This window comes from Idiotropiscis lumnitzeri, chromosome 14, assembly GCF_059441095.1.
Source record: "Idiotropiscis lumnitzeri isolate Australia: NSW breed Sydney's pygmy pipehorse chromosome 14, RoL_Ilum_1.0, whole genome shotgun sequence".
Taxonomy (NCBI): domain Eukaryota; kingdom Metazoa; phylum Chordata; class Actinopteri; order Syngnathiformes; family Syngnathidae; genus Idiotropiscis; species Idiotropiscis lumnitzeri.
In genome coordinates, this window is record NC_142404.1 from 8739366 (window position 1) to 8983938 (window position 244573).

The following is a 244573-nucleotide window of genomic DNA, read 5'->3' on the forward strand; positions in this document are numbered from 1 at the left end:
TTATTGCGTTTAGAGTTTTGCTTTTTATATTTAGTTAGTTTTAATTAGTTTTCAGGGCAGCTTTGTTAGTTTTTATTGGTTTTATTTTTTTTCCAAAAAACACTAGGTATTAGTTAGTTTTAGAATTAGTTTTTGTTTTTTAAAGAAATTGGTGTTTTACTTGTGTGCGAGATTAGAAAAAAGACCATGGTGTGTATTCCATTGTAAAGATACAACATAAATATTACTTGATATTAATATAAATATTTTGATAATACAGGGTACTTCTTAACAGTCCACAGACTTTAAATTACAATTTTTGTGTAAAAAAGTGTTGTGCTTGACATGCATGCATGTATGCACCCAAATTAAATAAAGCTACGATGCCTTGTTGCCAACTTCTAAAGTGGATTTGTGGATTGAATTCTTGTTGAGAAGTATCAAATCCAATTGTACAGTGTACTCATTTTTTTGTATATAGATTTTTTTCCCCCCATGAAAACGAAAAGGAAAGCATTTTTTACATATCATCGCATCTCGGGCAGAGAGCAGGTGAGCTATTCGAGCCCAAAGACGCATGCAAACCTCATTTGCTGACTTGGCTGCTGCCTAATGACGTCGCTCTTGTGTGACACACATAAAGACAACTACAACTCCCGGACGACTGTTTGACCTTCCCGTTTAACGGCCGTGGAGTAATATCGAATTAAATACTTTTAAAATCAACGGCAAATGCTCGTATTCGATTACTTGTCAAAGAAGAAAACGAAGTACATGTAAGTTTATTGACGTTAAATGTGATTTCACTCAGTTTTCTTTTTTTTTTTTTTTTTTTAACATTTTTGTTTTATTTTGTTAACATTTTTTTTTCAATCTTAATTTGTTATTGCTTTAGATTTCGCCAACCAAAATACCTTGCTGCTATAGACATCCTACTTTTCAGGATTTCCTCGTTCGCTGCCGTGATGACAACTTCAAATCTTGTCTTTCTCTCTCCCTTTCTGAGTGACACTATCACGCCGTCACATAAAAACATTTTTGCCGAGTTACAAGACCTGACGCCTGCACGTGCTCATGACTGCTACCTTTCGTTACAGTTGGCTTAAAACAAATTTTGCAGTGTGGAGTCACATGTTTCATGTCTGTCACGGCAAACCACTTCCAAACAACAGATGATACTACTTAAGGGAACAAATGCTTCCCCCTTTTCAGCCGTCGCCATGCGCTCTTGTTGCCCTATCCTGGCAAGCATAACTTTGGCACGGAAACAAGCGGAAGGGCAGAAGCTCATGGAGGCAAATGTGCAACGCAACAACAAAAAAGGGTGATGTAGGGCTCTCAATTTTATTATTTGAAATCAAAGGAATTCAAAAAATGTATATCGCCCAGTCCTACCTTGAATGCAAATTGTACAGTATAAAGACACTAAGTATGAAGTAATCACTTTCGCTGAACATGTTTCAGTATATACAAGAGTGCACAATGTTAGACGGTGTTGGACCTTGATCATTTCAGTCAAATCAAGCCAAACTTATTAAAACACAATGAGTTGCCACGTTGACTGAGATCGGACATAATCTAACGAGACGCAACAGATGGCGCGCCTGTTTGACAATCAATTTAAAAAGTATGCGGTTGTGTGTGTGAAATTCTTATATTCACAATACAGTAGTTGCAGAAGTGTTGGATTGGCCTTGTATGATCTTGTTAATCCATTTGCGCCGGCCCTGCACTCGTGTGTGTTGAAAAGGATGATGTTATCAAGCCCATTGAAAATGACTCTCTTCATTTCAGGTCCATTGAGACCTCTGCTGGTAAAATCACAGCCTCACTCAATAGACGAGCATTTTGTGCATGTTGTGGCCTGAGGCTGTTTACTGTTTACTCAATATCAGTTATCTTTTTGGAGGTGGGGCTTATTTGTAGAACTGAACGGTTTTGTCTCATTGTGACACGTAATGAATCCAACGCTTGTCACATGACTCGGCCAGAACTCTCATCCATCATTAACACCAATGTGCTGGATCTTTGCAAGCATGCACCTTCTTGTGGGATGTTTGGGTCAGGGCAGCAAGTGATTGGTGACAAATAAATTCGATATTGCTGGTTAATATTTACAGAGAAACTTTTACGACATATTTCAGGATGCTGAACGAGCTCTCCCACAGAAAATGGTTTGGGTCAAAAAGTCAGTCGCCGTTTAACATTCTGTAAAAACTTCAGTTAATATTAAAACAACTAAACTACTTTACAAAGGTAAAATACAAATGTTTGCAAGCATCTAATTTGTTTGAAATATTCATTTGGAACAGGTGTAAAGAGGGCAACCTTGATAAAATGTCAAAATTAAACAACATATTTTTTTTAGCTAACCGTGATGTAAAAAAAAACCTCAACCTACGACACAGTGTGGTGACAGTTGAATGTTACTGCCCTGAATGTAAATGAATTCAAAATAAATTTGAACATTCTTAACTGTCATGAAAGGGTAGCAAGTTAGCCACTGCTAATGAGAAAACAGAAACAAAACACGCAGAATTCTAAATTTTATAAGCATTGACTATTTTTAGTTTTCTCGGTGCAATAAAGTAAAAGTAAACCCACCTCCATACTGCTTTGAATGGGCTCTCATGAAGTTCAAACTGAACTTTTGAGTTAGTTTGGCGAAATATTTTGTCACTGATGTCATTTATTTTTCATTGTGTGTTTCAGACTGTCACATGTGACTCGAGCACCCAAGCACATCAACCTGAAAATGACTGTTGTGGCAGTGCCGTAGCAGCACGGAATGGTTTGTGGGTTACACTGAGATGCAGGCCATACCGTGCTGCCACAGTGAAGCCCGACCCGCTCGTCCTGACGGCACCCCCGGTCGCTTCGCAGCATCACTTGTAGCGTATCGGCGCAGGTCACTTGACTGTAGCAGCACGTAAATATTGGAGTGGACTCTCTCAGCCGAAGCCTCCAGTATTGATCGTGCTGCTGAAGCAAAGATGACCACTCGCTCACAAACGCATCCACCAGAGTAAACCCTGTTGTACAATGTATTAATTTTAACATGAATAAACATGCTGGATTTACGATTTTGTCTGTTTTGTCATGTCCTCCGATGCCCGCTCCACCTCACAGAAGCCATAAAAAAAATCACTTCATATATGCTATTGTTGACATACAAACATTAACAACTGTTTGCTAAACAAAAAAGCAGCACCTAAACAGTACCTGTGCATTATCTTACTGGAGAGTATTACATGTTTTCATAATAGTCACATTATCTTGATAGAAACTTACCATCAATTTTAAATATACCTATAAAATTTATTTTTAAAAAAAAAAAGGTTCTCTCCCAATTAGTCCTGTAGTTGAGTGAATAAATGTCCAGATTGGCCGTAGGTAGAGGAGATACAGTGTAAACGAATTACTACAGAAAAAGCGAATAAAGAAGGCATTACGTGCATGCTTTTTTTTTAAGGGGGGGGGGGACTCCCAGCGCATGCTTTTTTTTTAGGGTGGGCTCCCAGCCCAAAGTTTGGTAAACATACTTTTTGGATTCATTCACGTCATATCTTTACCATGAAAACGTGACTGTTTTGCAAATAAAAAAAATCAGAAGGAACTGCTTACAGAACCTTTTACTCACGCCTCTTCATAATACGTCATACTAAACATCTGAGCGCTGAAGATTTTTTTCGTTATTAGTTTAGTCATAAAAGGACGTGATTAAAAACAAAAATGGCCCCTGAAGAATTTACCAAGCCCTATTGTCACATTTGTTTGTATTAAAATCTTACGGAGCTCGCTTTTAAATATGTATTGCTTCAAAATCATTTTTGTGCTATTGTTACATTTGTTTTGTGATTTTATTTCATGCACAATAAATATTTATTCATATTGCAAATGCTCTCCTTTTAAATGAGTAAACTCTTGTCGAAATATTTCCCCCTCTACAAGGCGCGACCACTTATTAACCAGACATGCAGAATTTTGTCTTTCTAGTGCGTTTTTCGAATGTAACAGAAATCAAATCAACCACATTTTTAGTGGTGATTAATAAAGCTAGAAGTTGCAAGTAATGACGCGCATTTTTTTTTAGCTCCACAGGCCTCACTTTTTGGCCTTTAAAAACGACCATGTATATAGTTGCTCTTTATATACGAACAGGACTCCCCCCTCTATTTTTTCTAAATTTAATGTGTAGGCCTAATTGCTGTTTTTTTGTCGGTCGTTGAGATGTCATTTTAAAGGTTAAGCCCTCATAAGACAACTTCAAATATTTAATGTCAGCAAAAAAACCCGCCTATGACTTCGGATGTGTAATTTATATAGTGCACTGTAATTTTTTAAATAGGCCTGCCTAAGAAAAAATAATGTGACGTGTGTTGTAACGTTATTTTATAGGAGGCACAATGTGATGAATCATAATGGGGAAACAATAAAATAGACAAAACATTTGTATGGTTTATTATGCATTTATATTTTGAGAGCCACTAAAATATGAAATATTAATAACGTGGTGCTTATATTTTCACGCTATACTTGCCTGGTAACAGACGTCTATATATATCTAAAAGTGTGTGTGTGTGTGTGTGTGTCAGTGCTGACATCACTGAGCTTCGGTTGTTTTTAGAAATATATTTTAGACAAAACCGCATCTACATAAGTGGAAAACATTATTGCATTACATAGCAAAAATTGCATACATCAAGTCATCCAAATAAGTGATGTATGACCAACAAGGCCAAATATTTTTTCAGAATTTGCAATGTTTTTTTTTACATATAATACTCTTATATGCATGCTCTCGCCTGACTTTTGTGATCAGTTCCCACTCAGTGAGGGTGTCTGTGTGTGCCCTACGACTAGCTGGGTGTAGTGTGCCTTTCGCGCCCGTAGTCAGCTGCATGGGATAGGCTCCGGCACCCCCCGACCCTATAAAGGATCAGCGGTGTGGCTGATGACACATGGCACTCTTTTATGCAAATGAATCATAAATAAATATTTTTAAAGTAGGTTTGCTTTTTGATGTGGATAGATGCCCTTTCCCCCCTCATTTAATGATTTTTTTGCCAATTTATTTTCGGACTATTTAACGCAGGTCGTGTTAAGAGTCGAGTGACACACTGAAGAGACATGCGTGGATATATGTTTAAGTCAAATTGCAAAATTTAATTTAATTCAAACAAGAATAATAATGTGGTCGTCAGTTTTTATTTGTCAAGACCTTAAGGAATATGAAACATTTATATAGGCTGTGTAAAAATAGTCTTTTTTAAGTCATTGCTCATTTTGCTTCCAGGGTGCAGAAGGGCGGTCCCAAAAGAAGTAATGTGTAAAAATCAAATTTCCTTCACTTAAATGAAAGTACAGCTGCCAATATAAGTGACAGCGGAGTCGATTAAGTCGCCCAGGACCAGCGTGGACGTGCCAGTCACCTCCCACAGGTGCTCCCAGGCTGCTGCTGCCACCGGCTCGGGCAACACAAGCAGCAGCGTGGATGGCGCCAAAAAGAGACCCCACACCAGAAGGAACAGAGCGACCCAGCGCATGGACCGACGTGACCTCGGATCCGCCGCCTCCCACGTCTCGTGTGGGACCTTCATTTTATCCACGTCACCGAGCCTCACCGCGTCCCACTTTTTGACGTCGAGCGGGGCGACAACCGGGGGTGACCGAGCGGGGGGTGTCTCCTCTAACTTCTTCTCATTCTCCTTCTTCAGGGCCGCCAGCGTTTGTCGGAAGTCGTGCATGTGCTCGAGGAAACTGAGCGGCTCCGTGACACCGCGGAACGTCTCCGCCGCGGTCAGCGCGCTCCGCTGACGGTCCACCGTATCGCGCAGCCGCGTCATCTCCGGGTCGTACGCCTGCATGACGGCCAGCCGTTGGGTCTCGAAATCGCACAGGATCTCGCTCTTCTTGCTCTCTATCGTGGCCGCCAACTTGTCGAAGTAGTCACTCGCTCGCTCTGCGTCCTCGTTGACCGCCTGAAGCGCCCTCTTCTTGGCGGCTCGCAGCGTCTCCAGGCGGTCAAAGGCACCCGCGGTCGGCCAGCTCTCAGCGCCGCGCAGCAGTTCCTCAAAGGCGCGCCGCTCACCCTCGTACGCCTCCCCCAGTGAACAGAAGCGGTGGCCCCGGTGCTCTTCGGCGGTCGCACAGCAACCGCAAATGAGCTTCAGGTCCGTGGCGCAGAACATGTTAAGCGGCTGCGTCGTGTGGTGGGCGCACACGCCCATCTTGGGCGCCACTTTGAGCCGGGCATACTTCTCCACGATGCCGCGGAGGGAGTAGTTAACTTGTAGGTTCTTGGCGCCGTTGTGCGGGCTCTCTTTGCGGCACGTCGGGCACCTGACCGGCAGCCAGGATAAAAACGGGCCCCGTGCGGACTCCAGAAGAGGCTCCAGGCACTTCCGACAGAAACTGTGCGAGCAGAGCAGGACACGGGGGTCCTCGAAGAGACCACAGCAGATCGAGCATGTCAGCTCCTCCTCCAGCTGCTCCATGTGAGGATCCTGTCAACACACACACGCACGGGGAAAAATAGTAAATGTCACGTCGGAGCTTCCCCGCCATGTAACTCATTTGCATGGCGTGACATGTCGCCTTCGCGGGCTCAACGTCGAACGTCACGTAACATTCGGTCAAATGAAATTTGAAAAATCAAAATGGACGCGTTTATACACCACCCGGACCGACGTCGAGCCCCGAACAGCACCGCTGTCGACGGACGCTCGCTGTCGCGGTCTCTGTGACACATTTAACGGGCGCATAGTAACAAGCAGGGGTGTTCCAAAAAAATCTCACTCACCAGCTGCTGTGAAGACGCTCGCGCGACGACGCAATCGTGGCGCTTGTTGTCGAGCAGACTTCATCAACGTACTTCCGGGTTCAAGTTCAACATTTTACGCGCTAACTCGCGGGAAAAATAACCACAGGTACAACAAAGCATCCGTGTTCAAATGATGACCGAATATGCAAACGTCACAATTTTAGCAATGATGTAAATATATGTATTTTAATGAAAATTTATATTAAATTAGAACCATTTTGCGTTTTATAACGATTGTGTTTTTTGTCGATGGTCCCTGCGTGACGTAAAGAAGCAGGCGGGGGGGGGGGTCTGTTGCCATGCAAAACTCCATAGCGTGGAAAAACTGTCAACTTGGTTTTCGCCCCACTTTAGCGTCGTGCACATTTTCATGCTGCCCTACTTCTGTCGCTCCGTGCGTATGAATGTGCGACATCGAGATGAAATATGCAAATTAAACCAAATAACAGTTAACACTCACCTGTCACAATATTAGTACGCTTCCTGAACCACAAAAACACAACAGCTGTATCCATAAAGAGAAGAATGCAATGTTTATTTCTAGTGACTGTCACTTGATTGTTTTCTGTACCGCCGCAAAATGGTGGCAAAGTGCTCAACTGGCAGAAGAAACGCTGAAGTGTGGAAGAGTGACGTAGAAGAGCCGAGTAAAGTAAGCTACGAAAGTGCCCGGAAGTAGCCTTTGCTCAGACCCCATTTCCACGCACACAAAGGCCATATTTGAAGGCTAGCATCAAAGGCCGCATGAAGAAGTAGAAGTTGTGTTATTGATCTATTATGTGGCCTTCAACTTCAGCTTTTGTACGACACAGCCTACAAATTAGAACACAGGCAATGAGTCGAATGAATGAGCTGATCGAGAGTATGCAAATTGAGGTTGGCCATGGGTGATAATTGATCACTCTGATGGGCTGTTCGCTAGTGAATCAGTGCAGGACGTAGGAGTGACCAAAGCAAAGAAAAGGGCATTGGCCGTTTCTTAATATGAAGAACTCAGAGTACCGCCTTGTGAGCTCGCAAAGTACGGTGTTCCTATGAACCTATGTGGGAATGTTCTTCCTTAGAACTTCAGTCTCTTTATAAATTGGTACGTGTGTGTAGTTATTCATTTCTGACCCTGGTGTATGATTGTGACAGTGGCACAAAAAAGAAAACATTTTGGGATATTAATCCTTCACGAGTGGCCAACCGATTCATCCTTGGCTTAAGGTATCTGACAAAAATTACTTCCAGATATTCGATGCGTTCTTGGTTTATTTGTACTTTCAGTTGGAATGGTACTTAGGCGATCTTATGTCGATTATCTAACTTGCTTCTATCTGCGTTTGCTATCTATATATTTATCTGTATATCTATATATTTATCTGTATATCTATCTGTATATCTATCTATCTGTCAAATAATTGTAACATTAACTCATTAACTGACAGCCAAGGTAAAATGGATGTACTTTTTGGCTTCTCAGTCCGTCAATGGCAGCGAATTAGTTAAAGATATTACTAAATCAATATCTGTGACAGTTTGTTAATCAAAACTGCATTGTTGTCTTTGTAACTTTCAACTTTGGGACGTAATCCTCTTGTTATAGCTGTAATTTGGCCAGTAGTGAAACAGAAAACAGAATTCCCATTTAAGCAAGATTAGCGTTACTAGTATTTGCCCATCACTTCCAAACTCGCTTTATAACCCACGCATGGTTATGTAAAAGCTATATCCAATAGTCACCAAGTCACGTGTGGGAAATTTTGACCCTGATTTTTTTCTTCCCTTGTTTCCATGCCATTAGGAGCAACTGCCTGATGTTGCGGCTGTGATTGGATGGGCGGTAGGTTACTGCAATTCTGACTTTCGCCTCGGGGTGTCACTGTGTTTTGGAATGGCCTAATATATAGGACGGCTTCCGGAAGAAGTAGTGTACGTTCTTTTCTCGGAAGATGGCGGCGATGTTTACGTGTTGCCTAAATTGCTGCGGAGATGGAGGCTCGGGACATATCCAACTTAAAGAAATGCCCACCGTTCAGTTAGATACACATCGCATGGGTAAATTACATTTTCCCTTTATTATGAGGTTTATATGCAGACTATTAAATCACAAAATTCGTTCAGTGTGCGTGTTTTGCTCCTCAGCAATGAGCTCACTTGTTACGAGCTTCAAGCTGTCAATATGTCATGCTTTATGTCATGCGTTTCCACGTTGTAAGCAATTTAACACTTTTGACTGCCGTTTTCTGTCATGGCTGTATTTGGGATATTTGCCATGTTTTCACTTTGCTTATCGTGAGGTTTTTCTCCCTCTTTGACTGCTACACCATCCACCCACCTATCCTTTTTATATGCCGCTCATCACCACGACAAAATCATTCACAGTCACACCTATGGTCATTGTAGAGTCCTAAATGAACCTAACCTGCATGCTTTTGGAAATGTGGGAGCAATCTGGACAATCCCCTAACCCTCTAAGAAGTCATAATAATTATAAGTTGCCGTATTGGTCTTGGAGAATACCAGGTGCGTAAGCAGTTTGCCATTGATCATTATGTATCTACTTAACGGCGAATGTGAACCAAATCACAGTTTTCTTGAGTAGTGAAGGATTTTTACATGTAAAAATTTTCTTCGTGGTTGGTCGTTCACCACCACCATTGGGTTCATTGAGGCAAACGGGCTGTCAGTAAGCAAAACCATCCCTCTCCGCACACACTTTTTGAGTATTATGTGATATGAATGACTGCAAATATCAAAGAAGGCCCTATGAGAAATCCCCAACCGTATCATTATTTTCCCCAATAGCAATCTGGTGGCAACTTGTTTATATTGTATGTTTCAAGGTTATGAATGGCACACGGTAATTTTGTATCGAGCCACACGTACATATCAATGGACAGAAGTTATATCTTTACTTAAAGGGAAAGTGAAGTCTTAATTTTTCTTTACGTTAAATGTGCCAGCACTTGTCTCAACACAACATTCAATATTGCATTGTTGAATATGAAATAAGCGGCAAAATATAACTGTTTTTATCCATGTCATGGGCAGGCATTTTGGCACTTACTGTTGACTGAAAATGACATCACAGTTGCTCAGGCCTCAGATAATGACCAACCAAGGCTCACCTGTTTTGTAATTTTGATCGGATGTTCACGAGGTGAAAATATCCGCCCCCCTGAGATGGATAAAAACAGGTCGATGCTGCTCAATTCATATTCCACTTTCACAATATTAATTAGAATACAGTGTTTTGACGAGCGTGGATGCTTAGAACAGTGGTTCACAAATGGGGCTATGCTTTTACCCCTTGGGGTATGTGAGGTTTTAAACTATATATAAAAAGAAGTAACATCAATGCAAAAGAAAATGCTACATTACAGCTGCCACCAAGAATGACACATCCCAAGTGTCTCACTAAAATGTCTCACTAAATGCACACTTTATTGTGGCAATGCAATATTCAGCATTGACAACTGGTAATATTGTCAGTAATTTTAATTATTAAAATTATTATCTATATATATTATATATATATTTTGTAGTTTCTGCTTTTATTTGATCTACACTAAGAATGATCCCAATTTTTTATGTTCCCTCTTTATCAAGTTCATTATTTCTTTCTTTTAATTATATCTCTTCTTAATTTCAAGTTCTAGCGATCACACTACATATGGTGTTTCAATTTTTAATAAATCAGAGGCTGATGTCACAGCACTGTTTTGAGTCTTTTTTTCTCACCCAAAAATGCTATGTGCTGGTTAGGGGGAACTAAGATGAAAAAAAATATTTCAAAGGGGGTAAATAATTGAAAAATAGGTTAAACTGGTAAAGAATTTTTTTGACTTTACTTTTCCCTTCTTGCTTTTACTTTGATCTGTTTATATTTATGTCCCAGAAGTGTTTTCCATACAAGTATTTACCGTAATTATGACTTAACTCCTGCATTACTGTAGATTAGTTTGAACTCGTGTACAAATTTAGATTATGTCGCCCCCCCCGGGGACAGAACTGCGTAAACAGTGAATCCTCCCTGTCCGGTTTTACAACTTCAGCCATGGCAAACTATCTCTGAAACTGCTTAATTTGTCATTTGTTTTAAAGACTTTACAAAAGACTGACTTTTTCTTTTGTCTCGCAGGCACAGATGTTGTCATAGTGAAGAGTGGCCGCAGGATATGTGGCACAGGAGCGTGCCTGGCCAACGCTCCTCTCCACCAGAACAAAAGTTTTTTTGAGTTCAAGATCCAGTCCACTGGTGAGTACTCGCCTACTGATGTCGATCTGTCACTTGTACCTTTTTTTTTCTTTCTTTTTAACCTTGGAGGGCAACCGCAAACCCTTCAAGGTTGCTGCTTTATTTACTGTACAATAGATTGTTTTTCTTTGAAATACTCTAAACACTTATACAACTGTAAAATAGAAAACAGGCTAACCTATATAATAGCACCCAAATTTAAAAATGATCCCCCTTTGAACTGTAACTTAGATTTAGTGTTAAACCGGAGAGGAAAGCTAACTTAAAATGAGTCAACATGTCAGCAATTTGTGTCATACAAGTGTAAATAAAAAGTAAACCACTGTTGCCATAAAAAAAAGCCCAGAAGTCTTACACGGAAATGTGCACAGGGTACCTTAACGCATGTAAGCGTAAAAATAGGTTAACTTCAGTATTGCAAAACACAAAAATGTTGTGGTCAAATGTGCAGTGGGTGCGTATTCCCAGAACGCAACTCTCTTCATATCAACTAGTTGGTTCTTCTATGTACGTTTTGTTTTTATCTATTGCATATGAACTACTACAGAGGAGAGAAAGTGGAGGAGGACAAAAGCCGGAGTGCTGAGTCTTTGCACTCCACTCCTTCCGCTGTTACCAGTGCAACTTCATACACAGTCATCACCCACATCAGTCAGGGAATTAGGCGGTTCATCATTCCTTCAATTTTCCAGGGAGTCCAGATTTCTCAATGTTCTTCAGCTATCCCGCCAATTGCCTCTCAGTAAAAAAAAGAAAAAAATACCCTTGTCGAAAGAGGTCTTTACATTCTTGCGCAAGTCTCACGAGATAGCACATAATATGACGGGTTAACATCCTACGGTTTTGTGCAACTTCTGGGACCTGTAATGTTGCCAATTAAAACACAAAGTTTTATTAAAATTTCTAGAATGACATATTCCTCATTTACAACCCGCTAAAACATGATTTTACCAATACTTTTGTTAATTTGGAATGTTGAGGTTCTGATTGAACCAAACACAATGATTGATTTTCTCTCCACTGTTGTGCTCGGGAATCCCTCACCGCATGTGTGGGTGTGGGTGTGTGTGTGTTAAAAGGTGTGTGGGGAGTGGGCGTGGCCACGCAAAAAGCCAATCTCAATCAAGTGCCTTTAGGCCGAGACTCCAACAGCCTCGTCTTGAGACATGACGGTTGCGTGGTCTACAATGGCGAAGAGAAGAACCGCCTCCCTGCCAACAATCTCCCTCAGGAGGGCGACATTGTGGTGAGTGCCTTTTGGAATCTTGGAATTTTTTTTTTTTTGTGTGTGTACAAATCTCACCATAATTTAAGATGGCATCATTTTCATCTATTAGATTGCATTCGTGGGATTTCGACAGTTTAAAGATCGATAAGACTACGAACAATTTCCCCCACTTGGTCGCAATACCGTACTCTTGTTGACTTCATCAAGTGCAAAATGTGTGTTTTGGTCGCTGTTAAATTGTTCAACCGAAACTGATTCATAGCCTGGTCATTTATTATTTTTTTTTATATATAATACATGACAACAAAGAAATATTCCCGGCATGATTATTTCTGGCAAACTGACAGGTGGAACAGAGCTGGGGTGCAAGGTGAATTTGAAATGTAAATCAAAGTGTCGCGAAATAATCCAACACTAAATTTTCTATTCCCACAATGACAGATAATTATGAACAAACACGTTTCTGACATGCATGATGATTGGCAGTGTGTCACACCAAGGCAGTGTGCTGCAGAGAACTGGCAAGGTGCACTTACATAGTCAGATATTTTTAGTTTTTGCCGTTCGTATTGGTGGCTTTTATTTTCATGAGTACCTGATACTTTGAAATCTGGTCAATATCAGCCCTATCCAAATACCGAACATTAGTACTTGCTGATTCCTAGTTAATAGTTTATATTTTTCTCCCATATCACACAGCACTATGTTGAATCGGTGTTTGGCTGGAAATGTCACAAGTAGTTGTGCTTGAGTTCCATCCAATTATTTGCAGGACCAAGATCAGAGACAATCCTACTTAGGGCGTAGACAAAACCATACAAACTTGCATTTACACCGATGTGCAATTCAGACATTTCAATTAACCTAATGCGTTTTAATGAACTGTGAGAGGGAGCTGGAGTACACTAACTATTATTGGATAATTTTGGGCGATTGACAATTCTTAATCACTGTAAAATTATAACACTCGCTATGAATGTATTGACAAAGTTATATTAATTTGCGACATTGTACCTTTTGTCAAAATGTAAAATAAAAAAGCGAATTAATAGAGGAAGTGCAGAATTAGTGTTTGCATTGGCATGTGGGGCTGTGACCCCACAAGATCCAGCAGAGGGAGCTGCAGTGTAAATATCAAGAACTAGTGTGGTACCTTGTGGGCTTTTTTTGTTGTTTAAATTACGAAACTATGCTTAACATCATTTAGATCGACCACATGGAGAGATTTTAGGGTTTCTGGTAATGTCTGGCATCATCTAGAGCAATGATTCCCAAGCAGGGTGCCGCGGCACACTGATGTGCTTTGACAGATCATGTCATGAGAACCTACGCAAAAATCCCTTCAGTCCGAAGACAATTACAAATTAATTACCAGCATATATTTGTTTTTCTATTCATGCTTGCGGCATATAGCGACAGACAGAAGAATTAATGCTATGCCATTAAATGGCAGACTGTACAATAAACATGGATAATGCCTCAACATGTTGCCATTCATACAACAGAACAAGTGATGGTTTCCTGCAAGTATATCAACTTAGTGTTCAGTTAAACAGGCCCAGATTTTTTGTTGAGCAATTGTGAGATCATTTCCCTACGTTCCTGGGGTCAACAAAGTTTGGAAAAATACACTGATCCAGAGCAGGCTTGTCAAATTTCTTTTAGTAGACGGGCCACATTTACCCTAATGTGATCTCACATGGGCCATACCAGTATATTTCTGGGCTGACAAACAATAAATAATGACTGTTGCAAATTTTTCCCCATTGTTTTGGCGCAAATAATTACATGTACATTTGGAAGATATTCACATTTATTTCCTTGTTTCAAATCATTTGAGCAATCGGAAATGCCTTTAATCAGAATCAACAAATTTAATTAAAGATATTAATTAAAGATTGAATAATTAAATAAAAAATAAATATGAAATTAAATAAATAAAGCATTATGTAACAAGGGCAATTTGAACGTTATGTTGTCATTTACACACTGACAGATCACAAAAGATCACAATAAAAATTGGCCATTTTTTTTTCAGATCTAGAAATCATTTGAAATATACATATATTTGGACATTCATCTTGAAATGTTGACATCAACTGACTCATCACGCCATACAAGATAAAGTGGGAAGTTTTCAGGAGGGTGCAGTTGCCCCCCCCTACCTTTGTGCATAAAATATTTAAAAGGGTTCCACCAAACCAGCATCTATTTGACTGAAGATGTCAACAGATCTTTTGCTATAGTCATTGTCTTAAAATATTTCTACAGGAGGTATTTGTTTTCACAGAACCGTACTCTTTGCAGTATAAAGGTGACACAGCATTTAATAAAGGTGCCCCTGAAACTGGTCATCATTTAACCTTCACAAGTACATAAATGTCTAATGTGAAATCCTGACTGACAGCTAATTTCAGAATATTTTAAGTGGTCGTCAGTGCTATCTCCAATCGATAAAACAACAGTGCATCCATTTTGTTGGAAAATTGCCTTTTTGTGTTCCCTTTCACGATGGGCCAGATCAGACACCCTGATGGGCCAGGTCTGTCCCACGGACCGTACGTTTGACACCACTGATCTAGCGAATTCTCATCAACAATACATCGAAAAAGTTGGCTATGCATGCATTGAGAAAAATCTGAATAATTTAGAGCATTTTAATGACTGCCGAAAATCATACTGTACGTCATCCACAGGGCATCACATATGATCACGTGGAGATGAACTTGTATCTGAATGGAAAGAACATGCATTGTCCTGCATCGGGGATACGAGGCACTGTATACCCCGTTGTTTACGGTAAGTGCAATGTTATTGATAAATCATCACTTGTGGAGATTATCTGACATTTTTTAAGATTCATTATTACTAACATTAGGGACTATTTGATTTATAACCACTGTAATGACCGTTTTAAAGTTGTCCTGAGTTATCATTGTCATGCTATATTGGGGCAATTTATGATTAACTGGTTGTTGTAGCACATCAGTACACTGGACTATTTTTGCAGATTTTACATACTTGGATATGCATTCGTCACTATTGTATAATATTAATGTTGTCATTAGGAGTATTTTTGAAAATTTATCCCATTTGAAAAGAATGCAAAATTCAATCCAAATCAAGCACAACCAATCTGACCTCATTTGAGTGTGTGATCATTTAAAATGGATTCCCAATGATAAATTACAAAGTTAGCAAATGTGCAATCTCAATTAAATCTGGTTACAATTTTTGGGGACAGATTTTTATAATTTACATGTTCTTCACTTTGTTTAATGTAAATTCTGTGGATTTTCTTAATGTTATTTAATTTAATATAATTTATGGGATAAAAGTTAACATGCGTGCTCTCACCAAAATTAATTGGTGCCCATCCTTGGAAGAATATTTACCATTTTTGTGACTACATTCAAGATTAAACTACTATTGAAAAATATTTGCAAAATTTGTCAATTATTGAATTTTTTTTTTTTTTTTTATTAGATTAACTCTTTTTTTTTTTTACCAAAATACTTTTTATTCGGTGTGTTTACTTTGAATGTAACGTCGTGGAAAGAAAATGTTTACATTCTGTCACAGCTACCACTCTGCACCACCACTTATACACTTTTATAAAAACTATACATGTATTCACTATGCACACCTTTTACAAAATAAAGTGATCAATTTTGATGCTCTTAAGTTATTCCTCACTGTTTTTTTGTTTGCTGTTTTAGTGGATGACAGTGCCATCTTAGACTGCCAGTTCAGTGACTTTTACCACACGCCACCGCAAGGATTCGAGAAGATACTCTTTGAACAACAGATCTTCTAAACCAGCGCCTTTTGCCGTCGTCGTCGTCGCTCTTGCATACCCGTGTCACATATGATGTTTTGATTGTGATTGGCTGATTAGCTCAGGCCAATCACTCACGAATGATCCTATGAGTGTCCACGAAGGATGTGGAATTGTTATGATTGTCCGCATCTATCAGGTCTTTAAATTGTGGTGACAATGACCCAATCAGGAGTCATGATCAATTGTAACACTTCCAGTAGCCTCCTAGATTTCCATTCAGGATTCCCAAAAGTGGAAGCTTCCAGGATCAGAAGCCATTTCTGGGGATACAGTATTTTTCCATGTGTGTGTTGTAGAATGTGGAATGGTTTAAAAACGCCCGCACTGACATGTAATTCTATTTATTTTATTCACAGATCACACTTTAAATGATCTAGTTCTTTTCTTTTATGGATGCATCAGTTTTGTGTTGCCCGAATTCATGAGGTTCATCATCCAAACTGGGATTATGGCAATTTGTTTTTGTCGCTGTGTGTTTTGAACTGACGGAAAACTTGGTAAATATTGAGATAGGAATGACAAGTTGTTTCTACAAAAACCTCTTTAGCCCCTCCTCCTGATATGTATATCTTGAAATCTTCTATGGCATATTTATTCTTCAATATGAATATTATCAGAAGCGGTGCCGCTCAGCTCTGAAAATGAGATGCTTTCGGGTTCATATTGATGCAGGTTTGCTGCTGAATTTTCCAGCTACAGTATGTACTTGTCTTTGTTTGCACTAACCACGTGATTGTACAAGCAAATCCAAATACTGTTGATTGATTAAACATTTGTGTCTGCAGGAATCTTTAGTGTTTGTATTTTACTTATTCGTTGCCCAGAGGGGATATTTATATACATTTATTTATGCTTTATTCATTAATTTCCAATCATCTATATTTTTTTATGCTAACTTGTTATTAACATTTTTTCCAACTGTTGGGATACAAGTGTTTTTGTTTTTAATTTCCAAAAACAAAAATTACTTACGCCAATTGTAAATTAAAATCTTTTGCCCAAATGAAACCCCGAAAAAAGGATTTTGATTGAAAGTATTTTGGGAAAATTACCAAAAAGAAACAAGAATGACAACTTGTTTCTTTTGATTAAAAGGATAAAAACAACAAAAAAAACTGCTTCTACTACTGTTACTCTCTAAAAAAAGGGCATGTTTAATAATTTTTAAGTGAATATAAATATACCAAAAAATGTAAAGTAATGATATAAAAAGACAAAATATTTTTATCACCTCTCTAAAAATGCATTTTTCTTTTGGAAACAAAAAATTCAACAATGCTATGACTGTGCAAAATTCTTTAAAACAAAAAGTAGTTCTCAGTCAACTGGAAAAAAAATCTATTCTTTTTTTGTATTGACAAGAAAATATATTTCTTATTGAACTACACAAAGCAACAATAATCACTTAAAAGATAAATGATCACTCAAACACTACTACTACCATGGTTTTCTCCCCAATATAGAGAACACACACACACATTTTATATATATAACTATATATATATATATAACTATATATATATATAAAGTTACGTTTCATTGAAAAGAAAAAAATACATCACAATACAGTCATATAAAATCTATTTGAATGACCTAAAAGTAAATTTAATTTTAGTAACTAAAGTGTGTATAAAATATAAAAAATAAAAATTACACCAAAACTTTATCGTGAATCTGTCAATTGAAGTTTTCTTTATAGCTGGAATGTCGTCATGGCGTCAAACCCCGCCCACTTCCTCCATGTGATATGTGACGTGAGCCGCCCGCCCCGCACTCTGAAGCCCAGCAGCAGGAGCATCTGCATCCGCAGGACACGAGCTGCGGTGCCTGAGCCTCATCTCGCAAGGAGGAGATCCCGAAACACAAGAGAACTCCCTCCCCCTCCCGGCTCTACACTCACGCACACAGCCATGGCAGACAACGCCGGCTTGGAAAACCACCGCATCAAGAGCTTTAAGAACAAGGGACGCGATGTCGAGGTGAGCCGTCGAGTCTGTGCGACGACTTCGTGGGTCTTTTTCGAGCGGCTGTCTTTGGGCCTCGCTCTGCGGAGGAGGAGCGGCAGCAGCCCGACCCCGGCTACAGTTCCAATGCGAGCTAACCTTGGCTAGCATGTGGAGTTCGCTGTCAAAAGTGCTTGTTGTCGGCCTACCATTTGGACCGATTTGCACAAATTTCCACCGAGTAGGATTATCGTTTCCTAGCCGGTTGTGTTGCTGCTTAACGGGAATGTCGACATATTTGGGTGGAATTGAACAAATTACGGCTTGGCGATGGAGCTAGCTGTCAGAGGCGGCTAACGATGTTGGCTAGTCGGCTGGACACCGGCGGCTCGCTCGAAGGGCGGGCCAGGGCCGGTGGAATGATCCTCACTTTCGCACCGTTTGCTGCCGAATGGCTCGAATTCCGGACTTTTTCTCGGCATTGTTACATACATTTGTCGTGGGCGCTATTCGAAATGCAAACACCCTGATGGTAAATATCCAAACGCGCCCCTCCTCATGAGCTAGCCAGGTGAGCTAGCTAAAGCGAGCCTCGGGATTAAGCATTAATCACACGTTGTGACGCTACGGTTACATTCACGCTTATGATTCTGTATATTAAACACCCAGAATGTATATACTTAGTAGGTACTAAGTATAACTCCTAATGCGTGGTCACGTGTATATAATTTCAAATATTAAGTGGTTCACACGCGAATCGTTTAATTTCAGGAATGAAAGTATTATCTTGTGAGATAAATATTTAAAAAAAAAAAAAGGCAAAGTCAATGAGGGTAGAGATTTTAGTTCGGACCTTTTGTTCTTGAAACAAAGTTTAAACCTTCACAACTTCCTTTGTCTGTGTCCTATCTATTTTTAAATGGCAAAGAAAAGAACCGGACAATATAACCAATTGAACTAAAAAATGATAACAGAAAAAATACCGTAGTTTACAAAATAATGTGCAAGAGCCAAAATGAGTTTGCAAATGGCAGTAGGGTGATGTGGTTTAATTTAGCACTTAAATGTGCATAATAAAACACAAATCAAAGAGTCAAGGATAAAGAAACACTCCGTGAGTTTGTTTAGATATACAGGAAGGTAGGAATACTTTAAATATAGGAAAGTTAAGAAGCATTTGTAGTTGCTAAAATTAATCAAACCAGCGTTGGAAGTAGGGCTGCCAAGATTAGTCGACTAATTACGTCGACGATCCAAATTGTCGAGAATTTATTCAAGTAGTTGACACGTCATTTACTTATATATTTACTTGGCGCATTGCTTTTCTCTTAAGATACAAACTTTAAGATGCAAACCTCACTTTCATGTCAGCACAACAGGGATTCTTGACCACCTAGTAAGGAAGCTAGTTGTCGCTGATGCCTTTTTTCCATTTCTGACACATTCAGTCGTGTCTGGAAGCTGTTGTTAGCACACACAGGTCACACCGTGTGCTTGATGTAACTTTGTAACACTCACACAATATCCTTTATGGTAAGCTAACATATTGAAGTGTCTCCTATGGATTAGGGAGACATTAGTCAGTGAACTCACGTTTCTTAACAACCAAAACGGTGTGTGATTGTCTGTGTTTGACATTGAAGGAGAAACAGAGAAAGTGTGTGTGAGACACATTCTGTGGGAAATGCCACTACTCAAAGTAACAGAACATATTTGCCACAAGCCCTAATTAGCATCACATAAAAATAAAACTCATAATTAAGTTTGTTGCTAAATACAACGTTATGCTGCAAAAATTCGCAAGGATTTTTTTGAACTCTTAGATTTGGAAAAAAAAGACTTGGTGCCCAAGAAGAGTGAAATTTGTTTTCAAATATTTCTTTTTGTAGTCAGAAATAGTTTTGTAGCATTCATGCATTTCTGCATGGTGTATAGTTTCGTTTCCATTTAAAAATGCATGAAACAATTACTTTTCAAAAATATTTTAAGGTTGCCTTCAATTTAAACTGCTCAGAAATGCTGGTACAAGCTGGGAGGTTTAATCTAAGTTGATTATTCATTTCTACATAAGTAAAATAATGCAAGTTGTAAACTAATTATGGTTATATTAGAGCAGCTGTGTGACATGCCACAATTTGCATATGAGCCGATTAGTCGACTAATCGCGACTACTGTTGGTAATTAGTTGACTACCAAAATTATCATTTGTGGCAGCCCTACTTGGAAACAAAGGAAAATTATTAATTGTGGCAAGTTAGAGTAACCTCACAGGGGCAATTAAAACAAACAAACAAAAAAATTAGTTTGGAGATCGACTAATGCCACCAATTTACATCACATCTGGCAGAAGCATAAAGAAATATATAATAAAAGTGATTTCTTATGGATTTGAAAAATTATCTTACCTCAATGTTTTTGAGTGGGTGTTGTAAGCTGTAAATTCGGGAGGTGTTATAATGCATGTAGAAACTTTGAAGCAGCGATCAGTGAACTCCAACATTGTGTGATGTGTTCTATGTCATTGGCAGCAATATATTGTGCAAAAGTGAATAACACAAAATCATTGAAACACGGAAAACAGCGGTTCCATCGCCACGAAATATATGCGATTAAAGAGCATGGCTCATTGACCTACCACGTCCCATAGCCAGTCAGCGACGGATCCATCCGTGCATGTATGCCTCCCTACTGTGTTCAAAACAGCCAAGATTTGAAAAGTGAACTTTTCTAGATGTTGTTAGAACTTTTCCAAGATAAACCCGCATTATACAATAATGAACCTGATTAATCAAAAGTACAATATTTGTGACGAAATGGCACCACTCCCGCTGCTTCCTGATCTATTAGTAATCCTGAGATAATCCTCGCACAGTACCGCGCTCATAAAAGCAGCCTTGACCCAATCCACTCAGCCTGAAACTTGCAGTTCAATGTCCAGTCAGAGCTTGTTTTGAATGTGTTTGGGAGTCGGTGGCACGAGCACATGGCTGCTTTGACAGATGGACTTTGCCAATGCATTCTTGATGCTATTTCAGGCATCCTGGATGTCGGGCGTCTCTGCAGCAGCATATTATCTTAAACCTTTTTTTCTTTCTTATGTTTTCGGGGGCTTTTTACAACAATTCCTCTGGCTTTTTTGAATTGTGATGATGGGCCGTATCAACACACCGCCTGATTTAGACGGATGACTCAGATTCTGGCTGGATGAATTACTAATTTTGGTTTTTATTTATTTATTTTAGCTTTAACCAACATTTACATGCCCACTCTATGAGGTCCAATACATCTTTATTTTTGTAGCGCTTTCAGCTACGGCTGTAACAACGCGCCTTGCAGAACATGTATCAGAATCACAATGCCCTTTATTGTCATTAGACTCAGTATCACCAACATGGTAAATGACAGTCTTGACTGAAAGTCAATATGTTTTATTTTGGTTTTACTGCTACACTGATTCTGTTTTATCGACACTCTGATATAGCTAAAGTAGCTAAACGAAATATTTCAAACACATCTCAGTACAGTGTGAACGTAATTCAATCTGGCATTTACGCACCGCGCGGAAATAAGAAATCCTCTGTTCCGGTGTCACACTGTCACCATCATAAAACAAAACCTACACACACAGTTTATATTTCACAGCTTCACAAATCTAAACTTCAGTAATATCATTACCTGCATACATTCCAGAGCAACACGCCATTAACAATTTTAACAAGCTGGCCAACCATGAATGCAATTTTGTAATCCAGTTATATCTATTACAGTATCGGTCACCAAATAATGTAATTTAATTTAAGTCACAGCGAGACCACCTTCGGCTTCCACATAATAAAAATTGGTCCAATCTTGACTTCTTGCAGTTAGGAAATGGCCTGATAGCTCACAAGCCGACAAAAAAAAAATCTCTGAATATTTTCACTTCTTGCAAAATGCTTTTTTTTTTTTTTTTATTTCATTCTTTTTGAGTTGAGGTGGAACTGTTTTCTGTACCCCTGAGTACAAAATAGTACCAGGTACTGTTTTTAACACCTGGTCAACCTTAGTTCCAAGCCCAGCTAGATAGCATATGAATGATATGAACCACTTGCTGAGTTCTGATTGGTTTGCCATGGTTGGAGGTGCCACGCACATGCTAACGTTAGCTTACCTGTTGCCTTTGCAGTGGATGCTGCAGTACCATCATTCTCCGTAGTCACCATGTTGCTGTAGCAGTTGCTTTTCTTGCTACCCAAACTCGCCTATCTGGTAAAAAATGTGGCTGGATGCAGGGAAGCAAATTAAGCACTCCCTCTTTCTCCTACGTTGTTGTTTTTGTCAGCGTGTTTGGTTGTGACTGATCCATTCAGCGCGGCGTGATTTTCTCAATTTCTCAAGATTATTGTTTTTGAATGGAAAAATCATTTGGTTCTTCATCATAAATCCATTATCTCTTTGTCCCAATGATATGAATAGTTGATCAAGTTGCATCTGCTTATGATAACGATGGTATTATTACGGTAGGTAAATGGCCAGTTGTATTTTAGTTTTATATTAAATAAACACATTTTAGCCACGTTTGATTTTAAGTTGCCTGACTAATATTTTGGTTAGGACTCCTCGCAATATCGGACAAAAATTGTGTCTTTGCACAATTTTATTTCTGTTACACTTTTAATAAAAATGTCAACAGTTTAATTTGTGCTAACCTCATACTTGCAACCTAACTGAATTACTTCTGTGGTCCAAAAACACAGATGGTATCATGAATGTACAGAGGATGCCTGATGGGGTACAATGTGGCTAAAACTTGTATGTACCCCATATATTTCTAAAAATGAGATTTGATACTGACACATTGTTTGTTTTCATTGTTCATCTCCCCTCCCCAATCATTTTAATTTAGTCTCATTGTGTATTGCCGAGCGTTGGTTTGTGGGGAGACACCTCCATAGCCTCCAGAGTTTCATCTGTGAGGACATTACGCAAGAGGCTATTTGGGAAGGCAACATGAACCCTTTGAAAGAGTCACAAGATCGCAAACGGCAACAGATGCACAAATACAGCAATTACTCCAACTTGTCTCTCCTCACTTCTGTGCTATAACGGGTGCTTGCTCTCAGGTGTTTGTTAGGGATCACTCGCTGATAATTAGAGATTTAGAATCCCAAAATATGCTGTTCATAGCCACGTTCACTATAAAAAGATTTGAACCATTTCTCAGCTGCAATAATGCACTAAACCAAGTTGTATTGTTGAAAGTACCGTATTTTCATGACCATGGTATTATTGGGCGCAGGCATGGTAAAACATACGGTAGCATACGTGCGCGATAAAACGTGCACTAGCATGCATGCTAGCGTATGTTTTTAAAAAAGCGACGGGAGTAAAAGTGAGTTTGGTTGCACACATTTAAAGTGTTTGACACTTCATGCTTTTATGTAATGGTGGTGCTCTGTGAGATTTTTGGGACATAAAATGGGTCCCTTGGCTTAATAAAGGCAGGGCAACCCTGGTATAGGTCAATGTTGGGGGGGTTTGGTGTTCACCTGGAGGTTAAACAGGTTGCGTCAGAGGTTTACATGCAAATGTGGAAATGCAGAGCACTTCTTATGCACGTTGCCTTCGCTTCTTCAGGTGATTTATCCTTCTTTGTTTTTTCCACCCCCTACAGACTATGCGACGACATCGGAATGAGGTGACGGTGGAGTTGCGAAAGGTGAGAAAACACGCGCACACACTCAGATGAAGAAAGAAGTTAAAGAGGCTCCTCTAAGGTTGAACTGTGTCATCTCCAAGATGTTCTTTACTAGTGATGGGTCCATCCAGGGCTGCTTGATTATGAAAAAAATATATGAATCACAATTATTTTAGTAATAATTGAAATCACGGTTATTCAAACTTTTTTTTGTTGTTGTAAAAAAACAAAACCTCAACAAAAGCACATTATATTTGCACATCAACACGTTCTGGTGCAGAAGTGCGTGTGAGTGGTGCTTAATTGTAATAAAAACAAGTCATAGATTGCACATTGGCAGCATGAGTGTGTCAGTAAGCACTTAGACTTGATTAATAGCTGGCGTGTGGAGCGCACGGGCAAAAGGCAGCAACGTTAAAGCGTCATGGCTGAGCTGTGCTGCTGAGGTGGTCTGGTGTCTAGCACATTCCACAGTGCCGGATCGGGTCAGGACCAAAACAGTGCAGTAGGCTGATTAGTCATCACTGACGCACAGCGGCATGATGCACAAGAATGTAGGCCAAGGGAATCTCCTCCTACCAGTAGAGTGTGTGTGTGTGTGCGTGATGTATACACATTCAGTGTATGTGTTTACGTGTGTGTGTGTGGGGGGGGGGATGTTAACTCTCTGTTGATTAGGATGCATACTCATATTTTTGGAACTTAAACTGTGATGTCTCATGTACCCCAGAAAAGAAAGGGAACAGTTTCTTTGCGGATGGCCTGCATTCACTGTGGCTTTTAAGAATTCATGAACGCATTAACGCCTGGCACCCCCACTCATCCTTTCATGACTTCTGTCCACTTGCTAGAACAAACGAGACGAACACCTACTGAAGAAGAGAAATGTCCCACAGGAGGAGAGTCTGGAGGACTCTGACATGGACTCAGACTTCAAAGGGGTAAACTATGATCCATATTCAATTATGTGGAATTGATTGTTGATTCGTTGCCTCGTGAAGTCATTGAGGCAAATGGACTGCACTAATTGATTGTAGCAACCAGCAGAGGCACTGTTGATTCGGTGTCCAGAGCATGCTCCCCTCTCATTACTTTCTAAACACAGCCCATGTTCTATACCAATCAGCAGCTTGCACTTGAATCATTTCCACCTGTCCTGCGTGTTGCACTGGTGCATAGTCTCCCCAGTTGGAGCATTGAGAGTGTTCACCGCCACTGTTTTTAGTGCAGTCTGAGTAACCGAGCGGCACATTAAAACAAGGCTCATAGTTTCCGAACGATTGGAGTGAAGCAGGGCGCGCTCTAAGTGAATTTCCCAACGCACCTTAGAGCTTGTTGTCCCCCCCCCCCCCAAAAAAAAGTTTTTTTTCTGCTGGACCAGAGTAATGATAACACACTTAACACTGTAATCGGACAACAATGATATAAACTATCAAAATAACTGTCCCTCCCCTCCCCCTCCTTCTTTTTGCAGCAAAATGTTACGCTTGATGCCATTCTACAGGTAAGAGCCGCACTACTCAAGTCACAAATGTACACGTGAGATGCATCAACTTTTTACTCTTCCTTCTTTTGGCTCTCAGAATGCCACCAGTGACAACGCAGTCATCCAGCTCAGCGCTGTGCAGGCGGCCAGGTGACAAATTCTCACGCACGCAGATGTGCAAATACACTGTGTGATCCCAGTTAATCTTTAACACCAGCATTTTTTCTTGTCTGTTAGAAAATTGCTTTCCAGCGACAGAAACCCCCCCATTGACGACTTGATAAAGTCTGGCATCCTGCCTATTTTAGTCAATTGCCTGGAAAGAGATGACAAGTGAGTTTGAAACATTGAATTCATTGTGAGCTATTAGCTTGTGTGCGTGCATGTTTGTGAGCGTTGAGGAAATGCTGCAGCCAGTTGGCAGGACCAGGCCAAATATAACATCATTCCAGCTTTTCGGAGGTCCAGAATTCCCAGGACCTCGTGTTCGCCGTGGGTGAGCGGATGAATAGCTGGAAGAATTTGAAGGAGGAGTGGCAGCCGGACGAGTGTCATGTTAACATGTAGCACCCGTTGCTGTTAGCTTAGACAATGCAAAATTGCTTGTTTGCATATCACGCCGCTCTACCTTTTGTCACTCTCTCCTCCTGTTTACCAAACGACAAATCCCTCCCCTAACTGTTTGTGATGACGTCCTACAGCCCCTCTCTTCAGTTCGAGGCAGCTTGGGCCCTGACCAACATTGCCTCTGGGACGTCAGCGCAGACTCAAGCTGTGGTTAAATCCAGTAAGTTGACCTGATGCCCGCCCCCCCACCTCAGAGTGTTCCCTGGCTATTTGTGGATGCCTGCAGACTGCCCCGCAAACATGCATTTTTTTGTTTTTATTTTTTGACCAATATTTCATCTCGACTCCAGAATATGTGAAACAAAATGTCTTCAAATTAAACTAACAATCCTCGTATAACAAAATTAAGCACAGGCAGCTTTCAGGTTCGAAGTGATGATCACAATACAATCGGTCAACTACAAATTCATTTCAGTTGAAGCAATGCAGGGCTGCTGACATGCGAACTTTATTGACCCGGGTAAATTCTGCTTTTCCACTTTTCACCAGTAAGTAGGGTTGCAATAGACTAGGTTGGGAGGATATCATTGTGAATGTTCTTAACTCCTGCTTCTATGGTCGTGTTGCATTGAGAGGCATAATGAAGGAGTTAAGTCATGGTGGTCTTTTCATAGGCCAGGGGTCACCAACCTTTCTGAAACTAAGAGGAAGATGTGAACCTTCTAGAAATGTTCTGGCTGTCTGTGTCAATTGGTGATACAATGAAGTCTGACCCTCATTTAAATCACACGAATAAACACACGGTCTGCTAAGAGTGATAACACACAAACAATTGGGCATTTTCATAGAGCATAACCAACCTGTAAACATTCTAAGGATTGCGAATTCTGGTATAGATAATTCTTCAGGTCATGCCATAGCATTTCAATCAGGTTTTAGGTCAAGGCTTTGACTAGGCTATTCCAGAACAAACATTTTCTTCTTCTGGAGTGTTTGACTTGGATCATTGTCTTTTTCAGCTTCAACTGTTGAACCGATAGCTTTGAGTTTTTCTGCAAAATATCTTGATAAACTTGTGAATAATAATAATAAAAAAAAGGAGCCACCATATCAGCAGCATTATTGCGGAAGATGATTTGACTCTCTGGCTTCTTACGTAGCCACGGGCACTCAGACAAGGCGCATGATTGGTTCCCGGCACCGCTATTGACCAATGAGAGCACGAGTGGATTTATCCAGTGAGCTGATTGGCTGCGCGTCATCGCAGCCTCACCCAGCGAGCAACGGTTCACAAGGACAACGAAACATTGGCAAATAAAATGTTAGTGTTTGTTGAAGTTTGTCCTAAAACAACTTAACTTACTTACTTACCTTGCATTTTCTCCAAATGTCCTTGTTGATGTTATTGTGCAAAGCCAAAGTTAAGTAAAGATTACTTCCGTCGACAGTGCTTCTTCTTTGTGGCTTTAAAAGAAGAGCAAAGAGAGAAGACGCGGCAGCAACAAGAGCAGAAGTGACAGTAACTGTCGCTTTGCACAACAACAACAATGGGGTCAAACTTAAAAACAAAAGAAAATATCTCAAAGACATCATTTGTGAAAGAAAATGTTTTTTTCAAAATCAGCATAAAAAATACATTGAGGGAAACATATAGCTCTGATTAAAATATGCTGTTAAGATGTTAATCATTTTCTTGTTCCGGGTGTCCATGGACACCATGTTGGTGAGCCCTGTGAAAACCAATATATGAGGTCACAAAATTCTTAATAAAAACACAAAAGGCCTGAGTGATTGCGTCTCGCTAGCATTTGTTTTTGCTTGTTTTTGTCCGTTTGATTTTGGCTGTTGTAGTTTGTGGTGAATATTTAGTTTTGTCTTTCTGAGTGCTCAAGGCTGATGTGTGTGTCTTCAGATGCAGTGCCGTTGTTCATGCGACTGCTCCGCTCTCCTCATCAGAACGTGTGTGAACAAGCTGTTTGGGCTCTGGGAAACATTATAGGTCAGTATGATGTGCGTGTGTGGGCACATTTTTGCAAATTTTGTTATCTCGATATTTTCAATGATTGTATTTTTTTTAACTCAACAAGTACTTTAATAGTTTTTTATACCAAATGGAAAAAACTAACCAAATATTTTATACTTATTTTTTTTTAATTAAAAAAAAAAGAAATACCGTTGCAAAATTTCTCAAAAATAATTATATAATATCCCGCCGATATATAACACATTTGTAGTGTTCAAACTTCTTCAATGAAAGGTTTCAAAAGTTCTTGCTTATACTTTCAGATAAGCTATTGAGTTTTGTTATTCTAATTAGAAAATATTATTAGTATTTATTTCTACCTACCTTCTTGTCTGTGAATGACATTAAATTTTGATTTAATTCCATGGATGATGAACAAAATCATTGTAGTTAGGGAACATAAAAATATCCTCATTTACACATAGAGCATAAACACTTCAAATTGACATTGAGTGAGTCGTATCTATGCACCTTCACTCTCCAGGTGATGGGCCACAGTGCCGGGACTATGTCATCTCCCTGGGTGTGGTCAAACCACTGCTCTCCTTCATTGACCCTTCCATCCCCATCACCTTCCTGCGCAACGTCACATGGGTCATTGTCAACCTCTGCCGCAATAAGGACTTTCCCCCGTCCATGGAAACGGTGCAAGAGGTAAACTGCTTGAATGAGTCTCGGCCCCGGGGGGAGGTTTGTTGCGGCATTGAAGCCCCGACTCTTGACAGCAAGTTCCTCTTTGATGTTTTCTTCTCCTCAGTCTGCCTGGTTTTGTTTTCACATTTTGATGAAACGCCTCCTCCCCCTTCATTGAGCCCACACCTAACCTGCTCTTTTCTCTCTCCCTCCCTCCCCTCCCACACAGATTTTGTCTGCCCTCTGTGTGCTAATACATCACACAGACATAAATGTAAGTATCAAGCAAAGGGTGGTTGCATTCCAAACACCAGACCACATCACCTGACCAGACTTCCAATTCTTTTGACAGTTATCATTTAATTTTTTTTTTTGCTTCTCTCAATATATCTGTCTATTCTATTCTCTATCTTGCGAGTTCAAACATGAGATAACGCTGTATGGTGGCAGTAAACGCAACACGACTTCACAGTAGCAGCACTGTGGCAAGTGAATAATTCTTCAAACTGTTTAATGCCACTACAAATTGACGTTTTTCAAAATAATCATGGGGAAAAAAAAAGAAAATGACACTTTGTGAATTTGAAGCGACTGTAGCTTTGGTCTTTCAGTCTGCTGGCTAAATTCTAACACAAATAAGCATATACGTTGTATAAAGCAGGGGTGCCCAACCCCTTTCCAGCTTGTTTTAGATGTGAATGATGAGGCACTTTCAAGAACTGGACTTGGGCACCCCTGCCGTAAAGTAATGTATCGTAAACAAAGCGTGCCGCAACATTTAAGGTGACAGCATAACATTACTCAGATTTAAATATTGTGTCCTTCATCCTTCATGTATAACGACTAATATTAGTGCCGCACTAATGATCATGAGAGGCGTTGAGGCGTTTTTATGAATGCTACTTGAGTCCTAGGTAGTATACACCCAGCTAAAATATGATTGACTGCTGCATCCAGGCAGAACTGATGGCCTGCCTGGTACTCTAGTGGGATTCAGTGAGCCATATATCCATCTGTCTGTCTTCTAATTTATATATTTGTCTGTATTATTGTTGTATTGCACTGGAGAGGGGAGCCCTCTAATCTCGTTGCACACTTGAGTACAATGACAATAAAGGGATTTCTAATTCTAATTCTAATTATACAGCCCCCTTGTGGCCAAGGTGGGCACACTAGAAGGAGCGGCATTAAATTGATGCAATTTTTTTGTGTGTTTTGAGTTACAAGTATGATCACTGAGCAAATTAAATTTGTATATCAAGGCACCGCTGTGTGTTTAGATTTGCAATGATTAATCGATGACTCAAAAACTGATTGATCATCAACTTAATAATTATTTCTAATAATAGATGAATCCCTTAGATACCTTCTTGATTTAAAATTGTCCAAATGCTCAGAATATCAGCTTCTCACCAGTAAATGCACAATTTCTGTAGCCCTCTATGAAAGTGGAATGATTCATCTTTGTGTTGATTGAATGAAAATGAAACATTAACTTTCAAAAACAATGATCATTCAACAATGATTCTGACATGTTACAGACCAAACTAGGAACTTATTCATATTTAATTTCATGTTTGTTGTTTTTCAGCAAAAGCCTGAGTGTGCACCTGGCGTAATTTGTTGTTGACATTTTGTACATTTAGATCCTCGTTGACACAGTGTGGGCGTTGTCCTACCTAACGGACGGTGGCAATGAGCAGATCCAGATGGTCATTGACTCTGGTGTCGTTCCACTTCTCGTGCCTCTCCTCAGTCACCAGGAGGTGAAAGTGCAGGTGAGACTCCAGACTCAGATGAAAAGATAAATGAGTCTGCTTGACGACATGATTAATTAAATATTGCCCTTGCTGTGTCCCAACATGTAGACGGCAGCTTTGCGGGCAGTGGGAAACATTGTAACCGGCACCGATGAGCAGACGCAAGTTGTTCTCAACTGCGAGGTCCTCAGATACTTCCCCAACTTGCTCACACACCCTAAAGAAAAGATCAATAAGGTACCGCAAGCACGGACAAAACACAATATGCACTTTTCTTTCACACGACTGATTGTTACCATGTCATTGAACCTGTATGCGATATGCTCTGGAATGATCGTTTTACCTGAAAGTTTATTTTCAAAACTATTTTGCCCATAGGAAAATAAAATGGGCTTAATGTGTTCCTGGATCCAACTGTGCCTATTATATTTCCATTTTTTTTCTTTCTGCTTGGTCAAAACAAGTAACTGTTGGTGACTGCCACATTTTGTTTCTTGATTTCTTTTAGTGTCTCTTAATGCCAGAAAGTTGTCATTTGAAAGTTGTGAGTGAGTGAGTTTTGTGTACGGCTGTCGCAAACGAGTCTTTTCGGTCTGTTTTCAACTGTTGTTTTCAGTCGACAGCATGTGGCAAAATGTCCGCCCCCTTAGATGGTTAAAGCGGGTGGATTTTGCTGCTGAATTCATGTTCCACAACTACAATATTAATCAGAATAACATGTTTAGATTCGGTGGGGCCACATTATTGACAAGAAAAGTTATAATCCTCACGACATCCAATACAATACATGTGCGATACAATGCAATTAGCTGCTATTTTTTTGCTTAACAGACATTAATCAGCACTGAATCCAGGCTCGAGTCAATAATAGACTTGGGATACCAGTGCTTACACTGATTTTACAAAAACTCAGTTACATGCTCTGACATTAGGTAGTGTTGGTGTGTGTATGTATGAGGTTAATAATTTCAGGTTTTTTTCCCTCTCCTTTTTTGTGATTTGTAGGAAGCAGTATGGTTCCTGTCCAACATTACAGCCGGGAACCAGCAGCAGGTCCAAGCTGTGATTGATGCCGGACTCATCCCCATGATCATTCACCAACTGGCCAAGGTCTCTTTTGTCATATTCCAAATCCTTTCATGGATATATAAACGTAAAATTGGCATTGACTTCGGGAGTAATATACCTTCGAATAACACACAAATGCCGTGGAAACACATACACACAAAAAGGCACAAATTATTCCCAAGTGTGTACTCATTCCATGCACGGCACCACGCTGCCCCTACGAGCACAAAACGCACAGGAACAGATGTATTTTTTTTCCTCACTTACCATTATTCTCTTCTGATTTAGCTTTTTACTCATTTATTTCCTCATTGTTCTTTTAAGTCGTATTTAAAATGGACTTTTCAAGAATTTTTTCTTCCCTTAAAATTCAAGGAGACAAACACTTTTTTTTTGGTCGTAGCAACACCCATTTCCACAATATATGGCATGAAATACAGTCCTCGAGATCCCAGGTTAGACCAGTAAGTCCCCCAGACCTGAGAAAATGACAAGATAAAATAAATCTGATAAAGAGATAAGGGTAATGCTTATTCAAGGCACCAAAGGGGTAGATGTAGCGAAATGAACATATAAAAGGCTTGAATTTCACACAATATTCACAAGGTCATTTTGTACTTGAGAAAAAGAAGAGTGTTCAATGTGCAGGGATGAATAGGCATGAGACTGCGATGATAGTTTTGAAATCAATGAATAATCGTTTTAATAATCGTGATTTCAATCCCAACCAAAATCATTCTGATTTTTATTTTTTCCATAATCGTGCAGCGTTATTTTGTAGCAACTGCATTCTATGCCGACTAGGCCTGGTCCTGGGACTATGTGATACTAATAACCTTGTCAAACACATCATAGTGACAGCCTGATTCTCCACAGGGGGACTTTGGCACTCAGAAGGAGGCAGCGTGGGCCATCAGCAACCTCACCATCAGTGGAAGGAAAGACCAGGTGAGCCGTTTTTACACATCCACTTGAAGTGTCTTTTTGATGGAGCATCAACATGTCATCATGTAAATTGCTGTAAAGTCCAAGCTTGTCGGCTTCACTCAATATTTGTAGCAAGTCACTGTTCAAGGAGCACTTAATCGGCGATGTTGACTGACCTTCCACTCTTGTAAGTTGTACTTATTAGTATGATTGTGGTGTGTTTGTGTAGGTGGAGTACCTGGTGGAGAAGAACGTCATCCCTCCCTTCTGTAACCTGATGCTGGTGAAGGATCCCCAGGTGGTGCAGGTTGTCCTGGACGGCCTCAAGAACATCCTCATCATGGCAGGCGACGATGCCAGCACCATCGCCGAAATCATCGAAGAGTGCGGGGGTGTGTGGCGTGCTGTGGCATTTTTGTGGGCTTTGCTTTTACACTTTTCCCACCTCACATTACTTTTTTTTTTTCTCCCAATTTTTCAGGTTTGGAGAAGATTGAAAACTTGCAGCAACATGAAAACGAGGACATCTACAAACTAGCCTTCGAGATTATTGATCAGTACTTTTCAGGAGATGACGTAAGTCCACACAAAGCCTGCAGAAGCCACAGATTGAAAACATTTCCAAAATGAAGATGTTATTCCTGTCTGGAGATGTGTGCTTCACAGTTACATGATCCTCTCGTTGTTTTAACAGTTGTTAAGGTTTTTTTTGTATAGGTTGCTGTTTGATGAGCATACATGCAAATAGATAGATGCATTTGATACAGTAGCCCCTCTTTTCTTTTGTCTATCGAGTCAGAGAGTAACACTTGGTGAAGTGTCGTCTCCTTTTTGGGGGGATTCATTAATGTAAATATAGGTGCTGTACAACCAGGCCTAAAAGGTTGTAATGTGAAAAAACATCAATCATTTTTGTGGAATCTTAGCACTCGTGTGGACGTGGTTTTCTTCTTCGCTTTTCTATGCCACCACACAGACCTGAACCTGTCACATTGTCTCCTATAAAATAGCGCTGGACGATATTGGAGAAATATGCGATATGGGTGTTGAATATCGTGATATTGATATTGCTGTTGTATTTAGCATGCCCCTCAAGAAATTACATTTTCATTATCTCATGAAATAAGTTTTAAATTAGGAAAATGAGCAGGCGCGTTCGTCTATTCTAACCAATTGGAAATGTTTCTAAATGTATGAGGTACACACATTTACAAGTATTATCATAAACATGCAAAATAAAATAAACTTACTTCTAATCAATTATTTTATTCATGCTTAACTATAGGTAAGTGACACCCATGCAATTCCCAAGCGCTTAAACGTTCTCTGCTGTTCTGTGCATTCCAAAAAACTTTTTTTTTTTTAAATGACTCGCGCTGTGCTCAACCTGAACTCTGTTTTACATATTTTCTTTTCAGTTGTAGTTCAACATTAAGGGAAACAGTATCTTGAGAAAAGCGCTTTAACGCCTGCTTTTCTGTGTATTAAAAAGAAATAAAACAAGGAAAATATAATAGTTTCTCTGGGGGGTGGGTGAAGGTTGCGTTTGATTGGTCAAAATGCGCTTAATGCAAACGCACGCAATCAAGCAGACAATAATATAACTATACGTCTTTGCATTGAACATATTTTATGTGCCATAATCTCTATGACAATATTTTTTTCCAAGATATCATCCAGCCCTTATATAAAACTAAGCTATTGCTTTTCAATTTGACATTTGGGTATCTGAGCATTTAATTGTGACTTTTAAAAAATTTAGAAATGTTTTTTTCACCATTTTTTTTTTTTTATACCCAATACCGATCATCTAAAAATTGCTGCAGTACAAAATTTTGGGACATTTTACAGTGGAAGCTGAGTGAATATTCTGGTATTGCTGGTTGTAAACTGGCATTTTAGACGATAGCCTCCACAGTCGTTTGAGAGTTCACTGTGACTTTCCTCTCCTCATTTTAGATTGATGAAGATTCCAACTTGATCCCAGAGAGCACTCAAGGAGGAACCTTCAACTTCGACCCTGCTTCCAACATGCAAACAAAGGAGTTTAATTTCTAAAAACCAAGAAGACAAAGGCAAAAGCCAGGATGTTTGCTTCAACCAGCTGCACGGATACTCTATAATCTCCACTCCCTTCCTCCCCACAGTGACATTCATCCATTTCTCCTCAAATCTGGCAACCTGATATTGATAGATTGACTTCAAAATGGATAGTCACTCACCACTGAGGGATTTCTCGACCTCCACCACCACATCTGCACTGTGGAGATTGTTTTTTTTTTTTAATGGTCACCCCTCACAACCATCTGGCATCCTGTATCACAGCAAGGATTTTTGCTTTGACATATCACACACCGCAGACAAGGCGTAGGTTGAAACAGCATCAGCGCCAACGTTTGATTGCCACAATGTACACAAGCACACTTTAGTTGGTACTTTCCCTCACCGACACGCATAAACACACACGCGCGCACACACACACACACGACCGACCACGTTTGGACAATTAGTGTGCATACTTCTGTTGGAGGCCATCATATCACAAATGGGGGAGAAATACTGCTGTTTTTGTTTTCCACTTGTTTTTGTGCCCTCCCGTCGTTGCGTGCAAACACCCACACTTAGGGTCACACACACGTTCCTGCAAGTTCCTCCAAACCCTCCCCCCCTGCAAGTAACCCTCTCTCACTCATTGTAGAGCTAAGCCATGATTAACCACGGACAAATCCCCTCCCCTTCGCTCCCCACTCCACTGAGGGTGAAAGGGCTTCTAACGGTGGCAGATAGACTTGACTGGACTTCATGATGTCATTTTTTTTTTCTTTTTTTACACATGACTTCAATGGAATTATTCAACAATGTATCCCCCAGACCTTCCTCACAAAAGTGATGTAACTGCCATCATTTTTTTATTTTTTCTGTTTAAAACTGAACTACCTGCTGAGAAGGACTTGGCAGAGTAACAAATTAGGTCATTGGCAAGTGCAGAGGCTTTCTGTGACCACTGTAATGTCTCCCCCCGCACTGGACTGATCTGAACGTCCCATTTGCTCATGATTCCCCTTTAATGTGAAACTTACAGGTTGGTTTTGGTGGGGGTCGCGGGGAGAGGTGGGGTTTAACCAAAATTTGCGAAACTCGACCTGAATCTGATATTTTTTTTTTTTTTTATGTTTTTTTTTTTTTTTTTTTAGTTTATGTGGTTACTTCAGGTTGAAACTTCCAATTGAGTTTTGTTTGGACTTTCACCATGTTTTATTCATCAGTTGAGGAGAAAACTCATTAAGTCACAAGAAAAAAATAGCTACAAGGAAAAGATATTGAAATGTCACGAGACGAGAGAAAACGGTGTAGGGTTTCGCAATTTAAGTCGCAATGTTATGCGGAAAAAGTTGTACACATTTTTTTTTAAACATTTTTACTTGTTTATTGTCGTAGCTTTTTAGTATTACCACCTTTTTCTTGTATGATTACAACTGTTTTCACAAAAAACATTTTTTTTAAGTTTCAATTTATGAGAGAAAAAGTCAAAACAACAAATAAGAATTGTAAAATGTGGACTTTTGATTATTACAACTATTCTAATAGTCACAACTTGGAGTAAAATAATGAGGGGGGAAAGTCTTAAATCTATGAGGCAATGCTTTTAAGTCAAGAAAAACTATTAAAACAGAATTGTAGTATTGTAAGAATTAAGTCAATGTTATGCAGGAAACAGTTTTTTTTTTAAACTTTTTCCTGTCAAAATTTCCATCGTATTCTCTTATGAAAATTAGGGCTTTTTTATTAGTACTAGACTAATGAGATTTTAACTTGTACTGTAAAGAAAAGTTGTAATGCTGCGGGTATAAAGTTAAGAATTTTATGGGGGCGTGGCAAGTAAACTTCTTCCTAGTAAAATTCTAACAATTCTCATAATGCTTGTTTCTGATAGCATTCCGACTTTTTCCGTATAACATTGCATTACGAGAATAAAGTTACAATATTAAAAAAGACTAAAAAGAGTTGGTATAAAAAGTCTGAATGTAATATTGGAGGAAAAGCCAGAATCCGATGTGGTGCAAAGAGTGGCGAAGTGTTGTTGCAGCAAAAAACAAAGAATATTTTCCAATATTATGGGGGCGGGGAGTCAATGTTATGTTACAAGAAAAGAAAATCCTGAAGAAGTCGTAATATTACAACCGCATATCCAATGTTCCTTCCCCATGCAACAGTACAGCTTTTTTTTTTTTAAGAAAGTAAATGCCACTTGTTTACTCAAAATATTTTGAAATTATTCTTATTTCAGAAACTGCTCACAACTAAGACTTTATTTTAGTAGTATTATTATTTTCGCTTCTTTACAGTGTGCCCTCGTTCGTTGACGGGCTTCACAGCTCACTGACAAAAATTTAAAACTAAACTTTGGGGAGGGGAAGGCGCACCTTCACAGGACTACTTCACCACTCTTGGCTGAAGAGCTTGCTCACTCAATTTGAACTCTTGTACAAAAAAAATGTGATGTGTGTCTCTCTCCTTGCCGTCTATTGAATATAAATATATATATATATATATATATATATATATATAAGTATATTGACATGAAGCCTGTAAAAAGCTGCTGCAGCTGACACTCGTTGAATAGAAGACAACAATGAGGACCTCGCTGTCAAAACTGGCAGCCGAGGTGATTTTTTTTTTGTGTTTTTTTTGTCTTATTGAAGCAATGTTTCTTTTGTTTTTATTTCAGACTTGCATATGTATTGTGATGACATGCTGGTTATTAATAATTGGAACAGACTTTTTTTTTTTTTGTTCTCGTCGTAGTGGTGTCGGGTTGATGACGACGTGCTCTCTCTCCCGAGACTTTAAATGCTCCTCTGGTCAGCTGCTAACTACTGAGGGGCATGCTCACAATTGCTGGGGGTTTTAAATAGGGGAGGGGGGGCGTGCTAGTTGTTTATAAAGGAACAAAAATTCTAGAGCAAGGGTGTACAGTCATGCGCTAGCAGACTAGACCGAGCCACTTTAAAGATTTACAATTATATTTGTCTTGTACCCGCATTGGATACAAGCTTGTTTGTTGCAAGATTTTTACTTGCTCTTGAAAAAAAAAAGTTGTTTTAAATGAATACTAGAAGAAAAGCAACAGACAGCGTTTTGGCCTCTGATTGTTTATATCTTTTTATAAATTTTAGATTGAACTCTTCTCTCTTTAAGGTGGCTCATTGATGCTTTCAACTCCTGTGCATATTAAAGACAAATATGAGTTGGAAAAAAAAAAATGTCACGGTGCCTTTTGTTTTTGTCATTTTGTTGATTTAAAATGAATAGATTCAGAGAAGGAGGTTTTTAAAGTGTGGGAACATTCAAGCATAAAGTGGCTGCTCTCCATTCACCACTCACTGTAAATCCTAATACTGAAAGTTAATATTGCAAGTTTATAACGTTCTCTTTATTTTTCTCAAGTTGCTGCGCCCCATACTTTGAAAACCTTTGCAATGGAGTAGTAACACATCAGACGTTATACCTGTACATATGACCTCACACACGCTGGTTGCCATGGTGATGCAAACACAATTTGGACTTGTTTGCCCCCTCCCATCACCACAAGCCATCATTGCCACGTAACTTCATTCAGGGGGATTTTTCATAGCATTTCTTCTCATGGCATCCTCAGGACATGACCTGTGTTTCTGATCCGAAGCAAAATAAAAACCTGCTATTCAAGCCGATGAGTCCTTCCACGCTTGCCGGTGTTGTGATTTGCACGTCAAGGAAAGAAAATCCAAATGGAAGGAACTAGGGTGGTACAGTAGTCATGATCGGGGCAAAAAAATAGCACTATATAGAGATCAACTCAAAATGCATGGAAAATATTACAATAAAAATTGAGTCAAACAAAAGTGGAATATTTAGAGTAACTGAAGTCGGAATCTTCTATGGGGGGCGTGGGGGTGGCAATTGTAACATTCTGTAAGAGTTGTAAATTGCAAGAAAATGATGGAGCAAAAATAGTTGGGACGATGAAGAAGTTTGAACGTATGAGATAAGTTGAAAATTTGAGAGAAAAAAGGTTGCGGTGCCAAAATAAAGTTTTAAAATGGTTCGCAACAAATATAGAAAGTATTTATCGATGACAAATGAAGGAAAAAAAATTCTCGCGTTAAGTTTAATGCCAAAGCCAGTATTGGTAAGTTCTCGGTTCATCATTTAAATGTTTTTTTACATACCTACGTATACAAGGCGACCGGAGGACAATAAAGCGGGCATAATACATCACGAAAGCTGTCTTAGCTTTTGCCAATTTAAAAGCACTGACATTATGGTGACCTAAAATAGATAAAGTCCAACGTTGAAGTGCCATTTTCTTGCGATTAAAAAATAGGGCAATAGGAATTTCAAATCTATGTAGACCATATCATATAATGTGATATAAAACTGTTTTTTTTCCAGGGGAAGGTACAAATAAACCGAGATAATGTGGTTGCATACGTGGTGCATACCATTTTATAACTGGGGATGTGGTGGCCTTCAGAGTTCAATTAACTAATCCCATTCTAGCTCATGTTTAACCCCAAATAAGGTTCAGCAGTTCGAGTTAGCTTTTCCTGACATTTTTGCAGTCAGAACATCTTAGATCACAAGCCATGATCTGCAGAGAGATTCTTTCGATCCAAACAGGCCAGCTCTGTGATCGATTAGTTAGCCTGCGTCATAATGTGACTTCCGCAAACATCCGTCCGGTCTACTCGAGCTCAGCTTCGTTGGAGCAGCAGCGGCTGTGGACTGACTGGTGGACTCCCGGCTGGCCGGCCGCTGGAAACACTTGCGACCGACGACCACAGTGGACCCCCGGGTGCCATGGTGAAGGCTACAATTAGATACCCTTCCCTGCCCATTTGCAACAGGTGAGTTTTTGTCGAAAACGAGATCATTGTCTTCGTTGACTGCGAAGTAGCTAGCTAGCTTTGCAGCCACTTTGCAAACGGATGAGTCCAGCAACTACTCGATCGGCTGTTTTTTTTTTTGGGGGGGGGCGTCCTGCCGCGTCAGCCAGTTTGCTGAATAGTGTGCCCGTAACAATGACCACCATTTGTTATAGTATGGATGGTGCTGTTACTTAATGCTGTGACTTCGTGTATAACAAAGAAGACTCTTTGTTTACTTCCGGTTTTTTTTTGCGCTGCTGTATGTTGCTGATTGTTGCGCACTTCAATAAAAAAAAACGGCTCACGCCACAAATTCAATAGGTTATGGGCCCAGAACGGCGCTAAAAAGGCTGCTTACACGGATTTTTTTTTTTTGTAAGAGATGAACAGTACCGTGGGATTTCACGATGGATGCGAAGCTGCTTCTTGACAAACTGAGCGGACCGGAGAATTGGGCAACGTGAAAATTTCAGATGGAGCACTTGCTAAAGGCTGAAGGACTGTGGGGCATGCTAACAGAGACAGACACGCTAGCCGCCGATGCTAACGCCTACGAACAGGCTGAATTCACTAAACGGAGTGAGAAGGCGTTCTCCATGATAATGCTGAATGTGAGTTCAACCCAGTTGGATTTGATAACAAGTTGTCAGACTCCCAAAGAGGTGTGGACTACGCTGAAAGGCCATTTTGAGAGAGATACCTTGGCAAATAAACTGTTTTTGAAGAAAACATATTTCCGATGTGAAATGAAGGGAGGAGAACGTTTGACTTAGCATTTAAAACAAATGAAGGAGCTTACTGATCAGCTATCAGCAATAGAAGCTGTAATTGAAGAGGAAGACCAAATTGTAACACTTTTGGGAAGTTTGCCACCAAGTTATGACAACAATTGTCACTGCGCTAGAAACAAAGATTGACAATTTGACACTGCAGTTTGTTCAGCAAGCATTGATAAATGATGAGCAAAAGCGAGTTAATGCTAGTGCTGTAACAGGTGGTGCATCAGCACTGTCCACACAATTTCAGGCAAACTCTAATGCAGTGGGAGCAGAAGGACGGAGCAAGTGGAGGTGTTACAAATGTGGGAAAGAAGGTCCTATCAAGCGTGATTGTCCAAGCTGGAAACGCAAAGCTAAACAGAAAACTGACAAGGTTGAAAGCATGATGTGTGAAGATGAAGAAGATGCGACAGAAGGTTCTTTTGTCACGAAAGAAGTACATTCAACTGACAAATCGCAACAAGGTGAATGGTTGATTGATTCAGGAGCATCAAAGCACATGACATGTGATAAAGATACTTCAAGAATACCACCAGTTCTTAAGGCACAGACTGTAAAAGTAGGTGACGGCAGGGTGGTTGATGCCCTTGGAATAGGAAATGTCGGTTTGGAAATGACTTTCAAACAAAGGGCTTCAAAACAGATTACAATGTATGATGTTCTGTATGTTCCTAAGCTATCTGGAAATCTTTTCTCAGTGGGAGCTGCTACCAAAAAGGAAAATACAGTACAGTTCAGGAAATTTCACTGCTACATTCGTGGGAAAAATGGAACCCAACTCAAAGAGCTGATGGACTTTATCAGCTGGATGTTAAAGGAAATTCACCCACCTGTCATGGTGCATCACTCTCAGCTAGTCTGTGGCACCAGCGCCTGGGGACACACCACCAAGCTGAAGGAACTGAAGGATCTAGTAAAAGGGGTGGACTTTTCTGCAGAAACAGAGATTCCATTCTGTGAATTATGTGTGGAAGTCAAACTGTCCAAACGACCATACAAGTCGATTGGAGGAATACGGTCCAAACGCAGACTGCAGCTCATTCATAGTGATGTCTGTGGTCCCATGCAGACTGAATCTATTGGTGGAGCAAAATATTTCGTGACATTCATAGACGACTACTCGAGATGCTGCAAGGTATACTTCATCAAACAGAAGAATGAAGTTTTTTACAAATTTAAGGAATTTGAGAAAACATTCTCGAATGAATGTGGGCAAAATATCACAAGACTGAGAACTGACAATGGTGGTGAGTACACATCAAGGGAGTTTCAAGAATATTTGAAGGCATCCATCATGAAATGACTGTTCCTAACTCACCACAGCAAAACGATGTTGCAGAAAGAAAAAATAAAAGATAAGAACTGTGTCTTTCTTAGTCAGAAGCATTATATTGATGCTATACTGAAGTGATATGGAATGGACAATGCAAACCCTGTGGCAACTCTGCTGATGCCAATGTCAAATTAAGGAAAAGCGACGGTGTCAGTAAGGCAGTAAATCAACAAATCTATCAGTCAATGGTAGGAAGTTTACTGTATGCTGCAATGGCCACACGACTAGACATAGCTCATGCAGTGAGTGCTGTGTCTTAGTTCAACGCCAATCCAGACGCTGCACATCTGACTGCAGTGAAGAGGATATTCCGATACTTGAAAGGGACAGCAAACCTTTCTCTCAAGTATGAGCAGTCAAATACAGATGCTTTGATCGGATTCTCCGATGCTGATTGGGCCGCTCAACAACAGGCAACATATTCCTAGTAAGTGAAGGAGCCGTGAGCTGGCTTAGCAAGAAACAGGCGACCGTTGCACTTTCAACAGCTGAAGCTGAATATGTCGCACTGAGTCAAGCTGCACAAGAAGGTGTTTGGTTGAGACGATTACTGAGTGATCTTGCGATGAAGGATATGTCCATAAGAATTTTGGAAGACAACTAAGGAGCAATCGCAATTGCAAAGAATCCTGTGGACCACTCCAGAACTAAACGCATTGACATTCGGTACCACTACATCCGTGAATGTGTACAGAATGGACAAATTGAGATAGAATATTGTCCAACAAATGACATGAAAGCGGATAAATTGACCAAGCCACTTACGAAACAAAGATTTGAAAATCTTTGGACTATTTCCAGTTTAAATCTATTAGTTGGTGTCTGACAGTTGAATTGGTTAAAACGTGTGAAATGTGGAAAAAAAGTTTCTGAAGAAATGTGAAAAAAGAGTTCCTGAAGTTCACTGTAAAAGAGAAATGTGCTTTTGATTTGCCTTTCTTGACATTTTGAAAAAGGGAGCACAGCTCTGTAATATTGTTTAAAACTTCGAGATACCTTTGTAAAATTAAGTGGGAGTGTTGTAGTATGGTCATTTGTCAATAGGTGGTGCTGTTACTTAATGCTGTGACTTCATGTATAACGAAGAAGACTCTTTGTTTACTTCCGGTTTTTTTTTGCGCTGATGTATGTTGCTGATTGTTGCGCACCTCAATAAAAAACCGTCTCACGCCACAAATTCAATACCATTTGTCCGCCACCCCTGTCATCATTGATAAACAGTGAGTGTCCCAGAGATGTTAATTTATTTTTTAATTCCGAACTCTAACGTCTTCTGTTTATCTACGTCCCCTAAGCGTGCTCTACGAAGCCCGCGTGGAAATGCTGTTATTCTGCATTCTAATAATAGTAATAATTTTTATTATCCCACCCATTTTTCCCCTGCCCAATTCCTTTGCACATTTCGCATTCGATTTTAACCCATTCAAACTTTCATTCAACATTCAGACTTATATACCTATTTTTAACTTTCCAAAAATCCCCTTTTTCTACAAGGAATTCAATTGAATGACACATTCTACAAGAAAGCTCTTCATCTTTCACGTCATTTTACAGTCATACTTTGACACCATTCAAAGTTCCAAATACTCACAAAATTTAAGAGATTTATGTGAGCGGGCTACAAGATTCGGCATTCTTCGGTGGCCTGCGCGCCTGCTGATGACGTCACGCTTTATAGTATATATTTTTTTGCCTCTGTGTTTGTCACCCCTGGTTGTTGTTGATTCGTTATGGGTTGTTAAATGTTTTTTTCTTCAGGAGGGATGGGGAAGCTTGTCATGTTGCTCTTTTCTGTGCCTGATTTTTCTCTAACTTAAATGGGAGGTCAACCCCCAATCCTTTTGTTCTATGGAGCCCCATTAATCTAAAGGCGGTACTGTATTCTGATTAATATTGCACTTTTAGAATATGATTTAAGCAGCAAAATCCATCTGTTTCCTGAGTTTGGTCATGTGACATTAACAAGATTAGCCGTGATTGGTCGTTATATACCTGAGCAACTGTGCAAGTGGCAAAATGGCTTCCCCCTGGAATGGATAAAAACTGGTCAAATTTGCTGCAAAATTTGAATTACAATACCATATTTAGACAAGTAGGGGCACATTGAACGTATCGAGAAGAGAATTTTTGAGTTGACTTTCCCTTTAAGTTGGCATATTTTTTCATTTTTATAAAAATAACATTTTATATATTTGAAGCCTGAGATGTGACAAAAAGTTGAACGGGTGCCAATAGTTTTGCCGGCCACTCACTATACAGTATATAAAAATACATTTTTCCCATTGAATAAAATTTCCTTAATCAGTTCTGTTACACATTTTTAATAAAGAAAAATGATAACATCTAAAAAATAATGAAAGATAATGTAAAGAAATCATCATAATGACTTAGTTCTTTTATTCTGACACGCATTTAATCTGCAGTTCTGTGCTCCCCTCCGTCTGGTCGATGTGTTCTTTTTCATGCTCATCTGCGCATGGTTGTTTATTGTAAAAATATTGAGACATCTTGTTTTCAGCACAGGCAGCCTTCACTGCCTCCACCTGCTGGGCCCCCCGCCCTTGGCTTCTGTTTGAGGGCTGCACCCCGCCCCACAAGCAGCTGACCTCAGAGTGAGCGACACACAAGGACAAAATGGTGGATGTCACAAAATGGCCTCTCTTCAGTCTAATGGCACCCCAGGAGCTGGCCTGCATATGGAAAGCGTGCGTTTTTGGAGCATCTGCCAACGAGGCAATCTTCATCACCAGTAATGATGAGGTGAGTGTATACGGCGCTGCCAGCCCAGTTTGAAGATTACTGTCAAATTAAAAAAAAAAAAAATTGTTTGTGTGTTCAAACAACCATATAATCCCTTAAATGGGAAACCTGATCCATCTGAACATTGGCACTTATATAATAGGTATGCATGGAAAAATAATCAAGTTTAAAGAAGACCATACACAGAAAATAAGTATAAAAAGTATAATCACGATGTAAATAAGTATAAAATGAAATCTGATAAAAACACTCAAGCTTGGTCGAGGCAATGCATTTGGTTGTCTGTTTGCGTAACGCAAATCACTTACTGTTTGACTTGTTCTGCTCCTTCCAGGTGTACGTGTTTGGACTCAACTGCAGCAACTGCCTGGGCACAGGAGACAACCAGAGCACCATCGTACCCAAGAAGCTGGACTTCCTGAGCGGCAGGAAGGTGATCAGCATGAGTTACGGCAGCGGCCCGCATGTGCTGCTGGCCACCGAGGGTATCGCCACCACACCAACACGCCGGCCTCCTGTGACCTGTCGCAATATTACATCGCATATATATATCATTTGCTCTTTTTTTTTTTTTGTGGTTTCAGACGGAGAGCTGTTCGCCTGGGGGCACAATGGCTACAGCCAGCTGGGGAACGGGACCACCAACCAAGGGCTATCGCCGGTGCTCATTTCGGCCAGCTTGCTCAACAGGAAGGTGACGGAGGTGGCCTGCGGCTCGCACCACTCCATGGCGCTCACCGAATTCGGAGAGGTGGGCGTGTACTCCCTTTTAGCAGCGTGGAGGCTCCTCTTTATTCATGTAGACTGCTACTAGCGGATTATTTGCTCAATCATCTTATCCAGACTTTTGATGACATAAAAAAAAAAAAATGAAGATTGATTGTGCTCAGAGAGTTTTAAAACCGACCTATGGGCCTTGTGATGTCATTTGTTGCTGAAGTTGTAAATGCTGTATTTAATTTAAATAAAACAATTCTCATGTTTTAATTTATTTCAAATTTAAAGAACAAACAGAGCAAAAGAGTAGTCAACCCAATCATTGGTATTAAATTACCTGCTTGCACATAAAGGTTTGTAAATGAGTAGCAAGAAATATTAACTTGCCCGTTCCTTTCTCTGTAATCTCCATTCCAATGTACAACATATTATGTATTTTTACATTCTAGTTAATTCTAGTCAAAATATTGTAAATGTGAAAAAATGTTTCTGTAGCACATCAGAAATACTTTAGCTGACAGTTTTGAAAACTTTGTAAAGGTTTCTATTATTTTTTTCCTAAGAATATGCAGGTATACCTAATAACGTGACTCCTTTTGCCCTTCCCTCCTTTCAGGTGTACGCGTGGGGTTACAACAACTGCGGCCAGGTAGGTTCTGGTTCCACGGCCACCCAGCCTCACCCGCGTCGCGTTTCCAGCGGCCTTCAGAACAAGACTGTGGTCAGCATCGTCTGTGGGCAGACCTCGTCCATGGCGGTGGTCGACAATGGCGAGGTGATGACGACACCTTCGTCACTCTCCAGCAGAAGGTGGTTCTGGTCTGACTTTGTTGCATGACTCAATTGCTCAGGTGTACGGTTGGGGCTACAACGGCAACGGACAGCTGGGAGTGGGGAATAACGGCAACCAGCTGGCTCCTTGCCGACTGGCGGGTTTGCAGGGTTTCTGTGTGCAACAGGTGAGTGATTACACTGCAAGCTACAGCCGCAATAATCAACATTCGTAGATGAATATGTCAATGTTATTGTTGCACATACATGTATTTAATGTGCATGAAAAATGATGCAGTTATCAAATTCATTCTAGACAAAATATTGCTGCTGAAAATTGCTACATTAGTAAAGTATCCCATTCAACTAAACTATTAGATGTTCCCTGTTCAGTCATATGTAGTCAGTATTTCCCTAAACTTGCAAAGATGTCAAATTTTGTCGATATTAAAAGAAAAAAAAGTTTTCTAGGTATTTATTTAAGACACCTGGTATCCCAGGCTCCTGCACCCCCTGTGAAGCGGTTCAGATAATGGATGGTTGGATTTTTCTTTTTCTTAGTATTTTGAGCATTACGGTGTTGCTTTGGCTCTCAATAAATTGTTGTATTAGCTTTGAACTTGTGCCATTCCAATTAGCAGATCATTTTTTTTCTTTTAGCCGTGTTGGTATAATTGAGGTCACTATAATTGTCAAATGAAATCCTTCAACACAACATTCTTTCATGCAAAGAGGTGTGTTTATTACAAATGTTGTTTCCACGCCAGATTGTGTGCGGATATGCACATTCATTGGCGCTAACTGACGAAGGCATCCTCTACGCTTGGGGCGCCAACACGTACGGGCAACTGGGCACGGGCAACAAGAGCAACCAGCTGAGCCCCGTGCAGATTTTGAGCGAGAAAGGAAGGTGCGACAAAGCTCTCCTCTGTCTGTGTTCTCACTGCTGATGTGGTTCAAAATCTCGCAGGTGAAACTGAAATGTGAATATCTCAACTGGGAAACAAATATTTGAGAGATGAAAGTTGTTGGCGAGGTCAAGGAATTAATTCAGCTTGTATGTCAAAGCACAACTATACTTTTGAGTGCTTGTGGCAATTAATACCGCCAGTATTGATGTTTTGTTTGCTCTGCAGGATCGTGGAAGCGGCTGCCTGTCACTCCACGCACACGTCAGCCGCCAAGACGCAGAGTGGCCAGGTGTACATGTGGGGCCAGTGCAGGGGCCAGTCCATACTGCAGCCCCACCTCACACACTTTGCCTGCACCGACGACGTCTTTGCCTGCTTTGCAACACCCTCGGTGATGTGGAGGCTTCTGTCCAGTGGTAAGAGATGGATGCACGGAAATGCCCTGCTTGCAATTTCCACCACTCCATTCTTGGAAGTTAAAATGCAATTCCTTTTTCAAAGTCAACCTCTCATGTCTACAGTGCTCATGCAATACATAAATCTGCATTACATTAAACAATATCACATTTATTATACACAAATGTTTTGCTTTTCTAGGTTAGGCTTTTGCTAAAATAAAAGTGAACCATGAATTAATATGAAAGGCAGTTTATTGACTAAGCACTCACTTGCAGTGTTTTGACACTTCAGTCTAACTGGGGTAGGATGAACCACAGGTTCTATTCTCATGTGTCTCCTTTTAGAGTTTGAGGACTTTCTGACGGTGGCTCAGTGTCTCAAGAAGGAGTTTGACAACCCCGAGACGGCTGACCTCAAGTTCTGCGTGGATGGCAAATACATCTACGTCCACAAAGCAGTTCTCAAGATCAGGTTAGACGCTCATCAAGGCACATTATATTAAAAGAAAAACATTTCAGTAGAGCTTTCCATAAGAGAGATGACGACGGAGGCCAGTAAGATTAGAGAGCATAGCGCTATGAATAGCTTAGCTCGTTTCAGATTGGTAACCAGGCTGAGCATGCTAGCAATTTTGTTCATTGCGCTAAGGTGTGCCGTTTGATTTTTCAGAGTTCAAATTACCTGCATTTGTCTGGAGTAGTTTAGGAAGCGGAAATAAAACATCTCAATGTCATGCAGCACAGATTAGTTAGCATATTTTCTTAGCAAAGAGCTGCGCATAGATTTGTCATTGAAATATCCAGTTGGTGAATTTGATAATAGCAAACTGCTATTAGGTTGTTTACTGTAACATCATTTTACAAATACATTGCTAACTTTGGTGCAGACTTAAGTGTTCTTGTTGATTTTTCCTGTTAATACAGACCAATCGATGAGCACATGGCCTGGGCTCCCTCCGGCCCACATTTTGTGTGGCCTGCTAAAGCAAATCATGCACATCTCGTAAAATCTACTTGTAATGACCTTGTACAATAGATTTCATATTAGGCAGTTATCCACCGCTTTGTTGTGTAGGTGTGATAATTCTGCTCTTTTTAATCATTTAAGAAACCATGATGTGGCCGTTCCCGGATCTGGAGGCTGCATTTACTGGGCCCCCAACACATTGCTTAACCAGTGCAGAAAGAAATGGCAAACTTTTCTGTCTGTTAAATTTTTATTGCAACACCAACCACAGATGACAACACGGCATTTGAATGAAAAATCAGTCATCATGTGATCGCATTTGTGTTCTGGTTCAAGGTGTGAATACTTCCGCTCCATGTTCCAGTCGCACTGGAACGAAGACATAAAGGAAGTGATCGAAATCGACCAGTTCTCCTTCCCGGTGTATCGCTCCTTCCTGGAGTTCCTCTATACCGATAACGTGGAGCTGGCGCCAGAGGACGCCATCGGTCAGACGCTGAAATGTGGACAGAAACTCTCCATCCGGTGCTTGTTGTCCTTTCTGAATTCAAGTGTTTTATGTGCAGGACTACTGGACCTGGCCACGGCCTACTGCGAGAACCGCCTGAAGCGTCTGTGCCAGCACATCATCAAGAGTGGCATCACAGTGGAGAACGCCTTCACGCTGCTGTCGGCCGCCGTGCGCTACGATGCTGAGGTACGCCTTTGCCCACTCTAAAAAAAAAAATAAAAAAAAAAAGTATTACAGCATTGAGTCATTGTTCAATTGTTGTTCATCAGGATCTGGAGGAGTTCTGCTTCAAGTTTTGCGTCAACCATCTGACTCGAGTGACGCAGACAGAGGCCTTCTGCCAGATCGATGGCAACTTGCTTAAGGATTTCATATGTCGAGCCAGCCGCTGCGGCGCCTTCAAGAACTGATGCGTTCAGGGACATGTAATCATTCAAGACTTGCATTATAAAACTGACCAAGGAACTGAAAGCACTTTTTCTACTTCTTAAGACCAATTGGACTTGTGGACACAACCCAATGTAGTCACCATCATTATCCCTTATTTGGAAAGCTTTCATACATAATACAGCATGTTAGTAGGATATCAAATAAATACCCAGTTTTGCTTCCTTTTTGGGCATTCATTAGATATCCTGCTAGTGTGCTGAATAGTATTTCTAGTGAGCACAAACAACAGGAGTTCCACAAAGAGACTAAATAAGGACAGGATGGACCAGTACAATGACCTAAAGATGGGTTGAATTGGACGGAATAAGTATTGAAATGGCTCTCTATGCTTATACGTGCACAGAACTGACTTGATAGAACCTCAGGTTACGGCAAATTGTTATTTCATTAACAGCAGATGGGGAAGGCATTTGACTGGACTTTTTTTTTCTTTCATAGTATTGCTTCTGTTGTGTTGAACTGAATATTATTATTTGAGGCATACAAGACACCGATCGTCCCGAGTTGGTCAAGCAAGTGATGGCATCTTCCTCCATGTATTGCTGATATTCCTACAACCCCTCCTGAGGGTCCAACAGCGCCCCAGTTTCACCCCACCCATGCCATCAACTCTTGCGTAAGCCGGGTAAAGTCTGTTCTATTGACCCGCAGCCACTCCCCTCTTTCAGCAGCTCTTTGACTGCTTGCCAGTAGACCTTTCATTCCCTGCGTAGCCTGGAAGCTAAGGTGTCTTTAAACGCCTTCTTTCACCGAACATGTACAGGGAATCCCTTGCTTAAAGGCCTTCTTTGGTGTAATGTCCTCATGTGGGAAGATCAACAATAGGTCCAAATCTGCCAACAGATTTCAGTCCCGTGCCCTGCGCAGGTGTCCCAAGTGTGTTTTTAAGGAGAGGCTGAATTGACACTCACCATCCTGGTGTACAAAAGGTGTTAGCCGTTGGCTTTCAGTGTTGCGAGACTCAGACATGGTGAGCATGTGGGGTGCATCCAGGTTGTCTTAAGGATGTCTTTCTTTTCCATTGCAGTTTCTTGTCAAATCCTTTCCCGGCTTTTGTATTTTGACTTACTCTATGATATGCCTGCTCACCTGCAAGGGCGATTTTACCAGGTTGCATAGGTCTGCTTAAACATGTTTTTGTTTGCAGAATCAGCTTCAAGAATCAGGGCATAGATACTGAACAGGGCGACATACTTTCTACTTATTCGAAAGTTAGCAGGCATATAGAAATGATGTTGAGTGACCTGTTGGAATGTTTGAGTTTAAAGGCCATGCCTGAGAGGCTTGGTTGGAGTTGGTCTTGCCTGACCAGGTAAGATGTAACCAGAATTGGCTTTTATCGGCCCATCTCCATGCACTGCAAAGGGCGCCCTCCCCAGAGAAGGCAATTTGATGATCTGTGCACCTGCTTGAAGGATCCAAAGTGCAGCTTTCAGTGTCATTTTCCAACTAGTTTTTGTCCCTTTTTCCGGGGTTTGAAGTGTTTGTAGAGAAGGAATGAGACCTTCAAGTTCATCAATGGACCTAAGCAAAGGATTGTTAATGTGAAAATGTTATTCCCACCAACCAGGTCAAAATGTAATTAAAATGTCATTCATTTACTCAACTGCAGACATTTGGAGGGATTTTCCTTTATAACTTTTGTACTTGTAATATTACTATAAAAATGAAACATTTGTAGGACTTATTTTACACCATTAAACAATTTGAATTTTTCAATTGAATTCTTTATTTTGAACATGAGTGAAAAAAGTAAAAATTACTCTCTTACTCATATGTTCTTGTATAACTTTATATTATCAATAAGTACGAGAGTTATATAATACAATACAACTATTATGCACATTTGTACTCATGCAACAAAAATAATTATCAGGAATTCAGCTTTCCCATAGCTATCAGCTACTAATGAAAAGACAGTGATGTTTAAAACGCTTGGTCAGCGTCGGAGAAACTGCGCATATTGGTCCCTTTTTTCTACTTGTTTTTTGTGTCTGTTTACAGGAATGCTACACAAAACATCAGGAAGCGGCCACAGAAATGTGCATCTGAACATGACAAATCCCAATCTATCAGATTGCTATGCTGAAGATATTTCAATTTCTGAATAAGCATACCAGCACATCATTGAGCATATACTCTACATTAGCACACACACAAAAAAAAAATCTGATTTTAAAGGCAGATTTGGCGAGGCCATATAATGTTCCAGTGCATTATTCTTGAGAAATGACAATAACAATATACAGTGCCATGAAACATTATTTGCCCCCTTCCAAAATATGTTTGATCTTAAACATTGAAAGGTCAGACAAAGTTAATCCAAGTAAACATAAAATGCAGTATTTAAACAGTGATTTGATTTATATATGAAAATAAAAATCAAAGCTACCGCACTGTCTTCAAAATGACTCGCACCCATATAAAATCATTAACTAACTGTGGCTGATCATAATTTTTCCGTTAATTTTTACTAAACACACCCAAGCCTTCAGACCCGACCAATTAATAAATCTAAATATTAACCTGACAAAATGGTGTTGGTCAAAAAGCTACAATAAAATGCCATCATCCAAAGAAACAGATGACATTGAAGTATCATCATCAATTATCAGTTGGGCTGGGTATCAATTCAAATACACGAAATGGATTCAACAGACAAGGGACTGATTTGATCCAATTTTCTATTCACAATTCATTTGGATTGATTTTCGATTCAATCAAGGATTTCACGCAGTACCAATTTTACTTTTGTATAGCAGGCATTCTCAGAAGAACCACTGCTGCAATTAGTACAAACTGATAGCTTTAATTAGGTGCATTAGTAAAATTAAAAAGCTACATTAATCATGTACGTTTTATTTAACATGACCTGATCTAAACAAATGCATCTGCATTCATTCTTGGCGCTGATTTCACTGCTTTTGTCGGTTTGTTTCTTTACGCAAATTTCTTCACAGTGACAAGATCTCGTGACGCGTGGTCACGTACATTCATGGGGGAAAAAATATTTAAAGTATTGATATGGTTTTATGGATCGTATGGGGCTATGACAAGGAAAATTGATTCAAATCTATGTATCTCAATTTTTTTTTAAACCCAGCCCTATCTATCAGTCTGGGAAGGGTTGCAAAATATTCAAAAGCTTTGAGACTTGGAAGCATTATAGGAGTGGCCAGCCGACAGAAATGACCATAAGAGCACAGCAACGACCATTTAAGTCTGACAAACAATATAAAAAGCCCAACAAAGTATAAATTGCTTCAAACGAGAGGTGCCGGATACCGTGTGGAGGTAAAGTGGCGATCAACTCCTCAGCAAAGACATGACTTCTTGCATCACTGCCAGTGAGTTTTGCGTCACCACTTGTTTCTCCTCCAACTCTATCAAAAACACAAAAGTGACACTCAGACGTGAACTGTAAATACACAAAGAGATAGAGATAGAAAAAGGCATACTCCCCCAAAATAAAGTAATTCGTTAAAAGCCATATTTTGAAAAAAATAAATAATTGCAATCTAACCCAAATCAATTTGCAAAGTTACAATATTTAAGTCATGTGTAGAAATAGTCATTCAATTCATAAGGGAAATAAAGTGAATAAACTCCAAAAAGTAATTTTAAGAAATAGCCATACTTACAAAAATATTTAACAAAAACAGGTAGAATGAAATCAAGTTATTTTATACATATAAAAAGTAAAGAAATTACAAAAGTTGTTCAACTAAAGTTATATGAGCATAGTAAAGAGTAAAAAAAAAAAATCTCTTTCCAAAAAACTAGAACGAGAATGAAGAAATTGTAATCTTTTTCGAACCGTGATTTTAACCAACATTTTATAATCCAGTGTCCTTGCGTTGTTCGAAAATGGGAAAATAGCAAAGCCTTGCTCGAATCAAGTTGAAACACGGCAACAGTGATATGGGCGAGAGCAGTGGTTATTAATGAGGAAGAAAAGTGGAATGTTGCACTTAAACATATCATGGAACTTGTCGCTAACGTTCCAATCATACCTTTTTGCCGTTTCGTCAGCAGCTGTGTCATTTTCCCAGAAGCCATCAAAACTTTGTACGCCAAGTCGAAATCTGCAGAGACAGCGACACGCGTCTTTGCACGTCTGGTCTACCCTCAAGCAGCCCAATCCTCCCTTGGACACGTGCCAATCACCTTGCTGGCTGGCCTGGTTGTTCTGTATCCTCAAGGAGACATCCTTCATTTCTGTCAGGAAATCGCTGAAGATGCCGTCCGTGCATCCTGCCATGTTGCAATGTCCCCAGAAGGTAGCGGCGTCCAAGCCGAGCTCTGTTACACGTTAGATGCCATTCATTTGTGCAACGGACAATATATTTCTACGCATGTATCACTTAGCCTTGACCTGTTTACAAATGGAGTAAAGAAAGCAAGTCTATTCAATCCAAATAATCAGACCTCAAAAGTAAAAATGTATACTGAGCACAAATTTGCAATCAAACAGTTAGACTACGTTTCTAATTAGAGTAAATGAAAACACAAATGTGTGTGCATCTTCCCATTACCTGCCAACAATATTGACAACGAAACAACGCCAAAGTCAACCTTGTCAAACGTAAATGTAAGCAAAGCAGCCTAAATATTTTCACATCAATGTTGATATTAATCTAAATAAGAATAAAAATAAATAAAACGATGAGGTTTACTGTAATGTAATATTTTGTAATATTATATGCATTCGATTTACTTTTCTGAATCTCATCAATATTAACATACATTTAATGGGCCACCCGTCCAAGTTGAGTACGGGACACCAAAATATTTTCTGTTAAGTTGTTTGGGCAGCATTATTTATTCATTTAATTTTTTTAAAATAAATTTTCACTCTACACAGTTAATGAATTGCCTGCTACTTTGTCGATCAAAGTTGGACACGCTCGGCATTCTAGCGCGGAACCAGCGAGGCCTCTGAAGTGCACTCAAACATTTTCCATTCCTGTCTTTCACGAGTACATTACGTTCACTTAGCAATTTGCGTGATTTCGCCATCTTGCGCTTTTAATGACTACTTGTAATCGCTCCAAAAAAGGGATCCTTCTTATTCGCCGCCTTGATGATGGAGACTGAGTACGGAGTTATGAGCAAAACAGCAACGTGTTTAGCAGGCAGCAGCAGCCAGTCGAAGCTCATTGCTAAACTTGCCATCGCGAGCCGGGTCTGCATCTCGCCTCAAGCAGATAATTGAAGATTTTTAGGACTTCTCTGCCAATCAAATCTGAAAAATCTATGATCTCAGTTTGGCTATTCGTTGTGTTTTTTTGAGGCTCTAAATAAAAACGGTTTTGCTAAGTTTGATGTGAAAAACCTTGAGGCCGTTTACTTTTTAAATTAATTATTTTAATTTTTTTTTATTTTTAAGAATTACGGGGTTGTTGTTGTTAGTCAGTTTAAATTCCTCAACACAGTAATCCGTTTCATTTGCATTCACCCACCTCATTATTAATTTTCATTGACTCTTAGATTTAATTTTGCAGTCGGTTTGTTATGTTTGGTGACTATGGATTATGATACACTAGCCTGCACTATTGTTGCTAATGCTGCCACCTGCTGGCAACGGTGCGGCAGAAGTTATACAAATGAAGCTTATTGTGCATGAAATCAACCTCTATTTGGTGCACAAAAATACATGCAGTTTGCTGCAGATGACAAATTTAAATAGCAGGATAGTAGAAAGAGGGACACAATAAAATGTTATCTATGGTCGTTGTAATATACAGCAAACACTCGCCACTTGTTGCATCTTCAGCGTTCTGCTGATTTTTCCAAAATTTTTGATCAACCAAAGAGAGCACGAGTTTATCCCGTGAGGTGATTGGCTGCGCATCATGGCAGCCCTCGCCCAGCAAGCTCGGTACAAGGTAAAGTGTTTGTTAAAGTTTCTCTTAAAACAGCTTACCGTAACTAGAATCTCATGTTGCATTTTATCCAGAGCGCCTTGTTGATGTTACCGTAGAAAGAGAACAGTGTTTCTTCATCATGGGTTGAAAATTAGACAAGATAACAAAAAGGAAACAGCAGCAGCCATAGAAGAACTAATTACAGTAATTTTCAATTTCCACAACAACGAGGGTTGAAAAGTTCATTAATCGACCAGGATTGTACCTTTTGGCTAAAATGCACCGTGGGATTCAAGTTAAGGTAAGCCAATTTTAGGATACAAATTCAAACTTCAACGTAATTATTAGTTATTATTACACGTTTCCACTCACAGCTTGCTTGGTATTTCTTCTTCAGTTTGCATTTTCAAAGTTAAATTTGTTGTGTAACAAGTATTTAGAAGTTTGGGAATCATGCCTGTGAGGTTGCAACGGGGTAATAGAGACGAAAATCCAATAAGAAATTAAAAATAATAAAAAGACAACCTCTACTTTACGATTTTCCTCTTTTTGCTTGTAGTTCCCGTCCCAATTAACTGCAACAAACGAGGGATTACTATACATTGTCATATCACCCAGCTCTAGTAGAGTTATTGGCTTTAGGATGTGGGGGTGTCCATGGGGGAAAAAAATGTTCCCTAACTAAAAGGTTTCAACAACCAAGATCTACACATAGCATCGGATGCCTACCTTGATCTTTATCAAGTTTCACCTCTGCTCCATTGGCGGATGACATCCGGGTGGGGGACTTCTCAGATTGGAGGAGACTTTGGGACTCAGCATCCTGAGGGAAAAGGCAGCATCAGAACATGTCACATTACTGTAATACAGCTGGACGAGTCAGATGATGGAAAAGAGGGAAGCACGGGGAGCCTGTTACAAATTATTTCATGAATTCTATTGTTTCTCGCCCTCTTTATTGAAGGGCTGGCACTCAGAAGCTTCTGATTGAGATTTTGTCTTACTTTATTTGTAGCTCAGCAAACAGAATTAAGTAATTTTGCATCAGTATCACCTACTTCAACAGTATATCCTTCAGAGGCTAACACATTCCTCTCATTACTTCTTTGTCTCTTAGCTGTCCTTTTATATAGCAGCCCGGTGATCAGACATAAACCACATTATGATGGTCAATGAGCAGTTGCTCTCAAACAAGCGTAAACAAACGAAAAAAACAAAAAAAAAAACAATTATGAAACGCTTTGAATGCACACCTGAGGTGATGCTCAATCAAAGAGAAACAAAGGCAGATGAGTGTCATGAATGCAGAGGATTCTTTGTGAAGATTTCCGGAAATGAGTGGCCGAGTCACGCAGCTTTGGAACAAAAACAGAGTAGATGTACAAAAACCGAATCAAAATTTTGAAAAAAAAAAAAAAAGATGAATCGTAAGGACATTTGAAAACCAAGGTTCGACAGGACTAAAATAACCAAATCTTAAAGTGATTAAAAAATGTAATTAAGATTTCAATGAATGGCGCGCGATCATACCTGACACACTGACAATTGCAAAAGAAGAGGAAAAAGAAATGGACGTTACATTGAAAACTGTCACCTTGAAATGATGTTGCCACGAAAATGACGCCACTTACTTGCCATGGCTTTAAGTTCAAACCCTCATCTAAATCGGAATCCTCAATAGGGGCTAAACTTTGAGAGGGCTCATCCTCACCTGTGGAAGAAAAAGGCCAATTATCATCAAACAACGGGGAGAAATAACGCAGTCAACTAATTCAAAAGAAGTGGAAGGGGACTATTTGCAACCCAGAGGGACATCAGACGTTCACAGTGGCAGAGGACACAACATCAAACAAGTAGAATAGGGAGTATTTCTAAATATCTTATTATAAGAAATTGAAAAATCCACTACCTGAACTTGAGCCATCTGACACAATCTTCCTTTTTTTTGCAGACATTTTGGCCCGCCTGCAACACACAAAAGTTACAATGATGCATAAAACAATTCTTCCTTTACAAATAATAAAATGCCCACTTTTATTTAATAAAACCTGCAGGCCATTTGGTGAAGATCTGCACACACCTTTAATCCTTCCGCATATGATTCACTGATGTGATGGCAGTTCAAGTTGACATAAGTAGAGATACTCAGATTAAATTTGAAGACTGACTGCAGTTTTAGGAGATGGGGCGACATGAAGCTTGTTTGCATGAAGCGCCCCGGTGATGTGGTTACCAAGCTGTGTGAAGTACTAAGTTTGATTGGATCCAATGGCTGCGTGTAGCTAAATAAGTTGATTTAAACTTTTACCACAAGCAACTTTCTTACTATGAAGGTACTTATCCGCCTCCACGCTCATTGCTTCATGCCTGAAGTGACAGTTTGGAAAGTAATTCATTGTGACTGTACCTTGTCACTGACTTCTTTTTATGTTATCCTCCTACCTCACTATGTTAGCAACAATCGGGATTGAAATGTTTTCTCCTGTAAGTTGCCACAACTGGCGTCCCCACCTTCTGAGTCTGTAACTGTCGTAGAAAGTGGACTTGCAAAAAACAGATGTGATCGGGGTCCTTCGGTGGCTGCGCGCCGGCTGATGACGTCACGCTTTATTATTCCCTGGCTGTTTTATTTGCATATTTTGATGCGGCAAATAAAAAAATAACGTTAAAAAAACTGCATAAGTGTCACATTGGCGCAGCAGCTCCGACGTGACTTCCGCCTATGCCCCAAGACGAAGCTAATGGGGTCCTCGGGAAGATTTGTGTAGTTAGTTAGCGGCATCTATTGTTTTTCCAACTCGAAAAGAGTTGACACTTTGTTCCTTTAAAAAGAAATCCAAATCATAAAACAATCGAAAAATATTAAAACGGGCATATCTGTATTGTTTTAAGTAAAGATGATAAAGACCCGCAAAAGAAAGCCTAACCTTTCATATGGTGCACGTTGTAAGTTTGTCGCGGTCCTTTCGTCTTCATACAACTGGTGTAGTCTTCTTGTCACGGTGTGTCTTGAGGGAATCTCATACTTGCGGTCATTTGTTACGATTCTAAAAACGTTTCTCAGACCGACATCGTCCACAACACTAATCGGTCTGCAGTCTGTCGCTAACCACTTCGCGATTGCATTTGTTAGCTCCCCTCGCCTTTGCTTCTTTGTAGTTCTCCCAGACGTTTCATCGAACGGAGTCAGCCCAAGTCTCACTTCACTGTTTGGTTCGTTAAACTGATTGCTGACATCAACTGCGTGTTTTGCAATTAAATGATATTTTAGACTGGACGTACTCCGGTGATAACAAAATCCATAACTGCAGTGCCTACAAAACGCTTTACTTCTGTCAACTGTGCCGTCTGAAAGAAGTTTAAAATAAAAATGCCCATTTAAAAGTTGGCTCCTCTTCGGCATGTTTTTTCCCCCGTGCGCAACTACTACTTTTCCGGTTTCAGGATCGATAAACACGTGGTTTATTTAAATCTTAGACAGTAAGCGCCTCAGCCAGTGTCAGTTCCAGCTTTACTGGGAGGCTCGCGCCGGTCGATCGACGTCTGGTTATATGATTGGCTGGAAGACTAAAGGATGACGTGGCCGATTGTGGTTGGTCCGTTTTGCAGAAATAGGATTGTAGTTCTTCGGGGATAACACAGATTCAATTTGCAAATAAATAAATAATTTCGAGGGATTTCAGACAGCCATGTCTACGCCTTTTAAAAACAATGCGCACAAAATCAGTGATCAACCGTTTTATATTTTTTTCTACATGTTGAATGAGAAATGTAAAATTTGCAGCCATAGTTGGTTGAGTTAACTTGTATTGAGGTTCTTTAGACTGCCGTTTGTTGAATATAGTGATTCTATGGTGGGAGATCCACTGCCTTTAGGATAGTACATTCAACTTGTAATAAACTATGTAGCTTGTACGAGCATAACTGAGATGTTTATAAATGGAGGAATAACTCAAATTGAAGGTGGCCTTACAATTTCGAGATCGGGAGGTGCCAACAGTGCCCCTTGTATTACAGGAATGCAAATATATTAACGCAGAGGTGGGAAACCCCCTTCCTAAAGTCCTGTAGACTACATTTCTTCTCGACAAATTCTTATAAAGTACTATGAACATTTGGGTTAAAGATTTTCATAACAGCTCCTGCCATGATGTATTAGTTTTTAGAATTGAATTATGAGCCGCATGGTTTGGATATGAAATAAAGGTTGCCCACCCCTGTGTTAAACTGATGGCAAGCAAGCAAGACACACAAAAAGCTCAAATGCAAGTACTACTTTTAGAAACACTTACATGTCAGTTAGAGTGGACTGTTTCTGTTTCAAAAGGGGGAGTAAAAACACAAAAATAAAAAAATACAAATGAGTGTTCAACAAATATATGGGCACTGCCCAGAAAAGTAAGGCAAATGTGCCTTTAGTGACAGCAAGAGACTGAGAAATGTTCTGTGATGCTATGTGTAACTTGCTGTCTTCTTTACAAATATTGCATGCTGTAATGTGGACCCATAGTTATTAATAAAAAGTATGTACAAATGTTTTTATGGCTAAATTTAAATGTGACTTTTAATTGGGTTTTATAGTCCGGCAATTTTGGTACCCTTTCACGCAGGGCCAGATACCTTTGAATGTTTTCCCCCCCTTGTCTAAAATTATTTAAAAAATGCATTTTATGGATGTTTACTTTTGTTATCTCTGTCTGATATTTACATTAATGATCTGAAAAATTAAAGAGTGCAAATAGTTTTTCTTGCTGCCCTACAAAAATGAGTAAAAACTAATTTCCATGATTCCCAATGCTCACTATGTGAAGAACTTCTAACAGAAATTATATTATTAATGGTAAATGTGCTATTATTGTTATTCTACATGAATTTTCAGACAACATACGATTAAAAAAAAGAAAGAAAATAACAAACCATTATTACTTCTTAAAATGGAAAACCATATATATTTACTGAAAAAAAATCTGTTTGATATTCATCATTCCTGTTCTCAATGGTAAAATATCAAGAGTTCAATCAAAAAAAAAGACTCAGCAGTTTGGGAGGAAGGTGGCGCTTGATTGTTTCATTACTAACTATAATTTGACGGAAGAATTTACCTCTGGTTACATACTGGTGTTCCATGTTTATGGGTTTCCAATTTCTTTGCATTTGAGATCGGTTGCTCTCATGGGATTCTGTGCTGTTTTCTGTCTTCTTCAAACGGACTGGATGCGTCATGCTCACTACATTTCCAAGGACTTCTTCACATAAAGGTTTAAATTGATTTTTACTCTCAAAAGGATCAAGATGCCCTTCTCTATTGCAAATAATAATTCTATTTTTTTCATCCGCTGTCATACTTTGAATTAAATTTTTGTAAAGAATTATTTTACATTTCCTTGTTTAACTTTTGCAACGGTAGTTATATTTATATAGATCCTAATCTCGAGGGAGTATTTTTTTTCTTGCACAACTAAGCTTGCTTCTTCACTATGCAATACTAATTTTCCAGCATCTTGATGGGTGATATACTCTAGTTTGTGTCTTGTATCTGAAACAAATAACTAGTGTTTATCTTTTGACCTGCATTTTCAGTCACCATTAGCAAAATGATAATACGTAATTGTTTGGCATTTTCAATGAATGAATGATTACTTCAACATGAAGAAAAAAACACTGATAAAAAAAAAAACAAGCAAACATAAACAATGCTCAACGGAAAGAGGTCTACACTTAATCCTAAATTAACACTAAATCCCACCCTTTCTCCATATTTTCATAACATCTATTTTTTATATATATAAATGGTACACATAATACTAACGATAATGAACCAGACAATAATGAACCATTACATAGTGATAACACTCCACAGTGTGAGAACACTGAATCGATTTTTTGTTCGCACATTGTTTTAAGCCATGTCATATAATGCGCCATAATTTCCCAACAGAATGAAATACAGAACATGTGAGTGGAGTTAGCCACATCACGTGTTTATGTGGCTAAACCTTTGGCCACATTAAACAAGTACTCGTTCCCGGTAGGTCTCGTTAAATAATGTGGAAATTGGGAGGTCTAGTTTATTGCATAGAAACCGCATACCTGTGGTCTTCAGTAGTTTCGTGTTTTGCAAGATCGTCCTTTTTTGGAATCCTTGAAGATTTCCCTCTGGTGAAAATATTTGATTTCCCTTCTTGTTCACACATTTTACAGAAAAATAAACTGTTCTTCTCGTCGTGTCGAAGCCAGGGGAATTTGCCAAACCACTCCGATTGGATGTGACGATTTGGGTGCCGATTACATGTTTTTTTCGAAACGGCCAGGTTAGACTTCGAAGACGCTTGCTGTGTTGTATGTCTCAGGCGCTGTGTGGTTGGTTTTGGTGTATAGACAGACGTACTATTCGCGCATTCCTCCATTTTTGACTCTCGGCAGTGGCACTAGATTGCTAACCAACTCTAGCGTGCCGCCACCGGTGTATTTAAACTTACTTCTTTTTTCATTTATTGGACGACTGCAAACAACGGTTAGCTGCATACCGCCACCTACTGGATAAGCGTGGATAACACGCATCTTTCTCATTAACTTCGTTTCCCCTAAAACTGTAAAGTATTATCCTCACACACCTGGGCTCTCTTCATAAAGTCAAATCTCATAACCTTCATGTCATCTTTCTTTAACCTGTGTTGGAATACGTCATTAGGTTTGGAGAAGTGTAAAGGTGCTTGTTTTAGAACATAGGAAAGAACACCGTTTCCAAACTGACATGGTCACGGCGAGGAGTGAGCTTCAGTCCTTAATTTTGGAAAACCCAATGAGATTATTGTTATTTTTTTATTATTATTTTTTTAGGGAAAGCAGATACCTTGTAGTAAACATCCGGTACTCTCTGTGGTTGAGATGCACTTTTTTTTTTTTTTTTTTTACATTTTGCGCCCTTGTTTACATATTAATTGATAATACAATCTTGCAAACATTGTCCCAGTTCTCGCGTTGGAGTTTATTAAATTGTACAGTAATTGTGTTGGGTGAAACTGTGAATAAAAGTGCACATGTGCATCTAACCAACTAACCTTAGATGGAGAACTTGATTTCGTGGCTGATTCAGACTTGACAAGGTCAGATTCATCTGATGAATCACAATTTCCTGTTGATTAAAAACACATTGTAATATAGTTATTATATCAAATTCTGATAATAATGTACAGGAGGATAGCCACAACTTACTCTGTTGTTGATTCGGGCTGTGTTCGGAGCAGTACAATCTGAAAAGTCCACACAAACACAGTTTTCCCCCTAACTTCACAGGTCAACGCCATCACTCCCTGAACTCACAGATATCTGCCTTTGACGCTGTCCACAACAGTTTTGGCCAAGTCTTCCATGGCGCAAGGGTAGTGGTAGGATTTCAGGCAATTGCTCACCTCACAGCCAACCGTGGCACCTTTTTTCCTACATTTGGTGCACAGCTGACAGAAGCAATTGATCATACGCTAGTGTTTTTGAGTGTGTCACGGTTGCTTTTGAGAAAGTATTATTTTAGCTACCAGTTTTCGTCCGCGTGTCACCTCGTCCCTCACATCCTCCACATCAAAACCAAAGAGGTCGTCGAACACAGGTGTATCCTTGCAGTAAATACCTGAAGAGAACAACTGCGACGCAGAAACAACATGTTTAGAAATAACGTGGAAAGTAGACGTCGCAAAAAATGGTGTTTTAATAGCTTGTATACAAATAATTGGGTTTTTGGAGTGTACTCCTAGCCATCAAGTTTGAAATTGAAAATCACTGGTAGCTGCCTATTTCTGACAATGTGTCTGTGAGCGAACATCCACCTCAATATTCCGTAAAATCCACTTCCTGTTATAATGGCAATAAAAGTCACACTCAGCATTTGCTTGGGATAAAAACCACCAAAAGTGTCATGATTTCAACCAAGGCGTAACATGTGGATGTTGAGAATGTTGCAATATCTTCACAAAAGGGACAGAGAACTTTTTAAGACACCAGGCAACTGTTAAAATAGTGAAAAAATGCACGTCTCCTATATATACACTGTGTAATAAAAATAGTTCAGCTCTGAAGATTTAACACCACTTTTTGTGATATAATGTGAATAATGCCAATGATGGCAAAATGTGTAAAAAGGAAAGATAATCACAGGAAACTGGACAATGTTGACAAAATGGATACAGTATTTTGTGACTTTGCTTCTCAGTACAATGAATTGACATAATCAATAAAAGAACAAAATGTACATTGAAGTTTAGTTTGGAATCATTCACTACTCTGGAAACATTAAAAATTGATTTGTTTTTCTGTGGCGGACTATGCAGTTCACTCATCAATCAGACGAAATAAGTGTTTCGACACTAGTCAGGCACTTTAAATATGTCACTACTTCAACGTCAATGATTAGTATTAAATATTTCACAACTCAAGATCGAAGACATTTCTTTTCCGCATCAGCAGAATGCATCATGAAATAAATATATTGCCTACTTTTTTTCACCAATGGATTTTAAGGACATTGAGGAAAGCGAGTCTTACTATCTGATATGTGATCCAAATTTTTACATAGTTTTACAAAATCGCAGATTTGTTGAGTATTTACCAAACAGTTCTGGTGGGCCGTGACATCGTCTTTGGTCAACAGGTCACCGGTTATTTCCGTCTCTCTGGCTCTTCGACAAAATATGCAGACTAATTTATGACTGGGACCCATTTTAATCGCTACTTTCTTTTCGAGAAGATTGCTTTCGTGCCTCAATTCGGCCAAGTCCGAAAAACATGAATAGATGTTTATAGATGAGAAGCGTCTCTTTAAACTGCCTGCCTGCTTGCCTGCAGCCACGCTAAATCTAGGGGCGGAGACGTTAGCAGGTCGCGTGCGTGCAAATTATGCGCGCATGCGTGCGCGTGTGTGCGTTTTTTAGTACAAATGGTTGCACAAAACGATGAAGGAAACATTTCGGTTTTTTATTTATTTATTTTTATTCCAGCTTTCTTTTGAAATGATCTGTATTTATAGTACAGATGGGGCATTAAATGAAAAAAGTAAACCTAATCAAAATAAAAAAAGAAATAAGCATGTTACGACGTAGTTCTACCGATGCTTTGCCAGTGATGGGAATGTCGCCCCTGTCAACATGGCCGCCGCAAAGGCACGTTTGTTAGCTGTCCTGCTACAGCAATTTGGTGTATCGTATTCATGGACAACTGGACATGACCGTACAAGGTGTAAAATCGAGGACATTTTTGTTCTAAAGTCTCGTGTGCTTTGGATTTTCCAAGAATAAAACACCACGTCGATCTTTGTAAATTATTTGAGTATTTTATAAGCCGGGGGGGACTATACAAAGTAAAATGATGACGATCTCGCGAGTCGTCCCGTTAGTATTATTTATACTAATTTGGCATCGATACTAACATAGCAGAAGATACAGTTACTTGTGTTATGCACTTGATGTCATTCAGATAACTGAATATTAGCCATTTTCAAACAGAGGCTCAAATTTTGAGAAAATTTGTTCGAAATGAGAGTTTTCGGACATAGAATATGAGAATTGGCTCAAGAAATGTTGGCAAATACTGCTTTATATGATAAAGGAGTTGAAACCAATGAACTCAACATAACACAAATGTTTTTGGAGCGTGGAAAGAAACCGAGTACCCATAGAAAGGAGTGGCGATCATGTTAGGCCTCAGTCAAGATTCGAATCGCGCAACTCTGAGCCAGAAATGCACAGTAGTGCGGCAACCAATTTATCTTTACACAAATATACTGTCCAATGTATTATAATTTTATTTTGAAATATTTATCCTCACACAAAAGCAACAAAACATGAGATTATAATCATCAAGTTTTCTTTTTATACATATATTTTTAAAAAGTCACAGGGCAGTGACATCACCATAAATAATGTACAATATAGCAGCTCCAATAATAAACATCTCATGACAGGCATTAATAAACAATATCTACATTCAGAGCATGAAGGGAATAAGTTAACGCAATACAAGTGACCTCTGATTATAAACATGTTCTTTTGTGTAAATGGTTGTGTACATGTAACACACCAACAGACGATGGAAAAATATTCTAATGACAGAGAAGGACAAACAATTAGTAGAAAAATAAGATATTACAAGGAAAACTGACTAAAGTAACATCTGTGTTTTTGTTGCATTTCTTACAAATAAACAGGTAATACAGCAGCAAAATTAGCTGTTTGTAATTGTCAGGCTTTTAAATGTGCTCTCGCAGTTGAATTGGTTTATGCGCGATGTGATGGGGTGGTCCACATCCACTGATAGATGCATTAACAGAGATCAGTCCTGCTGGCCCGTTAACATCTATAACATCATCGTGACATACTGTAATACTGTACGTCATTAAAATAAACCGTGCCCCTTCCATTTAGGGCGGAGGATGCTTTTGTGTGATGGTTGAAAATATGCTGGTTGTCATGGTAGGTATCAACATGAACAGACAGTACCGACAGCCACAAGACGTCCAGGAGGGAGGGAGTGGCGTGGGCACACACAAGGGAGGCGTTGGCCAGCTCAGGATTTGACGTCTGTGAAAGGCGTGCAGGTTTCACTGCAACTGGATGATGTGCTGAGGTGTCCTGATCCACTGCCTTCTGTTTCAACAGACACACACAAAGAAGAGTGAGTGATTTTAAGCTTACAGCTTTGACTGCAATGTAGCTGTGATAGCCAAGAAAGCCTTTCAGTTTTAATTTTGACAAGACGACAGCAGTTACCATATATAAATTTAAATCATTTTATAGAGTGCACCTCCATTTCCAGGGCTAATACTGTATTTTCTCAAATAGTGGCTGTCTTGTGCGTGTGTCTACCACCGAGACAAATAACTCCTTTTGCGACCAACTGCAGTTTAGTAAATGCACACTCCGTCTCAACATCTGTGTCGAGTACCTGAGCTTGAGAGTGACTGGCACGACTTGGACTTTGCAACGAGGGTAACCAAATTCGCAGTGGCCATCCAGCCCTCTGTGGAGGTGTTCAGGTTACGCACTAACCTGCAACAAGCACACATGGATACACACTGTGCATTATTTGTGATTTATAATTGGATGGTCAGTGATGGATAACAAGAGTAACTTACCACTGTCCATTCTCCCCCTCCTTCACCAGCTCCACAACATCTCCGCTTTTCACGGCTACCTCTTGAGTGGAACCCTTCTCATAGTCGCCCGTTGCCGTGTATTTACCAGAGCACTGTTCACAAAGAAGTATTAAGGGGTCAAACATTTCTGTTGAATTGTTTCTCTATTGAGAAAGTTGCTAACATATGAGTAATCATGTGAAAACTGCACATACTTGATGAATGGAATGTATAATGAGAGGTGTGAATCCAGAAATGGAAATCCCACAAATTTTACCCTCAGCTGTAACATTAGCCTAAGCAATAGTCCGATCCAAAATTTGTGCTTCACAAACTGTGCTGATTCCATCTATTCATTATCTGAGCTGCTTCTCCTCACAAGGGTCGTGGGGGTGCTGGAGCCTATCCCAGCCGCCCTTGGGCAGTAGGCGGGTTACACCCTGGACTGGTTGGCAGCCAATCGCAGGGCACACGGAGACGAACAACCACTCACGCTCAAAATCACACTTAGGGCGAGGTGGGAAGAAACCAGAGTACCTGGAGAAAACCCACGTATGTACAGAGAGAACTGCCAACTCCACACAGGACGGCCAGAGCCCGGAATTTAACCCCGCACCTCAGCACTGTGAGACCGAAGTGCTAACGAGTTGCCCACCGTGTCGTCCACTGTGCTGATTTATCACTTAAATTTGTTTGGATTGTTGATACTATGCGAAAACAAGAATAAGCATTCACATGAATTTTATAGCATACAACAAGTCTAATATTCACTAGGTAGACCGGGGGTCTCCAATCCTGTTCCCTCAAGGGCTGGTGTGCTGCCATCTCTCTTAGCTGCAACACATCTGATTCAAATGATTATGCTCGTGGTCTAGCTTCTACAGGGCATGCTGATTATTGGATCATTTGAATCAGGTATATTACAGTGGGAGAGATGGAAAACAGACAAGACATCGGCCCTCGAGGAACAGGATTGAGGACCCGGATGAAGACCTTTCTTGGGACACCTTTTCTGTTTGTTAGAGCAACAGAGAAGACTGGGTGTGATAGTGATAGGCTCCAGCACACCTGCGACCCTCGTAAGGAGAAGCGGAACAGATAATGGATGGATGGATTTTGAAGGTGTTTGTTGAAGGGATCATTCCACATGTAATAGAAAATGTTCTGGAAGTAAATGTATCTGAAATTTTATTTCAAAAGTAATAACCATAAACAGTAAGAAAAATGAGATGTGCATTGATCCAAGACACAGGTCATGGTTGACATAAATGATATGAACATAAAACTGTGCAAGACTCACCAGCTTTTTGGCGCTATCGTCCTCCGGGTCAGAGTTGAGAGGATCCTCACCGCTGGAGTAGCCTTCGAGTTCCTCCGACGCGTCCATCGAGAGAGAGGCCTTGTTCCAGCCTGAGAGATGAGGAAGCAGAACACAGGAGGTGTGGTTACAGAAAGGTATTTGACATGAGTTTGACGTAGAATTAGATGATGCGTTTCGGCACATTTGTAGTGTGTCACGCACACAGCTGCATTACCTTCTATCAAATTCTACACCCATAAAGATGAAAGGTATTGAAAAGCAGGCTCTGCGCATGCGTGTAGTGTTTCTTTAAAAGTGCCAAAGTGCCATCGTTAACTATTGGCCTGACATTCATATGACAGCAGGTCCATATGAAGGATCACTGTTGCTTCCAAAAACTTAAAGGAAAAATGTTCCAGTTATTCCTAAATTGTTGCCTTGTAAAAGATCATTAGAGCAGATGCATTATGCAATTTCTTGCCGAATTAAAAGTTTCCACGTGTGTTAATAACCCCTCGTACATGCATGCCTGTGTGAAAAATTAGAGAATGAGAGTACACTTTCACCCGCACCGCAACACCAAGAACAGCTTTCATTACCAAAAAACAGTGAGTGTGAACAGCAAAGTGCACGTCCCTATTAAGGTATTTAAAAAGCATGAATTTAATCTTCACTTGTAGAGGTATAACCTCATCAGCAGGCTGCAGAATTACATTTGCCAATTAAGTGTGCAGATCCAGGTATGTAGTACATGCATCGGACACATTGCCAAATACAAATGCCACCAAATTGATGATGACAGTTCGTCAGCATTCATACCATCACTGAATGGGAACTGAACCCATGCTGCCTGCATAGATGTCAGTGAATTTTCCGTAATATATCCACATTTCACATTTTACAATTTGCTAAAGCGCTTCATCCAAAAAGGACAGTGGTCAAATTAGAGAAAACTGATCTGAACTGAATTGACATATACAAGGAGCAGATATTCCAGCGTATGCCAGTATCGCTCAATCAATTTGTAAAAGACTACAGGTGTTTGACAACCTGGTCCAGCTAAAGTGGAGGGATGAAGGGAGTGAGGTTCCGCATCGGAGGAAACACAACCGATGGATGGATGCATGGATGGATGCATGGATCTTGGAAGTTACCTTTAAAGCCGAACGGCGTCGGGTCGCTCTGACGCTTGGTCTTGCGATCTGGGCTGGTCGGGGAGCCTAAAAATATTTGCCCGAAAGCAGTTTGTGGGTTAGAGCAAGCAAGACTGACCATATCATTCAAAGTGTACATGCTTGGGAGGGAAACACTAAAGCAACCACAAGTGAAGCAAATAATTGACTTCCTCATTTTCCCTGTTTGCCTTCTATTTGGTTACAGGGTGAAGCATAAGTAGGGAATATGCGGAAACATCACAAGTTTCACTAAGCACAGTAGGGACATATTTTACAGGGACATCTGCGTTAAACATCTTACACCTAAAACAATATTCAGCAACACACTGGGTGAGAAGAGCTCACATGGAAATACATATAGGATAGCGGAAAGCCGATGATTGGCTTTCAGGGGCGATAGAAATTGTGATTTTGCCATCCAAGCATCACATTTGCTGTGGGGAAAGCACCAAGGCTGCACTGAATGGCGTTGCTACTGCTGCTGTGTAATACCTGGACACAGCAGAATGGTGATGGGCAAGGTGAAACTTTTATCATCTGTGCTCGGTGGCTCTGTGGAGGCAAGCATGCAGTGTTGGACCGCGCAATGAACCACTATGATGAAGTACCTTCTTGAATTATTTTGCCTCAAAAAATTTTATTTGATTCATAGTTAAAATATCTGGAGAAATATAGATCCTCTCATAAAACCAATGGCAATTTAGCATAATGGACATAAGGAAGTGCATCAACATAAAAAGCAGACGGCCCTGTGCTGTAAAAAGATTACTAAGTAATACTTGCTAAGTGAAAGTAAATTGCTAAATTGTGTATAGATATAACTGCCTCATTGGTCAAAGGTACTGCTTTTTTTTTTCCTGTGTCCCTAAAATAGGGGCAATGGAGAAGATGTATTTTATTTTTTTATTTTATTCCAAAACGTTTTTGTTTTTGGATTCATCAATGAGTAATTGCGCTTGAGGTGCAAATGATTGTCCTCCACAAGTATGCCTAGCAACAAGTGACTCTGGTAATAGAAACAAGCAATTCAGTTGCTTTACAGTGTCTTGCCTACATCTAATTTCAGATGTTGTTTAATGAATCACATAGAATAAAGTACATATTATCTGTGTGGTCCAGTACAATTCTATTAGAATTGAATAAACTACTGCAGTTAATTTTGCCAAGCCAGGAGTTTCAGCATTTCTTGGCATATTGTAATTGTTTTATTCATTTTTGTGGGGTGGCGCCAATCAATAATTTTTTTAAAATTATTTTTCCCTTTTGTTATTATAATTCCCATTAAGATGTCACACAATGTTTCATCTAAAAACACCACTGGGTCATAAGGCATTAAGGGAATTTCCATTCAAAATGAGTGTGCTCTACTAAGTGAATGTCGAACCTCTCTACAATGGACATGATGATCTGGCATGATGGGACAAAATGACCTGCAGTTACCTTTCTGAGCTTTGAGGTTACTGAAGCCCTGTAAAGTAAAGCGCTTTTTAGCTGCAGCGGTTCTGTCTGAGGTAGGGCTTGTGGCTCTCTCTTCCGACCCGGAGGAAATGCAAGTGGAACAGGAAGGGAATACAAAGATAAAGGGAAGACGCGAGGTAAGTTAAAAGACACTCAAAGGAAGGAAACGTGAGGAAAGACATGAATCAGACAAGAGGTGGGAATAAAGGTGTAATTATCGTGCATTAATATGGCTTAAATAGTCCCAGAAGGTCACCTTTTCCTGTTGACTTTGGCGAAGGAGAAGAATTGGAATCAAAGCTGCAGTGCTCGGCTTTCCTCTCGTCTCCTTTCTTCAAACTCCTCTGGCCCATCTTGAATGGACTGCTGCTGCTGAGAAGTCAAGAATGTTGGCCTGGAGAAGATCACTTTTCATCAAGCGCAAACGCACACATACGTGAGACTGTCTGGTCCTCCTGCCCCCGGGGGACAATGGATAACCTGATCTGGCGCCCTCTGCTGACTTGCTTCTGAACAAGACAGAAAAATAAACAGTTACTGAGACAGTGAGCGGTGCTTCTCACCCACTCGTGTGCCCTAGGAGATCATCAGGGGTGCTGCGGAAAATTATAAAATTTCAGTCAATTGCATCCATCTATGACGGGAAGAACAAAAGTGCTCTTACATTAAGATGGAAGGGGGTACAATAAACCTGTGAAGCCACCTGTTGTTTTTCATACATCAGAATAAGTCATTGCTTCCTGTGAGTATATAAATTTGTGTTCTATTACACAGGGCCATTTTTATCATGTAAAATGGGTGCCTTATAATATGTTGTTGCGGTGCATGTATATGTTGACATGCAGTAGGCTCGCTGAACCACTGAACTTACTGAGTTTTAATTTCTTTTGGTTTTGTATTAATGGCCTGCAAATGCTTTTCGTTCAATGTTTAGTGTGATCATGAGTTTAATTTTGCATTATCATAGGTGAGTAAGAGCCTACGTTGCACGTTTTGTTACAGAATGCCGTCATATCCCGAGGGCAACCCACATTGACATTTCACGTCAATAATCATTGCAGATAACACACCGTGGGATAAAAATACCCAACAACCGGCATCATTTAGGTTGAAATTAGAGCTCATTCTCTTTACCTCTGCATGCTTCCAGCTGAGTTGTCAAAACCTTCCTGATCTCCTTCACCCAGGTTGTTTTCACTTCGGCGGTTGGTGCCTGAAATTTCAAGAGTAACATCCAACGAGAGTTATTACCATTGGAAGCTATTAGTATGTCAACAACTGATTCATACCTGCACGATGTAGACCTCTTCTCTGGAGTTACACCAGATTTCAAACTTCTTTTGGTCTCCCTTGGCATTTTCGGTAATACCCACAGCATTCATCTGTCAAGGCAGGCAATCCAGTGAAATTTTAAATAATGCATTAAGCCAAAAGAAGGACTAAATCCAAAATGGAGGGCCACTCACGCTGAGTGACTGCTTGAAGCTGTAGGACGGAGCCTTCTCATAACCCTCCCCGCTCTCCTCCCTCCGCTTACAGAAGAGCAGGGCCTTCTCGTGCAGGAAGATGTGTCTCTGCATGGGCTTGAAGCGGGCCAGGTCCTTGACCTTGGCATGGCCTTTCTTGTGTTCCGTCCACACGCTGAACGAGCCCTGCATCAGCAGCTTGCCCAACTCACTCAGGTTGCCCTGGTGAAGCAAATTAGTCATGTTGAGTCTTCTATAGCTACGTTTCCATCAAGCCATTCAGTTCAATTCAGCTTGGCATGGTTGGTGCAACACCTCACATAAATGTCTCATCATTTCCTCCATTATGTGGCTGTAATTGCCTTCACTCCGCCATCCGATAGAATTATGTGTCATCAACATTACCAAAATAACACAGTGCTGGTTCTTTAAATATTAATTCATTCTGACTCATTGGGACGAATGCAATAGTCATGATACTAGTAATATAATATACTTAAGTGCAAATTCAATAATATGAATCATTATTGTACAAATAGTTTTTCTATTTCTAAAAAAAACCCCAAAAAACGAACAAGTGAGGGATGGATTTTTATAAAATACATTTTGACAAATAGCGACTGTTTGAACAGCTTCATTCTTCAAAGTAAATAAAGGCCTAGTACGCATGCAGTTGAAGTTAAAGTAGGAAACCAACAAAGTAGAGTTAATCACACAGATCCATTTTGTGTTCTTCCAAGTAGAGGATTTCTTTTGCGTTCTTTCAATTATATTCTAGGTGTGACATGAAAGTGACAATTCTGTCAAGTAGTTAATGTTAACCTAATGCAGCATGTCTGGATGTAGATGCAACAACAGCAGGGTGCCAAACAATGGTTTGGATGACTTACCAACATTTTTTTTCATCTTTGTCCTAATCGATGATTCTTTGTCCTGTGTATTGTCTCACCTCATATCCTGTAATGGCGATGAGGTGCATGGAGTCATTGACAGCCTTAAGTATGCCCAAGATGGATGTCAGAGCCTCTTGCAGGTCATCTGTGCCCTCACAGCCTTTACTATACTTAAGCATTTCCTACAGAAAGCAAAAAAAATAAGAAAGATACAATAATACAAATCACTTCCCTTTTTCAATTCTAGTTTGAGGCTAATAGTCGACATGCTACCTTCAGCAGCAGTTGGTATTTAGTAATTCTCTGCACAGGCTTCAGCAAATAGGAATCCAAGCCAAGTTTGTGCTCCAGCTTTTTCTGACACTCCTAGTGATGATTGTAAAATAAAGACATCAAACACTCAAGCAAAGACTAAACACGGGCATGTGTTGACATTACCTGGAAGAAGACTGAGTCGGAGCACTGTCTCCAGAGGCTTTCGGAGCGAGGCTTGTTGTGACAGTACTTCTCATAGATCTGCAGGTCAGTCATCTAAGCGAGGGGAAATAAGTTGTGTGGAGGAAATGTTAAATAAAGACTCAGGTTTTCCACCTTCTCACATTTGCTCACCCTTTCCAGGAAACATCTCCCAACGAGCTCTGGACAGTCTGCATACAGCTCTAACTCCCTGAGAAACGTCCTGGAAAACAAAGATGGATGACAAATGATGAAGGTGCTGGCATATATGTGCGCAAAACAAGTTTAGCTCATGAACAGAGGTTTAACAATCAACTTGCAAGACTTACTATACGTTGCCCCTAATTTTTGTGTTTTTTGTTCCGCCATTACCCCATAGGCTGAGATGGCTTTTTTATTTTTTAATGATAAGCACAGACCCAGAAATGGCACTAAAGTGACAACTGCTGGTCAAGGTCAACTTTCAACATTATTTATTTTAATGGTCTTATACCACAAGATCAAAGAATGCAGGCGAAATACAATTGAACAAAAAAAGTCTCTGCACTCTTTTTTTTTTAAGGTTTCATAATGGCAGTCGTTTTCTTAACACTTTGCCAGCTCTAAAAGAAGCAGGTTTGATACAAACATTGTGGTATTTTTTTTCAAGCAGTGCAATCAACTGAAACACAGCCGCAATATTTGCCCCAATGTGAGGGCTTGCAAAATTACAGACTACTGTGTCAGGTGATTTTGTGTTGCCACAGTAACCGCAGAATCCAAGTTTGTGGACCAACAAATGTGTTTGGAATCAATTATTTTTAGGGCCGTTTAATTCTAACTTCAAATGAAAGGGTGGCTCATCATGAACAGATCCCTCACCTTTTGTGGAAGTGGTAGATTTCTGGCATGTTGCCAAACAAAACCTCCTTTTTGTTCTGCAAATGGGAAGGTATGAGGTGCGCCATGGCTGTGTTATCCATTTCGGAAGCGTAACCCTGAAACCAACAAAAACTTGGTTAATACTGATTGTGACACAAAAACATCCTCTATCAAGCGTCGTGGGATAGTTAAAACAGAACCTGCAAGACACACAGCAGCTCTTCCACATAAGCCCTCTCCGTTTCCAGCAGCTCGTTCATAACGTGCCTGCAAACGAAGAGAGAGTTACAACTGGAGTGTGGCGGGCGTGGCTGTGTAAATTGTAAACACCTGAAGCAGCAGAGTGTAAGTGAGGGGACAGATCAATGCGTTTGCAAGATCATAGTAATTGAACAGCAGCCCACCCATCTCACATAAACAATAAACATGAGAGGTAACATGGAATTACTGTGTTGACAAAATGGGGGTGGAGGACCCCCACCGCACCCAGCCAAGAGGGGAAGGCGGCCCAATCAGCAGGACACTAATACGTGCAGGGACACAGCCCCGCTGAAGCGCCCCACAATAGGAATGCGCAGGCATCCACCACCTCCCGGACCAGGGCACTCCAATGGATGTCAGCTGGCACCGCCCCACCACCCGTTGTACATGAGCAAGACCACCTCAAGGATGAACAGGGAGGCCAGCCCGGGCATTTGGCAAACCCCATCTCAAGAAAGGAGGAAGAACGCCATCCCTACGTGGCCCACACCGCAAACAGAGTCAAGAAGGCCAAAGATCCTTCCATAGTGTAGTCTAATACCTCACCTCCTGAGCACTGCCAGGTTCTCCTCCTCCTCTGACAGAGAGCCATGTCTGCGTTTACCCTCTCCATTCTGGAGGTGCCTATCTCCCTTGGGAGGACGAATACAAGGATTAGAGTGACATTAAAAGCGTCCATACGGATAAAATCTTTACTGCACTCACGTTGTCACAGCTTTCATTGTTTCCCTCAGAGTGGCTTCTATCCAGTTTACCTCTGTGGGCTGAGCAAATGAGGACAGTCACAACACAAATATGTAGGGATTTAGAAAAAGAACACACAATCAGGTGTTTAATACTGCGTTGAGACTGACCAGGTGAGCTGAGAGGAGATTTGATGAAGGCTTCAGGTCTGGGAGCGACCGGCTGCACTGGCCTTGTCTGCTTGGCTGCGAGCTTGTTCAGGCTGACCCTTCTCTTGTCGAACATCTCCTGCATTGACACCTGCTTTTGGAACACCTTTTCCACTTGGTCCTGTTCAGCAACGATAGGCGCGTCAATGTCATGTTCGAACAGTAATTGCCCAAATCAGTTCCTAACAGCAATAGGTACCCTGAGCTGCTGGTCGAGCACTGCCTCATAATCCGCCCAGATGCTATTCAGGTCCGATAGTCGGTCCTGACCTGCGCCTGCCAGAAACCCCTCGACCTCCTGCAGAGCCGACTCAGCCCCCTCATGTGACTGACACTTGTCCACGGGCTGAGAAGCCAGCAGGTAAATACCATCATCGCACCACTTTGAAGCCTGTAAATGACAGTGAGACAAGAATGAACACATGAAAACATGCGCGTGTGGGTGCGTGTGTTTAGGTACATGCGTGTAGCTCACCCTCTCCAAGCAGTGATGCAGCTCTCGGGCTTTGAGGAGAAGCTCCTTCTTCACCTTTAAATTGTTGCTCAATTCCTGGCAGAACATTCGTAGCTCGTTGCTTTTCGGCACAATGGAATCCTGAGCATAGTGAGCTTTCTGGATGAGGTCATCACCTTCACCGGCCAAAGCCAAAGCTCTGTCCAATGCCTCCTGTGGAACACAAACACAAGCTTTTGTCAACGTTTAAAAGAGTGCAGGAACCATTGATCAGGCAAGTATATCTTTAAAATGGAAGGAGAACCATGCAGTTTCACCACCTCATTTTTTTTTTTACAAACTGCTGTGCCTAATCTGAAGTCCATCACCACATATTATTGAGAGAACATAAACATCCCACCATTCAAATAAAACAATTTACATTTTTTTTTTCCTTTATTTTTTTACCATCTGCCTTGACTCCATTGAAGGCACCTCCAGGGGGAGATGTGCCTCACACTTTGAAAACAGGTTGTACTACATACTAGTGACTAGTTTAAATGGTGAATGGAGTGCATTAATATAGCGCTTTACCAACCATCACGGTGCCAATAGTGCTTTAGAGAAGCTCATCCATTCACCCGTTAACCCTTTGATCACTGGATGATCCCGCTCTACCAACTGAGCTCCATCTCAGTTAATAGTTCAGTTGATTTTACAAGAAGTAATAATATTTAAATTTAGTGTTATCATCACTTACGCAGACTCTCTCCTCGTAGGCGGTGAGATCACTGAGGATTTGGTCAGCGTGGATGCGGCTGATCCCCACCTCAGAGAAGGTGGCCAGTTTCTCAGATAGCTGATCTAGCAAAAGCCTCACCTGTCGCACCGAAACATATTCACATTCACAAATGAGCAAAGAGAAACCTCAGCACTGCCAGTTGATTTGACAAACCTCTTTGTAGTCATCTTCAAAGTGGCGCAACTGGAGACACTGCTCCAGTTTGGCCCGGTGCTTCCCCCAGAACTCGTCAAAAGCCCTTTCAGTCTCGTCGAGCTGAGACAGCAGTCTAGTAGAGGGCAGAGAAGGAGGAGATGGAGGAAAAGTTAGGCCGGGAATGCTGACTGAGTGTTCAGAGAGCGTATTGGTCTTCAGTGCGCTCATGAGCCCCCCCCAAAAAAATCACCAGAATCAGCTGAGCTTCAACAATGACAAGACAGCTAACAACAAGGTAACTCTTTCATCATTAATCTACTTACAAAACTGTGACAAAATTAGACACCGAAAGGACACTAATTGGGAACACCTGCAAAGTCGTGTGTGGTCCAAAAAAGGAGATGAATGAAAAAAATTGTACAATTACAAAGCAATCTTCCCACCTCTGCACTGTTGCCAGGTTCTCCAGTTCATCCTGGTTCATGTTGTGGTCGGGGTTGTGCATCAAAGGTTCATTGATGCTCTCTAACAGCCGGCTGCCTTGGCTCAGCGCTACCAGCAGATCATCCTGGACAAACACACACAAGACAATCACGATACAACACGCATAAACAAGTCGAGCAAAATGACAAATAAAGACCAACCTTCATTTGATCTTTTTGGCATCCGTGTGCACTGAGGAGGAGGGTGGTGGCCTGGGTCTCATTGGGGAGTTCTGTTTCAGCCAGCTCAGTGCCAAACGACTGCAAAGCCTGGGCCATTTTCTTCACCATCAATGCAAAGCCCTCGATAGCCTGCCATCACAATAAACAAGAAGATGTGTTCCAGAAAGCACATCAAGAGACATTCGTGGCCTTTCATGATCATTTGCTGCCTTGGCTGTTGAGTGTCCTGTCTATACCACTGATGGGAAGCAATGAAGTAGAAATGTTTTGTTACTGTACTTGAGCAGTTTTTTTTCCGGTACTTTGGACTTTACAATGTATTTAACAGACTGCTTTTTACTTTTACGCATTACATTTTAACACAATATACTGTAGGTACTTTTTACTTAGTAGATTTTCAAAACAGTACATTTCAGAGGTTGTACTTTAGTAATTTTAGTCGAGTAATCATTCGAATTTGTATTTTTGAGTATTATCAGTGTTTTAAACAAGTAATTACATTTCTACTCAAGTGCAGCATGTGAGTATTTTTTCCAACTCTGGCTTATATCTATGTCTGTTCTATGCAGCCTACTGCTGGTTGTCCAGAGCAGGATGCTCTTGGAAAAGAGGCTTTTAATCTCAGTTGGATTTTATTCTCCAGTTTGTAAAATTGTAAAATAAATGTCAGATATTTGACGTATGTAGGTAATTTTCCACATGATGAAAATCGACACATTAAATACATTATGATAAACCTTTGATAGTTTGTTATTGGCTGTAGGACATATACACCATATTAGCGAAAAGATTCTATGAGAATAAGAGTAAGAAACTTGTAACGTCATTTACATTTGGCAGCCATTTAAATTGAACATTACCATAGGACCATAATTATAATTTTATCTTCCAGAGGAGTTCATAGCGCATATGCTCATGCGATATTAGTGTTATAATAGTCAAAAGTCCATATCCAGAATTGCTTTAATAGTCAAGGGAGCAAAACGTAACATCGCAGGGGATGGAGAGATTTCACAGTCGACAAACGCAAAAGCAATATCGGAAATTTGCATGCTTCAAATGTTTATTGTGACATAAAAAGTGTGTTGATGCATGCGCATACGGTGCGGTGTGTGATCCACTTCTCGTGACAGTACGCCTGCGTTCCCCCGAGGTCCTGGCTCAGCTGTGTGTGGTCAATGTAGGAGTGAAGCTCACTCACCGAGCTGAGCATGATTACCTGGATCAGAAGCACAAAATGTGACCTTGACACAGCTTACACATGCAGTACATTCGCCAATAGGAAATAGGTAACAAAAGGCAAAAGACTTGACGCATACCGGCACTTTCATTTTAAAGTCATCCTTGTTGAACTTGAAGAGGATGTCGGAGAGTGTGCGTTGAAGGAGAGTGGTGGGCCTCAGGACCAGAACCAGCTGGAGGTTTGCAGGGAATGAGCCCTGGGTGATGGAGAGGACAAGATTCAATGAAATGAGTTGCATCAAAAATCTCCCATGACAAAAACAATAATGCTTAATTTCCAGATGTGATGAGAGGGCCACCTAACGAGTTTGGCACTTAGTGGGGAGCAGACCTGACTGAATTACAACAACTTTCATATATTAACACCAGCATACATCACTTGAGACAGGCCATTATTGTAAACAAGACGGGAAGCCCGTCATCACCAGCCGCGTGGAACAAATAAAGCTGATTTAATTTAAAAAAAAGCAAACATCCTCGATCAGTGTCTTCAGAGCAGCTTTGGTGGTAAATGATCACTTCCGGTTTCATCTTTTATTAAACCCTCCCTTCCCTCCTTAGTTCCAAAATGGATTGATTCAACCTGAAATAAAAACACTGCTATCTGAACATTTTGAACCAGTGAGAGGTGCAATCGCTGTAGCTGCGATAGCCAGCGGGCCAAGACTGAAGCTCAGATAAAGCTCTTATTATTAGGATGATGTCACTTTCTGATATCATTGCTCTTCAAAGACATAATTCAATTCATCATCCAGTGGCAATAAGTCAGAGGAAGTGAAAACGGAAGGAAACAATTTGACTACCTTTAGCTAAATCATACATTGTTGGTTTGAACACAATCCATTCCAAAGCGCTGGTCAAGGGCTGATTGGTTTAGACGGAATACATTTTTTGTCAACTTCTGATTGGTTAAGACATGATCCATTTTCCACCCCAGAGGAAACAATAGAAATGATCTATCGCAGGTTTGGATGTAATCAGTAATTCTGATGATCTGTGCCAGCCCACTATGACAATGCTATCACTTCACATAAAGCCAAAACGCGCTGGTTTTTTTCGTGTACATGCCTTCAGTGTTATTGTTACTTTAGTCATATTGTACTGAGTAGATGGGATGTGTCATAACTGGTTCCATTACCAGTTCTATGGCTATCATCACATTTCACCCTAGTGGAGTTAATCCTTTAGCTGTTCACTGAGTTTAAGGCTCATGAAATAGCACATGCAGAGGTTTGTTTGAGTTGTTTAAGTGTGACAATTCAAATTCCAATTTGAGGCACCACAGGTGCTACTTTTGTTTCTTTTATAATTTCACGGCTTGAAAACACATCTTCCTTTTTTTGTACTAGAAAAGGTAAAAAAAAGTGTCCAATATTTAACCCTCCGGTTTACATGAGTAAATGGCACCCTGAGGGACACAAATGGACTCCTGCTGAATTGGTAAGCAGAACGTCTGTCTCACAGAGGCAGGTGCAGACATTCACAAAACAAAGAAGCCACCAGCTGAGTGAACTCACCGCAATCCGAAGCAAGGTCCCTTTGACGGCCGCCCATCGGTCCTGCCGACGATCGATGACGAGGATGAAGCCCACGTCCGTTGATGGCAAGCTGGTGCACACACAGTGAGGAAAAATCCATTAAGAGTAGAAACTCAACTGCAAAAATAGTTCCGATAAAAAAAGCAGCAAGCGCACAGTTTTCCTTTATGAGACAAGTGATGAAGCCACGTTGTGTTATTGTGTGGCTCTTATCTTCTCAGGCAGGGGCGCCTAAACCCCTGCGCCCACCCTCCACCATGGGTGGCCTCTCTGCTGGGCACTTCATAAAGTCACTCACATCCTACCAGCATGCATTGAGAGTAACACAAACAGAAATCTATGTACATCTGCTCATTGCACTAAGCAGTCGAATAAATGAGCAGCTTCAAAGCTAAAAAGATGCAGTAGAGCTGGATTGGTTGCAAAGGTACTGTAGCATCATGTGCTCAGCCTAAGCCCCGCCCCCATCCAACAGCCATCCAGTAAGTGATGGAGGCTGCCAGAACATGAGCCTATCACAAAGGGTGCTACAAAGTAAAGAGTAGCTCCCGTAGCCAGAGAGGGGCTCTACATAGACATGAGGGGGAAGGGTGGTCCAAGAGGCCCTTGTAAACAAGGTTTTATGTTTATCTAGTCATAGAATTCTCTTTCAAGCGACAGTATATACACACACTGGCTTCAACCTTGGGTACTTATCTAAAAATGAATAATAATTCTCACTTCTGATTGACACTCAATTTGTGAAAATAATTGTGGTGTATACTACATCAGAGTTGTTGGAAATATTTTGCCACTCTACAGTATGTATATAAGGTAAGAAAAAAAACAATGAAACATCTCTTGCCTCTTGGTATGATGCAGTACTGAATACTGACACTTTAGATTTTTTTTATTCAGTTTCTGTATTGGTATGCAAATAACAGACTAAAACCAGGGTAAATACATTAAAAATAAAGAGAAACAAATGGGACTACAAAATAAAAACATGAGTTACATTTTAATTTAAAAGTTGTAACTATTTTTTTTTTCAATCCAGCACGTCTCTTTCTTGAGTCATTGTGTACATTTGGATATTAATTACATGGCACAAACATAATTCTTCATTAGCTGATGCACTGATCATTCTTTGAACGAGCAAGAAATGCTTCAAGTCACAATACACGTCAGACAGAGGTCGCCCGAGAGGAAGACAACATGTGACTCTGTTCATCTTTAGAAAGCCCTGAGGCTCATCACACCCCAGAACCTTTCAAACGAAACAATCAACTGTTTAACTCAATGTAGAATAATACAACAAACTCAAATGCAATTAACGACTTAAATGATTGAATAATAGGGTGTAAATGGAGGAATGTTTGATTCTGGTGGTCTTACACAATTACCCCTCCCCCCTCACCTCATCCAGTCCCCCAGTGTATGACACCCTGCAGAAGACTGATAAGAACCCTGGATTATGACTGATGAATGCAGGCCTCATGACCATTTTTTTCCTTGCTATGCAACACAGCAGGACTTGCAGATGATCCTTTTTTGTGGGTGTTTACAGTAGACAGTGAGTTTGAATTGAAAGTCGGAGACCGTCGGTGTAATGACACATTATGTTGTTACATGCCGGGCAGCATTGAGGTCTACTGGAAGAGTTGCAGCCCAGTTAAGAGCAAGAATAAGAGAATGCCTATTCAGTAATGGGTTTTTTTCCGCTTTTTTGTTTCCGGGTAACAGCATACTTGATACTAGTTGCATTTTTTTTTTTTTTAAACCTTACCCCCTAATTAGTCACAGTATTTTTTTTAAATAGTTTTTTTTGTCACAGCTATGATAATTCTTGCTTTCAGTTGTTGCAAAGGTTGGTGTCAAAGCAGCAGTGCTATGCGAATAACGTGCTATCCCTAGGGTCGTCATAATAATTAAGCCCCCTCCATGCATTTCATGTGCCCCCCCTTATGGCTGGGCTCTGCTGACGGGTCTGACATCGGTCAAGTGATGCAATGCGGTCGTTGTCACCCGTGTGTATGCAAGAGTTTAAACAGCGTGGTAATACAATGACAGCACCCAACTCTGTAGTAGGACTTACCTGTTTGTACAATAATTTTAATTCCAATAATGTGACAGCGAGATGGCAAGCGACCTCACCTGGGTACACTTGTCAGGTAGGTGAGCACATTGTGAAACTCCCTGTCCGTGATCTCGCCGAAGGATGGGAATTCTGGGAACACGATGATTGGGCTGCCGTTATCTCCTCTACCTCCTGTGCAAGAGCAAAGACATGTTCCGTAAGGTAAGTATAGTACACACAAAAGTACGTTAGTTGTTGATTTATTATGTGAGATAAGTTTGTTTGAGTTGCTTTTATAGCTTGTCAGCTACTTGTGACAATGACTTCAAATATTGCATTCATATTTTTTTTTATATTAATATAAACATTTCTGGTGGGTGTCACATAATCGTGGTCACGTGACACGAATTCCGGTTTTAACATCAGACACCACAATGTATCATGTATTTGCAGTAGGCTGCAGCCCAGTTCAGTGACACATCTCAAAATTGATTGTACATTTTAATTGTTTGCTTTGTTCCTTTTCTATACCAGATTAATAATGAATATTGCTGTGTGATGACAATGACAATCATACTTCTTTTTGGCACGCTGTCTCACTGCCTGTGTTTAAGAGTTGCTCTGTCAGCGCCAGTGCCCGGAATATCAAGCCGTCGTCTTGCTCATTCTTTTTTCCCGTCGCTACGGCAACAGCAAGCGTGTGGTCATGGTTCTAATCAAGTCTGTAAAATGGTTCCCAACACTGCTGCTGCCTCAAGGTCACCACGGGGGCTTTGAAAAGCCTTGTAGGTATAGAAATCATTTGCCTCAAAATACAAATGTTGCATATGAGTGTGCATGCATTATATCTGAATAAATGACAAAAAAGTACTGCACTGTCTGAAAGAGATGAGGAAGGAGACGAAGCGTTGACATTTGTATGGCAAATAACTGCCAAGCAAAAAATAGGTCACAGGAAATATGCAAATGCAAAAAAAAAAAAAAAAAAGCTGACGCATGCGTTACACTGGAAAACTGCAGCCATCACTGATGTGCAAAGAGAAGAGAGAAAATGTGTTGAAATATGTAACCCGGAGAACAGTCACAAATAAAACCTCCATGACCTCAAGTATTTACATAAAAAAATGGATTCAGCATACAATATTTGACTTTGTAAACAATTAATATCTATACATTTTTTCTCAATAGTCCACTTAAATTACACGTTGCTCTGTGAGTAGCATGCCTAGTCATGTTTTGAATATGAGTGAGAATGATAGCTTGTCTCTAAATGTGCTTTATAATTGACTGCGACCAGTCCAGGGTGTAGTCTGGATGGATATTTTTTCATTGGACTGTGATCTTGGCTATGGATACGGTAGCAAAACAAAAGCAATTGATGCATTGAGGTGAAAATTGCATTCATAAAAGGAGAAAAGGCAGTTTGAAGTACCAGATATGCACATAACGAGGAACGAATGAGTCACCTGAAAGAAAAGCGAACTGCCTCCTGAGTTCAGGAGTGATGTCAGCAGCTCGGAGAGGGCTGCTGTCCAATTGCATGATCTCATCTGGAGGGAAGACACAAAGAAATGCAATTAAAAAAGAGAAAAAAAGAGAGCAATAATCTCCTTTCTTTATTTGCCATCTGTCGACGGCTTTAAGACACAACCTATTACAGTATTATAAATTACACTGACGGAGACCATGTCTAATCTTATTTGGTGTTTGTGGGATGAAAACTGGCCGGGGCTCAGTTTGGAACAGAGAGCACAAGCAGATGCAAACAGATCAATAGCCTAATGATTTGTGGTCAAACCAGAGGAGCTGGTTGGGGGGGGGGGGCCTTGTGAGTGTTGCATCAAGAAAATGGCCCTTACGACGGTTCCATTGGTGAAGGGGTTTGGTTACGATGACCACGAAGGTCACCCTTGAGTTGACCCAATGTAAATTTAACACTCAGCCTGATAAGGTTACTAAAGCAAATGTTCGAAATTGAACCATCATAACTCGCTCTAATTTTTGTAATCAACCAAGATACTATAATCATAATGACATTTTGACGATGAAATATTTACAGGCTGCAATCGTATGTACTCACAATGCACGCATGTTTTAAGAAAGGATTCCATGCGTATTTTAGATATTCTATATAATTCAAGTATAAACCCATTTAGAAATTGCAGCTCAAAGGAAGGAATATGGGGCATTCATGCAAACTACTTAGAATAATCTTATCGGCACTTAACAAAAGGATGTGAATTTTCCATTTTAAAAATAATTGATGACTAAAGTCAAACCAAATGTAGGATTTTCAAACGCTTTAATGAGCTGCCGGCAACCTGAATGTATAAAACAATATAAATTAATTAACAATAGTATCAGTAAGATCTTTACCACAGCAGCCATTTTGACTTTAAAGAAAGTAATTTGTGTCAAGTGTCCTTGCATATTCTAGACCAGTGATTCCCAAACTTGGGTGACATGTGGTGAACGTATAGCGAAAGGCAGAACAATTGAATGATATCCATTAGATGGCAGAACTAAATCATGACTTTCTCCAGCTCTGTGTTTTATAAAACAGGACAAGATTCCACAGTGAGTAGGTACCTTTGTGAGTAAATTAAGATGAGGTCATCATTATTTTAACACAGACTTTTTGTGACATTTTTGTTATGTGGTGTGTGCCGTGAGATTATGTTAAATGGGTGCTATTTAACATAATTATTTAACCAGGTAATTTGGTGGTCACTATGACAAGCACAGAAACAAATCTGTACATATTGTTGCTTTAAGGTTGAACAGTTCACATTGCCAAATTTACCTTCCATGTCTAACCTGAGAAAGTCTGTCCTGTTATTGATTGCCTTCCATGAAAAGAGATTAACAGTTATTGATTCAGAACAGACATTTGAGGAACAGCTTCCATTTCCTTTTTCCTTCTATTGTAACCTCCGGCGAGGGCGTACACGCAGTGAACAAACCAGCAGTGGACGTGGAAATGAGACAAGACAAACGTCCTCGGCTCTGATGTTTGTAACTTGGTATAAAGCAGGGCGGCCTCATGGATGATAATGGTCACTTGTTGCCCGAGGCGATGGGACATCTGTGGGCTGCTCATAGGCCCAGCACACACTGCTCATGCACTCAGTCAGTCAGACAACACCTTGGCCCCCGGCAACTCCCACACATCAAATCCAAACCCACACCCACACCGCTTTGTCTAAAAAAAAAAGCCTCCATTTAATGTATGTCATTTTTCACATTTACTTGACTCCAGTATCATCATTTATAAATTTAAATGTTGTGGCTGTCAAGTTCTCGAAAATTAGAATGTTACTAATGTAGAAAATTGCTTCTTTACAACTCTTTTTTTTTTTTGTTCACAATATCAGTTCTCTCTCTGTTTATTTACGTATGTTATGTTTATACATCAAATGAGATCATGTGTTCAGTACCTGTAATAACAAATGATAATAATTGATTTGAATGTGCTCCTCTCACCCAGTATTATTCAACCAAGAAACAACTTGCCTTTAGAATGGGAACTAGCCAACCCAACATTACGTTACAAGTGAAACCACTCTACTATGTTGGGCGTATCGGGTTTCAGATCTCCTTTTTTTCAACTTTTCTCCTCCCTAAGTATCAGTGATATCACAAAGACTCCATAAGTTGACTCAAGCGTCCACATTTTGTCAATAACACCTGTGTTCATTAAGCACCTGTGTCTAAGGTTAGAGGGATCCAATACTAGACATGCACCAATCAATCAAAAGTAGCGTTATTATCTTTGTAAGGGCAGAATCATTTCATTAGATATCTTTAGACTGTGCAAGTGTTGTAAATGAAGTGCCCAGTGACTGTAGCGTGTATGAGAACAATTCAACTTTTTTTTTTTTTACAGGTCACATGACCCAGGAAACAAAAACCAAGCCGCTGAAACAAAGTACTCTACATGCAATCGGTAATAAAAATACCATTAATACAAGTTGGCATTTCCCTCTAAAACAAGCCACTATCATTTCACACTGGCACTGAAACACTTAAAGACGCATGCATACACACCAGCTGCTGTTTGAGGGGCTAATGTTCTTTAACGGGCTTAATGGCGGGGATTAGCGTCCTTCTCACGTTTGTTGGAGAGAGACGAGTCAAACGTTAGTGGGTCACAGTCGCACTCCTGGACCGCCAGCCACTACTGACACACTTTCAACAGGTGCCAAATTCATACAGCTACCTGATGCTCAGTAGACCAAATGCATTTGAATATAAGAAAGGGTATGACAGTGTCCACTTTGATTAAAACAAAAATTGGCATGCTGATTACAAAACTGCAGTCATTTTTCTCCATAGTTTACCTTCCAGATAAGCAAAATTCCACTGATTAGCTGTAGTAAGAAGAGCTGGATTATGATTGGACTCATCGACAGCTATGAGGCAACACAATTGAAACAGTATGGTGAGAGGTGTGTGCAGCTCCCAAGCGGTCAGCGCTATCAATATCTGTAAACAGAAAGCAAGCGTAGTAGGAATTAAGAGAATTAGTGCTGGCTTTTCGCTTAACCCTGGAACCATGGGCATACCGTTGTAAATTCTATTTATCCTGTTTTTTGAGTTTTCAAAGATTGTAACTATTCCATTTTAGTGTTTTATTTACATAAATATTCATTTCAGATGTTGATCCTATACCTCAAAAGGTTGATGTGAAAGAGGAAAAACTGTGATCAGTCTCAAAAACAAGTTAAAAACCGCTGTCTGATGTAAACCGACAACAAAAAAATTGTGTCCCCAGTATAATGGTCAGAATGGAAGAGGAAACAACAGGAAGACCAAAACTGGACATCAAATGCAAAGAGATGGGGGGGGAGGGCAAAAAAGTTGAAATTATGCACGTGCAGTCATGCACATTGAGGAAGAGGGCTGCCAACAAGCTAATTAGGAAAACACACATTATACTACTTATATAGAATACTGTTTATGAGGAGCAGGTTTACGGTTTTATTTAAGTGATCACGGAGGGTTATTTGCGATGAAGAGGAAAATAGTTATGGACTCAAGAGATTTATTTGTTGCCTCACGGAACACAATATCAGGTACACCTGCACAATCTAATCTGACATCCAATACAAGACTATTGTTTACAAATGTTTAATTTAATTACAAATGCTACCGATATTTTCAGAAAATATATGTTTCTAAAGTTGCACTAAACCTTGGAGTTCAAATTAACATGCATGACGTCATTCATCAGCATCCCTCAAAAGAAAGGTCAGAAGAATGTTCAGACTTGGGGGATGTTTTTCCAAAAAAAGGAGCAGCCACCACAGAAGATGTTAAGCGACCCGAATTCAAAGCAGCATTGTCCCAACTGGCTAATGTAACCATCAATAATGTTAGCTTATTTTTACACCTTGTATGAAACTTACAGATATTAAAATGTTATTTAAAGCATTGTCTTTACAATTAATAAAGCTTTCATGATTGCAAAGGTTTTGCCCAGTTTTTTGAAATATAAAAATATCAGAAAAATATTATATTAATTCTAACACAGCAGCTTTATCGGAGGTCTCAACTTTTATTTTAATCCATCTTTGATAATGGATGTCATTAGATTGTGCAGGTTTACCGAATGAAGAAGTCAGCGTGATGTACTGACAACACAAGGAGACGATATCAAACACCTACCACACAACCAGTGGCAGTAGCGAGAAAACCTGTGGTACTTTTCAACCTCCTCCAGGGAGATGCGGACATGATACCAGCTCACTTCTATAGGCTGCAAACACACATGCAGAGATCCACTCCAATGGTCCACTTTATGACTCTTAGGTTGTCTTTCTGCCTCGTCCTGTAGTAATCCTGAATCAACCTCCATTTTACTTTCTAGTCGTTTCTGCTCATTAGCACTGTCCCGCTCTTTTCTCTTCACTTGCTCAACCAAGTCTATCTCCAGTCCCACAGTACTCTGCAGCTCCGAGTCTACTCCAGCGCAAAAACCAAAGTCCAACTCAACATCCACAAAGGAGCCTGAATCCGACACGTTCTCTGCTTCCATCCTTCTGTTCCAGGCTGGTTGACTGCTCTTGGGCGGCTGCACTTGTTCCAGTCATCACAACAGGTAGCCTCTCATTCGAACGCCCTCCCCTCCCCTACTATAGCTGTGTGCACTTCCCAGTCCTACCTCAGGTTACCTTCCCTACAGCAGACAAAAGCTACCTTGTACCACTCTAACCCTCCCTTCCGCCCAGATAACGGGTATCTGGGTATTGTCAGCTCACTGACAATTCACTCTCACTGTCCACAATATTAGTTACATAATCAAACATGATCTCGAAATATTGAAGGAGAACAAATGAATTATTGGCCTTGTTAAGCAAAACGTGAATTGATGTTCATCTACACTAGGCAAAAAGTACTATTTGTATGGTTCTGTTATGTTCGAGTGCACACATTTGATGAAGGAACATGGTCAGGTGGTCAGTGTACACTGTTCCACTTGGCTGCATTATCTCAGGGGATGTGGACCTAAAATTACAAAGCCTCCATTCTGACAAGCCCATTTAAACGCAGTTTGAACCACCCTTTAACCATTCAAAGACTCTGACCATTCAAAGCCGTCGGTCTTGTTTACCCCACTGAAAAGATTCCATTATTACTAACTCTTAGATAGAGTCCCAATTCGAAAGGCACACTCAAAGAAAAGCACTGTTACATGCCTGCAATGTAACAAGTAAAGCTCAGTGACTTGTATAGATACCGTGCACTCCAAAGTCAGCTGGAAAGTTTGAACAAGGCCTGTTTATTACATTAAAAATATGTGTCTTGATGCGTGTATGTGTGTGTCGATGGGGGTTTTGTTTACCCAGTGAACGCACCGCACACATCGGGTTGAGTACAATAAACATTGAGTACGTAAACACCAAAGCAAACACTGAGTTGGTCAATAAAGCGCATAAACCACAGGTTTGTCTGTGATGGTCAATGATTCACTAAAAGACGATAAAGACAATAAGTTGAAATTCAATCGGACCCTGACACACGTCTTCATATTTCTTGGCATGGAATGGACCCCATTAAAAATATTTGGACATTTGGATTTCAGGCTCCAAAAATCCATTGCCGTGTGACCGAATTGCTTAAGTGACACCAGTTAAACAGGGCCTTTATTTTTCAAGTTTTCAGGCTCCAAAACTGCATATTCATGGAAACAATGGACCTCATACACAAAGCACTTCCATATTTTGTGTACGGTGGCATGTTAACTTCCAGTCGGCAAGTAAACGCATAGTAACAACGATAGTGTCAAAATCGTCAAAGTTCTCACAATGTCTGTTGGAATAGCTTAAAGTGACCGTTAATTACATATTAGCTTTACATTTGCCAAAGCTATCCAAATAATAATGAAGCTGTCATAGGATCCATATCAAAACAGACTTGCATGGCTTAGTCTTTTAGACACTCAACTTGCAACTCAAACTTATTTATAAAACACATTAAAAAAACATTGGAATTGGAATCATACTAAGCCAGTGAAGGTAATTTCCATCATTCATGACGATTACCCACTTCTTAGGATGATTAAAAAAAAAAAAAAAGTCCACCCCAGTAGAAAATATTTCTTTTAGACATTCCTTAAATTAGGAGACAACTGTATTTTCCCATAAATATTTAAGAATGACCTTGAACAGAACATAGCAGCATAATTTCATTTTGTACTAGAACCTATAGACAAGTAGCTTATAAAATCACAAGCAAAACGCCAGCATTTCTTTCACTCACGTCGCTTAAGGGTAACCATTGGAATCGCATTTCCCCATTTAGAAGCATTCCTCTTGGTTTTCCTCACCATTCTTTCCTCCCTCTGTCTTGCATGGACCGCGGGAGGTCTCAAAGTGGAAAAACTGAGCCCAATACAACACCAAGATTTCCCTCGCCTTCGAAGCAGCTTCTGTGCTTGCAGCTAAAACACAAATGATGGCAATAAGTGCTGTGCAGCTGCTTGGATTTGTATGCTGGTAGCGTTTGTTGATGCAGCACAGGCTTGGATTTATCCCCCCCCCACCCCCCTCACCCTCCCACACACACAGACACACGCACGCACACACACGCACACTGTGGTGCATACAGACAGGCTGGGTGAGGAGAAAAGGACGCCGAAATACAGTAAGAGAAATGAGAAAAGAATGACTTGCACAGCAATTTCACAGACCGATGGCATGAGTACGGAATGTGAATTCTGAGAAAATTAGGCAAATCTCCAAACAGCATATTAAGTTCAAACAAGACTGATGTTTAACTAATTCAGAATGTGTCAAGCTACTCAGACTTTTTCAAACCCCACAAAAAACTCACCAACAAAAAATGTACAAAACGTTCCACAAAAACGGGATACTAATCATCATGATGTGACAATACAGTCCTTACTGATACTGGCCCCAATGCAAGCGGACTGTAATGGCACCAATGCTCTACAATTTTTTTAAGAAAACAGTTTTGTTGCGTTTGCCCAATTCTAACGGCAGTTAGCAGTCAAAGCCATACCTAATTTTCTGGGCATTTAAACTTATTAAAATAACTAACTATTGGTATTCACAACATTGCATCTGGTCTCTCACTTTTGTACATAATCCTACTAACAAACTAATAAACCAAAAAAAGATTGCTTTAACAGAATAACGAGCAAATGCTATTGAAAACCTCACATCCCCCTTCATAATTTTGTGTCATCCCCAAAAGTCAAACAAACATAATGGCAATCAAATCAAATCACTTTTTGGCGTAATCCTACAATTGAGCTAATATGTGAACAAACTGATGATCAAAACATGAGATAGATTATGATTAATTATCATTTAGGAGACATTTCCCATAATACTGACAACTAAACAATGAACCAATAACCAACAAGCATAACATCTTGCTTTGGGCTTTTAGTGCTGGATCAAGACAAATCAACTCTTAAGTATCATAAAAATACTTTTGTTGTCTATTGTGCCATACAGACAATCCTGAAAATTAAACCAGCACGAGTACCTAAACAAACACACATTATTTCCAGAAAGATTTACAGAAACCAGCCATGATCACCATCAGTACCACTAAGGATTGTAAGTACACAAAAAGTATCCTCTTCTCTTACCATCCCACTCTCTCCAGGAATTTTTACGGCTGGCCGGACTGAAAGGGAAAGAAGAGCCCAGTCCCGAGATGTCCAAGTTCTGGATCAGAAGGCTGAGCCGGTTCATGATCCGGTACGACGCCTCGCCGCCCTCCCGCAAGAATTCGTGCAGAGACATTTGGAGTTGACAGATAGTTTCAAACTCACGCACAAACTTCCGGAGCAAGCATGGGAAGGATCCAGCTCGGTTCACTTCTGGGATCGTAAAGAATTAGACTGATGTGCACGCATCCAGCGATGGCGAGACCTCCATGGTGCTCGCCTCACAAGTCCGGCTTTTTCGGCAGATCCACATCGGGGAGTTAATGCAAAGATGGCAGGTCGAAAGAGCTGAGTCACTGCACTGCACAATGTCAGCATACGGTCACGCCATAGGCAAGAATAGACCTTGCGCTGCTGTGCTCTGCACGAACACACACGTACTCTGGCGGACTCACATACCTCATCGCAAGAGTAACTATTGACAGCCGCATAGGTTTCCCTGCTGGAAGAAGCCGGCAGCCGGTGGAGCACAAATCCCCTTCTGTTGGCTGGGCTAATTATATTCTTCCACTCCTCTACTAATCTGCCTTTGCTTTCCCCACACCCCGTTTTACCAGATATCTCCAACTCATTTCCAGTACTCTACAACCAAGGCCGAGAAACCAGCTTTAAAGTTTAAAAACACTGATGTTTGCTTGTGCTGTTGTGTGAACCAATATTTGTCATGGAAGGGGAGGGAGCGAACACGCAAAGTTGGACATTGTTTGTTGTGTGTAAATCTGCTGGTGTTGTGTGCTCAACGCCGGTGAACTAAAGTCAGGCAATAGTTTGCTTAGTACCATGATCTCCGACTGTGAATGGGAAACAAGCCAGCATATCCAAAAACAACAGTCAAAGTGTCATGCTTGTGACACAGCTAATAAGAAAGCACGATGCCTGAGTATGCACACATGCCTGCAAGAAAGGCTCACTGAAATTGGTATCTCTCCAAATCACCTGAAAGTAGGTCAAACGGGCCATTAGTAGCCCAGGAAATGTTTTTTTTTTTTTTTTTATGATAAGTTCTGAGAAACAGCCTCTGCCGGGGACTGCTTGGAAATGAATAACGATTCAAAAATTGATCACTAGCAGCAGAGCGACCCAGAGTGGTCAGCATATCTGCCTCACCATTCTAAGGTTTGGGGTTCAAATCTCAGCTCCTTTTTTTTAATTGATACTTCAGCTTCTGCCCTCAGTCCAAAAACAATCATGTTAGGCTCATGGAAGACTCTTAATTGTTCATCAATGTGAAAGTGAATATGCCTGGTTGTTTGCCTGAATCTGTCCTGGACAACCAGTACATGTATCACAAGTCAAAGGGCTCTATTTTCATGCCCGAACAGGTTTTGTGCCAAGTGCAGTCAAACTGTATGCATAGGTGGATTTTTCTTTCTTTTGGTATTTCCGTAGCTGGGGAAGTTAGAAATGAGTGTTTGTACTATTGTGGGACTGAACTCAGCCAACTTGGTTTCTAGTGAATTGTACAATGATAAGGAAGTGCAAGATCTCCACTTGCGGATGATGTAAAGTTGGCCGCTGAGACGTGGGCACTTGGAGACCGCCTTCAACCCCGACAGTGCATCAGCGAAACCCCAACACATACACACCAATTGTGCCGGGGTGAGGTGATGCTTTTAAAATATATATTTACGATAATTCATGATCACTGTATTTATGAATGAAATCCGACGACATCCACCACACATATCAGCGGAGTGCAGAATCTGTCTGCATGAACGTCAATCAAATCCACCAAAATCGCATTCCACAACATACGCCACAATTTGGACCTGGTTTCACTTAGTCTAAAGTCTAGTCTACTTTCTGTTAGCAAATTGTCAGGTGGTCAGGTGGGATGCGCAATAGAAAACACCCACGTCCGGTGAGGCGTAACATAGTCTGCCAAATTCTCTAACACGGTAAACTAGACTGGCGCGAAAATGCACCCGTCTATGAAAATAGGACCCATATAATCCAGCTCACCTGCAACCTGACGAGGACAAGTGCAATAGGAAATGGATAGATGGATAATGATCACAAGGGTGACACAGGTAGGGAGGTAAATGGTAGTGAGGTGGAATGTTTGGTGGGGTAGGAGTGGTAAATTTTAATCTAACACGTAGTCTGCCTTCAGAAATAGCATCAGGGCAAAAACAGAGATTGGACAGTCTCTGTGTGTAAATCCTATAATCCCACGGCAAAGATGCCTCCTCTCAGGTGTATGACTGCGGCACCCCGACACAACCCTTTGCATGTCAGATTCATCCTCAGATTCACATCTACGGATATTTTATAATCTTCATTGTACCTATCGTGCATGCTTTGGGAATGTGGAAGGAAACCTCAGAAAATGTCTGATCTGAGATTGTAACCCAGGACCTCTTAATTGGGAAGCAGATGAGAAAAACCGAGATGAGCAGGGTATTATTAAACTTCCTTTTCAGTTTAGACATGACTAAATTCTTCTGACTTCCCAGAATCTTTGTGGGCGAAGTCTCATGCGCTCTCCTGTCTTGTGAGATCATCGTTAGCTTGTATTCTTCTGCAATGGCTATCAAGCCACTGCACATCCCCATCATCATTGTCTTTAACGACGACTGCCAGCATGTAAGGCAGGGGTTGGGAACCTATAGCAAGAGGGCCATATACTGCCTACCAGAGAATTCAATTCAATTCAAAAAGCAAATAAACCCCCATCAAGGAGACCTCTTATAAACTCCGGGCAAATACATTCAATATAAGCAGTATAAGTGAACAGAATTTCTCAAATGCAGTCTGTCCACTCACTGTTAGTAGATCTTGATCATGTGTGGTGCTGAGGAAGAGGAGGCTTGCTGCTGGTTATGTGCACCATCAGGACTTGTTTTTGCTTCGCTGATCTCATTAAACAATTGGCTTCTACTAATTATTTTATGCTTGACCTGTTTTAAAACAGGTACTTCTCATCTGCCCGTACTGTATGCTTTTTTGTGCGCTATTTGTCATGGATCAGGGCCAATGTAAACAGGGAGGAGGTGTCTTGGTATTCAGTGTTGCTATCATTTGCAGAAAACGCCACACTAATCTAACAAATAATCCTCTGTAATTAGGCACTGGATTTTGTTACGCATTAGAAAATCTATCAGTAGCATTTGTTTCAGGCGATAATGACAGTTATGATGAAGAGTATTGTATCACTTGGAAGCAAATATTGGCCATAAATGGTACAAAGTAAATTAGTTATAATACACGTAGTAAAATACAATCCCTCACACATACAATTTATAACGATACCAAGTAATACATTCAATGAAGATTAATCCTGATTAGTAAATCCCTGACAATGGCACCCAAGTATTATTATTGTTGTTAAGGCAGAATTGTTGCTGTAGCTCCTTTAATGGACCTCATGACAGTGCAGGTTTACCTAATGTTGAGAATGATGGGTGAATGCAGATAAGAATCTGTTAAGGTTTGTAATTGTAAAATTAAAACAAGCATTAGATCACCTGATTATAATTCAGATTGTATCGACACGTTTTGACTCTACACAGTGCATTGCTTTCTTCCAACAGGTAATAAAATGTAGGTCATGATGTCATATTTCCAAGTACTAACGATTCCATCCGATCTCATTAATAAAATGTTTTGTTTCACCTTGTCAGGGTCGAATTTTAATCCAGCATGCACAGTAATTGTTCTTTAGTATCTATGGTTGTGTGTAGCTGTGGCCCACCTATAGTTCTGGTGACCGTCCTCAGCCTTTCCAGTAGCTCCCCCACATCCATCTCCTCTGTTTTCATCCACAGGATCATCCTCCAGAGGGGCAGCGGGAGACCAGCAGCCCAGCAGGGAGAAGCTTTCCTGGGAAAAAGAGACAGCTTGCCTGCTTTTATCGGACGGTTCCTCGGAGAGAGTGGTACGGTGGCCTTATTGGGTGTGGGGGATCGTGGTGGGAGGGAGAAGGGGACGCAGAGGAATCAGAAGGGTCTAACCCGAGATGTGTATTCCTGGTAGCGGTCTTGGATAAAACATGGATTTCCGAGGTTGTAGGAGTGTATGTTACAGGCGATGATGGAGGCCTCCTTGGATATTTGCGCGATGCTGACGCCGCCTCACACAGCCTGGGCTGCCGGGAGACGTCCTCGGCCAGGAAAGGGAGGATGCTGGAGATGATGGGGGGGGGCTGGAGCAGGAACACATCAGGGACTCGCGTGATGCTGCAAACCTGTGCAGACAATGGTTGGGGGAGGAGAAGCAGAGGTCTGCTGCAGTCTCACATGCACTTGTGATACAATAGTGACACCTCGTGGTCAAAATGTATACTTGTATAGCGACACTAACCAAAAACTAAACCAAAACCGACGATAATACGCTGCCAACATATACATACATATACAACTTAGTTAAAAAATAATAACTGTTGAAACATTTACATGAGTGTTATGCAATGTCAATACATAGATGAAACAAGGCACAGACAGGTCTAACTAAACCGTCATCATGGCAGCAGTTTGATAAGCTACATACGTACCTGAGGACACAACTTTTACTTGGAATATCTTTATGAAGTGTATGGTTTCCTTCTCTAACTTCTTCTTTTCCTTTTTTTTGCTTAATTCAAACACATTCCGTTTGAATTCGAAAAATATCAATTCGTTCAATCATATCAATCAAAATGCAGGCACCTTTAGTCGCGTTTTTGTGACGTCACGAGACGCTTTTCTTTTTTGCTTGTTTTGTTTTTGGGGGAAGGTTTCATATTCCCGTTGTAAAATTGCAAATCAATGACGATTTTTTTTCTGTATTTAAAATGCTCTTGTTGTTATATCGGTTATTTGAGATGGTTTGATTTGAGAAAGATATTGAGATATAAGACTGCAAAGACTAGTAACTTCATTGCTCCTATTTGTTCTGAAGGCTGTTATTCCGCATACAATTTGAAAAAAAAAATATGAAGTTACATATGATGGTTCTGCAGCAAAGGCTAGCGTTTGCTAACTGTAGTGCAAGATCTTATTGGCCAGGTAGGTGGAAAAGAAAAGCTGAATTTGTGAGACGATTCTACAAAATTTCATTACGTTCAGAAAAGTTTTTAACTTCTCAGGTCATAAGATCGCACCTGACAAGAACAGTACACAAACCTCCACTTTGGCCCATATAATATATATCACAAAAAAATACTATAATACTGCCACTACTATTACACTAACAATGAGGCCATATGTGTTAATAAAATCATAAATATTAATAATATTGGCCAATAAGAGCTTTTCACAAATCCAAACGTCAAAAATTAAACTAAACAAATACAATTAAAACAAGTTTCAAAGATGCTTTATAAATTAAATTTAATTCACAGAATGAATAGCGAATAGCTTCTTAATGTAATCCATTATCTATCCATCCATCTACTGAGGCAACAATGTAGAAAAGTCAAATGAAATTCACCAGAATTTGAAAATAAAAAGTCAGATATTTTAGCCATTTCTTTATTCCAAGCAAAATGACAATACAGTGCTTTAATCCCTCATTTGCTACAGACAGGCTTGCAAAACAGTTAAGAGGAGAAAGAAAAAACCTTTAAACTCGTTTTTGTTTTTAAGAAAATCGTTTCAAAACCTGTTATATATAGTAATCATACTAACAGTGCTGCACGGAAGGGTGCACGTGCCGCTTGGGAGCACACGCACGCACGCGCACGCACACGCTCACACACTTCTGGCACCTTTGTCATGTCCGGAGATGTCAGCATTTTGAACTACCGCTGCGCTTGTGCTGATGTACTTCAGTCGAAGCTGTGTTGACATTCAAGAAAAAGGCTGGTGAGATACAACCATTTGAGACGGAGGCCAGTTTGTTTCAGTTTCAGATTCAAGTTATTTGGTCACTTCACCCACCACAATCTTCTTAGAAAAATAACTTGTGAGGAAGAGAAGTAGAACAGTATAAACCCCCCCATAGCTGACGGACAACAGACCTTCATTTTGGACGAACATAGATCTGTACCACAAAGTGCAGTGTGTGTCTGAAAAATCTCTACTAACCCTTTTGGTAAACTTGACCCCACATTAGTACAGTTAAAATATAATCTTTTTTTTCTGGGCTATACAAAAGTAGCAAAGGAAACATGCACAAAACATCCTAATGGACAACACAACAACGGCATAGTGTTGAAAGGTAACAAAAAAAAATCATACACTATAGATTACTGTAGATGAACACAATGTATCCCACTGTGTATTGGATTTTTTTTTTTTCTTTCTCATGCTTTCAAATTCACGAGGGCATAAAAGCACAATGTGAGTGGAAATGGAAGTGAAAATGCAACTACTATTCCTCAAATGCCAAGAAATAAAGGAGAAATGCATCGTAGATGACCAAAATGTTGGACCTCATTTGGATATTTCTTTAGCAATTTCTACACACAAATTTATGAAAACACAATTAAGCATGTAGCCGGGTGTAAAAAAAAAATACAAAGAAAATAGCAGAAATGGATTCTGGACAACCACAAAGTATCCGCAGACAACACTTTTTTGCATGCTTTCCAATGGGCAAAAGGATGAGTGCACAATACACCGTAGCTAGTAGTTACAGCTGATAAATTACAGTTTCATCAAACCTTTGACAACAAAATTTGCTAATTTTGTCCAAAAAAAAAGAAGAAAATTGTTTTTGGCACATTGAGACCTCAAAATGCAGTTTCAAAAATAAATTACAAAAATGTGAACATGTGGAGTACATGATGTACAACTAAACCCTGACAGTGTGTACAAAAATCACAATGTATTTAAGCGGAGCACACATCAAATCTGTCTGAATACAATATGGCAACAGCACAGTGAGTGTCACTGAGGTCAGGATGTTGAGTCCCAAAATCAAAAACAGACTGTATGCGTGTCTCGACTTGTATCTAATCTGTACAATAAGAACTACTATTGTTTTTTTGTTATTAAATCTATACCGGTTGGTTGATGGTAACATGTATAAAAATAAGCTGTGTTCTTGAGAGGAAAAAGAGGTTGATCCGGAATGAGCTACAATCGTCGGCTGGAGAACATGACGGACAAATTGGTTTGACATTCTATTGATTGATTGTGACATCGCCTATTCAAGTCTTCCTGCTGAGTACAACATACCATCAAGTGTCGAGTTACATCCATTCATCAATAGTGACTGCCAACAAGACAGGGGAACAAAAGCAACACGTACTTGGCCTTCTTTCAGAGCTGACTGACATTAGTTTTGCATAACACACAAAGAGGACAAAATCATTCAGAAGTAAGACAGTTGCTTTTAGAGCATGTGTCACCCCTGTGCAGTTGAAGGAGTATTAGGGCCACAAAAACATGAAAAAATAATTGTTGGGATTTTATGATAATTAAGTTGTAATATTCCAAAAGTAAAATTATTAATGAAAAAAGGTATAATAAGACAAATCATGTGTCATCTTTATGTTTAGGATTTTAAAGCTAAACAGGAGAAAAAAGTCATTGCATTGTTGTGGATTGTTCCACGTTCATGCCAAGACTGTTACTAAACGGAAAATAGTGTTAATTTTTCTTTGAAAACACCGTTCTTTAACTGAATTGTTTGGAAACTTTCAAAAACGGAGGTTCCACTGTCTTTATTTTTTTCCAATTCTATGATTTTATTTTCATAACATGCTTGTTGGTATCCTTTCAGTGTCGCCATAATACTCCTCAGTGCCACGTGACCACATGGTACAGGAAAATAAAAGTCAAAGTTCAGTCCTAGGAACACATAACCATGCAAAGAGTTGAGACATGCAAGGACACAGAGGTGAGATGGAATAGTGAATATAAGTGTCCCACATTAACGAGTGTAAGCAGGCATGTATGAATTAAGGCTGGGTGGCGACAATACTGCACATCCCTCTTTCTTATTTTTTCCCATTCAAATAGGATGAGATGTGTGTGTGTGTGTGTGTGCATGTGGGGGTGTGTGCATGGTGTTGGTGGTGTGTGTGTGTGGGGGGGGGTGGCTGTGGGATGTCGGTTAGTGTGTGTGTGTAAGGCTTTGTAATACACCACTTCCTTTTTTTTTTCATTTTTAACATATTTGGCTCATAGCCTGCTGCTGTGTGGTTTACCTGTAAGGCAAAGGTGTGTCACATAGAAAACATACAGTGCAGGCATCTTCATGCACGCAGGCATACATACACACATACGCACACACACCTAAAGGGCTGAGCTTGATGACAGCCCTTACTTGGTCAGACCATATAGTGAACATACACATATATACATAGAGAGTTTGGCACAAAATAATATAAAGACGTCATTGTACAAACTGGCTGGACCGTATCTTCCAATTGTTCTTTCAATATGCAGAAGACGTCAGAAAAGCAAAAGAATGAACATGAAGGAGTTTGGACGAGACTACCTATAAAGGGGTATTCCCTAGCCCAGAAGTGCACACAATGAGTTTGTGTGTTATGTGAATTCTCACCCTTGAGAGGAAGATGGCCGCCCGCACATTCCATGAGACTCCATTCGGCAAACACTCACACTAAAGTTTGGGCTTCAGACTGACGTTTCTGGCCCAGGAGCGTAGTAGGCGATTCCCGCCCCGGAAAGCCGGAACATGCACGGGCTGAGGGAGCGCAAGTCTGCTCTCCCCCCTTCCGTCAAATGCGCCAAGAGTTTTTGGGGAAGGGGGTCGGAGACGCGGAGCGACAGCGTCTCCGCGGCGCCTAGCTGCAGCTGAGAAGAGTCGACACTTGCGCCTTTGTAGGAGCGGCGGGACGACAGCCCGGCCACGTTGTCCCGTGACAACTTGTCGTGATCCTACAGAGACAAACATAACACCATCATGAAGAGTTCATAGCGCACAGTCAAAGATTAGAAAAAAGAAGATAAGTTCAAACCATCATCATGCAGGACATCCACTAAAGACTTCACAGCTCAGTAAGCATCTGAAGAACTAATTCCAGAATGACTTTTTCTTTGGATGTTTTTGTGACTTTGGCTCTAGCCAAAAATTATCTCACTGCTACAACAGCTTGTTTAATCAATTAAAAACAAAAAATACTTGTATTTTATGTAGTGCTGTACTTCCAACAATGCCTATAAATCACAGTCAGATGAGTTTCACCCTCCTGTTACCTCTCCATTACAAGTCAGGGGTCGTAAAATGGTGAGTAGTTTTACTGATTTTAGTTGCATTATACAGAGGTTTACTATTTATACTTATTTGACACAAAGAATGTTGAAATGTGAATCACATCATTTACGAGGAAAAAAAAACTTGTATTGCAAACACTTGGAAGTTAACCAGATGGTTTATGTTCATCGTTAGGTCGTTCACTTGACTATGTTTGAAGGCATGGTTATATTCAGAAAGTTGCTTCCCTGAATGCTTTTCACGACGCCAAAGTAGCGTTACTAATACAATACATGTAAGAACTTGCAAAAATACAAAGCTGTCAGTTTATTATCATTGTTGAATGCAGTATCGTCAACTGATCATGAAAACCGGAGTCGCGCTTGCAGTTCCATCTTTCAACACCAGATGACATTACTGTTCCTCATGCGAAAAAACTTTTTGTTTTCTAACAAGTATCAGTCTAGCTAAAATGTGGGTGGGTGATTAAAAACATTTCTTAAAAATGAAAAAAAAAACTCCTTTATTGAAAGAGATGTGTTGCAACTGGTATTTTTCTATTGTAATAACAATAATAATAATAATAATAATAATAATGCATCAGACGTTTATAGCTCTTTTCAGGAGACAAATTACATATGTGTAATATGTTGGCCCATTCCAGATTTGTACCAATGTGTTTTATAAATAAATAGCTTCCTTATTTCACTTTATTCCGATAAATATTACAACTACTGTATAGTCATGTATTACTGTAGCTCGAGTCTTTAAATATTGTCATATTTGCAATTCATTATTGTTCACATTTGCTATTAAATCAAAAACGTTCTTCACGTAAGCTTTCAATTCTTTCAACAATCATTGTGCACTGCTGCATATATCATTTATTATCAGGTATCAGCCCTGATTAACAAAGTAATTTACTAAAACCAATTTTCTCCCCAGACTAACTAACTTAGTTAAATTATCATTATCATATTTTTTTTTTGCTCAAGCTGCTGTAACTCAATTAAGCGGCATCTGCAGGCCAAACATCTTTTTTTTAAACGATGAACTATTTCCTGTCATTTAGTGGGAAGCAAGTACAACAAATACATTAAAAAAGTAATTCATACCTGTTTAAAAGTTCACAGATAAACGTACTACAATGAAAAAAAAAGTACTTCACTTCCGGTTGCACATTATTAAAATGTGGTCAACTGATGTAATTTTCTAGTCCTTTGTTCATAAATATTAAAATGTTAGTTTAACACATTTTAGTCATTCACAACTAATGTACATATGTGAATTGAGTAAAACGAATGAAACCAAAACATTTCTTTTCAGGGTATAGTAATAATTGAGACCCTGTAAATAAATAGGGTAGCAATTAGTCATCAGAAGAGTTTCAGAGCAAAGGAACATTATATTATTCAGGTTTCCTCAACTTAGATTTAGGGTGGGTCACGAATTGCGATTGACTATAGATTTGAGTAATCTATAGAATGTTAAATCAATGATTCCCTAGTGTGCCGTGAGAGACCATCAGGGGTGCTGTGGGAAATGATCCAATTTCACTTAATTTGTCGGAACACGTATATGAATTAAAAATACAGGTATGTTCATCGATCCAGGTCAGGTAGAACAATTAAATGCTCTTCCATGAGACGGCAGCATGTACAATAAACCTAACCTGTATATACTGGCATACAAACAACAGTCGAAGTAATGGTTTCCTGCAAGTTGATCAGACTCAATTAAACAGGCTCAGATTTCACACTTCAATCAATTGAGATGACACCATCATTATTTCAGTATTTTTGTTCGGTCCTGTGCCATTTCTGTAAATGTAAAATGGACGCCCCGTCTCAAAGATTGGGAAACATTGCTGTAGCTCACCAAGCAGTTATGTACACAATTTCTTGGGAAAGTATAGTATATGTTGATGTTATGGTGATGTATTTTGGGATTTAAAATTGAAAAAAGTTTAGGAAACCTTGTATTATGCAAGAATAGGCAGGAAAGGTGGAGGAATCAGTTGCACCTATTGCATTGCAGTTAGGTGAAGCGATGAAGGGAGACGTTAAAAAGTATTAATTTTTTTCCAGCATGCATAGAGGAGTTAAGGCCTTAAAAGATTCACCTGCTCTTCTTGCTCCTCCTTCGTCTGTTTGGCTCAATCAGAAACTCATTCTGCTGGACGACTGAGAAAGCATGAAGATGGTGGAGGGCTCCACGGTAAGGCACGGGCGAGGTGTGGACTGTTGGGTTACCATGGGTTGTGGGGGTGCACGGGGTGGGATTGGTGATAGGGAAGACATGGAGGGAGGAGGACAGTAATGAAATTTGCATCAAAGAGATGAATGGAAAAAAACGATGGCGGAGGGTGGAAATGTGATTATGGTGGTTCATTAGGGATGAAAAGAAGAAGCAGAGCAGGAAAAAGAATCTGTCAGTGCTTCCATTCATCCCCTGCCCCCAATTCATGATCCAGTGTGATTCAAAGCAGGCCAAAATTATGGTGAGGAATTAGGAATAGGAAGTTACTGAATTCATTTCTCTTTATAGATTTTTGGTAGTAGCAAGTCGGCTCAGCGTATACCTTGATAAAGATAAACAGTAACACTAGAAGCTGAACTAGCAAACCATCAAGATGTATTTTAAGGGCAACAAAAAAAAAATTAGTACAGAAAAAAATATTCTGCCAATCAAAATATTTACAAAAGCCACCAAGACATTATTGAACAAGCTGCAAGAAAGCTGTGCTAATTAGAAGCAGCTTAACTAGCAGCAAGCACCTGAACTAGCTACACATTAATAGGTTGTTTCTAAGTAGAGAAGCGGTATTTTTAAAATGAATAACTAATTTTGACAACAGAGTATTTCGTTAATGCTGGGACATTAAACAACAGAGCCTGTCAATAAAGATAATAACCAAAATCCATCAAGACACTGATGAGCTAGCTCGGGAGAAGCTAAGTCTATGCTAACTAAAAGCAGCGAAATAGCAACCAGTTCTGAGTTGTACAGTATATCAATAAATAAATGGATTTCTCACATTTTTAAAAGGACAAAATGCATGGAGCTCCTTAGCCATATTTTGCCCATGCCTGGATTAGCGACTGTTAAGTCTCTACGAAAAAACAATTTACTCCATTTACTCAACATCCATTTCTAAAGGTTCTCACCTGAGCACGCTCTGTAGCTGTGGGACACATAGCCCTGCAGAGGACCTTTTTGATGACATCAGGAAGCAGGCTGACCGTGATAAGCAGGATAATGCTAAGCCAGGCCGGTCCGCTGGACAGCATTTGCATGAAGACATAATACATCCTCTGGTAGTTGAGGAAGGGCCTATGCAACGGGAAGAGATGGACGAGGATCAATTTTCCAAGGGTGCGCAGATCGATGTTGCTGTTATTGGAGCATGAAAATGCTCATCAAACTTTACCAAATGATGCCACCCCAGAGAAGAGAGAAGATCACATAGAAAAGTAGCGAGCCCCAGATGACAAAATGATTGATCCAGGTCCAATGGTGCGTGTCCAAGGCGAGCTAAACAAACACAACATATACTGTAGATCCATCGCTAAATGGTCTATGTCAATAGCTTTGCCTACAGGCTCAACCGTCATGTTCAGTCCATCATCCACTTTTCAGAAGCAAAACATGAACATGGAAATGCAGCCGTGATGTCATAAAATACCTTAAGCGTCACGGTGAACACCAGCACAGTGAAAACAAGAGTCCCGAAGGTCCAGTTGCCAAACATCTGCAACGGAAAAGGAGGGAAACGACAACTGGTTTTATAATTGAGCACATAAATCAATTACTGATTAGTTGAAAGTTTATGTTTTCTTCCCACACATTTGTGGCAATGATTAGTAGCAGCCTAAAGAAATGGCCTAGTCGTCATGTTAGTATTCATGTTAGGGCTAGAGTTATTATTTTCTTACATTGACATCTATACAGTGGCACCCGTCTTTCCAAAAGTGATCATTTCCATTGCAGTGCGAATGTTCTGGAAAATGTCTCACAAGTTGAGCAAAACTGTGAGTTCAAACCATCATCTTGACTATCATTTGGGTGCGTTTTAGTTTGCTTTTTCTTTGGCTGTGTATGTTTTGTGATACTACACATGCTGGCAAAGGGGAAAATTGTGTTGTTAACAGGAGAAACCAATAAAGATGGACTGCAACACAGGAAAGGGTCTGCTCAGTACAATGTGAGTAATACAATTTATGTAAATGTATACATTTAATGAAGGTTTTGTTACCGCAATAGTTGAGTTGATTCACTTCGTATAGAAAAATGTGTTTTGAAATGAGAACTTGGAAGGCGGCTGGATCGTGTTCAACTTTAAGGTGTTTAGTATTCGCATTGAAAATTATATTGTTTCTCAGTGCAATCCTCATGACAACAATTATTTCCACAACCGAATGGACTCAAACAAACACAAACAGACACATTAGACAAGCCAATGTTGTATCATAAACTGACGAGTTATTCTATTTTCTACCAAAACACAGGGATCATGTGAGGAAGCAGCTACGAGTTTCATGGAACAATGGCGCACTAGAAAACTACACACTGAAATGAAGATGGAACTGAATGGGACAATGAAAACTAAAGAAGGGTGTGAGCGCAGACAGGGAGAGAGACAGGCTTACCATCTGCGTGTTGGTGGTCATGAGCTAGAAGAGGCGATAGAGGAAGAGGTGCAAAATAACGAGAAGAAGCAGAGAGAACGGGGGGGGGAGAAAAGAGAAAATAATCAGGACAAAAAAGTCAAATGAATGAATGTTTCAACTGAAAAATAAGACCAAAGGCAATCAAAAAGCAAATACAAATTAATAATACAGAGAGATATGCTATTGTCAAAATGAATGGAAATCTCAAGTTGTCCAACTTGTGCTATTGCAAAATCTAAATAATAAAGATGACACAATATGTTTTAACTTGAATTTGAAAACAAACTTTTTGACACCAGTCAACACTGCTATGACTATGCTATTCCCTGAAAGAGTGGTATTTATAAAAGGTAAGGCCTTCATTAGAGCAGAGGGCAGTATTTGTACAAATACAATTTATGATAATATTGAAATATATTTATATTATATTATATTATATTATATTATATATAAGTAGAGCGAGAGAGAGAGGAAAAAGAGAGAGTGAAAGAGAGAGAGATATTATTTATAAACATTCATTTAATTTGTGGATTTTCTTTTTTGTAGTTACAACTACACTACACTACAATATAATATGAATTGTAATTTCAGTATTATTCTATATTGTATTGAACCGTATAATAAGAATTATGGTATCAGTATACAATGAGCCCCCACATTTTCGAGGTTTGACATTCACAAATTCACCTACTCACAATTTTTCTCGGAAGCCCATTGTGTCATTTGCTGAAAAACTCACTCGTTCATAGTTTTTCAACTAAAGCCAAAGCAATGTCAATATATAATCATATTGCTCTGGTGGCATTTTGTGCCTGCTGTTTATCTTTGAACTGGGGGGAAAGATCTTAATTTAGTCAGGCAAAAAAAAGGGGAAAAAGGTGCTATGCCTACATCTTGTGGTATCGAAGGACAATTACAAACCTTTTTGCGGGCGTGAATTAGTTAATTTTCACACTTTGTATCAGGCGTCGGTCCATATGCGTATTGTGACTATTTTCCTTTCTTGATCACAAATAGTGCAGAATCCAGCATGAACAACATATGGTCACATCAATCATAATAAAGGTAATTATGGTGGTTTATTTCTTCAACTGGCTCTCAGGGTTTATTACATCAAAGACCATTTATGCGTGGAATATTTCTACACATTCTGCAAAAAAAATCATTGCTCTTGAAGAGGCTCACCTGGCCATTGCTGGTGAAGGTGGTGTTGTCAAACAGGAAGTAGGCACCAAAGAAGAAGACGACAGCGTCAAAGACACCCAGGCATGTCCAGTACAGGAAGACTGGCCAGCGGAGGAGGGCATTCTTGGCGATGTCTCTGAGGGAAACGAGGTTGTGGCATCAGAAATGGACAAATATTTCAAGCTTGCACGATATAATAAGATCCAACATGACACTCCTATTTAAAATAGAATTAAATAAATGAACTGGTCTTTACATAATTGACACTGCAAGCTTCTGACTTGACAAAATATTGTGGTTGTATGCGTTTGTATTTGAATTCCCATACCTGTACAAAGAGGGCTCCCGTCTCAGCGTCTCCATGGTGACATGCTTCTCCACCAGACTGTATAGGAGGATGGGCAGTGACGTGAAGCTGATGTTATACAAGGTCAAATAGGCCGTGTCGTACAGAGGCTGCCGTAGGACAAAGCACAACACGGTTTAGTTTTTGAAAGTCTCTTATCTTGTAATGCAACTAGGAGGAGCACTTTTTGCACAGATGAGAGTCAGCAACCCAAAGAGCTCTCAGCTAAATTCAAGCGCGCATAACATCTGGTCGTTACATGACGAGCAAATTACCAAGGCCATTAAAGGCTAATTTGTGGTTGTGCACTATGAACAGAGCTGACTTGACAAGTTAAACACTTACCTGCTGGGAGAAGCCACAGAAAAACTGGTACAGGAATTGCGGGAAGATGAAGCATACATTCTGCAAAGATTTCAAATACGCAGCTTAAGTACACATGAGATGCGACACATTTCAACTGAGTGGGAAGGGAAAATGAAATGGCTTGCCAAAAATGTCTCAGAGCCTGCAATGGAAAACACCCACACTGATCATCTCAGCCAGTTTAAACTCAGGTACCTTGTAGAAGAAGTACTGGACGAGCTCAGCGATGCGTATGTAGTAGTAGTGGCCGTGAACCAGCAACATTTTCTTCAAATGTTTGAACTTGGGGATGGCGTAGTCGCTGTTCCTGGCAGCCTGACGGCCCTCTTTGCCTATTATCCCTATGAGGACGCACATAAACCAGTGAACATTGACGCAAATGCTCTTTGTTTATTTATTTATTTTTTTACAAACCTAATTAATTTTGGGCACTTTCCAGATAAAGCTAAACAATTATAGAAAATAATATAATTAATTTTTTCCCCCTAAAAATTGTGAGTGAGGTCCTCTTTAATGAATGAGCACTTTCATCTTTATTTCAATAAACAACATCAATCTATTACAGATTGTAGGATTTATGATGAAGGCAAATGAAGCATTAATATGAAAGACAGATTATTTTCTTCCACAAATTCAGGTTTAAATTTACAACCGTTGACTTGTAGTCTTGGAAGCATTGACCATGGCAACATAATTCTGCCAAACAAGTGTGACTTAAACATATTTATATACTCTATTGTAAATCCGTAAGAAATCAACAATAATGCAAACAAATTTTCATGTTGCATGAAACGAGTAAACAAATGGCCACATAGACATGTTTGACCTCGAAATATATGAAAATTTAGGAGGGCGCTTCCATTTTCAAATCGTTTAACCCACGTGTTTTGATTGCTCACTGCTCAGTATCGCCTTGTGCGCAAACATCAGAGACACGCCAAACGAAGTCACTTTTATTTTACTTTACATGTGTGGCACAAATCTGACTGCTGTGGCGGCTCACACACAACAAGTTGTTTAATAGTACAGACACTCATATTCATCACATATAAATTGGTTTTGACAAAGAGAAAAATGCTTGGAAAGTTTTAGTACATGGTTTATATTTAATTTTCCTAAATTGCTAAATATTTTGACCAACAACTTAAGGTCTAATAAGTGTTCGGCAGCAAAATGAGCTCACCAATGCCGACGTGTGCTTCTAAAATCATGCTGACATCATTGGCTCCATCACCAACAGCGAGGGTAATCGGGTGCTCCTTGGAGGCCTTGATCAGCTTCACAATCTGATAAAGTGAATAATTCCACCCGCTCAAATACACTGCCTGCCATGTGACCCCTTGGCGTGGTTTTGGGTATCTCTTACCTGTGCCTTCTGCAGCGGCGCCATGCGACAGCACAGCACAGCGCTGCAGTTGCGACAGATCTCCAAGAAGATCTCGCGGTAGTTGCCGTGGCCGGCGCCGTCCTGCTTGGGCTTGAGGACGGCCGACAGCGTGGCCCCGTCGATGATCAGACCGAAATCCAGGCAGTCGACAGACAACCTGCAGGAATATTTTGACGTCAACTGAGAGCTTTGCATGAAAACTCACTTGGCTTCTTCATTATATTGATGCTCAGCAAATACAGTAAGGCTGACTTTTGATTGACACTGTCAGAATGGTTTTGAATTGGGAAGTGTGGGGAAAAAAAATCTTAAAATGCGTTTTTTGAGCATTTATTTCCCATACATTTGTACACTACTGCAAACCACAACCACAGTAATAATAAATATTATTTAACGACCACCTCTAAGACGATGTCAATTAAAACTGAGCATTACAATTTGTGGCCCTCACCCAGAAATGGATCTCTGTCTGAGAACTGTCCGGTTGAGCTCAAAAAGAACATCGTGCAGACTCTGCTCTTCCGTCCGCTTCTTGGTCAGCTCCAAGATCTGAGTGCTGCGGCGGAACAGCTTGCTGGCATAGCAGGTGGCTGCTGCCGTCTCCATTTTGTCCCCAGTCAGCACCCAAACTTTTATTCCCGCCTTGTGGAGTGACTCAATGGTGTCGGCCGCCTTCTCCTGGAGCCTGTGCATCAATAAGTCAATAAATCAGAATCGGAATCAGAAATCCCTTTATTGTCATTGTACTCAAGTGTGCAACGAGATTAGAGAGCTCCCCTCTCCAGTGCAATACAACAAAAATTCAGATAAATATATAAATTAGATAAATAAGAGAATAGTTAGTGCAATGGAAAATAATACTGAATAGGATATATAAAAACACATCTCGTTGCAGTTCTGCAAGGTAAGGGTGTTTCGTGTGTGTGTGTGAGAGTTTAGAATGGAGATGGCTCTTGGAAAGAAACTGTTTCTCAGTCTATTGGTCCTCGATTTGATGCACCTGTAGCGCCTGCCAGAGGGCATCAGGTCGAACAGGTGTGAGTTTGGGTGGGTATTGTCTTTGACGATGTTGAGAGCCCTTCTGAGGCACCGGGCGGTGTAGATGTCCGACAGTGAGGGGAGAGGGCAGCCAATAATCCTTTGCGCTGTTTTGACCGTCCTCTGGAGCCTCACTCTGTCCGCCTCAGTGCAGCCGCTGTACCAGGTGGAGACACAGTACGTCAGCAGGCTCTCGATGGACGAGTGGTAGAAGGCCAGCAGCAGCTTCCTGTCCAGGTTGAATTTCCTGAGTGCAGACGCTGGTGGACCTTCTTTACCACTGCTGTGGTGTTAAGTGTCCAAGAAAGGTCATCGGAGATCTGTACTCCCAGGAACTTGAACGTGTGGACCCTCTCCACACACACGCCTTCGATGCAGAGGGGGGGCGGCACCGTCTTGTTCCTCCTGAAGTCGATGACGATCTCCTTTGTTTTTGCAATGTTGAGTTGCAGTCTGTTGTCCTCGCACCAAGCTGTCAGTCTCTGGACCTCCTCTTTGTAGGCTGTCTCGTCACCTTCCGAGATCAGACCGACCACTGTCGTGTCGTCAGCAAACTTGCCGATGGTGTTGTTACCGTGGGCCGGGCTGCAGTCGTAGGTGTAGAGGGCGTATAGGAGAGGGCTCAGCACGCATCCTTGAGGGGAACCGGTGCTCAGCGTGCGGGTGGAGGACGTGTAGGGGCCGAGCAACACAGTCTGGGGTCTGTTGGTCATACCTCAGCCTCCAGCAGGGCTGAGAGTGCGGGCGTGGGATGGGGCGGTTAGAGTATTCATCAAAACTTAAATCAATCCATGAGTGAGTGGTGATAACTTATCAATGTGCGACTGCCCACAGTCCCACAGCATCTCCAGTTTATCTATTAGGCAGTCAAACTGTCAGGCTAACAATCGATCGGCTGAAGAGCTGCCTAATAATCAATACCCGGTCTTGTTCAAGGGTAAAAACAAAGAAACTTGGACCACCGACAAGGCCAAACAATTTTAATTTTCCCAAAGGTAACGGACCAGACATTTTTCGTTCCACATTGAGTCATGATAACACAATTAACTTCATGAGTCATTTCTTCTTGCATTTGTTCCACCAACCTGTCCTCCACCGCCGTGGCACCCAGCAGCACAAAGTCTCTTTCGATGACGTCGTAAGCCTCAGCCAGCCTCTGCTCCCTCTCCTGAAGGGCCAGCTTGGCATCCGTCAAATGACGACACGCCTCCTGGTACTCGGATTCCGACAGCCTCTTGTAGGCCACGCACAGCGTTCGCAGGCCCTCCTGTTACCATGGCGACAAATGAATTTGCTGAGCATTTATACCATGCCTTCGGAATCACTCAAATTGTACATTCACGAATGAATCCTCAGAACTACACTCTTTAGCCACACTGTGGTAAAAAAAAATTAATACATATTAATTCTTTATAGGGCACTCATTAACATACTTGGAAAAGTATCATTTTTAATTTTAATTTTATTTTTTTTACCGTGGCCGTGCTGTGCCTTCAGTGGTGATTTACCGGACTTAATCAAACTTTTAATACCAACAATAAATTTGTGTTTTGCAGTATTCTGCTGGAATAGTGATGATAATATTCTGATATGCCGTCAGCTATACTTTATATTGACCACCACACGTCGTTAACTTCATATGCCCTTATAATTGCAATGGTATGTTTTAATTATCAATATCAGCTGATTGGCTGTGAGAAACCACATGACTCGACCGAAGTACAGAAAGCCAATAGGGGTTAAATACCAAATACAGTTCGGCACTTACCACAGCATTTTGCTCCACCCGCGCCTTCACCTGCTCCACCTTGCCAGATACCACCAGAGGAAAAATGGCAGAGTCAGCACCCTTGCAGAAGAGCAAGTATTCTCCTAAAAGCACACAAATGGGTAGCAAATTATCGGTACAGTGAGGTGTCTTGAATAGATTAGCAAGTCACAATTTGCACTCTGACTTCCAACCACTGCGATGTGTTACATTGGAGTTCCGTAAGAGATCATCAGGTATGCTGCGTGAAATGACCCCGTTTTCATTAATTACTCTGAAAATTATTTGTTTTTACTACAAATAATGTATACGTCAGAAAAGTACAGTCTAATACAAGCAGAATAATCAGATGGTATCGATATCGTAAATGTTTTTCACTGACAGCGATCATGTGTTAGTGCGACTTACCTGAGCTTGCCCGAACAATGACACTCATTCTCCTCCTCACAGAGTCGAAGTTGAGCACATGGAGCAGCTCAAACCTGAAGGAAAGCAAGAGTTGGCATGAAAAGAACTTTTTTAATCAATTGTTTTGTTGATAATTTAATTCAATGTCTTTATTTGAGGAAGGACAGTCCATCTTTTTTAGGCCAACTATGCACTTAGGACAAAAGCCATTCTTTCTCGATGAATACACTGTAAAGACTCAAAGGCTCTTTAGAGTGATCCAGACTTGATAGATGAAACGAAAGAGATGTTCCCGGAGGCTTCTTTTGCAATGTAATTCATAAAGTGACTTAAACAGAGCGAAGCGTCATAATAACTTAAGTCACTCACTCCAATGAAGTAAAGAGTGTATATATGGAGTTGAAATTTCAAAACATTGGAGAATAAATGTGAATCAACGAACCACAGCCTGATGACACGTAACAAGTGACATATGACTGCTTTCTACTTTTTATATGTTTGTGCTGGTTAACTTTTTTTGAACAGTTGTGTGACGATTAACAATTAATGGCAACCCACCTTTACATTACACCATTGCCATTCATCAAAGTTAAGACCGAGTCGAGTGCAAAGCCCAGTCTAACTGTGCGCATGGGTGGAGTTTTGTTTCTTTTGATAGTTTACTAGCGCAGCTAGAAGAGAGTGCTCCCGTCCAATCTAAATGGCTCTCATCATTCCCTTTAAAATCAGGGGTGCGGGGTTGAAGTACACATGATGCTTGACATTGTGGAAGCATAAAATTGACTCGCTGGGGTCCGTGTATGAGATTGGCGCACGCAAAATGCTGATCCCCAATACACGTTATTATATCAACACTGCCCTGTCCAATCAACCCTAACATGAGTCAAATGGACTATGTATATTTAAAAATAACTCTTGTGACTTATTTATGATTCAACTGTTGCATCATCTTCCCATCCCCCCCCCATGGCTAATCAATGGCACTGGCTTTCCTGTGGTGTCACCACAGCAACCACTTGGCAAACCAACCGTTCAATCTCGTCGTCTTTGTTCAAAATCTCCATGTAGTTGTCTTTCAGTCTCAGGTAGGTGTAGCCCAGCCTGGAGACAAGAAAGATGGACAAACCCATGGGCGCTTGATTAAACACAAATGGCAATTGTTATTGTTAATGGGAACATGATCACACACATGGACATGTAATAAGCCATCTTGGAAAGCAACGGATGAAATATAACACCCTCTGACGTCGCATTCTGGACCATGTTTATGAACCTAACACAGTGTCCCCACTTAAAATAGAGCAGTGTTATATGAGCGTGTTGCTGTGGGTGTACTGACCTCAGCGTGTATGCAATTTACACTTTGTAATTTAATTTTAGAGCTCTGGAATGTTATACACACCAAATCCTGCATCAGGTGTACAGCACAGGAACAACCTGGTTATTGGATTGCAAACCATTTTGTTAAGTGTCTATGTACATTTTCAGTCATCCAGGTCATGGTAAACCAGAAAGGTTGAATCAAGGTAACTGGAATATGTTTTGTCAAAGGTTCATTCAATTGTAATTTGGAGGTGTCGAGTCTCTCTATTTCTGCCTTGGCGGATGTTTACCCAGGAGGTGATCAATAATCGTGTGTTTCTGTTGACAACAATGTTCAAATTATGGATGAGAGGACCGCCGGTTTGAAAGCGGTATAAAAGGGACCATCCACAGTTGCCATCACCAGGCTGTCGATATTTCACTTAATTTGGCATTAAGGAGCTTGGAGGACGCTGAGAAAAACTGCTGAAGGTTATGTTATGAGATTTTTGTCTAAATAATTTTAGCCTGTCCTGTTTGCTGCCTGTGTTGATGGGACAGTCTTGTAAAAGAGAACTCTAAATTCTGTATTTTTTTAAACGTTAAATAAAATAATACATTCTATTCATGATATTACTGGTGTCAGGCACAATCTATCTCCAAAACCATCCCTTTTCAGGGAAAAATAAATGTTTGTTGAGACATCAGATTGCAATACCAGAGACAAGAACCCATTTTCAATACTCTAGATCAGGCGTGGGCAATATACGGCCCGGGGGCCACATGCAGCTCGTTAAACGTTTTAATCCGGCCCGCCAAACTTGAAAAAAGTTTTAAAAAAGCATTGAGAAGAGATCACTATTTGGAAGATTCGTCAGCTACATAAACGCCAAGTCATTCCAGGTGCTAAAATGTTAAGAATGTGCAGCGTCATTTAGAATGCTGACCTTTTCATTCCCTCCACCAAAGCCACCTCATCCGGGGAGGAGGAGATGTAGAAAGAAGTGGGTCGTCCCTGATGGATACCCTTCTTGATGCCGTCCACCGTCTCCTCCTCCTTCACTTGAACCGTGTGACACAGACACAATGCCCGGAAAAACAGGTCCTCGTGCTCCTGAAGTCACAGAATTTATTGTAAATGCAACAGATCTAAATGTTGATTTAACTGTTTTTCTTGATGCTGTTTTACTCCGAATCTATGAGGCAATAAAACATGACATATATTTTGCCTACTTTGATGCACATTTCTTTGCTTGAATAGTTTGGCAGGATTGCGTTAGGTGGTGGATAATGCTGACGAACAATTTTCTAAATGTGAATACGGTTGCCAGAAACAAAGATTGCCATCACTTTTATGTGTACTGGGGGAAATCTCTTCAAAGCCAACATTGAGGGTTTATAACAGCTTTTATGAATGACAGAAAAAAGCGCAAATGAATGTGCGTTTTATGTTATATTTGCAATACTCTGAATGTTTATTGTACAAAGTAATTAGATTTTTTTTAAGATTGATTTTTCTTTTTTTTAATTATTGTCCAGTAAACAAAACCTTTGCTGCATGAGTTCTAATGAGAACCAATAGGAACGTTATACTTTTGTAAAGACAGTAATGCTCAGATAGGCTTGACACTGCCGAAGAGGTATTAATGAAACAAAATATTTATTGTTTATTGTCTATGCATTATAGCGACTGGGAAATGTTTCTCATATTTCGGTCAAAACTTGCAATTAATAAATTGTTAACTAGTAAATTTTAATCTAAATTGTAGTTGAAAATGCTAGTCCTTAGTGCTGGGTTTGAACTTAATAGTCGACAAGTTGACTTTATAACTCAGCATTGTCGTTCAAAGCTTGAAGTCGATATTTTGCTAACCGCATGTTTATGTTATCTCGCCTTGCAATCGTCCAATTTACAGAGGACTTTTGATTTGTCATCTGTTGTCATCCATTGCCGGACGAGAATGTTCCGTGTAACAGAGAAGACACAGTATTCATGTTTGCATGAGTCCAAAAGTGCAAAAATAACCTGGTTACGGATGTGTGTAGCGGTTAGCCTCGCTAGCTACGGCTAACTCTAGCTAATAAAGTATTTGTACAAGAACAATTTCAAGATTTTTTTTACAAAAATAAATATGAAGTAATAGGATGACGAAGGTCCAAAGTTTAAAAGAATAGTTTTAATATGAGAAAAAGTTGGAATATTAGGATTTTTTACAAGTTGTAATATCCATCCATGTGAACCGCTTCTCCTCATGAGGGACGCAGCGGTGCTGGAGCCTATCCCAGCTGTCTTCGGGCAGTAGGCGGGGTAAACCCTGAACTGGTTGGCAGCCAATCGCAGATGAGTTGTAATATTTAAGACTTATTCTTGTGAAATTATACAGTATACTTGTAAAATGCAAAACAAAAAAAAACAACACTCTAACAAGTAATGTCTTCTATTTACTGTGAAGTCACATTTCCAGTGCACGCATACTTACTCTGCGGTATCCACCAGGTGAGGAATCTATCATGTCTATACTGGAGGCAGCGCTGAGGATTTGACCATTGCAGATGGCGTGCGGAATGTAAACGTTCCCATCAACGCAGCATTCGATGAACTCCATGTTGTTCTCTGTCAGAGTGCCCGTCTTATCAGTGAAAACATATTCCACCTGGAAAGGGAGAAAGTTGAATGACCGTGAGTTGGAAAATACATTTCTTACAAATAGGAAGAAGACCGCAAGTACCTGACCCAGCTCCTCATTAAGATCGGAGGTGTTGACCTGAGCTCCCTCTCCCAACTCCTCATCAAACATCTCCTCATCCCACGTGATGAAATAGGAGCCCAGGAATTTCTGCATCTCCACCGTGACGTACATGGACACAGGAATGATGTAATTGAACAACACGGTGAAGGCCAGGAAGTCGGTGAAAGCTCGGACCACCTGCGGACAACAGGAGATGGTGACAATGGGAACATGAGTTAGGATTGCAAGATTGAGTGTTACTGTCACACTGAAAAGAAAATAACACAGAATGATTTAAACATTAAACATTTCCAAATCAAATTATCTTGCAAACTCGATTAAAGTTCATCAAAGATGATTTGTTTTAAAGTGTGGCATGGGACCCTTGAGGATTGTCCTCGTGTAACAAACGTCCCTGAACTCACCACGTGTCGCTGTCGCTCGTTCTCCGTTCTGTGGTTGTACCAAGGCTCGTCGCGGTCCGGAGACCACTGCCAGGCGTATTTGAGAACAGTGTTGATGACCGCTTTACTGATCAGGATGCACAGATAGACAATCAGAAAGGCATTCATGGACCTGGCGAGAGACAAAGATGTCCAATGAAATAATCCAAATTGTTTCCCTCCAACAATTTTGAGTGAGGTCAGACTCGAGCTCACTTTTCCACAGCAGAGCGCTTCTGCGATTTCGACTGGTAATTGAGCGCCATCTTGGTCTCCATGCCGGTGTAGATGGCAACAGCTGAGGAAAGAGGTGGATGAAAAATGGGTTACTGTGGCAACAAACTTCAACATGTGCAGACATTAATAAGAATAAATGATCACCATATATATGTTGTGTGTTCTTCAGTGTTGCACCTCTGAGTAGTAAGTTCTCAGCACCAAGTGGTCTAAAAAGAAAACGAGATTGACAATCAACTTGCTTGCCAGCTAACAGACAGCAAGCAAGTTAGTGGCTATCAACAATAAAGTTAGCACGAGGACCAATCTTGTGATCGTTATAATTCTTTCATTAATGGATATGAATACAAACGGTGCAGCAACACTTGCAGACAGATGATAACAATATGTTCTTTATCCTCCGCGGAAAACAAATATTACTGCAGCTTACAGAATCATTTAGTCATTATTCTTCAATTATGTCTGTATTATACTGCCTCCACGTGGTCAAGGCGCTCAAACCAGAAGGAGCACAATGTCAATGGGCATTGAAGCATGAAATTATGCTGCACAAACAGTTTAGTTTGTGATATTCTTTTTACTTATATGTTTAATAAAGTAAACTATAGAGCACTATTTCTCCAACAAAAAAAATCTTTAATTACAAAATATTTTTTTTTTGTAGGGCTGGAACTGATTAATGGCATCGACATTGTTTTCAATAGGAAAAAAATGATCTTAGAGTGTTTTGTGAAATCAGCATGGTCGCAGAACAAATTAAACTCGAACGCCAAGTCACAAGTGTACAAGAAATATTATCTTCCAAGATTAAAGCTGCATTAAAACACTCGTCATATACAGTATATACTATGAGGCTTTTTTTTTTTAATTCATATTATCATGCGAGCAAGTTCTTTTACAAGAATAAAGTTGTCATTTTATGCCACAAAAATTAAATCATAAAATTGGAAGCGCAACAAAATGAACATCCACTGAATCAAATAAAAACTTACCTAGCAACAGGCTCTTCTTTGTCTTTGTAAATATTAATACGTCCCACAAATCTGAGTTAAGCACAAAGACAAGACAAGGCAGCCTTTAAGGAATGTGACCTAGAATTTTCACACAAACACAGAGGTGTCACACTAACTTGTAGAGGTCAGGCTGCGGTTGTTCACATTCGATGGTGGCGTGTAAGGAATCCACCTCCTGGTCCGTCCTAAAGGCCATGGTATCTGGTATGGCGTAGTAGGTCTGAAGGAGGAGAGGCACAGTAGGTGAAGCATTGCTTGGATGGGCGCTCTTCCGGGGGTCCCATTTGAGCAAAGTGTGGGTGGAGTCGGGTATGTCTGTGTACTCATTCGTGCGTGCAGTTGGTGTGCGTGACAGCAGTGGAGGTCAGTGCAGGTGAGGTAAAGAGTAGAAAAACGGCTCTCGGTGCAGCGGTGGTGACAGAAGAGGAGTTCCAGTACATCATATACATTAAAAGATACCCAGAACAGCCTTTTAATAAATAACATATCTTAAAGAGTTACTTCAAGTGTGAGTAATAATCATTTTAAGGGGTGACGTCTTTGCCAAAGCACAAGCCCTCAAAATGGAGCGGTCTAAATTACTATAATGTCAAAAAACTTAATGGAATGTGAGAAAACTCTGACCAATTATTATGCACATCTCTATGTATGCCCACTTCAACCTCTGAAAATATCAAAACAATCGCCACAGCATTTTGGATTTTATGGGCATTACGGAGGTTTACTAAAAGAAGAAAATTGCCATCATAATTCACATGCACATCTCTTATGCCTTCTTCAATCTTTGAAAATATCAAAGCAGTATTTTGGATTTTATGGGCATTACCGTCTCCCTCTACATAAGTAAGCACTCAAGCTTAAAGTCCCGTCAAAGAAAAATGACGGCTGTAGGAGATCTAAGTAATTTTAGAATTCGGGTAGTCCTGGTGTTAAAGAAAGGAGCGGCCGCTGTTCTTTTTGAGTTGGTTCGGGACTTCGAGCTATGTTTACATCACAGCAAAGGTGCAATCCACTCCAAAATACAGTCTAGTCTACCCTTCACCGGAAGATTATGACAGAGAACGTGGAAGTGCTGCGTGCATACAATCGTTTGTTAGTGCTTAATGCTTCATTATTTGGTCTTAAATGCATATTTTTGCATCCTCGTAGCACCTTGTGACTGGACTCCCCATCCAGGCTGGTGGTGGTGACGTAGCAGGTGCCATCTTGTCGGCTGGAGGAGAGCAGGATGAGGTCACATGGGAACGTTTCATCCTCCCTCACCACCACGATGTCGCCCACCTGCCACAGTAACACAATAGTCCCATCATGGGGGCGACATCCATAATAGATGAGGGGCCTTTTGCCCACGTGAACACACTTTTTTTTTTTTTTTTTTTTTTTGGTGAGGATTGAGAAGTTGCATAACAGATAATGCCAGACGAGCAGCTTACGTGGCGTGGATAAAATCCCATCGTCATGGTGACCGTACACATGACACATGCTCTGCGAATCTGCGTGATTAATATATTCATCATTACTCCTGCTGCCGGCTCACGCGCTAATCCCCTCCGTTTGATCCACAAAACATGGCCGCAAAACACAAGAGAGGCACTCGTGACGACAGGGAGGTGGGAGATAAGGGGGGAGGCTGCATAGAAAATAACACGGAAAGAGACACATTACCCTGCACGTGGATGTGGAATTTATTCCAAAGAACCCTTTTTTTTCTGAGCGATTAGACGTGAGGGAGATTACACTGGCGGTAAAACTTCAAGGTAGAACAGCAAGAGATGGAACAAAGCTCTCAGTTTTAACTGACAGGTATTCAGTTTCCATAAAAAAACTGTTTGGACTTTGCAGTGCATCATACTGAGAAGTGTTTTGTTTTTTTTACCCTCTTATGCAGTGAAATAAGGTCACCAAAATGTCAAAGGGGCAATCAAAATGTTAGTAACAGATCTCAGTATAATTCAGGGTGTTTGAGGGCAAAGGCGTTTAATTTTTCACGACGTATTTCGAAACCTCATTTTGCAAGGGCAAGGGTTTAATTTTTCAGTTTTGAAGGCTCTTTTTTTAAAAGCTTGGCATTTTTTTTAATAATTCAAATTAGGCAGGGTTGTTAACACTCTTCTCCACGGTGTGCGGATTTTGGAAGACAGTTATTTTTCCTTCCTCAACCTAACTACTTACAACTAACTTACAAACTCCTCTAGCTTAATGTTAACATTTAATGCAAAATGCCATAGGTGGGCTAACAAAACTAGCATCAATTTTATATAGGTGTAAAATGTTACGCACTGGTATTTGAACACAAATTGTTCAATAACAGAGACAGTAATATAAATATAAACCAATATTCATAGGAAGTGTTTTACCTGAACGAGTTTACTAAACGAAAGTTCATTAACTCTTTCATATTTTGGGTGAAGTTTAACTGAATGGTGTGTCTTTTTTTTAAATTTTTTTTGCGAATGCGCTCATTCTAGCATGTTTCGTCTTCTAGGAGAAAACCCAGCTAAACACACGGTAAATGAGCCTTCATATGTAGTTGAATAAGGACCTCATTCAGCAACGCAAGCTACGGCGCATCCGGAACCCTCATACGTGATCAAAAAGAATGAAGGGAGTTGAAAAATGGGGAGATGGAAGATGAACTTGTAGATTTTTAGAAAACGCTGTTCAAATATTTTTTTTTATAAACTCTGATCAGATTCTCCTCAAAAAACAAAAAAAGAACAAAAAAAAACAACTACGATAATATTAATGCAACTTACTGACTGGCTTAGTTGTGAAACTCTTCTTCGTGAATAATGTATGTGTCTATGATACTCTTCCGAGGTGGCCAAAGCGTGCACAGTCTCAATGGGTATTATAGGATAATAACAATAATTTTTAAAGTACAATACTTTAGAGAAGTGGTTGTTAAAGTTTTTTTACACTGAGTCACTCCTTAAAAATACTTGGCTCTCCAAGTACCACCATAATGACCGTCATTATATCCAGTAGCGGAGTAGATGCATCAAAAACGAGGTCGAAGATAGTCATAGGGAGTTAAATCAAAAACTGCATCCAAAAAGATGTGAAAACACACAGTCCTTGAAGATTAAATGCAACTGTCTTGTACTTAACGTACTGCAGACACATTATCTTGGAGGTGTCTCGTTCTGAAGAGGGCCACAGAGCGTGTGCTAAATGTGGACAAAGCAATGCGTGCTTCGTGGCCTCAGGTGCTGTTTGCCTTACCCGCAGCTTGTGACTCTGCGTCCTCGCCGCCTTCCCCCGCTGCACCACGTCCACCGGACACTCATTGATGGAGCAGTCGGCTTTGTGCCGCAGCCAATCCTCATAGCCCTGAGACGACAAGATTGTTAAAGATGGAGGAGAAGAAAAGAGGGGTGAGGGTTGGACAGATGATTGCGCAAACGCAGAACCGGGTGTGATTAATTAGCGTTGCGCACATTGAGCTGGGTGACCCGCTTGCTTGATTTCGAGCCGATGCGTCGCGTTAGATTTATGCCCCGCTAAATTTCGCTTCTCTTTAGCCAGCACGGCCCCATCTATCATTGATAGTAGCGCGGGGGGAGGCTGCATCTCCCCTGGGGCTCCGGTGATGAACAGAGGAGAGCATTCATTACCATATTTCTCACATCAGCAGACATTTTCAATGCGCCCAGAGAGGAATGTGTGTATGTCCAGATAATAGAAGAGCTGATTGGAGTCCCAGGCTGTAAGGTGTGGGCTAGAAGGGAGTGTGTGTCGTATACCTGCTTGATGGCGGTAACAGTGATAACGAAGAAGAGGGGCAGGCCGCTGGTGACTGGGCTGGTTGGGGTGTCGATGATGAGCTGGAGGGGGAGACGCATGACATACATTACATGTGATCGTCCGCCCAAAAGGTTCAATAAATTCAAAGAAACAAATTTCATCAGCAACGTCAAACCGTTGTATATGTAGTGTACCTCTCCTCTTAAAAGCCGATTTGATATGTCTCTCTCAATACATGGGGTGCAATACAATTCATGGATGGAGCAATTTTAAAATGTAACTAATTGGTTCATTCTGTCAATAATCGATTTTCTGATTCAAATTGTTTTTTGTTTTTTTTATTGCACCCCAATTAGCTACAGCTCAGTTGAATTTGGTGTGTTTGCTTTTCCATTTAAAACAGAAAGTGCGAAATTCATGCCTCACTGAATGCATCAGTCCAAACAACAATACTGGAGGTATATTGGATTTAACTATCACTGAGTAGATGAATGTTATCTAAGAGGAGACTGAGGGCAGCAAGAAAACGAAGATCTGCGGAAAAGTGAAAAGTAAAATATAATTTTGGAGCGAAAGCCAAGGACTTATTTTTGTGCTTTATATTTCGAGCTGCTTTTCCTGAAAATTACTTTAACGCTGCCATGTGGTTGTCATCCGATATGGGATCACCTCAGCCCACTTGGAACATGGCCGACCAGGTACTTGAAGTCGTACCCATGAATGATGACATTACTTCTTCTCACCTGGACAAGAAATATCACCAAAAAGTAAAAGTTGGCAATTCTTCGGAACTGTTCAAACAGGTTCTTGGGGATGAAGTTCCAGAAGGTGTACTGTCAAAGTGAAAAACAAAACCACCTTCACTCATAGAATAACATTTGAAAAAAGATATCAATTTGAGCTTTAAACAGCTATAGTGAACGTGGCATTTGTAGATTGTTTTTTTTTTGGGGGGGAGGGAAGCCGAGCCTCCATTATTTGCTCAAGCCATTTCGAAAATGAAAATATTGCTTTTATATAAATAGGCCAATTATATTCAACCAAGAATTAGTCATTATCTATAATAATCATTCGTTTGTACCTAAATTGAGTTTCTTGAAAGGATAAAAATGGCCCTTGATACAGCAGTTCTAAATAATAGGTATGGTCTTCTGACCTTTGAGGACACGATACGGTTGTCGGGGTAACGCTGCGGGATGTAGGCCTCAGCTCCCGGCGGGGGTTCTTTATGGCCGATGTAGACCGTCCGACTGTCGACCCAGTTCTCCTCCCCCGCGCACTGATGGACAGAAAGAAAAGAAGATAGAAATAGAAACACAGGTAAAGACAGAAGAATAGTTGTTCAATCGCACTGATCATTTTTGTTCAACCTATTACAATATCTTGTTAAAAAAAAAAAAAAAGAAAGAAAAGTTTAGTTGGGCTTCGCAGAGTACATTGTCCACATCCAAGGTTCTTCATGTAGCGACATTGGACAAGGCTCATAACACTTTGGCCTCATTGAAAACATCCGTTGGCAGAGCGACCCGGCTGACACAGCTCAAACGTGCAATGCTGATCATTCATCGAAAAGTTCTGGAACAAGCACTTCATTGTTTTAATGAGCCCTCACAACTTTGGCACAGACGCCACGAATAAATGGGATGTTTTTGGGTGGGATTTTCGTCCTCGAATATCAAGGTCAAATGGTGTTCCTAGAATTTCCCACTGATTAATAACATTGGATAGTTTGCACAATAATACGCAGGATACAAAAGGATCGCCATTAGCTTTAGCGTCGCACAAAGAAAACTTACTAACTAGAACCAACTGGAAGTCATTGTTAGTATCGATAAAGATAGACTACATAGGATAAATAATATGGGCTTGTTATCATTCAAATTAAGTAGGATTTTATTTTATTTAAATCATTTTAATTGGTTAAACACACATATAGTGGAACCCCGCATACTAGCAGTTCAGCACAAGCACATGTTCATATTTGTAGATTATTTTTTTCAATTTTTTTATTTTTTTTCCCCCCATTTTCACATTTCATTAATTGTGATTAATGAACGCTTTATCAGCATTTTATTTATTTATTCATTTATTTTGAACGTTTTTTTTTCTCTCCCGTGCGTTTCAATGGGCATCAATTATACACACATTTTTTGCGATTTGCGGGCTGATGCTCCACTTTATATATTTGGGGGGAGTCGTGAATAAATAATATAATTGTATTACCATGCACGCCAACCAAACTGTACAATTATGACAAATATTTTACCCGTTATTATTAAGTAATGATGAATTGTGTGTTTTCAAACATTGAATGTCGGCCATTTTTTTGGTGTGTGTAATGGAAAAACCTCTCATTATACTAACTGCTTTAAAGGGAAAAGTTCTGATGCGTACTAACAACTTTAGAATCACAAAAAAAGTTGCGATAACTGTATTAAAAAGTTGTGCTTTCTTTGCTAAATACAAAACAGCCAACATGTCAGCCAGCTTTGTGGAGTGTGTGGCAAGATACAGAAAATAATGTCACTTTTTATGCACACTAACAACTTTATAACAGTTTATTATTATTATTATTATTATTATAATAAGAATAAAGTGCATATAATTGTGAGAAATACTGTTTTAATATCCAATTTTCAAATATAGCATTTTAAAAACAGCATGTCAGCCATCTTTGTGGAATACAATTTTAACTGCTATTTGAGTGAAGACCATTTTGTGTGTAACATTTTACACAAATCAAACGCAGAACTGTTAAAAAGCTTGCACACGTAACTACAAGCTCTGGAACTAACCGAGGACGGAGCAGCATGGTGCACATCTTTAATTTGTACAGCGCGATCAACAGGCGCCAGATGAGTTGAGGGGACATAAATAGACAAGCTGCCAACAGTGTCAGCTGGCTTGAGACCCCATCAAAACATTGAGAGGGGTGGGTGGCTCATGACCCAGAAACACGGAAGAGAGTGCAAGAGATGAAGAAAAACAAGGCTTTGATACGCTAATGAGATGCAGCACAAGTGTGAGACAAAAATAAAAAAATATCTTTTTATAATGTTCACTTTTGATTGACACTGTCAGAGAGGTATTGTATTGTGGATTGTGTAGAACTGCATTGCATAATAGAGATGTTTGTCATGTTATATAAAGTCCATATTTTATATAGAATTTTAAAATCCCATTTATTTGCACGCTTTATAAATTGGACTCATAAAAAATGCCCACGATTGGTACAATTTTAAAACAGAGCAACACTAAAAAAAAAAAAAAGATTTTCATCTCAATAAGCCTCAAAAGAATTGAGTTTGAGTTTTCTTTTTCGTTTCTTAAAAAGCGATAACAGAAGGGCACCTGTGATGATAAAGAGATAAAGTGTGGCGATAACCAAAGAACCGGAGAGTGAATTCATTTGGACATAGTGGAGCATTACCTGTCTCTACAATAATTATAATAAAGTATTTATGAGATGAGATTCTTCTCCCTTATTCGTCATTATAGTAAATGGCAATAATCATTCTTGGGTTTTAAAATACAATGCTTAGGTTATTTTTTCACTTGTATGGAAGCTAGTTCATAATTGACTTCTAAAGTGGAGTAGTTTTATTTCACTTTTGATTATTATGTGGTTAACTTTGTTTTACACTTCCATGACGCTGACATGGGGCAAAAATAATGATGAATCGGAAGCACGTTTGTCTCACAGTTCTGAGGCTCAAGGCTCAAATATCAGCTAGGATCTCCATGTGTGGAGTTGGCCTGTTGTTTCCGTGCCCCGTTAAATATTTAAAAAACATACATGTTAGGTTTACTGAAGAAATATGGGCTCATCAGACCACGTTTCCACGTTGCGGCCGTCAATCCATCTCAAATGAGCTCTGCCCCAGAGAAGCCGGTCGCATTTCTGGATGTTGTTGATACAGGATACGGCTTTTTCTCTTCATGGTAGGGTCTTAACTTGCAATTGTAGATGTAGCAATGAACTGCGCCAATGAGTTTCTCAAGTCATTTTTTTTCTCTTTTTTGTTTACATTTTACGAAGTGTCCCAACGCAACATCCCGATTTCATTGGGATTGAGGTTTGTACAGTATGTGAGTCGACTGAGTGACTGACAACCAATCCATGGTCTACCCCCTCCCCTCTTGCCCAAAGACAGCTGAACTAGGCTCCTGCTCCCAACATTCTTGAACAGGACAAGAGGTATAGGAAATGGATGGATGGATAGCCTTACGAAACAGATGACGTTCAATCGGAAAAGTTCCACTGCATCACATAAAGCGCATTTAAACGTCAGCTCCTTAAATCCACATTGTTCCATCCTTCTCTTCCATCATAATGACATGCCTAAAGCGCTTAGCGGTCCGAGATATGTGGAGGAAGAGATCAGATTATAGTTTGCACTTATCTGATCATTAATCCTCACTGATCCCAATCAACCTCCGGTTCACTGTTCCGTTCCTGTCTCTGCCTTTGCTCCATCACACAAAGTGGCCCAGCCACTCCGCACCTGACATGGACTTCTTTGACATTAAAAGCTGCAACACAATGGCGGCAGGGCTGGTTTTACTGCAGCAAAGTGCTATTGCCTTAACCGTAAAAAGGTTCTTGGCCACCTATTTTATCTTCGCACTTTGAGTCAGACGGTCTCAGGTAGCGCCAATAAGAGCAACCTCCGACCCCAAGCAGTTTGCACGGTGCAGCTCCCTGCAGAGGTGCAATAAAAAGTAACAGACCATTAAGCGGCCTGATTAAATGGTCGTGTCTTGTCCCTCCTCCATGTCGCCGCCACGCTGTGCCGCAGAGACGAGCGCCATGTTGAGCTGGCATCCCTCATTAAGCCAGATCTTTTTTTTTTTTTTAATGAACTCCTCATGTTTAAATGGGCAAAGGTTGGCGCAGCATCGTTCTATGTTAACATTACACTCACTGGCCACTTGCCTACACTTGCACAGTCTATTCATCTGCCCATTTTCTTTAGCCCTCAACCTCATTTAGGATCGAGGGTGAATAGGAACCCATCCCAAATGACTTTGGGCCGAAGTCTGGATGCACCCTGGACTGGTTGCCAGCTGATCACTGAAACTTTGATCAACCTAACATGAATGATTTTGGAATGAGGGAGAAAACACAGTATCCAGAGTAAACCCTCAGAAGCAAAGGGAGAAGATGCAAACTCCACACAGGAGGCCCAAGTCGAGAGGTAAACCCAGAACCTCACAACTGTGAGGAGTGCTAACCTTCAAACACCATGCTCACCTAATCAAACATTGACAGAGAAAGTATTTTCAGGACAGATCTACACCACTGCAAGCCATAATTACAAACATAACCATTGTTAATTTTTTTTAGTTTTGGATAGGTCAGGGTTAGGGTGCCTGAATTGTTAAAAAGCCAAAAACAGGTCTGAAAGGCAAGAAAAACTGAGGTTGGTACAGGAAAGGACCAATAGTGCCTTGAACAATTATTTCACCTGTTCTCAAAATTTTATTTCTTTTCATTGCAGTGCTTCCGCACTTTCATTTCTAAGATCATCAAATAAACGGTGGTAAATGGTGAATAGTTTTTCTAAATTTAAAAATGGAATTTGATTTTAGCTTGAGTTACACACGTATAATATTTACATTTTGTTACAATCTGAGGATTATAGCGAGGGGAAACTATGAAAAAAAAAAAAGAATTTGAGACGAGGAAAAATGCATTTTCATTTCATTGTGAATATTCATTTTCAACAGTCACACTGCTGGAGCTATTTCAAAGTACCCGAATAAAAGACATGACAATCCCTGAGACAAGCAGGTCACATGAGCTGAATGTAAGCTGTGCCTTCACCTAGAAAACTAGAAATGAGATTGTGGAAGACTTCAAATTAGAGTGAAATATATCACCAAATATGAGACGTGATCATCTATTGTAGACGCTGTGGAGTTTGCACACTGAGAAAGGAAGACCTTAATCACATCCGCATCATTAAATGCCATAGCAAGTCGGGCTCCATGCGATATGCGATACGGGTGTTGGCAGAAGCAACATCGATATTATTGCGGTATTAGCATGTACCTAAAGAAATAACATTTTTATTATCTAATGAAAAAAGTTTTTTTTTTTCATGCAGCAAAATAAGCAAGCTTGAGGCGTTCTTAGCTAATTAATTATAATTCCCTTAGATAATGTCCAACTTCTGGGTGGCGATGTGCATTTTAAGTTTGTATCTGACTGGTCAAACTCAAATAAAGGTATACAAGAAAATTATTGAGATATGCATATTGCATAGGCTATTATTATGATATTGATATTTTTTTTTTTGGAAGGCTCACTGAAAGTGATGGAAAAAATAAATCTCATCATAGTGTCAAAGTCAATAAATTGTCGTCTCATCGCACGACAAAGCTCCGACCCGGGTCGTCATAATAACAAAAGCTGTACTTGACATGTGTGAGACAGAACTCAGAGATTTTAGAAAACGTATGTCAGAAACTTTTTATTAAGACACACGGGAACTACTAAATTTTGAAGAAAAAAAAGCATAATAGGTCTCCTTGAAAGACAAAAGCACCTGTTGTTATTTTCTGGTTAAACAAAAAGTAAGTATCTCTGTATCAACGTCCAATTAGAGCACAGTATGCTGAAATATTTCTGCAGCCGTAACCTTTTTCTCAACTGTCTCATGATGCAAACATCCTGCGGCATCACAGGATTAAAAAAGAACATAGTCGGATTACTTATAAAAAAAAAAAAAGAGAGACAAAATGTGTATGCTGTTGCTTCGTCCCCCGCTCGACTCCAACTGTGATGTAACTCTTTAATTTGGCAGCGCTACTCCACTCAAGTCCCCCCCCCCCTAAACCACCACCATAATCTGCGCCGTCCATGACCCTCTTCCTCCTTTCATCCCAATTCGACACAGGCGACGCGCTAACAACCTGGTGGGAAGCTGTGAAATGTCATTCCCACATGCCAGGAGAGCCTAGCCATCTATACGATGAACAGGAATAGAACAGCCTAAAACAGCGATGTGTCACTTTCGAGAGCAGGCGAGGGCAGTGGAGGAGCTGTGACGGTGCGAGGAACCTTTCTAAGGCGCTTCAGCTGTCTGGCACACGCTAGATCAAAGGAGGACGTGTTTTATGACCCGGGCGGCGGTTGGTAAACACGTTGACACATTTGTAAATGATGATTAGATGCTAAAACATTTATCAACAGAATATTTTCTTCATCACTGTTCTTTCTTTCGAGTTCATTCCAACAAAGAGGAGAGATTTAACAGCATCCACACAGAATGCAGGATGCAAGGTCTTCTGGCCAACTGCTCCACTTTACTGAATATGTTTGTCTATGTGTGCCCCGCGATTGGCTGGCAACCACTTCAAGGTGTACCCCGCCTACTGACCAAAGACAGGCTCCATCACGCCCGCGACCCTCGTGGGGATAAGCAGCTCAGTAAATGGATGGACGGATGGTTTATGTATAATTTCATGTACTTGTGGAAGAAACGTCCAGTCTGCAAGTAACTGAGTGCACCTCGTACAGTTTGTGAAAAAGGGGAAAGACAGCCTCTCAAAATATCCACGTATAATCACGCTCAATTCTCGACCATTTCCTCTCTTTGTAGCAACCCACTTCTTCCTTGACCATCTTGCTATGGTTTTATGGTTTAATTTAAAACATTGTAATTCATGAGGACTAATGTGAAATTACTGTTGCCAAAATCAATACGACATACACATCGCACTTGATCTTCCGTAAAGGGGTAGTCAACCCAAATTTTTTTTTTTCCAAGAATACGCTCTATGCAGGCCGACTAGTCGAAACATGTCGTTCTGATGAATATTGTGCGGGTAGAATATGAGCTCAGCATTAAAATCATTCCGTTTTTTTGCCATCTCAGGGAAGGGCCATTTCCCTTTTAGTATGAAATGATCCAAAACTTCGAACACTCTCTGTCTCTCACAAACTCTTTTGTCCTGGCACATGCATGTTGCAGTAACAGTCTGTGGGGGGGTGGGATGAGTTACTTGATGGATCGACGCAGCCCCGACTTCTTCCCTTCAAACTGTACTAACTTAACAACATGACTAGGAACTTCAGCAGGAACTTAGTGTGTACTAGCCTTCACACCGCAGGAACGACTCGGAAAATAAACTTGTTGCTGATGTTTAGGTGTGATCTGCAACATGAGACAATATTTCTAATTGGATCATTACTTGCTGTATAGTAGAAAGGTCTACAAAAGTGGTTGTGTTTGACCAGTTTGATCAAAAGGGTCTTGTTATATAAGGTGATATGGTTGGGGAGTCACATGTTTGCACATGTTGTGGAGATTAAAACGATCCTTCATTGTTATTTGATTTTGGGCTTAATCCGATTTTTTTTTTTTTTTTCAGTCTGGCGTTGCCATCTTGATGTTCTAACTAAATGATGTTTATGATGTTCTAACTCACCCATGTAGCTAGTCTTTACTTTGGACAAAGCCCTCCACGCACGTATGTGTATAACCTTGCCTCTACGACAGATCATGACGCTCTCGTGCAGTCTTCACAGGCGGCGCCCCGCCGAGACATCACGCCACGGCTATTATTACCACATGACAAAGGGCACGATGAGACACATATAACACGTGCACGAACACACCAACTTATACAGGAAGTCATTTTACTGATGAATCTCATTAGAGACAACATTGCTACTGGAACTCTGCGCTGCACATGTACACAATTCCTGCATTGAAACAAATTGAAAATGGAGGATTTACCTGCATTACTTGAAATATTATATTATATATATATATATATTTATATATTATAATAGGTTTAATATTGAAGTTTATGAGAAAGTACATTGTTGTTCATAAAGCAATACGAAAGACATGAGGAACGCTTGATGTGATAAAGCATAATTGAGCATTATTATTTTTGTAAAGGGAGGGCACTTATTGGATTTAATTAGATGGTGCCAAATGAAGCATCCATATTGAGCATCATGAGCTTGTTTGAGAAGGGATGAGAAACATAGACTAACTATACTCACAGAAAAAATACAATATAACATTTGTATAATAATCAATATTTAATGCTGGTTTATTGATTTTGTACTCTGAGAGGATAAAGACGGTTCCATCAATATTTGACCCTAACGCTATTTCATGCTAATTAAATTGTTTCCCCGTATACACGCCATGTGGCAATGGATCCTTTTGCCTTTTTGACCCCTCGTGCCACTCATTTGCAGAATCTTTCCTATCACTCCTTGAAAAGACGGAATTAATAAGTTAATTCTCTGACTATGGTATACTAGGTTGCTCTCACAGTTGTCATTTGTAATGTTGACATTCACGCTGGTGTTGAAAGTAGAGGATGAACCCTACTCCGCGTCAACGGTCACAGCTTGAAGTTGACTCACCACTAATGAGATGTTGGCATCTCATCTTTGGCTGCAAATTTACAGAATATGAATATCTTGCCGGTTTGCCCGTGTCGCTTTGTGAAGCAGCAAAAACGAAGCAACGCTATCTTCATCGGTGTGCCCATGTCAGAGTGTACGTAAATAAGATGGTAGTGGTTGAGAAAAACAGTTAGCTTAGCTAGCTTTGGCTATTCTAATCACATTAGTCTTAAGCCAACGGGACCACTAGACTGGATTTGACTAAAAATGAGACTGGTGTCACAGTCACTTGCAAAATTGCGAAAACATTGAAATGGAGAAATGCTTACGTTTTTGGAGTGTAGCTGCTATGTAGTATGCCATCTTACAACACGCTAGGCTAGGTCGCACAAGATGGGACGGCCTGGCTGCTTCAAGAGAAAAACATGCTCAAGGCTAACATGCACTCGAAAAAAATGATAAAATAAAAGAATTGGGGGAACTCAAGGCAACAAACTTTGATAGTTTTAGGTTTTAAATTCAACCACATGTTTTAGGTTTTGCCCAGTGGGAATTGGCTTACCTGCATTTCACAACAAAAACATGACAGTATATGTAGAACTGTTGTCCCTCGTATTGAACTCCAACATAAAATTTAGGCAAAGCAATTCAGAAAATTGTTTCGGATCAGTGCTCTCTGAATTAGTGCTCTTTGCATGCGGAATATTCAGAGGACATCAAGAAGAGAGGAGCCATGTTAATCAAGAAGCGCACTGTAAGTTGGTTCTTCCGTGCAGCCTCGTTAAAGAAGCGTCTGCTGGAAATAATGCCGGGGTAATGGTTGACGTTAGCGGGCCAAACAGACATATATCATCCCTCTCACTCCCACCTCCCCGTCAATACCTGCATCATTGAATTCATGATTCATTGGCCGTCAACTGTGTAATGTTGCAGCCAGGATGCAAACGGCCAGGAGGGTGACAGATGAGGTGAGGCGTTCAATGACCCACCCGCTCTCCCGCTTCCTCTGCAGTGCCACTCTTATGGTTTTGACATTACGATGAGATCTGCTGCTGGAGCGCTCGCAATGCCAAGCGCGCTGAAGTAAAAATAACAAGTTAACATAATAACAAGACTGTTATCCTCAGAGCACCTGAGACCCTTTTGAGGGTCAGGTTCAAAGGTTGTGGGTCATGCGTTGAGTCTAATAAGTGTCACAGTCAGGCGCAATGTAACCAGCTGCACCCATAATGAACACAAGTAGGCCATGCTCCCTTTCTGTTGACATCATACTGATGTTTTGTTGTTGTTGACTTCAAAATGCTATTTCTCAATGGGAATAATAGAAAATAAATTATTAAACAATTCCAGAGTCAAACTGTGGCCATCATAAAACTATTATTACCGACAGGCAATGTTGTTGCAGTTGCACATTTCTTTCTTTAAAAAAAAGAAATCCCCTCGAGTTGACGTTAACAATTATTATAAAAAAGAAAGAAAAAAACAGAAACCCAATACAAAACAATTTAAGAGTTTTTTTCCTTAAAAGAGAAAAGCATGATTTTTATTTCAGATGTTCCACATTTTTTTTTTTTAAATTCATAGCTATCACGAAGTGTAAAAATCAAGTTAATCAAAAATGAAAGACAGTATAATGCTCAGTCGGGTAATTCAGATTTTTTTTCTCTCTCTAAGTGGAACATTTCGGATACACGTAATAGCATGCAATTAAAATTATTTTTTGAAATGGCAGGGATCGGATTGGACATCATCGTAATCACACTGCCCTTAAGAGGCCAATGTGCGCACAGCGGAAACAACCGGTATTTAGTTTCTTTTTTTTTAAATTCTATTCTTGTAATATATTCATATTTTACTATAATACTAAATTATTTCAAGGTACATATACATATTATACAAATTGCCGGAGCTGTTGTTATTATTATTATTATTTGTTTTACGTAACATTTTAACATTTTTAATGTTCATACAGTATAAGTGTAAAAAAGACTGCTAAATAATTATGTGTGCCTTCTCATTTTTAAACAATAACTGTCACAAAAGAAAAAAAACAGTCTAAAAAAACAAAAACAAAAAAAAAACAAGAGTCTATGACATAGACTCTTGTCATTAGCTTTTGCAGGTGTTCCTAATGTTAAGGCCCCTGAGTGGAGTTAATTTTGTATTCATGTTGTGGGCTTCCCCTTAGCAACTTGATAAGTGGGCCAGCCAAGTTGATTTCTATTCCGCACATTCAGCGCGCAGTGTTGCATGTGGGGCTTTACTGGCATGTTCCCCATTCAACCAAAGTCAATGGCCCGCACACGGAGGCAAACATTTGGGGTTTGTTTTTAGCAGCCTGTAGCTAATTAAGATAAAACACACATAATTTCATACAATGATGCTTTTAAAGAAAGGGTAGGTTTTCCTTTTCCTACAAGGGGCCAGTTCAGTGCAGCAATGCTTGGCATATTATCCATGCAGCCATTTTCCGTAGTCCTCATTAGGGTTGAGGGTGAAAGAGGTGGTGGGAGGCTGCAATTAACCTTACATGAATATTTTTGAAAGTAGGGGGAAAATTTAGTACACACACAAAACCCACGCAAGCGCGAGATCATGCAAACGCCACACCAGAGGGTCAAGATTCAAATCTCGAACCTCAGAGAGAACCTGTTAGGCAGACATATTAACCACTACTGCCCAACGACATAATATCACACATCTATCCTTTTTCATTTGGGTCATGGGTGAGCTGGAGCAGACTTTAGGTCCTTATGATGCAGCGCACTTGGGGTCTTGGGACTTGTCAACAACCTATTGCATAGTGAACCCCCACTTTTAGCAGGGGTAGAAACTGAGACCTGCTGCAAATATCATTAATCTACAAAGTACAGCTAAATCTAAAGTGATTGACGCGCTCCCAAACAAGGATTATTATTGATTATAAATAAGATTTTTGTCGAAATGAAGCTTCTCAACTCACTTCAACAGAAATTCTTGAGGAGACAGAGAGGAAACTAGATCATGAAAAAGCAATAACCTGAGCACAAAAATAGTGAAAAGTTGAATTATTTTTTTTTTGTAGAGAGGAGAATAAGTTGCCCCCAAAAAGCATCAAGAATGTGAATTTGCTAAGACTGAACCCCAAATAAAACCTCCAAGACTGCCCTAAATATGATACAACAAATGCTTTTTAAGGGTACCACTTCCTGGTACTGGATTGAGGGCTTGCGAAGTCCGCCAATAACAGAGAAGTAAATTGCATGCATGCCTAGCCGAAAAAACATTTTTCCAAGTTATCTGTATCCATGTCAACCCAACATCCCAACAGGCAATTCAGATGCAATTTCTATCAGGATATAAATGATTATAAGGTTCATGCTTGAAGTGCATTATTCGTAGGTTGCTTCCAAATTTGCGTTCATTTGCTCACAAAATTTCTGCATCGGTGACACTGCGTTTTTCTCTTTTTCGACTTATAATCGGTATGAGTTAGTACTCAAGACCTCTTGCACAGCGGTTTGTGGAAAAAAATTGAATCAAACCTCTACTTTTTATGGCCTATTTTAAAATAGCAGTTCCCCAGGTGTTTTTAGCAAGGTGGGCTGGTGCACTATGCAGCCCATGAGCCATAGGTTGCCAACCCTTGCTTCAATGTACTGTTCATGTTCGTGGGAGTGTGATGTAGTGTGCGAGCGTGTGTTGTGGTGCCGCTTACGTATCTGCTGATGATGTTCCGGAGCCGGCTGAAATCCATCCTCCACCCGAAAGCGAATAAAAGAGGTCTCCGTGGACTCTCGTGGCGGACGCTACCTTCCTCGAATCGCCCCAGTCGGGTCCATCATCATCGTGCACCGCTGCCGTGTCCGAGATATCCCTCAGTGGGCTGCTGTGATTTTCATGGCATCACCCTCCCCACACTCCTCCTCTTCTTCTAGAGCTGTGATCTCCCACGCTGCTGGGCTACATGTCAGGAACAAATATGGCACCTCGTGCAAAGCGTTGGACAGACGTCGACGCGGTCCACTCTCGCCTGTCGTCTCGGTGCCGCTTGGAGGTAGTTTGGAGTGCGTGGAGTCGCCGGTTCTGCAGCCGTGGCCCTCTTGCTTGATGGAGTCCACGCTCACTAACACACGCAAGAGCTTCAGCCGTCAGACAACTACAACGCGCATGCGCACTGAGGCTCGCCTGTTGTATGCGCGCGCACACGAATGAACACACGCATGATGAAGTAAAAACCGAAACATTGGAAAAAAGTGAACAAAAACCAAAAGTAAATTCATATAAATTGTCGGAATTGCATAAATACGTATCACGGTATATGATACAACTCAGTATCATAAATACCTAAGAATATATGAAAAATTTCCATATAAATATGCTATAAATACACAGAAGAAAACTGTACCTGTGCTCCAGGTTTATCAAACGCATAATGGATAAGACATCGTCCATATTTTGCTGCATGTGTTATGGATCAAAATTGTTTGCTTCTTCAACATTTATTTTCAAACAATGAGAGCAAATCTCAATTTTATTGCTGGCAGATATCTAGAAAACTATTTAAGTTAGTAGTTACGATGGGTGCAAAAATTTCAATACATGCTTATGAATCTAAATAAAATATATTTGTATTTATTTGATTTGTTCTCATTTTATTTTTATTTATATTTGCACTGGAGAGGGTAGCCCGTAGTACACTGAGTATAATGACAATAAAGAGCATTCTGATTCTGATTCTGACTCTGATAATTCAAATACCCTTTGTATAAACTGGAATGAATCTTTGCAATATGACTTTATACGTGCACACTAAAACGCTTAATGTAAAAAAGTTTAACGTCGCTAAATATCTGAAAATCTTCAGAGGAATATATGGGCATAAGTAGAGATGAGTAAGGTGATTGGTCATCATTAAGTGACATCAAGGTTTTTGAACATCGATGGGGAGAAAAAAGCTAAATGCCAATAAGATCCCAAATACGGTGGTGATTTTTTTGATATTTTCAGAGGTTGAAGTGGAGACATGCATGTGAATTTAGGCGACAATTCATAAAAGCTTCCTGACAACAAGTGAGGTTAATTTAAGTTGTTTTATGCATTTTACCATCACATTTACCATTGATAATTTTTAGGGTATTTTTATTTTATATTGTCTTGTGTGTTTTTTGTATACAACCATTTGCATTAATTAACAGTAAAGCAATTTTTTTCTTTAACATTGAAGAAATCTGCAATGCTACTTATTTGACTAAAAAAACTGTGTTTTATTTTGAAAATGTTGTTTTGGATAATGATACAATGTCTATTTCTGGATTACAAGATTTATATTAACAATATCTTTCAGATGATGCAGTGGAGTGCCACGCAACAGCAATTTACAATTTACACCCACAATAAGAAACATTGTAAAATAAATACCCCGCCTCACTGCCAATCAAAAGATTATTAGACTATATTTGTAAAGATGGATTTGTTTTGTAATAAATCCAATCACACATGCATACATACATGAAGATGGAATATCCACCATAATACATTCGTCTCAGATGATGTAACTGTGCTCATTGAGCTGTGTGCATTGTTCTTTTGCCTCGATCCCATGTTGTCACGCATGGTGGTCACATGTCATATTTAATTAGTGGACCATTACAAGTGGGGAGGACATTAAATCCCACCACGCAGGCTCCCTTGTGAAATTAGAAGGAAAAAAAATCAATATGGCCTTTTTTGCAGCTCCAAGTGGAAGGGAATCTACAGTATGTTGTGTAACTGAGTCATGTGACATGTTGGACATACAGAACCTTCTAAAATTAGCCCCACCTCCATCTCTGTGAGGTGATGAGGGTCCTGAGTTAGTCAGGTGGCCGAGTGGGATGTCTGCACCAGTCATTTCATTTGAAGACGAAACATCTTTCAATTAGTGCAGACATGATCAATAATGCATAGTACAGTTCTCAGTGACCCACTAATGTATAATGATGCTGTTGTTTACCTTCACGCAGGCCTCAGGGTACATTATAATGATGACTACTCTTCCTGCATACACAGATGGGACTGGGAAAATTAAGTGCTTTATGTCGTCGTTTGTAATAATGGTAGTGAGGCATACAAATAATAATAAAAACACAAAGCTACTTAAATAGATAATGTTTAATGTTCCGTCTTTGAGTAAACTTCCTTACTCAACTAGAAAGACATTTATTAGGGTGTCTTTATTTGTACAATATATATATATATATATATGGTATTGGGTGCATTATTTCATCAACTGCCGGAGGAATCAGGAATCGACAGTATCGCGTAAAAATTTGAGTGACCCAACTTAATAAAAAAGTAAAGTAAAAGACTGAAACTTTTGTGGTTCGATTTCGTATCTAGTGTTATGCTGCCCCCAGATGGCCAACACGCGCACGCCAGAAGGAGAAGCACAATGACAAAAGAATTGAAGCAAAGACATAAAATTCTTTGTGCAATGTATTTTTTTTATATTAATACATATTAATTTTTAAACTGGTAAATAATAATACTTCATTAAAATATAAATGCATTCAAATAGCACAATAACACGTATAACTTAATGTAGAGTATTACGGACACAATAATATTACAAGTGGAAGCATTTTATTTTCTCAACCGCAAAGAGTCGAAGGATCTGATTAGGGAGAGGTCTTTATTTGTACAAATCCATTAAAAAAATAAAAAGAATACATAATACAATAAAATATATACAGCAATGTACATTGGCTGTATTGGTCTACCACTGAAGAAATGCAGATTTTGCATATGACAGTTTTATTTTTTATTCTATTTATTTTTATTTTATAAATATCATTTCTTGTCCGCAGGAGGAATGTGTTGTGGTAATGACGTCTATTGCAACTATAAGGCCCTATTTTTCGTGCAGTGCGCAAAACTCACGCAAAGTACGGTGAAGTTTTCTTTCTTTGCGTTTTTTCGTAGATGGGCGATATTACAAAGGGGCATTTGCACCGTTGTGGGAGTGAACACATTCAACTTGTTTCCCTGCCAATTGAAACGGCTCCCCATAATTCCTTTAAATTCAGTGCGAGAGAGACGCATCCATTCTTCAACATTGTGCAAACAGAAATAGATTCACTGGAGTCCATGCAGAAGATCAATTTTGCACAAGCCAGCAAAAAGCTTCAGGTTTGCGCCACATAATGATTATATTTCAGGATCCTTTGCAGGTATTTCAGCTGACTCTGCAATGCACTGTCAGCATTACGGGGGAATCTAATAGGCTCTTCAAGTATACCGCCCACTTGAAATAGAAATACAAGAATATAGTGATGCCTTGAGATATGACTTCAATTTGTTTCGTACCAAGCTCGTAATTTAAAACTCTTATATCTCAAATCATTTCATTATCTGAGTTGCTTCTCCTCACGAGGTACACAGGTGTGCTGGAGCCTATCCCAGCTGTCTTTGGGCAGTATGCGTGGTACACCCCGAACGTACACGGAGAAAACACTTTATAGCATTGCATGTTTAAAAACACACTAATTACACCAATAAGTAGAATTTAAAAGAATCAAACTACTTTTGTCACACTGCATCAATTGAATGGCCATTGTCCCGTTGCTTCTGGTGTGCCCATGTCGGCCATCTGGGGCCAGTATATAACAGACAGACTGATATACTGTTCATTGTGACAGCTCAACTTCTCTTTTTTCATCAATATTTATTGTTCTTCGCAGAGAATATAGAATATAGGACTGTCTACATGTTTTGCTTCACTGTTTGTGTTAAATCTGGTTAAAGGCGTATAGCGCTACAACAGTTTGCATCTTATCCCTTGTGCTTGCATTGGTTTTCTTTTCAAGCATTACAGAAAGAGGTGAATCAAAAGTCACAATATTAATGTACAACAACACATTTTCTCGCATGCTGAAACGCAGATTTCGTACATGCAGCTGGTCAAAATAGAGTAGGAAGAATTAAAAGTCATACAATAACCCAAGATTAGTAATTAAATAATTACATTAATTCCATTCTGGGTGCCATCGTCGCATACATTTTTCGATACACACCATTGAGCAAGTTGAGCAAATGACTGAGTTGATGAACGTCCAACACTGCAGCAGAGTAATTTTAATCAAACAGCCCCATCTAGCGGTCAAAGTGCCAAAGCACAGTCCAGTGTGTTCTACTGTGTGACAGGTGGGGTGTCGTCAGATAATTTGGCGCTTAATTAATTAGTTTGATTGTGTGTAATTGGAGGAGCATTAATGCGTTAGTTAGGAAAAGTTAATGAGGCGCGTCTTATGAATATTCATGAAAACGATGGCACGTTAACAGCTACATGAGACTGGTGATGATTGGGAGCTTGCTTGACTGACGTAACAAGTCTGCACAAGAGTGCGTTACAGTGCAAGTAAGCTTGCATTCACGCAAACGATGTGTGACCTTATGTCAAACGTCAACGAGCGTGGCGGTGACATCTTGAGGGACTTTTGGCCCGTAAAGGTGGCTGACTGCGTGGATGCCAGGTTTAGAGATTGGGGTGGGGGTGTCTCTGTTGGATGTGCGTCACATGCCTCCACCTCGGCGGGTGCCAGGAGAGGCTTAAAACCTGCGTCTGGAGATGGGAGCCGAGGAGATCCCAGGGAGCGCATACTTGGCACCGTGAAATAGGATTTGGGTAGGACCAAAGCAATGAAGCGAGAGGAGGAAAAAAGGGAGCCGGTGCCAAGTCCTCTCTGCAGATTTAGTGCCCACCCCATCCTCCTTTTCCTCATCCCGTCACCCCATGCACGCACTCACACACGCGCGCACACGCGGAGGCGCGGAAGGCGAAAAGATGCACGTCTAAGAAGAGGTGTTTAGACAACAGTGTTGTCACAGAGCTGACCTGAACATGTGTAAGCAACTCATACAACTTCCTAATCCTTCAAGCACTTTACCAGGTGCTCCCTATACTTAGCATGTGTGTGTATATGTATGTGTGTCCACTTGGTTGTGTATAACAGTGGAACCTCCTAAGTCAAAGGCCCAAAGTTATAAAATAAAGCATTTTGTCAATATTATATCGACAAAATAAAGTCCCGTAAAAATTCGCAATTTGAATCGCCGTCACACATGGCATAATAAATAATGAGACCACAGTTCAGTACTCATCAGGCGTCAGCATCCAGCAAAGTCAGAGAAGGTGATAAGCCGAAACCGCCTACAAGTGCACACAAAGTTAAGCAAAGTGCTTAAACTCATTTTCAAAGGCTGCTGCATCACAATATACATCTCTGTGTGATCCTTGGCACACTCAAATATATACAACAAATTCATCAAAATTACATACCACACACACACACACACACATATATATATATATAATGATATATATACACTTATTATTATATATAATATATATATTACTCACTGTTATTGTTCCTAAATTTATGTTTTTTTAAAAAAATATTTTGGGCACTTCAGTGGCAAGTATATCGAAAGACCCCGGAAAAAAAACAGAGAGAAGAGTTGTTTGACAATCCATCCAAAATTAAGTGATTAAAGAAATGGCCACGCATATCAAATGCTAAAAATTGTTTTAAAATCAAGAAGTTGTCTCCGCTTTTAACCCATTGGGTGACACAGTAGTGGATTTTCATTCCCATCTCACCCCACTCTCGCAGAAAAGAAATATCCTGTCCCGTCCTACACCACAGTAAAACAACAATAATAAAATAGACAATCCTGTCCCATCCTATTCCGGTGAAAACAATTCTCATTCTTTCCCGCTCCCTTTCAGAATGACTCCTAAGTCCCACACTTTTACTTATTCTGACACCTATTAAAGTTAAATCCATCCATCCTTTAATTTTCTGACGCACTTGTCACCAACCAATCACATTCAATTAAATCTACTTTCAATATTTTCAATGAGAACGTCAGACAAACTGGACGTTGACCAGCATCACGTCCAACCTCAGAGGTTTCACTCTGTGTTTGTGTGTTGTCCAAAGCATCCGCAGGGCCGGGAACAGAAAGAGATGGAGAAATAAAGAGGCGGGGCAACTCGTAAGGCTGTCAAAGGAGGTGATTGATTTTACGGCCCTTGTTATCGAAGCTGGCAGCCTTGAGGGCCCTCCACCTCAGGTCCTCCTGCTCCATGTGATCGGACACATGCGCACATACGCACACTACAGTCAGCTGCCATTTATCTCCCAACATGCTTTAAACTTATTGAAACACATTTGCTAAATGTTTGCACCGTAGTTTAGTCTTGATTAGCATAGTTTTATACGGTGCTTTAAGTGGAAAAAAACAAGTGCCGATAATCCCCTGATGTGACCGTTGCCCAAGTTTTTACTTTATTTGGTTGTTTGAGCAATCTGACTTTTTTTGTTTTATGCAATTATGGTTGACATCACTGGCAACTAGTGAATTAGAAGCGAGATTAACGCGTTGTCCTGTCCTCATCACCAGTTCGGGTTCTGCTTTCGTCCTTTTGTAGCCACGCCAACATTTATATAGATTGAACTGATTTCATCAAATGACTATGAATGATTTGTTCTAAAGTTTCAACTCATTCTAATTCGTTTATATTCTACACTCTTCTTTCTTTGCATTCTTTTTCTGCCACACACTTGACTGATGAGACCGTCTTGAGGCACAGGCTTGTGGCGTGTACCAAAGCACACTGGGCACTCTGGTATAGTCATAGTAGAAGGAGTACCAAAAGCGCAAGCGAGAAATAGAACAAGAGAGGGTACTGTGGGCTCAGGTGAAGTTCCGGTATGCCGTAAACCGTCCAGGTACACTAGAGAATAAAACCGAGAAGGGCTGGTAGTTCTTACGGGTGCGTACGGAACTTAAAGCATTGGTTTTATATGATTTATTTTTCTATTTTATTTGCATTATATTGTAAAACACATTTTTAGAAGAATTCTTTAGCAAATGCTGTCAATCTGAGTTTTTCAAATACGAAGCAAAGTGTGCTTGCTTCAAGCTAATTATTGATCACTCTCATTTGAAGTTGACTGTAAAAGTGACGCATAAAACAAAAGACAACTAAACCTTGCATATTTAAACAGTAAAACATTCAACCAGACCATTTAATTTCATGTTCCAAATGTCCGCCAAGTGAACACTAATAATAAGGTAAAACGCCATAGATGGGCTAATGGGTAATAGCATCAATATTGTGTTTTTTTTTTTTTTAATTCTAAATCTTCCAACAACTGCTCTGCCAACATCAACAAAACATTAAACAATACATACAATACAATACAGGCAGATACAATGAACCCCTTGCCAATTTCTTGTTCGACATTTGCACATTTGCAGATTTTTGTGGGCGAACCATACACCATTATTTGCCCAAAAAAGACTATTCTCCTTTTTTTTTTTTTTTACATTATTTTTTATAACTTGTTCTTGAATTAGGTAAGCAAATTTTTCAAGCACCTGTATTTGATTAATTTTTTTTTCTTATGGGTTTTTACCTGTACTCCCTACGTTTGAAAACGCATATATCCTTACTTTGTTGAAATAGGCGTGTTATTTTTTATCAATCCCCCTGAACGGTGACTGAGAGAAGTAAAGTCAACTGCGGCTAATGTAGCATTTTTTGTTACTCAGTTCACAATGCTGGCAGAGCGATGAGAACAGTATTTTGATGGCAGAAAAAAATACTTGAGCCAATGCACGCTTGCACGTTTTTTTCTTCAGGACAATTTCCACACAAGTTAATTAAAGGGTAAAACTATTGTTTGTGAGAATATTTTTCTATTCTTTTGTTGCTGGGCCAAGTTATCAAAATGTGTATTGTATATAATTGAGAGTAAAAATTCAGTACATTTCAGTTTGTATTTTTTTTACCTTAATAATCAAAACTGTTGATTTATTGTATTGGAATATAGCATTATTCTTGCTTAAATATCTGTCCTTCTACTTAAGTACAGAGTTTGACCACCTCTGGGAAGTACACAAATTGTCCACCATGATTGTGGCCAAGCGTGAGGTGATTCAGAGACAGCGAGAGGCGTATAAAGCGTGGTGCTGTCAGCCCTTTTGAACGCTGCGAGTGAAGTGTAGTCGACCACAGTGTTTTTTGCTCAAGTGTAAAAGTCGCCGGCCCAGTGGGAGAATGACAGATATTTCAAGGCTAATTAAGCCAAGCCTTTTCATTGTTCTCCCCTTCACTTTCCGCCCGGGTCCTCCCCCGTTTCTTCTGGCTCTCCATCTTCCTCTTCTCAATTTTCTTCAATAGACTGGTGCAATTTTGCCATTGCTCATATTATTACCGGTGAAGCCTCGGTGCCGGCTCCTCGGCGGGTAATTGCAAGCTGCAGGTGTGAGAGGGCGCATTAGCATAAAACCGAGGGTCCCCCGATGCACCGTTTGGGTCCTAATGGCAACATGAAAAATACATCCATCAGGCTAATGCCAAAGAGATGGATGTGCACCGCAGTTAACGCCACCAAAACGCGTCGTTAGGAACACGCAAGATCCTGCCGCCGGAGTGCTTTCCACTCGTTGCCCCGAGTGCACACATCTGAAACACAGAAAATGGGGGAAGTCATGGAAAATTGTTATTAAATTGACTCAAATAAGAACACGCTTGCTGAACTGACGTCAACCAAACTTCTAGATTTACATCGCACAAATTTGCATTCATTTCACTTTGGTTGTTTGGAATTTGGACATTTCGGCAAAAATGTACAAATACACGACAGAAAGAAATAATAGATGTCGCCTACAGTCTTGCATATGATCACACACATCACCAGAGTCACTCACTACGTTTCATGAAAATAAAAAAATAAAAAATCTCAAGTTATCAAATAACGTCTGTTTAAATTATTATTGAGCACTAATTTACTATGCTGCTTTTGATTAAAATTTAGGGCTATATCACTGGCGCCAAACGTGCACAAATTAATCCATACGCACTTGGCATTGTGGTGGATGCGTAGAAAAAAAAAAAAAAGGGGGAAAAAGTACATTTTTACTTCTTCCTTTAAAAAATTATTGCACTCACTAAATTGGTATTAGAAGACATGTTTATTCATTGCATGATTGCATTACTGCTCTATAATCCGAAAAAAAAAAAACACAAATTGGAAAGAAGTTCTGCCAGGGCACTGCATCACTTGGCCACAAATGTAAAACGGCTACTGGTTGAATTGAAATCAAATATGTCCAGCCCCTGCGGCCTTCCTGGCTGCCTCCAGATGGTCCCTGTGGAGTGTTTATCAGGCCCATCTGAGCCTGGGAACCTGAGAGCGTTGATGTTGGGTGGGCAGTGTGGTGCCACGCCAAGCCGCCTGTCCCCAGGAGCCCGAATACGATCCCCCGCCTTTACCTGCCCCCCCCACCCAAACCTCCTCCTCCCTCCTCTTGCACCTCACCACCGGCTAGACTTACTCCCACCTCTGCCCTGGGATAGACTTTCTTCCACCTGACAAGGTTTGGACTGGATTACTGGAATACCTGGACAGGTGGAAGGTGTCAACTTTGACTATAACAAGGCAGCCCAGTTGGTTGTTGGGAACTTGGCATGTCATTCCGTTTCCAAAGTCCTCTCTAATTATCCCATGAATAAATAAAATGGGTTGAAGCCATGTTAATAAAGTTTTGATTTTCAGTCTCCCCGCATCGTTCCGAGTCTGCCAGCTAATTAGGCCCCGTGTTGGGTTTCGCTGTCACGTGTGATATGAGTCTATCAGAACTGCGGGTCAGACTTGCGTAGGTCACGGGACGTCGCGCTCAGACAATCCAGGCAAAGTCCGAAAGAGACGCGAAAGCAGAAAATGTTCCGTAGTTCAACTGACGTGGCAGAAATTATTGTAAAAATCACATCCACGCCTTTGGAATGCTTCATTGTGCAGGGAGCAATATTGCGGAATGGTATGCATCGCTCTGTTGCTTTTATTATTTTATTTTTTTTTACCAGTGTCAGTGTCAAAAATGGAAATATTTATTTTTGGGTTGACACGTTCCACACATTGAGTACTTATTTTTCTATTTTCATGCAACAGTATGCCCATCGTTTTAGTTATATGAATGAGTATTAGGCCCACAAAAGAAGTTAATAATAGACGTTTTACAACACAAAAATTTGAAAAATGAAAAATAATAAGGTTGTATGATTAAAAGAAAGAGGGATATTCAAATGAGAAATTAAATGAAAGCATGAGTTGAAAAAAAAAGTAATTGTAGAATATTTTCTGCCTCAAAAAAGAACATTTTAAGGAAAAAAATAATTTTCTTGTAAATGTTCAGCTTTTTTAAAAAAAAAAAGAAAAGAAAAAAAAAGAAAGAAAAAAAGACTCATGTCATGTGGCTGACTTTTTCTCAGAAAATACAGAATTACTTGCTTCTGAGTCTATTTTCAGTATGGCCCAAATACTTCTTCGGTTGGTCGGGTAATTTGCAGTGCATTTGAACAGCTCTACATCACACTGAGAGTTGGGTCACATATTATGACCCTCTCATGTTACGAAATGGAGTAAATTGATCCGAGTTTTAGAGACACGCTTCATTGTGATGCAATGCCGTTCTGCACATCAATAAACAAATTATTACTTCTCTGACAGTTTTAATCAAAACTCAGAGCATTTCTGATCCAGCACCTGGAAAAGCTATTATAACATTATGTAGGCGGGTTTAATGCGGACTGTATTGCATGTCTGTTTGTGGATTGTATATTTTAACCAAGTGCAATGTGATGTGGACTTAATCAACTGCAAGCCTTGTGCATTATTAACGGTCAAGTATTTTGGTACAACGAGGAAGGTTTGACATGAATAAGAATTTGCATACACTGGACAATATTCACACCACACATTCATCTAAACACATCTGTGTGAATTGCAACTGCATGCGTACGTGTAAACAGTCCATGCAATGTACGGCGTCTACAAGGCGCACACGACACACACACACAATACACAACACAGTATGCAATGCATTCAGAGGGCGAGTCTCGCATTGCATCAGAAATTCTTAATTGAATAATTGATCAAGGCTCACCCAACAGTCTATAACACACCATATATGACAAAATGCACCATTTGAAAAAGATGGACACACACACACACACACACACACACACACGCATACATATGAAATTAGCGGCTCCACTTCCTTTTTAACTTTTGTTACCTTCTGTTACTCGTAAACATTTCATACAATCTTTTCTTTTGAGAACAAAACATTCTCATAGAACTTTAGATTGGTTGAATGAAGCCAGGTATAAAAGAGTCATTTCAGTCATTTCAAGTCAGCCTAAGAGGAAACAACACTTGTCCTGCTAACGGGCAAAACACCCACCAACCCCCTGCTATTTGTATCAGCACACTTCTGAACTACACACAACAAAATTGCTTGACACTTAGTACATTATTGTTTCAAGGTAGCTTTGTCGGACCCTGGGTGGCATCATTAACACAGTCTGGTGGTATGCATTTAAATCAGATGGCATTGTTATATTTCTCACCACTACTGTTCATGCATGTGATTTATGTTCAGTTGGCTGATTAATTTCACAATAGTGGTTGGTTTACTTACTGTACACTACAATTGCGAGAAAAAGTTTGTCAACCCTTTGCAATTAGCCGACTTTCTGCATGCATTTGTCATAAAATATGATCTAACCTTTGTCTGGAGTAGGTCACAATAGACAAATGTGGTTTTCTTAAACCAGAACTGCACAAATATGTTTCATGTTTTTGCCCAAAATATTTTCTTCATGTCACAATGCAGAATGCAAAAAAAAATATGCAGAAATTGTTTGAGCCTGCATCTGCGCAATAACCTCGATCAAATGTTTCCTACAGTTGCAGATAAGACCTGGCTAACGGTCAGAAGAATTTTGGACCATTCTTCTTTACAAAACTGTTTCTAACTTGATAATAACACTAGTCAACAGCAAATTGTAATCGGATGGTTTTGTGTCCCTGAATGTATTTTTGATGCCGATTTAAAAAAAACTTATTTTCTAGCACATGAGGTTTTGGAGACATTTTCCTTTCTGTTTATCAATTTGACCCATAAAAACTTGCACAGCGAGGATTTTACAATACCTTGTAATTTAGAGCCAAGAGGTTTCAGAAAACAATTCCACCTAAACCTTAATTCATAAATAATAATTACGTCATCATCATCGTCATCATCATTATTATTATTATTTGTAGTTATAGTAGTAGTATTAGGGCAGATAAGTAGTGAGCTCAAAAATGTATCTAAAAAAAAAGCAGCAAGTCGACGTGTCGCCCACATTTCCCATTGCTCACACAGAACGGTAACAACCATCGCAGCTCGCCTGCTTTCTGGGTTTGGTGATGTGATGTGATGTTCACAAGCAAAGCGCTTAGGCAGTATGATGTCATTTTCAGTTGACAGCAAGTGGCAAGAGGGCTCCCCCTGTAATAGATAAAAACAGGTGGATTTTGCTTCTTAAATTCCTGTTCCACAAATGCTAAATTCTTCAGGATATCATGTTTAGACTAGTGGAGCTGCATCGAAAATATAATCGTAAAAAACATTTTTCACTTGACTTCACCTTTAAAGGCACATGCTGCACTTACATGTACTTTCTATTTACCGATTTACTGTAATGCTTACAAAATTGTGTTCATGTGTTCAAATATTTTCACAACGTGTTTGACCAGTGTGCTTTAATAGTTTGTGGAAGGGTTAAAAAGAAAACAACCTTTGCAACAACATGGTCTCGCAATGTTGCAGATTTTCACATATATCAGGTGGGTCTGGAATATATTCACAATAAAGGGAAGTTCACTGTATGTTATCAACAGACCTGGGATCTATTTTAAATTGTGAAAAAAGAAAAAAAAAAAAAACGTAAGCCTAAAATATCGTCTTTAATGGAGCAAAATCGGAGAATGTATCATCGAATTCAATGGAGCATGGCCAGGCAAGTGTCAGACGGCTGTTATTTGCTGCACCTTGACCGGGCAGTCTGTGTTTTGGGGTTGTCTTTGTCAGCTTTGGTAGCCTTCATAGTCACTATTGACCTACTGATGTCATTATTCTTTGTCCTACAGTGGCTTCTTCTCTCACGCTGATATCGTCGGTGGTGAAAGAGGCTACAGAAGCCTGTAATTAGCTGCTTGGCCCCTGGGGGGTTGGCTTGTATGACCCGGGCAGCCGTGGAGCGCTGATGCTGCCTGATCAGATGAGTAATTCTAAGCATGGGTGGGTGAAAGACATCCGCCAGTGCACTTTGTCACCAGCGCTCCCATGAGTCAGGGCGGACCGGATAGGGACAATCCGCGCAAAGACCTCGGAACACACCGGCGGCCTTAACTCAAGGAAAGTGAACGAAGGTGGAGGGGGGAGAGGGGAGAGGGGGGGGGAAACCTGAACCAGGTAGGGAGGAGCAGTGTTGGCCCTCGGTCAAGTGCCTTGAATCCCGCAAACGGCTCGTATCTGGTTGCACTCCACCTGAGAAGCCGACACCGAGGAGAGAATTCAAAGAGAAACGTTGGAGACAACCTCAACCTCTTCCACCTCCTCGCTTCGGTTAATGGAGATTTCAGATCTATGTGAGGATTCATTCAAACTGAACATGGCCACACAAAAACCCACACATGCACATTCACATGCACACTTTTTACATCCAAGCGATGTTATGAAAGCATTCCCGGGCGGGTCAATAATCGCAAAAAAAAAAAAAAAAAAAGTGTCGCAGGCAGGCCTTTATAATTTTCGCGGCGGCTAATTAAAAAGACGGGAGAAAAAGGTGTCATCAAGGACGCACTGGGAGACACACACCTGAGACGGTTCAGTCGCTAATGCTTCAGGCACCTCGGCGTGACCCCAACATCGTCACTGTTTGAAGTTGCGACCGAGCTCGGAAAAAAAAAATTAGACAATGGGGGCTGGATGGGAAACCGGTGTTTCCCTTGAGGGAGGGAATCAAGTCAAAGGCAAGAAATGGAGAGGCGATAGCGATGAGGGCAATTGGGAAAACATCTCATGGGTAGGAAGAGTTGATTCTGCCTCTTTGCCTTGTACACAACTGTGATTTAGTTCTGGTGTGGCTTTTGTGGTTGATTATTATTATTAGCAAAAAAACCTCGGCAGACATACTAGCCATGAGGTGGGCGTGCTAACCACTAGGTCACTGGACTGCCATTAATCTGCCATTGGTATTTTTGGGAAACACTAAAAACTAAGATTGCCATTTATTTGTCACAGGCTGCTTCTTATAATGATCAGATCATCATCATGGATGATGAGTTTAATGACTTTCACACACGCACACACCAAGTGACATCACAACCAGTTAGAATGACTGACATGTCGCACGTTCAACAACGTATTTGCAGCGACTCAAAGGCAAGCAAATGACGATGCAGGCAGGCAGTAGGAAAGTGGGACTGAAGCAATCAAGTGGCTGAAGGTGTGAATGATTTCAAAATGCCACAGGGGTGCTTTTTAGATGTCTCCAATAAGTAGATGTGTCGACAGAAAAGACATAACTTGCTCATGTTAAGCTCACTTTCTTTCTTTGGACAATTAGCTGTGCTAATGAAATACAATTAAACTTCACTAGGGAGGGAACATTTGTCTGATTTTGTAATTTCCAGCTTCAGTTCTTTAATTCTAGATATAACATTATTTACATCAAATCGGTCCTTTGGGCCCAATCATGACCAATTCTGAAGAACTGAAATTCAGGAAAATTAAATTACCCGTATTTAGTTACTGCTGACCACGGAGAAGAATTAATTTAGGAAGTTTAAACTCTCTGTTGAGACCGTTACAAATACTGTATAAGAACCAAAATGTGGTAATATACTCTAATAAAAAAAACAAACATTTTTGATTGAATTACAACCTGCACATTGTGCAAACTGAAAAATAAAAATCAATCGATATTTTATACAAATGACAAAAACTGATGCTGAGACTGCGATGTAGAAAGCAAAAATCAAAAATAATGTCTTGAAACCTACAGACTATCTATATGTGGCCATTTTGGGCCACAAATAAAGGTTAGTACAATTCCAAGGTGGTTGATACAGACAAAATTTGTAGTAAGAGTACTGTTACTACAGAATAATAAAAATAATCTAAAAGTAAACATTTGAGCTACAATTGTTAAAATAATTAAAAAAGTATTCAGTAAAAAAAAAAAACTCAACTACTGAGAAATCGTGAGTAACTTATTTTTTCTTTTTAAATCGAGCATGACTGTCAAAGTAGAAAATAAAATATAATATATGCTAATTGAAATATTGCCCCACAATACATGTTAATTGAAAACAATTACTATTCTTTTTTTTTTTAAAATAAAACATAAAATAAGACAAATTCAGCCACAGTGATGTGCAAAAATGAACGTTCTTTAACGCAAAACAGGACAAACTTCAACAGGTGGATTTACGCACATCTGTCAGGACTGATGGCATTTTTTTCATTCCCGATCACATTTATCTTCAGTGTTGTGCACACATTTTGTCACGTTTCTCCCTTTGGATGAGATCAACCACCAAATGTCTGGTTGACTGAGAATTTGGAGGTGGAGTTCTTGTAGGCTCAAATGTTGACATCAGAATCACTTGACTGCATCATTTGCCGTCCTGTTTGCTCAGTAGGCAACTAAAGGGAGTCAAGCAGGTATTTAGGTGGTCCAGCACAAAGCGTTAAAAAGACTTCATGGCCACAGATGTCATGCGATGTGACGGCTGTAAATCATTCAGTCCGATTTTGCAGGTTTCTTGAGGATGATGGTGGAGCATTTGAGACACGACTGCAATTCACACAGCTCCAACCAGATCGGCGTGAAGACTGGAGCCAGCTGGTAAGCGCAGAATTTCAGGCAGAAGGGAGACACGTGATCCGGCCTTGCAGCCTTATTGATCTTCTGTTGAATGAAGCGCCGTCTCACATCCTGTTCAAGGCCGACTTGTGTTTGTGTTTCAAGGCAGACAGCGTATGACATGGCGAGGCTTCGGAAGTAACGGAATACAGGTACCAGGGTTACATATTTCTGATGTAAAAATAAAATAAAATAAAATAAAATAAAATAAAATAAAATAAAATAAAATAAAATAAAATAAAATAAAATAAAATAAAATAAAATAAAATAAAATAAAATAAAATAAAATAAAATAAAATAAAATAAAATAAAATTAAAATAAAATAAAATAAAATAAAATAAAATAAAATAAAATAAAATTAAATGAAATAAAATTAAATTAAATTAAATAAAATAGGTGGACAACTGGTCACAAAATAGCTTAATGGACTGCCGTTACTCACCCCTTGTAAATTTTTGCTGGCCTACATTTAAATGAAAATTACGTCTTTGTTTTACGTATGCCAGTCGGTTTCAAAAGTGAGTGCTATGTATTATAAATCCTGGAGGACATATTCATTTTAAGTAACATTTACAAAGAAACATTTAAGTTGTCGGCTGGTTACCAAGGAGGACAGCTAGCAGGCAAACCCTATGCCAGCAACTTGAAAATAAATATTTAATCACCCACAGCTTTACTATTTAAACGACAAATGAACAACACCATCCCTGGTAAGAAAACCAGTGCAGGCCAGAATGATATTTTCATGCTATAAGCAAAACTAAACATAAAAAGCCAAATTAAACAGTTCAGGTTCAAAACAGCTGAGCCAGCTTCCCGTCACTGGGCAACCCGCTCCATGACGTGAGCAACAGCCCCAGCGGCAGGGCCCGTTTGTTACTGGGGCCCAACCGGGAGCTGATAATAGGTGGTGAGCAGCTGGTTTCTTGAAGGTGTCACCAGCAACCAGCAGAGCAACAACAGCCTGTTGGGTGGCAGTGGCTCAGTTGCAAGAGCGGGTTGCCCAGTGACTGAATGTTCTCAGTCGTCCTCTTGAATTACAAATCTATGAATAATCAACAGCAGGGGCCAGACAAATTTAGATGTATTTTTTTGTTTATATTAAAAATAAATATTTCATTTTGAGATTTTTTTTTCTGTCATAGTCAATCTATCCATTTTTCATACTGCTTATATTCACTCGGATTCTGTACGGAAATAAAGATTTCTGCTATATTTCATGTAAATGACCAAATTTGATCAAATTGCTTCTGTGAGGCCGCAAAGATTGTTTGTGGTCATGCAGTGAAACAACACCACTAGAGATCTGCTGGATTGGTGAACAATTAGATACGTTAAAATTAGTCTACAATTTATAGAGTTGCAATAGTAAATGTAATGGGAGTAAAGGTATAGTTAGCCACCTTTAGTAAACTAAAACAATGCCTGAGGAATGAAATGTGTTGTTGAAGATTGCAAAATGATTACAGAAATGCTAGAGAACAAAATAGGTGTTAACTGGAATAACAATTAAAGCTACTAGACAGACGTACTGGAGATGGAATAGAGAGTTGCAGAGCAATATTGTTATCTTGGACTGTTTTATAGGTGCTTCTGGTTTTAAGTCAGCATCTGTGGGGAAAATAAATACGTTGGTGTCTATTGGTGAGCGTTTTCCCTAATTTTATATTTGAACTCCAAAGTGTGCCACTTTTATGGTATTGGACTCTGATAGAATGTTTGTATTATGCGTAAGTGGTCGAGAGTTAGCCATCTCTTGTTGAGGATACCTGTTTCGTCTCTACCTTCTTTGCCTCTCTCATGTCATGGTGTTTACACAAGCTCTTCGCATTATTTTCATGCCTGCTCCTCCGCCTCCTTTTCTTACGCCGTCTTTCTTTGTCCTTTCTCCCGCTGCTCGGAAATCTGCAAGGCTTGCTCATCGGCGCCAGCCTCTGTTAATCCCCTCCCAAAGCACCTTAGCAACGCTCAGAATTTAGAGATGCTAAAAAAAAAAAAAATAGAACCACAGCACCACAACAACTGTTTTTAACGCTGGGCCCGTATTGGCACGAGTGGCCACATCTTGAGATGTGTGTGTTTTCCATAAGTAGTTGAGAACAATCTGGAAGGCTGTGATAACCAAGGATCTCTCAAGTGTATGCGTGTGTGCGTGTGTGTGCGTGTGTGTGTAATGGGAACGTGCGTCTGTGCCATATGATGCCAACAAGCTGGTAATCCCTGCGTGTAGTCACCTGAGATGCTTCATTATCTAGTCCCCCAACGCTCGTTGAGTCGGCACCCCGACCGGACTCGCCTCTTTTGTACAGGCAGACATCGAGTCATGAGAGCGGTACAAGTTGTCATTAAATGTAGCTTGTCATCATGCAACACGTACCTTAAAAAGAAATTACTGAGTTTTACAAAAAAAAAAAAATGATAGCGCAGTGTCTTGACCACTCCTGTGACTCAAAATACTTAAAAGTAAAGTGAGCCGTTCAGCACCCAACTGATTTGCATATTGAAAATTCAAATGCCTCATTTTCAATATTTATAAATATTTTTTAAATATTTTTTTTTTGCCCCTGAAGGCAACAATATATCATCTAAAATTCTGCATCAGCTGCCAATTTCAGAGGAGTTGAGAAAAAAAATGCTTCAGTTTAAATTTGGAGAAACTGCGAGAGTTTCGTAATCAGGATTGTGCTGTGTTCAGGGACGTTTTGTGGAGGATCGCTTCTTAAATTTCGTTTTGAGCGACATACCTACTCATTCACACGCACACACATTGATCAGCCCCCCTATAGCGGCTGTGAGGTTGCATTGAATCACCAAGTTGGTCAGGGATTGGCAACTGGCAACCCACGGGCCACATGCTAAACTTAACTTCACACACAATTATATGAACAAGGGGGTTCTCTCACCACCGCCGCTGTGGGATTGCTCACAGCTGACTTCATTCAGGGCCAATCAAAGTGTCTTATTTTATTCCCATTAAATTCAGCATATTATATCTACGTTCTATTTTGTAAATTAAAGTTGTATCAAATGTTTAATCCAAATATGTTTGTAACAATACCTTTTGTGTGTAAGTTAACAAAAATGTAATGTGTTTTAATGTAAATATTATGGCAAGTAAACGGATCAACTATTTGTATGTTAATAGACATAACCTAACATTCTGCAAGTGGATTATTTGTAATTTAGTAAACATACATGAACTGAATGAAAATGAACGAAATTGTAATATGCTCCCTAAATATACATCTACTAAATATTTTCTAAAATAAACCTTCAGAATTAGATAAACATTACATCAATGCAAATAAATGATGTGTATATTAATGTTACAAGAAGTGAATATTTTGTAAGGAAACCTCAATGTAGCAATTTTTTAAATGAAGCTTCTGTATGTATGAAACATATCTTTCGTTTCAACTCACTGTTCTGCAGGTTGTGTAAATAATACATCAACATAAGTAAATTTGTATGTTAATGTCACAGACACTTTCGGTGGGAAAATAATCTTGTAAATGCACATCAACTTCATATTTGTACAGACGTGTCAGTAAACTGAAACACCCAAAAGCTTTTTCTGTCACATAAAAAGTCTGCTTAGAGTAGATTCCTTTTATATGAAATCCTACCAAATTCTCATAAGAACAAGCATCGCTGCGTGCATAATTTTAAGCCAAGTCAAATTCTCTATAAAGCAAGGTTAAATTGCTAGTACCAATTATTCTGTCAGCCCTTTCATTTATTGGCTTCTCACATTAGCTGTGGCCCCACTGCGCCCTCCCTCTTCTCTCTCTACTGACAAAAATCAATTACTTCAGGACTACAGTAAATAATTGAGGGCACACTCATGGCCTTGGAATTTAAACAGTTGAAAATATTTAAAAAAAAAAAAAAAGAAATATGGAGAAATTTTTTTTTGCAAAAATACAAATAGGTTACTTGCCAAAAATAACTATCATCAAGCTACGATAAGATTCACATGTACTAGTATGTTCTGCTACTCATCACCGTTTTTCAAATGCGCAACACGAAACAGAATTACAAAATAATTAAGAAATTCACACAAATGCCAATGAACACCAAATGAAAAAAGATTCATATCATAGACAAATTTTGAATTTCTTGAGCGACTATGTGCTTTCTGGAATTAACATGCAAACAGCAAAAGACATTAAGAGAAAGAAAAAAAAATATGTGCTTGAATGTCTAAAAATCATAGATATACTGTAGACCCAGAACAAACATTTCCTATATTTTTCTTTAAGGAATTATATTGGGGCTGCGACAAATACATAAGTGTAAGACACTTTTAGTCATACGGTATATGTTAAAACTGTCTGTGTGTACTGACAGTCCAAAAAAAAAAAACAATAAATGAATTGCCAAAGACGAAAAGGAATGACATTTTTGCTACAATTAATTTTAGTTAGTTTTACAAATATAATATGTAGTTTCATTAGTTTTCATTTTTTAAATAGCATTTTAATTTTTTTGTTTATTTCTTAACATTTTTTTTATTTTAGTTTTAGTTATTTCGATAGTTTTCGTTGAATAAAATAACCTTGATCAGAAGGGAAAAGTTCTGTAAAGAGGGAATGAGAGATTTCGGTCCCGTGTTTAGTTTGAACAAATGTTTGCCCATACAGGTAATGATGTCAGAGAGGCAGTTGGTTATGGTGAATAGGATGATGGGTGATGGATTTGGTGGAGATGTACCCTTAATTATTGTCGGCGTAGCAGTGAAAATGGAGTCCATGATGGCAAATAATTTGACCGAGGGGTAGAATATGGATTGGAGGGGACTGAGCACCGAACCTTGGGGAACTCCATGGCTCACTGGGGAAGAGAGGTCAATGTGGGGGAGTGTTGGAAGAAAGAGAATCCACAACAAATCATTTTCACCAGAGGAGGGAGTACTTCATTCTGTGCAGTGGACTAACCACCAAGCACAAATAGTGCATCCGACAAAAAAAATAAATAAAAATGCAGCTCTGCTTACCTTTTGGCTTTGGCATTTTCCGGTTATGGCTTGAAAGTAGCGAAACTCTGCACTGGCGAGCCAGCAAGTCAACGGCCTATTTGTGACATCACAATTCGCAAGATTCAGAGCAGCTTGCTCAAAGACTTACAGTATTTTAAAAAAAGAGACATTTAGCCACAGGTTTTCCACGGTTGTTTAATTTAACACTTTTGGTCAGACACTGCACAGACCGAACTTGTATATTTGCAAATAAAGTACAATTTTCCATTAAATGCCCACTTTAAAATATGTATAATCTAAAATGGCATTTTAAATGGTCTTCAGTGAGACATTTTTGCAGTGCAGAAGGAATGTTTAGCTTTATAAACAGAAGAATTAATTTTTTCAACAATCACAGCAAGTTGTCCAGGCCCTGAGGAAGGAAAGCGACCCCAGACAATCACACTGCCACCACCATGCTTTACTGTTGGCATCGTCGTCTTTTTATCAGATGCTCTGCCATTTTTACGGCAGATGTAACGGGCTGCACACCCTCCAAAAAGTTCCATTTTTGACTCACAAGTCCACAGAATATTTCTCTTTTGCTTTTTCGCAAATGTGAAGCTTTGTGTCCTTTTGTGACAGCAGTGGTTTTTGCCCAGGGAACCCACCCATGGATGCCATTATTTATTAATTAATTCATTTTTTTAAAAAATTATTTATTAACATGAAACCAGCAGACAAACAAATTAATTTGTATTCTAAGTTCCTGCTAATTTATATTACACCATATGACATTAAGATGCCAATTAAATTTTTAAAATTGATACCCTCTGGTAAATTCAGCCAATAGTCTTCAGCACAGTTAAAAAGGCATGAAAATAAAAATGCCAATGGAAGTAAATGTCCCAAGTACCAAGTAAGCTTCCTCGTTTGCCATTAATATGCTATTCAGTGGTCAGACGCGACGACAATGAATTTCCAACCAAGCATTCCTGTAAACATGAATAACAATCCCGTCTTATTAAGAGTAGAAGGTCACATTTGCCATGACAATTGTACGGCGCATGTAAACATTTGCTGCGGCAGCAGATGAATTTGACCTCTGACAAACTCCAGCGCGGATCTCGTACACGTGGGTCAAATACACTCGGGGCGGCGAGAATATTCATTACAGGCATTTTGATGGCGTTTACAGACGTGGAAATACAGCCAGTTCTTGGAAAACATGCCAAGAGAGGGACTAAGAGTATTAAGAACGAGGAGCTGGCTCCAGTGAAATGGAATGATGGAGGAGGGAGGGATTTTGGAGACAGTGTTGTTATTTATCATGCTGCTTGCTTTTGCTGAGATGAGTGGGAATGAGGATTGTTTGCAACATCAGGTAAGCCAAATTAAATAAATCCAAAACGGGAACGATGATCACCAGAGCTGACATCTTCCCACATGGTGGATGCTTTGCTCAGACATAGCATTGAATGTTGCTGTTTTTTTTTTCTGTAGGTTCACACACAAAATAAGTAAATACGGACAAGGTCATGGTTCATCTTTTACAAATTCACCTCTTTATTTCTTTTTTTATTTGGAACCCACCCTCAGCTATTTCTATATTTTTTGTGCTCTTCGTATAATATCCAAAAATGCCACAAGATGATGCTGAAGCCCTGACTAATAGGAAAGTAGTAGTCTGTTCAATTGAATCTGTATTGTTAGAGGTAGTTATGGACGGTCTTCGCCGAATGTGCATGTAGATTTGCACATGGGTGTGTAGACTTTTTATAATTACTGTCCTTACGTTTTATAATAGTTAACTTCCTTTTTACATTTCCATGACAATTAAAGTTATGAATTGACATTCATGAGTGGCTTCTGTTACTGTTTTTTGTTGGTTACTTCTTTTTACATACTCATCGTAATAAATGCCTTTGAACTTATATGAAAACTGAATTCACAGAACGGTTCCTCATTTTATAGCGCTGTTATTCAACTTGTGGGTGGTATCATTTTACTCTTAACAACTCCTTTTTCTTCTTTTGCAATAATTACAAACATTGTAGGTTCTGTCTTTGAAGACCAAGAGTAGTTTGCTTATAGTATTGCGTACAATAATTTTGTCGCTACATGAATGCACACGCAGGCACACACACGCACACACATTCATGCACTTCCAAAGGTTGCTTGAACAAATACATTAACATTAATGTCAACTGCATTAGAGAATACAGTGTAATAACATTTATCTAATCATTAGAGGGGAATTACACAGGGTGCATCCAGCTCAATAGCTAATAGTAGGCGGGTTATCAATGGAATTATAAATGGATCAAATGTAAACGGTCTGATAGTCGACAAGCATCTAAAACAGCAGCGGGAGCAAATTGAGTAGGCTTAGAACCATTAGGGGCCATTGACTAGTTCCTCACACATCCTTCACCTTTATTTCCTATCTCACCTCTCACCTCAGCCCTTTGGGGTCAGAGGTCAGGCGGCTCAAAGTGCTATCAGCGCGTGGCAGGTTGCGGCGGGCGTCGTAAAAAAACAAAAAGGAGGGGGAAAAAAAACGATGTTTCTTATCAGAACTTTTTGACCCCTCATTAACCTCAGTGCTGCGGGTTTGAGAGTGATCGCCTGTCAGGTGGGAGGAAAAATCCTTTCCAGCATCCGGTGGCTTCCCTACATGTGCACTCGTGATACACTCACATTCGACTATCTGTCTCCTCGATGCAAGATCGTACAACCAGAGTCTCTGCGGATTGCTATACTTGGAAAAAACAATAACATTTTGATCAATAAAACTTGGGCTGCTATTGAAATGATTTTTGTAGATGTAAATGCATGTTGTGCAGAGTGACCATATAAAATGCATTTTCTTACAGTTTTGTTTTAAAAATATTTACATTTTAATTTTAATACAGGTTTTAAATATATAATGAACATGAACTTGTGTGATTTTGAGAGTATCACAAAAAGCAATTGGGACTGATTTGGTGGAATGGTCCATTGTTGTTGAGTAAAAAGGCTTTTATTGTTTTATGCTCACTTTTTCCCCACACTCTCAAAAATGTGTGCGGCATATGCGGCGCATAGGGCCGCCACGTTATCGGGGGCGCCAAAGCGATCTGCGCAAAATAATTTTGGAGTGGGCATTTTATGTATTAAACGGCGGTTTGTCACAGGTATGGTTTGATCTAATCACTAATACTAATAGAGGCACGTCACGTATTGGCGCCCCTCTGCTCCGTGACGGTCACCTGCGCGCCCTTGAGAACGCGAGCGGCGAGTGTGTACAATTCCAACGTCTGACGCTCAAGATGGAGAAGCAAAATAGAAAGTGCTCAGGGGCACAAAACCAAAAAAGAAACAGGGAGGGGGAGAAAGAATATGCATGCATGAAAACCAGCTTGGTTAAAAAGACAGTAGGTAAGTTGTGACACACATGGCTCAATGAAACGTTCAACAAAAGTTTGAAACAAAAGTGTTATATTCCCCACAAAATGTATTTATAGGCTACATACAAAAAATGAAATCGTCATTATTATTTTTATATATTTTTCTTTGGGGTATGGGGGCGCCTGTTATGTGTCTGCATACCCCCAAGAAAGTAGGTAGTTGCCCCCTGCTCTGGTCGAAGCTGCTCTCTAATACCAGGGCTCTGCCCCCTGTCGTTACAGTGACAAATATTGGCTTCAAGATTGGCCCATATGGGGAAGAATGTTTCCGTTAAAAAAAAAAAAAAAAAGGGGTGTATGAAGATAGTTCAGCCATTAAGACGTCTGTGAGCTTTGTAAAATTAAAGAGAAATGTTCAAAATGTCTCATTTAAATAGAAAACAAAATTGGAAGTGTGAACAAAAACAACAAAAGTGTAGAAAATTCTTAAATCACCTCAATGACATCAGACTGTGTGACTGGATCCTAAGATTATACAGTAAACATCTTTTTTTGGGGGTGTCAGTTTTTTTTTTTTTTTTAAACAACACTGTGGGGGCTTCATCAGTGTCATCAATATAAACACACCAAGGATCATCATATAATGAGCTGCCATCAGGTGTTGTCGGAAAGAGGCAGGCCGAAGGATAGTGCTGTACGTTTCTGTAAGACGGCAGCATGCCTGCAACCGAGATGAGTATTTAACATGGTTCAATAAAAATTCTGACAAAATTAGTAATGCATTTCATGTGTCGGCGGTGCACTTTCCTTATAAAAATGTTTTCGACCTTGTTAGAGTTGGTATATTTTCACGCAGGAAGAATGTGTATTCTTATTTTTACAGAAGGTTGTTCATGCTCGCAAGATTTCAACTCTGCTTTCTTGGTATTCTAGAGGCCATTATCCGCATTCACGGAATGACTCATCTTTCCACTAACACGCTTTTTCACTGCAATTACACTAATTAAGCATTTTATACAGTGGTACCTTGAATTGAGGGTTTAATTCGTTTCGTGACCAAGATGCAAAGGCTATTTACTTACTATGTATTTCAAGCAATTTTCCCCATTGAAATAAATTAAAATGCAATAAACCCACCAAAAACTTTCATCTAATTTGTTGACTGGCGTATAGCAAAGTAAAATAGCACTGCATTTTAAATCAGCCGTTTTAAAACACAAAATATAGGACAATGTAAACATATAAACTGGTGTGCTGATGTGTCCTTTAGGGGCGTGGCCTCGCTAGTGCGGAAGAAAATCAGGGTGAAAATTCACTTCCAATCTTGCTTAGTCAGTCCTTCTTAAAAATCTTCTTGTTCTCTGTCCTAAAAGTGAGCATCTGTCCGGGACGGATGGACAGACCGTTCCGGGATGGTTATATCTTGCTGTTACGTTTTAACACCACCACAGTGGCGATTTTTTTGGGTGCGAAACATCCATGCCTGGCAGCCACCGGCTGCCTCCTGTAACTTTACAAAACTTTAGCGGAGCAGATTGTCAGAAAATTAGAACCAGTCGCCACCGGGGTTCGCATTCATGCTCTTCTCAGTTTCAAACGGTGTAAGTAAAGAAGCGACTAGCTGACTTTGCACCATCTCCCCCATCATGTTTGTCATGGAAATGACAAAATGTTCATCACAGCTGCAGGAAGGAAGTCCAGAGGGCCTCTAATAAAAGGTGGAACAACTCCAATTCATGAGCAAGCAAATTGGATCCTGAAGACACTTGATGAAATGGCAACATTGACTTTGATGGAGTTCAAGTCAAGGAAATTAAAAAGTATAAAAATCAGAAAGGGAAAAGTGACCAACAAGTTCCAGGCGGTTCCAGTTATTGCTTTGATGACATCTTCTCCTGACTTTGCTACGCTAAGCTATGCAGATGTGTCTCAGTTAGACAGCATCAATCAACTTTGTAGATTATATTTAATAGTTGGTGGCTCACCAAAACAGCATCGCCTATTGATGGACATAAACAGTCATGTCAAAACTTTGACTTGACTCTAAGACGCTGATTCGTGCTCCGGTGGATTCTGACGTGTTCCGTTTACAGTGTTGCATACGTCCTCTGCCTCCATCTCTTTTGAATTCTCCAGAACAGCCTTTTTTTTTTTTTTTTTTAACTCGGAGCGTGATTGGACAAGCCTTCTTTCACATCAATCAGATTCACTCGACATGTGACACCAATGGCATGCAAACATTATCCTGTTGTGATAAAACTGCGATATAACGGAAGAAAGAACAAAGCTAATCTCCAAAGTCTGGTTGGACTACTTATTCCACCGTATCACACATCACCTCACCTCATATCGTTCATTTCTTCCACTCTGTGCTTCTTTGTCAGGATTTTGCATCGGGCATGACATTCACACTTCATTTTTAGGTTTTCTTGTCACACTGCTGTCGTACCGTCGCTCTAATTATTTTTCGGTATTGAAAGGGGCAGCAAAAATCTAAGATATCATATTATTCTGTGCTTCTTTTTCATGCTCGTGTGTAAGCATGCTGCTGAGATATTTCGTGTTGCTCTGTGGGATTTTGCAAAGCACATGGCTATCATGCTTTTACACATTCTGAGCTTCGGATATCGCTGTCGAATTTTGTTGCACTGTCACTGTGCTTCTTTTTCAGGCGTTGCAGCCATCACTCTGCTGCCAAGTCAGCGATTCTCCAAGCTTTTTCAGAACACACTGCTAACACTTTTTCCGGCTGGCATGCCTTTTCACACCAAGTGCATCTTTTTTTAAGTTTTTATGTTGAGTACGTCTGCCATGATCTCACTTTGTGCCTTTTCTTCGAATTTTGCGCAGCCGAAACTGTCTCGTTTCTTTCCTGTCTAACCTCTTGGGACTCCCACGATGGTGATATTGACCATAACCACATTAGAGTTTTGTGGGAAATCTGTGAAGGGGAGTAAAACACAAACTTGAAGCAGCACTCCAAAACTGTCCCTGCATCAGTTTTTACAATCAGAATGAAAACATGCAGTTTCACAGGCTTTTTGATTCATTTTGTTTGTCTCCATGGATGCAGGAAAAAAGTAGAATGGCAAGTACTTTGTATGTCTGTCAAAAGAAAAGTGATTTCCTTCAAGTTTCACGGACTGTGACCTTGCAGTTTGAAAAAAAAAGATATATAATTTGCTGTTGGCATCACGAATACCGTTTGGAACGACGTATCCTTCATTTTTTAATAACCAATGACCTCCACTCAGGATGGCAGTCGGCAGGATTACACAGAAAAAAAATTACAAAAAAAATACCGTACCTGCATGAAACTTTTAAGGATTGTGCCGGGGCTAAAGAACGACTCCATTAAATCTTGTTTCAAAAAAGTGTGACTCCATCATTCTTAAGCTTTCTCAGTGAAAAAAGCCCGAGCAACAAAATTTGGGACTGTGCAGGAGGTGGGTAACTCATCCGATTTTCAACACAAGAACTTCATTTTAAATCTTTTGGAGGATGTGTTTTTGACTGTTGGAACTATTGTCAACAATTTGTTCTAGGGTTCATTCACTTGGGACTAAATGAAGATCTTTTTATGTTAAAGAGAAGAAAGGGAACTAATGAGAATTGTAAGTTCTTGGAACTTGAGATCCAGTTTTACTTATTTTGTTTTTATTTTAAACAGTTACGAATATTGAAGTGTAAAGTGTAACATTCCCTGTATAGCTGGTAAAGGTTTTATGAAGGCGACAGTTCAATCCTAGAATTGATTATTTCAGTGGTGAAGGCCTTCAAGGCCTTCTCTGCTGGACTAACAACAACAAAAAAATCATATTTATGATGAAAGTTAATTTAATCATTTCAGCGTCTGTGCTGTGCTCTTAGGTTGATAGGCAGTTGCGATAGCCAATCAGATCACGAGTTGGTGACAGCCAGGCCTTCTCGCAGGCCTCCCGTTAATGGTGACAAACGCGTCTCGTGATTGAAAACTCACTTGAGCGAGAGCAGCGCTATGTGGAATCAACAAATCCACACCAGACATTCTTACCCGGCAACCTGAAATATATTCTTGATTATTTAACCCACCGAAGGACCATTAAAGTAAAAGAACCACGCTGCTGTAACAAGGTCACGGGCATTCAATGTTGGTTTTCAGCCTTGCCGCTTACATGCAGTGATTTCTCCAGATTCTCTGAACTTTTTGATGATATTATGGACCGAAGATGATGAAATCCTTAAATTCCTTGCAATCGTACATTGCAGAACCTTGTCCTTAAACTGTTCCATGATTTTTGGCCCGCCTTTGCTAGTGAATGATTAAACATTTTAGGGAAGCTCGTTTTATACCCAATCATGGCAGCTCCCAATTAGCCTGTTCACCTGTGGTATGTTCCAAAAAAGTGTTTGATGAGAATTCCGAAACTTTCTCTGTCATTTTTGCCACCCCTTTTTGGAACGTTTTACAAACATAAAATTCTATGATCATGATTATTTTCTGAAAAAACAATAAAGTTTTCACTAAAATATAGGTTGATCATGTTTTGCAAATTATTGTGTTCTGTTTTTAATTTACATTTTATACAACGACCTGACTTCAAAGGAATTGGGGTTGTATATGAGACAATAATCTCCCGCCGTCTTCTTCATATATCATCACAATGGGTCGGGTGCCAAGACTGAACCCTTAACTTACATAGAAAAACACCCAAAGCCGAGCCATGTTTTGCAAAAAAAACATGAGAAATCTCCCAAAACGTGGATAGATATATTATGGTCCGATTAAACCAAGATTTCACTTTTTGAGTATAATGCCGAAAGGTATGATCGGCGCAAACACAACACTGCTTAAAAAACATACTTACATAATAATTACATAAATACTGTACTTACATAATAAAGAGTGTTGGTAGCATCATTTTATTTCCTTCAGCTGCAACTGGGGTATTTGTTAAGATGAAAGAAATTTTAATCAGTTCCAAATAGCAGTCAATGTGAGCACAAGGCTCCAGAATTCCATGAAAAATAAAAATACGTCAGATAAAGCCTACTATCAGGGTTGAATGATTTAGGGTTAATCATGACACCTTAAATGGACTCCCATTTAACATGAGTTGGAATGTGATTTATTAATTATGAACACATCCGTGTATCCAGTTTTAAACAAGGGAGCACAAAAGTGGTGCGCTGGTGCGCATGAGCACGGCAAATTGAATAATGCACACCAGTTCAAGTCTGTTAGCGTTCTTTTTTGCGCACACGAATAATCCAGCTCAGTCAGTCCATTGATTCCTAAATGTTCCTCCAAATTAAAGTCAAGCATGGGAGACATTTTATTTGACCTTAAAAATTTCTGAAGACTAACAAACAAAATGAGAACAAATCAATCACGGAAGACCAAAGCTGGAGTTGAAAGATCTGCTTAAACCATCAAGACACAAAATAGCCCTCGCTTTTCAAAATAAATGCTATACTTTTCAACTCTTTGTGTGGTTTTGGGCACCACTTACTTACACGCAGACATTTGATCACTAGCCTATTCAATAAGTAAGAAATTGTGATGCTAATAAGCCCTCTCTAACGTTCCTCGTGGAAAAAATGTGTGAAAAGAATGCTATTTAAAAAATAAATAATATTATTTTTAAACCTGTTTTCAATGTCACACAGCTATTTTAACAGCAAATATGCTACTGTGTTTTGCTTATCTGACTTCGTGCCTCACCAGCCATGCTGTATTCATCATCCATCCGTTTTCCACTGCGCCTTTCTGGAGCTTCCCGGAGCCTACAGTGGACTTTAGGCTGAGGGGGGGCACGGCTGGTTTGTGACGAGCAAAACTTTTCTCCCCAACCAATCCAAAAGCATTTTCTCCAAAACTTCATTTCTCTTCCTTCCTCCTGCGGCGGTTTTGTGCGATCCGAGCACTGTCCTGCTTTGTCTGAAGAGGTCACCCGGCCCGGAGCCTCTCACACACCTGCATCGCTTATAACCCCTGCGTCCCCTTTGAGGAACCTACTCGGGCTTGTAATCGCTATTGTGGGAGCTATTGAGTGGAAAAACTTCCCAACCTCACATCTCCCTGGTCTTGCTTAAAAAAGGGGGCAGAGGGTGTCACAGTGTGGGGCTGCCAAATTCCAACAGTGGCTCCACAATCACTCCCAAGCAGGAGGGATGGGATGTTGTTGTGACAAATGGGAAGTCTGCATTCAAGCCTGCAGGCTGACAACATGTATCTTTGGTTGTGCGTGACCTTTTTTTTTTTTTTAATAATAGATGGCGTGTTCACTGACTCGTCACTTCTTGATTGCTCGATAAGGCGTCATATTCGTAGTGTCAAGAAATTGCAAGCAACAATACACAACAGAGACATTGTTTAAGGGCAAAAGTTGCGAAATATAGCAATTCCCCTCCTAACTTTTATTTACTATTACGCTCTTCCACGTCGGTGAGGCGTTTGGGTGCTCTCGCCGCGCGCAGATAGCGCAGCAGCACCGCAGGATTAAGAGGCAGCAAGATTGTTAAACATGTCAACGTGTAATTGCACGATAAGGCCCCTTCGGAGGCATTCACTGGCCCAGTTGCTTTCTCTATTCCGCGCTAATCTCGCCCGCCACATTCGCTCTGTGCAATCTGTCTCCATAATCTTCTGTGACAGAGCAGTGCGGGCTGCTGCCTGTCCCCCCCCCCCTTTTTCGGGAAAAGGGGGAGGCGGAGACGTGCAGAAAATATGCAGAGGCGTGATAAAGTGACGCTAATTATCCCCATTTAGGACATGGCAGTGCAAGGGATCGGGGCTTTAAGCAAACCGGAGCTCTAGCAGGGAATATATCAGTGGCCTGCATGCATACAAGATAACAGTGGCGCACATTTGCAGAGATTTATTGGGAACGGTCAACGTTAAAAACACATGCATCCTTACATACGTCTGAGCCCGTCTTGAGGTGTCAGTTGCGCGGGTTAAAGCGGGCACGTATCCCGCCGTCTCTTACGCGAAAAGACGCACATGGGCTCCAAATGTTTACTTTTTTTTTTTCTTTCTCTCTCTCTCTCTTTTTTTTAAATCGACATTCATCTTTTCTTACACACAAAATTGAGGCCTCGCAGCTTTAAGTGACACGATGCGTCAGTCTTCATCAAGTGTGAACCAACCAAGCCGCCCTTTCACGATGGATTTCACATTAATTGATTTTTTTTTTTAAATGCATAAGTAGGCATAAAGTTACCCTCATTTGCATGTGTATGGATATTAGTCTTCAGGCAATTAAAACAGTAAATGTCAAAACCAGCCCAAGGCCTGTCAAAAATAATGACGTAATGCACTCAGTTTTCGTTATGAAAAAAAGTATAGAAAATGGTTATTAATCTAATTGGCACGAACGTCTAATATTTGGAAGAAAATGAAATAAAAGAAGGCAAATTGTCATCCATGTGTCCTGATATAAATTGGCAGTCAATCACCCAGCATGCGATTTGTCGCCATTTTTCCCGTCTTTAAAAGTTGACCCAGTTGAAAATTAATTATATTTGAAATAATTATTACATATGTCACTTGCACGTTGAGTTTATAATTACAACGACCGCGCTGGGATCAAAGTAAAATAGACACCATGTAGCAAAATGACAACATTAACTACTCATCTCCAAATTCTTTGATTTCTTTTTTCAGTGCAAAATAGCATATATATATTTACATTCCGCATTTTTTAACACCATGATGAAATTAATCATCAATTTTGGATCAATATTCGTAGACATTTAAATTAATCTAAACAGGTACAATTATATCTTAATATTAAACATATTCGGCCAAAAGGAAAAAAATATAATAATTGCGTTTTAATAGGCGAGAGGAATTTGTAACTTAAAAAAAAGTAAAAGGGAAGAAAACGTGTTTTTCTTTTAAATGACAATTTTAATAAATTGCCAGGAAAGACGGCAGTTTAGAATCGGATTCATTAAAAGTAAAAAATGGAGAGCAACTTAAATATTATTTATTACCGTCAATATAAAATTAACAGGTGGTTCGTCATATGAGGCCTTAAAGATGACATTTAATTAATACCCTGGAAAAGAATGAGACTCATAAATAATGTTGGCCTATTTGCACTGTCAAGTAAAAAAGATAAAAATTATATAAATAATAATTTAAACCCCACACAATAAAGTGTTGGTTATCACAAAACATTTTTAAAATAATAAATCAGTAGGATTTCCAATTTGTTTTTGTTTTTTACGCACAAGCAATTGAAGGCGTTTAAAACCTCGTGGCTATAAATTTAAAAACATTTGAAACATTTTCAGATCCAAACAATCATTTACCGTAAGAATTCAAAGCAACATCTTGTGAGATTTATTCCATTCATTTTTTTTTATCATTGCAGTAAGTCAGGGCTTTTCAGTTGCAGAAAAGCACATAAATTACAACAGCACGTTGCCAAGTCATCCTTCTTTCAAATATTAAAATTATTCACATTTGTACAATAATAAAAGTGGAGAGTGTTACAACAATAAAACGAGGGGTTGGAACACAAACGCTGTAAAATTTAAAGAGGATTTTTAACCCATTTCTTTTAAAGCACTTTCTGCATTATTGTATTAACATTTTAATAACTTACAGAATGGAAAAAAATGGGGGGAAAGCCCAAGGTGCACCAGGTGTAAATTAGACGGGAAACGATGATATAATACCACGATAACCAAAAATATCAGCCATTTTATGCCCCCTCCTCCACAACAAAAAAAGAGCCTTCATTTACACGTGATAAACATTCTGTACAAAATACAGGTAGTTCTTGCAAGGAGGGGGGCTAGAAAAGAGGTAAATATTTGGTTATGTGTTCCTTTGCACTTCCAATGATTGGGTTCGAATTGGATTAGATGTGTGTGAGCGGGACGGTCCCGTTCACTCCGGCCGCGGCGCTTTGATAGTGCGCCGGCAAAGCGTGGAGCCGGCTCTGCATGGTGGGGTCCACCGGCTCCCCGGTGGGCAAGTACATGCTTATCATCTCCCGCAAGTCCCCGGGACAGGGGCCCCGCGCGTGGGGGCCTCCGCTCACCGGCGGGCTTACGCTGGGTTCCGACTTGATCAGCGAGCCCAGCGTGCCCATGGAAGAGGCAGCGGCGGCGGCGGCGGCGGAGGAGGACGAAGAGGAGGAGGAGGAAGAGGACACGCCGGAACCTTGGTGCTGCGTGTAGCTGAGGGCGCCGTAGCCGGACGGGGACGCGCTCATGTAACTCTGCGAGTTCGAAATGGGGCTGTACTGGAGCGCGCTCATGTCGTAGCGGTGCACCGGCTGCGGGTTGTGCGCGTGGTGATGATGGTGGTGCGCATGGTGGGCGTGCGGGTGTGCGTGGTGGTGGTGGTTGAGGTGGTGCGCGCCCCCGCCCGGGTGCTGGCCGAAAGCGAGGTGCGCCTCCTGCATCATGGCAGCCGCCGCCGCGGCAGCAGCCACTTGGCCCGGGTAGGCGCCGTTCGCCCAGCCATTCATGTGCGCGTAGCCGGAACCCGCAGAGCCTCCGTGGGGCGCCCCCGGGCTCTCCAGCCTTTGCCCCGCCGAGGAAGACGCCATGCCGACACCCAAGCCCACTCCCCCGCCGCCGGCTCCGGAGAGCAGACCGCCGGCCAGCGAATACTTGTCCTTCTTGAGGAGCGTCTTGGTCTTCCGCCTGGGCCGGTACTTGTAATCCGGGTGCTCCTTCATGTGCATGGCCCGCAGCCTCTTGGCCTCGTCGATGAAGGGCCGCTTCTCCGCCTCGGACATTACCTTCCACTCGGCGCCCAGCCTCTTGCTGATCTCGGAGTTGTGCATTTTGGGGTTCTCCTGTGCCATCTTCCTGCGCTGGCCGCGGGACCACACCATGAAGGCGTTCATAGGTCTCTTCACCCGCTCCTGGCTCGCCTTGGAGCCCGCGTTGGGCCCCGTTTGCCCCGCGGCCGTGTTGGTTTGGGGGCCGGGGGAGTGGAGGTCGGTCTCCATCATCATGCTATACATTCGAGCGGCTTGTTTGGAGAAACTTCACCGGCAAGAAAAGAGAAATTCAAATCAAGTTGGATGAGCCGCCCGCGCGCGCGCGTGACCACAGTGGCTGCAAGAGTCTTTAAAGCGCGCCAAAGCATAAGCAATATTCCCACAAGGGCTCTCCAAGCCGTCGCCCTGCTGCCTCACATCCGCTGTGACAGAATGCACACTGGAGCCACTCGGAGTTGACAAGTTGCTTGCAGCGGCGGCCATGTGACGCGCGCACTGACAGCACTTAAATGAGGTGCGGGCGGCCAATGAGGAGCTCGCTGGCGGACTCATTTGCATATGTTGGTTTCGCCGACTCCAGAAGCAAAACACGTCGGAACAGGAATGAAGCAAGAGGGTGTGGATCCCACAAATAACAAACGGAATTAAACATTTCCAAACACCACGCGCATCGTGACAAGACAAGTTAATAACAACAAGTTTGGTTTCACTCCACCATTAAATGTTTTTATTTTGGTCAAATCAGGATTTTTCTTACGTTATAGCAGGTCTGACTTTGCATTTGGAGATGTGGAATTTGACTAATGTACTTTGCTTTTCTTGATACGGTGGCATTGCACCACCAAATCACTTTTTAAATCTTTTGAGTTATTTTAGAAAAAAATGACATTTACTATTAAGCAATAGACATTTTTATGTGCACTTCGATTTCAGGGTAGGAGCTAGCTTAATACTTGGGGGAGGCTCACTTCTGAATGAGTCTGCATTTTGTAAAGAATGCAATAAACTGTTGGGTGTAGCCACTATCAAGCTTTTTGCGCGCTTTATTTACTTGCATTAGTACCTACCCACCGTCATTCAGAGTAGATTGAGTAGATTAGATCGATAGAGAGATAGATGGATCGATAGATAGACAGATAGAGAATTGACACTGCCAGAATTAGTTGCAAACACAAGGCAATGCCCAATCAACTTTTTCAGCAAATTGTAAAAATGCTTTTGAGCCTTTAAAAACTACGTTTCTCTGCATAAAATAATATCTTGGAATTCCTAAATTGCAAATGCAATATTTTTTGTAACAGACAGTATTGCTAAAGATGATTTTAAAATCCTAAATCAATTAAAAACAAAGGTCGGTTCAAAAAGTGTATATTAGTGATAAGTGCCATGGTTGGATGTGTTTCAGGAATGGACTCCTGTTGTATTTTTTTATTTTTTATTTCTGGTTGTCATTAGTTGGGCGGGAAAAAAACGCTGCGTCAGTATCGCCCTGGTAGGGGGACAAGTGTCACTGTCCATTGCATTGTGGGCCATGTAGTTTTTCAAAGACTACCTTCGCACTGTTCCAATCCATTCACCCACTCATACAAGTGACTGCACCATAGTGATAAATTAACCCTCTATTTCGAAAATAAAATCCTCTCCCAGTTGGGACATTAATGCCTTAATCATTTCCCAACCGTCATTTTAGTTAGAGTTTATCTTAATATTTACTCCCATATGTTGCACCATTAAAGGAGTCTCGAGAGTGACAGATAGAAGGAGCCATATCTTATTGGGGAAACAAAGGAAAAGAAAAGTTAGCATTGCATGAACGAATATATGTAAGATAGGCAGACCATTTGTTTACACACCAAATAAGCTACAAAATAGTAAATATTCATGGAAAATAAATGTGAAAATGAAATGTTCTGATTTGTTTGATTAAAACAGGCATATTGATCATATTAAAATATATGACAATATAAAAATATTTATGGCTCAATGAACACAAGCATTTGATTAGCAATATACAAAATAAATGACCTTTTAATTTCAATGTGTCATAATCCATCTCTGGATGACTCCTCAAACAAACAAACTAACAAACGATAAAAAATCAAATTATTACAATCGGTGGCGAGTGAGATGATAACTGAGTTACTTTGTGTGAGCCAAGTGACAGTTGAGGATTGGACACGATACTGGGATTTAACCTTTGATGATGATGACATAAGCACCCTGGTGACAACATTTCCTCCACGCTGTCATACGGCTCTCAACGCAACATACACACGCGCGCGCACATGCACTACGGAGTGATCAAACTTTGCTCCAAAGAAAAATCTCCAAATAAAAGCGTCAAAGGACGGCGACCAGCAAATCTTCCTGAGGTGTTGGTGGAATCGTTTTTTTAGCACTTCATCATCCAAGACGCGTATTTTCACGAGGGTCGCGTTAATATTAATAACAATGTCGCATGCTCGAAAAAAATGTTTCTCCGCGGTTATCAAATATATACAGACTAGAACATGCCCTTACACACAACACACAGAGGAAAAAGAACAGCAACAAAAACGTCATCAATTAAAAACGCGCCTTTCTGCGCGCCAATAACATCTCTCCGGTGCGTAAGTCATTTTACGCACAAGGCGGGAAGCATAGCAATCCAAAACGAGGACTCCTTTTTCCACCCTACTTACGCGTCTGCACGTCCACTCCACTCCACAAAGCGGGTAGATTTCCTCAAATCTAAATAAGGTGGAACCCCCCCCCCCACAAAAAAAAAAAAACCCGACACGCGCATGCACGGTCACTGTATTCGAGCTCGAGCCGATGCCAGGGGCATGCGAGCACCCGGTGCCCGCAGAAGAGCCAACAGCACCACGCCACTGTGGGCCAGATGAGAGAAGAATGACAGTTTTGAAAGCGCGTGCGCGCGGGCACACACGCACACGCACACACACACGCACGCCCACACACGTACAAAAAAAAAAGACGATTCCAAGTTATTGTTGAAAAAGAGGACTCGCTGCTAACATAATGGGGGTGGTTGGGGGGGGGGTCTGGTTTGGGGTCTTTTTTTGTGTGTGCATAGCACAGAACAATAGCAAACACATTCTAATAAATAGAGCATTTGTGTCTCTCCAGCATGATTGGGCTGGAGCCGCACTGCTTGTGAAAGGCAGCTGTGCCGGATTTGAGGAGGAGGGCCTGGGCAAGACTTGGTGAGCAGACCCCCCCTTTCACACACACACCCTTTACCCCCAAATAACCACCTCTATGACGGTGAGAGAAAGATGGTGTGGGGGCTTGGAAGTGTTTTGGCTTTTGGGATTCAACAACCTATTGAAAATGACATTCATTTTGCAGCCATTCCTATCGATTTCTTATCCATCCCAAATTGCCAGACCACATAGCTTGCAAACATGTGCTTGTGACAGACGCAGACGTGGCCAAGTGCTTCATGACCATCTGCAAGTGGACACCGCCCGGAATAGAAAGAATCCAAGTCACCATAAATTGTTGTGGAGCCATTGATCTTTTAATTTAATTTCAAATCAGTCAGCACACTTGCACATTTGCTCACATAGTTACGTCATTTCAAGTCAGTTTAAGAATTTACAGGGGACTCACGTCAAACAATCAGTTCGCCTCCTGAATTATTTGGACGTAAATATATATACCAGAAACAATCATTTCCATCGTCAAACTCTCACAAAATCATTAATTACTTCAGCAAACATTTGAAGTTCATGTAGAATAAAAGTAAAATAAAGCAAAATTACTCAACTCAAAATGAGAGGGAAAGGAATGTTTTTGCAGAGTGATAAAGTTATTTCGAGCCGTTATGGACACTACTGGAATTGTGATGTTTACCATTATTAACTGTAAAGGTAATAGTAGGTCACATTGAAACATTCTTTACTGTAGATAGAAAAGTTGTATAACATATCATTTTTTCTTTTCATTGCAAGTCAAGCAGTTCAAATCCAATAAAAGCCTTGAAATTGTACAAGGTATCGTGTTGGTTACCCAAAACAGAAAACTGATGCACAATTCAGAAGTGTACAAAAAGGCACAGTCTTCAGACTTAAACCCCATCAAGCTGGTTTGGGATGAGCTGGACAAAAGCGTGAAAGCAAGCAACCTTCAAATGCCACACATTTATGAACGCTGGGAAAATTAATTTCAGAGCAGAATGAGTCATTGAGCAGCATGAATTCAAATTTTTAAAAATGGAAAAATTGTGTTGAAAAAAAATTAACTGTCAAGTGTATTATACACATGCACCCCCCCACACATACACCCACGCACACACACACCTATACGCGCACACATATATATTCATATATATATATTACAAGCAGCAATACTTTAAGAATATTTAATATTTGATTAGGATTCTCACAGAGTTCCCAGCATGATATATTGCATTTCTACATTGCAAACTACACCCACACTAATGAAAAATGAAAACTGAATACAGTACATCTCTGACAGTGTGAATAAAAAGTACGATTTACTATTTTTGTAAAGGAAGAATTTTTGCATTGCAGCGCAACATATTATGGCCTTCAGTGTCAGGACTCAAAAAGAGTTTTCTGCACAAGGAGAGAATGTGACGGTACAATGAGGATTATCATATTTAATTCTGTTGCAAAGCGTCCAATCTGAATGGCTAGAAATGATGAAAGCGCATCTGAGGAAACACAACTCTGTGTTATTTACAAGACATCAGTCAGATGACTGTAGTCATCGTATTGATGCGATAGCTTAGAGTCGTCCTCGTTGAGCCGAGCGCTAACCTCAAACTGCAGAGGCAGAAGGTGCGCGCCTTCCGCATTGTAGCGTGCCATTCAAATCTAGGCCACTCTTGTCTACGAGCAATTTGTGCCTTTGTCGCTTCCGCACGCTCTATTTTCATCTGGTACAAGGGCCTGATGGAGTGGTGAGTCAGAGGCAGGATGACACGACGACGGCCACGAAGAAGTGAGTGGGAATACAAAGAGGGAGGGAGCGAGAGGACCAGGGAGGCCAATGTCAATCCGCTGGCAAACAGCAGTGGATAATCATGGTCTTTAGGAAAACACTGTGTCCATAATGCTATTACCCAGGATTACCTACTCCAGCAGTGCGGGCGAGACTCTCTCCACAATGTGCCACAGACCTTTCAGATAATCATCTTATCACTACTGACAAACCCACAAGAAACATCCCATTATTATTCCAGAAAAGGAGGGGCTGAGCCGCATGTTTGGATGAAGACGTAAATAGGAACAAACTACCGAGGGACCTCGGAGCTGGACTGCCCTCCAAGTTGTACCGTTTGGAATTCTCTTGAAAAATACACCGCTCAAGGAGAGAAAAATATTCAAGCGTACCCCATCAAAGGATTAACTGGGTGGGTTCTACTTCCTTGTAAACTTTTTTTTAAATTCCAAAACAAGGAGCAGTCACAACAAGGACCGCTGAGAGAAGACGACACAAGAAGTGACGTAACGTAAGCAGACTCGCATTCAAAGATGATTTGTGTGGCCTACTGACACGATAGCAAGCATTACAATACTCCCCCCTCCAAAAGTATTGGAACGACACAGTTCATTCCTTTGTTTTTGTTATATCTCAAGACATTTGTGTTTCAGACTTAATGAATAAGGGACAAAGATTCAGATTTCATGGAATTTACATCTACATACATCAATGTGTTTAATAACTCAGGACATGATGATCACAGCAGAATAAATTCGGAAGCGTAAAAAAAAACCGCGTTGTCTGGCAATTTAAAGAAAAATGAATCCAAACTAATCGGGTGATGCTTCCTCATGCAACAAGACACAAAACACAACATGTCGACATAACACAGGGCTTAATCTGGGAGAAAAAGTGGAAGTGTTTTAGAGTGATCGTCAATCACCAGACCTTAACCCAACCGATGAGGCATTTTACCAGAAATAAACAAGAACTGAAAGAGGCGGCCGTAAAGGTCTGGAAAAGCAATTCAAATGAAGAATTCAACAATTTGGTGGATTCCGGTTTAACAAGTAAGGGTTATGCCATAAATATTAACTGTTTTTCACATTAAAGGGAAACTTGATTGATCTTAACATTGTCTCTTAGATAATAGACTTTGCATGTAAAAGTTACATCAATCCCCCCCACTCAAAAAAAAGACTAATTAGTGATTTAAGGGCTTCTTTGTGATGAGATTTACGCAAAACTTCTCAGTTCAGGGGACTTTAGTTCAGTGAGCATCAAAGGATTCACTGGATGTGTTTGCACTTTTTTTTTTTTTTTTGCAACACTGACTCCGAATGAAGGAGCAGTCTCAATAAGATACAGGAGGTTACATGATATAAGCATCCCAGTAAGAGACCGCGTTGAAAGTTGAAAGGAAAACTTAGACGAAATGGGTATTCTTCAAAAGGTAACGTTCGATATATGGCAGACCTTGTGGGATGTATGAGAAAATATCTCTCTGAAGACGCAGTTTGATGTGTTACAGGAGCTATCAGGGATCCTTCCAAACCTCAAATTTTGCAACATCACATTCATATTTCAAAAGTTGCCGCAGCCTCAATAAGTTGTGGGAAGACAAAATGAAAGTACATGGATGGATAGTTACACTCATGTTACAAAAAGTTTGACACTGCTTATCGGCTACATATATTATTATTTATTATATTTTTTTTTTTTAGAAGAGCAGTTAACATTTTTGTATATAGCAGTAAAGAATGTTTATTACCTCCATTATTGTGTTTCTGTACTGATTAGGATTATTCGTGAAATATGACTCATCAACAAATAAGTGTATCGCTCTAATAAGAACACATTTTAAATTGGATGTAAAGTCAGCTATACGCATCTTATTGCGGAAACGCCTACGTCCAAGGAAGTAAGATTCTTTTTACAGTTGATAGTCAGGGCGCTATTTTCGTAGACAGCACACATGCGCCCGCACATAAAAACTGGCAAATCTTGCTGGGAGAATGAAGTGATTCACTTCTTTAAAAAAATAAAAATAAAATATAAATAAATAAATAAAACATAATCAAATTATATATATATATATATATATATATATATATAAATAAATAAATAAATAAATAATTAAATAAATAAAATGTTAGTGCCACGTCCAACCAGACAATTAGAGGCAAGATTTTATGGAGCGTCTCTGGTTATCAATTAGCCATATAGCACTACTTCACCAATTGGTCAGCAACAGGTAGGAGTAGCAACTGGTAGGTGCTAAGTGTGGTGATGGAGGATGGGGGGGAGGGGGGGGTTAGCTGAGGAGGAGAGAGGTGCAAGACAGTTCACTAACACATCTCTAATTAGAGCTCACTGTAAGTCATTACTGATGTAATAGGGTGTAACACTAATGGCTATCAGGCCAAACCCCAGCAAACAGCGCAGGGGGACGAAGGCGGGAGTCTATTAAAGTGAAAGAAAATGAAGAATGTATCGAGGAGATGGATTGAGGAAGGGAAAATGGGTGAAGCATTTTGAGCCCACTTTTAAGAACAACAGTCAGACAAGGTCAGAGCCCATTAGTGCACACTCTTTACGCTGATGCCACTGAAAACAATCTCACGTTTATAAGGATCCATAAGTTTTTATGTGGGGGGGTGGAATAAAATAGGGGTATGAGATTCCAGATAGCGAGGTTGAGCTGAGCTAATAAAGGCGCCTGAACAAATTAACCACTTAGGCACTTTGATGCCATCTTAGCATAGAAATGGCACAGCCCATTCCGTGCAAAAACACTCTGGCTTGTTACACCTTTTGGCCATTAAATTGCTGTGTCGCTACAACCAAATAGATAGGTAAGCAACAACGGATATCAAAAGTTCAAACGCTAGTTTTTGGTGAGATAAAAAATATATGGCCTCGTAAATCCGTTCAAAACTTTGTTCCTTCAAATGTGGCCTCTAACTTCCATCCATCTTGGTGCTTGAACTTAAGACGTCTCACTCCGCGCTGAGAGGCGCTCCACCAACAGTTTTGGGCGTTGCTGCCACGGAGGCACCGACCGCCTTACTGCTAGTCAACTACCACGACAAGGAACGGTCCACTAGGACTCAATGTCCGCCACCTCCCCCGGGACGTAGGTGAAATTCTGCCGTAGGTTGGATTTGAAACTATTTCTGAGAGGGGATTCTGCCAGACATTCCTAGCAAACCCTCTCAATACGTTTGGATATGTCAAGTTGGACCGGCATGTTCCCCCCACCAATGGCGCCAACATACTAGCAGATTAACAAAGTGCCCTCGGCCTTGATTTGAGAACATCACATGACCAAACCCACAATGCGAGCCTGAAGGCACTTTGATGTTTGCGGCTGAATGTCAACATTTCAACATTCGTTTTAACATTCTTAAAGCACATGCCAGTAATAAAAAAATAAATAAAAAAGTGGAGAAAGTAAAGTAATATTACTCACGCTTTGAAAACACTTGACATTTATAGAGAGGTTACAAGAAAGGTGTTTGCAAGGAGATGTTATCATATGGTGACTGGATTTTGCGTTGTATGTCTGTCGAAAAAAAAAAAAAGAAGCAAAACACACTTGAAGTTTATCTTAGATGCTCAATTTACCTTTGTTTGCTTTGTGGGGCAATTTTTTCCATCGAATTTCAGTTGAATTCCAAATTGTGCCATTAGTGGAGCATTCCACCTGTAGTGTCGTTAGCTTTGCGAACATCAGTTTGGCCTTTAAGGAAAGTGCAGGACTTCAATGTGAACGCATGTTAGAAGGCAGACTGGGATCGTCAGTTGTCAAAGTTAGCAGAATGTGAAAGAAGGTCATCATCTCCGGGAGGGCCCCCAAGTCAAAGCGTGTCTTCCTTTTCACGCGCCCTTTAGCTCACCACGTCGCCATTTAACACCTCACCTTATTTCCTGTGTCCTCCACCGCCATCTTGCTTCCTTTTGCTCCTTCTGGTGCATTTCAATTATTGAAAACTCCCAAAGATAGACCTGCAAGACAGAATAAGAGGAAAAAAAAAAAAAGAAGCTTGCTTAGCCTGGGCTAAACTCCCCACCGCCGCATGCTTTAAAACTGTAATTAGAAAATGAATTTTATACAAATTAGTCAAACAATAAAACAAAAATGGCATCTTTGGCAGATAAGGCAGGTAATAAGTGTATTAGGGCGTCCACCGAGTGTGTGTGGTGCAGCACAGATACATATCCAATGGGCGGCAGCAATAACACACTATTCTTATGTTAATCAAGCGGGCCATTAATGTTTACATTGGGAATCAGGCCTTTCAAAGAACGTCCATTCAATTCCTGCTAAACGGGCATAATTAGTTCCCTCTTAAAGCCATATTCCATTAACTCGCAGGTGAATTGCAGCACATTTCGGCTTGGTTTGTGCATGATAATGCAATTTAAAAGCACATCACATATTCAGAGCACTCGCCCAACAGGGGAAATATATTTCATATGGCTCTGTAAACATTTAAAAGTGTTGTCCATAATTCTGTGCCATTGACTTGCATAAATCCATCTTCAGCCATAAACAGCTTATTAGAGATGAGAGACTTGGAAAAGCCGAATGATGACACCAAACACAAGACCGGGGCTACTCAAAAACAAATCTTAAAGGGCCATAAATAATTTGGTCAATGAGTCAAAGGTTCATTTATGAAGGTCGGTCAGGACTTAAACTAAATATCAATTTTGACATAATTTAAAAAAAAAAAAAGTTGAATAAAGCCTGACCTCTTTCATGAATCCAAAATATAGGGTTTAAAAAGGTTGTTATTTTTAAAATATAAACATTAAAACAAGAAGGAAATATGCATTGAGGTATTCAGGATTTATTTAAATGTATGATTACTTTTGTCCATTTGCAGTTATTTTATTGTCATGTGAATTGTGAAGTTCAGGCGAAATGCCATTGTAATTATATACCAGTGTTTTATGGTTGTTAAATGTGCGATTAAGAAATGTATTTAATTTCTTTGTAAATCCGTATGACTGTAAAAGGAGGAATTTCCGGTTGACTCGAGTAACATGCACTCTTCACAAAAAATGGAGCGAATGTGACGTCCACCGTAAATATTCTGACCTTTGCCCTAGCTGGTAAATTGATTGTATGACTTAGTCACAATGGTTACTATCCCACTAAATGTTAAGTTTTATTTTTTTTGTGACGTGCCAATTTAAAAAAGTTGCTACTTCTGCGTCACCTTTGCTTAATTTACTTTTCTTATTCTTGCAAATCTTTTCTCCAAATATTAACAAACAAGGAATTTTTTCAAGGTTGATATTCCGCGATTATTTCAGCAAAGCTCCAGAAGGCAAAGGTACTGGGCGTGTCAAGGCAGTGGGCGTGAGCCAACTGAAATTATTTTCAGCCGATGTGATTCCTTAAAAATCAAATTAGAGGTAGAAAAGATGGGGCCTGAGAGTGCTTCTTTTTCCCCACAGTTCATTTTATTCAAATATTACTGTAAGGTCATCAATAATGAGAGTTTTACAAATATGAAAAAAAGTGATTGCTTCATTTAAATAAAAAAAATGAGATGCTGTGATGGTCTTTTAGTCTACATTTTGGAATCCCAAAACACAGAACAGAACGAACCAGTCCGACCCGAACGCATCTAATGCTGGCCATCGAACAGCCATGTTTTCCCTCGGCCATCTTTTAGCGTTGTGAGGACACTTACGATTTATATATAGGTAGGTAAGCTTCACATGTGTTGCACACACACACGCACACTCGCGCACACACAGAGAATGTAATGGATAGGAGGCGGCTGAGGGCGTCTGTCAGGGGCGACTGTTCTAATCAGAGCAGTGGGGAGAGAGATAAAGGAGAAAATAATGAGTGTGGCATCGGGCCTTTCATAGCGCAACAAAAGGCCACGGGATCAGATAGACACACACAATGTGGAGAGGAGGAGGAGAGGAAGAGGGGAGAAAGGGAGCGAGAGGGAGGAGACTGCGTGTGCATGTGTGTGTGTACGAGTGCCGTTTGCTAATAAGCCGTCCTGCACTGTAACAGTTTTAGGAAACGCAAGCGTACTTTGATGCTGCTGATTGATGGTCGTCTCCATGGCAACGTGGACGCCTCCCTCCTCCAACCTCACCATAAAACTCATGCCCATCTTTCCATTTCCCCCATTTTTGTCTTCTTGAGCCCCTTCCGCTGATTAGTGCGGCTTCATTTGCGGCCATGCGGGATAATTTCCAGGCATCCTTTGATTATTAATGCCTAATTTCCACAGATTACACCTCTTGGATTATTAATGCCCAATTTATCTTGATGACTCCGGTCATTAGACAGTGTCCAAACATCCCTAGTGGTCTTCAATATATACACACACATTGAGAGCACGCACTCAGAGAGCTCATACCTCTTCTCTCTTTTTTTTTTTGATTTTTCAAAGTTTCAAGTGAAAAAAAACACCAATTAGAAAGTGCAAGCAAGGAGAAATGAGCAGGCAGACTCCGAAAGGAAAAACTAAATCCCATTCACAGACTTAATGAGCTTGTCGAAAGCTGAATAATTGATTTCTAATTCTAGCCTGCAGCTGTTGACCCAACCAACAAGCACCTCACCCCCCCCCCCCCCCCACCCCTCCATTTTTTTGAATGAAGCCGAAAATATGTCGTTGCGCTGCGACTTGGCACCGTGCGACGCCGCTAACCAAACTCTGTCACGCCTACGTCACACTTTAAAGGCTTTTATTTTGATGTCGGCTGTAAAGTTTTGACAGTTAAAGCCTTGATCTCCGAACAGGCGTGCACCCTCCATTTGGAATTCAGCACATGCAATCCTTTTGATGGCTTCATCCTCCCTGGTTTAAATTTTAGCTGGGATCTTAAAGAGATCATTCAGCCAGTATTGGCCATTTTTCAACAACAAGCTCAATTAGTTTTTTTTTTAAATCAGGAAAATCACTTGCATTTTTAATTTTATCAATTTGTTTGGGAGAAATCAACATAAACTAAGGAGTTCAAAAATGCCTCTTGATAATGAGCAGTATGGCCACGCCTTCTCTCCTCCCTCGATGTCTTGGTGGGAGTCACGTCTACACAGATTCCTGGCGGTTCTACAGTTCCACCTAACCCCAGTGTAGCGTCATTCCGGCCGTTGCTGGCATTAGTGGGATTCCTGTGTTCCTATCCAATGAGCCGGTCCCATCTTGAGGTAATGGGAGACAATGACACCTGAAGTGTGTTATTTATGTCCAGTCTACACTGTAAAGACCTTTTCATACTGCACTTAGCACAACACAGTGCATGGTCAACCAACCCATTTAACGTGTACCCCGGCGCAACGACGCAATGACGTAGCAGCTGGGCTCATACAAGGTGGGTGTCGGCATCCTAATTAGATTTCGGTGCATCCAATATGGCAATGGCAGCATGGAGAAAAAGGAGGGAAACATTTTTTATGTGTTGTCCTAGCGTTCCACTCTGGGACACAAGGCAAATGTCGTAGCATCACACGGTGATCTGCACTGATGTGAATACACAAGTTTGGCTAAAATTGCTAGCAATGTGTGATTTTAGAATTCTTAATGATACAAATTTTGACTTCAAAATAAACTACAGCATAGCCGCACAATGCTTTACCTGTTTTTGTCCAAACCAGTAAAAAAAAAAAAAAAAAAAAGCCAGGCTACATCCTGCTTGATTGCTGAACAACCAGTGCCAACTATAGGTGAGCTTGCGCCAGGTTGTCCTTGCGCCATCCTGCATGCTATCCAAGTCAGTCTATTTAATGAAAACAAACAAATGACCACAAACTGAAATTGCAAATTATAAAAAAATATATAAAAACAAGAAACTAACTGAAATTACATTTTATGTTTACAAAACTAATTGAACTCATCCACATTTGGAAAATATATCAAATGTATTTAATTCAGCGAATTTTGGGGTTAATTTCAATTGGATTTAGTTTGACTAGTTCATATTATATTTACATTTTAAGGCATCGTCATAATTCCTTGCAGAACTACTTAAACACTCAAGACAGTAAATGACTTCACTGTGTTATTTTATATCATTCTACGTTTGTTCTACGAATGGGTAAAAGTTGTGTTAATATTTTTCCATGTTCGTCTTTTTCATTTTGTTATAAAAATTTACTTTATATCGCTACCATTGGGTTGAAACTGTCAAATTAGGTATATTTCATATTGCTTTCCTATTGGTCGGTCCATGCGTTGCGTGTGTTTTATTCTTACAAATTATTGACCAATCAAGTGAAAAAGGCTTGCTCTCTTTGATGATGCAATGTTAGTGTTTTAACAAATGTTTTTAAGTGTCTCCTTTACGGTGATGATTTTGGAAGGATTTGGCCCAATGCCAGTGAGATGTTAAAAAAAATGTTAAACTACTTTTTCTTTAGTTTAAAAGTTCAATTAAAAAAAAATCTATAAATAATCATGATGATAATAATTGAGATTGGATGACATGACCAAAATAATGGTGATGATTTGAGCGATTGTTCACCATTATGTTCTCGGGGGCAATTGCTTATTTGGAGAGTTTATCACAGAGCTGCCAGTGTGCGAACCACAGCCGTCCGCCGTCCCTGTAAGATGACCTCACGGAAAATAGGCCTAATTGTTGCCCTGACAGCCCCTGCGCTATCATATTCTGCCTACCTGGGAGTGGGAGGGGCCTAGTACATGTTGCGCTTCGAGGTGGATGAGAAAAATTAACAGAAATACATACCGCCATACGGCCAAACCCCCCTAAACTGAGCCGCATTTATTTTTAATGCCCCAATCAACAGACCCTAAAGGAGAGAAGAGGAGGGGGCATGCGGGCAATTGGCCCCAGTGTTCACACACAGGTGAGTTAGCACAGGTGAGGCAACAGACTGGCTAGAGGAAGTGATATATTCTCATCCGCATTCAGCTCACTATGTCGACGCAATGTCACCAGTGGAAATCAAAAGATGAGGCAGCATCATTATGAGATGAGCAGAAAGGCCACAGTCATTAAGTCGGAATCATTATATGATACATTTCAGGGCTATTTGCCTGGTTTTGTTCCAACGAGACAGCAGGCCTGCGTGGGACAGTCCTGGGAAAAGGGACACACAACACCCAGTGTCCTCCGTGAGAAAAAACATCTTGCTGCTTGTTAGGGACTCAATGACATAACAGTGCACCTGACAGACAGAAGCAAGAAAGTTTTAGAAATAGAACACATTGACTGCTTCTCTACTACTTTGAATACATTTCCAGCTTTTATTTTGAGAATAGTAAACCCCCACTATTTCATAGACAATCGTTTGAGAAGTTTACAGTTGAAAAGCAAGTCCAAATTTAGTGTTGTAGTACCATGTGGTGTTGCAACTGGTGGGAAAGGAGGGTACAGCGATTGGACGTTGTAAAAAGTACAGAGATCGATACGGTTTAGGAGTCACTTCTACAGGGACAGACACAGAACCAAACCTCCATTAATGATCACCTTTACTACATCCAGATTTAAATTTATTTGCTGAAATGTAACTTAAAGCCAGCATTCCATCGCCCTTTGAACCAATTTACTTTGACATCTTTTCAACAGCAGCAGAGAAGAAGGCCAATTTCCCCCGTTTTGTCGATCACGCTGCCTTTATCAAATGAAATGGAATGGTGATACGGTCTAATTTGCCCCAACAATGACTCATGTTTGTTTTAAAAGCAACATGCACACTAACACAATCAATGCAATCGATTCCCCTGGAAACAATTGAAAATATGCACATCTGCATTTGCGTGTGACTGGATGTGGTGTGTAGCTTGGTCGGGAAAAGAATACAGTCCAAGGCCTTGTAACCCGGCCCTGCCCTCCACCTCCTCGCTGTCACTGGCCATGTGTAGTGTGTAATAGGCACTGACAGTCGTGCTGCAGGTCACTCACCCTATGGCCCCGTCTAATTGAGGCTAAGGATCCCGTCTTGTCCTGCCATCTATAATTAAGTACATCATCTGCGGTCGTATGAAAGATTCAACTCAACTGGGAGGGGCCGACACACGATCCCGCTGCAGGTCCGTTCGCTGCTCATGTGGATAAATACGCAGCGCTCAGTGAGTTTGAACAATTCTGCTGTATTCAGGTCTCCACAGTAAGGAGCCACATTTTATCTGATAGCAGAGGTCAGCAAGAAAATGGAGTTGAGACTAAGAACTATCCTTTAACGTCCAAAGTCAAAGCAACAGGGTAACGTAATCCAGCCATAGAGTTTCACTCTTGGTACAACTGCTGAACAAGTACAAACAATAAAAACTGGATCTACCGATGGAAAAGTGTGACCAAGGAGGAGAGCCATGCAGAGCAAAGTGGATACCATATAGCCTTTTTAACACATCGAGGCAATGTCGTGGAAGCAACTGCTTTCAATATTTTTGGGTCCAATATTAGGGCTGAACAATCAATGTCAAATTTACATTACATGGAATTTTCAAATTGCAGAGGTTGCAATTTAAAAAAAAAAAGAAGTTTCATTTCTGTTGGCCGCTAACTTTCATTTATTTTATATACGCAGTGTATGTGGATTTTATTTATTTACCTATGAAGGTTCTAGCCAAGTTCCGCTCTTAAGAGGTACAGACCACATCGCGCTTGTTGCTAATGTTTAGCGCTAGCCACTAGCAGCAGTAGTTTTGCTAACCTCACAAGCCACGCTAACCGTGCTCGCCTGCACTAGCAGCGCTAGCAGTGCTCGAATTTACAGACCTAAATGACTCTGCACACTTGGATGGAGACAGCCTGACAAAGTTGCCCTTTCTATTGTTTCTATTGTATTCTGTTTTAGTGGACAAAATCACTATTGTGGTTCTCATAGACCAGAATCTATTCTAATTAATAATGGTTCTACAGAGCAAAATATTGTGTTGCTATGCACAGTTTAAATTTAAGTATAAAATGTTTATTACCTACATTGTAAAAATGAAAAATAGTTACGTTCATTGTCTTTAACTGTAAGCAAAAAAATTTGTATGCCCGGTGAGTCGAAAGAATTTTCAGTTGCCTATCCAGATACTCAAATATTAGAAAGCTACAGCCCTTAATAAGTCATCTCCAGATTCTATGACAATATGCCCCCTAGTGGCCCGCAATGACACAGTAATGAAAATTAGCGCATTAGCATTATTCTTTGAAAAAGTAATATTTGATTATGTTCTGGATGAGAAGAGGCCCCTCCTCCCCAAGTGTGACCTAATACTTGAAGTGTACTCCAAAGCACCTTGGAGGCCACTCTCCTCCCTCCCCTCACTTGCTCCTCACGAGGCCCACTCAGCTCCTCTCTCCTTCCTGTCTAGGCCTTTGAAATATGGCTTTCAAAAAAACAAAAAAAAAAACAAACATCTTTTTGAATTAATGAACCTTTTTTTTGCCAGGTGTCGTTTAGGGTGTGTGTATATGTGTGTGTGTGTGCGCGTGTGTGTGAATGAGTGTGGGGGGGGGCAGGGACTAATAAATAGAGAGTGGAGAGTCTGCCCCTCGTCCACAAAGAAGCCCCCCCCCCATCCCCTTCACCAGCGCACACACCTAACATACACACGCCTTCGCTCTCCACCACCTCTCCCCCCTTCAGCTCGAGATGAAAGACCTGGCTCGTTCCTGTACCTTTAATTTAAAGCTGAAAGGGAAAATCGAGAGCGGGGGTGCGAAACTGCTTATGAATATGGAGAGAATTGAATGAGAAGCGTCCTTTTGAATAAATGTGTATGAATGTCCCTTGCCCTTGTCTAGACCAAGGTTACAGGACACCCTTGGAAATACAGACGGAGAGCCGCTTTTTGCACCAATGTGTGTGTGTGTGTGTGTCAACTGTGTACTTCTGTTGTATATTTAAATATTAAACCTTTTTTTTTTAACCCTGATGATTACAAAATACATGAATTTTGCTGGCAATATGCTAATGTTGGGAGCCACATGCATGTTGCACACAAGTGAGTTCACTTTGAGCAGACGATGGCCTTGGAAAGACAGTCCAACAAAAGTAGCTCACTCATAATTGTATGTCTTTGTATATAAACAATAATACACTGGGACGCAATGTTGCAGGCACAAGCTTATGTGCAGCACACATGGAAGCGACTCATGATTTAGATTAAACGAATCCTTCATTGGATAAATAACATGCACATTAATATCTGCAATCTCAAAGTAATTTTCCTCACAGGAAATACAGTAATGTAAAGATAATTCAGCTGTGCGAGAAGCTTAATTGTTAACGTTAATTGTTAGTAGGTCCTTATATATTATAATTTCATTCATAAGCGTTAGCGTGACTTACTTTTTTTCCCCCACTAAGAACACTAGGGGTTACGCATACACTCGGCTGTCGAGTTGACCTCCGCGCTGGAATTTTTGTTGTCTGAATTTTTCAGTCTGTCCACCCTTCCATCCATTTTTTTGTACTGTATATCCTCACGAGGGTTGTGTGCGGGCATGCTGGATATTTTCAAAGCCCAACTTTTCACCAAGGCACGGCTACTGGGTTGTCGTGCAGCTCGCTATCCGACATCGACCCTCCCAAATCTGGCCCGGCTAAAAGCACATGCCGCGCCGCAATGTGGAACGTTCAAAAGACTACCGTCCAGGTTGGTCAATGAGGCGTTTATCTGACATTTCATCACAAAAATAGTCTTTAACGAGGGGGAATTTTAGTACTGTTGTAATTTGTACATGCATATGCTAATGTTCAAACACAGTGAAATGTCCCTTTAAATAATTATTCATATCAATACATATTTAATTATTTCGCTATTCAGTTATTTCCCTATTTGGAAACCGTAGATTTAACGGGGTACACGCAGGCCAGTATGTTTCATGCGTGCGTTAGCAACAGACATTTTAGAGGTTCCACTGATTATAAAAATAGCACCATCACTTCCATGTTCTAGACCACCCCCAAATTTAAATAAATTCACCATCAAATAAGTCACCATGTGTGACCATGTTTATGTCCTCACACAGCCTGTAGACAAGTTATTAAAAAAAAAAAGAAAATAAGATTTTTGCTCAGAAAGATACATTAAAAGTTATAGAGGCTAAAAGCATAAAAGAGTGAAATGTTTGGAGCAAACAGCAAATGATAGCAGTGTGGAGTTGCGAAAACGATCGTGGAGAATGTGTCATGTTTTGTGGGGTGTCGTGTGGCAGGACTTGAAAGCACGCTTCGGAGTATGTGTGTTTATGTCAGGCACGACGACGCGGCTGGAAGATAGTCGAGTGACTAATGCAATATGGTTCTTAACTTTTTGTACGATTTCCAACTAAATCCTCGAGAGAATACGTCGCCTGACTACATGAGTGAGCAAGAGTGAGGCAGCCGCCAAGTGGTTGATTAATAAAAAAAGGGGGATTAATTTCAATTGTTTGAAAGTTGTCTTGTGGGCGACGTGGCTGAGGGGATAGAGTGGACGTCTCGCGATTGAAAGACAGTTGGCGTCATTCCCGCGTCCCTCATAACTTGTCCTCCTTGAGGAAATTTTCTCCTCGTCATTGTGAAATTCTCCACAGCAGCATGGAGCACGTCAAAGACGGCCGATTTCATTACGACTACACGATGTGTCTGGAAGTGTTAAACCATGTTTGTCGTGCCGTCTCCTTTGCACGATATAATGATATTGGATTTGTTGCATGGAACCAATTTGTGATTTATCTGAACACAATTAAGTCACACTTTCATGCAACGGCAGCAACATACAGCCATTGTTGTTCTGGTGGTCGACATACCAGGCTTCAAAACTATGGATTGCCTATGACATGACGTTGCACTTCTTGTAATCACATGCTACACCATTTTATTTGTTTCACACATCCTAAATATTATTCAAACAAAACTTCTCCAAAACCCAAGAGTACATTTTCTTTTTCAATAACTTTTCAAGGTCCTGGAAAGTGCATTTTCAATATCCAAGTTTTTCATGACCCCACCAACCATGCATACCATATAAATATAATTAAACAAAATAAAAAGGAATAAACCGTTTTTTGTCAAACTTTCTTATTTTATTCGATATAAAGGTCAGTACGTACTTAGGTCACACTTAGTTTCCTGCTTGGATACAGCCGCCCATCATATTTCAATGGGATGTGTCCTGCCTGGAACTCAGTGGGATGCAAGTAGTCAATCTTTGCGAAAGATGAATACAGCATATACCTGAGCATTCTTATGTTTGTCCGTATGTGTTGCTGCACCGTTTTGTTTTTCAAATCCTGTAACAGCTCCTTATAAAGGGTTATAACACAGCCACATACATTGTCTATGTTAGCATTAGCCTTAAGCTAGCGGAAATTCTCTTCATTTCACATCTAATTTGACAGTAAACTTGGAGTGGCAATAAATAGACAGAAGTCTCTTTTTTAATAAACTAAAATTTACTAATACTATCTGAAATCGCCACAATGCGGCACTTGTATCTCAATTTTGTGCTTTCAAGTCAAAGCAAAAAAGAAAATGTTGGAACGACAGCTTGGATCACCATTTATTTATTTATTTCATTATCCTTAAGTTGGATCACTTGTATCTCAAGGCACAACTGCACAAGAAATTAAAAAATGGGTAAATGGCTTTTACAATCATGACCGCAAAATCTGCCAGAAATTTTTAGGATTGGGTACAAATCTGTATGAACACATTTTATCAACATGTGCTTCTGCATGGCTGCCACAGGTTTCTTGAGCACACCAGAAGAGGCTCACATGCAGGCAACAGAGTGAAACAGATGCAACAGGGCGAAGGACAACAGGAAACAAAAGGAGGCGCAGATGATTGGAAGGACTCTGGATCAGTTTGAGGTTGTCTCCTATCGGCTCAGTGTGCCTATTGTGCTAGCCAGACGGGGTAGAAATTGAATTCCCGGCTACTTTGGGGAGAAGAAGGAGATACTCGCGCACTCGCATGAGTTAAATGCTAATTGAAGGCGGCACAGCAGCGGAGGGGAACTGCGAGTGCCCCGCCTGAATGGTGCTCAGCCTTGGACTGAGAAGATGACAATTGGAGGGGCTAAAAGAAGCGTGCATGCCGGTGTACAGACTTTGTTGTCAGACAGTAAAACCAGGATTACATTTTTAAACACACAAAGAGAAGTGCCAATGTCTTTGCTACGACAAGTGACGTGCTCTCTTCTATCATTTGATTACATTTAAGGGGGCATTTGGAAGGATTCTCCACAAAATTGTGAACATTTCCTTTGTGGTAATTTTGAAAACTATCATATTTCCTCCAAAACAACAGTGGCCTTCCTTCAAATACATGGATGGGCAATTTATATGATGGAGGGGGCCACAATATTTTTGGTGCGACTGGGAGGACCATATGGGACCCTGCACGTAACAACCCGATGTTTGGAAAAATAAGATTTACTAAATATACGCGCTTAATATATTTTATTTTTAATAATATAGTTTTAAATACAATTGCAGGGACCTGTGTAAGCGCAAGTAAGACATGGCTCCCATCTACTGGTGATTGGTGATATTACAACCTAAAATTAAAGTCAACCCCTGCATATTTGTATATTCACTTTTTTTTTGCATTTGTTTTTTTTTCTTTTTTTTTTTTATTATTTGGTATTTATCATGGCAGCTCGGTGGTCGACGATTAAGCACGTCCAATCCGATCAATGATGTCATTGATAGATATCGCAAATTATGACAAGACAGTTGATATGAGGATGGATGGATGGATATTGGAGGAGTTTATCAAAGTAAAAGACCAATTTTGTGTTGCCCGCAGTTTGGTCCTGATTGGTGAAACTGCTGTCTTGGTCTAATTTTCTCCAACTTTCAACTTAGTGATATTGGTTGAAGGTTCGTGGAGAAGACCCATAAAACAGCACACGAACGCTGCTAGGAATTGGTTAATAATAAATCTTAGTTCGGTTTACTAACGATGATTCAGTTTACAGATTTAGCACTCATGAATAACAATTATTTGAGCTTTTCACTTCGCATCAGAAATCATACTTCATGTATATCACAAACAGGTATTTAATTATCTTTGTGGTTTTTTTTCTGTAAATGAGCCATCAGTGAAAAGTGCAAGTATAGTGCTATTAGGAAGCCTAACCGCATTACTGCTGAAATATGAGAATGGTGCTCGTGTTTCGGCTCTTGCTACGCCGTTTGGTTTGGCAAAATCTACCATCTGTACTACATCCGCGCTTTATTTATTTTATAGAAAATACACAACCAAGATAAACATACAGTAACTTGGTTCTAGAACTGGAACACATGTTTTTTTATTCATTTAGAATTAGAATTAGATTAGAAATCCCTTTATTGTCATTGTACTCAAGTGTGCAACGAGATTAGAGGGCTCCCCTCTCCAGTGCAATGCAACAATAATACAGACAAATATATAAATTAGATAAATAAATAAGAGAGTGCAATGGAATTTAGTACTGAATAGGGTATTTAAAAACACATCACAATGCTGTTCTGCAAGGTAAGGGTGTTCTCGTGTGTGTGTGAGAGTTCAGAATGGAGATGGCTCTCGGAAAGAAATGGAAACAAATACATACAATAGTTTGCTTTACATGTTGAGCCAGAGAACAAATTTAGTTCATTAAGTGAGGTTTGTCTTTGTCATCCATACTTTTAAACAAGCACACAAGCATGAGCGAACATTTGTGAGGTGAGCACAGTAATTTGGAGCGAGTGGACCACATGAAAATGGGCCGAAGAAAATTGAATTAAAAATAAAAATACCTGCGTAAATGTGGACATGTGATTAAAGTACCAATTTAGAAAGAAAAAAAAAAACATGTTCGAGGACGCACACTTGTCGCTGATGCACTAATTACAACCTTCGAAGCGCCGAAGGACTCAGGTGCTGCAAAAATACTTCAGCAAAGGACCTCGGTGGATGATCGAGCACAGAAGGCCACGTCAACCAGCCTCCGTCGCTAATGAACACACAAGTATCTTCTCTCCCTGTCTTTACGGTGGCAATTAATGAATTCCACTTCTACGCATTTTCTCTTTCCGAACGGCCTGTCAGTCACCTTGGTCCACAGTGGAAACCTTCAATACGCAAACAAGCATCGACGCGCACAAAAGGCGCCCGCCCACAGAAAATCCGATCAGCTAATTAAGACGTGACGGTAGAGTGGGAAGTCAACACAAACAGGGCCGGACAGATGTCTCGCTGGGGTGACTTCAAAAGTGGGGAAATAAAGAAGCCGAGGCCGTGTAATGTGATTTGGATATAATGCATCCAGGTCAGGGGTGACCGCTGCGCGATTGGGCAGCTGACAAGCGTCTAACTAAGCATGACGGATGACAATTCAATGGACTGCCTTCTCCGCACGATGGGAGCCAGGCAAGAACAAATTGCTTGGCTGGACACCTTGTCAACAAAATAAAAGATTGCAATGTTTCTGACACCTCTATGGGGCGTCATTGAGTCAGAGAGGAAAGTATTAAGAATAAAGTTTGCTATGTACCGCATGATGATTCACGAGCAATCATTTTAGGATAAAAGTTCAGACCGAAGCTTTACTCAATCCGACCAGGGTTGAGAATGAGAAAATTATTTCCGATATTCACCGCCACCGCTCCAACTCGCTCCCCGTGGGGAAGCAAGACACCCGCTCACTCCTAAGCGAGTGGGCAGCCTTTATGGGCTGATATTTGTGGCACTAGAAACTGAATCTGAATATTATCAATTTGAAGGTGAATTGCTTAACTGTCACAGAAGTTTGAATTTTTACTCGGCAAACTGAATGTGAGCATTTGCAGTATTCAATTTTTACTGAGGTGCACTTTTTTTTTTTTTTCAGGAATTAAAAACCCATTTCACAGTCTTAAATTTATTTTCAAGTTCTTTGGGATACAAAAAATAAATCATTCAGATGGAAAAATTCTGATTCAAATTAAACAAATATACAATTTATATAATTCAACAAATCAGTTTTCAATTCAAATATTCAACTTAAGCAATTCACATACAAATTGATAATATTTAAGATTCAGTTCCTAGTGGCGCAAAAATCAGCCCATAAGCCTTGGGCAAGCCAGATGTATGAGAGGAGTGACATGGCGCTCAACAAGGCCAAGAAAATTGAGGTGCTCAAGACACGAGAGCAGACGCCCACCCCTGTAGCCATCAAGACAGGAAAAAAAGGGAAAGTTATTTCCAAAATGGAATATACAGTCCCTTCCTCGGTTTATTGTCCTGACCTACGACATTTCAAAGTTACAAACGGCACCAAGTGAAAACCTTTCCCACAATTTATGTGATCTACAACATGTACAAATCAGTTTAGAAAAAGAGAAATCTTCTCAAGAGGGGAAGTAAAAATAAACAAGATCAGATGCTTGTACAAGTGAGCACAAACTCTTACAAGAGGGGATGTGGCTGTGTTGAGCATGAATCAATCACATTCAAGTCAAATGGGACTCAGCTGCCACCATTTAAAGTGCCTCGAATTACAGTTTTTCGTTCTGATGGTTTAATCACATTTTTTTCCCCATAACTTTCCGCTATTTTTGCAAAACTTCACACACGTAAGAAAATCTTTCACTAAATCCTCCAAAATCTCTTGCAAAAAGCATGTCTTGCGTAACTCTTCAAACCTTTGTAAAAATTCTGTCTTTGTATCAAACGACAAATGTTCTCATATTAGTGAGCACACAACGCGCCAACGACACACTGATGCGAAGAATGAAAAACATTGCTGGCTTTTGCTTTCTCCGTTCACAAGGTAGGCTCTGTCACTTTGAGGTCAGACTTTTGTCATCGTTCTGTAAACACACAATGGACGTATTTTTCTTCAAGGTGTTTATTGGATTTACTGTAAACATCAAAACAAACAAATACAGTGTTTTTTTTTTTCATGTCAAAACACACATAGAAAAAAAAAATACACCCAGTAATTTCACGGAGAGATGAAGAGAGAGAGGGAAAAAAAATCTCAGTCGACACTTTGTCTCCTTTCTGGGTCATTCCATGGTCGATTGTATTCCATGGTCCACTATTGTAGCTCTGATATCTTCAGAAATTCTATTTCTTAGTCTCCTTCTCCCTCCATTCCCTCTTGCTTCTTCACCTCCACGCCTTCTTCCTGGACCGTCTCTGATTCTCACTCATCTCACTCTTCAGATGTTCTAGAGGGCTTTCTTTGTTTTCTAGCCGGCGCCCGAAACATTTGTGCTACCAGTGACTGATTTTTGGAAATATTCAAAATGAATTCCTTTGACTAAGCAGTTCCAGTTGAAGTAGAGCCAAAATCTAACTAAAGGTTAAAATGCATTGTAACTTGCATTACAAAACGCACAAGTTAGTAGTTACTGTAATTACTCCCTACAGTGTTTCTAGTTGACAGTCTTCGGGGGATGTTTCGGGTGTAAGAGCGAAGCAAAGAGTGAGTTCGAGGGGCGCAAAGGAGGCGGAGAGCAGAGATGAGCAATTAAACCACAAGGACGGCATGCAGACATCAGTACGGAGGCGGCGAGGGAGGAAATCGAAGTGACGAAGGGTTAAAACATTTCACCTATTATGCGCTTACCCTTTCGTATACGCCGAGAAATTAATAGGAGAAATTAGCAAAGCAATTACCACTTTTAATTGGACTACGTCTTCAGATCTTGTCACAGCTGCAGCAAGACTTTTAAAAATGCCTCGCATGCGTCTTTCAAACCCTTTCACATAAGGCTGTTATTAATTTGGCAACATTCCAGACCTCTTTTTTTAACGCTGGACTCGGGTGAAATGTCGGCAGATTTCAAATGAATTTTAATTATTCGTCATAGCAAGACATTTTGGACAACTGTCTGATTTCAGATTTGAAGAATATTTTATTGCAGCAAAGTCAATTCTTGGTTGAGTTTATTTTTTTTTTTTGTGGAAGGAATGAATTGGAAACATCTTTGTGATGAACAGAAATTGTAAGACGAACACACTCCAAAATTGTGTTAAAAATGATAGAGCTGAAAAATTTTCACTTCCTGTTTCATTAACGGCCACTATTTCAGACACTAGGTGACAATAGAACGCGACAAACCAAACTGGGTAAGAACACGGATTACAACGTTTGTCTCCCTGCTATGACGTAGACAGCCTGAGGTGGGAAATAAAATGAGGCACCAAAAGAGGCGTGCCAATCCGAGGAGAATTTGATAGCTGACATAATTTGTACACACAATCCTATGATATAAGTGTCAATGTTCAGCCCAATTAATTATCAATTGTTGGAGTGAGAAAAGAACCTTGACTGATGCTGAGTGAGAATGTCTCTGCTGACTTGAACACATTACCACGCCGTACGTTTGACGTGTCGATGGTCAATGTGTGATGTAATTCACAATAGCAGTCGCATCTGCCTTTGTCATCAATGCAAGAGCCGCTAATGATCACGCTTTGCCTGTCTCATTCCGGGGTCGTAGCTAATCATTTGGGTGCCCGAGGCATGCATGGACACGCCCCTCACGCCCCACCTGTATGTTCATCTAATTTTAACAAAACGGTGAGTTACGCAATAGACTACATTGTCCTGTTATTTATTTTCTACATCCTATTACAATGATATCACATCTACAGTTAGCCTACTAATATTTACCACCGACGAGTGTGAATATTAGTGTTGATCATTATCTAATAAGTGTCAATTTGAAGAGAATAAAGTCCTTAAAATTATTCTTAAGGATTAAAATCAATAGGTGAATCATCTCACAACTTTTACTGTACTTGATAAAAATATCAACATGTAATTAAGTTTTCTTTTATAACCACTGTAATTACTAGTGCACAAAGGATAGCACTCATGTAAGTCAGTGATTAATTTGCTTCGCAAAGATTCAATCTCTTCCTCTGGCGTCAAAGAGGTCCACTTGATTCGCCACCCAAAGCGGAATCAATTCGATTGATCCTCTTGAAATGGAGTCAAACTGGTGTTTTCACGCGGCGGGGCGGGCGGAGCAACGACATCGTCTGTTACCGCCCGATAGCTTTGACTTATTTGACTTTCGCTGACGCGGAAAGATGGCCGCCGCCGCCGCCGCCGGTTGATTTTGAAGCCTCTGGAGATGCGTTGCCACACGGCTCGCTATTCTCCCATTGGGGCCACTCACGGAGCCGTTTGTCCTGATGGACTGATGTCAGATGGGGGGGGGATCAGGAGGAAATCAATAAGCAATGATAGACTTCTGCTGTCCACTCAGCTAATCCTGTTAGCGATAGCTGCTGCTTTAATCGAATGGCTGAACACAGTGCAGACACTTAGAAGAGTGTGTGTTCACAGACACACACACCAAAAAAAACAACCTCGATATTTGTTAAGGATAAATCCGCCCATGCATCCATTTTCGGAACCACATGTCTTGTAAATGAAGTCAGCGCTTATCCCAACTGACTTTAGGAAAAAGGCTGACTACATCCTGGACTGGTCACTTCATAGAGACAGACGATCATTGTTAGCCGCATTGTCACTGAGAACCGGAGCTGCATAAAAGTCACGCATATGAACCACAACCACGACCTTTATACTACGATAATTTTTTGAGACAAGAAAGTACTCTGTTAGAAGAGACTGGGGTTCCACTGTGTCCAATTGAGATGTTTTGCCTTTGTTGCTGTTGTTGTTTTTATGTCGATCTACATTTTCCAGTAACCCACATCCAGACTTCTGCGTTGAGGAAGTTCAGCCCAAAACACATCAACGCCCACAAACCAGGACATAAATTTAAGTGGTGGTCACTTAAAAACTCAGAAATCAGAATTCTGAAAAAGTAGTCATTGCAGCTCTGCTTAACCGAGCGATGACATAACAGAGCTTCCGGTAGTTGCTTGCGATAGAAGAAAATAAAAGAGAGTGGTATCACATAAATAGTGAGGTTCAAATTTTGAACGGCTCGCTTACGGAACGCACATTTGGAAAAATGCAGCTGACAAAAAAATGTCCTGGCTGCGTAAATTCACGCTTGATGGGTGGTCAGCCACTGCAGTTTACTATTTTTGATATGGAGATGACCGTGAATGGGGAGCCAATCTGATACGCGGATACACGTTTCATATCAATATCAAAGTGCCCAAACTCCTCTCATGCCACACGAGCCGCCCCACCTGTGTCGCACCAGCATTTCTGGGTTAATACTCTAACCCGTGCGCGTGTGTGAGAATAGACGACGTAAAGAGGCGGGCCGCGGTGGCACATGCTTAAAGGTACATTAAGGGTGCACATCAATTGCATATGACATAATCTCCAGCTCTCCTTTCAGGCGCTCGCTCTCTCACTCACTTCCTTAATCTCTCTGTTCTTGAACCCTCCTCTTCTAAAAGAGGCTGAAAGCTCCCTTCATCTTCTCTGCGAGCTCGCGGGGGGAAACAGCCAAGCTGTCACGGGAGCGAAGATGAGGAGGAGGAGGAGGAGGAGGCATTACTGAAGTCTGATTCAATTAACACTGGGATGCTGATTCTTGCCTTTACTGCCTCGCTCTCATCTTTGTAAGTGAGCTCGACTTGTTGCACAGCTTCCTTTTTTTTGTTCAACATCGACAAGGCGCGCGACCTGGGGATTGGCATCACCGCAGAAAAATGACACTGCGGCGAAAGACAGACGGAGGTGCTCCCTCCCTCGGACCTCTCGAACCTCAAGCTCGTTCTCCAAAGCGGAACAATCCCCCGTAGAAGTGCTTTAATTACTAGCTTCCTACATCCAAACAACAAGAGCTTTACACAAGTCCCCGCATGAGCTGCTCATGAGTCAGGAGCTGTCTCCTCTTGCACATACAAATGATGCGCAAACAATGAGGGAAATCCCATAATGCACTTGCTCTGTCAGTTGACTTTGTCGAGACACTCGGCTCAACATCTTGCCGAAATTAGTTTTAGGACTTGCATTTGGAGAATTAGTTGTCAAAAGGCCTATTCTTACTAGAATGTCGAAGGACTTTTAGTAAAATATTATAAATTCTACTAATACTAAAAATGAATGTCTCACTTCATTTCCTTGATCAATTAGAAGGAAATTTTAATTGCATTAATTTCTAACGAGAGGAGAGGAACAAAATCCATTATAAAATATGATCGAGAACTTCAAATGTTGTACAATTTCTACCAAAATCATAAATCAAATTCATTGACTATGGCTGTTGGATAAAATTGTATCATGAACCCATGCAGTAAAATAAAAGAAACTTTTCAGATCCCGTAAGTGTAGAAGAACCGGACCATTCAGAGATTTGAACACACATTTTTAAATGAAATCCTAAAAACAAATTGAGCCAATAAAGCGACTGAAGTGTGGGTGTATTGTGATCAAAACGTCTTGTTATCTGGAGGCAAGCTGCCATATTCAGAACTAGTTGTAAGCAACAAATGGATGAGAAATCGCAAGAATCCAGACATGCTAAGTGAATGAATTATTTTTTCCCAACTGCTCAGAAGGGAATTTAAGATTTCACTTTCGCGATCAGTCTCAGTGAATTTTACACTGTGCTGGTTTGCTTATGCAGACTAATAGAACTCTTAATCATGATACCAACGTTCTTTAGAAAAGAATTTGATATCCCGTAAAAGTTTAGCCGGGGCGGCAACAAAGCTGAAAACATGACCGGGCCTAATAAAGAGCTTTGGTGCACGCCACACATGAGGTGTGCTTTGACTGACAAAAAAAGATCCAGCAAGATACAACCTGAACCATTCTAAAGCAGTGTCATTAATTCAAACATGTATTTCTAACCGTGATAACAAAATTGCAAAACCCATTTTTCTATAATTTACCATAAATAAATAATTAAATACAAAATTGGCCATCGGATGGAAATGCACCAATCGTATTACTTCACACCATGGAATGCGCGACCCGGCATCATTGTGCTGCGTCCCCTCCAATGACCCCCCCCCCACACACACACACACTTACCCCCTCCGCACGACACCCCCCACCTCTTCCAATCCCCCCCACCCATCTGGTCCAACAAGGTGATGTTTATCTGCTGCAGGAGGAAATTAAAGCCTTGCTTCATGAGCTGCAGATATGCAAATATCATACAGTGCAAATAGATTGCATGGAAAAAAAGAGAGGTGTGAAGAAATAAAAAAAGAGAAAAAAAATTCATGCCGCCCATTGGGTTGAGTCACCTCTGATTTGAAATCCCAAATCAAGAAATGACACTGCGAGTCAGAATGGTGCAATATAAGAGCGCAAATAAATTACTAAAGGGTGGGGGGGGGCAGAAAATGAAAAATTATACTTGAGCAGAAAAATTTCGACAACGGCCCTTTAATAAGTCTCGTAGCAGAGCCGCAGGTGAGGGCTTATCTGACACGCACCGCATGGAAATAAGTTGCCGTGATATCGCCATTACACGGAATATGTCTTTTATTGAACTGGCAAAATTGGAAAGTAATGGCAGCGCACGCATTTGTGGAGTATATAATTTTGATATGCATTAGTGTTATTGTCAGCCGGCGAGTCGGGTTAAAGGGGGGGGGGGCTCTGCTAGGGCGACGTGATTGCACGTCTACAGTGCATTGTGGGAGAAGGACAGGGTGAGGGAGGGGGGCACAGTATTAAAACTTGTCCTTGCCATTCCAATCAGTCGGCATGTTTCTATCCACTTAGGCTATAATTAAGTTCCCTGACCCCTGTCTGCCTGCTTTAACTGGGCAACGGGAAATATACAGCCAATGCAGATCTGCTGGCCTGATGCTGCTCTTCATCTCCCCAAAGAACACCACCAGACTCCCCCTTCACACCCTCCCTCCCTCCTCTTGTCTCCTTCCCACTTTTTAAAAATCTCTCCTGGCGTCTTTGTCCGCCGCCACAAGCCTGTAATGGAAAAAGAATTATTAATTGAATAATTGCACGCAACACATTACTTCGCATTGAATTTCTCGCTTCCATTTCGCCCCCCCCATGCTTGATTTTCAGACTTGCTTTCCCGTCTCATCTCCCTCGAAAAAAATGAGATGCCGAACACATGCCAGCGTGCCTCGCTTCTACCGCAACACACTTCCCTAAATGGCGTAATCTCTCCTTGCTCGGTTTTGTGCTCAGATGGACACACACACACACACACACGCACAATGAATTGAGGTGTGAGTGTTTGCATCACACCTGATGCTTTTTGAGTCATACCGCGAGGGAAACTATTTTTGGAATTCGAACAACATTTTCAAGAGTGAGTGCAAAATTTCAGAGAGCATCAAAAGGGGTGTTTTGCTTTTTCTTTGGCTTTTAGTGCATATGGACTGGAAATGGAAATGTAAAACTCCAGTGTCCATATACAACCACGATATATATAATTTTTGTTTTGCATGGTTTACTTCTTTTTACATTCGTGTGACAAACACAGAATTCCCCTTTTTACCCATAAAAGCAGTCATTAGGTCACCATTTTGTTATGTCTCAAAGCAGTGAATATTGGGTCGTCATGGCAATTTTGCACATTGTGAAGTTGTATCCGAGCCGTAACAGAGGCGAGACAGCATATGTAAGGGAATGCCTTAACGTCAGGTGAGAGTAGTCCAACAAGTATTTTAACATCACAGAAGACGTAGAATTGTTCAATTATGAGATGTTGTGATATCTTAAATTGTATGCGCAATATATTAAGAATGTTATACTGCTTTTTTTAATTTTTTGTTTAAGGGTCTTTTCCTGATCAAATTCCTTTTGAATTACTTTCATTGTATTTAATTGTTTATGGATGTTGCTCGTACTTTACTCAAACGTCCATATCCGACGGAGTGGCAAAAGTTGGCAAGTGGTTGCGAAGGGTTCGTTCAAGGTTGCAAACGGTTCGCTAACAGTATTTATAATTTGCAAAGAAGAAAAAAAATGGGAAAAAAATGAAAATACAGTTTTGTTTTAATTAACTGAGTGACTAAATCTATTTCCATGATTCTTTGTTGGAAAACCTCTTTCAAAAAAAATAACTAATAAAATTAGAGGCTCATTTGATGAAGTTTTGCTGATGATTCACATATAGATGGACTTAGAGTAAAACTTGGGCCTGTTTCATTGAATACAAATCAGATCTACTCACAGGAAACCATAAACATTCTGTTGTATGGATGGCAACAGGTGGATACCAAGCTTTTACTTTACCTTCTGCCATCTAGCAAAGAGCATTAAATTGTTCTGCCCGTCACGATACATTGCTGGCATAGATAGATGAACAAAGGAATTCTTTATTGATAATTCTGTAACAAATTAGGTGCACTTGGATAATTTCCATTATTGATGATCTCTTGCGGCGCCCTGGTTGGGAGGATTTCACAGGAAGCACACTCGGTTTAAAAAAAATAAATAAATCCTGCAGCAAGTATATAAACATAAATTACATATTTAAAAAAAAAAAAACCATCAGACACTCTGGCACTCATCATAAAAAGCCCCCCTCTTCAATCATAATTAGCCTAATTAATTTAAAGCAGCACTGGATGCCTATCTAAGCATAGTGACACGACTAAATGAACACGCAGCCTGCAGCAGCCCCTCCATACGTTCCCATAGTGAAACACACCCTGGTAGGATTAGAGCGGAAGAAAAGGGGGATTATTATTTCATGACCTTTCAATCCGCTGCCTGTCAGGTTGAACTAAAGCCATATATGCTGCTGGAGGACTAATCTCATTCTCCCCTTTTGTGTCCGCCAGGGATGTGTCATTTCTTTATCCCCCTCCATCCAGATTTAGTCCATAAAATAAACTTCCTCGGCTCATCTGATAAGAACCCATCTCCTTAGCGGGATAAGGCGGCGGTGGTGATGGGGTGCCTTGGTCTGACCGCACACCCCCTCCCCTTCCTCCTCCGACTACTGGCAGTCACATTTTGGGGGTGTCAGATAACTCAGACAGGGATGGGAAGAGTCAGGAAATGCCACTTTGTCTGCTGTCTGCGAGCGAGCGACAACAAAAACGACGACAGCAACTCTGATTAGAAAAACACCCCCTTCAAGCGGGCTCGGAAAATGACGCATTATCAAGCCGCTGCTACTACTAGGTCACTGATGTTTGCACAAGGCGCGCACGCTCACTTTGTGTTGCCATCTTCATTACTGTTAAATCATCACGCGTTCCATCAAATAGGTTTGATGCCTTAAGAGCAGGGCTGGGGAATCATTTTCTAAAGTAATCCTTGGCCTATTTTTAATGAGTATGGGAACAAAGCAAGATGCTATGAGTTTCATGTTTAAAGGCTTTTCACAACAATTTCTTTTATTTGTTTTTAGAAATGCATGGAAGGCAATACGAAATGCTCGGCTGTTTTCATAATGTAAAAAAAGGAAAGCATCTGGCCACAGAATTAGGTACACCAGCAAAACCTAAAAAGATCCAATCAAGGCACTGCACCAAAGTTTTTACTCCAAAAAGGGGATATTTTTAATTGACCAATTCATTCATGCATTAATAAGGGTGTAGTTTGTATTAAATCATGCTTTCTATGATGAGAGTAGTTTTTAATATGTTGGCCCTTTTGAGACTAAAATAAGGGAATCCTCTCGGCACGACAAAAAAAAAAATAATAATAAAAAAATTAATGCTATTGTATACCTCAGGATCAATGAAAAGCGGGGCCTATTATCTTTGTAAAAGATTTTTTTTAATTGGACTTTATTCAGAGCAGCAGGTGTACCTAATATTCTGACCAATGAGAGTTGTTGGAAAAGAAAAGAAGCAAAAATTTTACATTAATGGGGAAACTAGAACTACGACACTAAATAAAAATAAATACAGTGTATTAGCTATGTAATTAAATTATAAATGTGAAAAAAGCTGAAATGCTTTAGCCTTCCCAACTCATTAATTTCACCTCCCCACTAAGTGAAGCATTTGCACAGTTTCTGTTGACTTCCAAAGAGGAGTGTGCAGTCATTTTCGAGAGACACTTTGCAACACCTTTGTCCTTCTCCATGAAATGTGCCCAGTGCAGCGCTTTAGATGCCCACACTTGCGGCATTTGTTGCTCAAGACAACAAAAAAATGGGGAAAATGCATGTGGTTGAGCTAAAAAAAAAAAAAAAAAAAAAAAAGAATGAACCTCAGGGCTATCATGAACTCCACCAACATGTCTCTTTTTAAAATGGCTGAGTTAAGGCTGATACCAATCGGAGGAGTTTTCTTTGGAGAGAAGTGACTAATTACCCTGTGGCCCATCCTGATAGCGGAGAATAATTAGAGGTGCACAAAAGAGCCTCCAAGCGGCATCTGAATAACAAGAGCAACGGTTTTCTTTTGGGAAACTTCATTCATGGTGTTTGGAGATGCTCGCTGGGACTAAGTGCCCATGAGAACTCGTCGCGAAGATGTTCATGCATAGGAAAGTAACTGATAAGTAAGAGAAAATTTAAAAAAATAATACATGGAATCTAATGTCATAAAAAATATATTGCAAATAAAATCTACCTTAAGTAAAAAAATAAATGAAAAGAATTATTTAATATAACTATTATGTTATGTTGAGTGAAACAAATAAGTAAAATGAAAATCTTTTTATGAAAGTGAAGTTGGGCAGAAGACTTTAAAAAAGATGACTAAATATACAGTGAAGTCAAAATAATGGCTGCACGGAATTTTTGCAATACGTTAAATGTATACATGAAATAAATATAGATTAACTCTGTTGTGAAAAGTTAAAATCATTTAAAAGCAAGTAAACAGATGACAATGGCACATAAATAGAAGGGTTGAAAATAGTGTAATAGTGTATATGACCAGCGCTACATTCATCCTCCATCACAGGAAGAGGGAGGCTTTGAAGCCCAGCAAACACGAGCGTATGCTAAGTAACTATGTAGGCCACACTCCATGCAAATGGCGTCAAAAGCAGAGTGCTTTAGAAGATTAGAAGATAGACACCCGGCCCCGAAGTGGGCTGAGAGGAGTGGGCGCTCCTCCAAGAACGCCGTCCTATCTCCTCGCAACGACAGAAAAGCATCCTAATCCTTTACCTTTTCATAGTGATCTAAAGCCGATTTAAAGACTGTCACTGCCCCAGTTTGTGTTGATTTCATGTTCAGCTGCAGCTCAAGGCGATACTCTGCACACCCACTTATGACACCGGGAAAAAAAAATAAAAAAGAAAGGGGAAAAAAAAAAAAATAAGATGTGTGCATGAGTGTTCCTGCAGGGACATGGTGAGCTAGAAAAAATAGGCGAAAGGGAGGAAAATTATAAGTGTGTAATTTTCATCATTATTTGAAAAATTAAAGAAAATACTTTTCATACATGTCACCAGTCGACTCTGAAGCAAAACCAAGCCATTGCATGGTTACATTCAAAATCAACCACTAACAAACACGCCCTGACACACAGAACACACATCGACAAGACCAAACTGTATTACCACAATCGTGTAGAAGCAGCAAAAGACCAGCATGGGATAGAGTAATAAAATAATAATAAAAATAAAATAAAGAAAGAATGAAATAAAAATAAAAAATCTGAATCTACATTTTTTGTTGACAAAAAAAACTATTATTATTGCTAAAATGCCATTCATCTTCATCCATTAATTTAATACATACGCCTTTGGGGTTGATTTCAACAGTACTTGATAGTAAAGCATGGCCGTTAGGCGGAAGAAGGAAGGTAGAACTTTTGCGGCCCTTTTACTATGTGATTGAGAAGAAAAGGCATCCAGCGGCAGCCAATAAAAAGCGGCCCAAGATGACATCATCCCAAGGCGACGAGATTCTGTGTTTGTTATCGTCACTCAACTCAGCGCAAAACGCAATGCTTGGTAACAAGTATGCTCCTTTTTTGGTTTTTATATGTAGTACAGAGTTCAAGGTACTGGTTTAATACTTCCCAACAGGAATTCAAGCCTGGAATCCACTTTAGAAGTTGCAACTCGGCAAACAAGGGCTGGAAAGCGAGACCTCAAGCTTTATTTAAGACGTTAGGGTTATGATGTATCTTACTTTACAAGCGGTATTATGCACCGCACCTTTTGTACTTAAAAGTCTGTGGAGTGTCATACAGTACTTGTATTTGACTTGTGGATGGTTGTTTTTAAAATGTTTTGCAAATATTTTGGTAGAGTTTTGACTCCACAATACTGAGATGATTTTTTTAACTTGCACAAAGAAACTGAATAAAAAAAAAAAAAACTAATACTAAAACTAATTAAAAAAAACTAAAATGAAGCATTTTTGAAAAAACTGAAACTAATTCACATCCACAAAGCTGCTCTGAAAACTAACTAAATTAAAAAAAAAAAACATAATGAAAAGTGCAAAACTATTATAACCCTCAGGTCCATGCACACTTACAATGCAAGACTCCACTGAGCCTAAAGACCATAACAGAGCTTGGCCAGTCTCCTGCATGCTTCTAAAGGCCTTACTGCACAGGTGTGAAATTCAAGCACATCCGTCCGTCCACGTCATTCTATGTGGCTTGAAAAGCAAACCATGTGCAGCGACATTATCTTCATTAGTCAAATCTGTACCAAAATCGACAATTGTCTTCCAACATTGAGGTGTTGCAAACATTATTGTGTTAGCAACGTCATTTTTTAAAAGAAATACAACAGCTGAACATAAGACCGTTCTTCCCTTTACTCGAGATTCAAAACTATCCGATTCTTCCACCTGTCCCTTTTGCAGCTGTTGAAGAATTTGTTTCATTTTTACAGCTTGAACAGTTGGTGAATATGTCCCCTTCCCTGATTGAAGTTTCAACCTTTTCCTGATTTTCCTCATTTCTTTTCCTCTTTCTGCCTCTTGAATTGTTAAAACAAGTCTGTCTGTCACTGCACTTTGTGTCCATAAATGGAATTGAACAATTCTTGAACATGCAATTATTTTCTCCAATGTCTTTTGCAAAATGTTGCGAGCCATTTGCTCTCTGTCATCTGACTGTCAAGCTTGAAGAAGTCCATTTTTGTAATCTTATTTTACATCAAGGAATTAGTTGTGGCCTCTGAGCTAAGTGGATTTTATTTATTTTTTCTTTTTTTTTCTTTTACATTTTGGGAGACTTGGTGTGCTTTCTTTGGCAAAGAACACCTGGCAATTTTTAGTTCTTTTATGATTTTTGTTACTGGGTTTCATTATTTCCTCCCGCCATCAATGATAGACTGGGGGTTTCTTTTCTTTTGCGTCAACAGTTTTGGTTTTGGATATGTAAGGCTTCTTATATTTTCGCTCCAGGACGGCTCTACATGATTAACAATTGTCAAGTTTTGCTTCTGATTTGAGCTTGCTTCAAAATGAAAAGACTGAGAAGTTCATGGGGGATTCTCTATTATCAAGTCCAATTGTTTTCTTGAGATTTATTTATCATTTATTTACAGGAGCCCAATAACCAGGAATCAAAGATAAAAGTAAATCGACCAGAATTAGGAGTTAAGACTAAAACATTGTCTAATGCTCAGCAGAAAACAATTATTTTCATTTAACGGCACATATCACAAACAAAGATTGAATAATTAATCGCAATGGCATCTCCGAGCTTCTTTATTTAAGCATTAATCCTTCCAGTCGTCATTTCAGTAAATTGTTGATCTTTTCCAATTGATTGCTTGGACAAGCTTCAGTATTTCTCAGGTTGATTGGCTCTTTTATCCTTTACTCAACAGGCATGTCAGCACACGCTGTACAAACTTAACGCACTTAACACACACACATAGTGTATCAAGACCCGTTGAGCCCTATGGACCAGAACCTGCCCAGCCCACTCCGTGCTTCTCAGCGCCTTACTGTATTATTATTGGTGCATTAGCAGCAGGAGTGCGCGCGTGCACACACACAAACACACACAGAAAATGATTGACACACAATAGCAGCAAATCTATGCAGACCGCTCCCTCCCCTTCTTTTTCCAACTTGCTTTTTGCTTTCTCCCATCTCAAAAGACAAGGGGCTGCATGAAGCAGGTGGGGGGTGCTTGCATGTGAGGGAGAGAGAGAGGCAGGATGGAGTGGTTGTTACAAGGGAGTAACAGTCCAACAACGAACTAAGCCAGAACCCGAGCCAAGAGGAGGAGATGAAGAGGAGGAGTAAGGCGGGGCAAACAGTTGCTATGTCTGTATAATCCTCGTCGTCAGTGTGTCAGGTGGATACCCGAGTGAGGAGTCTCAGGCCCTCTCGTACAAATATACGAACACAGTGCCAAACACTGATCCTCTTATCATTTCACCGGGGGAAAAAAGACGGCAAAAAAAAAGAGAGAAGAACTGCAGAAGAATAAAGTAGAGAAAGAAAAAGAGTTCTTGTGCAAACAAGGCCAGCTTTTCTCAGAAACTGGCTCCAAGGAGAAGAAATTGAGGTATTGTGAGGGCAATGAATTTGTCATACAAATAAAAACAATGTTACAAGCCGATCTTATGTCCAGCTCAATGAGTGTCCCACCAGCTAACAAACAGTCAAGATGATTTTTAAACTTTTGTTAGACCTTTATAAAAGTCAGAATGGAACCATTACCCCACCCCACACACAATAGTGGGAGAGTCCAATAGCCCGCTATAGCTAACATTCTGGGAAACAAACAAACCAATGAAAATACAACAATTTTTTTTTTCTGGTGTGCTAGAGTAATTCATTTTCACTCCTCTTGTCCCTTGAATTATAAATGATGCTGTGCGGCCATCTTCTATATTCATGAACCAGGAAGCTGTCTGCCAACTTATGGAAAAAACATTTGACATTTTTTTTTTACATTTAATTCATGATGGAATTGCTCCCAAAGCCCAGATACACACAAAAAATGTTCAGTCCAGTAATCTCACATGACACTCCACGAGAAAATGTACCACAATCTTAATTTTGGCCCTTTTTAACATTTAAGTCGTTACCACAGTCCCAAAATAGAAAATGATAGCTACATCATCAAACATTATCCTGTGTGAAGCAGGTCTCCTAATTTATAAAATGTGTAATATACAAACAAAAATATTGCGTGCTACTATCTGTTCACTTTTGAAGCGTAATGGATTTCCTTTTTGCCTGTTAGGTTACCATGGAGCCTTTGCCCCACCCTTGAATTGAAAATGGTACAGTCTTGTAGTTTTTCATTCATGAACCAGGAAGTGGTCTGGAAACATATGATAGGGGAATAAAGAAAAATATGACACTTGACTTTTTTCCCCCAAAAATGTTGTAGGAATATTTGTCTTTTCGTCCTTTAAGTACTGAGGAAAATGGTTCTGCTCCATCTTCCAATGTGAACCTCCATTAACCAGGAAGTAGACTGCTAGCCAACAAATTGGGCAAAAAAAAAAATACAATGCTCCATGATTTCTTTATTTTTTGGGGAGGAGACACTTTGGTCATTTAAAGAAATCCTTCCTAAACCAAGGCGCGGGCTCCAAGCAAACATGTTTTTTAAGAACTTTTGTTAGATAAAAAGTTCCATGTGTAAATACAGACAGACCTTGGTTTACGTCAGTCACTTGACATTCTAGTGCGGCGTAAATATTTGTCAGTCATATGCGGGCCGCCATGTGCTGTGGGGAAGCGGCGTGGTTAATTAAAGACCGGACAGCACTTAGAGAGGACTCGCGGACCTCTTGACATTGTCACAAGCATCGCTGCTCCAACTTGCTCCTTCAAGAGTCACTTCCCCCTGTTTCTCATAGAGGATACGGAGGGCCTCACTGCGCATGAATCCAGGCCGTATCTGCACGCCGATAGCTTACGGATAACACATTTCAGTTCAGCCTGATGGTTATCATGTTTCTTTTCTTTGAGAAAATATGGACCTGTCACACGAAGCGCCCTGCAGATTTGTTACATAGCGCCACGATAGATAGCGCCAACAATAGGGGCCAAGGCCTCTCCCCCCTCCATACACGCAGTTAGCGCGGCTCGCGGCGTTAATCAGTCGCCTGGGTTCACATCTGGCCTGACAGCAGCTGCATCACTGTTTAGAGGAGCTGCCAGCGTGAGAAGCGCACGGGTCGATTTCCTTTTCTCCGCACATAGAGTGGGTGTTCTTCTCATTCATGTCTCGGCCCCGGGCTCCTTTTCTTGCAGCAAGCCAATTAACCTGGGAGCAGCGCACTAATGAGTTCCCTCTGGTGGCCCTGTGGACGCTCAATGGAGGCCCGAAGAAGAGCGGAGGCAAGGAGCGAGGTCAGCGGAGGATAGCGCGGAGGCGGAGGGAGGCAAAGGCAACAGCGGGGGCACTGAGAGAGAGCTTTGAGAAAAGTGTTTGGGGATGAGGGGTGGAGGCGAGGGTGGGGGTATACGGGACGGTTTGATGCGCCATCCAGTTGGCCACTACGGGCCTATCACCAAGACATTGTCAGGCAGACAATGGCCTTATCAGACTGCCTTTCACGCCAGTCTGATTAACTGGGAGGGAGACGGGAGAGGGTATGTCCTTGTCCTGGCCCAGTAAATGTCAGACTGGGGCTGCACACCCGGATGAGACCCCAAAATTCTGCATCTCCAGCTGTCATGCTGCAAGACTGGGGAAAGGAGCGCAACATTAGGTACACAAGCACAATCCCATGATGGATTACCTCTTCTGTCTTTTTAGTTCCATTCATGCTCAATGCAAATTAAAGCAACACTTTGGAGCAACCCAAGAATTCAAAACAGAACAAATATATATATATATATTTTTTTTTTTTTTTTTTATATATACACGCACACACACACACGTCATATCAGTATATATATATGCTTATCACTGTATTGTGACTCTAGTTTTAGTTGCTTTTTTCGCCTGTTTAGCCGTTTCTACTAATTGAATGCCTAGAACAAAATTCATACATGAGGCAAATATCAGCACCTTTGGCATGATGTAGTGGAGTTTTTCTCCAATCACAATAATGAACATTTTGGTCACAGATCAACATACAGCTTTCTTCTTTCATCAAGGCTGCCTTTTTATACAGCTCTCGTTTGGTACCTAATGAAGTGGCCAGAGTGTTCAGGCTTAGTGGAGCCTTGCAAAAAAAAAAAAAAAAAAAAAAAGAACAAAAAAGAGGATGGTTCGCAAGCGGCAGCAACATGTTTGTGTCACTGTTCAATTAAGCTGCCATATTGATCCGGGCCTCGTTTGTTTACTTGCTTCCTGCTTCCCATTTGGACGCCCTTGACAGCCATCTGTCACCGAGGCGGATGGAGAAAGGATGGTGAGGGGGAGGGGCTGGGGGTGATGTTGCACATCATGTGATCAAGATAACAACCAAAATAAAGATAAACTGGAAAAAAGCATTATTACAAGCTTTAGCTTTCTTCTCGTGTACATTGACAATATAAGAGAAGTTGTGGCGATTCCGTGCAAACTGCACTGATCGGAGCAACAAGTGGTTCTTTTTTTTTTTTCCCAACTCACTCCTCTATTTCTCTCTTTTTTTATTCCCAAGAGGGAAAGGAGCAGTAATTAAAGGGTGGACCAGGTGGAAGTACCCCACTCAAGAGGCAGGGCGCCGTAGCTCGCCCTCTCCACGACAGGAAGACAGGAGGACGGAAAGGTGGAGGAGGGCACAAGAGGGTACGTGGCTGAAGCATAGAAGATGGTGGAAAAAAAAAAAGAGGACGGGAGGGAGGGGGCAGCAGGCTAGCTTGGGAACGCATTGGGTCAAAGAAAATAAAACGTGTCATTTAGCCAAAGAAAGAAAAGATGGGAGAAGGAGAAGAAGGCGGGAGTGCGCTGGGGATGGGCCGGCTGGGCGAGGTGAGGTTGGCTGTTAAATACGATGGTGTTTTTTTCGGGGGGGTTGCCTGCCCGCTGTAATACAAATGAGGGGGGGGGGGTCTCAGGGAGGTTGGAAGAAGGGGGGCCACCCACGGAAAAACTTGTCCAACAAAGCTGCTTCTGTCTTGGCCTCCCTCCTTGACAGACCTCCTCGAGTGGGCAGGATTCCATTAGCAAGCTGCACAACCTGGCCTCCATTCAGCAGGCCTTGCCGAGTGTGTTGTCTGTGCGTGCGTGTGTGTGTCTGTGTATGTAGTCGGCGGGAGTGGAGGTGGGGTGTGTGTGTGTGTGTGTGTGTGTGCGCACCAACACACACAGAGGGAATGACCCACACGCGTGCTGACCGAGCACACACACACACTCACGCATAACCAACCCGGCTAATTAATCCGCAGATTATCCCGCCAATTATTACCGCACTTGTTGTAATTAGAAATTATTTAAAGCATTTCCCAATTAAGGTCTACACAGCAGGGCAGGAGAGGAGAGTCTGTCAGAAAAAAAGGATATGTATATAAACATTCATAGGCCCACATGTACTATTGGAACTGTATAATCAGGCTGTCTGTCCGAGAGGATGAGGAGGAGAAGGAGGAAGAAAAGGAGAAAGAAATAAAACAACAAAAGAAGAGCTCCTTCAGCGCGGCGGCGGCCACACTGTAGCTGCCTCTTGTTAGGGACTGCATGGGGACAGTGATTAGGAGGCCATAATAAGACCTGCCAGGAAACACATGCCAATTAGGTTACCAGGAGAACGGCGGGCCCTCATCACTATGGGAAACTCACAGGGCTCTGCATCGCCCCTCCCCATACCGCTCTCTTTCACACACACGCTGATGTGCACACTCATACACACTCACCTACTATACTTTTTCCACTCTTCGATTATATCAGAACATGGATAAGGAGAGAACGAAAAGTAGATGTGATAATCGTACACTGATATGTGACACTGAGGGAGAGAGAGTGTGTGTGACCTATGTGAACGCACCTTTCAAATATATCCCAAGTCACATTTCTTCACAAATCGATACTCATGGTCTGTTCTCAGTTCATGTTTTTACTAATATGAACCAATTTAAGATGGTGAAACTAGCTTGAAAACAACTACAATGCCACTCTATCAAACCCTATTTCCTCATTTTGCGGAAGCTGTGTGGCGTAATTGTCGCCTGTATTGAATGTTTTTAGACAGTAACGAGCTATAACAGCAAGTTTAGCTACATTTAAGTGCGTTTATTTTGTTAAAATCAATCGCTGTCATGCCTCGCTGCAGAAGGGACCTGGTGAGCCATAGAGTCTCGGTCGCAAATTAATATCCACTTAGTAGTTCACTCCTAGTCATTATTTATATATATTTATATTTATATATATATATATATATATATAATATAATATTTATTTATATTATTTATTACCCTCCAAAACCTTAGAAGTGAGCGTTCTTGACCCGTGAGATATTAGAAGGAAGGGAGGAGGAGCAAACGTGATGCGATGGGATAACAGGGCTCCAGGGAGCGTTATTAGTGGAAAGAATTACCGTCTCATCCATGCGTAGGCGACGTACGTGTTAGCCTTGTTTAGGAGGCTCATATTTGCACAAGTGCGATTGCTATCGGGGCTTCAGTGTAATACTGCGGGAGCTTTTGTTCCGATTTGTTGCACTTCTCCATGTGTGCGGATGCAATAAAGCAAGGAAGAGATGTTGTCCTGACGAGATGTGACATGAGAAAAGTCACTCCGGAATATGTGCGGCATAATGTGATGAAGACTGTTGATTAATAACCCCCCCCTCGCCCCTCACTAAACCACCACCACCATGTTATTAAATAAACATGGTGAATACGCAAAATATATTGAATAAATTAGAGAGATGGAGCCCATCTCCTCTCCAGCTCATTAGAATGCATGAGGAAATGATGTTCTGATTGCGGCAAGAGTCACTCATTAAGTCCTGTTTGTCCCCCCCCCCCTGTCCCAAAACACTTAGCCACACACTCCACACCCCCCATCTAAAAGCTCCTGGAGTCAACCCCGTTCTCTCTTCCCGGTGGATGTCATCATAACACCATTTTTTTTTTAACATTAACCCCCCTTGTCCATTCCTTATTTTACATTTATTCCACCATCAAGCCAACCACCCCCCCCCCTCCACCCAGGCCCAACACCAACACCACTACCCCACCGTGGGATCTGTGTCATCATTTTAATTAATTTCTAATCAGGCGAGAGTAAACTAATCAGGGGAGGCGTTAAACAATGACAGCTCTGCCTGCTCCGCCTCACACTAGGGGGGGAGTTTGGGAGGGAATTGCTGCTGTGCATGCTGAGAAGGAGCCTCTCACATTGTTACAGCTCACAGTGGATGCGCCTATCCGTTCTGCCATACATCGTACTGGCCACAGTGGACACAATGTAACGCCTTAGGTACTCTTCAAACTGCTGCATAACATTTTGTCCATATTGCAGATGACTATCCTATTTTCCGGAATATAAGACATACCTGTATATTAGCCACAGCAACATTTAAAATGAAAAAAAAAAAAAAAAACATTTAAAAAAAATACATACAAGCCGCACCAAGCTATAAACCGCAGTTTTCTATGTTGAAAAAAAAAACTGTTGTTTACTGCATGTACAAAACAATTTTGTACATGGTACATAAACAGATTCTTATAACAGTGCCTTTTAACTCGGCAACAACTGCTAATTAAAACAGAACAGACCCAAGAGAAAAAAGAGATTAAAAAAAAAAAAATCAAGATTTAGTTAGCGTATTTTCAGAACTATAGAACGCCCCTCAGGTAAACGAAAAATCCACAGAAAAGCCGCATCGTTTTATCAGCCGCATGGTTCAAAATCTAAGAAAAACGTAGCGTCTTATAGTCCGGAAAATACGGTTAAAACTTTCTCACTCAAATAATATTTTTAATGGTAAAAAATAATTATGATGGCGACTGAAAACGGTATAATTAGTAAATTACATTTAAATTTCCCGAAAAAGAGTTGGGTTATTTGCTTACATTCCTTAACAATCCTTCTTTTTAGTGGTTGAAGCTACTGTTTGATTGAATTGTGACTTGTTCAAGAAGCGGAATGATCACACTTACATTTGCGCATAGAAAGGTGAATTGAGTTTGAAATGTGTCATCCCTGTTCAAAATGGAAATTGAAAGAATCATTCAAGAGAAATTAAAGCACTTTGGGACTCCGAATGAGTTCTTCTTATAGCAAGTGGTTATGAATTTGTTAAGCTTTAAATATTTGGAGAAAATAAGTTTACATGCAGAAGATCAAAGTGCGGAAAGTACGTCTACAAGGAACTGCAGGCAAACTTCCAAGGATGGATGATCACAGATCACCGCTGTAAAGTGCTGCGTGTCCAACTGTAATAGAGTCCATAGTATATTAAGGTAATTACAGTTTTTTATTTAATATTTTTTTTAATATTGTTTTGTACAAAAATATCACAAAATCCTTGCAGTAAAAGTATTTTAAAAAATGGCAGACCTGCACTGCTGCAAATTTAATTTTACGGTGACCATAACTTATCGCAACAGGCACTCAGAAAATTGTTTATGATAAACTATAATGTTGTTTAACGAAACAACTGTGTCAATAAAACAGGTGTTAAAACTTCCAAATTTGGCGATACCCTCGTGCGTAAACAGGCACTGAAATACTATTATCGGAAAGTCCAAATCTTTTGCCCACACTCATTTGGTGGCACCATTTGCAATTGAAAATTGGACATGACATTTTTGTAACGAATCACACTACACGCCTGAGAAAATGTGAAATAAATGAAATGAAAAAACAGACGGGCACTTTTGGCCCACATATTAAGAGAGACAATGGAACAAGAGAGCGTTGATTAACCTCCTCCAAGACTGCAAGATCCAAACCAAACAGCAGCGAATCCTAATTGGCAAATCCCAACTGTATGATTGCGCGACAATGATGCTGATGACGGGTGATGACAATGGACGACTTAATGACCACCGTCACACCGCTGGGCAAAGCGAAATAAAAATACAAATGGGTGAATGCAGAGATGAGGTTGTGTGATTGGCATCAGCCCGCCTGCAACTGGATTTACACTACACAGGTTCAAGTGACAGCTCAAATTGATTCCTCTCAAGTGACTACATTCAGACGTGTTACAGCAGCTTGAATTAAAAACAAAACAAAAAAAACATGGAAAGCTCAGATTTTTAAAAAATATATATATTTTTTTTTTAAATCTGATACAGAGGATTACTACACAATATTATTAGTGAGTTAGAATTTATGCAAAATGAACAAGGAGTTTTAAACAAAATAAGCCAGACAGCTATACTGGACTGGGGGCTTAGCTCTTCTCTTGGATTCGCAGTATGGCAATAATATTAGATCTTCACAGAGGCTAAAGAATACATGCTTTTGACTAATTGTCTGTCTCCATGTTTTGCTTCACAGTTTATGTTCACATATGCCTGTTGTTCGAAGGGTAACGAGAGTATAACATAGACCAGGCGTGGGAAAACTACGGCCCGGGGGCCACATGCGGCCCGGCGATCTTGAAAGAAATTAAATGAATAAACCTTGTAAATGTTTTATTTTCTAAATACTGTGGTTTTTCAAAGACATATATATTGTTGTAATGCTTTTGTTCACTTTCGTTTAAAATTAAATGTATTTTTTTTCTCCCATGAGGTGATGTACCAAAACACTTCTTCCATCTAATCCTGGTCTGGCCCCTCTGTCAAATTGTAGAACCCATTGTGGCCCTCCAATCAAAAAGTTTGCCCACCCCTGACTTAGACGTTATTTGTAAGCCAGAGGGTCATATGGAGTTTCACAAAGTATATTAGCATTCAGGTAGCGGAAGCTATGGCTCAGATATCTGCCCTTTTACGATAGAGTCCCAATCAAAGTTTGTACATCTTCACTTTTAACGGCACTAGAAAGGGTTCTCCAAATTTCTGTCAGTACCCAAGCGGTAACACAAAAAACACGGAGTACAAAATTGGGCACATCCTACTGTGTAAGATTTCATGTCTCTAACTCAAACTTAATTTCACTTGCCTATGAGAGCCATGGCAACCCCCCGCATGAAACAATCAACTAGACACCTTTGTTACATGTCAAGCACATAGAGCTGCATCCTTTGCTTTGGTGTAATTTTGCGCTTTATGTGAAAAACATGTTGAAATACAAAGTTGATGTTACAACTAGAACAGCTCGGCAGACAGGGAGTGTATTTTGACAAAAATAATTTTAAATCATCCCCCAGTCGCCATCCCTCCATCACCACCTCCTTCAGCGCCCTCTGCCAAGTATTAAAGATTCCCATGCCAAACCGCTTCCCTGGGATAGAATGAGGATTGCGGAGGTGGCAAGCTGAAACCCTTCCATAACATGTCAAACAACGCTGGAATCCGGGGGGGGCGGGGGGGGCACGAGAGGGAGAGTGAAAAAGGGTTAGCGGCAGATTTTCTACGGGGAGAAAGAAACTGTCACATCATCAGATTGGTTATTCTAAGCGGAGGGATGCGGCTATGTGGAGGCGGGGGAGGCGGGGAGGGGCGGTACGGAGAGAAGAGGCTCGGGCTGGTAAGATCTGGCAGCGGATGGCAGCGCATCCATGAAAATAATCAGCCCCCCCGGCAACGGAAGGGAAGGGTGGCAGTGATGGGATAGAGAGGCGGGATAGAGGTTAGGGATTGCAGGGGTAAGGAGAAGGCAATGGAACGGGTGAGGGAGGATATAAATGGGGTGGGGTGGGGGTGCTGCTACCATGGAGAGAAAGGAAATGTTTTGGGAAGCCAACCAAGAAAATCCTGCTTCTCAGATATGCAGCTGTGGAATTAAAATTGGTATAAAAAAACATGAGAACAAAAATGTACTTCACACTTCGCAAGCCTATTGAGAGTGTATAGGGGAGGGGGGTTATGGGCTAGAGCGAGGGATAAAGATAAAGATATCGTCGCTGGCCAATGAAAAGCATCACAATATTGCTGTGTGAAAAAAAAAAAGACACCCTCAAAATTCGGACGTACAACAAAACGCCGGCTATTTGCGAATCACTTATCACAAATTTACTTATTTGCGTCAGCTATTTGCCAAACAACTCACCAAATCTTGGTGCATTTTTGTGCTTTTTTTTTTGTATCACACGAAAGCCCGAGGAAATAGGAAAGTAGTAATTTATGGCAAGAAAGTATAGTGGACTGATACACTTGACTGAGAAACAAGATGTTGGTATGGAGTAGGGCTGAAAAAAAAAAATCTTAAAAAAAAATTGATGTCGCAATAATGACCAACGAAATATGCATATTCCAATGACATGCATTATTTTTTTTATGGGATTATATGGTTTTATCTGAATTTGACCAGACATATATTTGCTCTGCTGTGTTGCGAAACAACTCAAACTGCCAATCGGCAAAGGTCTTGATTTTTAGCCCCAATTGAATTTTTACGAAGTGCAAAGGCAAGTCCTTCGCTCGAGATCAAATCATTTGTGAGTCGTTCATTTTTTGGGGAGATAATATTGTAAGATGAGTTTGAAATTATTTTTTAAACTCAACTATTTGATATAGACAAAAGTCATAAAAGTGGGCATCAATTGTTTGAGCTTTCACTATTCATGACACCTCCACTTTTTTTAAATACACAACAAAAATCGAATTTTTCCAAGAGAGAACCCTCACAATTAAAAAATTAATTAACTTAAGATCTGAAATGATCTGCCCTTCAGTTAAAACCCAGAAAACTAACAGAATTGTTTGCTTTCACACAGCAATGTGGCATCTCTAATCTCGTTGCACACTGAGTACAATGACAATAAAGGGCTTTCTGATCTCACAAAATGAAATTAAATTATCATCTGGCCAGATAGAGCCAACTGTTTTCAACACAACAGGACAGAAAAAGGAAGTGTCAAGTTTTAGCTGTGTTGGACGCGATGCAAAATTTCACCTAGCACTACTATTACCGCCAAAAGTAAAAATTGCCAAGTCAACCTCATGCCCTCATTTAACGGCTGTGCCATTTATAAAGAACAGCGGCGACACAGGAAATAACACGGGTAAAAAGACCGTTTTTACAGGCAGCCTGAAAGAGGGTCAGTGTGTGTGTAAATTGCACTCGGCTTTGACTCTCGTCCCACATGGTTTGACCTTACTGTCACTGGCAACCTTTTCAGTTGCTGTTATTGCAATCATTGTCCATTCTGCCACGTTCGTCATTATAGCGACATGCCTTCGCTCTGTAGACACTTTTACAAACAATCGCTTTCATCGAAACGTCCCACCTCGGTCCTGGTATTGTGAAACTCTTACACAGGGGCACTGCAGCGGCCGTAAAAGTACCCCCGAACGTACGAAGGTTGGCAGAATGACTTTTTCGCAGCATTCCGGGTTGGTGGCGTATATATTTTGTTTGGAGAGTCAGGCATTTTGCATTCTCTTGGTGTGTATGTATTCTTCCATTTCTGTTCAAGCCCCACCTTTCAGCACGGTCGACTGTATCGTCACTGGCTGGTAGGTGGAAAATGTATCAAATGATGTTCTCCACCTCTTTCATGTGAGCGACGCAGGCAAGAAAGAATGCAAGCTTCTGCAGGTAATGTGCAAGGGACTCCTCACTATCACGCCACATGTATGGTACTCCACTCTGCTGCGTCGGAAAAGTTCCAGGACTGGCATTGCAACACATTTACAGAGCTGAATATATTCTTAATCCTCTGATTTGCACTTTTATTTAAGTCTTGCCTTTTTGTGCAGTCTGAATATCCCATCATTAAGTCAGTGTTCTCCGCATTATTGACTCACACATACTACCTGTGATGACAAGAAAAAGGTTTTTACAGGCAGTGATGCAAGGAAATGCTGGCTTTTACATGGCAAAAGGGGCTTTCGTCTTTGCGATAGTAGGTGGGGGTGGGATTTTAGGTCTGGGGTGGGGCTTAGGATGTCAGTTTTTAGTGCCTGCAGGGGTCTCCTCAGAGAAGACCCTCTAAGAACAAGAAACGAAAACTATTTCTACACTTAGTTCTTACCCCCTAAACCAAAGCCCCTCCCCCTACGAGAGCGCATCACAATTGAACAGCGACACACTCTGAATCACGGATCAAACGAGCGTGATTGTCGCTCAAATTCAATAATAAACTGCACGCTGCACTTGAGGCCAGGATTAGGACTTTCTGCCTCATTACAGCGCAACGGATGATCGTGATGCAAAACAACCATACAAACACGTTGCTAAATGACAAACCAATTAATGCTAAACAGCAACAAGGACCCCGAGATGTACTGCGAGTGCGATGAGGGGGGAGTTTTTCTGTTGTTGACCAATGAAGAATCATGTTATCAAATAGATGATACTGAATATAAGAAGGCCATCGACATAATTAGGAGGTTAATAAGTTTTTCCTTAATGCGCAGCATACAAAGTTGATCTTAATGCAAATCTCCGCGTAATGCAGGCCCATTCATGTGGCCAGCCTTTGCTCCGCCGGTTCAATTATCAGCCGCTCTTCAGGAGAGATATTCAATTAAAAAAAAAAAGCTCCTCCTTTAGTTTTATCAGATTTTTTTAAGAGATCGTACTGAAGTGGGCCTAATATTTCAAAACCTTTTCTGATTAAAATGGAGGAATTACACGGACTTGTATAGCTCAAGCTCACCTTTAATATAACACTCGGCCGAAAGTGCAAAATGTAATGGAAATCTTTTCAGCCTTCTGATTCACTAAAATAGCATGTGACATGCTACAAATGTATGCATGGAGAGGCAAAAAAAAACAATGTGAGGAAATTGGTAAAATATTTATTCTCTGAAAATTTTTTGTATTTTCACCGAGTACCAAAACTCACAGAATTTATAGCTAGCGTACATACTTTTCATTATATATAAATGCGTGAATTGTATCTCTCACTCCAGTAAATTGCGGCAAAGAAACACAGTAAATTCCCTAGACTGCATTTTACTCTAAAATGACGATAGTTAGTCCAAGTAAACAGAGAAAAATTTGATTCTCAGTCAATTTTGTGTTCTTTTAGGTAATGTTCGGTAAATGAGGAAACAGTGTGAAGCGCATTGAGTACCAAATCTAGAAAAGCGCCGCACACGAGACAGCCCATTTTCCATTTCACCAACCATGAAGACCATATCAGAAATATAGCCATATTCCGCTTATTTTTTTTTTTAAACATGAGTTGAATCCGAAATATTGGCTTCCTCAGATGGACTTCAATCCCTATGTTGGCGACAAAATGCAAATTTATATGAAAAACTGAACGTGCCCAAGTCCATCACTGACCCATGCCAATGCATTTATTAAGTGATACTCAAAGTAAATTATAAGTAAAAACATTTTTTGAATATTACTAAATTTAATGAAAAACTGCAGTAACGCAGTGTGCCTTCTTTTGCCATATGACGATTTATTCTTCATGCCGTACACCGGGACCATCTTAAATCAGGGACCATCTGAAATGACCTTGTCTTCACATAATGCAGACGACACCAATACAACTCAGACAATCTTTTGAATCACCTCAATGCTCACAACCACTCCCTAAAATGTTGCAGTTAAATTAATATTAGCATGTTGTCATTTTAAGTCCATTTGATCAGGTCCAGTATGCATTCAAATTCATTTTGTTTGCTTCTGTTGACAAATTTTTTATCTGAAGATGCATAAGCATTGAAAATATTTGAGCTTTTATATCTTCGGATGCTTTCGGTGCATGTTTCTGTGATTATAACATGAAATTTTCAGAACGCATCCTTCACTCGTGCTTAGGGCAGATCCTCCGACGTTAAGGAGACCGGGACGTGACATTCATTTCTAAGGTTTAGTAAATTGAGATAGCAAAAAAAAAAAAAAAATGATGGAAGAAGAGTTCATTTTTCTAGAGGGAGTAAAGTGATGCACTGGGAATGGAAGGCCAATCAAAGTAAATGTGAAAGACCAAACAATAGATCCACTTTATTCAGTATAAGCAGCGTTTTTGTTAAATTCTCCGATGAATTTATTGGCTTTCCATTCACTTCTCTGACATTCTTTCTGTCTGACCGTACGGGGTCCTCTCCTGAGATGCCGAGCCTGGGGGGGGGCTCCAGAGAGGACTATCAGGATTAGGATAATTAATATCGTCTCATTTCATTTCGCCGCCATCCTCTCTGTGGCCCGCTGAGCACACAAGGACGGGATGCCTCCGATGTTGTGGCAATGGTATCCGGTTGCCTGTCAATCTAGGCCACACACACACATATACACCTCTCAGCAGCTGAATTGCAGTTTGAGAGACGACAGGGGAGCAGCAGCAGTGGGCGGGGGGTTTGGTGGAGGTGGGGTACCGGGCCCGGGGGACGCCATACAATGGAGCGCGCGGCTGACCAGCGTTCAGGTGAAATTGAATTGGAAATCTTCCACGGCTGGTTAGCATAACAAAGGGCCTCGTGGCTTTAGACAAAGGCTGCTTCTCTAATGCACAAAATCAATCTCTCTATGGGCTCGGCGCATTGTTCCCGCCCGCCATACAGGTGTTCCTTCAATGGTCCTTAATCAAAAGTGTCAAAACAAAGTTAAGAGTTATCTCCGCGCCTCCGCAGCTGCTTCTGGAAGATCCAGAGACAGCCGAAGCTTGCTACATAGCACAGCAAGCGACCGGACAAATGGGCGCGAGCTTGCGGTGTTTGCCGAACGTGTTCATTTTATCCCGTGCCACAGTCAGCAGATGCCTCCCATGAAAAATGGCGACTCTCACTTCTGTCACTCCCACATTTGAGAAACACGACAAGTCACAAACGAGGGTGGCTGTCCAACAAAAACGTTGGTTATAACAAAATGACATTCACGTGTTCTCTTGCAGTCATGCGGAGAAACTATGCAAATGTTTCATAACGTAACATTTATATCAAGTATCTCCTTTAACCTCCAGAGTTGTCCTCCAAAACTGTTACAGAAACAACACAGAAATAAGCATGCATGCTATCGTTAGCTTAGCATATTGCTCCACCTTAGCTCAGAACTAAACTCAACTATTTAGTTTTTCATGCCCTGACTCCTGTTGAACATTATGTGAGCTGACGCCTATTTGACATTCACTTTCCACAAATTTACCTCGAGCGGTGCCTTGAGATACGAGTGACTTACAAATTTTTCAATATACGAACAATATGCCTCACCCACGATTTAAATGCAAATTTGGTGACATAAAGTAGTCGACGCTCAGTGTAAAAACAGGTGCATCTTCATTTTCATGACAGGGCAATGGTCTTGTTCAGCGTGTTTGTGAATTTAGTAGACGCAATAGAGCAATTTGTTGTTGAAATGTTGAAGTTATTTAGTTTTTAAATATATGGCCAACTAATCATTTATCTGAACATTTTTTTGCCAAAGATCGGAATCAGCCTACAAAAAATCCAGATAGCTCAGGCCCTATAAATAATAACCCTCAATTCCTGGAAATGACCTGATAAATTCCCATAATTCCCATGGAATGGAATATTTCCCAAATTCCCGATTTTAAATTCCTATGGAAATGTATCTGAAATTCTCCTCCCGTTTTCAAACCTAGACCCTTATCATTTGTCTCTAACAAGGAGTGACAGTCTGGACATGGGAGCTCTCTCTCTTTTCGCCTGTCATGTCTCATCTCTTACGTCAGTGTGCGTGGTGAACAGCGTGATAGGTAATATTGGGTAGCAGTAGCCATTCTCCTTGAAGGTTGTTTAACAATGGGAATGCACCAAATCCGTCTGCCAACGTGACCAATTCGCATAAAGCCAGAGTCCTTGACTTGCTCGGGATCGAGACAACGGCAGATAAATAAATAAGAACATGAATGCATACGGAATTCAGGCCGTGGTCCCTTCACTTGGCTTCCTGATACAGTTGTGACACACTGCTAATCACAAAGCAAAAAATAGACTAATCCAGTCTCCAGCATCACATTCGCGTATTACATTAAGTGGCATGTCTTTGTTCTACCTGTATATACGCGCCGGATTTTTTTGATAAGGTTGAGTAGACGCTGGCACTCTGTCTGGGATTTAACATGTAAATAATATAATAACACACATCATCTGTAGACTAATCCCACTTCATAATAAGGAGCGCGATTGGCTTAACATCTCTACCAGACGACGATCCATCAGAATTTATTTGGCGTCAGACATTTTGTAATATTTAAACCAATGATGTGTGTGCGTATATATATATATATATATATATATATATATATATATATAGCACAAACAGCTTGAAGATCTATTTTATTTAACAACATTTTACGTTATTTTTTATAATTTACAATTAAGATTTAGGTATAACAATAGGGGTCAAGTCCAACATCTGATTACAAAAATGAAAGGTCCTCACTAATGGGAGAAGGGTCCGACTGCAGCCGGGGCGTTACTGTTAAGACACACGAACGCCCACTGGGGCGTTCCTGACAGTGTTTAGTCGACCAATGAGAAGGATCCAGTTAGAACCGGGGTGTTCCCAATACGACGGTGTCACGCAGTGGGCCTTGGTGATATGATCAACCTATTTTATGGCGTTAGATTTATGCCACAACTACGTAAGCATAATGTCAAAAACCGCATACGAAAACATGTTTTGTGCGTACAAAAATTGGAATAGAATGGAGTGGCATTGTTGCAAAACAACTACCATGGCGACATCTAATGAATGAAAAATCCTACTCTAATTAGACCTTAACAGACTAAAGTCGTTATTATTATTGCTCTACTCTGCCCAAAGACGGCCACGGTGGTAAAACTAAAGCTCGGAAAAATGTCTGAGAAACAAGCTCTTTTACTCGCTACATTGTCCTCCAAAGAAAAGTGAAGTCCTTCAAAAAGTGAAAAAAAAATGATGAAACTAAATAAAATACCACTCAACTTCATCAATGTTCGTGTTGAAAGAGGTAAAAGTGAGACGAGCAGAGCATACTTATGTTGTCCCTGACCCCGAAAGCATTCGTCGTTCAATTCGGGCCAGCAGTGAACTCCCTCCCCTTCATTCAGACACTTAAATATGATTTTTCTTTTATTCTGCATCAATAAAGATTGAACTACACACTACTTGGAAATGACAAAGACAAACAAAAAAAAAACATAACTTTTAAGCAAAAACTGTGTCAAACTAACCACACAACCAAGTTAGTCACACATTCACAGCGGTTCTTGTTTCAGGCTACATTCTGGCGTGCGATTGAATTGGTCCTCTATTTTTAAGATTACCTACGTTCAAGCTGGGTCATTTCATTTCAAAATGACTAAATTTAATCTAATTCACTCACGTGGTGATTACACTGGTTAGGTATGGCGTAAGATTTTGGTCATTTTTATCTGCCGTTGTGCCAAAAACAAAATCACTTTTTCCATTCAAGTGGCAGAAGATAAAACAGTTTTTTTTTAATCGAAGTATTTTGTTTAACAATGTTCAAAGTGCGCTGTACTGCTGTAACGTTTTAATTTCCCCTTTGGGGATAAATAACGGGGTATCATCTTGTCTTAATATATGCTGAATATCCAACATAAACTGTCAATGTAATATTAACACTAACACAACTATAAAGAGAATACGATTTGACATGTGAAAAAGGCGTTTGACAAACAAGAGCAGTTATCATTTGTGTGGTATTTCTACTAATTACAATGCAAAATATGGTTTTATACTCAAAGGTGTGAAATTTCACACAACTTGCTTATTGCTTCTGCCGCTTCATGACCATTTTATATGCTTGTTTTTTTTTTTTATCTCAAATCCATAACATAAATATAACAAATAACAAATAAAACAAAGACAACTAATCAATAAGTAAATAACATAAAAACAGTAAATACAATAAAAAATGTCGAGTCTCATGCTAAAATCACAAGGTTGTGCTATCAACTGCAACTCTTAGCCAAATGCAAGTAAACTAAAAATGTTGTATTTTGTATGGGGGGGGGGGGGGGGAGCTATTAAAAATTGTATTAACAGTAATTATATACAATTGTAATTACATGCGTACAAACATGATTAAATAATAAAAAAATTCAGCTTTTCCTGTCAACATCTCATTAAAGCATATTGTGTTTTGCACTAAATCCTTCTAAATTCTCGGCGGAACAAGGTTGCTGACGATTTATACTCGCTATTAGCGTGATAAATGATGAATGAAATTGACAATTAATAAAGTGTCATATGTGTGCCAACATCATAATCATTATTGAATGACATCAGAGTGTTTCGATGAACACCAACAACTGAACTATGCGGCGACCATGTTGGTTTAAGGACCCAAAGGGGCTCGTGTGATTATTTTGATTGTTTGATAGATCATTTTTCAAAAGATGTTTACGTAAATAATGAATGAATATGAATCCCCAGGCTGTCCAGTGTCGCGCGGAGCCGTCCAAGCAGGCCCGGTTGTCTTTAAACGCTTGGGCCCTCGGGAGGACTCATGCAGACAAGTTGATTAAAAATCACTTAGTGGAGAACACAAACAAAGCTGTCAGCCACTGGCTTGCCCTTGGGATTGGAAAAGGGGTGCGGCAGTGGAGGGGGGGGTGCGTATGAGTCAAGGGAGAGAAGAGAAAATTTAATGTAAGGTTTCGTTTTATTGTTATGATAGTCTAATCATATTTACAGCTGTTTATAATTATTTGGTTCCCTTATATTTAGTGTTTTTTTTCAAATTATTAGAAGCAGCTCACACTATGTCGCCGCAGAAAATGAAAACTTGTGATTGTTCAAATATGTTATTTCATTTCCAAAATGGTTCTTATTGGATGTGTCGTGGACGGCATCAATCTTTCAACAAATGCCTCCCGATGGAAAAACAGCCTTGGTGGTGACCAATAAATTTTGAATTGCGTGGAAAAAAAATACTTTTCTGATGGGAATATCTGAAGTGTTGAATAGCCTTGAAGGTGTTCATTGTCGAGAGGCTCTCAAACTGAGATTTTGCTCATGAGGAAAATTTGGACCAAAAGAGAGAATGATAAATTGTGCCATTGAGCATCACACATCTAGGTTGTGTTCAAATTCACTTTTTTCACACAAAAAAAAGAAAAGGAAAAAAAAACGGGGAGTTATAATTGTAGTTATCTCATGTCATAGATGTTAGATGTACTCCCTAAACAGACAAAAATGCTTTCTTAAATATGGACAAAATACATGCATATTGTACGTGCAAAAATAAATAAATATACATACACGTTTTTCATTTTTTTTTAATATTACATTTTTAATGCATTTACTGTAAAAGATCCACTATCCTACCCCGATAAACAGTTTGAAGCAAAGAAATTTTTTTCAAATTTTCAATATTTATTCATATTTCTGTTTTTTTTTTTGTCCTGGATTTCTTCCCCCATACCCAAAATGTCGTATTTAGCCACAAAAATATAGTTCAAAATACTGCATGCCGACTTATCAACTCAAGTGGTAAACACATCTGCTTCACTGTTCTGCGGTTCGGGGTTCGAGTTTTTGTACAAAATCCTTGTCAATTCTCAGTAGAACAGAATCCCCTTAGCGTTTGGCTCTCCAGCAGCAAGTGCCAACAAATGACAACCGTTGCTGTTTTGTAACAACTTTTGATGGCCAAAATTGACACCCAAACGTGGATACACAAACACACACAGCTGCCAGTGACAAGAGTTGGGCGGCATGGCCCCAACGGTCTCCCGGCCTTCATCAACAGATGGCAGTTCTCGCTGGATTCACATGCACACACTCAAGGACACCGACGCAGCTCAATACGCGCACACGCGCGCACACACATGACACTTAGTGTACATTATATGTGAGCCTCTGGGCCAGAAAAGAGTATACATAAGAGGTTAAGAGACATAAACTTGAGGTACACCTCTCAGCCAATCAGAGCGGCTTAAAGCGAGCCGCACGCACAGGCTTGACATCAGTGACATGACATTGATGACAGAGTTGGCATTCATCTAGGGAACATGTTCACCATACGACACTTTCTATGGAATATTGACTGGACAAGGTGAATGCTCGCTGGAAGCAGGAGCCACCAATGTTAGTCACACCACAAAGCTGCAACATATTTATTTATCGGATGATATTTATTATTTTGTTCCAGAAGCAATTTGCTCGACCTGTTCTCATAACAAACGATTGACTAAAACGGTAAGTAATCTAATAAGGTTTTTGTATTATACTTTATGTAAGACCAGTTTAAGGTAGAATTTATTTAACTTTACTGTTAAAGTCCACTTTGAGAATAGCAAGTTTGTTTTATATGTATTTAGCTATATTTTCTTATTTAATTTTCATTAGTGTGATAAATATCACAAATGATTTTAATATAATCAACATTAAATCCAACTGAAAATGGAAGACAAATTAATAAATGTCTGGATTCTGTCTGGGACGTCAGCCACGAGGAGAGGCCTATAAGGTTAAAAATAAATTCATATTGTATGAAATATTTATAATTTTTCAGTAATGCATTTACAGTAGTAACCTGAGTTCTTACTTTGACAATAAATCTCAAAATTACAATACAGTAGTTTTTAGTTGTTTTTGCTTGAAATGAATTTAAATAAGCTTCTAGGCAGGGAAAATAATTTGCTGCTATACACAATGCGAATTTAGGAAATAAAAACTGTTGATGCTATAAAAAGAAGAAATCCACTTGTTTATTTGCAGAGATGGGCACTTGACCCTTTTTTGCCCGTCAGTCCCCCCCGCCCTCCAGCCGCAATCTCTGTACCGTTCCGGCCTCGACCCTCCGGCCTTATTCATAAGAATTGTCTGCCCCGACCCCGTTCTTACTCCTTTACATAAGTAAAATAACTATACGAATCGTTGAATTATTTAAATTTCTTAATGTAAAGCAGAAGTCACCAACCATTGTGAATGTCGTTACTATTGAACAACGCAAAACGTAACAGGTTTGATACACACTATGCGGCAGTTCTTTTATTTGATAATTAATCAGTACAATGTCAAAATAATTGGGAAAAAAATCAATATGCAACACTTGATTCAATTAATCTCTACCAGCGTTCACATTTTTCAAATGATCATTTCGCCAACATAAGGAAATCACAATGTCCCATCACTGTGAGATATATCAAGAACATGGAGGGTACCCGGTGCCCACAGTTCCCCCCTGTTGCGAAGACTGTTTCGAATAGTCCTGTTATTTTCTTGGGTATTTCCAGGTTAAGAGGATATTTTTCTATACATTTTTGGCCCAAGACTGGATTTCACTGTTGTTTTTTGACTACAAACATTTCACATTTTACTTATTCGTGTTTTCCAAATTAAATCAAAACATACTTTTGGTGTTTTGGAATATCTTTCTATGCATTCTTTGTTAAATTTCAAATCGCCTAGCTGGAGAAACGCTTGATTTGTGATGTTTTGCTCAGTCTTTCAATATTTGTATTATACTGCATATAATGCAAAAAAAAAAAAAAAAAATCATACACAATGTGTGATTTATTTGACTTCTTTCACATCCATTTGTCAAGCCCTCCTTGCTGACACCACCAACGGACACAATTCTTTATGCTGTTGAATGCACAGTTACTGACACACACGCGTGTCCGTCTTCAGGTGCGTCGCATTGTTCCCACGAGTGAAGGTAAAGCAAGAGAAATGGCTTTTAATGGATTTGTATTATATAGCGCACACTAAGGACAAGGCCACGTGGGATTATCCAACACAAACAAACCTGATTGGCACGAAGAAGCAAGGTGAGACGTGTCCCCGATGATGGCAGCGGAGAAATCGATTTGGAAAGACAGTACGATTCATAAACAGTGTGATAATGGGTCGAGGAAGAGCAGAAACAATGAATATGGAAGGCTACTAGGACAAAGTCACCCCCTCAGTACCTCCCTAAAGGGGCCTTTACGGGTCAACTGGGTGTCCGGTACATTGTGACAAGTGAAGAAAAGATGGACACAACCTTGTTTGGTGTCTCCATGCATTATACATACGTGCCCTCTCACACACACGCGCACGCACCCACACAGGTTACACTCCGTCAGCCTCTCACGTTAACCCCCCGATCACCTCCCGCCACATTGTTGTGAGCCTCCATCCGATTTTCCTGACCTGTATGTGACAGAGGTGAGCACATCATTGTGCGACACCCAAACACACAGAATTGGATCAGCTCCTCCGACTGACCTCCAACGAAGCGACGTTTCGTCGACCACATACGATGGGAGGGGGGTGGGCAGATTTTGACCCCCGCTTGGCCCTCGAGCTCCACGCATCCGCTTCTGTGGCTGCCGGGCAACACGACAAGCAATCCGAGGCCCTGTCAGAGCGGTGATTGACACGTTCACGCCCACACCGCAGCAGGCCTGACAAATTATCCCGAAAAGTCAGACAGATCACAGTCTAGTCATCTTCCATATGGTTGACACAGGGGGCGGGACTTGCACAGCACTTGCAATATTTTTCAAATGAATCGCAATATAGCAATTCTGTAGTCTGTGCTAGAAAATATCTGCAACTGAAGAATGGAAAAGTTGTAGCTAAGTATTTTACTTGCTCGTTAGATATGTAAATCAATAAGAACTGAAATAATGAACAGTGAGTCCAGGGCTCCAGACTCGTTTTTTTTTTTTTTAACCAGGAACACGGTGGGCACCCAACCCGAAACTTTAGGGGAGGACAGCTCTATCACTATATCACTGCTCCTACTGAGAAACATGGAGGCTCTGTTGTATTCTGGGGTTGCATTGCTACACCTGGCACAAGGTCTCTCGAATCTATGCAGAGTACAATGAATTGCAAACTATCAAGGTATTCAAGAGGGAAATGTGCTGCCCTGAGTCAGAAAATTTGGTCTCAGTCGCAGGTCATGGGTCATGCAACCGGATGACCCAAAACACACATATACATCTGAGACCTGATCCTATTGAACATCTGTGGAAGAAAATGAACCATACAGTGTGGCGAAAGCAGACAACTCATGAAGAATGTGCCAAAATACCTGCTGAGAGGTGCAGAAGCCTCATTGAATGTTACGAGCAAGCATGCAAGCTACACTTCTTGCGGAGAACATGTAAATGAGCAATGAGCCATTTTTTTTTTCAGTTTATGGTACATCTTCAAATGTTTTCACTCATCTTTCGTCAAAGGAAAAATTACACCCCTTCATAGGCAATCTTTATTTTTGTGTGCTTTTGATCAGGCATCATCGGCTGATAAATTAAACAAATTGCTGAAAAATGCCGTATTTCCCAATATTAATTGAAAATACTACTGAAATCGCACAAAGGAGTATTATGTTCCCAATGAAAAGAAAAAAATGAATGTTGAGGGGAAAAAAGTAATGACTAATGTATTAAGTTAAAAACTACAGACAACTTAATTTTTCATGTGTCTGAGCAGACACACAAGCTCCCTGAGCAACATCAGATGTGCACGCTGTGGCCACACACCAGTATCACGCCTGCAAAGGAATTACATGTAGTGGAAACCCTGCCCATAAATTATCTAATAGTAACAGCATTTAATGATTAATATATGTCACTAGAATATGCACAAATCTGATTTAAATTTTACCTCATTGTCCCCGTCTGTCCTTCTTGCTTCTCCAATGCTTGTACACATTGTCCAGGTTGATGACTGCCTCTGCTACTTGCGTTGACTTTATGAGCATCAGCTGGTCCAAATGTGCCACTTCAAGACGATTTCTGGATGCCGTTTTGATGTGATTCATTAAACTGAATCCTCTTTCACAATCTGCACTGGAAGCTTGAAATGTAGCACAAATATCCACAAGCTGTGAGATCTCCTTTAGCTCAAACATTGTCAATGAGAACTTTAACTTGCTCGGGGTCAGATTTTGTTTTGTGTGTCAGCTCGTTCTTTTTCTCTCGGTCTTTTGCGCTCTCCCGCAATAATGTACCGATCCCTTGTCCCATCTTGAGTCTTCGTACAATTCCAACAGCTTTCAAATGACATTTCTGCTGAATGTGACGCTTAAGGTAGTCCAACTTCCATTCAGTCCACATTTTTCCCTCGGAAAACTCATTTGCTACTTTGGCTTCGCAACATGTTTTGCAGAGTAAACCTTTCTCACTCGAAAAGGAAAAAAATCTCACTCAGTTTCACCGCTTGTTCTTCTATTTTCACATACTCCGACAGCCATTCCATCTTAAAAGAACCACATTTCTTTTTTACTTTGGCTTGATGAGTGGATGCGTCACTGACCGTTCGTTTCGCCATGATAAGGGTTTAGCATCTGCGTCTCTTAACTCCGCTGCACTGTTGTTAGCTAGCTAACCTGCACGGCGCATATGGGCAGGGCGCATTCGCGACGTCCTGCTCTGATTGGCTGCGTAGCCGTACACGAACTGTACGCCATTATTGGCTGGACACCTGTCACTCATTAAGTTACATTGCAAAATGGTACCAAATATATATATATAACTGGTCTAATTAACTAGATTATATCAGTTCTAAAATTAGATATTAAGTAATGCGTTTCTGTTTTATTTTATTTTGTGCGCTGCATAGACGTTCTTGTGCGCTGAGTGTGTGCAAGCAGTGCGCGATTGCGCACGCGCGTAGCTTAGAGAGTGACTCTTTTGTGTGTATTGTGTTTAGAGGCTTAGTCTACAGTATATAAAGTCCCTAACATTTGGTAGCTAAAAACATCCACTCTCAATGTCTGGGACATGCAGAGGTACCGACCTGAATTTCATTTCATCTAATTTCCACGAGTCTGCGTTGTATTGCAAATGTTCTAATTCCGATTAAAGCGGCGTGCAGCAATAAAATTTTTTCATGATGAAGCCTCAAAATGATGCCGTCTCCACCCACTTTAGTTGCTTCACAATTTAGTGTCACCCATCTATCAAGAATCGTTTGATTCTGAACCGGATGAAGTTCAGAGTGCTGCTCTAGTCCGGTGTCTCAGCGGTTTAATTAACAAGTGCGGACTCTGCTTGCATTATGGACATAATGCCCACACCGCGGTCGCCTGCACCCACCAAGAAACGCAAAGTATTGAGAGAAAGCAGATACTCCCTCGGGCAGTTAAGATCATCTCCCACGTTGTGGGCTTTGAGAATACTCGGTATGTCATTGGTTTTTAATGTCTCCTCTCCAAATGTAAATCACTCCTTTTTTTGGAAATATTCACTGCGCGCACACCAGTGCCTGCCTGTTCTTGTGCAGTTGTGCACATGAGGGCTTGACAAAACTTGTGTAAGGACACTTTCTGTAAAAAGTGTGGCATAAAATGCCCGTGTGCACCAAATTAGCTTTTTCTGCTTGATCCCTTGCAAATTTTTGCTGCGCATTATTGCATTGTTTTTCATTGTGTCCTTCTTGTTGTCCAATGTGGATCAATTGTCCAGCGTCTCGTTGGACCCATCATGGATCTATTCTTGTGTTGAAAATGTTGCCATTAAAGTGAACTATCTCAATATGGAGGTGTCATTTTTGGCTCTTATGCTTGGGGTTTTCCAAGCTAAACTAATTCATTACTACCAATCAAGCCACACGTAAAATGAAACCATGATATAACCACTCAAGCGCAAAATCCTTAATGAGCAATCAGAATTGTGCTAACTTTGCGATGTAGGCCTCATGTTGATGTAACTGTGGTAAATTTACCACTTGTACGTATGTTTTTGTTTGTTTTTGGACGAGCGCTTATGCCACTGCCAGCTAGCCGCATGATCACGCGTCTCCCACATGTCTCCCATGCATTCGCATTTACCTGCGGCGGAGGTTGAGGGGCGCACACGTCCAAATTGCAGACGCACATGGACGGGAGCGCAAAAAAGAGGGACCCCCGCTGGGAGAAAAAGAGCTACAGTACCGCCGACATCAACATTGGCCTAGATAAACACAATACACACAAAAGAGTCACCGCATGAAAACAACCCTCCATTTCAGCATCAGTGCACTTATCTACTCATAAACATAGGGACAAATCAATTCACTGAGAAACACTTTTTTCCCCCCCTCTCTCGCTCACTCATTTGAAATTACAGCTGTGGGAGCAAAGCTAGCATGATAGCATAGGTCAAAATCACTAACCTCTTATCTCCATGGCAACGAGATTCGACAAGCTCATGTTTTATTATGTTCCACTGCTGAAAGAGGTGTGGTTTTGCATCAGCGCTACAGCTCTCATTTTTCATTCCTACAACAAGCCCGTTTAAAATGAATTAAATTTACTTGAATTTTACTTATTTATTTCATAAAACACCTAGCTCACAACTTTTTAGTTTTCCATTTCTGCAGCAGCCAGTTTAGGCAGTATTTTTTTTTTTTTAAACCAAACTGTGATGTTCCATACAAACGTTGCACAGATTTACGCTTTTTTTTTCATTTTCAAACTCTACAGCAGAAAGCAATTTTGTTTTTAGCTAAAAAGGTGAATGTCTGCAAAACTCCTACTTCATTTATTTTTTGGGATTCAAATTCTACCAAAGCCCACAGTGGGAATGTGGTATTCAAGGATCAAAGAAAGCACTTATAAAATACACTTAATATTTGGTGGTTTTACATTAATTATAAGGTACCAGTCAAGTAAATACATGTTAGAAGCTTAATAAAAAGTAGTTGAAAAAATGTGATGAATCACAATTAATTACGGCTTTGTTTGCGATTAATTAACTAAAATATCTAATCGCTTGACAGCGCTACTATTCTAGCACGGTCCACAGTCCTTGTTGCCAGAGCACAAGACGTGTTTTGGCACAAGCATCGCTTCTCCTTACAACCTGTTAAAGCAAGATTGTCAAGAAACAAATCTTTGGAAGTTTTTCTGACCAAAATATGTGCGGTTTTCCACAACATCACCCAGATGTCACCTTTTTCAGTTCAAATTTTCTTACGCAAACCATTTAGACCGCTTTTTAAAAATACACATTTTTCCTGCAAACATCATTAAGCTAAATGTGAGAGCACCTAAATGTGAGAACTTCTTTTCTTTTTCTTTTTTATTTCTACCGCAGCCCTCTCAGGCAACAATTAAAGACCAATTTAGCCATTTTTTTTCACCTAAAGACGTATGTATGGCACTGTTATGTATGCATATATAATCAACATATACTTTGATCGCATATGCATTTGCTCTCACAGCAAAAGTGCAAGCGTCTCACAACTTCCCTTTCACCATGACCTGTATAATCAGTGTCACATTAGCAACACAACAAATCAAACGCTGCCAGTCTCAGTCGCCCGGCCTCAAACACGCACACACGCTTAACGTGCGCGCCGCATGTCCTCCATCATGCTCCCAGCTGGCCGCCACACACGGTGTCAAACAGATGCTAATTAATATGATAACTAATACCCATTACACAACACGCGGGTCTCCAAAAGCGCTAATTTAATTTCCTCTTATTTAAAAGCGGAGAGGTGAGATGAATTAGAAGCAGAGAGAAAAAAAAAAAAGACGCATCTTCCTATTTGTTTCATAGCCAACAAGGTGAACATGTGAGTAGGTGGAATGATTTAAATATACTATCACACTATTATGAAAAAATACGGTAGTAGGCGAGATAAAACCCAAACAAGTAGATTGATTAAGAATGGCAGAACCAAAACGTATGAAGTAATTTAATACAATTAGTATTTTTTTTGTGATGCTAAAGAATATAAACATTCAAAATATTCTATAAAAAAATAATAAACATTTTTGCATGAATTTTTAAGAAATAAAATCATTGAACGGCTATTGGAGGCTATTCAATTCACATTGAGACCTCAAAACGCTCTCAGAATCTTGATCATTTTATTATATTTATTACTCATCTTTGGGCTGTTATCCAGTCAGGAAAAAAAAAAAATGCCCCGTTTTTGTTAGAACATAAAAACAACTTGACCATCAAGCAATCACATATACACTACAGCATCAACTTTTTCCTTCCTTTTTTAACAGCAACATAGTTAAGCATATAGTAAAAAGAAAAATTAAAAGAAAAGAATCCAAACAAATCCAAGTTTTGGATCTAGATGTATTGGCGGGGGGTGGGTTTGGGGCCACCAAACATCTATAGTTTGGAAGAAAAAGAAAACAAGAGAGTAGACGAGAGGAAGGAAAAAAGGAGGAAGGAAGGAAGCAAGGAGAAGAGAGAAGCGTGGTAGATTGGGGCGAGGAAAGGGGGGGCTTGGCTTGAAGGAATTGGAGAGGTGGGGGCTTGAATGCACGCTTCAATTTTTGGGCTCCAGCTGACATCGGCGGCCCCTAGTTTATGAGATGTGGTGATTAGTCAAAACGCTGCTAATCAATGACACATTCACGCCAGTTCCTGCTCCGTTGCTCCACACCAATTGGACTATTCTGCGGCAAATGGGGAGATGCTGTTACCCCGACTGTGGCAGGGGGGTGGGGTCACGTGTGTGTCAAACACGCACGTACTGTACATCTGTTCGGCTCTGGAGCCTGGATCAGATAGTAGGAAAAAAAAAAAGGTCAAATTGAGACCGATTGGATTTAAAGAGTGCAGGATCCGCATAAGCAATAAGGAGAGAATGCGATCCTCCATGGGGGGGAGGGGGAGTAGGGGGGGTCCAATGAAGGGGGAGTACACGGAGAAGAGGCCTAAATTCAATTTAAGTTTGTTGAGTATTTAGATAATGTCTCCTAATGTAATGCTCCAGTATATTAGAGGCCACTCGTCATAATGCAGCAGCAGCGCCACCAATGTCTGAACATAGGTATTACAGAACCACAGCTCGTCAGGCTGGAGCCTTTGACCTCAACCGCATTGGATGGATTTGGAAAAAAAATACTTTTTTTTGTGAAGCTTACGAGTATTTGTGGAATTATGGTAAAATGATGTCGTGATTTCGGCCCGTTTTGACAAGCTGATTTGTATATCTTTACAACTTTTTGGGGTATATTTTGACATGAAAGGTGCATAACAAAATATATTAACTATGTTGATCAAATTTAAGCTGAGTGGGGATTTCACATCACTTTGCATCTGATTTTTGTTGAAATATTATTTCCATGTAACTTATCACACCTTCAATTTGTGCAATATAATTCGACAAATTATCTCTCCCAAAAACAACAAAACAATTAAAAATAATTTGTAGACACAGTAATATTACACTATAAAATTATAGAAAAGCTATTAAAATTCATTAAAAACATACATAAAACATGTAATGGGATAATAATTAAATATGACAAATTATAAAATGCATGACAATCACAAAATTCAACCATTCTTAAGTCATCACAGCAGTCACTTTGACTCAGTAAAATACTAAACGGCATGACACTGTGACATGAATCTGCATTACGTTCCAATTCCGTTTAAAAGAGGCTTCTTGTTATTCCTGCTGAAGAAAAACGGAGATCTACGCTAAATATTTGCATACGAAGCCAAAAGCACCTGTTACTATGTTTGGAAAGAGGCTGAGAATTCTGTATGGTCATCATAGTTTTGCCAAATCAACTGCACCCAATACTGTATACGGTTCACTTTGACACACACACACACACACACACACACACACACACACACACCCCCACGCGTCCACAGTGTACCACAATGGGTAGGTCATTGCAGGCCGTGGCGCTCTCAGGGTGAGTGGCGCTGGTTGACAGTGCTTTGCGTTGAAGAGCGGCACAAGAGGACGGTTCACTCAAACACATGACTGTTACTACCTAAATATTAGTCTCTCGCTCTCGGCGCTTTCATTTGAGGAGCTGTGCCTCAATCATTTTGCTGCATGTTGCATGTGTGCACGTGGACGATAATTACGTGCATGAGGAGAGGCTGTTTGGGGGTAAATAGAGCCGCAATTATTCTTTTAACCTTACTAAAGTGTCACTAGCACCAACACTCGGCCACACTTCAGAGGGAAACTCGCCAATGTGTGAAAACCACAGCGTGGACCGAGATCGAGCTCAACTTCCCAGAGCGGGTATTGCATATGCGTCCTGTTAGGAGAGGACTAGCAGCGGGTGCCTCCGCTGGTTGTAATGCAGTCCGTTATGGCACATTTGGCTGCATCACATCATACCACAAGGTGTTCACATTTTGACGAACGAATGTAACTGATGAACGAGGTAACTAGGGCTGAACAATTCATACAATTCTAATCGGCATTGCAATGGTGGCATGCCATATTCAAATGACAATTTTTGTTTATTCTATATTTACATATATACATACACATACAAGGGAATTTCGTTGACATATAGGAGAGGTTTTTAAAAAAAGACGGACTAAGCAAGGCAGGATGTGGGTTTTCATACTTCCCTTAAGTGCCGCGTGAATAGAATTTCAACATTTGCACGAGGAGCTAATGAAATCTTATCATGTACTACTGACTCTCACTCTCAAAGGAAGATTTGATGCGCTCCCATCATGCTTTGCAGCACTAAGGAGTGTAAATAGCATTTAACATGGATTTTTTGGTGCTAATTCTATTTATTCAATCTTTACATAATTGTTTCATTATTTGCAAGTAGGCTATTCAGTTTGCTGTTGTGTAATAATTTTAGTTTTGATGTGACGTGATCATGAATGACATGTTGACGAATGACTTCCATACACCTCATCATTGAAATAATCTAAGTAAGGGAAAGCTTGTTCTGCAGTTTCCCATAATAAAGGTGCAACTGTCTCTCACTACTTGAAGGGAGACACAATCTAGATAATACGAGTGATAAGACCCGCGGCTATTTGTCCGAAGGGGTTAAGGTAAGTACAAATCAGAGGCTTTTAATCAGGTGTTTTGTCATCCAAAAATTACAATAGATGGATGTGAATCGGAAATTAGTCAGCCAGTGGGTTTTAAGTAATGTTTATGAATTATGAAACCTCTGCCGTTACCCTTGTGTTTATTGTTTGTTTTTTGGGGCGGGGGCTTAAATGCAACAACGGAAGCACCTTAAAAGGAAGAAGACGCTCGTCGATGGAGGGCGATCATTTTTATGAATAAGAATGAAAGTGTAAGGACGGAAGGGTGCCCAGGTCGCGGATGCAGGACGGACCGGCACAATAGTGTAAAGTGTCTATCTATGCATCTATTGGCGGCTAGGATAAGCTCCAGCGTGCCCACAACCCTTGTGAGGATAAGTGGATCGGATAATGGATGGATTTATTTTGCGCCAAAAGCCTCAGTGTTGTTTGCAATATTGTTGCAATAAGACTTTACACAATTTTGTGAATTTGTCGTAGTGACAAGTCAGAGTGTTGAGTAAGTTAACAACTCTAACCGACTTACTAGATCAGGGGTGTCAAACTCAAATGCAGAGGGTCGAAAAGTAAAACTTAAACAACGGGCCAGCATTTAATTAAAAAAAAAAATCAATATAAATGTTGATTTTTTTTTTTTATTACAATTTTATTATAAGTGGTTTTATTAATGCAATACTATGTTTTGTTTTTTAAATTACTATTATCATTTTGAATGTTACTATTATATAGAATGTAAAATGGTATAGTAGTCATTTGGTAAGGCTTATGGGCCAAATTTGGCCCGCAAGCCAGAGTTTGACACCTATGTGCTCGATAAACTGCCTTTCATATTAATTCATGGCTCAATTGCCTTTATTTTGGTGACTGTAACCTATAAGACTAAAACATTTATGTATTAGGAACTAAATTGTTTATTGCCGCACAGATTGATTTATTTTTCTCAAAAAGATGAGAAGAAGACGTTAAAAAAATATATCTTATATTAAATTGCAAACGCAAAATTGAGGGTGAACAAAACAACCCAAAAAATTGCGGCAAAATATTTACAGATTTGAACCACGCGTCTTGGGTTGAAAGTTTCCGACGTCGTGATAAATCACCGTTTTCTAACCTTTCTTCTCATTCGGAAAACTCGTTAAAATAATTTGGTCTCATGTCTTCTCTTTGTCATTGGGAATACGAGTCGCTTTTTTTGAACAAGTCGCAAAGCAACAGCTTCTGTTCTTTTGTAAACTGTCTCCACTCTAGTGGCATGTTTCAGGAAGTACCCCTTGAACCACAAAAGCCCCAAAACACTGTCAACAAAAACGACAACAAAAAATTATCCTGAGCTATAAACTCAGCCCTGCGCTCCCCAAAAACATGCACGTTCGGTTCATTTCGGCCTCTAAATTGTCCATGGGTGTTAACATGAGTGTCAAAGGTTGTTTATCTATCTGTGCCCAGTGATTGGCTCACGACCAAGCAATAGTCCGCAGAGTTTGGCTACACGACATCCGCAGCCCAAATTAGGTCAAGGGCTATAGAAAATGATGGGTTAATTGCAGAAAAAAAAATTTCAGCAATTGAAAAAATATTTTATAATTTAAAGAAAGCAGTGCACTTCTTAAGATGACAAATTGAGTGGGAATCGATAGCACCTCTTCTGGTAGCAAGAAGTCCACTATTTTAAGACACCATTAATCAACAATCAATTCGACAAATGTCTTCAATCAAATTATTATGCTTGAGGGTTTTTTGCGGGGTATAAAACTACAAATATACAGTTGATGCCATTTTGTTGCATTGGCGAAATAAGGCTATTTCAATGTTTATTGTTTTTTTTTCTCAATTCAACGATTGATAAAGCACTTTAAAAACAACTAGAGCTGCATACAACGTGCTGTACATGAAGTAAAAAACAGACCCTAGACCAATGACCGTTAATACCATAAATAAACATAAAACATGTAAACCTCATGAAACGCGAAAAAAAATGTTGAGTCACTTGCTGAGTCTAAAGCCATAGGGAAAAGAAATTAAGACGAGTTTCAACTAAACGCTGTTCTGTAAATTCATCAAATTTAGTTTGAATATGTCACTGGAGTATGACACTAACCACCCATTGAAAACACACACAGGCAGGTAGTCTTCCACCCCCCCCCCCCCACCCCCAACACACTTAGGCCAAATAATGTCGCCAGAGCCTTTTGAATAGTCCCCCCCCCCCCCCCCCCCACTACATGCACGCACAAAAACAGGCAGAAGTAGCCGGGCATTAGTTCAGGGATGCTTCTGAGCGATTTCTGCCTTTAGTAGCATCAATGATATCATCTGGCAGTAAATAAATAAACACACATAAATTTTATAGACGGCTGTGGAATGAAAAGGATCGTGGCCACTTCAAAATCCAAATAAAAAGCACGTCACATTCAACGAGAAATATTACTGCAGTACACACACACACACACAAATAATGTTATCGGCTTAGATCACTAGCTCAGCAGATCTCAAACCGCATGTCACCCACGATAACTCACACCACACACACACTGACAGAGAGGAGTTTGTGTGGCCCTTGTCAATAGGACGTTGAGGGTTTTGCCACTAATGACCAGTGTAGAGATAAGAGAGGAGAGGTTAATGTGTTGCTGTGGGTGATCAAGATAAAAACGATCCCTTCAAGCTTGCACACAATGACACAGCCAGGGATGAGCGACAGTGAGAAAGAGAGAGCGAGAGCGAGAGCGAGTATTCAAAGACCAGGTGAGGATTTTTTTTTTTAAACTACATAAAAACAAGCCTTCTAACAATATTCATTCATACAGTATTTAATGTGTGTCATAATTGGATTCATTCACACGGAGTCGTGCATGGAAAAAGCGCTAAATGCACTAAAAAGTATGCACAGATTTGGCCGGCATGTGTTATCAGCACGCAGCAAATATATATGACCCTGTCTGCTAAACAAAAGGCCTTCATTTGGAAGCTTCTTTTGTGAATACATGCGTGCGAGCGTGTGTGCGCGCGCGCGTGTGTGTGCGTGTGTGCGTGTGTACAACGAGCAGCCACAACATTGGCTGACACAATCTCATGAGATCCAAGACAAGCGCTTGAGGTATTAACAATATGTTTATCATTTGGGTTTGTGAGGAACGAACTGGGATGCATCCTCGACAATTGTTTCTAATATTTGATTTTCATGTAGAGATGTGCATACTAACCAATGTGTTTCGTTGTGCGGAAATGATTATGAATGAGCGAGTGAATGATTATTTGTCTACGTACCCAATGAGGATAATGTATAAAGAAAACGTATGGATGGAGGGATGAGAATCCTGTTGTTAACTAGTATTTACCAAGTCTTAATATTAAAAACACCTCGCATGATATGATGCAGCGCTTTTCTTTACGATGGGTGGGTATAAAAACGATAAGTCAATTCATTGGTTGAGTGCTCTACTACACTACTTGATGACCAAGTAGTCGAAGACAGCAATATGACTAAAGGGGAAGTCAAATTGATAATTTTCTTTGCAATAACATGTTCTACGCGGCCCAAGTAGTCTAAACGGGGTCATCTGATTAATATTGCATTTGTGGAATATGAATTATGCTGCAAAATCCACCCATCACATGACCAAACCCAGAAAAGAGGTGAGCCGTGATTGGTGATTGGTACCCGAGCCCAGAGCAACTGTGATTGACTTAATTCATATTCTTCAAATGTAATATTAAGCTGACAAGTGGCGGCACATAGAACATGTGTTCAAGAAAGATTTTGACTTGACTTCACCTTTAAGTATTCAATTTATTTACATGTTGTTTCATATTTAGTTGTTAAAAATTCGAAACAATAGTAAAAAAAAAAAAATGCTTCAGTAACTAACAAAAATAAGAGTAATACACGTGAAATAAAATGAGCGGAAAATATTTTTGCCATCAAAATATGTATAATAGAAATATTGAAAATATAATGAGGAAGAAATATCAATGAATTGGTTACTTTGTATTCCCATAGGACATTTTGTGAAAGGCTTTTTATCCCTGTTTTACTCCCATAAAAACGACATCTACTCTTGTGACAGTGTCACACTAAAGAGAGTCCTATTATCTCCGGAAAGTCATTTCTCATACGGGATCTCATTCAATTGCGCAGGCATACCTAATGTTTTGATTAAAAACACACACACACACACCAACAGTGGCTTCTCTGTGAATGAAAAGTAGCATGAAACGCAACACCCCCCCCCCCTCTCGCCTCTCCCCCCATCATCCGTCAGCCCCCATCTGTGTGGCCGGTCTGGGTCGTCTGACATTTGGACACTTGTCAATCATCTCTTTCAATAGCCCAAACGGCAGGAAAAATGGAGTCGGGGGGTCAGAAACTCGGCGTATCGCCATAGCAACAGCTGCATTGAAGTTCATAGCCTGCTGGGACTGTAGCGCTAAGTGTGTGCAAGTGTGTGTGTGTGCGTGTGGGAAAGTCCATTTTAGTTTGTGGTTCAAGGGTGTGTGTGCGAACCTCCTCGTGTGTCCAATTGTTCACCATCAGCCAGAGGCAAATACTCCTCCCCCAAGTCCTTTTTTTTCCCGGCCTTACGCCGCTCACCTTGCAACCTCACATGCAGCTTCAGCCTTTTTCTCCCCCATTTCTCTTGCTCACACTTTTTATTTACACTTCCCTGCTCTGCACTACAGGTCGGGGATCAAGGCCCTGCAGGAAGTACAGCGCCCCCCAAAATGAGCACTTAACCTTTGCACTCTCGCTCTTCCTTGACAGTCTGCTTCACCTCGCTCGTTGTCCACGAAGGCCTCGCAGCATAATTATCGTCATCAGTTGTCATCATCTACCTGCGACAACTCTGCTATGATTATATGGCAATGGAGATCGTCACCTGAGAGTGGATTCATAAGATAGATTTGTTGCTAAAAATAGTTTATATTATATATTTTTTTTTATGCTGACTATTATGACACCATACAAACGCTTTGGTTTCTTTACGGGTCAGAACTTCTTGCCGGCTTTTGGTGGCGCCTCACAAATGGAACACAAGTGGTACAGTGATGCCTTTAGATCAGGTGTGGGTAAACTACGGCCCGGGGGCCATATGTGGCCCGTTAAATGTTTTAATCCGGCCCGCCGAACTTGAAAAAAATGAAATGAATAAACCTTGTTAATGTTTTCTTTTCTAAATACTGTGGTTTTTCAAAGACATATATATTGTTACAATGCTTTTGTTCACTTTCATTTAAAATTTAATTTAAAATACCAAAACACTCAATCCATCCGATCCTGGTCCGGCCCCTCTGTCAAATTTTAGAAACTTTAGCTTAAGATAGAAGTTTAATTTTTTCTATGAGAATGCTCGTTTCTCAGATCAGCTTTAAAATGAATGGAAATGATATTCATCCGTTCCAGCATCCACAAAAAATAGCCACCTAAAATATCATGCTTTAAAAAGAACATACATGACCGAGACAATTAATTAGAATGTAGAGAATTAAAAAATTGTTGCTACATTTCTGCTTCAATTAAATGGACATTGTTGTGGTGTGCACACCTACAGACGTGGTCACAGATTCTCAGTAAGCCGCAGTCGTCTGTGTTCGCAGAGCATAAAAAAAATATATGCCTGTGAGTATTCCTGTATTACCTGACTACATGTTACAGTAAATGTGTGTATTATAGACACTTTTAAATATTAAATAATCAAATGAAAAACAGTACAGCAGTAAGGCAAGGCAAGGCAACATTATTTATGTAGCACATTGTGTCTAGCAGGTAACTCAATGTGCTTCACATTATTCACAGTATAACATTTAAAAGCCTTTACAAATACAAGAGTTGAAGGAATTTAATAGAAAAACAAAGAAATGAAAAAAATAACCTTTGCATCAAGTGATTCCTCAGCATGCAGCAACAGATTTTTCCGGCTGTGTGCAATGTACGCTAGTTCATTGCATGCCGTTTGGACACTAGATACCTCATATGTCTGTACCGTTCTAATCGCAGGACCACATGTACAGTATGTACAGTACCATAAAAGTTCAGGTTGCAATAATCAGGTCAACTCTAATGAAGCTGTCAAATGATCAATCTTTTCAGGGAGGGGAAAAAATGAAAAATGCTCAAATGCATCAAAATTAAAGAACAAGACACAATTGATTACGCGTGTGTAATTTAAAAACAAACAAAACATGTTTTCCAGCTTTTGATCTGCTACGTATTGTTACTGACGTGCATGTGCATTAGCGTGCAAAAATTGGGCAACTCAGTTCAGATGCTGGTGGTCGGTGATAAATATAGGGGATAATTTGTGTTCCCAGTCGAGAAAATCGCTCCGATTGAGCCTGGGGGGACAATCCTGTGACCTGTTTAGTGAACACTTATCGCGGAGAGGCTCACCACAGCTATTCAAGCAGCTTTGGCAGTGCACAAACAGGCGAGCAGTCGCCCCGATTTCCAGCCCAGACGCTGACAGCATGGGAGAAATCACTTTAATGACGCGCTTGAAAATTGCTCCAAAAGTGTGCCACTTTTCAAACAAATCTCGGAGGAAAATAATGGCGAAATAGCTAGAGGATGTTTGATTTTTTTTTAATTATTATTATTTGCTGGGAGTGGGTGTCAGGCCTGTTGGGTAAGCATATATCTATGATGTAAATATGAAAATGAAAAAAAATCAGTTTTTACAAGAACCTGTGAATAAAATCAGATGCTAATAGCTTTTTGATGTGGATTAACACGCTCCATTACATCCAATGCACCAATGTTGCCAGAATCATAACACGCACACACACACGCACGCCCACACCCCCACACACACACACACTAACACTACAGGCCCTGCTCCCACAGATGGACAAGGCCTAACTGGAATGGCGTAATTCTAGGGGATAATTCATGGATAATTTCGGGATAATCTTCAACTAGCAAACCCATTCGGAGCGGCGCCACCCAAGTTTGCCCACAGCCTGATTAGCGGGCACACCAGTGCCAGCTACTTGTAGTGACCAGCACCGCCAACAGCCACTTTGCGCCTCACAAATAAACACAAACAAAAACCCCGGTAGAAGGAGGGAGTACATACGTCACTCGCCTGCCAATCAGACTGACGCTTCACTGAGAGGCTGTAGGTTAAACACACACACACGAACCCGCACACTGAACTCCCAAACCACTCTGCAGTGTTCCATTATGTGTCATTGCCATCTCGTGGTAGGAATAAGTATAGTGCAGATAACACACACACACACACACACACACACACACACACACCCCCACACACACACAGCTTTTACTGGAGTGTGGCATTTTGCAGAAGCCAAGTCAGGAAACATTAAATATCAGTTTTATGATTTTAAAAAATGTGACGAACGGTATTTGCTGAACTCAATGTGGCTGCCATGATTTCGTTTTTTTTTTTGTTTATTTGTTTTTGTAATGTTGTGTTATCTAAAGTTATATTTGTTTTACTGATAAAACTATAATAGTATACATCCATATATACGTTGAATTTATACGGGAACGAAAAGGAGCGTGAATCGAATCCAGGGTAAGGAAATGTATTGATAAATGCTGACATCTAGAGGAGGAAACCTAACATTGCACCTGCCGGACGTTTACACAATCGCCTCTAACATTTAAAAAAAAAAAAAACATCGGAGAAATGAAAAATATTATTTGTGGCTTCATTAATTTAAACGTTAATAAAACTAATTAAAATTTTAAACACTCCATACAAAATTCTAAATACAAGTAAGCAAAACACAAAATACGTTTCACATATTCACACAAACGCGGTTAGTGTGAATTACAATAAAACGTCTGCAGGCTTAAATGTTATTAGATGACATGCATGGTTTCACATGAATACAACATACAAGTTTTACTTGGATGCTAATTATGAGAGACATCAATATTACTAATCAAACTTGACAACACACACACACACACACACACACCGAATACACGCCTGCCCCCTAGATTACTCACCATGAGTTTCGACCTTTACTTTTAAAGAGTCAAAAGTTTAAATGATGAGCTCCCCAAAGAGTTTCCTGTGGCTCAAACAGGGGGAAAATATTCCTAGATGTTACCTGCCGCTGACTTAGTAAGAATCCCACAGAGTTTGAGGGAGAGGAAATCCAATCAGAAGCGGGACACAGTCAAGCAAACAGTGAGCGAGCGAGTGGACAGAACCAAGTATCATCTCTCCTCCTCCGTCGGCCACTGCACTTGACCCGCTCACTCCAGATTGACTCGTTGTGTGCACGCTTTCTCCGCCTTGCCCTGCTCTTTTTATCCCTCATCACCTCTCCTGCCTTCCCACCACTTTTCCTCTAATGAGTTGTCCGCCTCGACCCCACCATTACCAATTTCCTCCCATTTGGTGTCCGGTCATCCCTTCCGCTCTCCATCCCTGCCGCCGCCACTGCTGCCTCGCCTCCTTATATATCCTCAGCCTTCCCTTCGCCTTCTCCCCATCTCCAGCAGCATGAATATATTATTATCCGCACAATAGGGCCCTGCTTATTGTTTATGAATTACCAGCCTCACGGCCAAACAAAGCCTATTTTCATAAGAAACCTCCATTTCATTTCAGCTCCAATTAGATTGGGGGGGGCTAAAGAATAGGAGTCCTCAGGCCTCTCAGCCCCTAAGGATGGCAGGTCCATTCAGCCGCATTCAATGGGGCCTTATTGCTTCGCCGTACAAAAGAGCACGTGGACAAGCTTTCAGACGGAAAGAGCCACCCCAAAAATGACTGGGAGACAGTACTGTACAATAACAAATCTTTAAAGAAAAGGACACTGAGTGCTTATCCTCCCATCCCATCAATTCATCCCTCGCTCACGGCTTTCTTCTCCTCCGCCGCCACCGCTAGATTGTGGACATTAATGACAGACAGTTGAAAGAGAGAAAGGCAGAGGGGAGAAAGAGGAGAAGAAAAGAGCTCAGTTTTCCACAATGCACGTCAAGTCTAAATGATCGCTGGCCGCTGAATAGCAGGAAGTGAGTCTCCTGTACGTATGAGAGAGAATGTGTGTGTGTGTGGGTGTGGGTGTGCGTGTGTGTGTTTGATTGATTCCATGCATTCAAAAGAGAAAGAAAGCGGGAACACACCAGAAGAAGACCTTGATGCGTTTTCTATAGAAGCCACAATGGCGGAAGCTTCCAAGTTGAATTGTTGGGCAGGCTGTCACTCCATCCTGCGTGTGTGTGTGTGTGTGTGTGTGTGTCTGATGCGGGTCAGGACGGTGATACTAATCCACCACTTTTCCTCCTCACTTCACAGGTTTGTCAAGCAGCACACACTTGAACGAGCCCACTTGTCAAGATGCACTGGTAGAGTGAACCCATAGGTCTACTTCCACCTAAAGGTATTGGGAGCTTTTATAGTTGTCAGTACTTGGAGATTCGGGAATTAAAAGTAGTACTTTAGAAAATGCACTTCTACCCACTGAGCAGGTTCTTCTATTGACCCCGTAACTTAAATTACACACACAATTGCACACCGGTTTCTGTCAATATGGGCAGACTGGCAAAGGGTAAACATCTGGTTTTGCGCAGCTTGAAAAAAAAATCTGCTTCTGATCTGTAAACCTTAGGTCCTGAATACATTCAGGGAATGCAACTTGCCTATTAAATAATTGGTCGAGCCAAGATGGCCCATTTTTTACAAACAAGCTCATGTTTATAGATTTTTTTTTTTGGTCAGGAAATTTAAATTAGTTACATTCTTTTTTTATGCATTCTCTTTGGAGAAATTCCGAAATAAGACCCAACTTGAAAAATGCCTGCTTTTAATGAGGAATATGGTGGTGATCGGTGGCTGTTTTAGACAACAA

At 40.3% G+C, this 244573-nt stretch overlaps 8 protein-coding genes and 2 long non-coding RNA genes across 21 annotated transcripts; 4 read left to right on the forward strand and 6 right to left on the reverse strand.

The window, feature by feature from the left end:
* Positions 1-4417: 4417 nt before the first annotated feature.
* Positions 4418-6859, reverse strand: trim13 (tripartite motif containing 13). The gene is made up of 2 exons (XM_088315226.1): positions 6782-6859; positions 4418-6485 (listed from the first exon to the last, which is right to left on the reverse strand). The coding sequence occupies exon 2, from the start codon at positions 6474-6476 to the stop codon at positions 5331-5333; it is 1146 nt and encodes a 381-aa protein (XP_088171352.1). The 5' UTR covers positions 6477-6485; positions 6782-6859; the 3' UTR covers positions 4418-5330.
* Positions 6860-8674: 1815 nt separating this feature from the next.
* Positions 8675-16902, forward strand: spryd7b (SPRY domain containing 7b). Its single transcript, XM_088315227.1, has 5 exons — positions 8675-8842; positions 10929-11045; positions 12125-12291; positions 14970-15072; positions 15993-16902. The coding sequence occupies exons 1-5, from the start codon at positions 8737-8739 to the stop codon at positions 16088-16090; spliced, it is 591 nt and encodes a 196-aa protein (XP_088171353.1). The 5' UTR covers positions 8675-8736; the 3' UTR covers positions 16091-16902.
* A 998-nt stretch (positions 16903-17900) lies between these two features.
* On the forward strand, positions 17901-37907 carry LOC148323322 (importin subunit alpha-4). Its single transcript, XM_088315038.1, has 17 exons — positions 17901-18093; positions 23711-23755; positions 24586-24675; positions 25209-25238; positions 25318-25370; positions 25458-25553; positions 25922-26007; positions 27700-27786; positions 28295-28464; positions 28673-28717; positions 30090-30221; positions 30312-30440; positions 31209-31313; positions 32148-32219; positions 32428-32590; positions 32680-32774; positions 34158-37907. The coding sequence occupies exons 1-17, from the start codon at positions 18025-18027 to the stop codon at positions 34254-34256; spliced, it is 1566 nt and encodes a 521-aa protein (XP_088171164.1). The 5' UTR covers positions 17901-18024; the 3' UTR covers positions 34257-37907.
* Positions 37908-38888: 981 nt separating this feature from the next.
* Positions 38889-50425, forward strand: LOC148323323 (RCC1 and BTB domain-containing protein 1-like). Of its 3 annotated transcripts, none has more exons than XM_088314781.1 (12): positions 38889-39088; positions 43745-43981; positions 44316-44466; positions 44566-44732; positions 45315-45473; positions 45550-45657; positions 46237-46379; positions 46606-46796; positions 47124-47250; positions 48082-48233; positions 48312-48442; positions 48526-50425. In XM_088314781.1, exons 2-12 carry the CDS (start codon positions 43856-43858, stop codon positions 48664-48666), a joined length of 1596 nt encoding a protein of 531 aa, XP_088170907.1. In that variant the 5' UTR covers positions 38889-39088; positions 43745-43855; the 3' UTR covers positions 48667-50425. The 3 variants fall into 3 exon arrangements, with proteins under 3 accessions (XP_088170907.1, XP_088170905.1, XP_088170908.1); XM_088314779.1 differs by having other exon boundaries at positions 38890-39088; positions 43740-43981; XM_088314782.1 differs by lacking the exon at positions 38889-39088 and adding an exon at positions 42336-42441 and having other exon boundaries at positions 43740-43981.
* LOC148323324 (uncharacterized) lies at positions 46540-63414 on the reverse strand. 6 transcript variants are annotated; one of them, XM_088314783.1, is made up of 13 exons: positions 63176-63414; positions 62109-62213; positions 61897-62030; positions 61789-61826; positions 61635-61708; positions 58866-58888; positions 56483-56538; positions 56205-56284; positions 55303-55396; positions 52874-53008; positions 52720-52791; positions 51992-52089; positions 46540-48459 (listed from the first exon to the last, which is right to left on the reverse strand). In XM_088314783.1, exons 1-12 carry the CDS (start codon positions 63284-63286, stop codon positions 52013-52015), a joined length of 999 nt encoding a protein of 332 aa, XP_088170909.1. In that variant the 5' UTR covers positions 63287-63414; the 3' UTR covers positions 46540-48459; positions 51992-52012. The 6 variants fall into 6 exon arrangements, with proteins under 6 accessions (XP_088170909.1, XP_088170910.1, XP_088170912.1 ...); XM_088314784.1 differs by lacking the exon at positions 46540-48459 and adding an exon at positions 49086-50230; XM_088314786.1 differs by lacking the exon at positions 46540-48459 and having other exon boundaries at positions 50748-52089; positions 58866-58882.
* A 929-nt stretch (positions 63415-64343) lies between these two features.
* Positions 64344-94655, reverse strand: LOC148323325 (guanine nucleotide exchange factor DBS-like). Of its 2 annotated transcripts, none has more exons than XM_088315706.1 (33): positions 94226-94655; positions 82796-82879; positions 81407-81521; positions 79253-79343; positions 77813-77932; positions 77596-77712; positions 76473-76622; positions 76272-76396; positions 75847-75961; positions 75652-75771; positions 74934-75125; positions 74658-74849; positions 74420-74579; positions 74271-74329; positions 74112-74197; positions 73505-73571; positions 73305-73420; positions 72597-72666; positions 72426-72518; positions 72261-72353; positions 72044-72169; positions 71095-71316; positions 70918-71010; positions 70763-70841; positions 70065-70137; positions 69885-69997; positions 69611-69700; positions 68663-68722; positions 68150-68215; positions 66996-67105; positions 65696-65808; positions 65506-65609; positions 64344-65207 (listed from the first exon to the last, which is right to left on the reverse strand). In XM_088315706.1, exons 1-33 carry the CDS (start codon positions 94302-94304, stop codon positions 65128-65130), a joined length of 3573 nt encoding a protein of 1190 aa, XP_088171832.1. In that variant the 5' UTR covers positions 94305-94655; the 3' UTR covers positions 64344-65127. The 2 variants fall into 2 exon arrangements, with proteins under 2 accessions (XP_088171832.1, XP_088171833.1); XM_088315707.1 differs by lacking the exon at positions 94226-94655 and adding an exon at positions 86997-87384.
* Positions 81157-94403, forward strand: LOC148323326 (uncharacterized). Its single transcript, XR_015846547.1, has 5 exons — positions 81157-81551; positions 85216-85275; positions 87265-87429; positions 90468-92130; positions 94299-94403. It is a non-coding gene; the product is annotated as an uncharacterized LOC148323326 (long non-coding RNA).
* A 1305-nt stretch (positions 94656-95960) lies between the features above and the next one.
* Positions 95961-133795, reverse strand: LOC148323327 (phospholipid-transporting ATPase IH-like). Of its 3 annotated transcripts, XM_088315710.1 has the most exons (31): positions 133331-133794; positions 121414-121536; positions 121001-121090; positions 120257-120337; positions 119736-119843; positions 117663-117791; positions 116627-116730; positions 116490-116540; positions 115642-115706; positions 115477-115558; positions 115243-115393; positions 114818-115015; positions 114569-114742; positions 113036-113202; positions 111816-111887; positions 110787-110860; positions 110379-110482; positions 109696-109877; positions 108024-108257; positions 107552-107729; positions 107369-107471; positions 106381-106526; positions 106165-106224; positions 105802-105929; positions 105474-105609; positions 104268-104291; positions 103304-103369; positions 103049-103152; positions 102786-102951; positions 101741-101858; positions 99156-99302 (listed from the first exon to the last, which is right to left on the reverse strand). In XM_088315710.1, the coding sequence occupies exons 1-30, from the start codon at positions 133367-133369 to the stop codon at positions 101778-101780; spliced, it is 3420 nt and encodes a 1139-aa protein (XP_088171836.1). In that variant the 5' UTR covers positions 133370-133794; the 3' UTR covers positions 99156-99302; positions 101741-101777. The 3 variants fall into 3 exon arrangements, with proteins under 3 accessions (XP_088171835.1, XP_088171834.1, XP_088171836.1); XM_088315709.1 differs by lacking the exon at positions 101741-101858 and having other exon boundaries at positions 95961-99302; positions 115243-115348; positions 133331-133795; XM_088315708.1 differs by lacking the exon at positions 101741-101858 and having other exon boundaries at positions 95961-99302; positions 133331-133795.
* Positions 133796-139061: 5266 nt separating this feature from the next.
* On the reverse strand, positions 139062-243131 carry LOC148323328 (uncharacterized). 2 transcript variants are annotated; one of them, XR_015846505.1, is made up of 3 exons: positions 242718-243131; positions 176379-176464; positions 139062-142129 (listed from the first exon to the last, which is right to left on the reverse strand). It is a non-coding gene; the product is annotated as an uncharacterized LOC148323328 (long non-coding RNA). The 2 variants fall into 2 exon arrangements; XR_015846506.1 differs by lacking the exon at positions 242718-243131 and adding an exon at positions 227616-228266.
* On the reverse strand, positions 165789-168612 carry sox1a (SRY-box transcription factor 1a). The gene has a single exon (XM_088315171.1). The coding sequence runs from the start codon at positions 167744-167746 to the stop codon at positions 166628-166630; it is 1119 nt and encodes a 372-aa protein (XP_088171297.1). The 5' UTR covers positions 167747-168612; the 3' UTR covers positions 165789-166627.
* Positions 243132-244573: the final 1442 nt, after the last annotated feature.

Bases quoted from the DNA above. Each gene is read 5' to 3' on its own strand.
- trim13 (XM_088315226.1), bottom strand. From the start codon at position 6,476: ATGGAGCAGCTGGAGGAGGAGCTGACATGCTCGATCTGCTGTGGTCTC.
- spryd7b (XM_088315227.1), top strand. From the start codon at position 8,737: ATGGCGGCGATGTTTACGTGTTGCCTAAATTGCTGCGGAGATGGAGGC. The intron at 12,292-14,969 runs GTGAGTGCCTTT...CGTCATCCACAG, and splicing joins CTCAGGAGGGCGACATTGTG to GGCATCACATATGATCACGT. The intron at 15,073-15,992 runs GTAAGTGCAATG...TTGCTGTTTTAG, and splicing joins TGTATACCCCGTTGTTTACG to TGGATGACAGTGCCATCTTA.
- LOC148323322 (XM_088315038.1), top strand. From the start codon at position 18,025: ATGGCAGACAACGCCGGCTTGGAAAACCACCGCATCAAGAGCTTTAAG. The intron at 26,008-27,699 runs GTAAGTTGACCT...GTGTGTCTTCAG, and splicing joins TCAAGCTGTGGTTAAATCCA to ATGCAGTGCCGTTGTTCATG. The intron at 30,222-30,311 runs GTGAGACTCCAG...CCCAACATGTAG, and splicing joins ACCAGGAGGTGAAAGTGCAG to ACGGCAGCTTTGCGGGCAGT.
- LOC148323323 (XM_088314781.1), top strand. From the start codon at position 43,856: ATGGTGGATGTCACAAAATGGCCTCTCTTCAGTCTAATGGCACCCCAG. The intron at 44,467-44,565 runs GTATCGCCACCA...TTGTGGTTTCAG, and splicing joins TGTGCTGCTGGCCACCGAGG to ACGGAGAGCTGTTCGCCTGG. The intron at 45,474-45,549 runs GTGATGACGACA...TCAATTGCTCAG, and splicing joins CGGTGGTCGACAATGGCGAG to GTGTACGGTTGGGGCTACAA.
- LOC148323324 (XM_088314783.1), bottom strand. From the start codon at position 63,286: ATGGGTCCCAGTCATAAATTAGTCTGCATATTTTGTCGAAGAGCCAGA. The intron at 55,397-56,204 runs GTAAGTGGCGTC...CTTTTCCCTCAG, and splicing joins TGAACTTAAAGCCATGGCAA to GATGCTGAGTCCCAAAGTCT. The intron at 52,090-52,719 runs GTATGATTGGAA...TGTTTTTGATAG, and splicing joins GCTGACGAAACGGCAAAAAG to AGTTGGAGGAGAAACAAGTG.
- LOC148323325 (XM_088315707.1), bottom strand. From the start codon at position 87,366: ATGGAAGCAGAGAACGTGTCGGATTCAGGCTCCTTTGTGGATGTTGAG. The intron at 76,623-77,595 runs GTATGCGCATGC...TTGTGATGGCAG, and splicing joins AGTGGATCACACACCGCACC to GCTATCGAGGGCTTTGCATT. The intron at 69,701-69,884 runs GTGACCTTCTGG...CCGGGTCGGAAG, and splicing joins GCCAAAGTCAACAGGAAAAG to AGAGAGCCACAAGCCCTACC.
- LOC148323327 (XM_088315708.1), bottom strand. From the start codon at position 133,369: ATGGATTTCAGCCGGCTCCGGAACATCATCAGCAGATAC. The intron at 117,792-119,735 runs GTAAGGCAAACA...TTACTGTGGCAG, and splicing joins CGCAGAGTCACAAGCTGCGG to GTGGGCGACATCGTGGTGGT. The intron at 116,541-116,626 runs GTTAGTGTGACA...TGCTTAACTCAG, and splicing joins CCGCAGCCTGACCTCTACAA to ATTTGTGGGACGTATTAATA.
- sox1a (XM_088315171.1), bottom strand. From the start codon at position 167,746: ATGTATAGCATGATGATGGAGACCGACCTCCACTCCCCCGGCCCCCAA.